At 39.7% G+C, this 238,857-nt stretch overlaps 1 protein-coding gene across 5 annotated transcripts; it reads left to right on the plus strand.

Annotated features, from left to right (window-relative positions):
* Nucleotides 1–27,172: 27,172 nt before the first annotated feature.
* On the plus strand, nucleotides 27,173–191,344 carry ARAP2 (ArfGAP with RhoGAP domain, ankyrin repeat and PH domain 2). Of its 5 annotated transcripts, XM_037064361.1 has the most exons (34): nucleotides 27,173–27,632; nucleotides 28,119–28,215; nucleotides 41,141–42,172; nucleotides 47,186–47,244; nucleotides 48,311–48,387; nucleotides 49,072–49,163; nucleotides 50,687–51,040; nucleotides 62,977–63,046; nucleotides 68,033–68,153; nucleotides 78,603–78,778; nucleotides 90,889–91,004; nucleotides 93,626–93,825; nucleotides 96,655–96,740; nucleotides 97,483–97,665; nucleotides 102,471–102,645; nucleotides 103,033–103,167; nucleotides 112,737–112,881; nucleotides 114,926–115,028; nucleotides 115,686–115,884; nucleotides 116,073–116,136; nucleotides 132,505–132,668; nucleotides 137,864–138,076; nucleotides 143,899–144,004; nucleotides 148,595–148,742; nucleotides 150,215–150,283; nucleotides 152,838–152,912; nucleotides 155,617–155,734; nucleotides 166,616–166,744; nucleotides 177,646–177,785; nucleotides 179,583–179,665; nucleotides 180,718–180,753; nucleotides 181,801–181,864; nucleotides 187,445–187,579; nucleotides 190,799–191,344. In XM_037064361.1, the coding sequence occupies exons 3-34, from the start codon at nucleotides 41,265–41,267 to the stop codon at nucleotides 191,180–191,182; spliced, it is 5,127 nt and encodes a 1,708-aa protein (XP_036920256.1). In that variant the 5' UTR covers nucleotides 27,173–27,632; nucleotides 28,119–28,215; nucleotides 41,141–41,264; the 3' UTR covers nucleotides 191,183–191,344. The 5 variants fall into 5 exon arrangements, with proteins under 5 accessions (XP_036920256.1, XP_036920255.1, XP_036920258.1 ...); XM_037064360.1 differs by lacking the exon at nucleotides 28,119–28,215; XM_037064363.1 differs by lacking the exon at nucleotides 28,119–28,215 and having other exon boundaries at nucleotides 49,075–49,163.
* Nucleotides 191,345–238,857: the final 47,513 nt, after the last annotated feature.

Here is a 238,857-nt window from a genome sequence, read left to right on the forward strand (position 1 = left end):
ATTTAAGGGAGCAAAATATAGATTCTGTGGTAACATGAGAAGTTTATTATCAAAAGTAAATTGTTTGAACAAGACGGCCAATAAGATTCCTCTGTGATACTTGCAAATACTTAGGGATGAAACAATACAGCGTCTGAATTTCCTCTAAATAACCTAGGAGTGTGGGAGTGGTGTATAGATAAAATAAGATTGACTGTAAATCAGTAGTTGTTGAACCTGGGTATGATTACATGTGGGGGTCTTTACAATTCTTGTTAGCACATATTTATAATTTTTTAATAGTAAAGATTTTAAAAAAATATTCCTTTGCCAGGGAAGAGTCTATTACCATAGGTTAGGTAAGTTTAATTAGTACCTTCTTTATGGCACATCTGCAATCACACTGAGATAGGTGCTTGGCTTCTCTGCTCTTCTTTGATAATGTCCCACTGATTGAATAAAATGCCCCTTCACTAGTGGAAAGCCAACCTAAAAAGTGGCTTTTTATGAACTGGCAACAGGTCTTTACCATGTATAATTAACAATCAGATACAGCAAGTTCTCACCACCGCTGGCCCTCACTTGGCACATTATATACAAAACCCTTTCAATACAAGACTTGATGGGGTGGGTGGGGATCCTGAAGATTTGGGAAGGGGCCCAGAATAGCCTGCTTTCTCCGTTCCAATCCCCTTCTTTTAATAAGGGAGCACACAGAGCCAGTGGGAGGGGCCGTGCCCTCCAGACAGGCTCACGTTCTCCAGAGGTACTGGAGTGAAATGAGAGCTCTCCAGAGGGGAGCTGGAAGGCTTCCCTCCCACAGGCATTGCGTTATCTCCTCTTAAGCACTGGAGTTCTTAGAGCTACACTCAGGACACCTGGAAGACCAGATGTGGGAACGCAAACCCAGTGAATAAAGAACGAAGAACCAATGCCGCAGGTCTAAATACTCCCCAAGCTGCTCATGGTCTGGAGAGTCTGAAGGAAAAGGGAAGGAGCAGGGTGAGGAGCGGAGGCTAGGGCGCGAGTGGGGGCTCTCTAGGAGAAATCTTAGTTTTCAGTCCCCTGATTTACTCAGTTTGATGATAGAGGTGGCTTATGATATGAGTTCATATCACATCCTGAGTAATGTTGTGTAAATACTTTTCACCCTCTTCTTTCTTTATTTTTAAGATTTTATTTATTTATCTTTAGAGGGGAAGAGAAGGAGAGAAATATCAGTGTATGGTTGCCACTCGTGAGTCCCCTGCTGGGAACTGGCCCTCAACCCAGGCATGTGCTCTGGCTGGGAATTGAACCGCAATCGTGTGGTTCGTAGGCCCATGCTCAATCCACTGAGCTACACCAGCCAGGGCTTCACCCTCTTCTTAATACAAAAGACTTTCTGGCTCATTTTTTTTTCTTTTCACCCCTGTATGTGTGATTTTTTTCTTTTAACTCCTGTTATGTGTGTACACCTCAATAATAATGTATACATAGCTATGATTCAATGCCAATTTAGAAAATATTATATAGCATTTACTATATCTAATGGGAATAGGATGTGTTAAGACTTTTGGAGAGAGGCACAAGAACAAATTTTTAAAATACAGTTACGACTGTGTCAAAAGCTAGAGCGGAAGTATGAATAAACAGTGCCACACAAGCTTTGAGGAGTAAAAGCCATGAGTTCCAAGTAGAGGGCCGGGAGGTGTTTGAGTTAAGAGCTAAAGGACGATCAGGATTCACGCACATTAGACGATGGAGGGAAGAAACGTTCCAGCGTGGGGAACAATGTGATCACAGTCACGGAGGCATGAAATGAGGCAGGCGGTCAAATATGGGAAAGCATGGCTTTCGAGGGGAGTCCAGTCAATGAGTCATGGAAGTGGCAAGGGAGGGTATAATAATTATATAATTACGGGGAACCAGAAGAAGATGGAATTTTGTTTTGCAGACAAAAAAAACACCTAAGTGTTTTTGAAACATGTTAAACTATGACCAGGGATTTGCTGGAGGGACGGCAGATGCTTTAGATGCTTGAAAGTCAGGAGCCTTGAGGGCCAATGTTAGGGCAGCGACAGTGGGGGCCGGGGGTGCGGGTGCCTCGAGAGGAGATCTGAAGTCAGGTGAACAGAGCTCACTAATCATCAGTGACAGGGAGATGAGTAGAAAGCACCGAAAATCCACCCATTCATTTATCTGAGGAATAGTTACTGCCTGTTTAGTGCAGGAACTGTGCTTGGCAGTAGACTATGGCAAAAAATTTCAGTTTAGGTGACTGAACAGATGGGAAGGCAACTAATTGAGTAAAGGAACTTAGGAAAAACATTAGACTGAATAGGTAGATAATTTTATTAATTCTGGGTTTTTTGAGTTTGAAATAACTCAGGAAATTTTTTGGACTGTGTTAGAAATTTAGAATAAAAGTCGGAATAATATTGGCATATGTGACTATCATCAGTAAGTAGGTGGTGAGTAAGTCCCTGGAAAGGGAAGAGATCGGTAAACAATGTACACTATGCACATTTTAAGCATAGAATAAAATTTATAGCACAATGCTGAATCACGGGACCAATGTTCATTTTTTTCCTTTTGATATATAGGAAAATTCTTTTTCAGGAGAGGGGAAAAGAACAACCAAATTTTTCTCCTTTGCCTCACTGACATTCGTTCTCCTCAAGTCTAAACTTGTTCTCTCTCTGGCTTCCCGAGACCATGTAACACCCGCAGACGAGACCTTCCACAAGCCACGCTGCAGCAACTTGTTAAAACAAGCATCTGCCTGCATGTTCCTGTGTCTTGTGTTTCAACTCACTGATGTCACTAACCACGGAAAGAACCGACATTTGCAAGCAAGATTTGTGACAGCCACAGAAGTTAACTGCAAAAATTTACTTTTATGTGTTTAACACTTGATTAGTGCCTTCACTGTGGCTACTAGTTATTATGACCTTTCTTATACTTTTGTTACTAAGAATTCTGTTCTTCCATTGACATTAAGAGAACCAGTATGCAGTGTTGGATTCACACAGTACATCGTGTGGTTGGAAAGACAGCCATCTTCTTGAGGTTAAAGAGCAGCAGAATAAGTAGAGACAAAATTCAAGTAAGTAGGATTCGAGTAAGTTATTTGTTTAACTACTCGGGCAGAAGATGGGAGGTTTCTTCTGTATAGTAACTCAACACCAGAAGAAAAAAAAAAAGATCAGTTGTGAAACTCATAGTGTCCCTCCCCCTGATCCCCACCTCAAAAACCTCACTCTCCCTGACCCGGTCAGATCCTCAATGATGAAGCACCTAGTCATAAACCCAATCTAAGTATATAAAGCTTCCAAACCTAATACCTCACTTCAAAGTGTAAAATAACTGTCAAGGAGGTCAAGCATTTGAGAAAGATTCTAAAATAATGCTAGAGAGTAAAGAAACATGAATAAAAAACTTGAAAGAGAAAATGATGTGCCCACAAAATAAGAGAAGAATTTCTAAAAAAGAGAGAGCTTTCAAACAATAAGAAAGACCTCACAGAAATTAAAATATGATAACATAAATTTTTATAAGTGGTATAAGGGTAAAAAGAAACAGTTATAGAAGTCTCCTAGAAAGTAAAACAAAAAGACATACAATAGGGGAAAAACGATGTTAAAAATGTCAGCATTTCAATCCAGAAAGGAAGCAGAAGAAAATAAATTATTAGAGAATCCCACAAAATTTCCCAGAATGGAAGTACCTGAAATCCCAGACTAAAAAAGGCCCAGAACAATACATGCAAAGAAAAAAAAGTATAACTGGTCATAGTATCATGAATATTCATAACACCCAAAACAAAGATCTTAATATTTAAGATCAGTAGTCACATTTAAATCAGTAGGCATTAGATTTCTCAACAGCAACACTAACACCTAGAAAAAAATAGAGTTGTGACTTCAATATTTTGAGGGGAACCTCCTTCTAGTTCAGAATTCTGGTTCCCTGAAAGTCTCATTCAATGGTGTAGTGAGAGAAAGGACGTTTTCAGATATGTAAGTATCAAAAATAGGCCTGCCATGTGTCTTTTTCTTAGGAAGCCACTAGGGTAGGTACTGTGACAAAAGCAACAGAAACATAAGAAAAAAGTCACGAAATAGGAAGTCCAGCAAACAGATGTAAACTAAATGCTTACAATGAAGCCCCAGTTGACAATGATGTCCTGGGCCTCAGGAGCTCCTGTCCAGATAACAGCCACCATCTGAGTGGCCTACGAGGGCTGGGGGACTACATGATATTTAACCATTTTAAGAGATCTTTTGCAGTTCTGTTAGAGATTTCTGAGAAGAATTATTGATAACTGAACAAATGCAATACAATGAGACAACTGATAAACTAAATTCTAAACAAAAGCTATATAATCATAGTGTACTACCCTTGCTATGCATAGTACTTACATAGCCACAATAACAAAAATATTTATAATTACTTTAATTAAAACTAGTGATGTAAGTACATTATAAGGATGGGGACAGGGCTGAGTATGTGGAGAATAAGTATAGTGGTCTGAATATAAGAGCAAAGGCTTATTTTTATAGTGGGAATTCAAATATTTAAAAGTAAGGAGAAACTAATATTTAGGAATCTGGAGGTAAGTGACAGGAGAAAGTGCTAAAAAATGGAATATGATTGACTCCTGATGTCTAGGAGCTAGCCCAGGACTATCAGGCCTTGGTATCCTTCTGTTGAACATAAAGGACCACACAGAACATCAACATCAGACAAGGCCTCAGTGATGACGATTGATTAAGGCAAAACGAGGCCCCTTCTACAATCATATCTACATCACAGGCGAGATCTGAGCATTCACTGTCCGAGCCACAGAACACAAAACTCTGCCTGTTCTAGCTATGGGAGTAAAGGCCGCTTCTTACCAAATGTAGCTGTAGCATCTTTCTCATCTGCCCTCCCGTGTTTACAGTTTATCGAGATACTCAAGCCTAGAGTTGTCCACACTTTTAGTCAACATCCAATCCAGAGCAGAAAGCTTTCCCAAAGTCACACAACCAAAGCCCAATCCTGGAATAGTTCAACACCCTTTAACTGAGATGTTCCATGGCTTCCCATGGCTTAAGTTTTCCTGCCCTGAAGTGAGTGATAAGCCATCCTGTTCAATTACAGGTGTGTTCCTGGTGGCCTCTGGCTGGAAGGCACTGACAGATCCTTGGGTACTTGGACTGGGAGGAGGACGAGGAGCAAGTGTCTATTGCTTTTCTTAGAGTTGTCGTACTATTTGATTCTTTAAAAACACCATGCCCATATTACTTTAAAACAAACTAAATACACACATACTTTTAAAAAAGGATTATGGCCAAATGTTGCATTCACTACAGATCCCTTGGTGATGATATTAAAATTGATATAACATATTCACAGCATGTGGGTTACTTCAGAACAGTTAACACATGCTCAATTAAGTTTATAAAGAGTAATCTATCAGTTGAAACTGTTTGGAAATGAGTGGCAAGTGTCCAAGAATGAAAAATTAAAATTAGTTAAATGGGCTGGGCATGGTCTTCAAACAGAGGTGGAATAATTACTACCTGGTAATGGCCCAATATCAAATAATTCATCTGGAGCACAGAGCTCTGGATATAGCAGGATGTTTGATGATTAAGACAATAATGAAATGTAATAAGCAATCCACCTGCTCTTTTTAAAAAAACCACCATAATATCCTGCTAAAACTGTAATTTAAAAAATTTCTTCATATCATCAAATACTTGGACAGGATTCAAATTCCCAGTTGTTTCATAATGGTCACAAATGCCTGGCTTTTTTTTTTCAATTATGAGTTTAAAAAATTGGGCTCAAAATAAGGTCCATACAAGTAACTAACTCACTCCTTCTGATTTTTATATGATTTAAAACAACTAAAAAACTCACCTAAAACCAAAAACATATACCAACAAAAATGGGGATGGAGCAGTTTAATTATAACCTTGAAATATCTTTTATATTTTTGTCATGATCAGTGTTGATTAGAAGGGGAAGTAAAGGGAGTGCTTGAGACTAAGGGTCCCAAGTTGAAAAGCTTAAGCAGACATGTTTGTAAGGACAGTTTTATTCCCTTGTATTTAAGTACGTTCTTGAATCTTTAGCCTTCAATTACAGTAAATATTGATTTTGAGATTTTGTTCACCTCTTGGGGTTTAGTAGTGCAAGGTCTTGTTGGCAAGCTTGTAGTCACAACGTAAAGAACGTGGTTGTTCAGGGTGTCAGGAACTGGATTAGACTGAAGAGTAGTTAAGCATACGTGTTCCATTAGTGGGTTGGCAGCAGCTCCTTCAGTGGCTTCAGTGGCCTCTGCAGTCTGGACTGCACCTCACTGTGTGGCCTGCAGCCTTGCCACCCTCCTCTGTTGAGTCGTCGTGTGTGTGAAGATTGCAGCTCATTGTCTAGTCAGGGGCCTACTCGATGAAACCAATGAAGTAAAGTTTCATGTGACATGGAAACTAGACAGTGTTCTTCTCTGCCAGACATTCTGAGACAGATTTTCAATTGAGGGCGAGCCAGGTGCCTTGCCGTGGTATCTTCCTGTGTCACCGCCTGGCATTTCCGAGTGTGTTTCCACACCTTCCTCCCTGTTCACTCCCATCAGGCCATGCCCAGAGATTCGAGGCATAGTTCTGTCAAAAGGAAAAAAGAAACAACTCAGAGAGGAAAGAGAGTTTTTTTTTAAAAGGAGGGAAAAAAGTGTTGAATATGTTTTGATGCTATGTATTCCTGTAAGTTCACACCTAGGTTCCTCCCTCTCCTCTGGACAGGAAATTCTTCGGAATAGGACTGACCCAGAGCTTGCCTCCATACAGTGTCCCTTCTACCTGCACTCTGTCACATCTCTTAGAAACCGTGTGTCTGGACTTACTGTACAAGGACCCACCTTTGAAAGTTGAATTATCATCCGAAATCTTAGTCCTCACACTGCAAAGATAAATCTGCAAGAAGCAAATTCTTCAGCATACACTATACCCGCAAAATCATGGAGACTTTTCTCAGGTGAACAAAGAATGCTGAGGGATGCCCAATTAGAAGATTTTCAGAAGTAATAGAATGTTCCCAAATAATTTGGATCCTGAGATTCCCCCAGGATCCCTGGTGTCTAACATTACTGGGAGAACAATATCATACACGTTGAATCCTCAAATGCCTTTGTTTTTCAGAAATAAAATTCATTATAAATAAAGTATTAAGTCCTTCAGAATTACAACTTTCTCCCCTCTTAGATCATTGTCTTCCCATAATTGATCTTAACACTTAGCAACTGCTGCCTCAAATTATTTACATCCACCACAGATGATAACCATTTTCAATATCAGAAAAAATAAATACCATTTTTAAATTCTTTCTTTTTTTGCTTTATGTTCTCTCTTCAGTGCTCTCATCGCCAGGTTCAGGGCGATGTTCAGGGAGATTCCTAGGATCTCAGAGAGCGGCAACCAGTGGGAGGACCAGCCAGAGCTGGCCCTAGGCAAACAATTGGATTATGAAATAATCACTGGCGTCTTCTTTCTGGCCCTGTCTCCCACCCAGTTCTCCCTTTCGGCATGTCTACCATGTTGTTCTTTCTCTCCTGCTGCCTTGGGTCACCTGCCAAAAATCTTTTGGATAAACCCATTGGCACTCGAGTCTTGGCAAGGTCTGTGAGTTAAATCAAAGCTTCCGTGTGATGTCTTTCCAGGTACCTCTGAGCCTATGCGTGAAGTCTGCACGCTGAGGTGATATCATTAGCAACATTTTTTCATTCTGCTATTTTCAGCACTGTCAGAAATGCCTGATTTTTCACTGGTCCGTTTCTTAATTCAGAATTAGCTATAAAATTTTGAGGGGACTTTATTTAAAAAATTTTTTTAAACACATTGTGTTAAAAAACTGAGAGCGAGGGGGAACTCATTTCTGTTGTCATAAAGGTTCAATTTTTGGTAGGGCACGAATGATCCAAGAATGTGCCACATTTTGAAGATGCCATTGCAGTTCCTGGTAGACCCAGATAACACCTCCAGTGTAATCCCTGGTTCCCATATTGAATTAAATCTCTTCGGGCTATTTAGGTCGCATACTACAGAAATGTCCTCTCTGTGCCATTATTCTGTAACTAGTGAGAGTGCTTCGGTTTCCTCTGTAATATACATTTATTTTTGGAGCTCATTAAACAGGTTAGAAAACGTAAGTAGGTCTAGCGAGTAGACAAAAGCTAAGGCTGAAGTTAGAAATACTGTCTGGTATTTATTATCTAACAGAAGATGAGGGTCGTTTTTAACTCTTGGCTGCTACCAGCAAAGGAACTGAGAAAGCTATTTGAAAATCAGGTCTTAAAATCAAGCCTACGCTTCATGTATATCTATAGTTATTGCTTAACAATATTAGTTTTGTTTGAAAGCAAGTATTTTAGTAGCTAGTGAATGCTCTAAGCCATTTTGTCCAGGTGGTGGCGAGACTAAGAAAAGTCTAGTTTAAATAATAGCGGCCAATTTCTCTTCCCCACCACCCCTCTCATGCTCACTTTTGCTGCAAATACATGGTTGTAATTCTTTCTTGATCATAAATTGGTCTGTAGTTTTCTAAAGTCTAAGATGGCTTCTGGAAAATAAACTAGTTGTTTAGGGATTGATGATTCACTTGCATTTCAGTAAAGGTGCCCTGTTCATTCACTTGATGACAGAGGACAGGACAGTTAGTGCCTCCGTGTGGTAAGTGGCTAACCTGGGTTTGGAAGGAGTTAGTCCCCCAGTGACGTATTTATACCCCAAGAAGAACACATAGTACTACAAGAAACAATGTATTCGTCCATGGGAATGGATGAATACTGCCGACTCCTTTGTATGGGAGCTTTTTAAAAACCACAATTTCATTTATTAAACCTCTGAAACTTTCATGCTCACAGAGTAGTAAAATAATTGATGATTCCTAATTTAATAAGTAGAAGTATAAGGAGTCTTCAGACTTCACTTTGTGTGATAAGCTGTAAGATTTTAAACAGGAAATTTTCACATATTCAAAATACTCTCCTTAAGAAATTCTAGATTTTTTCAAAGCACCAAGCTCTCAGATATTTTCTTATATTTCATTTGTCCTCATTTCAACAACAGGAGCTAAACTCAATACGTGGAAAACGATCTTGACATTCTTAAGGACCCAGAAAGTAGAGGACTTTAAGGAGAGATAACGGAGGACATGATAGGAATGAAAAAAAAACCACAAGAAAATATTTTCAGTATGCTCTTTAAAAGAAGAGATCACGTGATCTGTGAAATGGCTATTGATGAGTCTATATGATTATTTTGAGGATTTTTACAGCTGAAACCCCCCTCCTCCACATGAGGAAACAGCAGTGTGTCTGCATGATCCTGAAGACTGATACTTTGAGCCATTACTCAATTCAGCAGCTCTGGCAACGCCCTTTTGTATTACACAAAAGAAACAGAGAAGCGGAATATAATAAGGCAAGTGAACTCTTTCTCTTTTTTTAATCCTCATCAGAGGATATTTGCTTACTGCTTTTAGAGAAAGAGGGAGGGAGAGCTCAAGAGAGAAGGAGAAAGGGAAGGGGATGTGGGAGAGAAGCACTGTGCGCAGGCCACCAGGCACCGGGCCTGACTGGGTGAACTGACCCAACGTCGCGTTCGATAATGATCATAGAAACCAAACGTGTACATCAAAAGAGAAGATTAGACATGCACTCAACAGGGCTTTAAAAGAAAGAATACTATAGATTAGACCAGGCAAGCAAAGGGAAGAAACAGCAAATAGCAGTCAGGCAAGTGGAGTGGTAGGGTGTTAAATAGGAATAACTTCAGCCATTCTCAAATGCAACTTCAGACCTGTTGCAAAGTCCCCGATTTGGAGGAGAAACAGTAGATGAACCAGGAGTGTGGCAGCCAGAGCTTCACGGTGAAACCATCCCCAGGGATGCAGCGTGGAGGCTGTTGTTTCATTTGCCATCTAGTTACACCGGTGTACCCTGTTGCCATGGAGAGAAGAACTGTAGAGCAGCCAACATCTTGAACTAAAAAAAAAAAAAAGTCCTCTAGGTTGTGTACCAATTTATTTCTTTGATCTTTTTGTAAATATCAATTGGTTGCCTCTTACACACTGCCGGCTGGGGACCTGGCACAACCAAGGTACATGCCATGTTCAGGAATGGAACAGGCAACGTTCTGGTTTGTGGGGTGACATCCAACCCACTGAGCCAGTGGTCAGGCTCTGATTTATTTTGAGCAATGACATTTTTTTCTGCTCAATCCTTCAATCTCTCGAGCTGGTATGTAACTGAATTTGGTTGGACCATAGAAAATTGTGGATGTGAGTTTGAATGAAAATGTAAGCATTGCATTTTTTCCTGATGTACAATATGTAAGGCACTGAAAAAAAATAGTTTCACTCACAGTTTCTTCTTCTCTGTTGTATCCTGGAATTTTTACTTCCACTCCTTGTTAATTGCCAATGTGATATTTCCCCCTATGTTTGCTCTTAGATAATTTTCTGGGACACACAAAAAGATAAACCAGTGGAAATATACGATAGCAGGTAACTACTTCTAGCCCCTTTCAGCTGAAAAGTGAAATTCTAAGACTTTGGATCTCTCAGAAGCTTTCAGAAAAGTGCTGTTTTTGTGCTGTAGTTGATTATATCTGCTACATAAAATATAGTTCCCTTTGAGGTTTTGAAGGATATATCACTTGGAAAGCCTCAATACCATGATCAAATTGATCTTATAACACTTCCTAAGTTCAGACACGGGGGATTTTTCACAAGTAGAGAGTTCATTTTCAATATTTAGTAGAAAACAATAGCAACCACCTCAATCAACTGTGCACTGTACTGGAGTGTAAGAGGCATCTGAATGTATATACATACTTCACACATGCATCCAAAATGCATTCCATGTGTTGGGAATCAACGAAATTCCCATTCATTTTGGTGAGCACCGATAACTTTGATTTTAAGCCTTCAATTGAGCAAGACAACCTATAACTAATTTGTAAATTCATTCATTGCGAATGTTTCCTAAGCATCTACTGTGTGTCATCTACCCTTTCAAGCAGTGAAAACACAAGTTCCATTCCTCATGCAGCTGATAGTAAAGGGGGTGGCTTATCCTTGTTGTGTAGGTTAGCCTACCGGGAAGGGCTCGCTCGCCAACTATTTCAGTGAGACTCAAATAAACAATTTCTAATGCTATGTAATCTGAATTGAGTATGTAATTTTGTTTGTTCTTTATCTTCGTGCTGCAGGGAAAAGGACCGTTCTCAACATGCTGCAGCCTGTGAGGTTACCTGATATTTCACAACAACGTTAAAATCACATTCTTTCCGATCTGATTGTTTTGTTTATCTCGACAGCTAGACTAAAGTAATGACGGACAGTTCTGCCTGAGACAAAACAAACTTCTGTATTTCAAAGAGTTACCAGGACTGTTCCCCATTGTTGTCCAGTATAGTATCTGTTTCATCCAATATTGACTAAAAACTGCGTTTTTTAAATTGGTCAGATCGTTTCACAAAACTACTCTAATAACTAAGAAATTGCAGATATTTTTAGTATCCTTTATCCCCTGTAATGAATTCACTCTTTTGACTGGATAGTGATCCATTTTCATGAGGTCAGATTGCTGGGTGGAATTTTGAGTTCTTCCAACTTCAAAAGGCTCATTATGTGATAACATTCCCATTTCATTTGAGAGGAAATGCTTCACCAGAGTCCATTTCCTGACCATGTCTTTGTAAACAGATGTGAATTTGGAAACTTCCTAGGCCAGCGCCACCTCCTTTTGTCATTCCTGTTTATGTTCTTTTATGATAATTAGATATTTAAAGGTTGGAATTGATTAAGCTTAAACTTACAAGGTATCATGCAATTCCAGAGCTGAAAATGATTCCTTAGGGCCCCCTAGTCCCACCTCCTTGTTTTATGATTGTGGACAGTGAGAGATGAACTAGCTGCAGTGATGAAGGATCCCCACAGAGCTATGTTTGCTACCATGTAGTTCTATATTCCAGTTCCAGTGCCTGACTCTAGGGAAAAGGGAAGGAGGGAGGGAGGGAGGGAGGAAGAAGGGGGGAAAGGGTGAAACCTATATAGTTTTATTAACCGATGTCACCCCAATAAATTTAATTTTAAGCAAAAGGAAAAGGAAAGGAGAAATCCTGGATAGATTCTGCCATTCTAAGGAAATCAGCATTGCCATCGAGGCTTCATAACCCCAAAGCCTCGGCTGCCAGAGGAATCCAGGCCACCCGGAGTCAGACCTGTCCTAGTATCCATGCTGTACCCAGTCAAACGCTAAGAACCAGCAGGAAGGTGTGGCCTACGCAAGCTGAGGTGATGGGTTCTGGAGCTTAGTAGCTGGGGACATTAGTCAGCAGTCAGAGACCCCCGAGACACGTTCTTACGACCACCACTGTAATCTACATACTATGGCCTTCATTTACCTCGAGTAGAGTTGACTATAGTACTTTCCATTTTTGTTAATCCGTTTAATATGTAATAATAAAAACCTCCTTTGAGTGTTTACTATGTTGTAGACACTTAAAATCTTTACACGTATCATGTTGTTCATCTTCAGATTTTACCGAAGAGTACTTAATAAGGTTTTTGCACATACAGGCTCTGATGGGCTATTATATCATCTTGATTAAACTGAGAATTATTGTTCTCCAGATTTCCCTCACCTTTATGGTCCCCCTACTGTTGAGTTAGCCAAAAGAACTTGCGAGACGTTTGAAAATCAGAAGTAATGCAACAGACATTACTCTCTGGAAGTTGTTTTGCAGGCAGAAGAGATGATGGACAGATGAAGTAGTGATCAGCGTACCTGGGTTCCAGCATATCTTTGTTTTCTGCTCTGCTCATAGGTCGCCTACTGGCCCCGATGATCAGTAGTGGCCTCATGTACACCCCCAGATGCTCGGCTACTGACCCGCCGAGTGGGTCTTCATGGAAAGAACAATTCTTTGTAAAGCTCTACCTGGGATCTCTTTTTATGATACTAATTTAGTAACTGGATGTAGTTAACTTCTCGGATTAGCTGCTTGCTAACATTTCTGATCCCTTAAACTCTTCCTTCTAGACCTTCACTGTGCTGGCTCCTCCCACGATGGTAAAATCTACTTCGATTTCATAATAAATCTGTTTTCCCAGAACAGATGGTGACTCTCCTCACCTGCCAGACCTGACTGATAGAGTAACAGTGCAATAAACACCTGTTGAATGAATGTGCAATTTAGACCTCGCCTAGGGATTGAGATATGTATAGTCAGGCTTCAGAGTCCAATATCCTGGGCTTTGGATTAAAGTGAGCACAACCCTTTGTTTCAAATACTAAATATGCAGGAAGAAAATCTAACTCGAAGTTATTGGAATTAAAGTACCTTACTTACAGTTTTTTCATATAGAAGTTTATCTTACTGTTTCACAGCATGTAAAGTGTAAGTCCAAAATTTCATCAAATAAAAATTAAACAAATTCTAATGTACCTGGTTGGGACCCAGAATTTTATGGGTAAAGCAGGGCAAAGCATTTTAGTCAAGAAACTTTTCAGGACAGGCATAATCAACCAAGCCTCTAATATTGAATGACTTCTGTGTCTAAGCTTGCCTGCAGAATGTATCTTCAGGATGCTGACTGGGGTTATTTAATGTTACTACATCAAATAAAAATAAGTGTTAAAAGCCATCTTTCAAAAACAATGGCTTTGTTAATACTTTATATCAAACTTTTTATAAGAGTAATATTACAAGACATTTCTCTTATTTCTGCTTTTCTACTTTACATTTTGCACAATACAGAATCAAACTAAGAAAAATTTTACCAAAGGTGCTGTGACACTAATCTGGGAGGAAAATATCTGGCCAGAATAGCAGTCACACCACACAAGTCTTTTCTGCATTTGTTCTCTGTGTCTACTGAGTCTCAGTCCTCCACCTAGTCTCCTGCGTGCATGGTACACTGTGCAGCGTATCCGATGTAAATGTGCATTCACATCTGGTTCTGCCCAGGAGTCACTGGAGGAATCTGTAAGGGGGTGGAGAACAGAAAGAACTTCCTCCTCTGCCTTGTTTTTTCTCTCCGTATTGCCTGGCAATGACAACTGCCCCCCCCCCCCCCCAAAGTGACTGTTCCCACTCCCAGAACAAGTCTCATCACATGCCTTTGATGCCAGCACCAGCCTGGTGGGACCTGGGATCAAAGGTCTGAGCCTCAGCTCTCTAGGCCCCTCCTCTGAACCACTGCTCTGGTCTATTCCAGTTTTTCCTTTCATTGGCATAGCCCTCTTGCTTATGTTTTTTAGCTCTGGGTCTACCAGACCTTTATTCTCTCAGGGCCTCCCACAACTGGGTCACCATTTTGTATGTTAAATCCTCTTTGTTGAAACATTCAGTGCGAAATCTATTTTCCTGACTAACCCAGTTTGATATTCTCACTACTCTATGGCTTCTAACAAATAAAAAGGATTTGAGATCTCTGGCCTCACCTCCTTCTTGCCCTCAACTATTTATGAGTGTTTGTAAGGTATCTTTAAATGGCCTCAAGAAACATCCTGTCAACTACGATGAGGCATCTGCAGTTTTTCTTCTTCCTGGTTCCTTATGATGTCTGTTGCCAAGGTCTCGAACGCTATAAAACTTAGATTCCACTAATAGGGCATCAAAGGTGAAATCTTCCCCCGAAGGTCCGATACAGACCTGGTACTCCTTCTGTTGCTCAACCTACTGTGCCCTCTTCTGGCTCCAAAAAAATCCATCATAACATAACCTCCACTTTTCCAGAGTTGCTTTCCTTGACATACTGAGCAGGTGACTTTTGTGGTGGGTTTTCAGTGTCTTTTAGAGACATATGCAACAGCTTCCACTTTTATTTTATTATAAGTGCTACTCCATGGCAGAGGTCTGAGTCACGGGGCTGAGCTGAAGGGCAATCTGTGTCACTGATAGAGGAAAGGCCTTAGAACCACCCACGCTCCCGCAGAGGGGAGGAGTCCCGCCGCCAGGCCTGCCCTGGTTCAACCGGATTATGATTGGTTTCATCTGTTTTCTTCTCATTTCCTTTGAAGATTTCATTTGAATAAAGGAGTCTTCTGCTATAAAAATATTTTCAAAACTGTTAGCACAGGGCCTCCAGATGTGCCCAGACTGATCTAAATCCAAAGATAAAAATATCCAAGTTTTGAGCGGAGACTCTTACTATAAATGTAAAAAAGATATTTGCATTAGCCAGGACTTTTAGAATTCAATATATAAAATGTCCCCCAGTTATATAACATGGAATACAAAATAAACGTTTCACTTATTTGTTGAATAATAGTGCCAAATGTACATAAGCTGGGAAACTCAAAGCTTACAGTCCTTGAAATTGTATTTGTGGATCCAATGAACTTATTAGAACAGGTGTGGTTACCACACTTAGTGCTTTGGAGGCCCCAGAGCACAAGAAAAACTCTCATCAGTTAAAAAGATCATAAATCAGAACCTGTGACTTTCACTGTTTAAACAAGAGAAAGTTAAGGGTTCTATTGAGCTTTAGAGATCTCTAATAATGTGCGGTACATGACATTAATATGCATTAGTTCCAAGAAGTAAATGAAATTTGCACATGAAAGCTATAAAGTACTAGCAAAAGTGAGGAGTAGATGTTTGCGGTACTCTTCCCAATAAAAATCAATACTGAGGCAAATATTTGAAAAGGTAAAGAAGGGAAATGAAAATGCAGAAATTCAAAAGAAATCAGAACTCTAGATAGTGGAAGCCATGGAAAAACAAGATGTTTAAAAATAGACCTATTTCTGTCAATGTAAAAACACTAGCCCTTAGTGTTTAGTGTTAATACCAAACACTAAATCTAGCTCTGTTAACTAAGTTTAACTATGTTAGTTAAAATAAACAAAAGGTGAAAACGTGTTCTCAAACATTGGGCCATTTACTTGTAATATTTTTAATAGTTTCTGTGTGATTCCATAGATTTTTCATATTTTTTTTTGCAAAGAAAGATGGTTCCCCATAAGTATTTCCATAGAGTATTTTGATACGTTCTAGCCTCATTAATTTTGGAATGGATGCTCTACTGCAGATTTTTCTTTCATATGTTCTACAAGTTCGTCTCATAGATAGTGCAGTGGTTTTCACAACTGTATTTAATTAGGATACATTTTCTCTACTGCCTGTGTTGTGACTTTTAAATTGCTGAATAACATCTATGCGTGTTTGGTTTTTTTGTTTACGATCCATTTAATCCAGGAGGAATAAATAAGACTGTTAATAGCTTTAGTGATTAGTCCTTGACCTTTGTGAACAAGTATCATTCATGGACTCATCTGCATGATTTCAATGTCTATCCTGTATGCTTTAACTCAGTCGACATTTTAATAGCATCATAGAGACACAGCAAGTATTTTTTGTCTCTAGGAGAATTAGACAGTAATTTCCAATGACCTTACAAAAATGTTGGAGAAGTCCGTTGTATCTTCCTTGAGAAAGAGCAGCCCTTTCCCAATCTCATGAAGAAAGAAATTTTGTTGACTCAGACTTCACACCATTTCAGCCAACTGGCCCTGTGGTTCAATTTCTCGCAGAAGAAAATTGCCTACTACAAACATGCTAAAGCTAAAACACGATTTTTAGTGGGACTCTCTGACTACCTTGTAGCTAATGACTCAGAGACAAAACTGCTGGTTTTCCCTAAAAGACATTCTCCCTTATTCTTTTAGTGATAGAACCCTGGAATTTTAATTGAGCACATGGACACCCAGAATAAAGATTTCATTTCTCGGCCTCTCTTGAACCTAGGGGCAGCCCGTAAGATATGGGTAAAATTAATGGCATCTTCTAGGTGTGGACTATGAGCGAATACATAGGGCACTTTTTCCTTCCTTTGGCACTAGCTGGGATGTAACCAGACTTGCTGTCTGTGTCGGTGAGACATGCACCACATGTTAATAAAGATGGAAAGAGTTTAGTCTGGTTCTCATTTTTTACGTGAGCTAAGAGAGAAATAAGCTTTTGTCTTATTTGGGTGACTTTTATTTTGGCTTTTGTTACCACATCCAAACAAGTATCCTAACTCATAAAAACTCAAATATATAAAAATCCTAGGGTCTTGAATAGCGTGAGTAATTCTGGCTCAACCACTTATTACACTATGAATTTGAGCAAATTACAGTCTCTTATCCTCAAATTCCTTTTCCTTGTAAAAAATGCATGTTGCTATGAGGATTAACATAGGCCATGAAGTCCTATTATTATTAAAGCAGTATGTCAACCCATTTAGTTGTATGGATGTATTTTTGGCAAATAACAATTTCAATCGTTTCTTTGGAAGTTATGTAACTAAGGTAGTTAAAGTAGTTATTTATTGTAAGGTCATGTTAGCGAGATCTTTTAGGGCTTATCTCACCATTTGTTAGCATACAGTCACCAATATTATAGGTTAAATTTTTCTATAGTATGGAACTTTATGGCATTTATTACTTTTTAGCTATGGGTTAGATTGTATATTTAGGACCGACATTGAGGTAAAACCTTAACTTCATCTACAGAGACATCGTGTCTCAATTCCATGAACTGACCTACCACAGCCTGGGTCCTGGAGGCTCCATATTCTTCACTGAGTTTATTAGCCCTCCTCCAGCTTGGTGTCTATGAAACTTGAACAGTGTATTTGCATGTTTGCAGCATTTGAAAGATTATTTTCTTTAAACTAGGCTCACCAATACATTGCTGTAAGAAGTTATAGTTAATAATTTTCTTTGAACATTGCCTGCAGGACACAAGGTTCCCTGATTACACCAGGTCAGCTTTTTTGAAAGTGTGAGTCAATAAACTAAATCGCACTTTGCATGAAAAGATGGATTTCTTACTAAATGAATCTGGGGAATGCTAACTTCAACACAGTTTAACAGGAGTCTTTCCTGTAGGACTCCCGTGGAGACTTGAATGTGATAAATATGCCACAAATCACTAGGACAGAGTATTGATTGAAGCATTTTTCAGAACTTACTTGATCAAGTAGTTTTTGTTTTCATAAGCATTATATAGGCCTACTATGATACCTTCGTTTGGAAATGTTAATTTTATGATCAGCTGAAGCATGGTCTTTGGAGAGCTTTGTGGGTTCTCTGTTGGCAAGACCATCCCATCAGACTAAACCATCAGTCAAATCCTTTCTCAGTTATGTCCCTTGCTCCCGAACCCCCTTTAGACACTGTGTCCTAAAATAATGATCACACCCAGGGCCTATCCTCAGGCCCAAATCTGGCTTCCTCCTCTTCATTGAACCTTGACACTGAGGTCCCAGGAGGCCTAAGAACAAAGAACTTTAAGTTTTTCTCAAGACTTTGAAATGCTGTCTTTTCCAGAAAGCAAATCCATGTGCTCTGAATTCGCAACAATACCAACGTGGTTTGTGGATGACCCACCTATTAATCTTATTGACTGAACCCATTTTTCTTTCTCACAAACTATTATTAGTTATAAGATTATTTTCTATAGTCAAAATGCCAAAAGGAACCTGTAAGCCGGAGTTCAAAATAAATAGCTCAACTCCTGGGGAAACTATACATTTCATTAACTGTTGGAAGACAGGTGACTCGGAACATTGTTGAGGGAGTGGATGAGCAACTTTGCAGACTTGGGTCTTGTTATTGTCTTGTATTGTTTAATAGGAAGATTACAGTCTTGTACAGGCCTGTACCTGGGACAGGCCTTGCTCAGTGAAAGATATCTATCAATAACACAAAGATGAAAGCAACCGTTAAAGTTTGTTATCTGGGCAAACCTTTGGCTATGGATGCAAGAATCCATTTAAATAGCGTAGCTGCAGTCACTAGTTATGCCAATAACACTTCAATGACAAAGCGAGGTGCACTGCCTGATGTCGTAATTATAGTGAGGTAGACCTATGCCTCTGATAGCAGTACTAAGCTGGAATTCCAGGTCCACCATTTCCAAGGTGTGTGACATTGGGAAAGTTTCTTAAACTTCTAACTATGCTCAGCTAATACCTGAGGCTAATGATAGAATTCAATTCACGAGTTGCTGTGAGGATTGAGGGAGGTTATGTGCTGAGCTTTTGTGTTGATAACTACGGGTAGTACTTAATAAATATGACCAGCCACACACACATGCATGCAGGCATTCCTACAAAAATCAAAGACTCTCGTGTTTTTGATGTAGTGCCATATTCTTTTTATAATTTCTGTCTACCACAGGCTCTTACCCAATATTCTTAGTCATGTTAGGTGTAGCACATAAAGCAGTTGCAGGTTTAGCTTTGAAGAAGGTAGACAACACTTGGTACATGTGAAATAACGATGCCTGTGTGTCTTGACCCAACCTTAGTGAAGGCTGTGGAGTGCGGGAGAAAAGTTTGAGGTAGGTACTCTGTTAAAAGAAAGCAATTGAAACACCCAAAGTGAGCAGCGGAGAGGTGCTAAAAGCTGGTGGCTCAGAGGAAGTATTTGCAGCATCTCAGGAGCAACAGGTAGACTGCAGACTCCAACAGTGTTTTTTGTTGTTGTTGTTTTTTGGTTTTTTTTTTTTTTTTTTTTTTTTTTTTTTGGTGGAGGAGAAGGGTGAGGACAGGGTTGGGAAGAACTAAGAAAGAGCCAGGAAATGATAGCTGCATGTACCATGTAAGAGATGACTCTTCTTCTCAATCTCCGTTTCCTACTGAACTGACCCATGGTGGGGCCTGCTACAGCACCTAGTGAATGGAGTCAGGAGGTGAGCAGACAAGAAAAGAAAGTTGAGCTCACTGCCCCAAGGCAGGCTTCCAGACCAGGGGCAGGCTGGCAGGAAAGGGGTTGGTGACTGAGGACAGCACCATTCATATTGAGTGCAATATACTGGAGTTAGTTTGCTTTGCTAAATCAGACTGGACAGTTTTGTCATACAACTTAGATTGTTCTTGTCATTGACACAGATCAGAAAATCTCAAGGACCCACAGTATAGTTCATTCAGGGGCAGAAGAGTAAGTTCAAAAGCACTGTTTAGAAGGGACAGTGGAAGAAAAACTAACATTCTCCATATTTAATTTTTCCCTATTGAAGTCAGCTGGCTCAATGAAACATTTACCGATCTGATGATCATACAAATGTGTGGCTCTTTAGTGGAAAGTGCACTGTGCACTTTATGAAGGTAAGCTAATGAGTGCAATTGGTGCCTTTATTTTATTATCACTGTTTTAGTAAAAATTGTCCCCACCGGGGGGATAAAAACAAGTGACAGATATCAGTACTGTTTTACTTCCTTGGTTTATTTGGAGATGAATGAAAAACAAAACAAAACAAAACTAACCCCCCCCCTTTAGTGCCTAGTAACTGTAATGAAAATGCCCAACCCCCATGGCCACATGAATGCATGAGCAGCAGTGCCTTTACAAGTGAGAGAAAGAAAAGTTCAATCAAGCATGACTGCCACGGTCTCCTTAATATGCTCACCACATGTACAAGCAGAAACTGTGTATTCGGATGGCTAACCCAGACTGAAGTTGAAGCGTTGTGGCTGAGAGTTTCCACAGGAAAAAACTATGAAACCAGCACACAGGATGCTACAGAAGCCATGCAGAGCGAAGGAAATGCGAACGTGAGAGCTGGGTCTTTGAAGGTCGGTGCACCTGCTGTTTAGCATTACTGATATGGGGTGTCCTATTTCACACACAGAACATCGTGCACCGAAGACAGATATCCTTTCTAAAAATATGTTAAAATATGGAGAATGTGACCTTTTCAGGCAGAAAGAGAGGCTATATGGAACTTCGTTTTCTAAAGCTTACTTTATGCCGTGGATGGCCTAGAAGTCATTAGTACAATGTACAAACTACCTGAAGTCAATGACGAATGAACTTTTAAGCTCTTGACTGTACAAGTGGTGGGGACCAGGGTGGAGTGAGCAGTGAGGAAAAAGGTGGGACAACTGTCAGTGAACAACAATAAATAAAACAACAAAAAAACAAAACAAAATGAAAGGAAAGAATTATACTCTCCTGTGCTTCAGTCCTTTCAATGACTTTCCATTCCCTTCTGATAAAATCCCCAAATCTCAGCATGGTCTGTAACCTACATAATGTACCTGTCTGTCCCTCCAGCCTCATCTACTCTATTCACTCTTTGGCTGATAAACCTTTCATTTCCTCCAATGTTCCTGCTTTTTGCTGCCTCCAAAGTTATGCCTAGGGTAACTTGTTCTGTTGATCAAAAATTTTGGATCAATAACTGATACGGTTTTGACTGGTGAGTCTAAATTTGTAATCACTCAGAGGAGCTTCTATACTCTGAGGTCACCTTTTACAAATGCTTTTATTTGTCTGGAACATATATTTGTGCACACACAGAGAGCACACTCAGCTCACTCTCATCCAGCCATATCTTCTCATTTTATATGTCACTTATTTTAATTTAAAGGGACTCCTTTGATTTACCAATTAAAAAGACATTCCTCCCCCTCTTATTATTCTCTTTTTCATAAAATCTTGTTCACTTCTCATGCCACAAATGTTGCAGAACCTTGTTTGAAATGAATGGATAGATAGAGCAGGCAGGTGAGGAAGCAAATATAAGTTTGATTGCCTCTAGACAGGTATCAGGTTCTGGAAGCTACGGATTCATTCAGACTTCTTATAGGGTGTATGGTTTGGAGGAGCAACACAGAACTCTGGCGCCCTGCCAGAATGAGGAGAATGAGGAGAATGAGGAGAATGAAAGAGCAGTGTCCTGAGTCCATTTTCTCTTTCTAAATCCACTGAATAAAAAAGTTACTTCACTGTCATATAGATTGAATGCACATGTGTGTGATGGGTTGTTGGGGTGGAGATGGGGGCAAAGAGAGGGGAGAATGGTTAGCAACTCTTTTCACGTGAAGTAGAGATTGGGAATAGGGAAAAATAAATATTTTCTTCATTCTGAATTAAATTGTACTAATTTGAACCAAAGGCACTGACATTTTTGAGGTAAATATAGACAAACATCAGCAAATTCATATGGTTTAAACATAACATGCATGTATATTTCTCTATATATGAACTATAAAATAGATATGTATGCACTTACATATATACTATATAGTATATGCAGTGTTTGTATCGATGTATATGAGGTCTGTCCGGAAAAGGTCCAGCTATTGTTATGTAACAAGAATGGTTTGCCTGGCATCGATGTAACCTGCCAGCCAAGGAGAGTGGACTGGAATGCGCATGTGTGAACAATGACAAACCCACTGTACTGATCAGTGGGGGCGGTAGATGCTGTTAGGTGAGCATGTGTACTGTGTGGCCATCACACTCAAAATGACCGAGCACGTTGAGTGATGAATCCGCATAAAATTTTGTGTTAAGCTTGAACTTTCCTCTGCAGAAACTTCAGGTGATTCAGAAGGCCACAGCTATGGGCGACCAGTGACTGGCCGCTTCATCACAACAACACACCCATTCATGCATCACATCTTGTTGGCAGGGTTTGGTGAAACATCAAATCACCCAGGTGACTCAGCCCCTTCACAGCCCAGATTTGGTGCTCTACAATGTCTGCCTCTTCCCCAAACTAAAATCACCTTGGAAAGGGAAGAGATTTCAGACTGTTGATGAGATTCAGGAAAATATGATGGGGCAGCCGATGGTGACTGGGAGAACTGTGTGAGGTCTCAAGGTGCCTACTTTGAAGGGGACTGAGGCATCATTGTCCTCATTGCAAGGACAACTGAGAAGAGTACTCCAAGAGAGGTAACAGTACTTCTAGAATACAAAGAATAATACAAAAAGCTCCTCAATATACACAGTGAAAAGCCCACTGAGAAGCTTGGTAACAGTAAAATTAAAGGGCAATGGGAAAATCCAAAAGACGGTATTGCACTGGGTCTGGCACAAATAACGCCCCTTTTTATTACAAAACCATAAGTGTGTGATTCTGTAGCATAACGGTATCACACTTAGGCACACCACATGACCTTTTAGACGAAATGTTCAAATTAAAATTGTAAATTATTGCACCCATATTATTACCATATCAACCACACTGGAGCAGGTGCTGCTTCTGAATATGCCTGAACATAAGGCACATCCTTTTTGCCCCAAAACTAGGCATCAGAAAAGAACACATTATGGTCAAAACTTTAAAAGTCATCTCTGAGGCATCACAGCAGAACGCTTAAGGTAAAGACTTTGAATCCACCTTATCTGGGTTCAAATCCTTTCTGCCAAATTTATTGCTCCCAAGTTCTTAGATAAGATCACCTTTCTAAGCCTTGGATTCTTCACTGGCTACAAAAGGAGATAAGGATCACTCCTCCCTCCCAGCCTGGCTGAGAGGATTAAGATTTCTTTCGGCAAACAATGCGGTTGCAGCATCTCTATCACAGGGAACACTACAAGCCTTGGATTCCCGTGCCCTAGCCCGAACTGCAAACTCCTGCAGGACTGGAGTCCGGGGTGAGGGGTGCAGCATGAAACATCCTCCGTCAAACCTGCTGTGGAATTGGGACCCACCCCGAGGCCACCCGACAAAGTCGGTTTAAAATGGAAGGAGGCAAAGCTATTTAAAACAAATTAAGTAATCACTATTGGGGTATGGCCCCCAATTTTGAGTGTCTTATGTTGGTAGTGCAAGCATACTTTAAAAAATCATTCAGAAAACCAGAAGCTGGTGGAGATGGCTATTGTACACAGTTAGGACGAATGAGAAGAAACACATTCTTAATGTAAAGCAAGTGGAAATGTGGTTTGTAATAAAATTCCCAGTGACAGAATCATAAAAGGATTCAGAAAGTTACCGTCAAAAATAATGAGAGAAGTGAAAAAAGTATGCTCTGAAAGAAAACTCACTGATGATTCGAAATGTGTTTTTTGTGATAAAGTCAATGATGACGAGTTAAAATTTGAATAAAATTATTAAAAATAGAAATGAAAAAGGCAACATTCGTGCATTAATATATAGTTTTAATGTATAGTTTTACTTTTCTATTTGTTTATCTAAAATGAATTAAGTATTAAATAAATAAGAAGATGTGCCTATTTTATCTATATCCCTAAGATTTTGTGTTTGGCAAAAATATCAGAGTTTCCTCAGAGCACACTCGAGGGATTACTTTAAATTCTGTTGCATAAGCACTTCTGGGTGTCAGTGATGTAGAAAGACTTGAGAGGGAGGTCAGACTTGAACCTGTCTTGAAGGATAATTAGAGAAAGGAGAATAGAACTGAACATGTTAAGGGACTTCTATTGCTCTTGGTGCCTTAGATATGTAATCATACATACTACATTCTCATAAATTTTATTATCCCCAGTTTACAGATGGGGAAGTTGAGGCTCAGAGAAATTAATGAGTTGGCTCAAAATGCCACAACCCACACAAATTAGGTTTCATTCCGAGTGCGGGCCTGTCCAGTTCAGCACTGTGCTCTTCCCAGAGGCAATCCAGTGTAGAGGGCGATCCAGGAGAAGACTGGGCTTAAGTTCTCTCTCCCTGACGACCCTAATTGGTGTAAATTGCTCAGCCTCCCTTTCTAAAGTTTCTTATCATGGGGACGATAACATCTTCTCTTCAAGGAGCTGTTGAGATAATTAAAATGAGCTTGTACAGAGTGATGGGAATAGCAACTGGCTGTAAATGCACTGTGGGTAGTTAGCCTCCGTGATGTGAGGAAAAGGCTAGGAAGGAAGCGGAGGGAGAGGAGAGGAGAAGGAGGAAGATGATTTCTAGTCTCTGAAACGGTCTCTTTCGGAACCAGAGTGCATTCTGGATAGGAGGGGTGGGAGGAGCAAAGACACAAAGTCGGCCGTGGACGGAGCCTGTACCTGGCACGTACCTGTTCTTTTATTCAAAACGAAGGAAACAGGAAACAGGAGTGGGAGTGGGTCATTCGGAATAAATCCAGCCCAGAGAAAAACTGCTGGGAACATATACACAATATCCTTGGCGGTAAACAGGTTTTCACACCTCAGTTCTTCTAAAGTTAATTTTCCTGTTTTTTGCTTCCTCAATGCCCCACTATGAAGGCTGCTAGGTAAAGAATTTAGAGTCTACAAATACAGCCTCGTTTTGTTCACTTTACATACCATTTATTACTTAACCTCTTTAAGTCTCAATTAAGCTTATATTTATGAAATTGGAAAAAACATGTCCAACTCATAGAGTTGCTGCATACACACAACATATATGTTACACGTTTGGCTAGAATCTGGTATGATCAATGAGCAAGTAATAAAAGGTTGTTTCTGCCATAGTTCCTTTATCTTTTATTTTCCTCCATGTAATAAGATTCTTACAACCAGCATACATCTTATAATCAATGTGTACATTCAATGGGGGAACTTTGTTTCTTCACTTCCCATTGCTACTATTAAGTCATTGCTGTGCCCCACAATTCTTAACTTTATTTCCCCTCAGACAAGACTTTAAATCCAGAGGTTGTGTTGTAGGTGCTAACTACTGTATTCTCAAACTTTCAAAAAGTGAGTGCTCAATCAAGTTTGTAAACAATAAATGACTGGATGATAATCAAGGCACTATGAGACGTTGTTGCAGAGGCACAAAGTCCCAATCAGTTTATAAAATCTTCCAAGAGAGGTAGCTTGAGGACAGAACAAAGCCTGGTATTCCGAGATATACCATAACCGATGCAAGAATTTTTGTTTAGTTATAACCTACCTTGGTCAGAAAGGGACTTAAGATGGTGTACAAAGACAAAAATAAATGAAAGTATGTGAGAACTCTGAGAGGGAGAGCAAACAACTTAAAACAAAACAAAACAACAAAAAAAGGGTATGGACTTAAAATGAAGCCAGGAAAGAGCCTACAGGAATCCAAAGAAAAAAACAATTTTTGAGGTTTAGAAAATGTCAAGAAAACTTCCCTGGTGGAAATAGGGTGTGCTCTGAAGTACTGAAGTTGGAAAGGAACTGGGGATTTGGTGTCTCAGGGGCTCCCACGGTGGAGTCCGAGTCTCTGGGAGCAGGAGTGTGCTTTCTGGGGTGCAGGTATGTTGATGAAGATGCTGCCTTCAAGGCCTGGGCTCCTGGGAAGCCACCCACTCGCTGTACTTCCCCAATTATCTCATTTTTATAATAAGTTCACCACTTTCCTTAATTGCTTCACTTCCATCAACAGGTACAGGGGAAAGATAAGGACATTATGTCTGTCGAGGGAGAGACATTTCAGTCTGTGAAGACATTGTTTTAGAAATAAAAACAAGGAGTTGGCCTTGAAGTCATGGCAAACAAGTGGAGTTTAGAAACTCATACTGGAGGCACACAGCAGTTTTTGTTTGTCTGTTTGTTTGTTTTTGATTCCTTTATTTTTTTGAAAGATGTTATTTATTCATTGTTAGAGAAGGGAAGGGGAAAGAGAGGGAGAGAAACATTAGTGCGTGGTTGCCTCTCCTGCACCCCCTACTGGAGACCTGGCCCACAAGCCAGGCCTGTAGCCTAACTACGAATTGAACTAGCAGACCTCAAGGTTTTCAGACCAGCGTTCAATCCACTGAACCACACTGGTCAGTGCTGATTGCCGATTCCCTTATTTTCTTTTGCTGTCTCCTTACTATCACTGAGAGTAGAGTGTCAAGACCCCAGCGTCATCTCCAAGGGATGCTGTCTTTCAGAGGATTGGAGCGTGGTTCTCTCTCCCCTCCAGGAGAAAAGACAAGGAAGAGCAATTTAAAATATCATTGGGAAGTATATTCTTCAGGGGAAAGAGTTTAGATCCAAACTGAAAATCACCTCCAGCTTTTAAAGCTATGCCTGCTTGGGCAATTTGCTCTGCCTCTCAGGCTCATCAACTAGAAAATGGGTATACTTCCCTTCCTCACCGAAATGACTTAAAGTAGCATCCTATATAATGGGCTCAGCCAAATAATCAGTACGGGGCTCGATAAGTAAACAGATTCCCGGGCTCACTCATTGCAACTTTACCAAGAAACAACCTGGGAGCGCCCAGGGTGAATCAAGTATGGGAAATGCTCAGGCAACTCGGAAAGTAGTAGAGCAACACTAATAATCAGTGGTGGCGAGGTTCCGCCCCGTTGACAAGCAACCAACCCATCAAGAGCGCATCAGCAAACCAACTGGCCGGCAGGAGCCGGGGAGCGGTCACGGGCATCTCCCTCCCGGGAGGACGCAGCTACCCTCTCCCCCACCCCCTCCCATCCCCACTTCTGGACGCGCCCTCGCAGCCTCCCGCGGGTCGGGAGCCTCCGAGCCGAGGTGCGCCAGGTGGCGCGGGTGCCAGGCGCGGCCAAGCCTCGGAGGACTGAGTCAGCCGCCCAACTATGCTGCGGAACCAGGACGGCCGGCTCTGCCGCCCCCGCCGCTGAGCCCAGGCCGCCCCCGTGCGGGGAGCCAGCTCCCCGCCCCCGCGGGACCGGAGGAAGCGGCCGAGGAACCGCGCGGGAGCACCTGGGCTGGGCGCCGGCGGCGGGCCCGGCGCTTCCGGAGCTGCGCGCTCCCCGCGCTCCCCGCCTCCAGGTGCGGCGGTCGCGGCGCGCCGGCCGAGTGACAGCGCCGCCCGCGTGGCCGCTGTCCGGGCAGCCGGCGGGGACCGAGAAGGAGGAGGCCCTGTGCCTGGGACCGACGGGTGAGGAACGAGGAGCCGGGCGGGGAGAGACGTCGGCGCCCGGGCTCCCCCAACTCCCGCCTCGCCCCCGGAGCCTGGCGGCCCTCGTGCGAGGTGAGTACCGGGGCCGCGGGGTGCGCTGGGCGGCGTGGACCTGGGCTGTGTGCGAGGACCGTCTAAGGTGGGGCTGGGGCTTTGCAGTACTTTTTCGGGTAAATTTCCAGAGCGCCAAGTGCTGGGCTCTGGTTTCGGCCCCTTGGATTTCGCTCCGGCGTGTGGGCGTCTAAAAGGAAACCAGAAGCGAGTAAGGGATACGAAAAACCCACTTACTAATGTGACTTGGCCTGGGAGGGTGACAATCCGGATAGACAGCTAGAATTACCCTCCATGCCCCCTCCCCAAAAGAAAAATAAACAAAAAGGAGCCGCCCTTCAGCGAGTTTCAAGCACCAAGTTATTTACTCCCTAGAGATAGCGAGTTTGCTCTGATCTTCGAGCTCCCCCGCATCCTGCTTTTTGTACGCCGTGAGACCACAGGCCTGTAAATTCACTTTAATTACAGTCATTTGACTTCCACCTGCCTCAACCTAACACCCTGCAGGGCAACCAGTCGGCTGTGAGTTGACCAGATTGATCTTTCTCTGTGACTTTTGGAGACTGGTCTCTTGAGGAAATGGGTGCCCATCTTATTTAGTAAAGTAAGTTCATCCTGGCTTGTTTTCTTAAACACTTCCCTTGCCTTCTTGCGGCAATCTGGAGTTTGTATTTTTTTTGGTTTTTTTTTCCCTGTTGGGGGAGGCTTTGTGAAATTATATCGTGAAGTATAACGTTTGATAATTAGAGGAAAATAGAAGCTAGTTTGTGTGGAATAATATTTTAGGCTGTTGCAAGTTTGCATGGTGATAGCAGCATTTTTTTCTTTTGCAAGTGTGTCCTTGAAGTAGGCTGCTCAGTGGACTGTATCCTTTTGGTTTAAAGAAAGCATATTGAAAAAGAAACTATTTTTAAAATTACCTTTAAATGGATGTCATTGTGATTACCAATTACAGAATTGTACTTACAAACTCAGTATTGATTGTCCCTCACTTAAGCACTCTGCAACCCAGCGAGTGTGGCATGTTGCCCATACGGACAGTGATTAGAAGATGAAGTTACGGCAGTTTTAAAAAGGAAGTTAACTTTTTTAAGGAAAAGGAGAGAAAAATACCTTTAAAAATTCATGCACTCACAATAGAAATATTGAAGGAAAACCCTCATGACATTTCACTGTTTAACCATGTGTAAAAAGAAAGGAAAAGTAAAATGGGTCATGGAACTAGGTTAAAGTTTAAAGTAGCAATATCTCCTTGGTTCCTTTTTAAATGTACAGGGTGGGGCAAAAGTAGGTGTACAGTTGTGAGTACGGGGAGCAGAGTTTACTCTTGTAGTATTATTTACTTGTAGTATTAGTTTACTCTCGTGTATTATTTTCCATTTGAACAACTGTACACCTACTTTTGCCCCACCCTGTATATTTAACATATGCATTTCAGATGAGTCTTAACACCAGGAATATTTTATGAGGACTTCATTTGTCAGTATTCTGAGATTTATTAAAATACCTGGAGGGTAAGTCAAATGACTTGTTAAGACTTATTTATGTGGGCGTGTATGCATTTGTTTTTTCCCTCTGTAAGCTTGTCACATTTTGTGTTGTCCATGAAAGGAGAAGCTGATGGTACATTTGAAAACAAATTCATAATCACCTATCACTACAACCTTCTCGCAGTGTGAGGCTCATAGATATCCGATGAATACTTTTCAATTTAACTACAGTTACTATGATTAAATATAGAATTTATGTTATAACTAGTTGCTACTTTCTTATAAACTCTCTGTGACTATGAAAATTTAAAAACTTGCTTAGGATGCTGGGTTATAGACCTCATGATATCCCACAAGGTTTTCTTTTGTTACTTTGTAGCCCAGCCTCCCTGAAACTTGGAGACAGTTTGTTGAAAGATGCCTAGTTCCATGACAAGGGCTAAGTGATGGTCATTGCTGTGATAGTTTTATTTTAACAGGTGTTCCCCCACCTTCCATTTATTTATTGACTCAGTGGATTCAAGCTTTTCACTTACTCTAAGCTGATGGGTTTTTTAAATTCTTTGCAAAATATTAATTAGGTAGAGAGTTTGTCATTAATGTTGGAAGTATTTCTTACCTTTGACCAGAAATGATTAATGAGAGATTAGAGGCTGTGAAATGCCTTCATCTTTTTTTGTGAAGTCTTAGACTGCTGTAGTTGACCATTTTAGGTTTCTTTTAAGCATTGGCCAGATTGAATATTTAATGATAGTTAAACCGTTTTGCTGACTTATTTTCTTAACTGAAGTAAATAGTCAAGGGTATTCTTCTCACATGATCTTCTCTAGTTAGAAATTTGATCTGTGAAATTTTGTTACAGTTTTGACTCAGCATGAATTTTGCTTCCTTGCCCATGCCATGGAGGAAGCACAGGGATCCTGATGTGGGTGAAAGCAATTATTTTGAGCAGTTTCAGGAGTAAAACTACCAGTGAAGAAATAGAAGACAGGTTTCTGTCTTCTACCATTTGCGTACAGAGATGTGTGCATAGGTGAGGGAGTGTTCAGGGACCGGCTGATAAAGCAGTGCATTTGCCTTTATGATTCTCCCCAAAATGGGATGCAAAAAGGAGTGTTACATTACCTATAGCTTTAGGAAGAGGAGAGAATGGTTTAACCCTGCAGAGTTGGACAGATGATCAAGAAAGCATGGAAGAGAAGTGTGGTCTCCGTGCTGACTTGGCCTTGGTGGGTCCCGGTGAAAGCCGTTGCCAACATGCTTCCCCAGTCCGGAGGGCTCTTTCAGGCCCTCCGTCTCCGGTTGCAGCTTCCTTTTCTGGTGTCACCTTTCTTTGAACTCTTGGTCCCTCCCAGCTACTCTCATCTCCTTGCTATTGTTAGAAGACATTTTCTCCCTCTGTGGCATGCCTGCTACTTCAGATGCTGCCACCTCCTTCTGCTGTATTTCTTCTGTCCGTCTTAGAGCTCCCTCCTGTAGCTCCTTCCCTGAGCACTCCATCCTCCAGGCTCAGTTTACTGCATACTTCACTGTATCCATGAAGCCGATGTGAGATTTTGAGAGTTCCCTGGCAGTCATGAAAGATGATGGTGCTACCTCTCTGTACTGAAAAATACAACAATACTTGAAATGTGGACCGTGTGAAAGTCAAGGTTACAACATTTGATTTTTGTTATCATTACTATTTCAGTGGGTACATCGGAGTCTTCCAGTTCTGATATTCCTTCGTCACTGGCACTTACTGTCCTGGCAGACGAGGGACTGTTCATACGCACACTGCTTTCCTTGGCTTGTCGTCCCGTCTGGTCTACTCTTTGGTTCTGAACTCTTTGAGGGAAGACACTGCATGTTTACTTCCTTCGTAGCACTTAACACAGTTCTCAAATGAGACGTCAGGTGCTGTTATCTTGAACTGCAGATATTTCCCACTGTTATCTTGGAGAGAGTAAATCGTGTGCCTTAAATATTTATTGAACGAATAATTCTAAGTAAGCAAATCCATAAGTTGGGAGACAGTTGCTGAGATAGCCTTTTTTTTCTAAGAAAGAGAGACTTTGGCAGTTGCAGAACCACTAGGAACAAGCCCTCAGATTCGGTTGGAAAAGAGGTCAGGGTGCTATTTATAAATGCAAGGAGAGGAAATGGTTCACAGTAGGCTATTTTGAAACATCTGGTTGTTAGTCTAAAAATGCAGCTCAAACTCAGAGAAATGGTTTGGTACATATTTATATTAAATTTAAAAGTTTTAAATATAATGTACATATGAAAAGTGCACATAAGTACATAAGTGTACCTTTAAAAATCTTTTCATTGACGTATACTATCAGTTTTGACCTGAGTAAATTAAACATTAAAACTCTGTTCAGTGTGGCATGAAATGGGGCAGAGTCTGAAGGGGCAGTTGTGCCTGTGTTCACTTCAAGGGTTTCAAGGTGTCTGAGTCTCCTCCTTCTGGGCGTGGCCAGGCAGCAGAGAGGGCAGGAGAGGGCTGGCACCTGGCAGAGGGAGCTGTCCAGGTGGTCGGGGCTCGCAGCTGGAGGATCTCCGCGGTGATGCAGGCTTCCACTTACTGTTCTGAATCATCCTACTTCTGCTCTTGCAGGGACTTGGGAAGATGAAACCTTTGTCTGGCTGCCCAAAACGTAGGACTGCTCTTTAAGGGCCTCTAAAGGAGAACAAGTCTCAAACATCAGTTAACGCAAAATCTAGGGGGCAGCTGGAAAAAGAAAAGACTTACTGAACTGAGGGAACTAGGGAGATTATGGACCACGTAGCTATTGAGATGGTATCTAAAGAACCGAGTCTAGGTACTACTTATGCTACAGATAACTTCTCACAACGAGTAAAGGAATTACCACTTCTGGCCTTCACCGGATATGGAAGTGACTATTAAGTTCTGGAGTTTGAAAGACTTGTATTTTTCAGAATGCCTAGTCAGTATAATAATCGAAATATAACTCAGAACAATAATTTCTCCTTGACCCAAGCCATGAATGCTTTTGCCCAGGGTCTGGCTGTTTCAGAGCTCAGCAATGCTTGTTACTTGCCCGGGTCTGTTTTGAGATCATGTATATTTAGTCATTTCAGCCTCAAAACAGTGCTGGGCTGTAGGCATTATTGCCGTCACTGCTTACACATGACAACAGTGGGGCTCAGAAGAATGAAGGAACTTTCCCAAGGTCATGCAGCTGGCACACAGCGGAGCGGAGGTCACTGAAGATCACTGTGGCCTGTGTCCCAAGTCCAAGGTCTTCAGTAAGACCCTCGTTCTCACTACTCCAACTGCATCTGTATGTTACTTAGTACAACCATTTTCACTGCTGTGGTAGGTACTTTGTGAGCTTATTAGAGGAATAGTTACAGTGCTGACTTAAAGGAATGCAATTTTACGAGGTGGGCAGAAGAATACCAGTGAAACCAAGATCAGTACTCTATTATGAATATGACCAAGTGAATATTGTATACAGCAGATGAAGTAATAATAATAGTCAACATTCATTCTTTTTTTAACTTGCTGATTGTAGAGAGACAGGCACACAGAGAGAGACATCAATTTGTGTTTTTCCACCCCTTTAGGCACACTTGGGTTGAGTCTTGTGTGTGCTCTGAGTGGGGATCAAACCTACAATCTCGGCATACCGGAACAATGCTCTTATGAACTCAGCTACCTGGCCAGGGTGACAGCCAACATTTGTAATTCATGCCAGGTACTGTTAGATATACCTTACATATTTTACCCGTTTAATTCTGATAGAAATCCTACGAGATATGAGGCATTTTATCCTCATTTTATAGACAAGGAAACTGAGATCCAGGGAAGTTAAATAATGGGACCGAGGTGCACAGTTAACGTGGGGAAGGCCAGCTCGGAATGGGGTAGCTGGACCCAGCAGCTCTGCACTCCCTGTGCTGCGGCCCGGGTGAATGAACGGGGAATGAAGGGGCGTGGAATAGGTAGGGAAGATGCACGGACGTGGTAGTACACGCTGTGAGACTGGACTTGGCCCCCAAAGGAGGGGGAAAAGCTGAGGTGTGTAGCGGGAGTTCCATGTGAATAAAAGCTGAAAAGCTGACCCAGATATTCTAGTCAATGTGCCTGCCTTAACCGTGTTCAACAACACAAAAACACAGGGTACTGGACTATTTTAAGTGTGTAGTTCAGTGGCGTTAAGTGTATTAACATTGCTGTGAAGCAGATCTCCAGAACTTTTCTTACCTTCCAGAACTGAACCTCTGTATCCATTAAACACATGCCCTCTGCCCCCAACCCTGGTAAGCGCCATCCTACTTTCTGCTTCTTTGAATTTAGCTGTCTGTCTCATATCAGCGTCAAACAGCATTTGTCTTTTTTAGATGGGCTTATTTCACTGGACATAACGTCCTCAAGGTTCATCCATGTCGGTAGCACATTGCCGAATTTCCTTCCTGTTTAAGGCCACGTGGTTTTCAGCGTGTATGGAGCACATTTTGTTTATCCGTCCATCCGTCAGCACTTGGGTTGCTTCCGCTCCCTGTGTCCTTTTGCATCACATTGAAAGTGAACCCTTTAAAGTCATGGTTAAGTACCTGGTGAAACAATGCGTAGATACTTTCTGTTCTAGTCAAGCAGTTTTTTGTTTAACTTTCTTTTCATCCTGTCACCTTTGACTGCTCAGGTGGGCAGTAAATTCTTTGACGGTATTTGATAGTTTTAATAAATGAAATTCTAGATTAACATTTCTTCATACAGTAATTTCAAAGATGTTATCTTTTAACTTGCCATTGATTCTCAAATCTCAAGTAATTAAATGTAAATGAATGTAGGCTTCCATATCTAACCACTTACCTGACACATATACCCACAATCAATTTGAAAAGATGTACAAAGTTTGGGCCTGCACAGCGTAGTATATTTAAGTAGCATTTCTCTAGTGACTGGTGCACTTAGGTGGTCAGAGGAGAGAAAATACAAAGCCCTCCACCCTCTACGCTGTGAACTAAGTTGCGTAACTGGTAGACAGCACAGGTGGTGGGGTCTGACTCTCAGAATTCCGGCTCCACCGTTTTTCTGTTTCATGTGCTGTGTGGCCTTGGGCACGAGACCTTCCTCCCACGGCAGCTATGAGGATTGCGGGAGATCCTCCACAGAGGGTTTGTTACCAGGCCACAGATATTGGCTGTTATTATTAGCAATAAAAGTCTGAAGGAGAACGAGAAGAGCTGGATGTGTACTGATGGTTGGGAAGGCGTAGTGGTCAAGGTAGTGACCATGGAGGCAGTGACCACAGTGGAGAGTGATGACGAGGTTGCGGAAACCGGGCTTCCTGTTATGGGTTTAGGGGGGGTTGTGTTGCCACAAGCTAAGGTAGGTGAATGGGTGGCAGAGGAGAGGGACGCCAAGTGACCAGTTTTTCCTTGAACTGGGGACTGAGCACTTAGACCTGAACAGTGAGGTAGGATCCTTGGCTGGGGACCTTTTGCTGTTCTGTACTATGGGATGGAGTGATACGACAACAATCATATTTTCTCAGGTCCACTTCCTCTTCTGCATGTTTGTGGGGAACAAAGTAGATTGTGCTGATTTTATGATACTTCCTGTTAGTATCTTGTTATCAAAACAGTGGAGTTTGCTTGATACGCAAATACCATGATACCTATTTCTTGTGATTATATTCTGTACTGAAGCAAAGGTAGAATTCTGTTAAGATTTGTAGCCTGAGTTAGCTATTTCAGTAAGTTATCCATATGGAGCTCCCTAATTTTTTTAAGGCTTAGCTGTTCCTCCGCAATACGTTTATTAGCAATTTAAAGGCAGAGGTCTCTTACCTGAAGTGCCAGGCACCTTGTGGTGGTGATTAGATGTAGAGAATTGGAGGAGTAAAATGTACCTGCAGGATGCCGTAAATCAGCTTACCTGTCTACTGGTGCCACTCAGTTATGACCAGCAAAACCATTTTCTTACACATTTCCTGGATTTCCCATGGGGGTTGGTTCCACCCTATTTAGAACTGTCTTACTGTATTCTGGAATCATTACCCTTATAATCTACAAGACTTGTATTGATAACTTTAGAAAGTTTCACTATTCATGTGGCAGTTTAATTTTTTTTATTTGATATTTTCTGAGATACCTTTCAGGGGTTCTGTGATTGTTAAACCTAGTACTTGGCACATTTACAGTTTCTAAAGACCGTAAAGTTATGGTTCTGATTTTAAAATGGCGTGCTTTTTAAAAAATGGATTACACTTGTGACTGAATCCAATTTTTCTGTGTTAATTTTTCCTTCTTGTAAGAGATTGGAGCCAGGCACAGTTAACTCTAGAAGTTACCAGCACTGGATACTTAGTGACCCTCTGATTTAATGAATTGACCCATGGTTTTCAGTTGTTTTTTTTTTCCTAGCTCAGTTAGGGGAAATGATAAAACTCCATTGGTAATAGCTGGGCAGTGGGGGTGGGGAGTGGCCACTGTGGTGGTTTTTCTTAGGTGAGGCATTGGGACTGGGGAGGCTGTCCCAACCCATGAGTTTTTAAAAACCCCATAGCTGGTTTGTATGTTCCCAGCTACCCCCCCCCCGCCCCCCCCCCATGCCAACCGTAACTCCTGATTTGATCTGTTTTCGTGGTTGGATGGATTGGAGAATCTTCTCTTTGCTCCCTATGAGTTTGGTGACCTAAATATAGACAAAAGTTGAAAACTATGTATGCATTCCAGTTTTCATCTGTAATCTCCTCAAAGGTGAGAAGAAGTCTTTCAGCAAACATTTATCGAACACCTCTTATATGCCTGCCAGTGTTCAGACTTAAGGGCTGGAGCCTTGAACAAACAAGGTCCTTGCTGTCTTGGGACAGCCCACAGATGTCAGTTGGTAACAAATGCCATGAATGTAGATAAAGCAAGGGTAAGGAATAGTGAGGCATCAGGCATGCTTATATATGCATGGGCGGAGGGCTCTGGAAGGCCTCTCTAAAGGGGCCCATTTGAGCAGAGAGCTGCTGAGATGATGGAGTGAGCCCTGAGGTGTGGATATGTGTTGGGGAGGCAGCTTTGAAAGAGATGGGAGGACTAGGGATAAGGTTATAAGGTGGGAAGAAGACTCAGACCAACTTGATGGCACTTGAGTGATGGAGGGGGGAAAGCCAGGGAAAGTTGGGAAGTCTTTTGGAATGACTTCCGTTATAAAATAGGAGGTCTGTCTGGACCCCTAAAGTCCAACCATTGTTAATATAATGAGAATGATTTGTGCAACATCGATGTAACCTGGCAGCCAGGGAGAGTGGGCTGGAATGCACAGGTGTGAACAATGATGACCTGACCAGTCAGTGTTGAGTGAGCATGTTTACTGTGTGGCCATGACATTCAAAATGACTGAGCAAGTAGAGCGAACAGTCTGCATCCCATTTTGCATTAAGCTCGAACATTCCTCCATGGAAACTATTTGGGTGATTCAGCAGGCCACAACTATGGGCCACTTGTGATTGGCAGCTTTGTTAAGAGAATGCACTGGCTCATGTATCATGTCTCGTGCAGAGTTTTTGGCACAACATCAAATCGCCCAGATGACTCAGCCCCACTACGGCCCAGATTTGGAGCCCTGTGACTTCTGGCTTTTCCCAAAACTAAAATCACCTTTGAAATGGAATAGATTTTAGACGGTTGATGAGATTCAGGAAAATATGAAGGGGTAGCTGATGGTGATTGGGAGAACTGTGTGAGGCCCCAAGGTGTCTACTTTGAAGGAGACTGAGGTGTCATTGTCGTCTGTACAATGTTTCTTGTATCTTCTTCAGTAAATGTCTCTAATTTTTATAGTACATGGCTGGATACTTTCTGGATAGACTGTCGTATGTCATCTGGCTGCTAGACTGAGACCATACTGTTGGGGTGGGTGGGTAGGGGACCAGGACCGAATCTGGGCTGTCAGTTAGGAGACTATTATAATGGTCTAAAATAGATAAGATAATGGCTTGGAATAGGATGTGACCAGGGCAGGTGTTGAGAAGTAGTTGGTTCGGGATGGAGTTCCAAGGTAGAGCTCAGTAAGGTCGTAAGATCAGGTTTATTAAATGATGTTGCCAGCCAGGCCTGTAGCAGGTGCTCCTAAATGTTACCTCCCCGTTAGTGCTTCTTCCTCTTGGAAATGGGTCAGGATGGGATGGGCAGACGCTCAAGCACGCCTGTCATGCCAGCTCTTCATACGTCCTCTCCACGTGTTCTACACGTACGCCGTGCACTAAGTTTATAAACAAACAGTTTGACTGGAATTTATTGGGCAGTTTATATGAGCTGATCGTCGCCTTGGCAGACGCATTAGTTTATAATGGGATAACAGAAATAATGACGTGTCAAACAGTTAGCGTTAGGCATTGTTGTGTGTAGCTGGTGTTCTCGATTCTGTGCAGCGGCCCTGTGCAGTAGGCACTGTTAATGCTCTTATTTTCCCGTGAGGAAACAGGCACGGAACGAATACATGGAGGAACTGGGACTTGATACAGGTTGTTCAGTTCCCAAATCTTGGCATTTGCACAGTATTATCCCACTTCTGTAGGTTGCTGTTGAATGAATAACATGTGATTTAATGCTCTAAGAAGGAGGTGCTGTGGATGTATAAAGGAGTTTATTACTTGTACCATAGAAACCTTGTGAAAAAAATAGCATTTGAGTTAGACTTCAAAGAACGGGAAAGATTTCAGCTGTGGGAAGATAATGACTGAACTGCTGAAAAGAAAAAAAATATAATGGTGGAACTGAATATTTGCTAAGCACTTACCACATACTAACCACCATTTTAACACTCACAGATGGATTGTCCTATTTAAGCTTCACCAGTGCTGAGGTACCTTTGAGTGTTTCCATCCTGTGGTTAAGGTAGCTGACGTACAGACGTGTGCCTGTGCTTACACTGCTCCCAAGCAGGGAAGGGACGCTGTGAGTCTGACTCCAGACTTGTGGGCAGTGTGGTAGGAGGGACATTCCATCCCAGGGGAGGCAAGTGATGAGATTCAGCTCAGGCGAGATGGTATAAAGCATCCTGGGGGGCGGGAGGAATTTACAGTGTGATTACTGAACGTTGGTGAGCATCCCAGCCATCGTTGGTACGTGTTGCAGACACAGGTTCCTAGGCCCGTTACCAGCTCTTATTGCTGCACAGCAGATCCATGGACCAGTGTTTGGGGAGCCGCTGACCTGGAGCACATGGAGGGCTTTGCTTTCGTATGAAGGAGTTTGAATATAGGAGACTTTTAAAGTTAGGCATGCCCACGTCTTTGCGTCTGATGATGTGCGTAGAGGCTAGAAGCCTCTAAAGAAAGAAGTGGATGTGTGAGCACCTTTTGGTGATAAGATGGTTAAAAAGTCAGGTGATTGGAAGATGGAGCTGATGTAAAGTACACAGCAGACTGTGAGTCAAGAATAGGAGTCAGGTTCTGTAGCCACATTCAGCATGTTGACTGATGGTTGAGAGAGATTTGGGGTAGCACGTTTGGTGTATCCGTCCTGGAGTCAGCCACCCAGGAAGTGCATGCATATGCTGCAAGGGAAGGAAAAGGCTTAAGGAATTGGAACACACGTGCACACCGAAAAACTAACACAATGGGCCTCTCAGCCAATTCTGCCATCCTCCTTACCAGCCTCTCCCCTCTCTCTTAAACGTGTCACCAGCACTTGTCAAGTTTCAGGGATCCTAGTTACATATTGAAAAGGGAATGATTCTGTTTAAGGTCCGTAGAAGCCTTTATAGAGGAGGTAGTACTGCCTATTCAACATTTTAACTAGAGCATGAGATTTTGCAAAATGCATAGATCTGTAAGCAGATACAGTATATACAAAAGATATGGAACTATTAAACAATTGATTCTCTTGGGAACAATAATTAACAGTTAAAGTGAGTGAAAGACGTGGGTGGAATGACACAGGTTGAACTTGAACCTGGAGTTAGTAAGTAGGAACACCTACGTTGCAGGAAATGTGTATGAGGTATGATGTGTGGCACATAATTGCTGTTTACATCAGTCATAGCGGTTGTTATTGTTCGACTGTAAGAAGCTTAGACTTGATCCTTTTGAGGATGTGGTGTGATATGCCAAATTGGATTTTCAGTAATTCACTGATAGAGGGAGACTGGTCGGGGGATTTGTTCAGATTGTTAGTGGTAATCCAGGCAAGAGGTTACAATGAAGGTCTGAACTGGGGCAAAGACAGTGAGGATGGAGGAGGGTATTAGTCAGTGTGGGCTGCTACAGCAAAATACTACAGACTTTTATTTTCTCATAGTTCAGGAGGATGCAAAGCCAGCCCATTTGGAAGTAATTATTCCCACTTTGTGACGTGTCAAAAACAAATTGGGTAATGTGTTCATTTATAGAATAATTGTGTATAACCAGAGTGGTAGATCTGAGGCCTAGGTTTGTATGTGGAGTTGAGGTTTAACTTTCTCCCTTTTTTCCCTGATATTTTGTCGTTTTGAGTGTGACTGAGGGATACCTTGTTGATAAAAGCATTTTCTGCTTGTCACCCCTTATCCGTATTTTTATTTCTTTGCTCCCCCAGTGCTGCCTGAATATGATGTGTGCTTTCTCTCTTATCCTGTACCTGCTTGTCAGTATTTGCTGATATTTTAAACAGTCGAGCTGATCATTTCTGGGGTTTTGGCATGCAGCACCTGGGTTTGAGGTTGATTTCCAGAAACATTGCATTAACACTTGATCAGAGGAATTGACCATGTTTGGGTGTGTCTCATTTTATTCCTTCAGCTACGCGTGTTATGCATTTTCTTTTTATTGAAGCATTATATTCAGAAATTTGCATATATACATCTGCACAAACTAAACACAGTTATGGAAACAGAATATAAATAAATCAGCTTCTAAAAAATGTATTGATGTTCTTTAGGAGAAAAATGGACCTATGTGAATCTGCTGTGTGTAAGGAAAATGTGACCTTTAAACATTTTCATTTTACTTTCGTATTACCTTATTTCCTGTTATATAATGTATTTAAGGATTAACTAATTGGTCTACTTTGGTCTACAGGTCTTATTTTGCCCGTCAGTGTTGTACATATAATGCCACTGCTTTCTTGAAATGAAAGTTATTGACCTGAGATATATGTTCTAACTGTACTTTTTAAGAGAGTCTCTGAAGAAAGTGTAGTAAAGGGGAAAGTTGTTCATATCTAGTTGTGTTAAGGAAGATTATCTGAAACTTGGTAATCAAAAGAACATACAGCACGTTCTTTCAATACCTTGTTGTGGTTAATAACTGTTAATAGACCCACCCTTGGGATTTTTTAAAAGATTTTATTTATTTATTTTTAGAGAGAGGAGAAGGGAGGGAGAAAGAGAGGGAGAGAAACATCCATGTGTGGTTGGTGGTTGCCTCTTGAGTGCCCCCCCGCCCCCCCAGACCTAGCCCGCAACCCAGGCATGGGCTGCCCTAACTGGGAATCGAACCGGAGCCTCTGTAGTTCGCAGGCCATCACTCCTTCTACTGAGTCACACCAGCCAGGGCCCACCCTTGGGATTTTTAGTTCAGTTCTTGTGCTCCACTTTCTATTTACTCCTTGTTTAAATCCCAGACCTGGGAAGTTACCCATTAGCTTATGGATTTTTCTCCAGTAGAAAGACACCTCTAAAAGCTTTAATTTTGTGCCCCATAGGGCATTAACCAATTTATTTTTAATCTAATCTTTCAGTCTTATCCTAAGACTAAAAAAAAAAGCCTTTTCTGATGGACTGTATAAACCCATTCTACAAATGCTCTAGGCACTGACTGACCTTACCATCATTCTGGTTCCTTCATTAGTGAGTCGGATAATGTTTTTGACACATGTCCACTTCGTATTCATGTGAGAGTCATTTTTTTTTTTTACCTTGATGTGACCATAGCATTTCTGTCCTGTACCTTCACGCCCTCCCTGGGAATTGCCTTCTAGGACATCAAAGTAATACACAAAGATGCCAAACTTAAGAGTTTGGTGGGTGACAGTCATTATCCTCATGTTGGTTGTATTTCTTCAGAGGAAGTTGATAATGTTAAAACGAGATTTTCATTTTCCCCCTAGGCTGAAGCATGCAAAGCATTCACTATGGAGAAAGTAACATTCTGAGACGTTGAAGTTCGGCCTCCTGTGTGCGTATCTCCTTGTACTGCTTTTTGTAAGTGAGCATAGTAATGAAGCCACCATTATGTCCTCAGTCCCTGCAGTAAATGTTGATATCAAAGATTTCCTGATGAGCATTAATTTGGAGCAGTATCTCTCCCGCTTCCATGAGTTTGGTTTTAATACCGTGAAGGACTGTGCAGCAATAAATGATAGCGTGCTACACAAAATCGGAATATCACCCACAGGACACCGGAGGAGGATAATTAAACAGTTACAGATAATCTTGTCAAAAATGCAAGATATCCCAATATATGCAAATATTCATAAGACAAAGAAGAATGGTGAGACCTCAAAGGATCACCATGCTCCATCTTCCCAAAGGGGCGCTTGCACAGAACGTTTAGATTCGTGTGCTGCCGAGACACCTAAACCAGCGCAATTGGAAACTGTTACCAAGAATCGAGATCAACATGACATTAGTGCAGAAAACAGCCAGTCTCATAAATCCGATGGCAAGCCGCCTCTCCCTGAACACAGCCTTCCCCTTCCAGGAGAAAAGCTGTGCCTGAATTTAGATTCTTTTCAAGATTCCTTACCTGGTAGTGAAAATAGTAAAATGGAGTCTTTGATTACAAAGAAGGCTGTGGATTGTACAGTTGGAGAAGAACAAGCAGGAAATGTTGATTTGATCTCAGAAAATGTGAGCAGGCTTCCTCGTGGAGACCCCGAATGCCTTTCTTCCCGCGACTGTCCAGTGTCAGATGCAAATTCCGGAAATGGAACTAACGGTTTATCAGAAAGATCACCGCCATCCCCTTTCTTCAAATTTCAAGGAGAGATGATTGTAAATGATTTGTATGTTCCATCCTCACCATTCCTGCCACCTATGCGAAGTCGTAGCAAGTTGGTTTCAAGGCCATCGCGATCTTTTCTGCTGAGACATCGGCCTGTACCGGAGATTCCAGGGTCGACAAAAGGACTCTCAGGGAGGTAAGAACTTTTATGGTAACTTGTAAGTATTCAATTTGGGGACATTTAGTTGTTTTAAACAATTTTATTTTCAGTGTTTTTTTATTTCTAAATTTAACTTCTACTAATTTACCTATTCAATTAATATTTTCCTCTCTTTAAAAAATTTTTTTTGTCATGCCATTTCTGTTGAACACTATTTCCCGGAGTCTGTTTCTATCCTATAACTGCCCGGAACGCTTCAGCGTTTGTCCATTTAGTTGGGGGGACATCCCTTCTCTTTCTTTTATCTGAGTATTCCTTTCCACACCTTCCCACCACACCTGGTGTATGTGACATTGCATCCTTCCATGAGTGCTGTCCTAACATTTGAATTGCTGACTCTGTCACCCCGCTAAAGTATTTGTTCTTTGGCAGGGGCTGTGTTTTTATCGTTTGTATTTCTACTGCTTGGCATAATACTTGGCATGAATTAATGATTCAGTGGACATCTGGTGAATACCTATTTGGTACTGTGCTAGGTGTGAAGGAGGTGGTATTAAAAAACAAAATTCAGCCAAGTAAACTTGAAGATCTTAATTGGCTTTGTTCGGTGATTAATGAATTGGACAGCATCTGGTTTAGCAAGTAGTAAGAACTCTGGGAAGTTGCACACGGTGGAAGGCTTTTATAGGTAGATGGCCGGAGGGCAAAGAAGTTATTCCAGCAAAGAATGGGTTTTTTAAGGCCAGGTCACTCTCCTTGGGGAACAAAGTCAGGGGGCTGGCCTGTCAGTTACCTAACTAGTGTGGACTGCACAATTCGATAGTGACTGGATAAAGGTTACATCCCAGGGAGAGGCTGAAACTGCAGTTGGGTTAGGTATTGTGGGGCGTAGCATGGGTGACTCCATTTTGGGTTTGTTGTTTCTTTTGTCAGAGAGGAATAAAGGGGCCTGAAACGTGGCATGGGAGACAGAAGTCCAATAAAATGATGGTAACTGCAGTGTGAACGAGGTCCACTAGAGATGGGAACTCCAAAGTGGGGCCCTAGAGAGTGTCACGTGGTCGGCAGCGTGAGGTAACTGTGCAGCCTGAGAGGAAGGAGCCTGCTTCCCGCAGAGAGAGCTTTTATGTGTTTCTTAAAGTTACGCCTAAAATAGTCGTGGTTTTTCTGTGGGGTTGATGTGGAATATCTTTTTCACTAAAAACTAACACTTGTCTCTCTGCTGAGAGGCACGAGGCTGTGAGTTTGGCTGTTACTGCCGGGTGCTAAAAGCTGGTATAGATTTCGTGCACTGGCTGGAGGTTGGCATTTCTGCAAGACTCCCACAGTCCTCCCCTCCCCCATTTGCTCTGTTCTCTCGATCTTAGGCAACTTTTGTAATTACAGTGTGACATCCTGGTTGTATTTTTAAGAGAAAACACAGGAAATTTAATATTTGCAAGAGAAAACATGGCAATTTACAAGACTGTTAATTTCAGTAACTGGCATTAGGGCAGCTCTCTGAGGGCAGAGGCCCGAATTTCTTTGCCTACCCTGGCATCCCTAGTGCCCATAGCGGAGGCTAGTATCTATTAGGAAATGAATAGTAATAGTGTCATTTATTAAACAACATAGGTGCTGGTTTGGTTTACAACTTTTCGTGAGTTACCTAGTTCTCACAATGGTCCTGTGAAGTAGGTAATAGTCATGCAGTTTCTTAGAAGGTAATTGAGTCTTAGGTTACTTTTCCTAGGATCCCGAGGCTGGTGACCTGGGTTTTATTCCAGTATACCTGACTCCAGAACCTGCTTTCTAAACCATGCATTTAAGAAATATTCTTATATTTAATTGTGTACAGAGGCCCACGTCAGAAAAAATTGCAGGTTCAGTTCCAGAGCACCACTGTAAAGTGAATCAGATTCCTTTTTTCTGGTGGAGGATCTTGCCTTCCATTTGGAAATAATATCTGTGAAACAGAAAAAGCTAAACACAGTAAAATGAGGTATGCCTGTATAAGAACTGGAGTATTTGTCAGGAATGTTAGAAGATCACTAACTTTTGTATGACCCTCGAGCTTTAAAATTTTTTTTTGCTAATTTGAAACAATTAAAAGAAGTAAACTGAGAGTGGTCTGATATGAGCGCACACATTCAAGTTGCATCTTTGCCGGAACGGAATCCTTCTGGGAGCCACAGGGTACCTTCAGATAATATAAACAGTTAGCTTACGTTTTGAATAAGATGCGCTATTTTTTCATAAACTGAAAGGCTGGATATTATATTGTGACTCTGAGGCCTTGAAAATGAGAATTGAAGTAATGTTAAATTAGTAGGAAGTGATTTAGTACCTGCGTCCTGGCCTGGTTGCCCATTGTGACATTTCTCTTTGGTTACGGCAGGAAGCGGCAGCTCTGCGCTCGTTTGTGGGGCTTAGACCATAAAACCAGACAGCAAATTTATTTCCAGACTGACTTGTGGTCCTCCCCAGAACTGCAAAGAGCAATTGCAAGTTGCAAAAGTGTTATAATGTGTTGTTTAAAATAAAATCATGGATTATGCCATCTGAGATTCTCTTCAATCAGATAACATCGAAATGATGTTTATTCCTGCATGTGCCAAATAAAAATATTTCTTTGTGGCCAGTGCTTTTAATGCAATTTCTTTACTAATTAACCATTTCATATAATTGGTAGAAGGAATATGATGCTAGCTAGACATACCCTCTTGAGTGAAGCCCTGTGTTGCCCACACCCCTGCCTGACACAGTGGGCTGTCCGACTGAAGGGGTTACTTTTGCTCTTGCCTTGGGCTTCTTCCGTGAATTCCGATTCCTTTTCTATGGACAGCTGGGCTGGGTGGGACTGTGCTCAACAGCAAGTCTTGGGAGATTAGCACTAGGCTGTGAGAGCCAGTTTCTTCCGTACCCCTTTCGTCTGGAGGTCTCCCTAGTCCCAGGGAAGTCTTCAAGCAGAAAGCGAATCCAACCGTCGGACCTTTCCTTGGGAGTCCTAGTCGTGACCTGTGACCCTTCCAGGATGATCCTCCTTAGTGCGAGAGGCAGAGAGGAACAGGTATCTTTCTTGTCCTCCCCAGTTTAATGATTTGTATACATCTTTTTAAAACGTTTATTTTTTTAAAAAATGTATTTTATTGATTATGCCATTACAGTTGTCCCATCTCCCCCACTTCATTCCCTTCCACCCTGCACACCCCTCCCCCATTTCCCCGCTTTAGTTCACGTCCATGTGTTTCAAATTCTTTAGATTCTTTATTTCCCGTAGTATTCCTGCCCTCCCCCTTGTCTATTTTCTACCTACCGTCTATGCTACTTATTCTCTGTACCTTCTCCCCCTTCTCCCCCTCCCAATCCCCTGTTGCTAACCCTCCATGTGATCTCCATTTCTGTGGTCCAACTCCTGATCTAGCTGTCCACTTGGTTTGCTTTTGTTTTAGGTGTGGTTGTTAATAACTGTGAGTTTGCTGTCCTTTCACTGTTCATATATTTTATATTCTTTTTCTTAGATAAGTCCCTTTAACATCTCAGATAATAAAGGCTTGGAAATGTAAAACATTTATTTTTATTTCTTATTTCAGAGAGAGGGGAAGGGAGGGAAAAGGACAAGGAGAGTGACACCGATTGCCTCTGCACCCTCTCTGTATGTCTGCCTTCTGTATATGCCCTGTCCAGGCACTGAGCCTGCAACCCAGGCATGTGCCTGGACCTGGAATTGAACCGGCGGCCTTTCGCTTTGCCCCTACCCGCTGAGCCACGCTAGCCAGGGTGATTTTTACACACCTGTTATGCTTTCCCAGGGTAACTCACACTTGGTCATAGTGTATTATCCTTATGAAATATTGTTGGATTTAATTTGCTAATATTTTGTTAATGATTTTTCCATTCATGTTCTTTTCTTGAGGGTTATTTATCGTATCTAACATTTATCTGTAGTTTTGTTTTTGACTGGTTTTATTATCAGTAATACTGGGCTTAAGGTGAGCTGGAAAGTGCCCCCTCCTCCTGTTTTCTGAAATAAGTTGTGTAGAATTGGTGTCATTTTTCTTGAAATGTTTGGTGGAATTCACTAGTGAAATATCTGGATATAGCTTTATTTTTTATGGATAGGCCATTAATTACTAAAGTCATTTTTTCTAGTGAATATAGGAATATCAAGATTTTCTACTTATTCTGTGCCATATTTGGTAATTTATATCTTTTAAAGAATTTTTCTGTTTTATCTCAGTTGTTGAATTTATTGCCATAAAGTTTTCCTTAGTAATCTGTAACTACCCCTTTCCTGTTGGTAGGATTTGTAGTGATATCCCTTCCTTCATTCCAGACATTGGTATTTTATTGATTTTCTGTCTCTCTTTTATTTTCCTTCCCTGAGAGTTATCAATTTTATTGATCTTTCCAAAGAATCATCTTCCAGTTCTTTTTTTTATTTGCTTGCTTGTAGTCACTTGGACAGATGTTTGTTGGAAGATGGAGTCCAGCCCCTTCCATCCAGGTGGTGGACTGGAGAGAGCTCACTGCCCTCTGCTTCCTCAGCGGTCTCCTCTGTCCTTGTTGGGTTGTATGCTAATTAGTTGCATGTGATGTCTCTCTTCCAAGACTATCAGATCTTCAAGAAAAAGGCTTGTGTATTTGTGTATTTCCGTATTATGCTCACAGAGCCAGAAAAGCTTTTTATTCATTATTATAGAGCTAACGACAGAAACGCTACCTGCATACTGAGAGCTAGTTAGGAAATTTTTCACAGGTGGGCACGGACAGAGGTTTTGAAGTTGCTTTATGCTCATAAAGGCATTGGAAAAATGTTTGCTTCTGTGAATTATAAATATGAGAAGCAAACACTTGTAAAATCCTTTGAAATCTCTTCCTCAATGCTATTTAGAAAAATACATTTGTGGAATTTGGCCATTCTGTTTATTTAGAATTAAGCTCATTTATCAATACTGGTTTTTCTACCCCAAAGAATGTGTATCTCTGTAACTAATACTTTACTTAAGATAGTAACGTATCTATTTTTATGTACCTATTTTAACTTGTTTTTTTACCTTTGCTTTTAAGCTATTTCCGAGAGAGAAGAAATGTTGCTGCCTCCACTGGAAAGTCTGTGACACAGCACAGTGAGTCTTAGCATTTCACGTCTCTGTACATTAGCACTTCTCTGGTAGCCTTACAGGTGCTTGCATGGGGATTGAGAAGGCAGCCCCCCTCGGGGGTAGGGATAATGGGAATACTGTCTGCTAGAGTTCCTAGTGCCTTAGGCAGTATTAAAGGTGAGTGAATAAAAGCCAGTACTATACACACAGACTCCTGGAGGTTTGTACATGGTGATGTAAAAAGATTTTTTTTGGTACAGGCTTCATTTATCATTAGCCGCAGTTGAAGGCATTTAATGGAGTTAAGTGGTTTCTGACAGTCTGAGCAACAGAACAGATTTATGGAAAGCGATTTTGCCATGGTAACAGGAGAGGCCTGACATTACTCTGGGAAGTTGATCATTGACAGGGGCTTTCCTTTTTTGAAAATTCGGCTTCTACAAGTTCAGGAACATTCTTCTCAGCAATAAGATGGTGAACACTTGGCTACTGAACCTTTAGAAGTTGTTTTGCCATGTCAGAAAATGCAGATATTGAGACTTCAGTCTTGCAGATGAGTGCAATTCAAAGATGGTAGAAAATCTTGAAATAATTTATTTTTAGATGTATTAGAAACTATGGAATTAGAGGGATTATATTAAATGGATTCTAGTATTTTAAATGATAAAATACCTAGTTGTCATGCTAATGAATTTTTAATAATCATTGGAAATTATAAAAGAATTAATTTTCTTCTGTTAACACCATTATTCAGGAATGAACATTAAAAATGGTGCCCTGGCAACTTCCTCTGTGTGTGTGCGCACGCATGCGTGTATATGTGTGTGTGTGTGTGTGTGTGTGTGTGATACATCACACTTTAAGAAATAGACATGTTGTGAAGTGAGGGTGTACACAGCGAGTGCTGCCTCAGGGAGGCCGGGGGGTGAGTTTATTTGGGGGTAGGAATTATAATTAAGCATAATTTTGGGCTGTCAGAGAATTAAGCTTAAGTTGCAATATGGCTTTAAAATAAATACATGCCTGTTTTAAAACAATATTTCACATTATTCACATCTTTCCGTTTCATCCTGTAATTCCCCCCAAAAAGATTCAAGTGAGGAGAATTCATCTTCCATCTTCCCTTATGGAGAGACCTTTCTCTTCCAGGGACTAGAAACTTCTAAGGTTTGTTTCATACATTTTAATTTTTTCCATATTATTTACTTTTCTGACTATATTTTGGGCTCCATTTTCCTGTAAGATGTTTGAAGAATGTGTTATACTGAAGAATGAAATTTTCAGTCAGTAAAATTCTGCTCAGTACAATTGTGGTAAATTTATATCTTTAAATGTATACACAAAAACGCATTATTAGTTTGATTTCAGAAGTGCAGGTCAGTGGGTTTTCAGTTTTCTGCGAGAGAAGTTACTTTTTAAAAAAGCAGAAAAAAACATAAAAAACAAAAGCCCCCTGTATTGTTTTCTGTTGTACCCAAATACAGACTTCGAACTAGTTTATGTATCTTAATTACTGCTTATCACTTAGTCTTTTCTCTTTAGTACTTGTGCTCTTCTGCTATTTTATTTTTTGACCATCATAAACGAGGAGTTGGGAGGCGAAAAGTATTGGGGAAGTCAGAGTCAATAAATTTTATTCTTGGGTAGCATATTCTGTTCTTCTTAGTTTAAAAGAAAGGTTATTAAATTGCAAAAGGCACCCAAAGGCTACTGTTTAATAGTTTCCCTAATTAAATTGTTTTTACTGAAAAATGATCTCATTAGACATTTATTGAATAAAACTAAACCCAGATATTGTAGATCTTTGTAGAATATCAGAATCCTAAAAAAGTGTATGTATTTTCTTAACAGAAGAAGTCTATAAAGAATGAATTTTGGACCCATGAAGAAACACTCAAAGGAGAAACAACTACTGAAAGAAATTCTTTTGTTGTTAAATCAAGGTATAAAGTCATTACTCATGATTAATTATTTTGAATAAAATGTTATACAGGGTTGTCTTCTTGCTCATATTATGTTTCTAAGAAAATAGTTTACATTGGTAAGTTCAAATCTTTTATTTTTAAGTGGGTTGATAACAGAGCTCATTTTAGTAATCGAATTTCGAGTCTGTGATCCAAGTGTATTTTGTAGCCGATTATTTTGGCTTTTCTCCGATTGCAACCACCTTTGCTCCCCAGAGTGGCAGAGATGTGGTGACTGTGACTGTAGTTTAAGGGTTAGAAGTTAGGTTGCTCCGAAGGGGAAAGGGCCATGCAAAAAATGTCACCCCCCGAAGTGCAGAGTTTTTACAGATGTCACTTAGTGTCCTTTTTAGTGGAAGTTTAGCATTGACAAGTGGCTTGACAGTTACCCACTTAGGTGGATCACATGTGAGATTAAACAGAATTTCTAAGGCATGGACTTAAATTTTATTTCTCTCTCAGCTTTATTGGGACTTGGTATACTGGTTCATTACTTATTCATTTTTGTCTTCTATTTTATTTTTTATTTTCCAAGGCTAACACTGTTACAGGTTTCCTTATGTTGAAACTAAACTAAAGGAGAATCCTAAAATTTAGGGAACACACTAACCCACTAATTGCGCATCTTCAGCAGACATTTGGTAGAGACCTATTGTAATGCAAAATGTGGAAGGGGCCAGGCTAAATTACTTTTTAAGGCAGTAATGGTTTTCAGAACACTATACCCAGAAGGATGTAATTTGACCCCTAAGCATATGTTTTATTTATTAGGGAAAAAACCCCTTCTTTTTAGTGAGTTTTATTATACATAAGCTACTCAGTGACTCTGTTTTGTCATTCCTTAAGTTTATGGCTCTATGCTTAGCCGTTGTGAATGGGTTCCAGTGAATGTTGTATGCTACCCGGCTTTTACCTGCTTAGTGTGATCCTGGCCCTTTCTCATTTTCTAGCTAGCAGTGTGGTACGGTTTTTGCTTATTAGTGTGACAAAATAATACAAAAGGTCTCGCCAGTTGGACGTGCTCCCTGTTCTGTTAGGTAGCGATGGAACAGCAGAGGGTCCGTGCAGTTGATTAGTAGAGAGTCAAAGAAGAGGCAATAAGTGTAGAAGAATGATCTGCACCAAGCTCAGTTAGTCGTTCACAGTGTTGCCCAGGGTCCACTTGTTATTGCTGGTGAAGGTGTTTAAGTTGTGATGCAAAGAATACAGTCAGTCTCCATCCTGACGTATCCCACACCTAACCCCCCAAGTGAACAGATGAGATTCAGTGAGACATAAGAAAAAATACACTATGTCTAGTAGTGTTCAGATATGTCCTAAAATAATGAGACATTGGTATTTAATTTAGAAGAGTTTAAAAAATTATCAGATGGATTCATTGAATTCTAAGCTCTTCCTGGTCTTTAATTTCTGAAATGGGTTGTTTAGAAATTTAAAAAGTAACCAAAAACTTAGATGACAGATAGCACTTTGAAATGTTTACCCTATTCTTTTCTGCTTAGCATATATGATAACAGGAAGGAGAACGTAAGTGAAGATAAAGTGGAAGATATTTGGATACCTCGAAAGGATGAGAACAGTTGCTCGGCAGACTGTACTTCAGATTCAGAATATTCAACAGTAGAAGAATGCTTTCAGAGTCTAAGAAGAAAAAACTCAAAAGCGTCTAAATCGAGGACTCAGAAAGCATTGAATTTGGACCCTGTGAATAGGCACAGTTATCCATTAAGCTCAACAAGTGGAAATGCTGATTCATCCGTCATTTCCTCGAATGCAATATCTCCTTACGCCTGTTTTTATGGATCGTCTGTGAGGAAGGTTAAATCGGGATGGCTAGACAAACTCTGTCCTCAAGGGTATGTATTTATTCATTACCTGCAGAGGTAGCATATTTTAAAAAATTGTGGCTTCATCCATATTTTAAACCTGTTAGGTTGCTGCCACCCTCGCCCCCCCCCCCTCCCTGCACACAGAGACGGTTTTTCGGGACTCTCAGCATGCTTTTGCAAATGCTACTGTTGAGACATAGGAGGAGCGTGTGGAATGTGCCCAGTGGAATGCTGGGCTGAGGTGCTGAGTAGCACATTAAAACTGGAAGTTACGATTTCACGTCTGGAACCTTAAGGTTAGTTTCTGACTTTGCACCAAAATGTGCTCTCCCCTGTCCCAGTTTGTAGCAAAGAAAAACATCGCAGATTGAGTTGGTATTACTCAGCCCACACTGTTTGGCTTTTGCTCATCTCATAACAGTGCTCTGTTTGGGAATACAAGGCTTATTGTAGTGAAGGGAAAGTATGTCATTGTTAGATTTTAGGCTTCACTGATATGATATATTGTTTTGATTTTTGTATGTTGCACAGGAGGTCAGAATCCCTTGAATATTATACTTTCAAAACGGGCTTATCATTTCTGTTTACAAAGAAACCTCTGTCCCCTAAGCATTTTATAGTACTGAGAAATCTTTGGGAAGGGATTATGTTTAATTAGAATTGCTTCCTGGCATCTTGGTTGTTTTTACATGTGTTTTTGAAATATTTACTTGAAATGTTCCTCATGATTTAGTAAATTATTTTGGGGTTAAACATCTCATGTTTGAGTATTTATGTGGTGGACCTGTACAATGTGCTGGTTTTCTCCTATTTCCCCCAAATGTGCGTCATTTCTAGAAAGCCTTGGTTTGACCTAAGAGAGACTTTATTAGCAAAAAATTAGCATAAGTATCAGTTGACTAGTGGGAATAAGAATTACATTTCTTTGTATCTTATTTTATACTTTTTACTCTTGTTTTTTTTTCTTTTTAGGAACTACATTTCTTAGAAGTCAAAAACCCATCACCACTTTTATGGCTTTTAATTATATAGTTACTATTTCATACGATTGCATCCTTTTAGCAAATTAGGTGCACAATGCTTCTTAGTATCAATTACTCTACTTTGTTTCACTCCTTTCTGGTTGCATTAGGATGATCATGCAGTCAGTCAGCTGTGTCTGCTTTTCATCAGTCTCCAGTATTACTGGTAAATGCACAGTGAAAGAGCAAATGTATGATAAGTCAGCACTCAAGTATATACAGTGGTGGAATGGATAGTGAGCCAGAATAGTCTGGAATCTTTTGCTTTCTGTGAAATTTAAGTGTTTCCGGGAGATCAGTGCTCTCTGAAAATATCACTGGAAGATTTAGCACACTCGGTACAGAGCCCTCAGCAGCCGCGGTTCCCTCCATAACCTCGGGGGGAACCTTGCTCTTTACAGGGTTGGCGTGTTTATGCCGCAGGCACACTGAGAAAGCTTTACTGGTATTGGCCACCTCTGGGACAGTTAGAACGTTTCCCTTCTCTTTGTCAGAACTCCGCCTTCACATCTTCTCTGTGAGCACCGAGCCTGGCCGGGGTTGGGTGCTCAAGTTTTCTAGATATTTATTTTTCATTTTAGGGGAAATAATTCAGTTTTATGGGTTAAAATTGTTCCCCCTGCATACCAGGAGGAAGGAACATAGGGGAATAAAGCAAGGAGCTGGTCGTATCACTAAGAAATTAAAAAAAAATTATTCTCCATGTTTATATTGCTATGACTGGAAAGACATATGTATAACTGTCCAAGAAGCATGTATTTATTGGATCAGAAGCAGAGTCAGAATTTTTCCTCTCCCTAATTAAACACCACAGGCCATTGTGAGGGTGTTTAGGATGCTCATTAGTTAGACAAAGTGGTGCCTACCCCTCCGTTACACAGGGGTTACCTAGCTGTGTTTAACTTGTGATCACATGTCTTTTCAGTGCAGGTAGCAGTGATTTAGACAACTTTATGAATTCTGAGAGAAGGTATTAGCAAAAATTTTTTTTGGTACATGGTCAGATAATACGTATTTTAATCTTTATAGCCACATCATCTGTATGAGACATCAGCAACTCAGCAGTTGTAGCGTGAAAGCAGCCTGGAGAATGTGTAAGCCAACGAATGAAGCTGTTTCAATAATACTTTATAAACACAGATAATGGGCCAGATGTGCTTGGGTGCCACAGAGGCACAACACAGGTTAGATGGATGGCTAAAATCTTCTGTGAGCTTCTTCCATCTCCCCTGGGCTCCAAACAGAAAATTATAACCTGATAGATGACAAAATAGGAAAACCGCTTTCTATTCATCTATTAAATATAGAAGTAATCAGAAGTAGGAACCCTCTTCATGGACCTTTGCACTTGCTCTTTTTGCCTGTAATGTTCTCCCAGAGAGCCACAGGGCTTGTGCCCTGCCTCCCTCCTGTTCTTGCTGCCATGTCTCCTTCTCACTGAGGCCCTGCATGCCAAATTTAAAATGATCACTGCCCCTCCCTCACCACCTCATTACTCCCTTAGTTCAGTTTTCTCCGTGGGGCTCTGTACTGTATGATTTATGTTGTATGAGCTCCATGGGGACGGCGTCTAATTGGCTGTTGTTTACTGCGGTTCCCTCAGTGGCTAGACTGTTGCCTAGCACATGATAGATGCTCTTAACATTTGTTGTTGAATGAGTCAGTCAAAAACCTTAGCATTAGACATGGATTTTTCCCTCAACATTTTCTGAAACAGCTAGTTTTATGTCTATGGATTTTGTAAAACTGAGCTTTGGACATAATTTGGTTGAAAATATGCGGGTGCTGTGAATGACACTGGTGTGCATGACCAGAGCAGCGGGCTGTTCTTCTTTTCATTGTTCTGTTCCTCCTTAGAGACATGTGTGTGTGTTGTCAAAACACAGTTTCAAAACAAATAGCCACACTCAGTTGTCCTTCTCCAAATATTGTCTGAAACTGTCCTCAGTCATGAGTGACGTTAACATAATCGAATTGTAATCTGGGTTTATTTCACATGATTGAGTCTGTATTTGTTTTTGAAATGGAAGTGACAGTTCTGAATTAATGAACAGTATGTGAAAACCACCCAATATCTAGTAAGAATGTGATTATGTACTGTTATGCAACTAAAGAAATATTGAAACATTTTCCAGTTGAGCTTAAAGTATGAAGTTTACTTAACTGTTTGAATGATCTAATTATGATGAAGCTTGATACTATTGGTTTACAAAGTTGTATGGGAGAAACTTGATAAAATGTTGAACTTGGGTGTCTTATTAGTGTTTCAAATAGGTACAGCAGATGAAAAGCTTAGTAAATGGTACCTGTTTTAAAGTACTCACTGAATTTTGAGGGTAAAAAACAGATCTTTTTCTCAGCTCTTTTCTAGCTGTAACGAATAAGCTCAAGCATTTCAGAAAATCTGAATAGATGCCAATATGAAAGATAGAATATAATTATTCCAGTATCTTCCAAAATTGAAACTCAGAGGAAGAATCCTGTGAGTTGCTGTAAGAAAGGAAAGCGTGGTGTGACTTCTGTATCTTTAATGGGATGTGCACATATTGAAATATCCCAGAATACCTGCTATAGGAAACTCTTTAACCTGCTATTTTCTGGAGATGTATGTGCTCAGCGTAACACACTGAGCATATTTACTAAAACTGTAATATATGAGGTCTGTCCAGAAGGTATGTGGCCATGTAATATGAAAGATAGAGACCTTTCTTGAAGAAGATACAAGATACAAGAAACACGTACAACATTCCTTGTATTGGACAGTGATGCTTCCGTCCCTTTCAAAGCAGGCATCTTGGGACCTCACAGAGGTCTCCCAGTTCCCATCAGCTGCCCCGTTGTATTTTCCTGAATCTCACTGATGGTCTGAAATCTCTTTTCTTTCAAAGGTGATTTTCATTTTGAGGAAAGGCAGACGTCCCAGGCACCAGATCTAGGCTGTAGGGGGACTTAGTCACCTGGGTGATTTGATGTTTCACTAAAACACCCTGCATCAGACTTGATGCATCAGCAGGTGCACTGTTGTGATGAAGCTGCCAATCACCAGCTGCGCATAGCCGCAGGCTTCTGAATCCTCCAAATAGTTTCCCCAGAGAAATGTTCAAGCTTAACACACATTTGATGCAGATTCATTGCTCTACTCAGTCAGTCATTTTGAAGATGACAGCCACTCAGTACACATGCTCACTCAGTGGTGTCTACTGCTCCCACTGATTTTACAGTGAGGTCGTCATTGTTCATGCATGTGGATTCCAGTCCACTCTCCTTGACTGCCAGGTTACATGGATGTTCTGCAAACCATTCTCATTATATTAACAATGGCTGGATTTTTTCTGGGTAGACCGTGTATCTTGAAGAATTCATATTTTATTTGACAAGATGTTTTAGGACTTGATTTCTTACTCAGCAAAATTTTTTTTAATATTCATTTTTCAATCATGGAGAAGCATTGGGTGGTACGTGAGCCCAGGACAGCAGAAGTTGAACACCGGAACCTGACTAAGTAATATAAATGTATCCTAGCGTAAGAATTTATGAAGGAATACAAAGATAAGTGAGGTGTAGCTGTTGCTTGTCTTTTGCCTGTCTTCCATCTAGGAAATAAAAAGCAAAACTAAAAGAGTATAGCAATTGGTATAGACAGGTCAGGTCCACAGAGTACAGAATCGGGAGATAACAGGGGTGGAGAAAACATTTCTTCAAAGACCTTGTAGTGAGAAGCAGCAGTTCAGTTGGTCTTTGGGAAATGGGTACATTTTGAACTGGCCTGTTTAGAGGAAGCACTTTTCTGGCTAGAAGGAGTGAAAGCTCACTGACGTAGGTGAAATCTGCAGGTACTGAAGTCTGTGAGATTGATGGCAGGGGCTTGCTGGGGTTATTTTGTGGAAGATGCAGGGTTGGATGCTGGGATGAGGAGGGAGAAACTGCCCGTGACTTGCATGTTCAGGCTGAAGAGAGGACGAGGGCAAAGGAAAAAAGCCAAAGGTTAATTAGCCAGACAAGGTCAAAGCCCAGACAGTGGGTCGGAGTCGGGTCACTCAGAGGCCAGTAAGCCCATATTAAATATAGAAATTCTAGAATCCCTGGGAATTTGGTATTGGACTCCCTGCATTGAAATGCTGGTAAAATGTAGCTTTTTTATTTTTCGTTTCTGGGAAGATTCTTCAATCGCATTTTTGAGCCCACCCTTGTGTTTTGTGGTCCTGTATTTAATATGGAAAGCAGTTCTTTTGATTGTGCTTTTTGTGATGTACTGTTATTGTTCCAGGGATACACTATATTCTCTTAATACACTCTGAGGATATTAATAGATTTTTTGAAGCTTTCTCTTGGTGTAGAATGTGTTTCCATTTTTTGGAGGGGGGACATCTTTTCCTTCTTTTACCTGAGAGTTTTCCTCAAATGTTTTGTTAATCTGGGGCTGTTCACTTTTTAACGTGAGATACTACAAAGCTGATTGGAACAGGCTCTGATGGGCCTTGATCTCTATTTTTCGTCAGATGATCTTGCTAGATCCTTAGTAATATGTTTCCTCGGAGACTCCTCGTGCCATTATCTTTTAAATGAATTCCCTTCTTGAGGGTGATAAGACTAGTAAACAGTTTTTTCAGAGTTTAGTAGGGAAGGTGGGCTCTGAGTGTAAATATTGACAACATAAACTTTAATTTTTACCATTTTTTATTTACTGGGGTAACACTGATAAATACAATTATATAGGTTTCTGGCAAACCCCTATGTGGTACACCGTCTGTACATTGCACTGTGTGTTCACCACCCAAAGTCAAACCTCCTTTTGTCGCCAGGTATTTGACCCCTTTCGCCCTTTACTGCCCCCAGCCCCTTCCCTCTGATGGTCACCATCCTGTTACCTGTGTCTGTGAGTTCCTTTGTGTTGTTTGTGACATTTTTTGGTTTGGGTTTTGTATCTCACGTATGGGATCATCGTGGTTCTTACTTTTTCTGTCTGACTTATTTTGCTTAGGGTGATATTTTCAAGATCCGTCCATGTTGTTGCCAATGGTAGTATTTCATCCTTGCTTACAGCTGAGTCGTGCTCCACTGTGTATATGTGCCCTGCCGTCTACTGAGGGGTGCTTCAGTTGCTTCCATGTCCTGGCCACTGAACAATGCTGTGATTCTGCTCTTCTTAGCCCCACCCCCTACCTTCAGCCCTGCGTCTCCCCCTGCAGAGACCCCTGTGTGATCTTCTCCAGGGAAGGAACTCTAGCATTCTGCAGTGCAGACTGAGGGAGGGACACTGGCCCGTGGTCATAAGGGCACAAGTGTATCTGCCAAACTGCCTTTCGACCAGTCCCTCTCCTCAGCATCCCGTGCTCCTTCAGAGTCACTTCCAGAGTTTCTTGGTGCCTCGCCTGCTATCTTCTCAGGTTTTGTGGGCAAATTGCCAGCTCTCTAAGGCCATTCCTATCCTCCCTTCGGCTTTCCCAGTTTCTAAATATTGTTACTATCATCAACTCTAGTCAGTGTTGCTTTGTAGGTATTTATTTTTACTTTTTAAAAAGTCCTTTGAAGTTTTGGGAGGAGACGACATAAACATAAACTTGTAATTGATCATCTTAACTAGCAGCTGGTTTAATGTTGGCTTTTTAAAAAATGGAATATGACTCCATAAAATAAAGAGTTGTGAATATTTTAACATAGCTTTTCATGTATCATATTGTGTAAGCGCTAAGGTCTGTGTAAATATTATACAAATTGGTAGTCATATAAACATTCATTCTTTATTATTGACTTTCCAAAGTCCTTTCAGCACCTGAAATTTTACATTAAATAACATTTTTTAAAACAAAAGTTGAAGGGTTAGGTATAGCAGAAAAGGAAACTGGATTTCAGAGAATTTTTGATTTTTGTTTTAATGGCCCCGACTTATTTTGGTGTATATAATCTTAGAAACTCATTTTGGTTTGCTTAAAAGTGAGGAAATGCATTTCAAAATAGAAAAGTTGCATTCATTTTATAGAAATACAGTAATTCCATGGATCCATATTTGTAAAATATTTCATAACTAATACCACATCATTTAAAAGCCTTAAGCTTGAAAGAGTAGGTAAAATAATTAGGTAAATAAAAATCGGTACTTTTGGAAATTATAGTAGTTCTGAAACATGCTGCGTGTAGTCAGGGTTAGAGCAGAAAATGAGATACAATGTGCGTGTAACGCTGCAGGATAATGCTAGCCAGGCAGGTGCATCTGGTAACGCGAATGGATAGCTCTGTCTTGAGACGTTATTTGGAATGACTGAAAAATATGTTTGCCATGATCTAAGTACCATGATTAGTAAAACAATAAATTTGACTTAGTGCCTTTAAGGTTCATTCTGTCTGGGTGATCTTTAGAGATGAGTTTGGTAGCACCTGCTCCCTTAAATTAATAGCATCCTTGTTTGATTTGGGGATTTTTTTAAAGCTGTAAGATGTAATCTTAAAATGTCTGCTGACAGGTAGGAACGGTATTAAACAGAAGTGCCCCTGTGTGAGCACTTTATAAATAGAGATTTAATTGTTTGTATGTACACTGTTGTTAAAAAAGAATTTTTAAGACACAGAATTTTCAGACAACAAAAACTGACCCCAGGTGGTGAAGCTGTGTTTATGAAAGCGTTTGGAACTCGACACCGCCTGCCCTCCCAGGGCTCAAGGGGGGAGTTTGGAGAAACCCGTTTGGTAGCACTATAAATGCCTTATAAACTATTCTTAAAAAGCTTCTCAAAGAAATGTTTCCCTCAGAACCCTAAAAACAGAAGAGGAGAAAACCTAGGCTAATGTGTTTCTTGTCTGTTTTACCTTTTTTCCTGAAGGAATTCAGAAGTTCTTTGCAAAATCGAACTCCTGTGTAAAATGGGTAGAGGTCAGATGTTACTGCTGCCTGGGGGATCGTCCTGGCCGGGTCTGGGGAGTGGCGATGAGCGCAGACGGCTGGGTCTGACTGCCAGAAAGGCTCTCTGCTGTGTGTAGGATGTCGGCAGTTTATTAAACCTGCCAGTGCCTCTGTGCCTTCATCTGTAAAATGGGAATAATAATATTACTTATGCAGTTGTTTGGAGGGTTAATGAATGAATATTTGTGTATGGCTTGCAACAGTGCCTAGAACAAAGCACTATAGAAGTGTTTTCTGTTTTTTATTACGAAAATTACCGTGCCGGCTAAATTGTCAATTGACTAAGGCTTTAATATCTCTCTGTGATAATTCACAATTATTTCAGGTCTCATTTGTGTCATGTGATAATAGACAACATTGCATTTCATACCTGGTCTTTTTTAATTTAATGTTTACTAAACAAAAGCAACTGTTAAAAGGCATTTAAGGGAAAAGCATCTTATACTAGAGAGAAATGTTTAAAGTACTTCAGCACCTCTAATTATATGTAGTACATTAATTTTGCACAACTCCAGTAGAATTCATTGTTTAATATCTAATAGACTTTTATAAATACATGAGAGGAATATTTAACCTTTGCTCAAAAAAATTCTTAAAAAATTAATTTTCACCAATGTTTATTGATTTAAAATTGTACATTGACATTTAGAAATACATCGTTGTGAAGCTATCTCTTTTCAAATGTAGTTGAAATTTTGATTAATTTGTGAGTTTTACCAATATTAAATCAAATTTTTTATCAGTAGAACAATAACAAAGGAGATACAAAGGAGATAACAAAGGAGAACAATGCTGTGAAAAGGATCTAAGTGTCAGTTCTTTAAGTAACCAGTTGTTAAAACTCGGTCTTGAAGTTCACGTGCAGAACATGGCCACTGTGTTTGGCCGTGTAACAGTGTGCTCCTGGGTGTGGTATGCACCCATGTTTGTGGTCTAAACTTTCAGGAAAAAGATCTTTCAGTTTAAATTTTAATTCAACTTTTTATTTCTTTATATTTAGAAACAAAACTGATTATCATATTCGGGAACATATTTTGCATATGCATTCATCATCACTTTCTAGAGTTACGCTTTTAACACAAGCATAAGTAAAATAATTAAAAACATTTATCTAGGTACAGAATTAGTACTACCCATGTATAATGTGCATCCTTATTTTTCTCTCAAAAATTTGGACAGAAAGTGCAAATTATACACGGCAAAATATAGTGATTGAATATTGACACTGTCAATGAGAAAAATAGGTTGCTTATATAAATTTGGTTTTAGAAACATCTTAACTTATCTAACTTGCATTTTAAATAGGGAAGTACCAAATAAATGCATTTTTAAAATGTTTAAGTTTAAAATATGTTTTTAAATTACATGGGAATTAATGGTCTTTTTAAAAGATTTTGTGCAGTGCTAATTTTTCTTTAATAATAAATTAGTTTTACAAAGCTTTTATATGATCATATGAAAATCTGGTCTTTAGTATCTGAAAAAAAGCAAAAAAATAAAATTAAAGGTGAAGTGTTTTGGTAGTGTTTATTTTTTCTGTATATAAAATGGGAATTGGATTATTTTTAGTGAAAAATATATTCATTAAATATTTCTTTATTTTTAAAGATTTTATTTATTTATCTTTAGAGAGGAGGGGAAGGCGAGAAGGAGAAAAATACCAATGTATGGTTGCCTCTCGTGAGTGCCCTGCTGGGAACTGGCCTGCAACCCAGGCATGTGCCCTGACTGGGAATTGAACCGCGATTGTGTGGTTTGCAGGCCCGCGCTGAATCCACTGAGCTACACCAGCCAGGGCAAATATTTCTTAAGCACATTTTATATGCTAGAAACTGTGGCAGTTGCTGGTTTTACATTGATAAAACAAAAGTTATTTGTATATTCAAGTATTTAAATATCTGTCATAGGAGATGGATGAAGCAAAAACAAGCATAGAATTACAGAATCTGGAAAGTCTGATTAAAGAAAGTGGAGCAGCAGGCAGAGAGGGCCTGGAGGACCTGTGGGATAAAACAGGATATTTTAGGGAAGTAGGATATTTACTTATAAGGAATGACTTCTGAGCTGTGATCTCAAGCATAAGGAGTCAGGCACATAATCATTTCACTCATTCATTCAACAAATCCTGTTTTTTTAGTACCCTGTTTGTGACTGTGTTAGTTGCTGATCATACAGTAGAGCATGAAACATTCTTGAACTTTGCCCTTGCAAAGCATAAGGACTGGTGTGGGAGACAAACATTTAAGCACATAGGCAAATATATTTAAGAGCTATGAGGAAGAGGAGATGGTGCTTTGAGGGAGAATCAGTTTTGTGATCTGCTTTGAACTGGTTTATCAGGGGAGGAATGCCTGTGTAGACAGTACAGGCAAAACTCTGAAAGATAAGGGATAGTTAGGTAGCAAAGGGAATAGAGAGATAATGAAAGGTTTTAAGGCCTTTATCTCCTGTAGATGTTGATTATTTTCATAATAAAATGGGAGATTTTAAGTTACTGAGCTTAATTTTACCACTGCTTACAGCGTAAGGCAGGCGGGGCTCAAAACAAATCTTTGTTTACGGAATTACGGCTGCAGTCATGGGCAGAGATGGATTTCCTTGCTTTCACAAGACAGAGACCGACTGAAATGAATGCAGGGTGATTTTGTTGATTGTCTTATTATTGTGTGTTTGCTTGCTAACTCTTTACTTTTTAATTTTAATGCTGGGAATTTGAAGAACCTTGGATTGGTGGAAGAAGTCAAAATCAGATCTCGGTAACACTGTTGTGTATTGCAGTGTTGAGAAAACCCATAGCAGACCAAGAGGAGTTAAAAAGAAGCAGAAAGAAGGGGGAATGAGATGGGAAGAGGGCTGGGTACTTAGTTGGGGTTAAATGATTTTAAGGTCTTTGCATGTTCTTATTACTTCATAATTCAGTGCTTATATGTGAAAGTGCACTGAGGAACTTTGAAACTTCCCCGCTCCGATCTGATCTTCTCTAATTTTATCTGAAGCAGAATAAATTGGCCGAGGATCCGTGTGGGAGGCTTGCTGAGAAGTACATGTGTGGCATTCAGAAAAAGCCCAGGAGAAAAATTCTCCACACATTCTGAAGTTTTTCTCTATCTCCAAATCTTCTGAGCACTGCCGAACCTTATGCCAGTTCCTTACCTTCAAACGTGTCAGAGCACTACAGAAAGAAGAGAGAGAGAGAGCTGGCTTTATCTATTTGTTTAGAAATGACTTTTAAAAAAAGTTAGTTAAAGGCTAAAAGCATCTTGATTGTATCAGTCCACGCTGAGAGACAAGTAGAGGGGGGGGGGTGTTCAAAACCTTTAGGATTGTCAGTCTTTAGGAAAGAGAGCTAAAATAAAGAACAAAAAGCCCTAGTAGAAATGGTTTTCTTCACTTCTCCCTTACAGAGTCAGAACTTTTTTTCTCTTTTAAGCCTAAATATGAAATGTGATTATATTATTTTACTTTGTTTCTCATGTTAGTAACTATTTTAAGTGACATCTGCCTTTCATACTTTTTTGCAAAAAATCTAAATGCTTTCATGAATTTGCGATGATTATAACTGATTCTGTGTTTAGACAGTGCTTTTCAGCTTATTTGATCATTATGAAATAATTTATCTGAGTAAATTATTGACAAAATAACCCAATTGACAGAGTGTTGTTACCTTAGCAAAAATAAAGGTCAAGTAAGGGCTATAGACTTAATATGACCTTCATTAAAGGGTTATCTGCTTCAAGGGAAATGGGTGCAATGACAGGGTATGTGACAACACATTCTTCTGCACTCAGCTGTACAGAGGTGGTGACACCACTGTTGACAGTGTCATTATGTTAAATGCCAGGGTCAGCTGCTTGGGAAGTGTCAGCATGCATAGTTTTTCCCTTTGTGTACTGCTGCCAGAACTGTGCATTGCCGTAGCCTGTTGTTCTCTGCATTGCCTAACAGCAAATGGGAATGTACTCAACGCTGTTACATTACAAGTGTATTTAAAATTCTAGTTCATGGTGCTTAAATGTAAAATACCAATTTCCTATGTTTTACAGAAAACGTATGTTTCAGAAGAGATGGGTGAAATTTGATGGCCATAGCATTTCTTATTACAATAATGAGAAGGTAAGTTTACCTTTTACAATTTTCAGAGATTGCTTTACGCGTACTAAGTGTACTTCAGTAAACTGAACAGGTGATACATGTTTTTTTAGAATATGGGTTGATTATCCCATCAGAAGAATTATAACAGGGTGAAACACTCTTTTCAATAATTTAACTTTTTATTGACACATAAGATTGGAATTTTAAAACCCTTAGATACCTGTTAGTTTCTTACAGAGGATTAGTTCTATAGCCTCCCAGAATCACTGTGCATGATATACAAATGAATAAGAAAATGCCTTCTTTATCCTAGAGAGCTGTAAGGAATGTTTGAAAATGACACCGTGGTGGGGAATGGCAAAGACAGGAGGGGTTACTCTGTGTGCTGGGAGGGCCTGTGGAAGAGGCCGGGAAGGCTTCTTGCGTGAGATTTCATGGGCCATGGGGCTTGAAGAAGGGGATGTTCATACGTAGCGACATCAGAGGGAATAGGACTTGAGGGCAGTGAGAACAGCGAGATGCAGAGATGGGAAATCTGTTTCAGTGTGTAGGTAGTTTCCTCTCGGTGGTGAATAGAGCGTGTTAAAGAGACTTGTGGGGTATGAATCTGGAAGGGCGTTTGGAGTTAGAACTCACTGAAAATCTTTGACGATTATGGGAGAGTGGTTACGATACAGTCTTTAGACAATTGAGTATCTGTGATGTGACACTGTTTTCATCAGTTCTGAAATATTTAGGAGGGAAGTGTCATTATGTCTACAAATGTTTTTCAAAAGTTGCCTGTCTGTATGTATATTTGCATTTACTACATACACGTCTGCATAGATGCATTGTTAGATAAGACAAAAACTGAAGATACTAACAATAGTCAAATCCAAGTGGAGGGAAAGTTTAGAGAAGCATTAACTGTTTGGCATTACTTGGCAGTGATCCAGACAGTGTCAAATATTTAAACACACCTCTTGGAAGTTTGCAAGATAGTGGGGTGAGTATTTTTTCTTAGCTGATTTTTCTGCTGTGGCTCTGGTCTTTAGTTCGCTTGTGTATTTGAATGTTGAGACAACTTCTGTGTGTAGGGTGGGTGCATGGTGGTCTCTGTCCGTTGACATCTGACCCCTAGTTTTCATCAGCCCCAGTGCCTTTCTCCAGTTTGACTGAAATGAGAAAGAAAACTATTCGGGAATGAGACAGGCTTCCATACCGAGAAGCTCTGTTGGTGGAGGGGTCATTATCACTACTCAGGGGAGAGAATTTCTAGTATCTGTGTCCAACTGGACTCCCTCTGCCCTTTAAAAGCTCGTCTCCCATGCAGTGAGGGGATGAGTGCCTGTCATATTTTTAAATGTTGATGCAGTAAAAATGATGCAGCCTTGGCTACAGGAGCAGTCACAGCTACTGTGTCAGTGAGGTGTGCGGTTTTAGTGGTCATGGCCACCGAGCAGGGGGTTCTTTTATGTTTAAATGTGCACTTGGAGAGCGCCTGCTTGGGTTTTCAGGAGGCAGTGTGCAGAGTTGCCCGTTTCCCTGGTTTTCTTCCGCTCTGCTCAGCGCTGCTCAATCATGTCTCTGCAAGGACTTTTCATTGTATTACTGAAAGTGGCAACATCCCAATAGCCTTGATATCTTACCACCTGCTAAGAAATCTAGCTCACCCCCCATTTTACTCAGCTGTGGGCAGAATTGCCCTGTGGTCATTTCATTGTCGGAGAGTGGTAGATAAATGACAAACTTGACCTAGATATCTGTGTGTTACAGGCTCAAGGGATGCTTTGAAATTTCTTTCCTTAAGGAGAATTTTAGTCTGAAAAGGATAGTCATTGGAGCCTGTGGTCGTTGAATTTTTCCCCTATATTGTCTTTATCATGTGTGTTGTTAGAAGAGAAATGTAAAATCAACTTTATGGTGTTAAAAATTATGAGATACATCTTGTAATTATCTCGTGATAGATTATAAATCAGCCATTAGAGGAACTGCGACTTCCTGAGGTTAAAGCAACACAATATTTAGCTTGTTAAGTACATTTTGATCACTTCTGGAGAATTATTTTTCTGTTACTATTCTATTAAGTACTTCCTTGTTAAATATAATTTTATCATTATAGGTTTGGAGGTGAGTTGTTATTTTTCAAGGACTTGTCTTTTCATCTCTTTAAAGAGATCTACAGGAAGGAAAAATATCTTTTTAAATTTCTGTTTCTTTTTCTACAGTGCTACTTGATTTTTTTCTACTGAAAAATGGTTAATGGTAACATTTTATTCAACAAATAGCTTATTATCTCACTAGAAATATAATTTTATAAACTCTGCTAATTCTTAGGCAAACTGAAATTTGAGAATGGCTTACCTAAGGGACAAACTGTGAGTGTTCTTGGACAGTCTAGATTTGTGACGGTTTAGCCTCAGCCCTTACAGCAGGGAGGCCCTCACCCTGTCCCCTGGGTTGCTGTGCCCTCGACGAAGCTGTGGGCTGCCTGACGACACTGGGGACATGTTCTCTTCCTCCTGTCATTCCCAATCCCTCAGTGGTCTCATCTTGCCAGTGTAATCCACCCGCATTATTCGGCTTCCTGGCTTCCTTTGTCAAGCCAGTCATTTAGTTTATTTCTTTGCAATGACCTTTTCCAGCATGTCTGGATACACGCTGTGGGAAACTGGAGCGTGTTTTTTCCTTTGTTTTTATCTCCATGTTTTTGCTTATTGCTCTTAACCTTCCTAGCCATCGTCATCCGTCAAAGTCCTATACAGATTTCAAGACCCATCTTTTCATTCTCCTTTGAGAATCTTTTATTTTCTCCACCTCTGACATATGAACAACAAGATGCGAGGGATGTTACGGGGAAAATAAGTTGAAAGTGGGGAGGCCGATCGGGAGTGTGTGCCGTAAGTCAGGCGTTCACTTCCCAGGTGTCGGCCGCAGAGGCCAGTGCGAGTGTTCCGAGGAGAAATTTGGAAAAGCACAAAAAACGAGCTGTCAGAGTTCGGTATAACTGTGATTGATTGGATATAGCATTCATTTATTTAGGAAATATTTATACGATACTGATGTTGTGAAAGATGATGAGAAAAACAGACATGTAACCTGTATTCTGTGTGGGCAGTTGGTATTAATCGAAAGCACACAGTCAATATAAAAATTGCCATTTAAATGATATTTGGTGAGTGTCATAAAGGAGGAGTTCAGGTTGCCGGTAGCTTCAGTCAGGGTTGCCTGCCTGGGTGGGAATGAGGGCCTGAGGGAGGAGGCCGGTCAGAAAGTCTCTCTTGGGGAGCGTGTCTTAGGCTGAAATGTGCACATTGCAGGGGCATCTTTCCTTGCAAAATATATCAGGCAGAAAAAAGTGAAGAACCGTATGATTTCACTTACGTGGGATATAAAACTGAAAGTAACAAGTGAACACACCAGACAAAGAAAAACTCACAGCCGGCAGCATGGTGATTACCTGAAGAGAGGGGGTAGGTGGTGGCAGAAGATGATTCGGCTTTGGCCTGTGGGCAGGGAGCAGGCTGACAGGCTGGCCGAGGGGAGAGCTCCGGTTTACGTGGGTGCAGAAGGACAGCAAAGGTCAAAGACTGCTCTACGTACGACTTACCTGACTAGAAGGGTGCAGTTTTAATGGGCAGACAGAGAGGGAAGGTAACGTTTTCAGGAGATAAGTGAGTTTTATAAAGTTGAGCTGCTGATGAGAGAGTTATGTGCACTGCTGATGACGTCCGGTATCTGAGAGGGGTTGACCGAAATGAATGAGGAAGAAAGGGGCAGGTTTGAGAATTCTCTGCGTTAAAATTGGCAGTGGAAATAGCAAGAAAGGACTTTTCTTTCTTAGGGAGGGAAGATAAAAACAGTGGAAAATAATGAGAATACGTTACTTTGTAATTAGTCATTTCTTGACATCCTTCTCCTTTTTCTGCGGGGTCGCCCACGCTTCTCCCTAAATCAGAGTTCTGATTTCAGTGTTGGCTGTCTGCGAGAACGTAGGAAGGCCTTCAGAGCATCAGTGTTTCAGAGGACATTGAAAGAATGAGTAGGATTTTGGTGGGTATGTAAAGGGGTGAGAGACTGGAGCAGAGGCTGTGGAGGAAAAACTGTCAACGAACTAAGGAAGTTCCACGATAGTATAGTCTGTCTGTCTACCAGCAGAGGGTGAACCTCCAGGTGCAGTGTCACATTGCTGATGGTGACTGTCCCTTACTGACTGTCTCTTACACATCTGCTATGGGTGACGGTTTACTGCTGGGAAGAATACGAACTTGGCACTTGTTCTCTGCCTGGAATGGTTTAGTACTTTCTTCTCCTTGAATTTTCTTTCCAGTACAGGGCCTGGTAAACATTATACCCTTAGTAAATACTTGAGTTTGTGGGGTAGTCATTATGCCATATGGTTTAGGAGGGTCCAGGAAAATGAAGGCAAAATGACTTTCTTGAGCAAAATTATGATCTGCCTGTATCATTTGCAAATAGCCACGTCCATCTTTTTTCACTGCGGAATAAAAAGTAAAGAGATGCTACTCTGAGACTAAGATCATCATCAGGGCATCAAGTAACATGGAAAATTGATACAATTCAGCGGTCTGGTTTCTTAGATATGTTCTTATTCATAATACGTAAGAGCAGTCGTTTTGCAGTAGTTCTGTTACAGTACCTGCTGTGGCCAGCAGATGCCTGCAAACACCATAAAATCCTTTTGACCAGATTGTTTTAAAGAACATGCTGCTGGCTTTTTTGGCCAGTCTAGTATGGTGGTTTGTATTTGATTTTTTGCCTTTTAATTCCTGATGAAGAGAATATTGAAGACGTTTTACTTGAAAGGAGCATTTATATTTTTTTCCTGAGGATATTAAGTGTATATGAGATTATATGCCTATACTATTTGTATGTCATTTAAAAAATTAGATTGAAATCATGAAAGAGAAGCTCATGCAAATGTTGTACCATTTTTTTTCAGTAAGATCAAGAGAATTTTATTTTAATGTGTCTTCTTTTGTGTATCTTTTTCTGTAACCAATCCAGGAGAAGTATTCCAAAGGAATGATTCCCCTATCTGCTATATCTACTGTACGAGTTCAAGGAGACAACAAATTTGAGGTTGTTACAACACAAAGAACTTTTGTTTTTAGAGTGGAAAAAGAAGGTAAGATGATTTCTTTGTTCCCAGGGAAACACTTGTAGACATTCATGTATTTCTGATCATTCAGAGGATTAATAAACCAGTTAAGCTAGAAATGTCAAGAAATCTTTAAATTCATTGCTTTTAAATAATGTGCAGTTTATATTAATGTTTTGAATGCCATAAACAAGTTGACAAGTCATTTGTTCACTGTTCTTGCTGGCACCTAAAACTTAGTGGGAACCTCCTATGTGTCAGGGACTCTTTTAAACTCTGGGTATACAGCGGTGGGAAACGCACACAGCTATCTCTGCTCTGATGGAGCTCTCCTTTCAGCTGTTGTTTTGATGATGCAAAATAGTTACTTGGTATGCCAAATCAATTTTTCTAGCCGTGAAAAGGTTGGTTTTATGGAAGTTTTCACAGGGCAGGTTTTAACTGAACACACACAGGCACAGTAATCGTTCTCACATAGATTTTGGAGCATCTTTTATTTTTCTTGAAATTTTTCCCCTGCAGCATCTGCTGTAGGTCACTTGAGGGTGGAAATTGATCTAAAGATAGTTTGGGGATTCAGTCTACACTTTTAAGTCTTCTCTGTCTTTTTGGGTGGGAAGAGGGAAGGAGACCAGGGCAGTTCAAAGTTTTCTATTGTATATTTTGGTGGACTGCCAATAATATAATTCGTATAAAATGTACTATTTTTAAATAATATAGGTAAAATTGTCTTGATTAATTAAATCGGATTTTAATGTATTTTGAAGCCCACTTTTAGTATAGATTATAACAAATTGATTTTTAAAAGTATTTTTACTTCTTGGCACTTAATTATTGGAATAATGGTAATATAGAAAACTTACTGAATACAAGCTGTGAGCCAGAAAATCAAAATGCTTCATTTTCACAATAGTTTTATGAGGTATATAGGTATTACAATCACTATTCTATTTTACACGTACAAGTATTTACCTTTTATAAACTACAACGATATTAAGTGTTATGGGACAGTATTTATCTTTTTCAAACTGTCGGATTCCTAGAACATACACTTGGACATGGCTGGTAGAAAACATTCAAACTATCTGTCTTTCCCTAACTATCATATATTCCTAGAAAGCTCCCTGCATTGCTTGGGATAATGAGTAAGTCCCAGTTGCTGTTGACACTGGAGCAGCCTTTGTCAAACTGGAATTACTGCCCACTTGTGAGATCAACTTAGTACTTTGTGATGATATCAAAAGAACCAGCCCCCCACCCTCCAGGAAACAAAACAAACACAAAAAACGAATAAGAAATGCCAGAGCACTGCGTTTCCAGTTAGCGCCGTATTGGGGGACATACCGATGTGCCTGTTGCATACATGGAATGTAAACAGTTTCTTCCTTGCTATCAAGAAACACCGAGAGTGTTCACCTGGAGCAGGGTGGACACGCCACGCCCTGTAGCCGAAGTCTGGCTCTCCGCTTGTTTTTGTAAATGAAACCTTGTGAAATCGCAACTGCTCTTTCTCGCTGACATGGCATTTTATGGCTGTTTTCTGTCTCCATGGCAGTGCTGAGTTGTTGCCGCACAGACGCCATGGTTAGGAACCCCGAGATATTTACTGTCTGGCCCTTTACAGAAAGTTTGCCCACCCCCGTCTTCCAGAGCATGTTCTGGAGACTTGCCTATGTGAGAAGCCGCTTTTCGCGATTCATTGCCTAAAGTTCAGAAAGTTGTGATACTCGCTACAGAACTGGAGTTTGAACTCGGTTTTCTCTTAGGCTACTTCTGAAAACACATGGCATTGCTGCTCTTGGCCGGCTGGCCTGGTGATCTTCCCTTCTGTTCTGGTTCCCCGAGCCCCAGAGGTGCCACCTGCTTCTTTGAGGTGCTTCTCACCTTGCCCTTGGCCTCTCACAGTGAACTTCACATATGCCACACGGCCTGCATTTTAAGATGGACATACTAAATAAAGTTTCCAAATTGTGTGAAAGTCTGTTTAACCCTATGTGCTTGCTGTGGTTAAAAGTTAGACACACATTTTATTTGAGTAGAATCGATCAACCCACATGTGTTTATAAGTTGCAGGTTTATAATTGTCCCTTAAATCCTTCTGTGATTCACAGTTCATTTCTGAGATGTGCACTTAGTACAAGAATTTCATGAACTTGGCTGAAGATTATTTATTAAGTCTTAGATCTTTAGTTTTTGAAAGCATGAAAATACTATTGTAGTGAGAAGAGAGACTCTATTCACATGGGCTACTGAATAAGTTTTCATTGAAAGTCATTTTTGCATAGTAACAACTCACATTTTTAAAGATATGTGGATGTAGAGGTGTGTGTGTAGGTATACGTATATGTAAATGGTATACGTGTGTCCATATATTTAGTATGGAACTTTCAGCCGGATGCTACATGGGCTTTATTAAGAGTATTTTTCCTTCCATGTATATATCTGATTATTTTTTACTTTGTGGGAACTTCAGAAATTACTCATATGACATATTTGACTTAATGAACTTTAAGCCAAATTAAACTTGGCTTCAATCTATTCCTCATAAAGACCGAAGTTAGAACAGAAAGGGAAAATGCTTTCATGTCCTAACAGAGGTGACTTCTTTGTTTTCGGCAGAAAGGTTCTGAATACCCTGCATGCAGTGGCTCCCCTCGTCCCCCCGAAACCTGTGCTGCTGTTTCCAAACTGCTGCACCGCCCACTGCTGAGACGGGGTTACCCTTGGGCGTCTTCACCCCACACATTTTCAAAGTCTTCAGTTCCCCTCTGTTTCCTAGAGCAGTGTTGTTGTTCTCTTGGTTGAAAGTGAATTATACTGAAGCGGTAACATTTTAGAAATGCTCTTCCTCGTGTGTGAAGTTCAGTCTGATTCTTTCTGTCCTCAAGCAGAACCGCCGGGACTGGTCATAACGGCTAATGACCTCTTTGTTTAGTTCTGTTCCCTTGGCACCTGCCGTCACATGTACAGGTGTGCTGCTTCAAAAAGCAGGTGGTGTTGGGGTGGTTCTCCTAGTTAAAAGAGGACTTAATAATTCTGCATGGTCGTTCCTATTCCAAAGCCGTTGTCGACACTGGCTCTCAGTTGCAGGTTCACGTTCCTCTCCACCCCAGCCAATTCCAGACTCCCGGGAGACAGGCAGGCGTGTCCTTCCCACCATGTTTCTGGACAACATCGTACAGCCCTCCAGTGGTGGCTCTGACACTGTAGAGTTTTTATTGAATTATTATTTATGTATTTGTTTGTTTATTTATTTTTAAAGAACACTTGGGATAAAAAAACAGAAGTTCCCCTTAGATGTTTTGGGCAAGCTGACTCACCTGTCTTAAAATCATCAATGTTATAGAAGTAAGGCATGGGGCATTTACTCCCTGGAGGGAGAGCCAGGGGAATTGAGAGCTCTCTGCCGTGTCCTCTGATAGACTTCTTATAATATAATAGGCTACAAACTGCAGAGTCACTTCTGCCTTTTTCTCATGCATATATCACATCCAGTCCATCATTGAATCTTACCACTTTGACTTTGGAAATATGTCTGTCTTCAGACCAGTTCTGTCTCCTCCACTGTTACCACTCTGGTGCAAGCCACCACTTCTGTCTGGATTGTTGTAATAACCTCCCTTGATCGACTATAGTCATATTTTCACTACATCTGTCAGAGTGGTCATTGAACAAGAAAGGTCATCCCAGGCCACTTCAGATGCCCCGCTGTCTTTCCATTTCCCTGAGAGTGAGGTGCTTATGGTGTCCAAAGGCCCCTAGACAGTCTGGCCCGGGTTTCTCTGTCCATGTCCTCTCCGTGCTCTCTCTCACTCACTACATTTCCACTGTGGGGACCTCCCATTCTGTGAACCTGCCAAACCTGCTGTTTGTTGCCTTGGAGTTCTAACACTTGCTGCCTTTTTTTTTTTTTTTTTTAAATCCTGGAATGCTCTTCCTCCAGGCGACTTCTTGACTTGCTCTATTACTGCCTCTTCCTCTAGGGTTTTGCTCAACCCTCACCTTCCTAGGCTTTTTCTATTACCCTATATAAAAGAGCACTCCCTGTGTCCCTCATCTCGTTCTCTACTTTATCCTGTTGCACTGGTCACTGTGCCATGTACTTTTGTGTGTGTCCTTGCCTTCCTCTTGTCACAGGAATGTGAGCTCCAGGAGAGTGAGGCCAGGACCTGTCCTGTTCCCCCTTCGGTCCTGGTATTTAGAATAAGTCTTGGAATATAGTAAGCATTCAGTAAATATTTATATGAATGAATTGTTATTGATTATAAGAACAACCCTGGCATGCAATACTTCCTTCTCTAAAATCAATCACGAGTTACATGGTGGGATTTTTTTATATTGTATATCATATGAAATATACGATATAAAAATACAGTATTATTATAGTACATCAAAAGTAAGGGTCCATCTAAACTTGGTTAGATTATGTTATTAATCTGTCACACAGCCCTTGTCTAGTAATACTTAGTGTAATCAATCCTTTGTTACTAGTATTTATGCCTACTGCTAAATCCAGTAGTTCGGAGAATATTAAGTCTGTCCTGTTGATTTTTTTTAAATTTCCTTTTTTGAGTCGTATACCATAGTTGACCTTCCTGAACACCTCGAGAACTGATTGGAGGTTTGAGGGAATTGCTGTTGTTTCTCCTACTCCCCCCCGCCCCCCGTTTTGTTTCCCCTTCTAAACCTGAAATGTTCTACTTTAAGCAAAGCCATATCCAGGTCAGAGCATTCTCTCAGAAGGAATGGTGCATGGACACTTGGTAAATATTTGTTACTGGAAAGAATAAAAGTACCTTGGTGTGGAGAGCCAGCAAGAGCTAGCACAGCATCTAGCTTTGCCCTCGATACTTTGCCCGAGGGAAAAATTATTTGTTTTGGAATATTGTGATTTGCCAAAGCATATCTCCCACGTCTAAGGATGTGCATGTCGTGCGGCCGAATATCGAATGCAACTTGTAATCTATTTTATTGTTTGAATTTTCTGTATCATTGTTATATCTTCATTGGCATGAATTATTAAGAATAAGCTGAGTGTTACTATTAATTCCTAATTGTCTTTATGACTATTCGCTTCCTATTAGTTGATGAGGCCCTTGGGAGCTAGATAATTCTTCTAGGCTATAAGGGGACCATTTGCTGAGAGGCAGCCTTAATGTGCTGAAGTCCAACAGATGCAATTGCCTGTTTCAAATTATTTTCGACACTGAGATCTCTGTTCATAGTAATCTAGAAGGCACACACACTTTGGCCCAATACATATAATTATAGCCAACATTTTAAACTCGGTGGCTTACGTGGATTAACACAAACACACAAGCAGAAAACATGTATATGTACTTGGCAGGACTATTACATGTGAAACTAATGATCACAGGTAATAACCAAGTTAAATGGAAAGCCTGCTGTTGTTACTGAAAATGTAATAAATTACCATAATGCAGCTTGGGTCTGTTTATGTAGATGCAAAATCTAGAGTAGCTGCTGCGTGTTGACATTGACTTAGCAACTTGAATATTTTTACATCTTTTAGTTTATGACATGATGCTGGGGTAGTTCGGTAAATATTTTGTCCTGATACATAGGAACAAGCACCTTGCCTGGGGATTATGTGATGCCTGCAGTAGTCATTGTTGAGTGACTTTTTAGTAAATAACTTTGGTCATTAAAGATACAACTGACTCTTGTTAGTAGTTTTGAAGGTGACGAGAATGAAGATAATTTTAAAATTTAGACATATGAAAAAACTGATTCTAGTAGTTTCAAAGGTGAGCAAATATGAAGAAAGATAGTTGAAAATTAAGACTCATATTAGGAAATAACTTTGGATTCATATTTTAATGTGACCAAGTCTAATATGGAAACTTACTTCAATTTACAATGAAGTTATTCTGCCCAGACCTGTTGTAGAAGGATCTGAGTTACTGTCCGATTTCCCAAGCTTTGGGAAAGAGTATCTTTCGCCTTCTTCAATGTTTTTCCTACCTGGAATTCACTGTTTTTTTCCTTTTGCCTTGATATGCTCCATTTATTTTCTTTTTTTGCTAACCCATTTTCCAGGCTCATAGATAGAGTTGTAATTCAAGGTTGGTTTGTTTCTTCTTCATTTACATTAAACATTTATCCACATCCATGTGTCTTTTTTGTATAAGTGATATTTGCTTTCATGCTGCTGTCAGTCTCCCTCGATGCTCATGCCTGGACACTGAGAACCCAGGGGAGTTCTGTTAGTAAGATGGAATTTGCTACCTTCTTTGCCCAATCAATACACGACACCAAGGTAACTGTTCTTCTGAGTAATTTATTTCTTTTGCCAATACCCATCATACATATTCAGAACCTCAGCTACTTTTTACTCCTCTTAATGTCTTGACTTTTTGTGTGTTCTTCTATTTCCTTTTTCAATGCACTTTTAAGTCTCTCTCTAGCCTTATTCCTAAATCTCTGAGCTTCTTTTTTTAAATATATTTTATTGATTATACCATTACAGTTGTTCTATTCCCCCCTTCATTCCCCTCCACCCACAGACTCCCTCCCCCACTATTCTCCTCCCCCCTTAGTTTATAACCCTGTGTCTCAATTTCTTTAGATTCTGTATTTCCCCCACTATTCTCGCCCTCCCCCCTATCTATTTTCTACCTATCATCTATGCTATTTTCTGTGCCTTCTCCCCCCTTCTCCCCCTCCCACCCGCCAGTTTCTAACCCTCCATGTGTTCTTCATTTCTATGGTTCCACTCCTGATCTAGCTGTCCTCTTGGTTTGCTTTTGTTTTAGGTGTGGTTGTTAATAACTGTGTGTTTGCTGTCCTTTCACTGTTAATATTTTTCATCTTCTTTTTCTTATATAAGTCCCTTTAGCATTTCATATAATAAGGGTTTGGTGATGATGAACTCCTTGAACTTGACCTTATCTGAGAAGCACTTTATCTGTCCTTCCATTCTAAATGAAAGTTTTGCTGGATAAAGCAATCTTGGCTGTAGGTCTTTGGATTTCATGACTTGGAATACTTCTTTCCAGCCCCTTCTTGCCTGTAAGGTCTCTTTTGAGAAATCCGCTGACAGTCTGATGGGTACTCCTTTGTAGGTGACTGTCCCCTTATCCCTTGCTGCTTCTAGGATTCTCTCCTTCATTTTGGTCTTGGCTAATGTAATTATGATGTGCCTTGGTGTGTTCCTTCTTGGGTCCAACTTCTTTGGCACTCTCTGAGCTTCCTGGATTTCCTGGAAGTCTATTTCCTTTGCCAGACTGGGGAAGTTCTCCTTTATTATTTGTTCAAATAAGTTTTCCACTCGTGGCTGTTTCTTTCCCCCTTCTGGTACCCCTATAATCCGGATGTTGGAACGTTTAAAGATGTCCTGGAGGTTCCTAAGCCTCTCCTCATTTTTTTGAATTCTCATTTCTTCATTCCTTTCTGGTGGGATGTTTTGTTCTTCCTTCTGGTCCATTCCATTGATTTGAGTCCCAGTTTCCTTTCCATCACTATTGGTTTCCTGGACATCTCCCTTCATTTCAATCAGTTTAGCCTTCATATGTTCCTCTAATTTGTGACTGTAGTCTACCAATTCTGTGAGCATCCTGATAAATAGTGTCTTAAATTGGGCTTCTGAGAGGCTGGCAATCTGTTGGTTGCTTAGAGTTATTGGCTCTGGGACTTTGAGTTCCTCTTGCGCCATCTCTTGGGCTGTTCGTGCCTGTTAAGTAGCAGGATCGGAGCCCTAGGTTTTCACCAGAGCAGGGCAACTCAGTCACTGGGTTGTGACATTGTATGTGGGGGTGGGGTCAAAGAGGGACAATGGCTTCCCACCGCCGCCTGCTGCCATGACCCCCACCGGCACTGCAGCCACCACCGTCACCGGGCCCACGCATTTAGTTCCACTGCACTCGAGTGTGCCACGGCTGTCAGCCCTCCACCACTGGGTTTGTCCCCTGGGGCCTGCGTGGTCCGTCTCACTGCGCGCGGATGTGAGACCTTGGTCAGTCTGCCCCGCACCCCTACTGGCTTTGGTCTGCCTGTGCGCCTAGCGCCTAGGTCGGGGGATCTGTCCTGCCCGACCCAGCTCTGTTGCTGGTTTTGCCTCTCTTACTGTCCCCGTCGAACGGTTCGTAGCTGTCGGACTTCCGTATAATTCTGTGTTCTGATCTCTGGGTGTGTTCTAGTTCTCCAAAACTTTCGTTGTAGTCAAACTTGGTTGTGGGAGAAGGCACAGTGTTTCCACCTATGCCTCCATCTTGGTGGAAGTCCTCTGAGCTTCCTTTTTGTCCACCTATTGTCATTCTAATTACGTCCCTTTCCTGCTAAGAATCCTGAAATGGTTTACCTTTGCATCTGTAATAAAGACAAAATTCCTTACATAGGCCCTGGAGAATCTCTAGTTTTATTTCCAATTATTTCCTTGTGAGCTTAAAATTATAAATAATGTTTGTTTATAAGTTAGTCCCTGAACAGATGGTGGTTCTGTCTTTGTTCTTGTGTTTTCCTCTGCTTGCTTTGAGTTGTAAGTTCCACTTTTTCCTCTCCTCTCCAAGACACCAGTTCTTTTTAACCGTTTTTTAGTTTTCAGTTACAGTCGATTTACATTATTATATTGTTTCTGGTGTACACCCCAGTAATTAGACATCATACAACTTACTAAGTGATCATCCCAATAAATTTTGTACCCATCGGACATCATACATTGTTATTAAAATGTTATTGACTATATTTCTTATATTTTACACCCCAGTGAATACTCTGTAACAACCAATTTGTACTCAATCCCTTAATTCCTTAATCCCTTCACCTTTTTCACCCATTCTCCCCACCCCGTCCCATCTGGCCACCGCCAAAATGTTCTCTGCATCTGAGTCTGTTTCTGTTCTACTTATTTGTTTTTTAGATTCAGTTATTGATAGATATGTATTTATTGCTATTTTATTTTTCATGTTGTCTTTTTTCCTTCTTAAAGAAGACCCTTTAACATTTCATGTACTATTGGTTTGGTGGTAATGAACTCTTTTAGCTTTATCTTGTCTGGGAACTTCTTCATATATCCTTTAATTCTAAATGGTAGCTTTGCTGGGTAGAGTAATCTTGATTGTAGGTCCTTTCTTTGCATCACTATGAGTATTTCTTGCCAATACCTTCTGGCCTGAAAAATTTCTGTTGAGAAATCAGCTGATATTATTATGGAAGCTCCTTGGTAGGTAAGTAACTGCTTTTCTCTTGCTGCTGTTAACATTCTCTTCTTGCCTTTTTAACCTTTTGGGTTTAATTTTGATGTGTCTTGGTGTGGGCGTCTTTGGGTTCATCTTGTTTGGGACTCTCTGTGCTTCCTGGACTTGTATGTCTACTTTCTTCTCCAGGTTAAGGAAGTTTCCTGTCATTATTTTTTCAAATAGGTTTTCAAGTTCTTGCTCTCTCTTTTCTCCTTCCAGCAACCCCATGATGTGAATGTTGGTACAGTTGAAGTTCTGTTCTCTCATCTGAGACATGTTTCTTTATCCCCTCATTTTGGCAGCCTTCCTGTGTTTGTTTCTATGTATTAGGTAGCTGCTATGTCTCCTGGGCTTTCCAAACCTCAGTTTTGTCTTTTCAGTTGCTTTTCATTCTCAAGTCCTACCACAAATACCCCTTCTTTTTATAGTCCCAGAAACAGTTGTCTGACAGCTAAAAACACTGGATTCTTTTAATTTTAATACTAACGTACTTCATACTCTTTGGCAAATCACTTACCTTCATTGAATTGATTTATTATTTGATACCATTTGTATGACTCTTTGTACTCTGTGTTCCATTTTGTGTTCATATCTAACTTGACTTATAGCTTTGGTTGCTCTCTGGGGATGACATCCAATTCCTGTGCCCATGACATATTTTGTATATGAAGGTCACCTAGCTTTTGTGGGGAAGTGAGAGACCCACATTTTAATTTAGCAAATGAGTTGTTATTGTTAGTGACTCTGGTGAGAATGGGATGGATAAATGAATATCAGGGCAACGTACCATTAAACAGAGTATGTTCTAAGGGACAGAAGGGAAGATTTTTCTGGGCATCCAGTAACTTAATTGCCAAGTACAATATTTTAACTGTTTGGTCTCATTATTACTTTCTTCTATTAAAAGAGAAAATTCAGTCTCATGAGTAATCCTAAAGAGTACTTCTTAAACATGAACGTGGAAACATGTCCTCTGGGGATCTTTTAAAAACAGGATGATTCTGATTCATCGTGTTTGGAGTGGGGTCTGAGATTTTTGCATTTCTAATAAGCTTCCAGGTGGGGCCAGTGTTACTGGTTACAGGACGACGGAGCAGTGTGTGGTATCTCCTCTTCCTTACAGAACAGGGCTCTCGGCCCTGCCTGCAGTAGCATTTAGTGTGGTCATGGGAAAGAATCTTTGAATTACCTGTTGTAAAGAGAGTAGAGGCCTCTTGTTGCTATGTGCATGTCATTTATGTAAGAATGGATATGTATTTTCTCCCATCTTCGTTTTCAGAGGAGAGGAATGACTGGATGAGCATACTATTAAACGCACTGAAATCGCAGTCCCCCTCGCAGTCTCAAACAGTTGCTGCACCTGATAAATGTGGATATCTTGAATTGAGAGGTTACAAAGCCAAAATTTTTACCGTGTTAAGTGGAAACAGTGTGTGGCTCTGCAAAAATGAACAGGTAAGCTGCGTTACAGCAGTTGCAAATTGCGGTTCATTGATTATACTAGCAACGGTGCCTTGTTAGACTAATTAGTGTTTTTGCTACAGTCTTGCTTTTGCCTTGAGTACTCCACTAAATATAACAGAGAGTTGTTTTGTTGACTTTTCTCAGTTATTCAGTAGCAAGAGAGTAATCTACGTCAGACTGCAGGCTAGACATCACCTTTTTAAGGGACTGAGGAAATAGAATCATTGAAAATAATTTTTGAAAAGTATTCCCCAGCTGAAGAGCGATTATTAAACAACACGAGAGAATGATTAAGAACACATTCGACATTACAGCTATTGATGAAACAGGCCCAGTTCCGCATCAGTTGTGTTTCTTTTCCTTTTTTTTTTCTTTTCCGTTTTTGTGATTTGGTGACAGAAATCTACAGAGTAGGCATGTATTTTTCGTTAGTTTATACCATCTTGGCTTTTTTTGGGGGGGGGGATATGTTATTTACTAGTCGGCAACTAATTTATTAGAGGTAAGTGATTGATATATACACATTCACACATATGTACATACACACATCATCACATATATAAATAAAATAGGCGTAACTTGTTGACTTATTGAATTCGGTTAATATTGAAGGACTCAATAGAAAATTTAAATGTTTTGAGGAGACTGATGTTAAAATTCTATGAGTTTCATTAACTTTATGTAATTCCGTAGCCATTCCTTTCCCTATCATATCTTGATTCTAATATGTATAAGAAATTCTTTTCTTACCTCTTTTGGGGAATTCTTTCTTACTTAATCTTTCAGCTTAGAATATATTCAATGCTTAGTAATTATTTGTGGAATCAAATGGTGTGCTTTGAGTAGCTGATCAAAAATGAACTCATTTTATGATTCATTTCGATGAGTTTTGATATGGTGAAATATGAATGCTGACTGTTTTCAAAACAAAACTAGAGATACCAACTCAAAACAAACAGCAATAGTTTCAAAAAATTAACTGTAGATCTTCATATAAGCCATCCTCTGACCTTCAGTGGAAACTTACTCATTACGTTTTCCCAGGGGATAAGATTTGTTAGCCAGTTCACTGTGGGCAGCATTCGTTGAGCCCTGTTGGTGTGTTAGTAACTCGGGGGTAGGTAGCATATTCCTCCAGAATAGTGATGTGTAGCTTAATAATGTGTGTGAATTCCGTGTGAACATTCAGTTTGTAAAGTAAGATGATTAAAACTTTTCTTGGCATGGAGATTAAAAATGCCTCATTTGCATGTATCAGTATGGGAGTTACTCTGCCCAATGAATACCACAAGTTAATTGAGGTGTTCGTCTTTTACTTGCACAGACTCGAAGGGCCTCAAATTATCAGCATAATTACTTACATGACTTAGATTGGTTGAGTTTGTTATTCTCCAAAAGTAGAGTGTTGTTAAGGTTTTATTAATATTTTCCGAATAGAGGGAGGTTAGGGAATTTTTATTTAACATTAGTAACCGAGCATAAAATGGATAATTATGACCATCATTTGTTTTTGTTTTTAAATTTTATTTATTGATTTTAGAGAAGAGGGGGGCGGAGTGAGAGAAACATCAATTTTGTTGTTCCTCCTACGACCTTGGCATGTCGGGACAGTGCTCTCACCAGCCGAGCTACTTGGCCGGGCTTGACTGCCGTTTGTTGAGTACCAGCTACTTGCTAATTATTTATAGACATTCTTTTTCATCTTTTTCACAAATGGAGGGGGAAGATATTCTTATCCATGATATATAGATGAGGAAAACAAGGATTAAGTAACTCGTTTAAGGATTACAGTTTATTATGCAGAGTTTAATTTAAAACTAGAATTTGGTAACTGTCAGCCTAGCTTCTCAGCTGCTATACAAAACTATCTTCTTAAAGTGTGTGTTGAAAAGAAAATATGTGGCCTGTGACCTTTCAGAAATAGACTCAGATCCTTTCCTTGAATAATTTAGTTGCCTAGAAGGTTCCCAGTGTTCTTCCAATAAACATTGTACCCCATCAGGCCCTTGGAAAGTGACGTACTAACTGGACGGCCCAAGGTTTCCCGAGGGAAAGTCGAAGACCAGCGTTTCTGGTAAATGGTGAGCTCAGTGCTGTTAGACTTGTGTAGTCATTACAGAGAAGTGCGGAACGTGGGCATCTGATGAAGTCTGAGGATTAGAACGCTTCCATGTCCATGCAATGAATACACTCCCCTTAAAATTGAAGCATTGATACTGTGCCCCTCCTCATCTTTTGAGAAGTAAGCTTTTTTTTTGTATGTATGTATATTTCAGGTCCTTTTTAATGCATTAATGTGATTCTATATATTTTATATGTATAAACCCACACACGTTTAAAAGTGCATACTATTGTTTGCATATGTGTTCTTTTCAAAATTGCATCATATTAATCATATGGTATGGAGCCAGGTCTTAAGGGACTCGGTCTGAAGAACTGGTTCGCTGAAGACCGGATGCCCTCTGTGTTTGGGCCCTGACGTACCATTCCCTTTTAGTTTATTTTTATATCCCACTATATGCTAGTCCTTCGAGGTAATTTGCCCAATGATTTGCTGACATGGTTTAGCAAATTGTGTGAAGAATTTGGGTGACATGCTAAATAAGAAATCTTTTTCTTGAATGCAGAGGGCTTTAAGCTCGTGTTTAGGAAAAGCACCGAGCGATAACAAAATAGTTCCATGCAACTTCTAAGTTTTATACACTCGCTATGTAAAGGATGATGGAAAAAAATCTCATCATAAACATGTAAAAGGGTGTTAGATTTGAGCCTTTGTATCTTAATATGTATTGGCTCTAATTTAGTTCTTTGCATCAAAGCTAACTTATTTTAATTAAAAAATTTTAAATCAGTGAATTTATTGTCCATATAATTTGTAGTGCAACTAGAACAAAAAATAAAGAAAAGGGACCTCCACTACCCTAACATATGAACAGTTTATAATTTTCTTTCCTCTATTTGTACATAGTTTTACTAATTTACTTTGGAGGTGACTAGAGGGAGTAAACAGTGTGATGAGAGGTGGAAGGGTTAGGCACTGCAGCCTGTGTTGAAGAGCCATAATAAAAGGAACCTGAGAGCACATTCAGAACAAAGAACATTGGACTGGGCGGTAGCAATTCTGGGTGTTCAGTCTTGCTCCGCTATTAACTGGCTCAAATAACTAAATTAAGTCTCCTTAGGTTTAAATGACATCATGTGAAAAAGAGAGATGGATTTCTGTATCTAAGGCCTTCCTTTTTAAGTTGTGCATTCCCATTCCAGATATCTGGATGCATTAGACCCATTGACTTAGAATTTCTGCAGGTGGTGTAGTGAGACCTGCATTTGTAGAAAGCATCTTGGTGATTCAGTGACAGGGCAGCCCCAAACTGCACCCAGGAAAACACTGCTTTAAGGTTTTTCTTCTTTAGGGACTGTAAGCATCCAGGTAAAGTGAACAAGATCTTTCTGGAGCTGGAAAATGTGTAAAAACAGTCTTCCTCAACTTTGGGTGCTTCTTTATCTCATCATCCATCAACTTGGGGTTGCTTTACCTCTTTTTGTGATTGTTTCATTTGTGAGCATGTCTTTTTTATTGAATATTTTGAAATATGAACATTTAAGTAGAAAGTTAAGAAAATCATTGTTAGTGGTAATGAATTAAAAAATTTGAAGAACTATTACTAATGAATTGTATATGTTCTAAACTATAGCTACCTGGTTTATGTTTGGGGCTAAAATCTTAATAATTTTATATGAATTCACTTTTTAGCATATAAATTCTATTTCAGTTTTTTTTCTTCATACAGATTTTTATTACCAGAGAATGCACTGTTGGAGGAATTAAAACTCCATTTGCAAAGCCAGCATAAAAGAAAGTGTTTGAAATTGTTATATACCTTAGGTTGCTTTAACTCTGTGTATGTCTGAAAATTTACTATAATTTTGTAGGTTATTATTAATCTTTTCTTTTTTTTAATATTTTATTTATTTATCTTTAGAGGAGAAGGGAAGGAGAGAGGGAGAGAAATATCAATGTATGGTTGCCTCTCGTGAGTCCCCTGCTGGGAACTGGCCTGCAACCCAGGCATGTGCCCTGACTGGGAATTGAACCCCGATTGTGTGGTTCGCAGGCCCACGCTCAATCCACTGAGCTACACCAGCCAGGGCTATTATTAATCTTTTCTAAAGCCTTTTCCCTACTTCTAATAGGTGTCCCTAAGGTTCCATGTCAGGCATCCCTAAAAATACATATATAGTAATTCTTTTACTTTTCTGGATCTTTTTTTTTTTTAACTGAATCAAAAACTTCTGCATATTTTCTAAGTTAAAATAGCTATTAGAACAGACATTTTTATTTACTGGTTTACTTTTGAAATTTCTTCTCCTTCTCTTTCAAACCCTCACCCAAGGATATGTTTAATGATTTTGGAGAGAGAGGAAGGGAGAGAGAGGGGGGAGAAAGGGGGAAGCATCAATAGAAATATCGAGAGATATTGAGAGAAATATCGATTGACGGATTGCCCCTCATGGGCACCTGACCTGGAGTCAGAACCTGCAACCCTGCCATGTGCCTTGACTAGAGATTGAACCCGCAACCTTTTGGTGTACAGGATGATGCTCCAACCAGCTGAGCCACCGGCCAGTGCAAATTTCTTCTGTTTTAAGAGAAGGGGCAAAGTGATGGCAAGGGGGATGCCAGTCTACACACGCTCTTGTACGTTTCACTCTCAGGTCTGAACTTTGTGCAGTCAAGACGGACTCTTCTTTTCTCAGTTGCAACATTTACCGTTTTCGTCTCCTTTTCCCTTTCATTCATTAGCAGCTTGTAGGAACTGAAACATGAGGTAGCTCTTGGCTGAGTAAGAGAACTGCCCTAGGGAATTTTGGTTGGTTGGTTTTGTTGTTTTTCCAGATAGTCTGTGAAAAGTAGAAAAGCACCATGAAGAAGAAAATCAAAACATTTATTAGAGAGGAAGATAGCAAAGTTATAAAATGACGCTGAAATTCTTTATTTTAAATTTATTTTTAATTATAGTTCACATATTAATTCCAGGTATGCAACACAGTGATCCCACATTTATGTACCTTACTATGTAATCACTATAAGAAGTCCAGTTACCACCTGTCACCTTATAGTTACTACAATATTATTGACTATATTCCCTCTGTTGTACGGTGCATCCTCATGATCTTTTTATAACTGCAAGATTTGTATCTGTTAATCGCCTTCCTCTTTTCCACCTGTTTCCTCATTTCCTCCCCTTTGGCAAGCATCCATTCGTTCTCTGTATCTGTGAGTTTGTTTCTGTTTTGCTCTGTTGTGGTCATTTTGTTTTTTAGATCTCACACATAAACAATCGTATGATATTGTCGTTCTCTGTTTGACTGACTTCACCTAATACTTGCTAGGTCAGTTCATGTTGTCAAAATGGCAGTATTTCATTCTTTTTATGGCAGAGTATTACTCCATTGTATATATGGAATAATATATACCACTTCTTTATTCATTCATCAATCCATACGACCCTAGACTACTTGCATATCTTGACTACTGTAAACAATGCTGTAGTGAGCATAGGCACGCACATATCTTTTCAAATTATTGTTTTCACTTTCTTTGGATAAATACCCAGCAATAGAATTGCTGGGTCATACAGTAGTTCTGTTTTTAATCATTTGAAGACTCTCTACTGTTTCCATAGTATAAATTATTTACCTGTTTACTCAGCTGCAAAACACGGTGGTGCTATCATCACAGAAATTAAATAGCAACCCTTTAAATATTTAGCACCATTTCACAACACTCCCCCCCCACCACCAAAGTGTTCAATTTTTGCAAATTTTGTTCCGTTTCTTGTCTTGGCGTATGTTTTAGATGCCTGCAGTGTAGTGTAATTATTACAGTTTTTCTCCATTGTTACTTCAAGTTTGTATAAAATGAGTTGTGTAATTGCGTTTGCATAGGCTGTACTATTTATTCATCGATTTAACACCTTTTTATTGGGTACCTTCTCACTTTTGTGCTCTAGGCACCAGAGGTGCAGTGGAAACCCCAAATACCCGCCCTCTTTCGGGTCTCACCTGCCAGTGGGGGTGGAACATAAGTGATAAATGAGATTTCTGGTAGCCTTTTGTATATTGTCTTCACCCTTTTGATTATTTCTTGGCAAGACTATTTATGACCTTTTTCTAAAGAATTATTTACATTTAAAGTGCTTTTGGCTGTATGCATAGGTACCATTTTCATTTTAACCTTAGAAGTATTATAATTTTTATATTCCCAAATTAATGGTATAAATATTTACTTTGTTTACTGATGTGTCCTCAGGAGTCCCAGGCAAGTAGCTGACACTCAGTAAACATTTAGTAGAAGGAACTTGTTGAATTAATGGTCATTTATAGCTGTTTTATTGAACACAGAGTTTATCTTTTCAAAAATTTTACTTTCAGAATGATTTTCTTCTCTTTGAATGGTCTTTGTGTTTTCTTCACTTAATGAGATTTTGTCTTTTCTTTAAGCTGTTTATATAACAATGATATTAGTCTTCATGTCACATTTTCTGCGACTGAGCTATTGCTTACTTTTGATTTTTTATTTAATTTTTGTTACATAGAAATTTTGTTTATGTAATTAAGTTTTTTTGTATTGGCTTAAAGCCTATAGATTTTCTGTAGTCTGGAAAAATAATTACTTTATAATTTATTAATCTTGGAATAATGTGGCTGTTGCATGGAACTTCTGCAAATTAATGTAAGACAGTTTTTAAGATACTGGGCTTTACTTTCCTTTTGTTATATTGTCCCCAAAACCAGTCTGCCATCTCTTTTCTAATGAGTACTTTGAATATCATGTTAATATTAGCAGATTCATTGTAGCCAGATGTCTTGCTTGGTGGGTTTGTGTATCTATCTATTTAATGATAATTGTGGCATTGAGGTTTTAACGGCATAAATTTACTCGATTAAACACTCTCAAATCAGGATATAACAAGAGACTCATTCCCCCTCACTCTCCCAGCATAATGTCCCCTGGTGTCTGTCTGGCATGGGACTGGAACTCTGATAGAATTTAAATAGACCTCATAGGGCTGTGGGTTGTGTGGTGCAGAAAGAAGCAGCAGGATGTAGCTGGTGGCCTCAGATTCTCTGGGCTCTGTATCTGGCCAAACTTTGCATCTGGTATTCCCCAGGAAATTGGGCGCCAATGTCGTACAATGCCACATCTGTTTTCAACAAATGTGTAAGCACCAAGTTCTAAAATTCCTGGCATGGAAACTTGGCATCGAGCATTTCCCAAAATAGGTTTGATATTTCAGCAAATTTGGGGTTAATAAACCCTCCTTTATTTGTTCTGTTTAGGAATCTTTATTTTGCAGCTTTCACTATATTGTTTTAAAATGTAGTTTCAACCAGATTTTATTGCTTCAGAGTTGGACGAATAACCCATGTCAGTATCTTGGTGAATACTTACCATTAATTATAATCTGGATATTTAATATGGAACCATTGGTGTGAATACTTTCAGTCGTGGTAAATAACATAGAAGGTTTTTTTACTACAGACCAATTCTGGCTTTAGAACCCTCAACTCAAAGGATTGTCTGGATGTATCAGAACCTTGATTTTATATCCACCATTTTTATAACATTGCTATGTAAGATAGATATTGCTGTCTTTTCAGAAATGGGAAAATTGAGGCCTAGATCCACTGACTAACTTGCCCGTAGTCATCCAGCTAGTGAGCGGCTCAGCCAAGGTTGCCCCCCAGGCCTGACTCCTGGGGTCTCTTGGCTGCTATTACCCCTTGGCCCGACGTGCCGCTACGGCCGTCATCACAGCAGTACGCGTGGTGGGGATTCACACTGTCCTGAGATCCTGCATTGTCTGACTGCAGATTCCGTGCAAAACATCGTTTACTCCTGAATTGGTTTTCGGCTTTATGTTTTCTATAATAATATCCTAGCCATTTAGTTTTTGTGGTGTTGTTGTTTTCAGTCCAGTTTGCAGCATTTTAAAGGTTGGAAGTTTGGCTTCTTCCTGACCCATGCCTGTTTTTCAAAAAGGAAATAATGCTCGCAGTCCAATCACCCTTAGTGGGTTGTTATTTTAAATTTTCTTGAAAATTTACCTATTAGATCATACTACATTTGTAAGTAAGAATTTATAAATTCAGAGTACATCCCATTTTTAAAATGTACACATGCTTATTATATATATATTCTTGTAATTAACTTTGTAATAGGGGACATGTTCAATTGGCTTCAGACTTAAAAAGGTAGAAAATAGCAATAATAATAAGGGTTATTGTAATTGCTAAATGGGACTGTGTAGTGCTTATTGCATTTTTAATGTATGAATTTAATGCTCCCCAGAGTGATGCAATGGATACTACTGTTATCTCCATTTCACAAATGAGTGAACTGAAGCAAGAGAGGTGCATCGTAGCCAGCTGGTCAGGGTCTTGTCATTTGTCCAGTCAAGTGTCACTGCCTTTGGACAGCCCCTTATGCACACAGCTCTCATTTCTGGGCTGAACTTGGTGCCTGCCCTGCCGGCATCCATGCACCCTGCACTCTTTTTTTCACAGATATTACAATTCTCTCATTCCTTCCTTTGGCTGAATCTTCTCCAAGGCCGATATCCTGTCTTATGCTTTGGGGCGGACCCAGGACTTAGCACAATAGCTGGTATTGCTAAGTACTTAATAAACATTGTTTGCCAGGACACTTTTCCCTATTTTCAAAAAAGGTCTATCTGCTCTGCTTTCTTTCTAGAATTATTCAGTCAAATGAGCATTCCCAGCTGTTTGTCAGCTTCAGGGCACTGTACAGATAGATGCTGAGTTGATTTTGGAGTGTTCTGTGCAGGCTTAATGAAGACTGAGGCTCTCAGGACCTCTGGACATCAGCACAGGGGTGGGCTCCCAGGACCCGCAGGATCTTGATGGAACCCAGTGTATCACTGAGTTCTGGCCAGTCTGTGTTTAGCCAGCAGTCTTTCTGATTTCAAATAATTTCTGCCTGATATGATTGCTTGCTTTCTTTGCTGTGCAGAAGGCAGAGAAAAGTACTTATATCTTGGACTTAAATACTGCAGATTCATATACTGTCTAGATTCTACAACTGGTTCTGCTCTGTAACTCAGTGTTTCTCAATATGGGCTACATGTGAGGATCACAGGGCTGTATTTAGCTTTGTTTTTAAACTGAAGATTCTTAGGCTCTGCTTTCCCATTTGTGGAATCAGAATCTTGGGGGTTGCATTAGAACAACACAGGTAACTTCGATGAGCATCAAGGAATGAGATACATTCTAAATATGTACCGAAAAGATGGCTTAATGTCACCACAAGTATTTTTGTAATAAGGAGCACAGTTGTTTCTTACTTAACAGCCCTCAAGGGCACTGGCATTTGTTTTGTTCCTCTGGTACATCACACAGTCCATTTGTGCTGGGGAGTTCAGTAGATACACAAAACCATATGGCCATAGCAGGCAGCTGATAATGGGTCGCAATTTTTTTTACAGGCTAAAACGTCATCTGTGTCTTGCTCGGAAGAAGTCTAAGGCCTTGAGCCAACCTTCACTGATTTTGTTTTTAACAGAAACTTCAGCTTTGTAGACCTTTCATGACTTGCTTGTAGAAATGAGGTGCCATCTAGTTAGGCTGGAGGCTTGATGTGGCCCATCCATTTCCATNTGGCATTTGTTTTGTTCCTCTGGTACATCACACAGTCCATTTGTGCTGGGGAGTTCAGTAGATACACAAAACCATATGGCCATAGCAGGCAGCTGATAATGGGTTGCAATTTTTTTTTACAGGCTAAAACGTCATCTGTGTCTTGCTCGGAAGAAGTCTAAGGCCTTGAGCCAACCTTCACTGGTTTTGTTTTTAACAGAAACTTCAGCTTTGTAGACCTTTCATGACTTGCTTGTAGAAATGAGGTGCCATCTAGTTAGGCTGGAGGCTTGATGTGGCCCATCCATTTCCATAATAAGGGTTGTCAGTTTGACCATTCGCTGGTCCGATGGCCCGAGGGAGTGCTCTGCCCTCACAGGCACGCGGCGCCTTCCGGCCAGGCCCCCATCAGAGAGTACAGCCCGCGGTGGGACCTGCTCTCCAGTTCCTGGCGGGACGTGCGGTTTAACTCTTTTATTCTAGGCTCAGAAATCTGTTTTCAAATTTCTTATCTTGCTACCCCTCCTTTACTTCCTCATTTATGAAAGGGGGCTGAGTTTCCACTCACATGCATTGGGGGTTTCTCCGACAGTCACATTATCCAGCTGGTTCACTGGTACGGATAATTGAGGATTTATTTTTAATTCAGTCCATAAGCATAACGTTGTACCAGTATGCTGAAATATTAAAATGGGGCAGGTTGGAAAACGGTGATTCCCTTCTTCTATGCACATCCGTCCTGTGAGGTACTAATTTTTGTTAAGTGGGCTTACTGTACAAAGTGGAAGTATATCACGTAATTCTAATTATATTATATCCTTCACAGGTCTCGGTATCTTTTCGATGACTGACTCAATTTCTGGCTATTTCTCCTAACAAAATGAGCCTTTTGTTCTTTCATCAGAAAAAAACGTGTTTAATTGATGATTTATTTTATGAATCATTTTCTAATTCTAACCAACAATTTATACACTTAAAAAAAGTGAGACTGTTGTGCAATTCGTAATGAAAACTCGAGACACCTTTAGAAGTGGGGGACGATCTGCTATAATATTATTTTGTTTCACGTACCGTTATGTCAGGAGTGCATGAGTGTCAGAAACTTGGCAGCCTCAGTAGGTGGGGGTTCACCTGTGTTAACACATCTCTTGGTGAAGGCAGTGGAGCTGATGCCTCCAGGGAACAAGGCTCTCTCCATTTTTTCACTCACTCTGGCCTCCTGGAAGTGCAAGAGTTTGTCCTTGGGCTTCTTGCCAGGAGGATTCTAACATTCTGTCACGGCTTCTGTGCGTCTGGATGTTATTTCCCAAGAAGATGGAAAGGCAAGGGGTGAAAGTCTTTGTTTTCCCAAAGCTTTTCTCTCTACCCTTCCACCCAGGCTAGGAATTATTTATATTTTATTGACCAAAACTGTGACATACGGCCCCTCTCTCCCACCTGCAGGGGAAAAGGGGGGAAATAGTACTTTCCCCTTTGACCTGCATAGCAGGAGAGACTGAGCGAAGGCGGCCTGGGAATTGTCACCTTCCCAGTCTTTGCCTAGAGTGTCCTCAGTGCAAGCGACCAGTGCTCTTTGCAGTCTGCCTTTTGTATGGCTTCTTTTCCCAGTCGTCATTTAATTTAGGAATCGAGAGCACATGTATTCCACATCTGTCCCCAGAAGATATTTCATCTTTTGAGGTACAGATGATATGTTTTTAATATGTTGACATTATTTATTTGATAAATTCTCAAGCCATTAGGACCAGACAATATATTGCAACCTTCAATGCTTTTAAAATGCAGACTGTAGCTTTTGGAAAAATTTCTAATTTTGGTGAGGCACCCCAGACACTGTAGCTGTAGGTGTTGAACAGAAGGCACTTTTCATACCAAAATAGCAGCAGAAGAGCTGTTTCAGAGTCTAACTGAAGAAAGAGGAATGTAATAAAATATTGGACATGAGATAAAATTGTAAAATAGGCACCTACCTGTGTTGGAGAGTAACCACCGTGCGCGCCTCCACTGTCCACGTGACCCCGTCTTTCCGAGCCCTGCCTCTCCTTCTCCTTCCACGATAGGAATGGTAGCAACCGCACAGTGTAATTTGCTTGCAGACCTAGAGACCTGCAGGGCATATGGTAATAAAGGCGAAAAAGTGGCCACTTTTAAAGAGCCAGGCGTGTGTAGCTCGAGACCTAGGTCCTTCTGAGCTTACGTTCCAGGTGGAGGAGCCCATGCTTTAGGGACAGCCGGGCTGTCACTCTCAGAATGGCTCCTTGTTATCGCGTATTGAAAGTCACTCCTGAAATAAGGAAAGTACTCAATGCATGTTTTTGAAGGACTTGTTTAATTTCATAGATGTGTGCAGTAAAATTTAGTAGGATTCGTTGGGTTTTAGAGAATATAATTGTACTTTGAAAGTCATATTTTCGTTTATCATTTTAAATCTTTTTCTTTAGGACTTTAAGAGTGGACTCGGTATCACCACAATTCCTATGAATGTAGCAAATGTAAAGCAAGTGGATCGAACTGTGAAACAGTCTTTTGAAATAATCACTCCCTATAAAAGTTTTAGGTAAGTTATATTTAAACATCTTTTGTCTGTACACTTACTATAGGAAAGCTTTTCCATTGCTAGTGATGATTTTATTTCTTAGGACGTTTAATAAAAGCGTATTTTACTTTTCTTTGATGTTTAATTTCTTGGCCAGTATATGTAAACACTGTAAAAATCACCTTAGTAATTACAGAATCTACAGAGATACTAGTTTCATGAATTTGAGTTGTTTCTTTTCTTAATACCTCTTTTTCTTAGTAAGCACAGTAAGCATGTTCTTTTTTTGTTATTAACAAATAATATGAAAATCTACATCACATTTTGAAGGAATAAAACAAAGAAGAAAATTACTTTGTTTTGAAGCCTTATTAACTACTTTCTTTTAGCTTAATTGAATACATTCCCTCCTTTAAGATCAGTCCCTAGTTATAAATGCTCTGTAATGATTTCCATAAAGGGAACTTTAGCTTACAATGATTCTGAATTTAACAGGCCTCTGAGCATTTACTGATCAGATATTTTAGCACTTTGTTGTATATCCTGTATTATGGTATTCTAAGAATCATTCATTATGATAATGAAATGGAAAGCTTAATATATGTTCTTAATATGTGTTAGAGTAATCTAGAATGACTCCACAGCGTTAATACACTGGAGAGGTCTAAATCAGCATCTCGCCAGTTCAACCATGTGAATTCATTTGTCACAAATAGTCAACAGACCACCAGGTAGTGTAAAGGTCAGAGGCAATTGTCAGAGGCCTTTAAGGACTGACAATTACTTAGCAATTTCAAAAACACTACCAAGTCTGGTACTTAATCGATCTGTCAAAATATGTCTACTGGCTCAAATGTTAACAAAAGATGACATGAAGAATACTAGGCTTTATTTTCACATATGCAGATTTGTGCTTCAAATGAAAATGTCGATGTTGGCTGACCTGCTTTTATTTACCACACTTCTGACACCAAATAGGTGGGGTTTTCCTCCGAGCAGCCCACTCTCCCCCTCCCTGGACACCAGCTGGGTGTCCTCCAGTTCACGTAGGTTCTGCCGTACCACAGTGAGCTTCAGACTAAGGGGCCTCAGCCCCCAGACCCCAGGCTAAGGGCTCAGTCTCACAAGGTGGTCCTCTCCATACCAGTTGCAAGTGTTAGGTCCTGAGGTTTCTCATACTTCTGCACAAATTGGCTATAAATTGGGGTTCCTGTGACCCCTTCTCCCCCAGGTTTGTTGATAGAACTCAGAGAAGTAGTTTATTATTACCAGTTTGTTGTAGAGAATGCAACTCAGGGAAGGCCAGATGGGAGATTGGCATAGGACAAGGTACAAGGGACCACAGGCGAGAGCTTCTGGGCTCTCTCTGGGTGCATGGCCCTCCGAGCAGCTCAGAGTGTTCACCAGCTGGGTGCTTTGTGAACCCTGTTGTTTGGGGGGTTTTATGGAGGTTCCACTCCATGGGTGTGATTGATGAAATCCTTGGCCATTAGTGATGAACTCAGCTGCCAGCCCTCCTGCTTCCTGGAGGTGGGGGATGGGGCTGGCTGAAAGTTCCAGCTCTGGAATCACATCCTGGTCTTTCTGGGTCCTGCTCCATTCTAGGCTCCCATCCACACGGGAGCTTGTTAGCATACAAATGACACTTTGTGTCAGTTCAGTGGTTTCCACACTCTGTACCAGGAACCAGAGGCAAAGACTGAATATCTGTTTTCCCTTGTACCTTTCTATGGAGAAGCAGAAACCACTAAGAAACCTCTAAATATTATAGCGATGCTGGAACCATAAAGAACTTCACTAAATACCCACTTAGGCCACTCGGTTTTCTTACAGATTGTTGAGAATATGTTCGTCATCTGTTATTTTCATTATATTTCAAAGCATTTTCATTATATTTCAGAGCATTTTCATCTTTAGAACAGAACATTTTGATGCAAAGAGTTGCTTTGGGTCGTTGACTGAGAAGGGAGCACTGTGGTGCTTTTCCTGCCATGTTGCAGCTACCCAGTAACATTTCTTAAAGGAGCTTAAGAAACTCGTGTTTAATTTTATATTCTTTCACTCAGGCACCCAGTAGACACTAAGAATTAGAATAAATCAAAACATGGCTAAAAATGACCTAGGATTCTGTTAGAATAGTAATCACTTAAACTTTTTGATTTCTCAGTTTCTTAAAGCCATCTGTACATTCTTCCGATTTAAAAAAAAATCTTTTTTTAATACTGGTACGTGTTTTTGATTGTCTAGTTTCAGACATCATGACATTCTTTCTTGGCAAAATAATCCTATAGCTTTGAGACTGCCAGTCTCCCATGGATTGTTATATAACCACTGCTTCGAAAACACGGGCTCTCATTTAAGCTTTTGACCTAATGACAGTTGGTATATCCTGGTCAGAAAATATGCATGTTAATTTTGTTTCCACATATGTAAACAGAGGCATAAGCCATGGGAAAGGTTAAAGGGAAAACATAGATTTCTAAATTAGATGATTTTTAACAGAAAAAGACTATCCAGCTGCCGGGAAGGTATGTTTTTCGGCTGCTGTTTAATTTGTGACTGAAATGAATATGCAAGCTGAACCCGTGCTTCATTGGCTTTCACGAGGGAGATTGCTAATGCAGAAACACTCACTGTTGCAGCTTCGTAGCCGAGTCTGTGAAGGAGAAACAGGAATGGATTGAAGCTGTGCAGCAGTCGATCGCGGAAACGCTCTCCGATTACGAAGTGGCTGAGAAGATTTGGTTCAACGAGTCCAACAGGAGCTGCGCCGATTGCAAAGCCCCCGACCCAGACTGGGCGTCCATCAATCTCTGTGTCGTCATCTGCAAGAAGTGTGCAGGTAATTAGGGATTACGTTCTGCCCATCACTGTTGGGCAACAGATAGGCGCTGAGGGCTCTCTGCTGTCGTACACCATGGCCCAGCTAATGGTTATGGAAAAGAAAAACACAGAAAGCTGATCATATTTAAATCAATTTCAGAAGTGTAATTCTAAACTTCTCTTATGTATGGCTTAGATATAAAAGTTGACTTTTAAGCCTGTAATCATTTTTTTGTGTCTACTGGCCCATGCATGGGTTTTAAAAAGATACTGTTGACATTCGTAGATTTTAGGTGGATGTGTTTCAGAATGCACTCTGGACATGCTTGCTCTTTGTATGATTCATCCTTTTTTTTTTCTGTTATGTTTTGTAAGTCCTGCTTTTCACTTCAAGGTTGTTCTAAGCTCTAAACACGGTACACCAGATGTGGTACCTCTTACAATGAGAATTTTTATACAGAAGCGTTTTCCAAGTACATTGGAGTTTATTTAAGAAACCAGTGCTAGGCCCGGTTTTTCTGCTGTGACCTTCCGCCTTACAGCTAGTTTGACAGCTCCCTGTGTTTGGAGCTCAGACGGTGGTGCAGGTGAGTGGAGGGAATGGACCCCACCAAGTATGTCGTCACGGAGTTCTTGGAGAATGTTAGCCACGACGCACACTTCACTTCCTGTTTTTGCTCTACCAGATACCGTGCTGGGCCTAGAATTAAAAAGATGTATAAGACATGGCATTTCCTGCAGTACCATATAAATAGTAATTACCACAGGGGACACTAAGGACCAGAGTAGGTAGAGAACAGGTTTCATTGAGAGGCTTGGAGGAGGAGCACCCGGGTCAGCTGGGGCTGAGACAAGTGTTCCTTCCAACCCTTGACGCTGGAGCTCTGTGCTCTACCATGTTTCTCATCCCAGGAGTGTGGGTTTCCCAGAGATCTCGTTAACAACATCAGTAGCAACAACAAAAAGCATCAATTAATCACCCTGTACTTTGCATTTTGTCTCTATCATTTTCTCCTCTGGAGTCCGAGGAAGAGAGAGCCTTTGTGTTGTCCAGGGCTGTTAAACTTCCTTTTTTCCCTTCTTCTTGGGATCTTTGCTCCATCACTCACTGTCTGTGTGAACTATTCAACTATAGTTTCTTTTGTTTCAGTAAATAAACTTGCTCTAGTCTGTGCTGTTAACCCCAGCTTTCCAAAAACTTACCATTCCCTTCTGTGTATCCATTAGTCCCTGTTTTCTTTAATAGACAAATACGTCCAAGAGCAGTGATCTGCACAGGTTTTTTTCATTTCTTTAACTTCCCAATTTTTTAGCCTCTGTTATCCACTTGTTTTTCTCTCTCTTCCAGTAAATATATTTTCACCATGTTTACCAGTGTATTTTACCTCTTAGTTTCTGTGCAGTCAGTTGCTGTCTTTATCATCTTCTGCTATGTTGATCGTTCACGATCAGTCTGTTGCTTTAGGACTTCCCAGCCCCCCTCAACTTCTAGGAGACCATTTCCTCTTGGTGTACTCTTCCTGCTCTGGTCATCCTTTTTCAGGCTGCTTTCCCTCTGCCTGCTCCTGAAGCATGCATGTTCCCTTCCACGCTGATGTTCCTGAGTGATGATATTTATCATTGGAAGTCAACACTCATTTTTATGCAGATGACTTTGTTGGAAACCACACTCTTATATCTGCCTCGTAGAGTCTCTGCTTGGATTTGCCCAAGACACCTCAAAAATAGCATGTCAAAGATGGAGCTCTCGCCGGTGTGTAGCTCGTTATGTAAAACCGTACATTCCTATGTTCCAGAGCTTTGTCACAAGCGATAGTGTCCACCCCCCACTAAATCTCAAAACCGGAGAGACCCTCTGGACCCTTTCTCTTTCCTTAAAGTCCACAGAGTCCTGTCTGTTTCTCCTTGCAGTGTTTCTAAATCTGCCCTCCATTTTGTTCCTCTTTCTGATGCTTCAAGTAGGATTCTGTTGTTTCTTGTGTAGGCTACTTGAATACTGTCTAATTCTTCCAACCCTGTTCTTAGCTTGACCCCTACTGCCTTTTGGTGGGATTTACAAATGCAGACGTGTGCAAATCCCTGCCCTGAGAATTTTGAGGCTTGTCTTCTGAGTAGTTTCCATCTCAAAGAGGAGAGGAGAGGGACCTTTTCTGGTAGAGGAACGAGCCTTTATGCTCTTACACAAAAGGTCCTTAAGATGAAGGATTATGCCTTGCATACTTTTTTCCTGCTCGGCTTAGAAATGAGACATCTGACGTGTGCCAGGGTGCCCAGGAAGGACTGAGTGTTGACTTATGCAGCAGAATTGAACCGATGACAACAATGCTGGGCTGTTCCTTTCCTCCAGGTGGAAAGTAGTAGAATAAAGAACCCACTGAAGATTTTTGAGGACAGGTTTGTTAGAGTTGCAGCTAGTATTTTTAAGAGTAAAGGGGTATCCGTTTTCACACACTTGTAGTTTACACAGACCTGTTATAAAATCATTTCAGTGACCTACAGTTTCCAGTTAATTACCAAACAATGCAAAAGTTAGATATGTATGTATGTATGTACATACGGACATGCGCACATACATACCCACACGCCCATGCACAGCCACACACATTAGTGAGAGGATAGTGTTGGCCAGTTCAGGATGATGATGAAGGTCATTGTTGGTACCATCTTTGTGCTTTCATTACAGCTTCTGTATAAATACTGTTGGTACCCCAGAGTGGAAATTAGATAGTAGTGTAGTTTAAGTTCAAAAAATATATAAGCGCACACATCCATATGCAGTTTTTTTTTAAACAGAAGACACATTTACATACAAATTAACATAAAAATGCAACTGTTGTTTTGATTTCAGGACAGCATCGATCCTTAGGACCAAAAGATTCCAAGGTTAGAAGTCTCAAAATGGACGCTAGCATCTGGAGTAATGAACTCATCGAGGTAAGCCCCTCCCACGGGTGCTGGTGGTGGGCCGAGGTCTGGGAGGAGGGATGTGGTTTAGGAGCTCCTTGGGAAAGTTCTCACCGCATTATCAAAATGGCTTTAGCCTGTTTCATTGTAGTAACTTTTTACTTTAACTTTCAGAAGGCTTCCTGAGTGAGATGGTTATTTTAAAAGTAAAAAGCACAAGGAGCTTTCATAGTAATAACTACTTTTAAAATCTTGACAGCTTTTTTGTTAAGCCAGAATTTACTTTCTTTTTAACTCAGCATGGATGAAATATTAGGAAAGTGACGAAAACACGGGGCAAACGTCACCCTTCTTTATCCCTGCCACGCTCTGTCATTAACTGCAGTCTTGTCAGACTCCCTGTGTCCCTACTCCAGTTTCTGCTCCGGTTTCTGCTCCGTTTCCACACCACCCAACCGCGGCAGCCCACCTTCTCAGCCCTTTGCCATGAGTCTGTCTCCATGCGAGCTTCTGGAAACAATAATGCTTCTGCGGCAGTTTGTGTGGCTCGCGATTTCTTTTCTTGCTAATATGGTACCATTATTAAAAACAGCTAGACAGTATTGAAGATATAAATAGTATCTTCTTTCACACTCCATCTTCCTGAAAGAGTTGGATTCTTCTTGTATTTTTGCACATTTTATACTGTTAGGCTTTATCATGTGAGTCAGTTTTCTGCAGATTTAAGAGCATTTTAGGAACTGATATGTTTCATAATTTTTTGATAATTCAGCTTTTTATTGTCATTGGAAACAAAAGAGCAAATGACTTTTGGGCTGGTAACCTTCAAAAAGATGAAGAATTACACATGGACTCCCCGGTAGAAAAGAGAAAAACTTTCATTACTCAGAAGTACAAAGAAGGAAGATTCCGGAAAACCCTTTTGGCATCTCTGTCCAAGGAAGAATTAAACAAGGTATCCAATGAAACGTAACAGTAGACGTGGATTTGTAGTATCTTTTAAAATATATGCCAAGAATTTTGGAAAGAAGTAAAAAATATTTTACTGTTCACTAAAACTGTTTATTTTTATTTCCTTTTGTGAGATTGTGTCAGTGGTTTCCCATTGTTTCCCATAAGGCGTCATCATGAAAAGCAGATAAACTCTTTGTCCACGAGATTCCTGCTCACTTAGGCATATCCCATGATTCTTAAACTGTTGACCACTTTCCCTGTTTTGGGGACTGGATACCAAATACAGCCTAAGCTCTTAGGTTGCTGACTTGCTCTCACCAGAGTTAACATCATTTACTCAGTTTATTGGTACAAGTGGTGGTTTGTCTAGTGGCCTCGATTTGAACTGCCCTTTGCCTTTGGCTGAGTCATTCCAGGTCTTTTTGTGACCATGGCAGGCTACTCAGTCTTCACCCTTTTAGCAGAGGGTTTGTTAAGCATCCTGTCCCCCTCTCTTTCGAAAATTGCTGTTTGCATTTCTTGTGTGTCAGAAGGCTCTCCTATGTGTAGATTTTTAAAGCATATCCTTTTATGTGCTGTAGTGTTTATGCTTAGAGAAGGTTTCTGTCATGGTTCTCAGTTCTTTGGTGTGCTTGCCAGGGCAGGCCTCATTCAGTGAGGGTCCCCAGGTAAGGAGCGTTGTGCCGAACATCTGAGACAATAAATAAAGACCTTTCCATACTTTGCAGACGTTATAAGATTTATACAATAGATTTACCTTTCTTTCCTGTGAGTTTACTTCCCATTGAGTAAGTTTTCCTTTGTATGTTTTTGGTATTTGTGAAGTGAGGCTGCAGTTGGTTGAAAGCAGTGCCACACAATAAATTCAAGATTCGGAATGGGTACCCGGGGGAGGAAACCTCAGGGAGATGGGGTGGGAGTGGGGAGCCATACACTTACACAGGTTATTATTAAGGCGTTTAATTTTGTTTTGGATCGTGATTGGTAATGAGTGCTAATTATATTATTAAAATAACTGACCAATTATAGCAAGCATGTTTGGAATAATGATGACAGGGCATCATAAACCAAGAGTTATAATTAATCTAATTTTATATATTAGAGGTTCATAGTAAATAATATATAAATAGTAAGTTTATATTTGGGGGCATAATTGGTGAGGTTGGAGAGCCAGGGTCTGTCTCTCCCAATGGTTTCTCTCTTTTTGATGGTGATGGGAATCCTGTCCGTGGTAGAGTCTGATGTCCCCGAATGAGGTCTTATCTGCCACATACACACTTCTCATGAGCTAAGACAGTAGGTAGGTTTTATGTTAATTACTAGCTATTACATTGTTCCTAAGAACATTACAGGGAACTTTACCTACTGGATTTACTTCCACTTTGGGCTTCTGAAAAATGGTGCTCTTAATGTCACTGAATGATTTTTACCAAAAATATATTTTATTAAAAAAATTAAGATATAATGCATATATAATATTGTATACATTTCAGGTGTTTCTTTTGTTGATTTAACACACTTATATATTGCTATATGATTACCATCATGCCTTTAGGTAACATCTTTACTGCGTTATATAACTATTTTTTCTTTTTAGTGGTGAGAATATCTCAGATCTCGTGTCTTAGCAGTTTTGAAGCGCGTGATACATTGTTGTTGACTATGATCACTATACTGTCCGTTAGATCCCCATAACTTACTTACCTACCAGTTGCAAGTTTGTACCCTTACAGGACACCTTCCCACCCCACATCAGCCTCGCCTGCATCCCCTGGCACCACCATTCACTCTCTGTTTCTGTGAGTTTGGTTTCTTTTGATTTCACGTGTAAGTGATATTATACAGTATCTGTCTTTGGCTATTCTCACTCACTAAGCATAATGGCCCTAAGGTTTGTTCATGTTATCACTAATAGTAGAATTTCCTTCTTTCTCATGGCTGAATAATATCCAATTACATGTACGTAACACATCTTTATCCATTCATTTAATAAGGAATACAGTTTCTTTCCATACGGTGGCTTTTGTGAATAATAGTGTTGTAATGAACATGAGAATGCAGGTGTCTTTCAATATTCTGTTTTCATTTCCTTTGTATATATATTTAGAAGAGGGATTGTGTATGATAATTGCATTTTTACTTTTTTGAGAAATCTTTGTACTGTTTTCCAGCATGGCTGACTAATTTGTATTCCCATCAGCAGTGCACAAGGGGTCCCCTTTCTTCACACCCTTGCCAACACTTGCTGTTTCTTGTCTCCTTGAATACAGCCATTCTGACCAGTGTGAGGTGATGTCTTATTGTGGTTTTGATTTGCATCGCCGTGATGATTAGGGATGAGCGTCTTTTCATGGCCTGTTGGCCATTTGGATGTCTTTGGAAAAATGTCTAGTCATTTTCTCTGCCTGTTTCATTGGATTTTTTAAATTGAGTTGTATGTGTTCTTTATATATTTTGGATATTAACCTCTTATCCAGTATATGGTTTGCAATTACTTTGTTCATTGGGTTATCTTTTCATTTTGTTGATTGCATTGCTGTGCAGAAGCTTTTCAGTTTGATGTTTTCCCACTTACTGATTTTTGCTTTTGTTGCTTGTATTTTTGTTGTCATATACAAAAATCATTGCCAAGACCTATGTCAAGAAGATTACTACCTGTTTTCTTCTAGAAGTTTTGCAGTGTCAGGTTTTTTTTTTAAGTCTTTAATACATTTCTAGTTCATTGTTTGAGTGGCATAAAATAGGGATCTGATTTCATTTTTCTGCATGTGGTTATCCTGTTTCCTAACTTTATTTGTTGAGGAAAATACCCTTTTTCTATTGAGTGTTCTTTATGGCATACTTAAAACTTGATGAATTCTTTTAGCGCTATGGATACATTTGTAGTAAAAATATGTGCTTATTTCATTGATGAGAGTGATCCTCAATGAGAGAGATTGACCATAAACAGATGAACTTCAGTAAATATATTACAGCAAATACAAAGGTAAAGGATAAGAATAGGATGATGAGAGAGACAAGAAGAACAAATACATATGATTAGACTGAGAAGACAGAAATGGGAGGGGCATTAGCTTTTATATTNGTGGCATAAAATAGAGGTCTGATTTCATTTTTCTGCATGTGGTTATCCTGTTTCCTAACTTTATTTGTTGAGGAAAATACCCTTTTTCTATTGAGTGTTCTTTATGGCATACTTAAAACTTGATGAATTCTTTTAGCGCTATGGATACATTTGTAGTAAAAATATGTGCTTATTTCATTGATGAGAGTGATCCTCAATGAGAGAGATTGACCATAAACAGATGAACTTCAGTAAATATACTACAGCAAATACAAAGGTAAAGGATAAGAATAGGATGATGAGAGAGACAAGAAGAACAAATACGTATGATTAGACTGAGAAGACAGAAATGGGAGGGACATTAGCTTTTATATTTTCCAATACCCTCATTTTTTAGGGGCAAAAAAAAAGACTAAGACCCAGAGAGGAGGAGGGTTTGGCCATGATCACCTAGATAATTAGTGCAAAATTAGGTAAAAGAATTCAGACGAGATCGGGTGCATTCAGGGTGGTATGGCCGTAGACAGGTAAAAGAATTCAGGTTGCTGGATTCTAAAGTGAACGAAATTCTGGAGGTAGAAAGGATACGTCCTTTTTAACTAGTAGACCTTCCTGGCTAGAACTGGGCAGACATCCTGGGACTCTTATTTTTTTAATAGGAATTATTTACTTATGGAATAATGCTGGTAGAAACAGGTTGAGACAGCAAAATACAGAGAGGTATGAAGGCAAAACTATAATTCAGTTGAACCTACACCAAACCCAATAAAATGATGTCAGAGCAGAGGCAGTCTGATGTAGTGGTTAATGGCCTATGCGAAATGGGCAGACATACTAGATTTAAAGTCCTGGGACTTTGGCTGCACACTCCGAGCTGCCCATTCAGATAGGCAGTGAGTGATTGTCCTGAAGTTGCATTGCAGAGGGCAAATTTACTAGTGATGCATCCAGATGCACCATGTCAGGATGGAGGTAAACGGTGAAGCTGAGACTAAAGTCAGATGGAATCAGGGTGCCAAAATCAGAGGGTTTGGAAGCAGATGAGAAGCCAGTAAAGCGAGGAAGCAGGGAGAGAGGATAAGAAGCAATGTAAAGGCAGCTTATTACCTCAAGGAGAAAAAGAACTCAGGTTCTATCAGGTCTGTGCAGTGACAACCTATCACATAAGTCAGTAATGTTTTCTTGTTTCAGTGCTTTATTGTTTTTTAATGTTTTATTGTGTCTGCTGCCGTCCTCATTCCCACATACCTGTCTCCTAAAAGGAAAGATTCTGGATTGGACTCTTCTTTCAAGTTAGCAAAGCACAACAATAATTAAAAGAGTCTGTAGACCCTGATTGGGCTGGAAAATACATACATACGTACATACAACATTCGTTTGACAAAGCATTCAGTGGATACTTCATTATTACATTTGAAATGTTTTGAATTTTCTGAGAATCAGTCATTATCATAGTTTATAAGTATAAAAAATGTCTTCCAAAGCAAATATAATGGATTGAAAGGTTTGGAACATCGCAAAAAGGAAACAATGAATTGAGACTTGGAGATAGGGGATTATAATTTAAATGCATACAAAGCAAGCCTTTTTTGCCTATTGCCTAATTCAAGGCATGCTTATAATTATATTTCTTAGAAATGGGTACAAACTTCCTGTCATGAATGGATTGGTAGACTCACTAATGGTAATAGCCAGAATTATATCTTCTTCCTTTAACAGATATGTTTTCTTTTAACGAGCAGGCTCTGTGTGCTGCTGTGGTGAAGTCGGATGTTCTGGAGACAATGGCTCTGCTGTTCAGTGGGGCAGATGCCATGTGTGCCACTGGAGACCCCGTGCACAGCACCCCCTACCTGCTGGCCAAGAAGGCAGGGCAGAGTCTGCAGATGGAATTTCTCCACCATAACAAATTTTCAGGTCGGTCCTGTCCCTTCATTCTTCTGAATGCCCGGTTTCTTCTGGTCTGTCCCTGATTGTAACGAAGCAGTGTTATTTCATTTTAAGAAACAGTTAGGAAATACATCTTTTCTGTTTCTTTAATCTTACAAGTGGAAAATCGAAATAGTTAATCCTGTGTGATTGTTTTCACCAAAATTAAATCCAGTTTTCGTGTATGAATAATAAACACCACTTAAATGCATATTTTGTAAGTTTTATGCAAAGTAAAACAAATATCTGTGTATATTTCTTCTGTGGTGTATTTGAAATAGTTTTTCTTCTAGCTTGAAACTTACATATTCATAAGCAAAGGGAAAACCGTTGACATTTTAGATTTCAAATGCACTATTTCTGTAATTTCTCTAGATTTTCCTCAACATGACGCTCATTTTGAAGGTGGAGTAAGTCATGAGTCCTCCCCGTGCACGTTCCTCTGTGACTTTTTGTACCAGGCTCCTTCTGCTGTGTCTAAACTCTCTGTGGAGAAAAAACTGCTGGAAGGTATCTTTTCTGCTCCTGTTAGGTTTTGTTATCTGGTAAAACTGCATTTCATTATCAAAACAATTAGGTTTAAATTTTGATGCTATTTTCCCTTAAGGTGTTAGATTTGATCTTGTAGTAGAGAAATATGTATTTTAGAATTTACAAATGCTTCCAGGCACAGATAATATTTTATGCACTGCAGCAGGGATTTACCCCTGGGTTGGAATGCCGTGAATTCCCTGCAGCGAATGCTCAACGGAATTCACTGACGTCTGCCGTAGGGCCCGCCAATTCTGTTTCAGGATTTAAGGGTTACTCAAAGACATGGGAAAACTTGGTCCCTTTCCTTAGGGACAGATATGGTCACTGGTGGGATAATAGGGGTGGGGGTCAGCATGGGGAGAACTGACTGGTTTTCAGTGCGTACTCTGTCAGCATACTATGTGATATTGGGTGGTTCAGTTTGTTCTGATGGTCAGAGTGTGTGTAAGTAAAATAGAGCTTAAGCATGGTTTCCAAATAATGATGGGAAATAATTTGATTTAATGACCTGTTCTGGGTTTGGGGACTTACCAGCGTAAGAGTCCCTTAGGCATTTATCCATCCAGTTCTTGTGTCAGGCTTGTGCTAGGTAGGCAGTAGGAATACAGAAATGAACAAGACACAGGCCTCATGCTCACATGGCAAATATCTGAACTCATTTTAGATATATAGGCAGGAAAATATGAGATCTGTCTTCCTGGAACAAAGAAAATTTATGAGAGATTAAGCTGTACCAGCCAATTGACGGTGGGCATTCAGCGGCGCAGGGGCCCGTGTTAGTTCCCTAGGTGGTACAGTCCCGCTGTGTTACTCCATCAAAGGAACAATAGGATGAAAAACTCACTTTAAAGTGTTACTTCGGATCCTTGTGCGTTTGAAGTGATTATTTCGGTACAAATGCTTTGTTTCGCAAACATAGTATTTCCCTAAACAGAATTACATTGGGATTAACGGTGCTTCATTAGATTTCTCGGAGAACAGTAGCAACCCTTTAGTGAGCATGTACTATAGTAAGGCATTGCTTTAGGTGCTTTACATACATTAATCGTAATCCTCATAAAAATTCTGTGAGATAGTTGCTGTTGTGCCGATTTTCACATGAGAAGTAGCGTTCAGCGTGAGGCAGAGTTTTACATCTGAATTGTGTTCTAATCATAACTAAAACACTGGCGTTGGCCAGTGTGCTGCCCATGACACTGGGGTGGCACAGCATTTTAGTCCTGTGGATTTAGATGTTTTTGGTTCTTTCGGCGGTTGGTTTTTAATGTTTTCCTTAAAGCTTTAATAATAAATGACAAATTTTACAAAGAATTTTCTCATCTTCTGTTACTCCTTATCTGTGTCTAACCATTAAGTAGTCAAACTTGACTGATGAGCAGGAAGGAGGAGGTACCTGAATGATCTGTGAATTGATGATAGCAATTATTAAAATAATTACAAGTTTTCTAGGTGTCTTTTCTAAATAGTAGATCTTAGCCCTGTCCTTCAAACTATTGTATGAAGATATAATAGGGAATTTGAAATATAGGACTTCCTTCCTAAATCTTTCTAGTATATCATAAATACCCTGCAGGCTAAAAATAAGATATTTATTTTTGACAATTGTTGTTACAATATTTATGGAATTACCAGTTTCACTATTTCCTTGGAAAAGATTTTTTTCCTAAATCACTTGAGAATTGAGTTGATGTGTTGAACTTGTAATTAAATCATTGCTTCTGTTTATCTTTAAGAAATTAACTATATACATATTTTTAATTAAAATTTATTTCAAGAAGTGGAAACTGGTGCATTATCTGTATCTGTAATTTAACTAGAGATGCTTTCTCATTTTAGAACACTCTCTTCTAAGTATATGGAATCAAACTTTTCTAGCTTGTCTATGTATGTAGCACACAGGAATTATGTCATTGGAAATAATCTCCTGGCAAAGAATTCTTTGATGGTCTTCATTTCTTCCATCTAATTCATCAGCAAGGTCTATTATTTCAAAATCAAAATGGGTTACCAACTAGTTGGGTACTCCCCACGTCCACTAGTACAGCTCCAGCCTCAGCCACTATCATGTCCTGTCTCGGCCGTCATGGTCTCCTTGTTTGTGTGCCAATATCTGCCCCAACCCTCTCCTAGCCATTTTCTAAAAATCAGTCTCAGGGATCGTTAAAAATGTAAATCAAATCATGTGCTTTCATTGTTCAAGCACATGTAGTGGCTTCCTATTCCAGAATATATCCCTGTTCCTTATTCTGATCTAAAAAGCCTTCTCCTGTCAACTCCCCTTTATCTCAGATTCTCCCTTCCTTTGCTATATCATGCCTGGCCACGCTGGTTTCCTGTCTGTTTCTGCTGCATACCCCATTTTTCTTCTGCCTCTTCTGGACCTTTGCAATTGCTATTCACTCTGCAAGAAGCCTCCTTCCCCTATTTTGGCTACTTGCTCTCTGTCAGGGATCAGTTCAGTGCTGGCTAGTTGGAGAGACTGCTTTGGCACTCTGCCGAAGTGTGTTCTCACCGCCAGTTCTTCTCTTGTAGAGTTGGCAGCTTATTTCCATTATAGCACTTTGCACGTGAAGGCCATCCCTCTGTCGTTGATTTGTTTCTCTTCCCCTCTGGAGTGAAAGCGCAGTGAAGCATCAGCATCTTCTGGCTTATTCAGGATTATCAAATATTTGGTGTCTAAAACCATGTCAACACATAGTAGACACATAATTACAATTTGTTGAAGAAATGGCCATTTCTCAAACCACATTACAGCGGTGTGAAAGTGCAGGTGACTTGTTAGGATTTTGTTTTTCACCTGTGTATTCAAATGTATAATTGCTGGCAAGAGACATATTTTGTTCAGAAAGAGGCTGCTTAAGAATGAGGAAGAAAAAGTCGAACCACCATGAACCGTAAAGCATACAGTTCTGGTGTTCTTGTTTTTCCTTTTTCTCTGTGCCCTCAAGATTCTGTGGTGGTGTTAACTCTTGTTGAGCACCAGCTTTATGGAAAAGATAAATTATATGGAAAGATTTAGAGATTAAAGTGCGGTTGTCACCTTTGCCTCTGAATGGCAAGTACCTGGACTGTACCACTCCATCAGCGCTTGTCCAAACGCCATAGAGCAAAATGATTAAAAACCCAGAAAAAGTCAGGGAATAAAGTGCATGCAGTCCTTCAGAGAGTTACAGAGGCTTCAAATTGTCAGTTCAGGTTTTCAGGATTTGAAGTTCTTCTAGCCTCTGGTTATGAAGACTGATCTGTATTTTTCTTTTTCTTCTAGATTTAGTGTTCACGAAAAGAAAGATTGATAGCCCTTGTTAAACCTAAGTATAGAGCTGAATAATAGCATCCTGGCTTTGTTTTCTGTTTTCTCCCCTCAACCGTATTTTCCCCGTTAGCATCTTACTTTGATTTGTTGATGCAGTGTTTGATTTTTAAAAAAGAAAGTCATTGATAGGGTTTACCAGAAACTCTGTATTATGTTTCTATTTAACTTCGTAGGTTAGCGCTGGAGAATTTTGAAGATCTGTTGTTCTATAAATGCCTAGCTTGTGTGATTGTGAAAAAGATTTTCCAAGGCTAAAACACATTTATTTTAAATTATTTTTATTTTAGGATTATTTATTTTTTATTTTGGAGAGAGGGGAGGGGAAGGAGAAAGAGAGGGAGAGAAACATCAATGTTTTGGTTGCCTCTTTCATGCCCCCTCTGGGGACCGAACCCACAACCTCAGCATATAGTCCGACCGGGAATTGAACAGGCAGTGTTTCACTTTGCAGAATGATGTCCAAGCAACTGAGTCACACCGATCATAGCAAAGGCAGGTTGATTTTAAATGAAAATGAAAGCCCTTTTTCATTTAAAACCATATTATTATGGTCAGCGGAGGTTAAATACTGTCAGTTTAGGAAATTCTTCATCAGGAAGCAGCTTTGTGCTTTCTAAAAATAATAGTTTCACCTTAACCACCTCAGACTGGTTATGCAAATAGTCATTAGAAGATGCAATCTCTACCCTAACAGTTTAAAAATCGTCGTCCATAATTCAGGTGTGTAGCGGGCACAGAAAGAGAGGTGGTATGTGAAGTAGTTACCACTGTAGCTTTGTGAACTAACTGCTGGGATCTGCCTCCAGCTCTGATACTAAGTGCTTGTGTGATCTTGGGGAAGTCCATGCACTGCTCTGTGCCTGTTGGCAGGATACAAGAAGGGGTGCGTACTGACAGAACTGACCTAATAGGGTTCTCCTGAGTTCTCAGTGAGTTAATGTGCGTGGAGTGGGTGGAGGGATGCATGGCGTGTCAGTGCGATGCGGAGGGGGTGATGAGGAGAAGGAGCAGCAGCAGAGGCACTGCTGCTGGTCTCCAGGTAGCCCTTGAGTCTAGGTACATCCTACCGGCTGCAGAAGACAACCTAGGTATCCAACTATATGTAGTACCCATGTCACGCTGTAGTTGAATTTCAGTAGGTTACCTCTGGAGTCCTTTACCTGTGCTTGAGTAAGTTCTAGTAATGCTGGTCTTCCCTGACCTAAGCATTAAGATTGACCAGAAGGAACGACAACCCCTCTTGTCAGTCCAGTCACTGTGTACATGACCTCTTACCTGTGAAACAGCTTGCATTTGAGGGTTATCCATCGAGAGCGGCCCCACTTTTGTTTCTGTTGGATATTTTCTGGTCACTTCATGAGAGTAAGACTTCTTCTGTCGCCAGCAAGGTGTCATGAATAGTGTTGGCATTTCTCAAGGTCAGAGACTACAGAGCATGTCTAAATTGGTCTATGCAGACCAGTGCAATCCAACACAATTTCGTTAAAGCTTTTCATTGCTTCCCAAGTGAATAGGAATGTCAAGATTTGCTTTCACAGCTTTGTTATTATAAATCCTCAAAGGTAATATCTGTGCCTCCCTTGTCTGACCTCTGGCCCATTTTCACCTATAAAAATGAAGCTAATCAAGGGTTATAGTGATGATAATGCTATCGGACTAAATCTCCTTAAGTCTGTATTTGCAACTCAGTGAGTTTGTACTTACCTTTTAAAAGAGACCTGTCATTTTTTTACCATTAGAATTTGCATAATTGGACCATGCATTTACATTTATTTTATGCATCAGGTGTTTGGCACTTTTTGTTTAAGGCCTTCCAAGGGCTCCCACTTGTCTACTGAGAAAGGTACAAAGTCCAGGGCACCTGTCCTGTGACACTCCTGGGGCAGGGCCACTGCCGTGAGCCTGCAGTCTAGTTTCCCTTTGCCTGCTTGACGTGTGTGTCAGCAGTTTCCCCTTTCCGTGACATTCCTCGTGCTGTGTCTCCCCAGAATTATGGAATGATTGCAGTTCAGAATGCATTTTTCACTACTTCAGAAACATGCCTTTTCGGTCATAAATGACTATTTCAGAAGCTGTGTTTTTCTGGGAAGTTTTTCTTTTCAATTTAGACCAAGGAGGGCTTCCCCCGTGAATGATTCTTACCCCGAAAGGGACCACCCGATGGTGGTTATGGTTGTTATTCCAAACTCAGCCCCTCTTGGACAGGACTGTGTGCTGCCTGCCGGTGGGCGGAGCTCCCCATCTGCGCCAGTGCTAGGCCGTGCACTCCACCAGCGCACGTTTTTTGCTTTGTTCTTTATGAAGTTACTGTAGGCATCTGAGTAGATTGTTCTGAAATTATTTTATGACTCCAATTAATTATTACTGGACTTTTTTTATATTTTAGAAATCTGCAATAAATACTCATTTAGAAATAATGGCCTTTTGTGACTTTCCCATCACTGTGCCGAGAATACACTGTGGCTCGGAATCTGAGTGGGGGGGGACAATATACATGTCACTTTCCAGCAGGACTTGATTGGGGCTCCGTTAGTGTTCTTTCCCAGTGCCCATCGATCCTTGGTGCTGTTTTCCTTTGCCAGGTGGGATTCAGCTTCTTAGTGGGCAGTCGTTTCTCAGAGCACAGTGATGCTGCACTGGCCAGGGTGTCTCCCTTTTGAGGGTTCCTCCCCAGGCTGGTGCTCGGGGCTAAACCCCATCATCTCGTTTTCTTCGTTCTGCTTCTCACAATCACCTCACCTAGGATACTAGGACTGTAATGATTGACTTAGTAAATATTTTTAAATTTTGAATTATTTTAACATAATTTCAGACTTAAAGAAAAGTTGCCAGTGTAGTACGAAGAGCTCCCATATAGTTTTCACCAGACATCCCAAATATTAACATTTTACGTTATGCATGTGTATCCATATTTTCAGAATTGGTTCAGTTGCAGACTTGATGCCCCTATTTAGTCCTAAGTATCTCAGTCTGTAGCTCTTAAAATAAGGGTATTCCTCTGAAATACCTACAATATAGTGATCAAAAATAGGGAATTACCTGATTTACAGACTTTATTTATACTATCTATAAATCTAAGGTATATTTTAAATGCAACATTTAAGGCTGTTTATGTAATTTAATTCTTGGCCTTAATGTAACAATTTGAGAGTTTGTACAGTCTCTAGAGTCTAAAATAGGGTGGTGAGGTGATCATTTAAAAATATATTCCTTTTATCTAGGGAGAGCGGAAATTTCCAGTAATTCTTCCTTCCGAGCCCTACTTTTTGAAACATTTGATTTTAATATTTTCCCTTACTGATTCAGAGAGTTAGTTGTTTGGCAAACCAGACTTTAAATTACATCATTAAAATCTATAAAAAATAACAAATCTTTCAATATTTAATTTTCACATGTTACTTTCATTAGGAAATATATGGGATTGTGAATTTTTTGTTGATTAATTAGCAAGGCTCATTGTCTTAGTTTTTAAAGTAGGGATTAAAAAGGAGTGATGGAGATTAATAACCAAATTTGGCAATACAAAGGTGGGTTATATAAAAATTATTGTGTTCAGCCCTTTGGTTTGAACTCTTGCATTTCTGTTTTCAGTGCTTAGGGTTTAGTCAGGAAGTAAGTTAAGCACAAGGATTTTGGAATGTATAGTAACATATAACCCATTTGAAGACTTAAGTGGTAATACACAGTTTATATTTGTATATAATTTTCAGAATTGAGTGGGACTAAAGCAAGCCTGAACTGAAAGACCCATGCCTGAAATGACCTTTTTCTCAGGCCCACTGTCTTCCTTTAAACAACCTTTTAAAAAATTAATTTTATTTATTTTTAGATAGAGGGGAAGGAAGGGAGAGAGGGAGAGAAAAATCAGTACGTGGTTGCCTCTCACGTGGCCCCAATGGAGGGGACCTGGTTTGCAACCCTGCGGTGTGCCCTGATCGGGAATTTCTAGGCCGAGCAGTGTGGTCATTCTTGAGAATAGAAAATATAGTCCTTGTTCTCAAGTAGCATTACTGGGCAAATGAGCAAATATAAATATTGTTAAAATATTGTGGTTATATTGAAAAACAGTATTTTAAATGGTTATAGTGAGTAAAAATTGCTAGATCATATAAAATGGTAGTTTATATGTAAAATAACCCATATAAAGTCACTTTTCTCTGTGTTTTACATCTATTGCATTATTTTTATCACCATTTTAATTCTGTGAGTCAGATATTTTTCTTTCCTTTTTTTAACTTTAATATTAAAATATCACTTTATTTTTCTTAAATGTATTGGGGTGACATTGTTTAATGGGATCCTTAGATATTTTTCTTGCCCCGTTTAACAGATGAAGAACCTAAGGCACAGAATGACTAAGTTCTTTTCAAGTACCCAGTTAGGGATAGAGGCATCATTAGAGCCCAGAGTCTTTGACTCCCAGTTCCACCTTCTTAGAGTTCACAACGGGGTGAGAGGGCAGAGGTGCCGAGGGGCGGCTGAGCCTAAGCACCCTGAGTGAACTGGGTGGGATAACATTTCAATCAGTCCTCTTACCTCAGGTGGAAGTGTCCCTTTCCAGTTCTCATTTTTATTCCCTTTTGTTTCTGAGAGAGAAAATGTCCATCCTTGGTTCATTTCTAAGCGGTTTTTGGTCGCCCCTTTTCTTACCCTGCTCTTTCCTCAATGGTAGGTTATTGATCGTCCCGCCAGCTTCCACCGCGTGGCATTTAGTCTTCGTGGGCGGCCTTCTGGCTGTTCTCACCACTCTCAGTGAAGTCGGCGGTCACCTCTTCATTGTGAAGATCGGCCGACGTTTTTCAGCCCATATTTATTAGATCTCTTCCCTGTGTTTAATAGCGGCAGTCATTCCTTTTTGAAAAACTCTGCCCCGTTTCTTTTTTATACACCGTCTCTTCTCATTTGCTTCAGTGCTTTCATGGACCCTCAACATTTGTTACACTTTATTTCTAGATATGCATATTTTTATTGATGTATAGTTGACAGCTCCTTACAATTTTAACTTCCCTAAGTTTATATGCTTGGTTACTTATATTTTCAGATATTACCTACATTCTAAGGACTTTCCAGTTGTGAAGACCTTTGCTTGAGATGCAGATCCACAGGGTGATCTGCCGAACACACATTTCCTCTTGAAGTCGCAGGGTCTCTGGAATTCGGTGTTCTAAAAAAACACTCATCGTACAGACACTAAACCTGTTTTTACTTTACTTTCTTTTAGATAAAAAGTGGGTACCACCGCCCCCTTTGTGTTAAAAGCTAAAAACAGTGTAACTGTTAATTAGTCCCCCCTTCCCCTCTGCACCCAATCAGTATATGTTTATCTCCTTAGAACACAATGCATGCCTGTCTCCCTCCCTCCCCCCGGTCTCTCCCCTTCATTTCTTCTTGTCCCTACTGCGCTATCATTATCCTGCTTTGGGCTGTCATCTTCTCTCAGATAGACTTCTGTCACCAGTATGCTAACGGGTTTTCTGCCTTTGGCCTCACCTTCTCTAATACACTGTTCACAGTAAGCAGAGTGTGTAAAACTCAAATCTGATTATAACCCTCTGCTGAAACTATTGTAATTGCTCACCATCAACTATAAAATCAAAACTCAACAAACTTCTGAAAAGAGCCACATAGTAAAGATTTAAGCGTCATGGGCCAGGTAACCTGTGCCGCAACTCAAACCTGTCCCGTAGTGGGAAGGCAGCCGCCAACAATCTGTAAATGAATGGCTGTGTTTCAGTGAAACTCATTACAGAAAGAAGTGGTGGCCCGAGTGGGGCCCTTTGGCCTCCAGGCCGTGGTACACTGACCACTTGCGAGATGATTGTTAAGATCCTAATCAAGGCATTGAGGGAACCGCATGTGGTGACCCCTTTTCCTTTGTTCACCTAAGGTCAGCCTAGGCTTACTTTTCACCCTATCCTCCTTCTGACCTGAGTCTGTGTAAGCCTGTTTTTGCTGGTCCAGAGTTGTTTTGCAACCGTCCTTCATGGACCTGCCTGCCTCACTGGTCATCAGTGTCAGAGTTATTTCTGTCTGGCACATCCCTTCCTACTAGATTATAAATTGTTTTGAGAGCAGAGTGTGACAACTTTATATCTCATGAATCAATGCTCTTTACATGAAATAGAAATTTAATAAGTGCATTTGAATCTAGGCATTATTTAAACCATGTATTTTTAAAAATCAGTGTTGTGATATAGTTCAATTTATTTTTTGTTTTGTTTTAAATTCTTAGAGACAAATAAAAAGTGGTGTGTTCTGGAAGGCGGCTTCTTGAGTTACTATGAAAACGATAAGTCTGCCACACCTCACGGCACCATTAATATCGGTGAAGTTATCTGCCTGACTGTGCACAAGGAAGACTTCTATTTAAACACCGGGTAGGTCTATCAGGGGACGTAACAGCCAGGGGACGTATTTTCCGATGGCTGTCATACCAGGTAATAAGCGTTTGGCTGGTTCACTCCTTTAATTGCCTATTGTGGAAGGATTTAGTGGTGTCTTGATGCCTGCTCTTTCTGTAGCTTCCAAAAGTTCCTTAGGGAATTCACTAAAATGTGAAAATTAGAATAGTATTTTAGTTCTTCTGAAAGGCTAATATGTTCGCATCTAATCTTAGGTAAATTTATAGTATTTCATTCTTGAACATGTAGTGCTATAATTTTATAACGTATTATTTAAAATAGTGGACTAAGGGTAAAATTTTGCAGTCATTTACTATCCCACGGTTTGAGTAGATGACAAAGGAGAATAGTCATTGATGATTTATTCACATTGCTATAAACAAAATACTAATCATATTTAATAACAGATGGAAGTGCTGAATTTTTTGAGATCTACCTTGACCTTTTAATTATCTCCAAAAAGTTGCAATTAAAAGAGTAAGCATTATTTACTTAATACGTTGTCTCAGAATAGTTTTAATAGAGTTTTTGTGAGGAATTTTAGAAAAAGAGTATTGATGATCTTTAGTATGGAAGTTTCTCATCCTTATTTGTGATGAAATGAAGAAAAAATATAAATAAATCTGCACGAATCAGTTTATACAGGAGCATAGTGTTTAAAAACTTTTACATAAGAAAGGGGAGAGATTTACAAAACTTTCTAATTATATAAAATTACACGAAACATTATTACGTAATGACTGATACATTTTAGTTGAGATGATGCTTGTTTTCTAGAAAATCAAATTTGCCTTTAATTGTTAAACAAATTGATTAATTTGTTTTCTTTCCATCTTAACAGAGCTTTTGTTTTTAATTAGTTATCAATTTACTATGTCTTACCCTGGGATGTTAAAATAAGTGCATTCAATGTATTACATTGCTTAATTAGTAAATAAAATAGAATTAAAAATAATTAATATTAGTTTATGTCAACATACAGTCATTTAAAAATAAAACATTCTTGACAGAACGATCATATGAGTAGAGGTACAGGAGAAAGCATCTGAAGTGAGATGCAGTTAAAAAATAATTGTTGCAGCAGATTCCGATTGCCTTAAATATAGCATATTATAGAGTTTGAACTCAGTAATGTAGGCACTGAGGACTTACCCAGATTTGGGGAAGAAAGCTGAATATAATGGGAAGGAAGAGACTGGAGGAAGAGAAAACCTAATTGCTGAGAGTTTAACAGGAGAAAGAAATAATTAAAAATTAAACAGTGGTTGAGAGAATATTACGATTGATCTGATAAGATTAAATAACTAGATGAAAAGTTGCTGTTAAGGGGAAGAATAAATTAAACATATTGGTTTTGTGCTTATCAGTGAGGAACATGAGAGAGATGCAGCGTGTTTGGGGCAAAAAAAAAAGAGGAAGAAGGAGGATAATGATACAACACAGGATATTTTGAGAGCTTTTTCAGGGAGTAGCAGCACACATTCTAGCATGTTCCACGAAATAGTTGAAGCTGTGGACGAGGGACCGAGGGAAGAATTCCAGACAGGGGGTGTTACTCCAGTTTTATGTTCAGTAAGGAGATGAAATTTCAGAATGGGGTGCGATGGTGGCAAGAAGCTTCGTGAAGTAAGATGAAGGCTAATTAAAGCCATCTGGACAGGGTGTGCTCTGAACGGTTTGGTCAGAGTAGATGCCGAAGGACCGGTCTGAGAGGGAAGGCCTGTGCCCCGGAGCCAGCTGTGAGCGTCCGGGCAGGACAGAGCAGGCAGTGGAGTGAGTGAGCAGCCAGAAGGCTGTTTGTTCTGTCTGCGTGATCCAGTATGAGCTGTTTAACTCATTCGAATAAAGACAGATCGTCAACAGAAAAATAGGGTGGAGTAAAAGAAAAATATGATACCTTGATTTCACAGCATTATCCAGTTTTCAAAATGAATTTCATCTAAAAACTCACCTTCATGTGATTTGTTTTCGTAAGAGCCAAACGTAACCAGTGGTGTCTTTTTATTCACGGGTGCTGCAGGCCCATCTTTACCTTTGAGATCTATTTGCCCTCTGAACGCGTGTTTTTATTTGGAGCTGAAACATCTGAAAGCCAAAGAAAATGGACAGAGGCAATAGCTAAGGTATCTAACTATCGTGTTATTACCCTAAACCCAGAGAAGTTCCTCAACTTGGGGTCTGTGGCTGAGCTCGAGGGGTCCTCGACACTTTCATACAAGATCCTGAGAATGTTCATAGCTCATTACGTTTTCAAAGGTGGTGATGAAGAGGTTGTGAGCTACATTCCTAGAGCCTTAAGCAGAAAAGAAATTAATGTAGGACCTTGGGGAAATCATTCTTCAAATAAAGGTCATACTTCGATGATGAAGATTTTTTCCAGTGTTGTAAAGTCATCTCTGTGCAAGGCTTTTTATGGGCAGCCACCTTATTAATGCACAAAGGGGCGTGGACAGATTCAGTAAAAGATGCAAAGGAAGACAGACCTCAGGGGCTGACAATTTGGGAAGTGCCACACACCAACAAATAGGATGTTTTCCTGCCGATTTTACATATATATCACGAAAAATAGTTTGAGATGCTGCCATTGGAAAAGTACGTTATTAGCTATGCAGTTTTAAGACTGAGAGCAAGTTTAAACAACTATTTTGAAAATTTGGATAACTTTGAAATCCTTGAAAGAAAAACAAAGGTCATTTTTCCACTTTCCCTCTTATCTGTAGATAGAGAGGGGATTTCCTGTTTTCACTGTCTTTATTTCTTTTCTGTGTTTGTTTTAACAGCATTTTGTTCCTCTTGTTGCTGAAAACTTAACAAAAGCTGGCTATGATTTGATTGGTCAACTCCACTACAAAGACTGCCAGGCCCTGGATCAGTGGAAAAAAGGCTGGTTTGCCATGGACAAGTCTAGTTTGCATTTTTGCCTTCCAGTGCAAGAAGTTCAGGAAGATAGAATGAACTTAAGAAGACTGCAAGAGCTAAGTAAGATTCTTTCCCTTCATCTTATATTTTTGGGCACAATTTCTTATTGCCTATATGTAATAGTAGGTTTAACATAAAATTAGGAAGGTCACCCTCAAACACATGACTAGGGAATATCAATAATTGTGCCTTTATGTGTATTTAGTAGAATATTTGTAGTAAACACGTTGATGCTTTTCTCCCTCTAGCAATCAGCACAATGGTTCAAAATGGGGAAAAAGTGGATATCTTGCTCTTGGTTGAAAAAGGGAGGTAAGTGCATTTTTGTCTTTGGCTTTTATTGGGATAATTCTAGGAAGTGGGATATTTTGTTCATCTCCTTGGGGAAGAACCCATTATTTTATAGCCTGCTAGAACTTTTCTGAAGTCTGTGGGTGTGTATTTATATACTCTTCAGTAGAAAGAACACACCGGTGAAGCTCACGGGTTTTTATATTTGTTAGGACAATCTCAGTGTGACCAATTATTGTTCTTTTCTGTAGACCTCAGTGCCTTTGGGACATTCTCATTTTAAGTATGTGGAAGCACTTTGTAAATATATTTCCAATGTAGTTATAGGAGGAAAAAATAATACCCTGAATAATTTTTGCATGTGATTCATGCATAGCTAAGTACTGGTAGAGCTCTTGAGGACACAGTGATGATGGAATGGAAAACAGACATGGTCCCTGCTCTTATGAAGCATGTATGCTAATGGGGGAAACGGAATAGGAGCAGAAAAAAATTATATAGTGTTGTGTCCATCAGTTTGAACTGGCTTAAAGAAAAATAAGGTAAAGATAGAAAGGCCGATGGAGCAGGATTCTCTCTTAGAGGGGACGGGAAGGTGCCTTTGATCAGAGGTCTGTGTAAAATGAAGAAGAAGACCATGCAGCAGCCTTCAGAGTGTTCCAGGCACAAGGTCAAGGGTATTTTGACGACCCAAAGAGTATGATGTACTTGGCATGTTTGAAGTCTGCAAGGAAGGTCCTGTGGTTGGGAAGGTTTGAATGAGTGGGAGAAGGAAGGAATGGATTCAGAGAGATCCCTGGGCCGGATGATGCAGGGCCTCACAGGCCGTGATACGGAAAGAGTTGAATTTAATTCTAACAATGATGGCAAGCTGCTCCGTTCGAGAGCTGGGAAGTGGAATGCTCTGACCTGTCTTTAAAGGACTACTCTGACTCCAGATGAACAGGCTTTTGGGGAGAAGAGTAAAAGCGAGTGTCCAGTTAGGATGCTGCTGCAGAGGCCAGACAAGAGCTGACTTGTCTAATACCATAGTGATGAGGAGGGGCGGGGCTTATTATGAAGGTACGGATTGGGGGATCTGTTGATGGCTTAGGTGAATGAATGTAAGAGTCAAGGAGGACCCTAAAGATTTTGGCTTGAGCAATTCCATGAATGATGCACTGTGTTTTTCAGGTAACAAATACAGGAGATGTATTTGTGATTAGAGGTCACTAGTAAGTTTGCAATAGTAGTAGCAGATCAAGAATTTGGTATTCTGTGGGGGCAACTTCTCTCCCCAGTCCCCTTGAGTGCCACGGACGAAAGTGAATAATGGCCGAGACATGATGTGATCTGCTTAGGGAGGAGGAATGGGCTGTGGCCAGTTTCTCAGGGGAGACAAAGGCCAGCAGCGGCCAGTCTCTCCAAGGAGAAAAAGGCCCTGAGCACTGAGCACCTTTCTCCATAGCCTTTTCTTGTGTTGTAATACACAGGAATACAGGGCAGCAAGGATCAAACAGTAGATAACATTTCAAAGATATCTGAGGGCTTCAGAGTCTGAGTCAGTGTCTGTCAGGAAGAGAGTTGCAGAAACTTTGGGAGACATACTCATTTCCTCTCGGATCCTTATCATATGAATGAAAGCACTCTTAGCAGAGCAGATTTCACAGGTTTATCAGGAAGTCTTTGTGATGCCAGATTCCCCCCCCCACACACACACACATTTTAGCAAGGCAAGGAGCTGCACCCCTCCCCATCAGGTATTCAGGCTTAAGGAGATTAGAGCCAGGAAGCGCTTCTCCCAGAGAACATGGGGACTCAGGCTATGTCAAAGCCACGGGGGCGGGGGTGAGAGTCCATTGCTCTTTGTTGTAGCCCCCCAAGTCCTTCCATGAAGGCCTTCCACGTGATCGAGTCTGGCTTAGGTTGCCCCCTGCTGTGAGGGGTCTTACCCATCCTTGACTTCCGGCCAAGCTTTGAGGGCAGGGAGAGGAACTGAGGCAGCCTTTGCTACCAGAGACAAGCTTTGTTTCCTGTGGCTGGCATTCCAAAGGTCGTCTCTCGCCCTTAGCCACAAGGGGTACAGATACAATTCCTAGAACCAGGCAGAGTGGACTACAACAGTATTATAAGTGACAACTTTGGGATATCTATTTGATAGCAAAGTGTGGCTGGTGAGTGGCCATTTGGATATACAAGTCTGGAATTAAGTGAGGTGGTAGGTGGAGATACAGATGAGAGTGTTAATGAGAGTTAGTAACATACTGGCCTAGGAATGGCTGGATTCACTGAGAGAAAGGGTAGTTAGGGAAGAGGCTTAAGCATGTAGCCCCAGGGTTTTGCTATTTAGAAGTGGAGGAGAAGAGGATGATCTAGACAAAGAGCCTGGGAAGGACCTGCTGGGGTCATAGCACAGCAGTTAAACAAGGTAATAATCTCTTGGACAAGATATTTTTCTTTATTTCTTGTCATTCATTTTAAAGTCCTTTAATAACACTGATTCTGAATGTTCCTCTCTATGAGTGTACAAGATAATTTGCAAAAAAATTTACATGGGACAGTATAATAATGTAGCTGAATCAGCCTTGCTCTTGTTGTTTTTCTTGCTGTGACAAGAGTGGTTATTTCTAGCAGTTATTGGAACCTGTCTTTGCTTCAACTTCTGGGGAGAACATCAGCAGTGTTAGAGAACAGGAGTGTTGCTGATTAGGTATCTGTGTTAGAGTTCATTTTTTAATTTCCAGGCATCATGAGGATTTTGTGTTTTCCCTTATTTATTTCTGGTATGATTTCATGATACTTGAGATTCTGATTTTTGGTACCAGATGAGGGTTTCACTCTGCGGTCAGAGTACTGTTACTTCTGTGTTCAGAAACACTGATGGGGTAGTGTTGTGCACGGAGAGTACTGCACTGTGAAGGCACCAGCACAGATGCGTGTTTACAGCCATTCCTGAATGTTCATGGCATGTCTGTTGCCTGCCACCTCTATGGCAGGCAACACTGGTCAGCAGTACCCTGTCTGAGCTCGCGGAACTTAGGTTTTTAAACAAATAAGCAGGAACTTACTAGTTGAATTTATGTATTTATCATTTATATACATTTTCAGGTTACTGTAGTCAAGGTGTCTTTCTACCATTTTCAGTCTAAGGAGGATTTGACCACTGAAGGATTTGACCAGTGGTAGGCAGGTCAAATGTAGCAATGTTAATTAAAATGTAGCAAACAGGGATTAGAGTTCCTTGGTACAAGGAATTTTTTACTTACTGTTTATTGTTTATGCAGATACTCCTGGAGGCAAACTGGGGAGCCCGAAGACTAAATGTTTTGTTAGTCACATCATGACTTTTCCCCTGGACTATAGGAATCAGGAGTATATCTAAATTCAGATTATATCCGAGTTCAGGGAATAGGTGAAAACTGATGGAATTCCAAAATAATGGTCACTGCTCCTTAGTCATGTTTTTTATAATACTTTCAAAGTTTTAAAAAAATCTACATGTGTTAGTAGCAAGTTAATCCTGAAAGCGTAGAAATGTACCAGGTAGGAGTAGCAGAAATACAGGTCACAAATATAGGACCGCATTATTTTCCTTGAATTTCTTTGAATAGCTGCCATACTAAATGCCTCATTTACAGCAACTGTATTTATCACGTTTAAATCTTGATTTCACTTGTTTTTCCTGTTTTCTGCAAATCAGTATCCTGATAACAATAACACAGTGATGAGAAGGCGTAGAATTTACCAGGAACTGGGTACTATCTTAAGCACTTAAACAGCGTTCCAGTCCCTGTATGAAACTGAAGAGAAGGATCCGTTTTGAGATCAAGATCAAGGCCAATTGATAACTTAATCTAAAGATTTTTTTCTTTTTAAAACACGTGCTAAGTGTTAATTTATTGCTATTTTTGTACAGATCATTCTCAAGAATTAAATCAGCCAAGGTACCCAGAGCCTGAATAAACAATATGTTAGTGGACTTTAAGATTGTAGCGTTTTTTTTAGAAAATAAAAATTTAAATGCACAGCTTAAAAGGTGTTTTGTTATAAAAATATATATTCATACCGTGGGTACCTAATTAAAAGGTGAAGCAGAAGGGAGGGAGGTCAGGAGTGTGAAGAGAATAAACACCAGCCTAGGGGATCATGAGTGCGCTGGGCTAGGAACCCTTACAGACCAGACTGTGCAGGCACGTCTGCATGTGGTACCTTGTGTGGTGAAAATGGCATCTCATGTGTATCTATGTACTTACACACATGTACACACGTGTATGCGCATATGTGTTTATGCATATACATATATTATGTACATGAATGGACTCGTAATAGGGAATAGTGGGAAAACAGGTTTGGGAGGCAACGTGGAAGGTAATGACTTTGATTTTAGATGTGTCGAATGTGAGTTGCTTGTTAACATCTAAGAAGAAATTGCTGGGAGAGCGTTGTATTTATGGATCTGATGTTCACGAAAAGGTCAGTGGGGTGGAGATAATATCATGTTGCCCAAAATGTCTGCTTTTTGTCTGTCAGATGGCTCTGGTAGCCCTTAGTTGTCTTTAACTTTATTGGAAACAATGTTATTAGATAGTGTTGTGACAGCTGTTATATCAGTGCATTTTTTTAAGTACACCAACATTGGTAAATTTTTGTGTAGCCATTTTAATATTGAAAGTGGAAGAAGAAAATAAGCATTTTTGGCATGTAGTATGCTCTATCATTTCAAGAAAGGTGAAAATGCAACTGAAATGCAACAGATGATTTGTGCAGTGTGTGGAAAAGGTGCTGTGACTGATGGGATGTGTCAACAGTGGTTTGCACAGTTTTGTGCTGGAGATTTCTTGCTGGGTGATGCTTCACAGTCAGGTGGACCATTTAAGATTGTAGCGATCAAATGGAGACATTAATTGAGGAAATCAACATGATGCCGTGCGGGAGATAGCTGACATACTGAAAATATCCAAATCAATAAAGTTATTGGTAAAAATAAAAACATTGTCTTATTTTACAGAACAAAACCACACAGACTTTTTGACCAACCCAGTAGATTTCAGAATTACCCATCTATAGAAGGAAAAGGTGAACTCACTTGAGAGTCTTAGAGGAGAAGGGCGGGAGTAACATGTCGGAGCTTTCATGAATGCACATCATTCTGCAGGCAGGGCGGTGGTCAGGGGGAACAGTTACCCTGGAATATTAGGCGAGTTTACTCGGGGAGTGAATCAAGAAACCGAGAGAAAATGTGTCATGAAACCTGGAGAGTTTCAAGCAGGAGAGGATACTCAAAAGTGTCAGGTGCTCTGCCTGATGAGAGCAGATTCTCCATCACCAAGGGATCGGACACCATCCGGTGACTTTGGAAAGGGCAAGAGGGATAAAGCAGGAACTGGGTTAGATTAAGGCTGGGAACTGAGCAAACTGGAACAGTGGGTGAGGGTAGTTTGTCAAAATGTCTGGAGTTAATATGATGATTGAGGGAGAAGGGATTTGACCCAGAAAGGGCATGTGTATACAGTTTGTTTTTAGATGGCTTGAACTTGTGCAACCTTAAATTTGGATGAGAAAGAGACACAGAAGGGGAGAGATTTAACGTGTAAGAGAGAGGACAAGGGAACAATTGTAACAGGAAGAAAAGAGGAATTGGTGGGTGGTTTTGGTAGTTGGTAGCTTTCTAGATTTGGTGGTAAGATACTGAGAGAGACACCAGTCAGATGGTGTTCAGTTCTTGGTAAACCAGGCGGTACGGGTGACTCCTGAGCTTTTGACCTGGGTGACTTCCTCAGTGGTTGGATCATTTACCAAGATAGGGAATACATCCTTCCCTCCCAGCACTCAAACAAGGCCCGTTAATTATAGATGTGATTGTTAAGAGCTATTTTAATACCTTGCCCAAAGAGAATTTCATTGCACTGCCCTCTCTCTCATCTCTCTTTTGATCTATTAGCCCCTTGGGAATAATGACTATACGCTAAAGTAGATTGTGTCAGACTTGTCAATGACAGATGAAATTGTGGCTTTAGGAAATAAAACAACTTCCAATTACTCATGTTGATGGTGTATAGAGATAGTGAGTAATTGAAAGAGTGAGAGAAACCAGCCAGCTGTAAGTTTTAAACTTTTTTTCCCTAGTAACTGCGAGAACCGGAATTGGGAATTATAAATAAATACAATGAAGTAATTTTATATTTTTCCCTATCTTTATCTACCTTTGGTTAAGGTGCTAAAATATATTAATGTTCCTTAAAGGCAAGGAGGAGAAAGAACCCTCTGAACTGGAAAAGTTCATAAATTGATACTCATCCACTGAATAGAGTCACTATTTAGATATATATTGTAATCTTCATGGTAATTTTCTCTATGTGCATAGCATGAGTGCCTTTAGACAGAAAAATATTGCAATAATATTTTGCACACCCAGAGCATTTTTGCTACAAAAAACTCTAAACAGAAGGTGTTCCAGATGGTGTCGCTGTAATGTATATTCTTTGTATACTTTAAAAATTATTATTTTGGAAAAATAAAGCTTTCTTGATTACACTTAAGGGTTTCTGTCATGCTGTTTGGTGCTGTGCCTGGGACTGGATCCTGTCCATTTCTTTTATGCCTTAATCTGAATTTCTGTCTTCAACAAAGGAGAAATCGTGGTTTTGAATATCTGTTGTTTGTCAGTGAGTGCTCTGTGTCACAAGGTCAGAAGGCCTTTTCCTGGACAGTGGGTTACAGACTCACTTTCACTGGAATTTTTAATAGATTACACCATCCTTTTCTTAACATGTGAGGACCGTTTCTGCACCTCAGCCCACACTTCCTGTGTATCTCTTTCTGATAAACAAGCTGCAGCGTTCACCATCTTCACGTCATATACAGTAACGGCATACCTGTTTGTCAGACACCTATAGTTCACTTTCACCAAAGGTTGTTGGTTGTAAGGAATACAGTAAACATGAATGAAAAACTCAGCCGTGCTGTCAGAGAGAGGAAAGACTGGGATGTGTATTATTTTTTGTTTGCTTCCCCCCCCCGCCAAGATTCCTTGGTTGACCTATGGTAAATTATAGTGCACTTAATGGTTCCGAAGCCTGGCTGCATTCAGTTTTAACTGCAAATTCCAGACATAAAGCAGCTAACATTGGGGAATGAACATTTTATCAGTATGTTCCACAATTTTGGAACAGACTACTTTTCTTAATTTAGAAGATTAACACCCTAAGTGGAAGATTCTTATTTTATATCAACTTACTACCTGTGATGTTTTTCCCTCCTTGAATTGTGTTTTCTGTCAGCCATGTGAGCAATACTCTGGAGGGTGAATTATCTCGAAGTGGGTTCTAAATTGTGCATGTAATTGCAAATTAAACAGTAGCCGATTGCCCACAATATCAGCTTTTGTAACTTTCTGATGATTTAATTTGAAGAGATGGCTTAATTTGGATGTCGCCAAGGTAAACAGGAGACCCTCCTCTCTCCTCACCCCCACAGGTTTTAGAAAAAGAAAGAGACTGTTCAAATTTACCTTAGGAAGTGATATGTTTTGTTAAAGGAAATTATGATACGTGACTATTTTACAAAAGTACATATTATTTACTTGACAATTTACTTCGATCACTTTAAAGCCCAGTCTATATAATAAAATATAAGCTTACAAGTAAATTAGACATGAAGTGAGAATACAAAAGAATGAGAAGATCCTTTCTAGATAGAAAAATAGGATCAGGATAATGATTTGTTTCATTTTTAAGAGAAGGATTTTTAACTGGACCTGGGATTCTTGGCTAGAATTTCAGTAGGAAAAAAAAATCAGGCGGTTAAAAGACTAAGGTATTTTGAGAGGTGGCAACAGTAGGTTCAGAGAAATAGGATGGGCTAGGGAACAACTTCAGTTCAGGTTGGCTGTAACCTTAATTCCTTGAGGAGGATGCGTGAACCAATGGACCTAGAAAATAGATGGATAACATATTAGTTTTATCAATTACATTTAATTAATAACTTGCCTTGTTTTAGGAAAAAATGCAGGCCCTTTATAAGGGTACAGGGACTCTTACCTGACATGAAACTATGTTAAAAGGCAACTATAATCAGAACAGTCTGGTATTGGTGTAAGAATTGACACATAGAGACCTGGCTGGTGTAGCTCAGTGGATTCAGCACGGTCCTGTGAAGCAAAGGGTCGCCGGTTCGATTCCCAATCAGGGCATATGCCTGGGTTGCAGGCCAGTTCCCAGCAGGGGACACATGAGTGGCAACCACACATTAATGTTTCTCTCCTACTCTTTCTCCTTCCCTCCCCTCTCTCTAAAAAATAAATGAAAATAAAATATTTTTTTAAAAAAGAATAGACACATAGATCAATGGAACAAAATAGAGAGCCCAAAAATAAACCCATGTCTCTATAGTCAACTAATATTTAACAAAGAGGGCAGGAACGTAAAAGGGAGTAAAAATAGCCTCTTCAATTTGCAAATGGTGTTGGGAGATCTGGATGGCTACGTGCAAAAAAATGAAACTTGACCACCAACATATACCATACACAAAAATAAACTCAAGATGGATTAAAAGATTTAACTATAAATTGCAACATCATAAAAGTCCTAGATGAGAACATAGGCAGGAAAATAGCAGATATTCCACGCAGCAATATTTTCACTGCTATGTTTCCAAGAACAAGGGATGTAAAGAAAAGAATGAACAAATGGGACTTAATCATATTAAAAAGCTTCTGCACAGCTATAGAAAATATCAGCAAAATGAAAAGGGAACTAAATATATGGGAAAATATATTTGCCAGTGACACCTTGGGCAAGGGTTTGATCTCCAATATATATAAAGAACTCACAGGACTCCACACCAGGAAGACAAAAAATCCAATTAAAAAAATGGGCAAAGGACTTGAACAGACACTTCTCCAAAGAGGACATGCAGAGGACCCAGAGATATATGAAAGGATGCTCAGCATCACTAGCCATCAGAGAGATGCAAATTAAAACCACAATGAGATACTACTGATGTGGACACCAGCCTGCAGTGTCTGCGGCATTATGGATGAGATATGAGTCAAATTCATGCAGACAACTGAGTCCTGTGGAAGAAAAGGGACAGCTAGGCTTCTCTCTCAAGGGAAGAGAGCTGAGACAGGCTTTTATTGGGTTCAATTTGCTTAGGAATTCAGGGTGTATACATAAAGCTCATCAATCATTGTCAGGCAGAAATGATTAAACAACAGATAACATTTAAAGAACTCTGAGGGCTTATTCTGAGTCAGGGTCAGATAGTTAAAGGGCCATAAAACTTTAGGGAACAAACTCACTTCCTGTTTGGACCCTTGTCATTTAAATTGAGGGTATTAGCAAAGAAGGTTTCTTAGGATTTTTATGGATTCTTTCTTAGGTTCAATCCCCGTAGGGAACCCGCCCTTTTCAGCACAGGGCAGCACCCACAGGCTGCCCTGCGGGTGCTTTGTTTCAGGCTTAAGGCATTTTTTCAGGCTTACGTCAGGCAGGGGAAGGAAGGCAGCCAAGAGGTTAGGAGACATCTTGAAGACAGAACCAGGACTTAGGCTGTGTCAAAGCCAAGGGGCAAGAGTCTATCACCCCCCTTATCTGTAGCCCCCACGTCCTTCCCCAGGGCCCCCTGTGATCATGCCTGTCTTAGGTCATCCCTCCCTTGAGGAATCTTGCCCATCATTGGCTAACCAATCAAGCACTGGGGGCCAGGCAGGGTGAACTAAAAGGAGCAGAGGTGGCGCCCCTGCCAGGGAGATAAAAGCTTTGTCTCCTTAGTGGCTGGCTTATGATCCAGAGGTCACCCACTCAGCCTTAGCCAGGCAGGTATGGGGTTATAGCTCCTGACACAAAGCAGGGCAGTTTCCAACATACCACTTTGCACAGGTCGGAATGGTCACCATAAGCAAAGCAACAAACAATTACTGGTGAGGTTGTGGAGAAAGGGGAACCCTTGTGCACTACTGGTGGGAATGCAGACTAGTGCAGCCACTGTGGGAAACAGTATGGAATTTTCTCAGAAACTAATAATGGAACTGCCTTTTGACCCAGTGATTCCTCTGCTGAGATTATACCCTAAAATTCCTGAAACGTCAATTCAAAAGAACTATGCCCCCCAATGTTCATAGCAGCACAATTTATAATAGCCATGTGCTGGATATAACCTAAGTGCCCATCAGTAAATGAGTGAATCAAAAAGCTGTGGTACATTTATGCAGTGCAACACTACACAGCAGAAAGAAAGAAGGAACTCCTACCCTTTATGACAGCATGGCTGGAGCTGGAAAGCATTATGCTAAGTGAAATAAGCCAGGTGGTGAAAGACAAATATTATATGATCTAACCTATAGATGAAACTTAATCAACAAAACAAGTACGCAAGCAAAATATAACCAGAGACATTGAAATAAAGAACAAACTGATAGTAACGAGAAGGGAAGCAGGAAGGGGATGATGGAGGAAAGAAGAGGAAGGGTCATGTCAAGAAACATGTATAAAGGACCCATGGACAAAGCCAAAGAGGGGGTTAGGATTGAGGGTGTGAGGTGGGGGTGAATGGGGCAGGGGAAAGTGCTGGTGGAAAAATGGAGACAGCTCTGCTTGGCCAAGAGTAAAAAGAAATTTAAAAGGCAAAAGAAAAAGAAAAAATATTTTAAAACTATTAAAAATTATTTTTTAAATGAAGATTTGGATTCCTTCAAAAGCCAGTGAAAGACCATTAAAGGTTTCGAGCAGACTCAAAACAGGGCTGTTCCTCACATTCCTATAGGTAATTGCCTAATAGAGTATAGAAATGAGATTGAAAAACTGGAGTCCTTGCCTTCACAGGGAATCAGGTGCTTTGACACTTTGTATTGTTATGCGGGCTCCTTAGGATAACATTTTCTGCTGCATTATTTCTGCGGCACATCTCTGTATCTGCAGATATCCTTAGTAATTGTTTGCCTGTTTCTGGCCAATCTTCCATCACTATGCAGCAGTTTCTTAACTAAAGGTGGGGGAAAAACTGTATCTCTGCAAACTAAAATGAGGGTAATTTAGAGATCCAGTGACTAAATAAAATTTTCCAGATTCCCATTTCTGGCCATGAAGAAACAGCTTTCCTTGTCTATGCCCTCTCAGTTTGAACAGCTAGAATGCTGCGCAGAAGAGATGAACCAATTAGCTTCACGCTTTGGGACAATAGGCGTTGCAGGGATCATGGAGAGAAGGGGGGACAAATGAAGTGAGACGTGAGGTTGCCTTGGCTTCCTGTCCCTAGGTGTGCTTCAGTCCATGACACAGGGAATGGGAGGCTCAAGGAGAATCCAGTGATTTGGTTGCATCAGATAGGTAGAGACAGGAGTTAGTGAATCTGTAGTCACTAAAATTTGGAAGATGGAGTTCTGTAGCAGAGGGTAAGATGTAGAGAAAGAGTTTCAGAAATCTTTCTGAAGTTCACTTCCAGAAAGATGGGCTCAGTCTTGGCTCCATCTTGGCTCCACCTCCATCTTGGCTCAGTTCTCCTCTGCCTGTTTGCAGGGTGAACTGCAAGAGGCCAGGCAGAGATGACTGTCATGGTTGTGCCACCAGGAGCTGAACAGTTCTCAGAGCTTGACACGGTTGGGGTATGTTCATATTTCATCCAGCCATGTTACACCGACCTCATTAAACACACAGGGCATTAGCAGAGATCCCAGAAAAGTAACTCCATGGTATCGAGGCCAAGCCAACGGAGAGTAAAGGCTGCTCTGTTTCTACCTGACTAAGTGTAGAAAATAGACCTGGAAGGATCAGCTGCTCCACCAGTGTTTAGTTAGTGGCCCGGGTCAGATAGGCAAATGATGTGAACACAGTCTAAAGGACGACAGCACAGGGCTGACGCTCAGCTTGGCACTCACAAAGTCTTAGCATGTGCAGAAGATGCCCAGTGATGTGGAGAAGCTGCAAATCAAGTGACAGGAAGTGACCTGGGAATGGGAAAGAAAGTGGGATTCACAAAAAAATCCAGTGACTTGTAAATATTATAAATATTTTCAAAGATGTAAAGGAAAGCACAAACATAGCAAGAAAAAAAATGGATACCTAAAAAAAGAACCAACTGGAGCTCACAAGGCTAAAGAACACAGTATCTGAACAATTTTTACTGGGTTGGTTTAATAAAGTAGCCTGTAAATAAGAAAAAATGATTTTGAAGGCATGACAAAAGGAACAACGAAAACTTAAGCACAAATAGAAAAGGCAAGTAAAATCACCAGAATCTCAGTGACCTGTGGGACAATATCAGGCGGATTCAGTATAATTAGAATCCAAAAAATGAGTGAAGAGAAAGATGGATTAAAAACAATGTTCGAATTTGATTAAACTGTAAACCCACATGTACCCAAACCAACATACCTCAAGCATGATGAAGACAAACCACATCAAGCCACATCATAATCAAATTCTAGAAAACCAGGTAAAGATAAACCAAAAAGTCCCAGAGGGAAACACAGGTTAAATATAAAGGACAAAGATGAGAATGTCTCATTAGAAACAATGTACACCAGAAGATAGTAGAGTGAAATATTTTAAGTGCTGGCAGAAATAAAAAAGGGAAGGAAAACGGAACACCTCCAACCAAAATAACCAGACCAGTGGCTGTTAACCTAAAATACTCTTTTCAACAAAAATATCTCCCAGATACAAAAAGAAAATGAAGTATTTGTGGGCCAAATAAATGCTGACTTATACTAAAAGATTTGGTGTTTTTATTTTTGTATAACTGCTTAGGATATTTGTAGAGTCTGTTATCTGTTATTTGCTTTTTAGTTGTGTTTAAAATGTTATATAGGCAAATTTATGTTTATACAGATGTATTGGTTTGATTATTTGTAAAGATGCTTCTGGTTCTTGCCAAGTAGACTAGGGTTAAACATGACAGACTATACTTTGTAGTAACTATGTTGCAGTTTTGAGAAAATAGTTTTTCTTAGTCCTGGGACTTGGTTGCTGGGTCTTCTTGAACTGCCTTGATTCATTGTAGGCCACCGGGATGGGATGTTTCTTTATATGGCTTTGAGGTGGCCTTTATGTAGATGCTTGAGAAATGGATGGTAAGAACGATTCTCTCTATAAATAGGCTTCTTCAAAAGAACTTCTCAGATTTAAAAGATGTAAATGAATATTTCTTTGGAATTCTTATCCAGAAAAGTGAAATGGTTGTTTGTTGATACCTGAAGTCGCCCGCTTCACCAGCATCAGTGCTGACAGTATCTTTTGATGCTTTGTTCAGTGTGCGCAGAGTTGAGATCAGCATCAGAGAGCAAAGTTGTTGAACTGACGCCGTTCAATGTCAGACATCTGCTGAACTAGATGATGTATTTTAGGATTCGGTCCTTGACAGGTTGACTCCAGAGTTAACTTGGTGTGCGTTCTACCCCTCACTAGTGCGCAAGGAGACAGCAAAACTTGTCATCGTGGGATTTCTTCTGACAAAGGAAGTTTGACGTGTGAAGAATTCATAGTTATGGCAGAATTGTACTGGTATTGTGGGAGGGCCATTACATTTGGGGTTGCTTTCACCATTTGCTGAAATGGCCACTGTAGTACTTTGTTTAAAAGCAAACAGTTTCAAGTATTTTTTATTTATTAATTTTTAGAGAGGGGAAAAGAGGGAGAAAGAGAGGGAGAGTGTGGTTACCTCTCACATGCCCCTACTGAAGACCTGGCCCACAACCCAGGCATGTGCCCTGACTGAGAATTGAACCCATGACCCTTTGGTTCGCAGGCCGGCACTCAGTCCACTGAGCCACACCGGCCTGGGTGAAACAGTTTCAAATATTTTATATCAAATTTAGAGCTTACTTATTAGGTTAAAAAAACAACAACTAAGACTCAAAGTTAAAATTCTCTCTCTACCTAAACTCCTGAATTTAGCAAGAGGTAATTTTAGTTAGGTCTAGCAGTGTAGGGGCTTGATATTTCTCAAGGAAATTACCTGAGTTACACAGTTTCATTTAGACAAATGTTCCCAGCAACAGAGTGCTTTTGAGCTGGACGTGATGCCAGATAAATGAAAAGGCTAAAGCATGCCAGGAATGTAAGAGTAGCAGAATTCTTCAAAAGGAAAATTATAAAACCCGGATGTTAGGCTGCTGTAGTGATGTTGGAAAATAAAAACAATAGATAAAGGTGTCAGAAAGCAAGATATGAAGATTACGGGTATTAATGAAGTATTGGTGGTTACAGCCAATTGAGAAGACCATGTAAGTGTGGTGAGGTGCCAGTAACTTTGCCTTCTTAGGGGAGCATTTCAAGAAAAGAAACCAGCAGGGGAAATACCATTTATTTTCTTTTTAAATTGAATCAGAATTATCAGGAGCATAGAAGTGTACCCTCCACCCCCAAACCAACAAAAAACCATAGCGACCCAGCATTTATGCAGCTCATTCATCTCTTTCATTGAATCCACAGTAGCCCCCTCACAGTTTGAAACTGAGATTAAATAGTTGTGATTTGGTATAAATATACATTTATAAGTTTACTTTGGTATGTTTATAAACATAAATTTACTTCAGTATAAATAAAAATTGATTTGAAACCAGCTTCACTATATCCAGTGATAAGACTTCACAATTATTATGTACCTACTAAATGTCAGGCACCATACTAATGACTAAGGAGACTGAAATGCCTCCCTTGCTTACCTGTGTGACATTTGGAGTCTAGCAGCTAAAATAGTCTCGGCCCTGGCTGGCTGGCTAGAGCCTTGTCCCAATACACCAAGGCTGCAGATTTGATGCCAGGTCAGGGCACATGCAAGAATCAACCAATGAAGGCATATATAAGTGGAACAACAAACTTATATTTCTCTTTCTCTCTTCCTCTCCCCTTTTCTCTTTCTCCAATCAATCAATAAAATATTCTCAGAGATAGGGTAGATGGCATAATGGAGGGCAGAGGGACTCATGGCGATTTAGAAGGGACCTGTTACCAAGCACAGCAGGGACCCAGGCTTAGAGCATTAGGGAGGGTCGCCTGGAGTACACCTGGGGGAAGATTTGGAGTTGCCAACCAAAGAGCAGGAAATATTTATTACGTTTGTGTTACAAAGGTAAGGAGATGTAGTTTGTTTAATGTGACATGAGTAGAGGGAATGGCAAAGTTGAAGGGGAAGGATGGCCAGATCATGAAGGCCTTTGCATCTTGAGAGCTCCAGGGCTAAAAAAGAACAGTGATCCGGAAGTGATGTCTTGGCTCTGCATTTGGGAAAGATCGTCCTGGCGTCCCGAGGAGGAGGGATTAGAGGGGAGGAGGATAAGGAAGGGCCTTCTGCATGGAGGGGTTTTACGACTCCAAGGAGCAATCAGGACCTGAAGTTAGTTGATGCTGGAACAAAGAGGAGGCAAAGCGACTATGCCAGGGACCTGGAACCAACTGCAGTTTGTGACTGAATTCACGGGGCAGTGACGAAGTGAGGGGTGGGGGAGGCTAATTTATAATTAATCCCAAATTTATGGTGGGATAAGTGGAACACTGTAAATCCAGTTTGGTAGGAGGAGGCAGAAAGCTTTGAGATGCTTGTGGCACATTGCAGTGAAGGTGTACAAAAATTAATGTAACTTAACATTATGGTTTATTAGTTATTCATATTACACAAATCCAGTGCCAAGATAGGTGTTTTTATTAGCCTCATTTTGCCAGTGATGACCCTGAGGCCCAAAGGGGGTTGGAAACTTCTCCCAGGTCACAGAGGAAGTAAGTGCAGAGCTGAAATTTGAGTTCTGGAAGTGATCAAATTGCCCACTCGCTGTGCCATGCTTTTGCTTTTTGATTATGTGGAGATCTGGCTTTTGAGACAAAATTGTAGCCGGGAGATGGTGATTTGGGAGTGACGAGTTTACAGACAGGGGGCCAAACCCACTGGCCTGGAGGACATGTCCCTGGAAAGGCCTTGGAGTTCATGTGAGCTCACTGAGGTTCCACCTTCATTTGCAGAAGAGTAAGTGAGCTTGGAAAAGAAAAGTAGGAGGAAAGGCCAGAAAGAATTGTGCTAAAAAGCCAAATTGGGTGAAATTTCTTTCTTTTATGTAAGAAATAAAATCATCAGCAGTTCTGAAATTTTGAAAAGTACAGCCACATAAACCCAGTAGAAATCACTGGTGACTCTTACCAGAAGAGTTTCAGCTCATGTACTCAGAAAGAGAATAATGGGCTGAGGTGTGAGAGGAGGTGAGACCCCGAAGTCAGAGAAGTTCCTCTACTCTAGGGAGAGATGTGACTGCCTGCGTAGGGTACAGAGCGCGTTGAGGGGAGGCTGATGGCGGATGGAGGGTTTTTCTTCTCCTGGATGAGACAAGATCACAAGTGCGTGAATTTAAGGATCATTTATCTAGAAGTAAGAATTCTTTCTTTTTAAGCAAAATTATAATTTGAAATGCTTTTAAACTTACAGGACATTATACATCCATGGGCACACCAAGTTGGATTTCACAGTCTGGCGTACTGCAATCGAAAAAGCAGCAGGTACAGATGGTGATGCTTTACAGGATCAGCAGCTCAGCAAAAACGACGTGCCCATTATCGTGAACAGCTGTATAGCATTTGTTACACAGTATGGTAAGGATCACAGAGGTTTTATTCAACTCCCGGAACTCACAGTATCGTTCTCGCTGTTTTTAGGTGGTACCTCCATTGTTCCAAATTAGAGCCTTTTATATTTGTAGTCACTTCAAAAAATAAAAAAAGATAAAAATAAAAACGTAGTCACTAAATGCCATTCCTTCTCCTAGTAAAGCTCATTCAAATTACATAACTTTTACCATTTTCTTCTTCCTTTACATGCATAAAAATCTAAATAATAGACTGAAAGGATCTATATTGTAAAATGTATATAAAATAGTTTAAAGACTGTTGCAGATGTCACAAGCCTGCAGTAGAGTCTGGGGGAAAACAGTGTGCTGCCTTGACTTGGTGTCAGAAGTGGTGAACTATGGGGCAATATGTACAAGAATCATGTATACAAGTGTGTATGTGTTTATTTTACTTACCATGCTATTAGTCTTACATTCATATTAAGAGTCATGGTTATTGATTATAATATAGTTTTGACTTGTACCTTTTTTGAATAGTGTGCAGATAAAAAAAACTTGAGTCTCATGATCTAGTCTCATTTTAATATTCTTTTTTAAAAAGATTTTATTCATTTGGTTTTAGACAGAGGGGAAAGGAGGGAGAAAGAGGGAGAGAAACATCAGTGTGTGGTTGCCTCTCGCATGCCCCCTACTAGGGACCTGGCCTGCAACCAAGGCATGTGCCCTGACTGGGAATCAAACCAGTGACCCTTTGGTTCACAGGCCAGCGCTCAATCCACTGAACTACACCAGCCAGAGCTCATTTTAGTATTCTATGGTAGTGTCTTAAATATGCCAGAAAAGTACAAAAGGATGTTTTATTCTTCATGTTTATTTTCAACTTACTATGAATTCTTCTAATTCCTTCTTCCTGTTACAGATTCCTTTAATACTATAGAGGGTAGACATTTCTCTAGAGGGTAGACATTTCTCAACTATTTTTTAATATAAAAATATTTTTACCTTTTATTCTGTAGATAAATGCCACCGAGTTAGATTACAGATGTAGAGATTGGTACTTTGGAAGGGGCAGTAATGTTTTTGTTCTCCTAAAATTAAATTAGAAATGGGTTTGGGTGACTTTAGTTTAAAAAGAAAGTATTATCAGTGAAACCTTGTGATTCATTGCAGTAAAACATTGTGTTATTAGCTTGTTTCGTATTTATGGAGTGTCTGTTGTGTGCCAGCCACTGATCTCGGTACTGGAAATAAGGCAGGGGGAGCCGGGAGTTAAAGATGAGTCCGTGAATCATGTGTTTCTGCATGAGAACTGATAATAAACTGACACGCAACCAAATACCAGAAATAACAAAAGCTACAAAGAAAAATCTGGGGAGTTCATCATACATGTATGTTAATTTATTTTCTTTTAAGAAGACTGCTATTTTAAGTACTTACTTAAGTATACTTGGGTAACTATACCCAAGTATAGTTATCATTGATATTCAGATTTATTGTATTATGCATCTTCTGTAAATATGCATGTAATCCCATTATGTGGATATCACTCCGTGAAGTTTCTTCCCGTGTTAGTATGTTGATGTATCTCTTAGCAGCTGTACTCAGCTGTTCATTTGAAAATGGGAGAGAAAGAAGGCTATCCTCCTCATTTTATTAGTTACTCAGTATTAGTGCACTTGCATGTTGCATGTATGAGTGAATCGCACACATTATGTTCTAGAAAGAGCGTGACCTCACTGGGAGTTTTCACGTCGTGTTAGTTTCATAGTGGCAGAGAGTCTTTCTGATGCTGAAAAAATGATTGAAATAACTTGAGCAGCTCTAGTGTATACAAATAATTTTCTCTAGGGAAATCCAGACTTACTTTGTGATGTTTATTTGAATTTAAAATCATTAAGCGTTAGATTGTTTTGAACTAAATTTCATACATTATATCCATTTTGTAATCTAACACAAGGTACATTAACTTGCATATTAAAGTAATAAGGCCAACGAAAGACTCCACTTTTTTCAAAAAATTTTTTTAATGAGCAGAACATGGGGGAAACCCCAATCTTATTAGAAAATGTCCAGTGATTATAGGATGCAGTCGGTCATCTCAGAGCTTTTGAGGTCACCCTTATTTTGAACCTCCTGACCTTTGGGTTAAAATTTGATGGCCAGTTTTTTTGTGTGTTTACTATGTCAGTGTTTGAACTTGACTGAGTTCACAATGTAATTTTTAGAATTTTAATTTTAATTTATTATTTTAAGATAATTTAAAACTATTTTATTTGTTTATTTGTATAGAGGAGAAGGGAAGGAGAGAGGGAGAGAAAAATCAATATGTGGTTGTCCCTTGCACACCCCCTACTGGGAACCTGGTCTGCAATCCAGGCTGTGCCCTGATTGGGAGTTGAACCAGCGACTTTTTGGTTTGCAGGCTGGCACTCAGTCCACTGAGCCACACCAGCCAGGGCAGAATTTTAGTTTGTAAAATGAGTTACAGTAGTTAGTTTGTGGGGTGAGTTCATTTTTGTAAACAAAATTATGTTCAAATTCGGTTAAGTTATTTGATTACCAGCTATTAGAAATTGATTCAACTAGGAACATAGCACCTCAGAAATTTAGTCACGATTATTTTTTTAGAATTTGCTTATTCTTGCATTAAGTAGTCATTTATTGAATACCTACTGAGTTCTTCTAGGCACTATGTAACTGCTGTTTACAGTGAATAGCATACCCGTGCCTTCAATAGGACTTCACAGATTTGTGGATCAAAGGCAAACGATTGGATGGATAGTTACATCCCAAGTGTACAAAATTCTATGGTAGAGAGCTTCTGGGATTGGTACAGGCTTCCGTGTGTGTAAGGGTAATTCTCACCCACAGTAAGCATGGAGGGCTTCATGGATGTGGCAATGCCTATCATGATTCTTAAGAGAAAAGAGGAGCTAGTTAGAAGGAAGAGGAGGAAGCTGTGTGTGCCCATGTGGAGTCATGAGGGGCGTTGTCTGTTCAGGGAACTTTGCATAGTTAAGTGTGCCCACAGCTTAGAAGGGATAGACAGAAGGTCAGGAGAATAAGGAAAATCCAAGTAGGGTCTACATATCGCAATTAAATCTTCAAACTTACCTTGCTAGCAGTGAGAGGGTAGGATGCAGATTTTTAGGCATATTGATGACACCAGTGGACCTGTGTCTTAGATCACACTGTCATCATTGTTGGGACAGACTGGATGGTGCACAAGAATAGGGGCAGGGACTTGTAAAACCAGGGAGGAGCTGAGTGCACAACATAACGGCCTGCAGGACGCAGGAAAGCAGGGCGTGTGAGAGTGAAGTGATGATGGAAAACTCTATGTGACATAGTATTTTTTTAAATGCAGTAAGTGAGAAGGAAAGGTACTGACTTGAAAAGGACTAGGGGCAAGGCAGTGCCATGTATTGAGATGCAGGAAGGAAGCAGAGAGCATGTTGAGATTGGGAGGTGAAGTAGTGGATGGGGTAGGGGAATTAATTTCTTTTAGGTTATTTTGACTTGTCTACACATATACAAATGATATTTGTTGTGTGTATATGGTATATGTTTATTAAAATGTATTTACCTGTGCTTGAAATCTTAAAATTAAAACCTGGAAGGAAAAGTGATGGGTTGGCCAAAAAGATCGTGTTTATTTAGTTTTTCCCATAGTATGGCTCTAGTAGTGCTTAGTTGTCTTTAACTTCATTCGAAACAAGTTTGTTAGATTATATTGTGACAGCTGTTATATCAGCGTGCACTTTAAAAAACTGTCAAATTTGGTGAATTTTGTGCAGTCATTTTAATATTGGAAGTAGAAGAAGATACACAATATTTTTGGCATACTGTGCTCTTTTATTGCAAGAAAGGTAAAACTGCAACTGAAACACACACAGAAAAGATTTGTGCAGTGTGTGGAGAAGATGCTGCAACTGACCAAATGTGTCAAAAGTGGTTTGCAAAGTTTTTTGGTACTCTTGGCATTGTGGCCAAATAATCCTTTGCTGTGGGGCTGTCTTATGCCCTGGGAGATGTTTAGTAGCACCCTTGGTCTCTACCCACTAGAAGCCAATAGTGGGAGATAGGCAACATACTCAAAGTATCCAAATCAGTAAAGTTACTGGTGAAAATGAAAAATCTGTGTTTATTGAAACAAACAAAAAAAAAAAAACTAAACAAACTTTTTGGCCAGCCCAATATTTATAAGTAGTTGTTGGGGTTGGGTGGGTTTACCCAGAGAACATTGTGGGGGAGTGAGGAGAATTGAGGTTAGATGCTTGGAATCACCAGTGTAGACTAGATAAGGAAAGAAAATAGAAGACTGGCAGACTAGCCATAGAGGAAGGCAGGGTGTGGGTGTGACATCATGGTGCCGTGGAAACCATGAGATTAAAGTAATTTTAATGGGGACTCATGTGGAGTGTCAAACCCTGCAGAGGATTCTCATTGGATAAAAACTGAATAGCATCTAAAAAATAGTAATCATTGATATTCTTGATGAAGGTTGTCCTGATAGAGTGGGAATTAGGCATAGAATGTGTGGTTAAAGAATTAACAGGGATGTGAGATGGCAGAAACAATAAACACAGGAAACTGGACTTAGTTTTGGAAGGAAGAGGAACAAGAGACCCGGGAGGAGCGAGGGAGGATTTTTGTTTTTGCGTCACCGATTTTGTTGCCGTCATCACCATCACTCCTGCTTATCCTAACCACTGCTATTTCTCTCATTTCATGTGGGCACCTGATGAATTGATAACTTTGTAAACAACAAAAAAAAAGAGTTGCAACTCTATTTAGAAGAAGGTGAGGGTGGGCGACACTAATACAGAAATATGAGGGCAGAGGGTGGAGGACATGTGTACGAGAGAGCCTCACTTTTGTCAGTGAAACCGGAGGCAAGTTTGTATTCCAGGGCACCAAGGGAAGGTAGGGCAGTGCTGTAAAAGGACAATTGGAAAAGATACTGGGAAGGACTGGGTTTGGAAGGGCTGACCAGGGTCTTGCTAAAAGCTGAGAATGGAATATTTCATCAGGTTTATACCGTGAATACTGAAATTAGAAGGGCAAGCCTTTCCCTCTCATACATGTTTATTACCTCAGCACTTAGATAATAATTTTGCCTTGCTCATCATCCCAATGCAAACGTTTGTTCAATTTTTAAGATACTGAAGTGGATTTTGATTTTAGATTTTTTTATATAACCTTTTTTTTTTAACGAAGGTTTAGGGTGCAAATATATCTATCAAAAGAATGGCGATTCTTTGCGTGTAAGTGAACTCCTGGAGAGCTTCAAAAAAGACGCGAGAAGCTTCAAATTGAGGGCCGGAAAACACCAGCTGGAAGACGTGACGGGCGTGTTGAAGAGGTTCCTGGCTGACATTGACGACGCGCTGCTTACTAAGGAGCTCTATCCATACTGGGTCTCTGCTTTGGGTAAGTAATACACGTAGTGTAGACGGCCATGAATGCTGGCCTTGAAATTGGACGGTTAGGTTTTTAAAACTCTTCTTTGATAATCTGAAAATGTAATTGAAGGGGAAACTATACAAATGGCTCAGAAGAGAAATTATGTAAATATCAATTGTTTATGTCTACCTAAAAAGAAATTTAGAGAAATAATTGCTAAGCAGTGTTATATGTACTTAGCTTTTCAGTGGATATCGTAGTTCTTACTCAGTTTGAACTTGGAAAGTGATAGTCAAGTCCATGTATGCTATTAATTTCTCATTAAGATTAAAATAAAAGGTTTGCTACAAGATCAGTTCTATAGCATTTCCTACATCGTTCTTTTTGCTTCCCTCCATCATTTATTCTTCCTGTTTGGAGTACATAATAACAAGTTTCTATTCTTTATTTCCTCCAGATTGTGTTTAATGTATGCTTAAGGAATGACCCCAGAAAAGTAGTTTATTAAGTGACTAATTTGGCCAAAATGACTTAAGTAAACCTGCATTTATATCCATTAACTTAAAACAACTCCTTTCTCCTTTTGACTTCTGGCCAAGATGGGGGCATAGGTAGATACATTGTACCTCCTCATACAACCAAAAAAAGGACATCAACAAATTTAAAAACAAAAAGCAGCCAGAGCTGCCAAAAACTGGAACCGTTTGGAAGTCTGACAACCAAGGAGTTAAAGAAGAAACGCTCATCCAGGCTGGAAGGAGGGGCAGAGAAGGGTTGCTGGGGCAGAGAGGGCTCATGGTGAGGTGGTAGCTGGTGGACTGGTGGTCCCACATTTGCATGTGGATAAACTGGAAGGAGCAAGTGGGGAGCGAGACAGACCATGCAACCCAGGGTTCCAGTGTGGGGAAATAAAGGCTCAAACCTCTGGCTGAAAAAACCTATGGGGGTTGCCGTGGCAGAAGAAACTCCCAGCCTCCCAGGAGAGTTCCTTGAAAAGACCCACAGAGTTTTAGAATATATACAAGCCCACCCACCCAGGAATCAGCACCAGAGGCCCAATTTGCTTATGGGTGGTAGGGACAGTGACTGAAAGCTGGCTGAGAGCTGAGCAAGCAGCACTGTTCCTTCTTCTGACCCCTTCCTCACATACAGCACCACAATGTAGCCATGTGGGTTGCTCCTGCCTGGTGAATACCTAAGTTTCCTCCCCTTGTATTGTAACAGCTGTGCTGACACACACACACACACACACACACACATATACATACATACATACATACATATATATGTATATATATGTATATATATGTGTGTGTGTGTGTGTATCTCCCTAATGAAAGAACAGATCAAAGTGCCAAAAATAGAACTGAATGACAAAGAGAGAGCCAGCCTATCAGATGCAGAGTTCAAAACACTGGTAGTCAGGATGCTCACAGAAATGGTTGTGTATGGTTGAAAAATGGCGGAAAAAGTGAAGGCTATGTAAAGTGAAATGAAGAGAAATGTACAGGGAACTGACAGTAAAGGGAAGGAAATCAGGACTCAAAGCTTTGGGGCAGAAGGAAAAAATAAACATTCAGCTGGAACAGAATGAAGAAATAAGAATTCAAAAAATTGGGGAGAGGCTTAGGAACCTCCAGGACAACTTTAAACATTCTAATATCTGAATCATGGGGGTGTCAGAAGAAGAGGAAGAGCAGAAAATGGAAAACTTATTTGAAAAAAATGAAAGAGCATTTCCCTAATCTGGAAAAGTAAATAGACTTCCAGGGAGTCCAGGAAACTCAGAGAGTCCTAAAGAAGTTGGACCCAAGGAAGCAACACACCAAGGCACATCATAGTTACATTGCACAAGATTAAAATGAAGGAGAGAATCTTAAAAGCAGCAAGAGAAAAGGAGACAGTTACAAAGGAATTCCCATAAGGCTATCAACTTATTTCNACAGTAAAGGGAAGGAAATCAGGACTCAAAGCTTTGGGGCAGAAGGAAAAAATAAACATTCAGCTGGAGCAGAATGAAGAAATAAGAATTCAAAAAATTGGGGAGAGGCTTAGGAACCTCCAGGACAACTTTAAACATTCTAATATCTGAATCATGGGGGTGTCAGAAGAAGAGGAAGAGCAGAAAATGGAAAACTTATTTGAAAAAAAATGAAAGAGCATTTCCCTAATCTGGAAAAGTAAATAGACTTCCAGGGAGTCCAGGAAGCTCAGAGAGTCCTAAAGAAGTTGGACCCAAGGAAGCAACATACCAAGGCACATCATAATTACATTGCACAAGATTAAAATGAAGGAGAGAATCTTAAAAGCAGCAAGAGAAAAGGAGACAGTTACAAAGGAATTCCCATAAGACTATCAACTTATTTCTTAAAAGAAACGTTGCAGGTAAGAAGGGGCTGGAAAGAAGTTTTCAAAGTCCTGAAAGGCAAGGACCTACATCCAAGATTACTCTATCCAACAAAGCTATCATTTAGAATAGAAGGGCAGATAAAGTGCTTCCCAGATAAGGTCAAGTTAAAGGACTTCATCATCACCAAGTCCTTATTATATGAAATGTTAAAGAGATTTATCTAAGGAAAAGAAGAAGATCAAAAACTATGAACAGTAAAATGACAATAAACTGATAACTATCAACAACCGAACCTAAAAAGAAAACAAAAACTAAGCAAACGACTAGAACAGGAACAGAATCCCAGAAATGGAGATCACGTGGAGGGTTATCAGAGGCTGGGGAGGGTGGAGAATGGGGGAAAGGGTACAGGAAATATGAAGAATAAATAGTAGGTACAAAACTGACGGGGAGGTTAAGAATAATGTAGGAAATGTAGAAGCCAAAGAACTTCCATGTATGACCCACCCATGGACATGAACTAAGGGGCAGGGAGGGGGCAGGATGTGGTTAGGAGGGGTAGTACAAGGCAGAAGGGAGTAAAGGGGGGGAAACGAGACAACTGTAATAGCATAATCAATAAAATATATTTTAAAAAAAGAAAACACAAAGCCCTGGCTGGCGTAGCTCAGTGGATTGAGCACAGGCCTGCGAACCAGAGGATCGCGGTTCAATTCCTAGTCAGGGCACATGCCTGGGTTGCAGGCCAGTTCCCTGCAGGCCAACTCCCAGCAGGGGATGCACAAAAGGCAACCATACATTGATGTTTCTCTCCTTCCCCTCTAAAGATAAATAAATAAATAAAATCTTTAAAAAAAGAAAAAGAAATCACAGATGTTTTCCATGTATTTTTGGTGCTTTTAAATGATGTTTTTCATTCTTCATTTTCTTCAGTTTTTATTATTTATTATGCAGTTATGCTATAATTTACTAATGTATTTCTTTCTTGCACATGTAATCTATTTTAAGATTTTTTTGGGGGGGTGAGGAATGACCTTAAAATTTGACAGTATTTCTTTGTTGAAAAATGGTATTTTCCTTGGAAAACTTGTTCATTCTAAAACAGAAATATGATATTTTGAAGGGGTTAATTTTAAAATGATGTCACAAAACACCCACGCTTTGATCAGTTATCCTAAGAATGCCCCTTACCAGGAAGTGCCAGCCAGAAGAGAGTAGTATTGTTATTAACGTAAAGCTTTTCACTATTTACCTAATTCAGAAGTCTTTTATTTGCTTCCCCATTTTCCTGAAATCACAGTAAGAGTTGATCGTATAATTTTCTGGGATATAAAATATGGAATTAGATGATCCATCTCTTTAAGCCCTTGCCACCCTGATTTTTGTTTTAAAAATATTTTATTGGAATTTATGACGTTATAGTACCTATTTTATAAAGACAGTTTGCCTTAAAATTAATCATCAAAAACCTGTGACAAATATGCTTCTGCTAAAATCTCCAATTCAGTGACAAAGAGTCTCAAACGTCGTTCTATCAGGAGGAGGCAGCTGGGAAACAGTGGAGTGTGTTAAAGAGAAGTGTATTCACCTCTCACTGGGGCGTGAACCCTTTGGGAATTGGCTTGGGGGAGGCTTTGAATACTGAGTCAGATAGCCTCAAAGCCCTCTGCTTTTAAATCCAGTGTAGCTCTACCCTGACCTTTCAGAAGTGCGCTGTGTTAGGTCTGACAGGGCGAAACCAGAACTCTCCTGGTGACGTCACAGGGGAGCTCTCTCCGGTCCTGTGCAGGTGAGGCGAAGAGGGCCTCGCAGTGACCTAGCACCTGTTTGTACGATAGATGTTCTCTTCTGAGAACACTGTTAAGTTGTCTTGCGACTGTGGCCAATTGAATAGTTCATTATGTTTTCCACGTGACCTGAAGTGTATCTTACACTTTACTTTTTATTTGCGTAAGCTTTATTTTGAAAGTGTCACATACTGTGTTTTTATATGTTTTTGAGAATAGGCTATGTGAACATGACTTGTTTTAAGTGTAGCAGTAGTAATTACTTTTTGTTGAATAGATACAATCACTTCTACAGCTAGAAACTGCATGACATGAGGGTGAATGTTTGGATTATGCAAGGGGTAATAGTTCATCCTTAATTCATTTCCATTGTAATCTCTGGATGTGATTTGGGGGTTTTCCCTTCTTGCCTGGAGAAGCCACTCACGGACCAGCGCAGATATGTCCATATGACGTTGTTTACTTTTATGGGCCTCTGTGCAGGCTAAGTCGGTTAAAAAGGGGTATCAGTTGCAGTTTTGAATAGAAGTGTATTTCAAAAATGTGTCACAGTGTTTCTTACTTCCCCGAGGATCCTAGTGCCCTTTATGTGTGACCTTTTACTTTTAAAGAATCATTAATGTGCTGCTGGCTTTCTGTGAATAGAATAGGTAGGGGCTCGACAGAAAATGAAAAAGTCTTGTTTCCAAAAGTAGTTGGGAATTGAGAGAAAATGTACAGAGGTGGGCAAAAGTAGGTTTACGGCTGCATTGTGACATTCTTTTAAGTTAATAAAGCAGTCATAATAATCATAACCTGCATGTGTTTTTTTCCATGCGGACAACTGGAAACCTGCTTTTGCCAACCCCTGAGTAACTGCAGTCCCCTCGAGTTACAAAGTCAGCAGAAGTTATTTATTTGAAGAAAGGTCTTTTATTTCCTCTGTGAATTAGTAGGTTAGACCAAACTACCACTGCACTTCCCCTGGGAACTAGAACTTGAGAGGTTCCTGTGTCTCACATCTCCAAGTGTTTGACTTCCTGGAGTCAGGAGAGTAGAAGTGAATTCTTTCTTGTCCTCTTCTCTGTGACCAACCAAGTTCTGCCTGTGACTAAGGCAGAGGGTTCATTCTCCTCTGAGTCAGTTTCGTAGTCATCAGGGCCTGCACATGACTTCTTCTCTTGTCCCCTTTCCTGTTCCAGAGTTGGAGATGCCAGGGCAGGTGCAGCTTCCTGTGCGTGTGTGCTGGGTGATGCACCGTCCATGGCTCCCAGTTCATAGCTTTAGTTTGGGGAAGATATTTATGATTTCACAGGGAAAAAAGGAACAGAAGTGCCATTTTCACATACAAATAATAAAATCTTTCTGTAGCCAGAATTAAAGTACTTTGGGCTTATCTCTTTAATTTTCACTCCACTCTGAGTTATTAATTGAATATATTCCTATTAGGTGAAGTTCTGTGGTCCATGAAGTAGAAGATAAAATACAACCCTGGGCATTGAAAGTGCTTATTTTTTCATTGTGAAGTATAAGAACTGTAGCATGTAGCCATGGAATGTTCATGTAAATATTTTCCTAGAATTACAGAAGTTTTAATATTTTTCTGTTGACACTTGTATTACTCAGTAAAATACAACTGTGAATATTGTTTTATAATAGCATTAAAAGGTACATTTGTAATACAGATGATTATTTTCAGCCTAAAGTTTTTTTTGTTTTTTTTTAACCTCTAGATACCCAGGATGACAAGGAAAGAATTAAAAAATATGGAACATTTATACGTAGTCTTTCAGGGGTCAACCGAGCAACATTGGCAGCTATAATTGAACACCTTTACAGGTAGGTGGATTCATGAATTTTCTAGTTTATTTCAAACATGACACTTGATAAGTCATGATACCCTGAATTTAAAGTTCTGTGGTTAACCTTCTGCCCGTGACCAGAGATCTTTTACTATATCTTACGAATGGTTTCAAAGTGAAATTCCCATTAAACTATCACTTTGGTGTCTCTTTCTGTAATTAGAATGCATTTTAAATAAATAGCATTGTAATTACAGAGCATAAAAACTAGAGCATTTCTTAAATGAATTGAAAGTAATTGTGTACAGCATCCTAAAGTACATAAGCAAGAATTTGAAAACTCATGTAAAAAGGAAGTTGGAGAAGGGAAGAAAGTGTAGTGACCAGAATTCTTTAAGCAGAAGTCAGTCTGCGAACCTGGCATTGTCTCAAGATGAACTCTTCATAGATTGCCAGTTCTTCATTATCCATTTATATCTAACCTGACTCTAATTAGCACTGGTGTCAGGCTGTTGATCAAGTGAGGAAATTTTAAAAGTGAAACATTTTCCATGTCAGGGCATATCATCCCCTGCATTGGGGAGGGTCGGAGGAATATAATGGTAGCTTGAGAGATGATACCTGAAGGATGAGGATGACTGAGAATAATCTTTTATATTAAAACCAAAGGTTTGTTTTGCTATCAGTGAAAGTTACCACAGAGACTTTATTAAGTGTAAATGTCTCTGAAGAAATAGATTGTTGTAGCTTCCTGTATGGGTGTAAAACTCCCTTGAGTAAATTTCAGAGAAGCTGAATTCTGCTCAAAGTACTTCATTTGGAGTCTATATTCAGAAATCCTCCCCAATTTGTCTTTTCTTTTCATCTTTTCTAGCCACCACTTCCCATGCCTGTAAACTCCATTACTATAAAACTTATTTTCATATTATACCATATAAATACACTGTACAGTCTATATGGTCCTATCTCAAAGCCTATGAGACATCGGGACAGATTTTTTTTCCTTCAAAAATTGTAACAATGGCCAGGCTGCTACAATTTATTAACATGTTAAACACCGAGTTACACATAGTTATTAATTCAGATTTGAATTTGAGAAAACAAGTTCTCATCCTTCCTCCCTCCTGCCTTTTCTTCAACTAATGTATCTATTTTAGCTTCTGTTGTGCACAAGACAATGCCTATTCCAAGTCCCTGTGAACAGAAACATTTGGTAATCATACAGAGATTACAAAAATAGTCAAGTCTGCAGGTCCCAAACTCAGCACTAGGGAGCCTGGGATGGCACAGTGAACACTCAGGGTGCAGTGGGGTGTTTTATGTTTTTTAAGGATGCACAGCGCCATCGGGATGGGTTTGTAATACATAGACATTTAGCATGAGAAATGAAATATTCGAGGAGGGATTGAGTCATTCATTGTGTGTGGAGGTTCAGGGGATGCTTCAGATCTAAACAGACGTGTGCATTTCGGGGCACGAAATAATGACAAGTATAGAACATGAGTAAAGGGTAGTTTCTAGGAAGTGGGTCGGCTAGGAGACGGGCTGGTCTGCCGTTCTCTGGCAGGAAGTCGTGAAAGGCTCTGTCAGTCGTGCAGAAACATTCGGATTTTGGTCCTTTAAGTGATAGGGAGTGAATGATTAAGTCTGTTTTAGGACAATAACCCTTGTCAGGATGGGTCAGGAAGAGGTTGGAACAGAGGTGGAGAAACTGATTAGGAAACAGTTTCCTTGGGCTTCTGATGAAAGCCTGAGTGAGAAGAGACTGAGCAACTGAAGGAGGAACACTGGGGAGTGCTAAGCTGTGGGGGCTGCGGGATGGAGGGGGAAAACACTGTGCTGTACATACCTGAGGCAGAAATGCAGGCAGGTACAGAGAGTGAAGAGAAATAGAGTACCAAAGGAAAATGCCTTCGCAGAGGGAAGTCTCGAGCAAGGTGAAAATGTTTGATAGTATTGTCAGAAGTTTGAGGTCAGTTCAGATAGGGTCAAGTTAATTTAGCATTTAATTCCATCCTTGCTCTGGAAAAAAGATTACTTCCCCCGAGACTACCAGTCCCTTAATCCCATTCACCAGATATTTATTATGAACCACAGTGTGATTAAAGCAAGTCCCCAACTGTGAGATGCCTCAACGAACAGAGTCAGACATGCAGATAAATTTTCCGGGGGTTCACAGCACAGTGTGATAAGAGAACAGAAGTGGTTTTGAGAGGGGTGTCCGCAGTTATTACATTCTTCTCTGTCAACTTGTAATTCCTCGTGCATCTTGTAAATCAGTAGAATGAATGTGGTTACTCCATCTCTGTGATGCAATTTGGCATTTTATTGTTTCTTATATATATTGTTGTCATGTTTACTCACTTTTTCTTGTACCTCCTAGAATCTCTGTTCTTGCGGAAAGTGTACCTACCTTAACCTTGCTTTATTCTTTTGACGGAGCAGGTCTCCCTTGTTTAGTGCGTGGCCTATAAATTGACAAATGTAATTAGGCAACTAAGGGTCTGCTGTGTGTACAGCTAGTGTCAAATAGAGAGCATTAGTAGATACTTCCATGTATATCACTTAATGTCCTCATCTCATGCATTTTTATCAACATAAATTTTCTTTCTTTACAGTGATGGCTGTAGTTTTTTTTTTTTTTAAAATTGNAGGGATTGAGTCATTCATTGTGTGTGGAGGTTCAGGGGATGCTTCAGATCTAAACAGACGTGTGCATTTCGGGGCACGAAATAATGACAAGTATAGAACATGAGTAAAGGGTAGTTTCTAGGAAGTGGGCGGGCTAGGAGACGGGCTGGTCTGCCGTTCTCTGGCAGGAAGTCGTGAAAGGCTCTGTCAGTCGTGCAGAAACATTCGGATTTTGGTCCTTTAAGTGATAGGGAGTGAATGATTAAGTCTGTTTTAGGACAATAACCCTTGTCAGGATGGGTCAGGAAGAGGTTGGAACAGAGGTGGAGAAACTGATTAGGAAACAGTTTCCTTGGGCTTCTGATGAAAGCCTGAGTGAGAAGAGACTGAGCAACTGAAGGAGGAACACTGGGGAGTGCTAAGCTGTGGGGGCTGCGGGATGGAGGGGGAAAACACTGTACTGTACATACCTGAGGCAGAAATGCAGGCAGGTACAGAGAGTGAAGAGAAATAGAGTACCAAAGGAAAATGCCTTCGCAGAGGGAAGTCTCGAGCAAGGTGAAAATGTTTGATAGTATCGTCAGAAGTTTGAGGTCAGTTCAGATAGGGTCAAGTTAATTTAGCATTTAATTCCATCCTTGCTCTGGAAAAAAGATTACTTCCTCCCAGACTACCAGTCCCTTAATCCCATTCACCAGATATTTATTATGAACCACAGTGTGATTAAAGCAAGTCCCCAACTGTGAGATGCCCCAACGAACAGAGTCAGACATGCAGATAAATTTTCCAGGGGTTCACAGCACAGTGAGATAAGAGAACAGAAGTGGTTTTGATAGGGGTGTCTGCAGTTATTACATTCTTCTCTATCAACTTGTAATTCCTCGTGCATCTTGTAAATCAGTAGAATGAATGTGGTTACTCCATCTCTGCGATGCAATTTGGCATTTTATTGTTTCTTATATATATTGTCATGTTTACTCACTTTTTCTTGTACCTCCTAGAATCTCTGTTCTTGTGGAAAGTGTACCTACCTTAACCTTGCTTTATTCTTTTGATGGAGCAGGTCTCCCTTGTTTAGTGCGTGGCCTATAAATTGACAAATATAATTAGGCAACTAAGGGTCTGCTGTGTGTATAGCTAGTGTCAAATAGAGAGCATTAGTAGATACTTCCATGTATATCACTTCATGTTCTCATCTCATGCATTTTTATCAACATAAATTTTCTTTCTTTACAGTGATGGCTGTAGTTTTTTTTTTAATTTGAATCTCTTTGGATTACATTCAAAAGATTACGTTTGTGACTATGTTAAATGGTCTTTAGAAGACCCAAGAATAGTCTCCCGATTGGGAGAATTGATTTGCCTGTTTATTTCTGTTCATTATAAGAAGCAATTCTTAGTTATATTCAAGGAAAGTGTAGTTGTACTTTTAAATTGTGTTTGCTTTTTGAGAGCTAATGTTCTATTTTAAATAAACATGCCAACTTAGCTGCCAGGTATTTTCTCACTTGATAATGCAGTTTCTGGAACATTCAGCCCAGCCCTGGAATTTGGAGCTTCCCACTACATGCCTCCCGATTCCCCGTTCTTGCCTTCTTACTTACCTACCACCCCCTTTCTCCCTTTCACTTACGCTTCAGTCCCACAGGTCACAGCCCCGTCCCAAAGGTGTTCTGCAAGCACGCCTTTACGCCTTAGCCAGAGGTCGTCCCATTACCTGGAAGTATCTGGATACAGTGCATTCCTGTAAATCAGCACTCAGGGACTGCTTTGTAGCTTGTAGTAAAATCTTTAACAGTAGTAATCTTTTCTTATGTTCTACACTGTTAGCTACTTGGAAGAAAGAACTGTGTATTTATCTTTAAATCACCACTGCTCCTTTTGTATCTGAGACCTTTAATATATGTTAAAAATGATAAATGAGTGTTACGACTTACAGTCCTGTGAAATTTTCAAGTAGAAGTGTGTCGTAATGAGCTATGCTCTTCTTTAACAGGGTTCAGAAATGCTCAGAAATCAATCACATGAACGCCCATAATTTGGCCTTGGTCTTTTCGTCCTATTTGTTTCAAACTAAGGGACAAACTAGTGAAGAAGTGAATGTAATCGAGGACCTAATTAATAATTATGTTGAAATATTTGAGGTAAATATTTTATATTTGAGGTAAATATTTTATATCTTGTTCTTGTTGAAATAGCATTCTTGTTAGTTTGCAAACAAAAATACATATTTTATGATGTTTTTATTCAGATCTTTATGAATATTTTAAAATTAGGAAAATAAAGGATAGTTATATTTTATCTTTGATTTTTTAGATATAACTAGCTTTGTAACTCTGGCTGGCTTAAAGCTGTTTTACCATCTGGTGTCTGTTGGATAGAATATTTCTATTTATAGTGTTTTTATGTATTTGTCTCCTCAGTATGTGTACTTAGAGGTGTGAAATTATGAATTTACAAATTCAGTAGTAAATGCCAGACTGTTAAATTCTGCGTTTGAAAGCATTTTTCTGTTTTCATTGTGTACTGAATGGGAAAAAAGTGAAAAGTCTGAAATATGATTCTGTTTTTTACTAAGTCTTCTGTGTTCTAATTACTTAATTTTACAATTTGCTATTTTTATGAAGCTAATATCTTCATGTTTCATAAAAAGCTGTTAGAATAACAGTGGCTTCTTAGTCCAAAGAAGTAAAAATAGAGGACATAAGGCCAGGGTTTGAAAATGTGGGAAATGCAGGGGGTACAGGTCAGCGGTCCAGTGCCACCATCCGTTCTGGCATTCCTGTTTTGTTATTTAATGTTTTTCAGCATTCCATTCCATGGTATTTTAATAGATGACTTGTTTTCCAGCGCTATAGACATACTAGATGAAATCAGATGAGTTAATGTTACTGGGTTACTGTTTGTAAAGTTCTTATGTTTTTATGGTAACTGATTACAACATTCCTTAGCACAAGGAAGGGACTATATTTGTAAAATAAAATAACCATGGTTTGTATCTTAATTTATATAGTAATGGACACCAGAGTTGTCATGTTCTCTTTGCTCTGTGGTCTCCTTTTTATCTCTTTGTATATGTGTTCGCTGTTTTTGGTCAGCAGCAATTTCTATGCAATACTTGTAATGCTGAGAAATGAAAGAAGTAGCAAAAAATAATGTGTGGCTTTGCATGCTCTCTTTATTTTTTTATATTTGTACTGTTCCATTAATAAAAAATAAAACTGTGTCTTCATAGTTTCGTTAATTCCAACTTTAAATGGAAATTTCATGAGCACTTAAGAAATATTTTAGTTTGAGAAAAGAGTCTTGTCTCTCAACCTAATCAGACTCTACCAGCCAGTCACCTCCCCTGCGCTTACTAAACTGCCTTGGGAGAGGGGCTTCTGTTGATGGAACCTGTGGCCTGAGGTGCTGTCGTCACAGTGTTCTGACCTTCGCAAAGCTCTGTTTTGTTGGCTTTCGTTCTGCCCTAGCTGTGTGGGACGACACTGGCTCAGATGGCCATTCTCATTTGCTGTTACTTGTTGGTCTTTAAAGTCCTGAAGAAACTTATGAGAGGATGAGTACCATCACTCCATGTTTTTTATTAGAGTGTCCCAAATTATATTTTAAACAGGTTAAAGAAGACCAAGTCAAACAAATGGACATAGAAAATAGCTTTATTACCAAGTGGAAAGACACTCAAGTGAGTAGTAATAGTTAGATCTTCAAAGAATTTTAAATTAAAAAAACAAACAAACTACAAAACAAAAAAACTTCCATTGTAAGTAAAGCCATTTGTTGTGTTTATTTTCAAGTCTCGGTGTGAAGCACAGTAAAATTAATGGGCAGAGGGAACCAGCATGAAATCATTGTATACTTCTGCAGCGTGATGCATATATGCAAAATGCTGAAGTTCATTCATGTAAATTTTTCAAAATATAGAAGGAAAAGTCAGTGTTAATCTTATCAAAATATCCTTTATAAAATCAGGAAATAAAGTTTTTATTTATAAAAGCACTATTGAAAATGCCAGTGGATTTCACAGGAAGCGTTTAAAGTAAAAAATTCTGGAGTAAATTGAAAATTCGGGCTCCCTAGTGATGCTGTCAATTATGATTTTGAGCATATAAATTACTTCTTATGTGCTTTTGCTCTGCCTGATCTTGGAGGATTGCATTAGTAATAATGTTTCTATGTGGTCTTTGTAACATATGCTAATTTATGTCTTAAGCTGACTTTTCTAGACCTTCTCTTGCCTTCTTCAGTAGTATTGGATTTGTGTATTCAGGTAGTACTGTACAGCTGAATACATCTCCTTGCTTGATGACTATTCATTAGACTTGCTTAAAATTGATCTTAAATCTTCTTCTGGTAACTGGGAATTACAGTGTATTCAGGGCTCCGGTGTAAAGAATAGAAGTGGGTCAAATATATTTGGTTTATCAGATGCACTCAGAATGAGGCAGATGCTTCCTTATTAGTCAAACCCTAAACTCAGCTCATTCCTAGGAATGAAAGATTCGATCCTAGTTAGAGAAGCCATTGAGCTATTGTTCTACAGGAGGGAGATGAGGAAAGGAATGCTTTCATTCTAGAGCCTTGATCCCTGGGTACCAGTCCTGGGAAACTAATTCCCTGAAGAAGCATTTCCTTCATTTTGACCCAAAGTAATTAATGCAGCCTCCAGGGGAGTTAGCTGTAAGACTAGAAAAAATCTGGCTCATTATCAGTTAGTTCTCCCGGATTCTTGCTTTTGAGGGGGGAGTTTCGTTCATGAAATAAGAGATTGTGTGAGCCCAGGGGATACTCAAATTGACAGCATTATCTATTCTGTTTTACATAAATCATGAGGACCCTTCTACATTTTTATCTTTCGTATTCATATTACAATAAAGAAATGAGTCTTGAATACTTTCTAATGAAGAATAAGTAAAAATAAGGAAAGAATTATCCATAAAATAGAATAATTGGAAAGGGAAGTAGACGTGTTTAGAAAAATCAGTCCTTTTGCTGAGTGTTTCTTTGTTCCCCCAGCTCTCCTCTGGGGTCCTCTGACAGTCCCTGTTACCTCTCTTTGAACGGCTCAGCTGTGCTTGTTTCTGGCCTCCCTCTGCGAGTACATGGTGTTTGCTTTTTTAATTTTTAAAGATGTATCCTTCCTGGAGAATTGTTTATGCAAACACACTGAAAAGGAAAAATGTCAACTGTATTTCTTCTTCCCTCGTATTTTTGTATAGCATCGAAAGTGAGAAAGGAAAATTGGAAACAAGCTTTTCCAAGCCGAAAGTGTCGGAATAATTAAGAACTTTTCTTCAAAGTACATTTTTAATGTTTTCTCCACAATTTGACTCATTAGGTTTTACTCTGAGGCAAATTTGACTTCAGAATGATTCTTTCCCTATTAAAAATTGGATGATGGATACTATTTCTAAGTGGTTATGCAACTTCAGGGAATTTCAAGAAAAAGCCAGTCAAGATATTTTTCATAGATTGATTTGGTTCTTTGTTAATCTCCTCCACATTATACTATAAACCTCTACATAACATTATCTTATGCTTTTTATTTTCTGGCTGTATCTTCTTCACTTAGTATGTCTTCTCAGGTATACTAGTGACCTAAAATAGCACTAACGCTTGGCTAAAGATAATCAAAAACTTATCTTTATTATCTACCTTATTTTATCACTTCACCTTCATTTTTTCTTGCTAGGTATTCTTTCTCTGTAGTACAAGTCTGACCTAATTTATCCTCAGATTCAATTTTTAGACACGTTTTCTCTGAAGATTTGGCAGGATCTATTTTCTCTTTTAATTATTGGTATCAAGCCTACCCTATAGCTTAGGGAAGAATTATATATGGAATTCTACTCTGTATTACATATAATGAAGAATTAACCATTTTCATTCCTTATTTTGTATAAGAACATCTGTTGCTATAGCATGCATACTTTTATCTAGCGAGATTCATTATTTCTGTAAGACTCTAAGGGTATTGGAGGACTCTAAACTCTTTAGTAAGAGACTAAAAAGCCTTACTGTGATGGGTGTTGCTGATTGTAAATTTGTGTAGATTCCTTATCCTTAATTGCCCATGTCTGGTAAGTGGGTGTCATCACACTGGTAATGGGGAGGTTGGCTGGTTTCATTATTATAAAATATTTAGAACTAGGTCTAGGACTTTCTCGCTGTCTTAAGCGTCATATGTGTGTTCTTGCAACATACTTATATTTGCTGTCTTCACATCTGCCCTTTTCTAGGTTTCCCAGGCTGGAGATTTGTTAATTGAAGTGTATGTAGAAAGGAAGGAACCAGACTGCAGTAATATAATTCGGGTGAGTCCTAAAGATGACCGTAAAGAGTACCCTTGGGAATTGCACGTGTTAGCATTAATTTACATGTTTTGAATTTTTTATCATGTCTTATAGCTTATTTTACATGTCCAGTTCAAACCATGAAGCCAGGAGTGACTTTTCAAAAATTCCTCTGGGAATTTCATGTTTTTAGTCACTTGGAAAGAGTGCATCTTACATGCTTTAGGTTAAGGTTAGGATTTTCTATCTATAGGTTCTAGAAAACAGTCTGAGCTTAAATTTGTGGTCATTCCATTCTTAGGTTCTCATTTTTAGGCCAGTTATCTACTCTGAGCCTGTATCTTCTCACCTGTAAAGTGAGGAAAAATTATAGTATATTACATCATAGCATGATATGAGCACTCAGTAAGATAATGCATGTAAAACACTTAGCAAATGCTCAGCACATTGGTGTTTAATAAGTTAGTATTATGGTTGTCGTTCATCTCCCACCCTTGTGTCATAGACTTGAGCTTCCAGTCCAGCAATCTACTTGAATATTCAGTAACTTTTCTTTCCTAAGACTGTTAATAATTTTCGTGCATTAATACGATCCTCGCCATGCTACCATATTTGGTACTTAGTCTGCCTCAGAGAGAGTAGCAGTGGTATCTCAAATTCCTGCTGAGGAGGAATGTATGAGGCGTAGGCATTCTGCCACGTTGCAGGAGAAATTCATCTTTAGCTTCTTACCACTTTTAAAGTTGAAGGTTAAACAGTCTTAACATGATGTACTTCTGGATTTTAGTTTTGCTGAACCTGCATTGTTGATTTATGTATTTTTAATAATTACGTATTCTGACTACGCAGCACTGATTACCTTACTTAGAACACGGGGCTGAACCACGATCATAGGCTGTGGTCTGGTGACCCCTTGTCCACACCGTGTTTCTCATGCTGGTCCTGTGATGGTGATCACAGGGGACTGGAGGAACCAGCAAAGTTCTAACGTCAGAGTTGGTATTCACAGGACTTAACTCTGCCTACACCTAAACTGTTAGTTTGATTTTATCTTACTAATTAAGCCACAACAGAAATTATTACACATGAGCAAAGTTTTTATTTTTAAGTACAGTTTATAGACAAAGGACTGTCTAGTTTTACCTTTAGAATTCTCTTTAAAAACATTGAAAAACCACAGAAATAATTGTAAACATTTGCTCAATGCTTAAGGCTTTGCAAATACAATCTTTAGTTGTATTTATCTCAGCTGTACCTAAATCCAAGGAGGCAGGTAGAGCCGGCCCCAAGTTTGTAAGAGTAGGAACTAGGAATTGAAAAATCATTAAGGCCAGGACTCAGACCTGGGTTATCATATTCCAAAGCTGATATTCACTGTGCTGGTGTAGGGATTCTCTAGAATAATGATTCCCAAAGCGTCCTCGCGGAGCTCCAGGTGTCCTGAGGGAGTCGGTGGGCTCCTCCTCAGGTGAGGCGTGCAGTTCCGGGCCTCTTCCCGACGGCACTCTGGAACTCCCTCTTTGCTGACTGTTGTACAAATTTGGTTTCTCAGTAATTTAGTGTTTTAAGAAAAGGCTGTACTTGAAAAATGGTAAAGGCATTCAGATGAACAGCCTCATTGAAATGAAACATCCACTACTGATTCTACTGCTTACAGTTCTCTACTTTTCCCAAATACTGTATTTTTTTTCCTTCAAGCTTATACTTTATCGGGCTTTTCTGAATAGTAAACAGTAGATTTTATGTCTCATTAATGTATTCCAAAGCAAGTCGTGGATTCTACACAGTTCAAAAGGTAGAATGTATAAGGATAAAGAATGAAATATATTGATATTATTTCTCTATGTGCAGTATAATTAATAATGGACAAGAAGAATGGAAGTGAGCACATTTTCTTCCTAGGAAATTTAAAAAATAGATACATACTTTTACTGAAAATGTGCAGTTAGACTAGTCTAATGCTTAAAAAGATATTTTATTTGTTTAATATTATAACTAAATTCTAATTGAAGAAAGCCAACTTGCTTCTGGCTAGCATGCATTTCAAACTGGCAAAAGTAAAAACAAGAAGAAACAAACCAGAAATCCCAGAAGTCCCTGGAGAAGGTGGTGTGCTTCTGAAGTGGCCTGAGGCTCTTGGACTCTTACAGAGCTGGCCCCAGGCTGGCTCTGCAGACGCTGCCCTGTGCCCGGAAATCCTGGCTGCAGTGTGCTTTGGTGTCCCACCATCTGTCACTTGGCATGACAGGGCATACCACAGATCCCTGAAGCCCCGAGGCTCTTTGGCATGGCAGACAGCAGTCAGCTGTGTATAGTTTAGGCATCAGCCTGAATGAACCAAGTCACTTTGAACTCTTGATTATAGAACTGACGAGCGAAAGGTTTTACTCCTGGGAAGACCATCGGATTTGCTCTCATGGATGGTCTGTGTGTGTGTGTGAATAAGTGGATTCTTCCCTTCCGAGTGATTTAAATGTTCACTGAGAACAGCTTTCTTCCTGATTATGTCCATGTTGTAAAAACTTTTTGTACTCACATTGAAATGTATTTCATGGAGAAGGCGTAAATAGGCTATTTTCTCTGGGTACTTAGAGACGTTAGTTAAAAACATACTAAGAAGAAACTTTGGGTATCGTAAGATGACAGATGGCAAGTATTATCACCCTAGCACAAGGCTGCCCCTGTGTCTGACGTGTATGCTAAAGAAATCTTGCTTCGTTTACAGATATCGCCAGTGACGGAGGCAGAAGAATTAACTAATGATATATTGGCGATAAAAAATATTATCCCTACAAGAGGTGAGATCTGGACCACGTTTGAAGTCATTGAAGCTGAAGAGCTGGGTAAGTGACATTCACGCCAGGGACTCTTAAATCCCTTATGGTATGAAGAACTAGTGTTTGTGTGACGTCGTTACTGCATTTTATGTCAGTCTGAAGATTAACATTATGAATTCCCTTCTATTCACTGTGCACAGGTTGATATGTGTTATTGCCACTGGAGGTTGCCCGCTTATAATTTTACTCCTCAAAATAATTAGATTATTTTATTGACTATAAAAATATAGTGAAAAACATTAGTCATCTATGTTGTCATCTATTCTTTACAAGGACAAGCCAATTGATTTGTGACAGAGTTCTAAATGTCACCACCATCATGCACATATTCCTGTATACTACTTATTTAACAAAAAAATGTTGACTTAAAAGATTATTATTTAAAAATAATTTTTTAAGCCAATTATGTCTTTTTCCTTTCCGTGTGTCCTTAGTGGAGTGGACAGGTATTTTGTCATCTCTCATCTCAGGTGTGGAAGGATAAGGAGAGCTTTAAAACACCTTGTCTTACACGAGTCGTAAAATGCTGAATAAGCTTAAGGTTCTAATGACACCATTTGGTTTTAAAGACCTCTAGGGGAAAAAAAGTAAGATGCAGAATGTCTTTGTGCTTTGGCCATCTGTCTAGCTGATACTTACTAAGGTCTGGGGACCCTTTCAAGCATAGCTGTCACACTGCCAAAAGTAGAGTCTTGCCACCTGCAAGCTCAAGATAAAAATTAAAATTCACCATTGAAATGTACGCATTGTGTATCATTAGGAATGTTGTGATCATTGTTAGAATGAAATGGGATTATCAAAGACCTTGTCTTTCATCACTCCATTCTTAATGTTTTTATGTCTTCATTTTTGTTTTTGTTTTGTTTTTTTGTCATGCACACTTCTTTAAAAATCTTACTTGTGTTAAAACACTGTTTTTTAACATTCACTGTCCCGATTCAGGGACTCTGGTGCTTTGGTGTCCTTTCACCCCTCTGCTCCTCCACAGTCAGGCTCAGCCTCTCCCGTTACAGAAAGTCTTCTGGCAAGTGACCCCTGGGCCTACCCCCCTCTTCCCCAAAGCCGAGTCTGATGGCTTTGCTGCAGGTGTTGCTTTACTTGTCCTTTCCATGGCATTTATTGTTGGTGAATCAGTTCCCTTTTTCCTTCAGAAGTCTTCACTGTTTCGTGCTGGCTAGATTGTCCCCCTGACCCTCTTAATTACTTTATTTCATTTGTCAGTTCTTCTTCCTCTGTCCCCCAAGTGGTGGGTTCCGGCTGCTCCACTCTCCCTTGCCTTCTTGTCTCACTTGACATGTTCTTTATAAAGCTCTTGTGTTCTTAGTGCCTGACTCACACATGTGCACCGCTGCTCCCCAAATGCCTCTTCGTCTGTCTGGCCCCCTTGTTTACCTCCTTTGATATCCAGATTAAGGGTGTATTGTACCTTGTCTTCTCTTTTGTTTTTATGGTGCCCATCACATGAATTTATATTCATCCCTCCAATGGGAGCATGATGGAAGGAAGGAGGGACTGACTCTCTTTTTCTACCTCTGGTATCTGGCACAGTTCCTGATAGATAGTTGTCATGTAATTAAAATCTCTTGCACAAGTGAAGCACAATTTTGTATCACTCTATGGTTCAATGGTGATAGAGTCTTTTGATTTGTGTTGTTTAATTTTAAGGAAAGGAACTAGGTGATCAGCTTCATCATATTGTGAGTAAATGATGACTCTTGACCCTATTGCCAGAGCTATCTTTCTGAATCACAAATAGGATTGTATTGTTCCATCATTTAAAACCCTTTTATTATTTACTCATTGCCTATGTGTCCTGCAAGACCCAGCTCAAATGCCCCTTCCTCCATGATGGGACTTAGATAAACACTGTTCCCACTGATTTTTTTCTGGTTGTTTGCTTCTAGTCCTATGACACTGTGGGCTATCTAGTTTACTGAATAGTAATATGGGTATATCTGTCTCTGCCCTGGACCTCACATTCTTTAGGACTTTCACATGTCTTTCAGACTTTTCTGTCTCTCACTGCCTCTAGCATAGTACATCGATGTGGAACACAGCCTGCAAATACCTTAATGACTGAGGTGGAACAGAAAATTCTGTCGTACCCCAACAGAATGCCAGGCATTCTGAACTTGACTAACCTGGATCATTGCTTCTTGGATACATGTATGAAATGGGCAGACACATAAAAAGTGACTTCTGCTTGTAGATGAGCAACCACTCGGATCTCTCAAGGCCCCTTTAGGCCTGAGGAAGTGGATCGTCCCCTGCCCCCTTCTGTTTCTCTTTCTTATCCATGGCAGAATACTGAATCGTGGACTGGGGGCTAGGCCTCCTCTCCCTTCCCCCCTCGGTCTCACAGGGGTGGAGTGCAGGCATATCTCTGGGTCCCAGCACCGGAGCTCCGTGCCTTGGGGCGCCGGTGCTCCCTGCTGAGAGCAGCCGACGGAGTATGAGGGCAGGACGAAATCCTGCGTCGTCAGTAGAGAGATCACAATGTACTTGGCACATCGTTTTTAAGTTTCATCCGAGAAGGTGAAGGGAGGCTTACCCTGAAAATGACTGATGATAAACCTGCGTGTGACACTGGGCACATCACAAATGAGAAGGTCGAATTGGGGTGGGTCTTCCGTTGTTTTGGTTGGGTTTTGGTTCTGATTAACACACAGTTACCATGTTGAAATGATGAAAAGACTGCAAGACCTCAAGTAGTTTAGATTTCTGAATGTCTCCTATATAATCAGAGGAACACCTCACGTGCATCAAGAAAGAATACATTTGATGGAGTTAAGAATTCAAATTTGTCATGATTTTATTTTATTTTTTATTTATTTATTTTTTAAAATATTTTATTTATTTATCTTTTTAGAGGGGAAGGGAAGGAGAGAGGAAAGAAACATCAATGTATGGTTGCTTCTCGTGCATCCCCTGCAGGGAACTGGCCCCTGCTGGGAACTGGCCTGCAACCCAGGCATGTGCCCTGACTGGGAATCGAACTGCGATCATCTGGTTTGCAGGCCCGCGCTCAATCCACTGAGCTACACCAGCCAGGGCCAAATTTGTCATGATTTTAATGTTTGGTCAACTGTTCAAGTAGAAACGCCAGAGAGAAGACGAAGCTGATTTTCACGGCTGTTAGAGGAGCAAAGTGAGGCAGAGCCACGGAGGGCCTGTGACGTGTCGGCTCTCTGAGGCAGCGGGCTCTGTGGCTCCACCTTGCCTTCTGAAGTGTTAGAAGCTTTATGGCTAGAAACACGCAGGGGAGATAAAGTGAAATATAAAAAGAAGGTAGAAGTGAAGGAATTGGTTGTCACAAGATTGTAGTTGATAGAAAAATGCCAGCAGGGAATTGGTGCTTTTTCTGATGGAAATGCAAATCCTCCAAGTAGGCAAGTAACCAAAAACAAACAAATAAATAAATAAATGGATAAATCAGTGAACCGGAAGTGCTGGGTTTTATTTTAGGTGTCTGTAAATTTTAAAGCAGTAGTTTTCTAATCTGTCCTATCTGTTGCATTCTTTGTATAATGACTATTTTGTAGTATTTCCTTTGCTCTCTTTTTTTGAAAAAAGATTTTATTTATTTATTTCGAGAGAGAGTGGAAGGGAGGGGAAAAGTGAGGGAGAGAAACATTGATGTGTGGTTGCCTCTCGGGTGCCCTCTATTGGGGACCTGGCCCACAACCCAGGCATGTGCCCTGACTGGGAATTGAACCAGTGACCCTTTGGTTCACAGGCTGAGCCACACCAGTCAGGGCCCCTTTCTTTACTATCTTGAGACAGTTTATTATACTCATTTTTAAAACATAAATATAATACCTTAATTATAACGTAGAATGAGTAAAAGGAAGATATGTAATATAACACATAATATTGGCACACTCCTCTGTGGCCAAAGATAATGAAACTAGATTCTCACAGCTGAGTGGAATCACCGTGGATGTGATAGCTACAAATGCAGACAGATAGAAGATGTCCCTTTGTGACTCCTCCATCCCTGGAAGCATTGCCATTATTGGTGACATGGTGTCTTAGTCCATTTGGGCTGCTGTCACAGAATTCTGTAGACTGGGCGACTTACAAACAACAGAATTATTTTTCTCTCAGTCCTGGAAGCTGAGAAGTCCAAGATCAAGGTGCTGGCAGAATCAGTGTCTGGTGAGAGAGCCAGCTTGCCAGTTGACAGAGGGCTGTGTTTCCTCTCTCTTCTCACATGGGAGAAGGGAGCTTTGTTGGTCTCTTTCATAAGGGTGCTAACCCCGTTCATGAGGGTTAGCGCACTCACCTCTGCTTTCCACAGGTGCTTCCCTCTCATGTTATCATACTGGGGACTAGTTTTCACCCTAGGAATTTGTGCGGTACAAACATTCAGATCCTAGAAAATGGTGAACAATTCTTAGAAAGTTCTGACCAAGCATGATCTCCTTTGGCTTTTATAGTTGTAAGATTTTCGTGGAAAAAAAATACATCATATTATAACCTTATGAAATATTTTGAGAATTCATATGTACAGAGCTGAGTTAGATTCTAGGCTCAGTAAATTTTCCCTTTAAATGACTGTTTAGTGGGACATTTGAAATTTGTACTGGCTGGAGAAGTCTTTCTTTGTCTCATTCTTTGAAAGATGCCTGGCATCCTGACCCACTGCTGTAATTGTTAGGACAAGCTGAAACCTAACTCTAGGTGAGGCAATTACCTTTCTCAAGAGCTAATCTTATAAAGCAAGCTGTTATTTTAATTCCTCACCTTAAAGCTGAGCCTGTCCTGTGCCTCTATAGCCCATGTCCTGTAGGTTCCTTGAGATGCCGAAAGGTAGTAACTACCCGAGGGGCCTCATTTAAGTGAGCTTCTTCCTGGAGAAGTTCAAGTTTGTGAAACACTTTCTATGCAGCAATATCGTAATGAAATGTTTTCTTGATTCTTCCTCATAGCTGCGCTGATAGACCGGGTCTGTTCATTTTCCGTTAGGACTCTCCCCAGCCCTTCTCTTGATCGACACAGAAATTGTTGTCACCCTCTAATTACAGGGACAGGACAGAGAAAGATGTGCCCAACTCTAAGCTTGGCACCAAGGATTTAATTATTGGGCAAGTCACGGTTGTCTCAGGAAATCCTGTGTGTTATTGCTGCCAGAAATTTAATGACAATACCTATAATTTCAAGTGAAAAATGGATAGTTCTCTTTTTAACACAGGGGGCCAGGGTTTTTCCTGTGCACAGTGTTTTAAACTATTAATAATGTGATTTCCCTGGCCAAACAGCCACCTCCATAACCTGTTTTTCTCAAATAACTACACTGACTCTTGGGCCGTTTTTGTGCTATAGATAGTACACAAACGAGTGATTTATTTTTCATAAGGCCCTAATGCCAAATGGCTTACGTACCATGTTATCTATGATGACAGGTGGTTGTAAATGTAACTATAAATAAGAAACATATTTGTAGGCACTTATATTCCAGCAATGTTTGAAAAGTCAGTTTTTTTTCTTTCTGTTATTTCTTTCTTATGGTGGATGTTAATGCCCTTTTTTATAATTATAGCATTTGACAGTATAATAAACATTTATCTTTTCATCCCGCTTTTCAGGTCTGTTTTTATGCAGGAACATGAATCCTCAGGATTTTTGTTCTCCTAAAGCATTTTGTACTATGAGACTGATGTGAAAAATACACTTGACTAATTTTTTACACACCTGCATTTGCCTCTCTATCTGCTGTGACATACTTCAGTGTAAGTAAGCACACGGAGAGCGGTCACTGTAGTGCCTGCTTGTACAAGTAACCCTCTTTACTATAAACAGTCGAATATTCGGAATTCTCATTACCAGTTTAATCTTGTAATGGAGAAGGGTAAGCTTTTTCAGTCCAGATGCTGTTTTCCAGTGAAGAATGTCATTCTTGCCTGCAAGCCAATGGCAGGATCATCAGTTTCCTTAAGGGCAGAGTGTTGGAACCATCTTGCTATTATTTCCTACCACCTTCTCACTAAGGAGGAGAAAAGGGGAGTAGGGGAAATGTGAACCAACATTGGTTTTCACTTGGCTTATGTCACCTTGTTCAGTCCTCACAAAAAAATCTTTGTGACTTGACGCTTTTTCCCCCAAAATTACATGTGAGAAAATGATCACGTGTGGGCCTACCTACTTACCTGAATGAAACTGAGTGTCGCCAAGATTGGGGCTGTGCAGTGGGGTAGATCTGAGGTTCAAACCTCTGCTTTTCACTTTAACCAGCTGTTGCCCTTTGGGCAGGTGGCTAAGTGTCCCTGGTGCTTGGGTTCCCTGACATGTAAAGTATGAGTAACAGTAGTAGTTAATGGGGAGCGTTGTGAGAATCAAAGGTGATAACTGATGCAAAGTATCCAGGGTACGTAATGTTTGACACATAGTTGTTATTCCAGAAACAGCAACTGTTCATAGGATCAGTAGTATCCCCGAGTTTGCAAGCAGTAGAAAGAATTATATAACATGACATGTAAAGCTAGTGCTGATTCTATAATTAGTTTCTTTATGATATTACTGAGTGTATTTTCTGTGCTGTACATCGCATCCCCATGACTTACTTTGTAACTAAAAGTTTGTACCTCTCAGTCCCCTTTTCCTTTTTGCCCTTTTCCACGCATCCCCTCCCTCCTCCTACCCCTGGAAACTGTCAGTTTTTCTCTCTGTGTCTGTGAGTCTGTTTCTGTTTCTGTTTTGTTTGTTCATTTTGTTTTGTTTTGTTTAGATTCCATATATAAATTCAAATCACACAGCATTGTTTTACTATTTCTGACTTACTTCACTTGCATAATGCCCTCTAGATTCTTCCATGCTTCCATAAATGGCAAGATTTCATTCTTTTTTATGGCTGAGAAATATTCCATTGCATATACCACATCATCTTTATCCTTTCACGAACTGATGCCCACTGAGGCTGACTCAGTGTCTTGGCTGTTGTCTGCAGTGCTGCAGTGAACATGGAGGTGTGTGTGTCTTTCTTAGAGTTAGCGTTCTCCTTTGCTTTGAATAAATACCCCAAGTGGGGTTGCTGGGTCACACATCAGCTTCTACACCCACTGTCAGTGCACAGGGTTGCCTTTTCTTCACATCTGTACTAATACTTGTTACTTGTTGTTTTTTCTATAATAGCCATTCTGACAGGTGTAGAGTGATATCTCACTGTGGTTCTGGTTTGCATTTCCCTGATGATTAGTAATGTTGAGCATCCTTTCCTACATCTGTTGGCCATCCATGTGTCTTGTTTGGAAAAAATGTCTGTTCAGGTACTCTGCACATTAAAAAAATGTTTTTTGATGTTCAGTTGTATGAGCACTTTATATATTTTGCATATCAACCCTTTACTAGATAGATGTATGATTTGCAAACATCTTTTTCCTTTAAGTAAGTTGCCTTTTCATTTTGTTGATAGTTTCCTTTGCTATGCAAAAACGTTTTAGTTTGATATAGTCCCATTTGTTTATTTTTGCTATTATTGCCCTTTTCCTAGGAGACATAAAAAAATATTTCTAAGACTAACCTCAAAGACTTTATGGCCAATGTTGTCTTTTAGGAATTTTATGGTTTCAGGTCTTTCATGTAAGTCTTTGATCCATTTTGAGTTTATTTTTGTATGTGGTGTAAGGATATGGTCTAGCTCATTTTTTTTGCACTTATCTGTCTTGTTTTCCCAACACTGTTCATTGAAGTGACTATCTTTTGCCCATTGCATATTCCTGCATGCATTGTCTCAGGTTAATTGACCATATAAGAATGGGTTAATTCCTGGGCTTTCTATTCTGTTCCATTGATCTTGGTGTCTGTGTTCCAGTGCCATGCTGTTTGATTATTGTAGCTTTGTAATATAGATTGGAATCCAGGAGCATGAGACCTCCAACTTTGTTCTCCTTTCTCAAGACTGCTTTGGTTATTTGAGGTCGTTTGTATTTCCGTGTACATTTGAGGATTATTTTTCTTTGTTTTATAAAAAGATTTAATTGCTGCTGTATTTTTTCCCATTCATTTAGTCTCCTCACTTCCCTTCCCCACAGCAATCACCACACCGTTGTCCATGTCCATAGCTCTGTTTCCTTTTTGCTCAATCCCTCTGCTCCCTAACGCCTTCCTCCCCCACTAGCTGTCATCTGCTCTCCATCAGTGAGTCTGGCCCCATTGTTCTGCTTTCAGTGAAACGTACCATTGGTATTTTGATAAGAATTTCACTGACTCTGTAGATTGCTTTGGGTAGTGTGGACATTTTCTCGATACTAAGACTTTCAGTTCATGAACACTGTGTATCATTCCATTTATTTGGGTCTTCTTTAGTTTCTGTCTTCAGTGTTTTACTGGTTAAATTTATTACCTGATATTTTACTCTTTTTGATGGAGTTAGATGGCATTGTTTTTTTTAAATTTCTCTTTCTGATAATTAGTTGTGTATAGAAACACCACAGATTTCTGTATATTAATTTTGTATCCTGCAACTTTGCTGAACTCATTTATTCTAATAGATTTTTTAGTGGAGTTTTTAGGGTTTTGCATATAAAGTATGTCATCTGGAAATGGTGAGTTTTACTTCTTCCTTTCTTTTTTTTTTAATATTTTATTTATCTTTAGAGGGAAGGGGAAGGGAAGGAGAGAGGGAGAGAAATATCAATGTATGGTTGCCTCTGCCAGGGACACACAATGTATTGTATGTCCCCTGCCAGGAACTGGCCTGCAACCCAAGCATGTGCTCTGACTGGGAATCGAACTGCAATCCTCTGGTTCGCAGGCCAGCACTCAGTCCACTGAGCTACACCAGCCAGATTACTTCTTCCTTTCTAATTGGATGTATTTTTTAGATCTGATTACTGTGGCTAGGACTTCAAATTAGAATTAGTTTCATTTTTGAAAACAGTTAACGTGAATTATAGCCTCCATTAATAGAAGACGGTCAATTTATGGGTTAATCAATAAATAAATTATAGCTTTGGGATATTACGGGCTATTATGAACTTTGCCAAACTCTATACAAAATTATTTAAAGAAAACAAGACTTATATAGCACAAAAGATTTTTCTTTAGTTTTTCATAAAACTAGAGAAAATTATATTTTGTTTGCTGATGCACTTGCATATATTTTCTGAGAATTATAGACCATCATAGAAATTCATAAGGTACTTCTTCACTTGAGTATTTATTGAACATCTGTTATATATGTATTCAACACTCTACTGTGTACAGGGATATGTGTGTAAGCACAAGGGAGATATATCTTTAAGATGTATGCCCTAGCTGCTCTTATTCATTCATTTATTCATTTATTTAGAATTGCCATCATCATTGATTTGCACCAATAAACACAAAATGCAGAACTGCATTACATTGTACTGAATAGTAAGCAAAATCTGGTTATTTACATTGGAAGCAGAACTTTTATTTTCTTTGGTGGACTGGGATTGTTGGTATGTTCTGGAACGCTGTGGTCATAGCAGGGGAGACTAGTGTTAAGAAGGATATGATATACTTGGTTGTCTTTATTTGTGACTTTATTGCCAATTAAAATATGGTTTGTGTGTGATTGTGATATCACGACAGAATTCCTTCTGGTTTGTCATGAGCATTCCTACTCTAACCAAAAATGAAGAGCCCACGTGCTGCGCACTTCAAAGGGTTTGGAAGAGGCGGGCGGACGCCGGTTTGGCGATGCCCCGGGGAGGCTGCACCGCCGTCTTCCCGTGGCGGGCTCTGCTCTTGCCGTTCGGCGGTGCTGCCTCCAGTGTGCCGTGGAAAGGGTTCAGTTTCCTTTTTCCCAGCATATGCTCCTGTTGTAACATTTTATTAAATGACTGACATATTTTGATTAGCAAAAAACTTTCCTGTGGGGCTCTGGTTGTAATTGTAAAATATTTTTTTAGTTAATGCTGTGCTAAGAGCTTCTGATGAGTTTCAAAATAGGATTGCCTAAAACCAAATGTGTACAGAGAGTATTTATCAAAGAAAAATCTTTAAGATTTCATTAACTTCTTGTTTTTGTCCTGTTATATCAACAGTTAATATATAAGATTGCTATATAATGTTTCTAATTGATGTTTTCACTGATGGTTAACATATGTTTAGTTAATCTATGTGTATTATTATTATTTTCATATGGTCTCTGTAAATTTATATTTTATGATTTTGTATTAATTGAGAATATCAGCTGTAAGTTGTTTACTACTATTGGTTAGAAGTTATAATATGGTCATCTTTAGGGTTAATTTGTTATTAGTTGTTACTGGAAAAAAGTATTTTGCTAGTCATTTTGTAATTATTTAATTGCATATGGAAACAGGCAGATTTCCATAAGCAAACCAGAATGTTAGCTAAATTCAAAAGAAGACAGTATAAGATACTGATTTGTACCCTGGCTGGTGTAGCTCAGTAGATTGAGCCCGGGCCTGCAAACCAGACAATCACAGTTCGATTCCCAGTCAGGGCACATGCCTGGGTTGCAGGCCAGTTCCCAGCTGGGGACGCAGAAGAGGCAACCATACATTGATATTTCTCTCCCTCTCTCCTTCTCTACCCCTCTAAAGATAAATAAATAAAATCTTAAAAAAAAAGATACTGATTTGTTGTGCAGAAGGGCAGCATTATTTCTGAAATTTTATCTAAAGGATACTGTCTGTGAATTTTTTAAAATAGTTGAGGAGAAACCAAATGTTCCTCTACAGATTAATTTGTATAATAAATTGTATTGTATACTTAATGATGTTCTAGGTGTTAGGGTCTCTTTTTTATGTAGTCTTAGTGCTGTTACTGTGTAACGTATGCTATGGTTACACTTACTGTTGCATACAGATCATTTTAAATGAATTTAAAAAATTTGATAATTGGATCAAAAAAATACCTTAATATATTCGATCTGGGTTTGTGTTTTTGCAGAGCGCCCTCTTCACTACACAGAAAACGTGTTGGAGCAGGTGCTTCGCTGGAGTTCATTAGCTGACCCTGGCTCTGCTTATCTCGTGGTGAAGCGATTCTTAACCCTCGACACAGTCAAACACTACAATGGTAGGTGCTGCCAGTACACACTGCAACCGCAATGGAGTGTTCAAGTGGTTCAAGGATAGTGACCGTGGCACAGGTGTTATTTGCAAACATTAAAAAATAGAGATGAATAGCTGACTAGCACTGTCCAGCAGAGAGAAGAATGTCCACACACGCCGGGGAACCCTGCGCTGAGGCCAGGTTTCCTGGAGCCCAGCACAGTGGCAATAGTTGGCTGACCTGATGGTCCCAAGTTAGAGTTTTTGAAGGAATGGTTTACATTTTCAAGGGCTTTTTGCCATGCCTACATGTTTCTCTAATCTTTAAATAGCTGGTGAACCTTCTTCCTACATTACCAAAGTTCTCTGGGTATTCAAGAAGTGTAAGTAATACAGGCTCAGAGATTGATTGCTTGTTATAACGCTCATTTTAAAAAATATTTTATTTGTTTATTTTCAGACAGGGAGAAAGGGAGGGAGAGAAACATTAGTGTGTGGCTGCCTCTCACGCGACCCCCACTGAGGACTCGGCCTGCAACCCAGGCATGGGCCCTGACTGGGAAGCGAACCAGCGATCCCGTGGTTCACAGGCTGACACTCAGTTCACTGAGCCATACCAGCCAGGGCAATTCTCATTTTTGTGGATATTGGAGAACAAGTATAAAATAAAAACATTTGCGATAAGGATACTTGCCACCCAGCTGGGAGAAGACATATATACCACGTCAGCTTAAATAAGAAATTAGCTAGCAGAAGGGGACCATATAAGACAGTCTCTGAACTTGTATGAGATATCAGAAAACTTTTATTTGGAAACTTTGACTCTTCTGTTGTGCTGCCATTAATTGTTGAGTTAGAAAAAGATTTTCTGCCGGCTCTGGATATAAAACAACTTCAAAAGCAAAGGATTCAGGTTTTATAAGATGGATTTTTACCACAACTTTAATAATTAATAATAATGATAGCCATTATTACTTATTAATCATATATTAACTGAGCTCTATTGGTATATCATTATGTATTATATAACATTGTGATAACATATTAATCTTTCACTGAGCTCTGTGCACACCAAATGTCATTTAAACTTTTTAAAATATCCTTGTGAGTTATATTGTCATTTGAATTTTACAAATTGGGAGAAGCTCAGAGAAATGAAGTAACTTGCCCCACCCAGGTCACAGCTAATAAATATGGGATTTGAGAAGATATTTGTCTTCTAATTATGAAAAAAAGGTGGGGATGTTAATACAGCTCATAAAAGCTATAAGCCTACTACTTAGTATGATTTCAGGCTCTCTAGCCAACATCCATAGGACAGTAAGTTCTAAATTGTACCACGGTTAATTTGATAAATTTCTGGCTTCGTGATGCTGTCTTAGCCACTATAACTATGGCAGGACTGGGTGGCGTGTAAACCACAGAAGTTTGTTTCTCACAGTCTGGAGAGTCTGAGGTCAGGGTGCCAGCGGGGTTGCGCTCTGGCCAGAGCCGCATCCACATTTCAGACTTCTCAGTTTGTGTCGTCACATAGCAGAGATAGCAGACCAGCTCTCTGCGAAGCGCTCCTCCCACTCAGGGTGGGGGGCTCCCCCTTCCTCTGGCCATCCCATTGGGAGTCTTGGGGAACACAAGCGTTCAGTCCTTAACACTGTTCATTACATCTTATACGTCACATGAAAATATTTGCACAACGTGCGAGCAGTGTAACAACCTCTGTCCTTCTTGTCTTACAAGTACCTAAACAAACAAAGCAGATACTGTTCTTTTTGCTGTGGAGATTTACCCTCTTAGTGACCTTTATCTCATTTTCTTTGATACTCCTACATATGACTTTGACCACCTCCCCTCTATACCTCTGTTCATGTGAATTCAATATGCATCCTTGTCAAAGAGCAGTGATTCTCAGGTGCGGGCCATTTTGTCCCCTGGGGGCTATTTGGCAGTGTCTGGAGGCATTTCTGATCATCACAGCTGGGGGAGGGGTGCTTCTGGTATTTGGTAGGAAGACGCCAGAGGGGCTACAAACCATTCTGCAGGTCTTCACAAAAAGGGGTCGGGCCCAAAATGCCAGTGGTGCCCATGCTGAGAATTTCAATCCAGAAAACCTATGAAATCTGTTCTAGTTCTTAAATTCTGTATTCTTTCATTTTAACATTGAGATAAGGGGAAAAGAGTGTTGAGCTTATGAAGTAAGTCCTGTCAACATTATGAAACATATATAATATAGGCTCTCATGGTTTCTTTTACAAAATAAGTCAACTTTTCAAGTATATGTTTATTTTTCTGGTGAGAATTTTCCTTTTTTCAGTATTCCTCCAAATGTCTACTTCTTCATGTTGCGCAATACTGAAACCCCACCTAGCCATAATATCACAGCTTTTATCGGAATGGTAGTGGGCTGGCTCTGTGAATAAAAGGGACAAAAATAAGATCCTAAAAAGCTGTGATATAAAGGAAGGCTTCGTGCAGCTGGGGTGATGAATAATCCAAACAAGGCTACCATTAAGTGCTGCTGATCTTTGCAGTGGGGGAGGGGAAGCAAAGACTGAGCAGGTTGAGAACAGTAACATCTGAGTAAAATATTCATGCTGTTTAAAGAGGAGAGGAAACAGCAGAGTGAGAAACTGAATGTTGGCCCCACCCACAGACTGGGTAGGGAGATTGGGATTGTGGTGATGCCCCACGTATTGTGCCTTCTTTCTGGGGCTGTGAGTGTGTGCGGCTGTGAAAGCGTCAGGCCTCTGTGAGGCCTACATTAAGCATTTTACATTAAAGCTAGAGACCCAAGCAGTGGAAAGCAGGCCTAAAGGGTAGTTTCCGGATTGGGATGAAACTCCGGAGTAAAATGTCACTAACTTTTGTGTTACTCTAATATCATCTTCATTTTTGTAACAGGTGGGAGCGGTCCCTGCACTATTCCTACTTCAGTTTGACAAACCATTGCAGAACTTGTTATAATAGCTATACTTCTTTCTACCAGAAAATTGTGTCATTGCATGAAAAAAAATCAGGCTTTAGAGTTACACTGTCAGCAAATACATTAATTAGACCGTTTCATGTTAGTAATGATGTATTTTGGGTCAAAAATAGGAGCACCTATGAAGTAAATATTTAAAATACTTTTTTTAGTTTTCTAGCCAATAAAAGGTTTTACAAATGTTTTTAGTTAGAGCTTGATTTCTATTTTGACTGTCAAATCAAAATGATCTCTTTCATTTTGGTCTATTCTGCATCTGTGTGAATTTAGGAATATCCTTTTAAACTAACTTTGGCCTGCTGTTTGTTTCTTTAAATGACTTTTTTAAATCATGCTCTTTCCCCCCTATGGCCGTGCCTTGCAGCAACGCGATGCTTGTCAGTCCTTTTTGTGGATGTGCTTTGTGGTAGATTTTAGGTTGCGTGGATATTCAGTCTACTCTGTCTCTGCCCTGGCAGGGGTCTCCTAAATCAATCACAGCGACCACCTACTCCAGAATTGCTGCTTCTTTCAGCACATCCACCACTCCTTAAAATTGGCATCTAAAAATGAAAGTAAATCAAACGTGATTTTTCTGTCAGTTTGTTAGAAAAATCGGAGTCATCTTAGAAGTGCATTGCTCTTCACAGCAGAAGGGGAACCGTGTTAAAGATTCCTTTCATTTAAGATTTTCTTTTTGTATCCTGGAGCCGAGTGGAAATGAGTCAAGTTTGAAACAAGGGTGGTTGGTTGCAACTGCATTTTCTCTTTGTAACACACATCGAATGTGTTAATATTTTCTGAAACATAAAGTAGAAAACTCCCAGTTCACAAAAGCCCTGGACTGGAAGGCTTCACAGGTGAATTGTACCAAACATTTAAAGCAGAACTAATGCATATCCTCCTCAAACTATTCCAAAAAAATTCAAGAAGAAAGAAGACTCCCAAACTCTTTCTATGAGGCCAGTGCCACCCTAATTCCAAAACCGGATAAAGATGACAAAGACAGAAAACTATAGACCGATACCTCTGATGAACATGGATGCTAAAATCCTCAACAAAATAATGGCAATTTGAATTCAGCAAGACATTAGAAAGCTCATACACCATAATCTAGTGGGATTCATCCCAGGGATGCAAGGATGGTACAGTATTTATAAATCAGTAAATGTAATATACCAGGTAAGCAAAATGAAGGACAAAAATCGTAATTGTATCAATAGATTCTGAGAAAGCATTTGATAAAATCCAGCACCCATTTATGATAAAAACATTTAGCAAAAGGGGAATAGAGTTAGCATACCTCAATATAATAAAAGCTATGTATGAGAAACCTACAGCCAAAATCACACCTGATGGGCAGACACCTAAAAGCTTTCCCATTAAGATCAGGAACAAGATAATGATGTCTTCTTTCATCACTCTTATTCAACACAGTATTGGAAGCTCTAGCCACAGCAGTCAGACAAGAAAAAGAAAGAAAAGACATCCAAATTGGAAAGGAGGAAAAAAACTATCATCATCACAAATGACATGATAATGTACATAGAAAAACCTAGAGTCTTTACTAAAAAAATACTTAACCTAATAAGTGAATTTGGCAAAATAGCAGAATATGAAGTCAATATTCAGAAATTGGTGGCATTTTTGTATACCAACAATGAAATATCAGAAGGAGAAACTAGGAAAAAAATTTTAAAAAAACTTTTTATTTTTTAAGAAAAATAAAGTACCTAGGAATAAATTTAACCAAGGAGGTAAAAGACCTATACATGGAAAACTATTAACATTGGAGAAATAAATTAGGGAAGACACAAATAAATATACCATGTTTATGAATGGGAAGAGTTAACATTGTGAATATGTTCATACTACCCAAAGCAATGTATAGATTCAGTGCAGTTCCTATTAAAATACCAATGGCATGTTTCACAGATTCATAACAGATATTTCAAAAATTTATATGAAACCAAAAAAAAACCCAAAACCCTGGATAGCCTCAGCAATCTTGAGAAAAAAGAACTAAGTAGGAAGGATCACAATATCTGGTATCAAAGTATACCACAAGGCCACTGTAATCAAGACAGTCTGGTCCTGACATAAAAACAGACACATCAATCAATGGAACAAAATAGAGAACCCAGAAACAAACCCAAGTTTCTATTGTCAGTTAATAATTTGAAAAATGGGGCAAGAGCATAAAATGGGGTAAAAATAGCCTAGCTAATAAATGATGTTGGGAAGATTGGACTGGTACATGCAAAAAAAAAAATGAAACTAGACCACCAACTTACACCATAAACTAGAATAAACTCAAACTGGATAAAAGAGTTAAATGCAAGTTGTGACACCATTAAAGTTCTAGAGGAAAAAATAGGTATGAAAATTTCAGATATCCCATGTACCAATAGTTTTGCTGATATATCTCCTAGGGCAAGGGATATAAAGAAAAAATATACAATTGGGACTACATCAAATTAAAAAGCTTCTACATTGCTAAGGAAACCATCATCAAAATGAAAAGGGAACCGACTGTATGGGAGAACATATTTGCCAATAATACATTGGACCCTTGTCCAATCTCCAAAATATATAAAGAACACATGACTCAACACAAGGAAAGCAAACAATCCATTTTAAAAAATTGGACAAAGGACCATTTCTCCAAGGAGGACATACAGATGAGCCCATAGACGTATGAAAAGATGCTCAGTATCATTAGCTATCAGAGAAATGCAAATTAAAACCACAATGAGGTATCACCTCAAACCTGCCAGAATGACTGTCATTTATACAACAACAAACAACAAGTGATGGCAAAGATATGGAGGAAAGGGGACCCTAGTGCACTGTTGGTGGGAATGCAGACTGATACAGCCACTGTGGAAAACAGTATGGAATTTCCTCAAAAAACTAAAAATGGACCTGCCTTTTGACTAAGTGAGTCCACTGCTGAGAATATGCCCAAAAAATCCTGAATCACCAATTCAAAAGAACCTATGCACTCCAATGTTCATAGCAATGCTATTTATAATAGCCAAGTGCTGGAAACAGAGGAGCCCATCAGCAAGTGAATGAGTGGATAAAAAACTATGGTACATTTACACAATGGAATTCTATGCAGCAGAAAGAAATCACTCCTACCTTTTGTGACAGCATGTATAGAACTAGAGAATATTATGCTGAGTGAAATAAGCCAGTTGGTGAAAGAAAAGTACCATATAATCTCACCTATAAAAGGAATATAATGAACAAAATACACTAAAGAGCGAAATAGAACCACAGGCATGTAAACATACAACAAACTGAAAGCAAACAATTGGGTGTGGGGAGAGGGGATAATGGTGGAAAGACAGGGAAGAGACTATAGACAAAGAACAGGTATGAATGACCCAGGGACATGGACAACAGTGTGGGAATTGACTGTGGGAGGGGGGTGGGGATCGGTGGAGGAGGGCAAAGAGGAAAAACTGGAACAAGTCTAATAGAATAACAATAAAAATACGAAAGATGAAAAAAACAGTAGCAATACCACATCCTTTGCCTCCTGTCCCCTCATACTTGACACCTAGTTGCCTAGTTGTCCCCTCATACTTGACACCTAGTTGCTGTAAATCATAATCTAGCTAAACTAACTCTGTATTTACAGACGTATACACACAACATGTGTTTCATTAATTGTATGACAATTATTTTTTATTTTATGTGATAAATTCTAAGCCTACACCTTTGGTTGACATTGTTTTTACCACCTTCTTGCTAAATGAAGCATTTTTATCGAATAAGTTTGAGGGTTTATGAGTTTTAATATTCTCAGTTTTGTCACTTTATCCGAACAGTTTAAAATGTAGACATCACAGTAGGAATGGATATAAAGTCAGCTAGCACTTGATTTCTGCTCATTGATTTAAGGTAATGAGGTAACACACTTCACATATTAGGAGTGCACTAGAGCAAATGGATTTTCTGTTGCCTCTACTTAAAATCAATTCTGTGCTTTTCAAAAGCAGCATTTGATTTCTTAGAAACGTTTTATACCATTGTCCTTGTTGTAATGAGGGGTTAACTAACTTGAAAAGAAAGATAACAGTCCTCAAATGTCTTTTCTCTTCCATGGGTTATGACTGAGGCATTGAGATAGGGGAATAAAACTTCATTAAAATTGCTATTTAGACTTTGTCATAGCTAATCTTACTAGACCATATTTTATCATTATCTTTTATGTTGAGTTGTTTCAATGTCTCTAATTGATAGCTTCTATAAGGGTACAGAATAAATAATTTTACATCGCTAAAGTCTTATTCTGAAGTGTTAAAGTTCTTTTAAAAAATACCCCAGTAATTGGATGCGATATATGGAAATCAAATTTTAATGATCTCTGTGGGGAAGAAATACTTTTAAGATACATGTAACTCAAATTCAGATCTCGGTGGGTTTCCAAATTTAGGTTGCTGCGTGTGACAGATGCGTTAGAATTCAATTTGCATTAGAATCAAGTAGTTCAAAATGCAGCTGCTGCTGGCAAGTTGAGGCCTGGGAAGCTGAGCCATCCACTATCAACTGACTTGAGAAACTTTCAGCAGAAATAGTACGAGTCTGTAAATCATAATCTAGCTAAACTAACTTACATCCCACCTCCATCAAAACTTTTTTAAAACCAAAGATATTTAAAAGTTGATGGTAAAACTTTTTCCACTTTAAGCGGAGGTATTTTGGAGAGAATTGATGATGGCCTCTGATAGTCACTATACAGTCTGAATGTCCTGACTTCTAATATTACACTTTGGTACTGAGAAAACCAGTCGATAAGTTTCTGTTAGCTCTCTCTTTTTATTCAGGAATCTGTGGAAAGCATTATCTTTAAGCTTTAAAGATATCTTCAAAGCATAATCTTCACTCACCCACACCCAAAGAAAACCTAAATATATGAAGAGTATTTAAATATACATAAAAATAACTAACAACAAATTATTGGTGACTGCTATAGACCAGGGTGTCTGTCCTTTCAAGCGCAGAGAAGTGGTTCAGCCAGGTGGTCCTTGACATTTTTTCTAACACTGAATGCTCTTCATTCAAGGAAATAGCATTTCCTTGAATAGCATTTCCTGTTTTGTTTTTCTTGTATGTCGTGTTCTTCTATTATAAGATTCTATCTTAAACTCTTTTAAAATATGAATAAAAAACACTTTGTAATTGAGAAAATTACTGATAAAATTTCATAAAACTACAGACTCACTCTTGCTAGGTCGTTAGGGAATGCTTTCTAAAGGAAATTAGCATTGATTATTACAGAGACAGCTATGTGTACTTCTCAGTTTCTTACTTTGGGTGCTTCCTAACTCGTTAATGAAGACAGTATAGAAGTTACTATTTGGGATGACATAGGGGTAGGGTCACTGAATTCCAGTTTGAATGTGTTGGATTTTAGTTGTCTGTGAATTGTGCCCAAGGGTAGATGTTTAGAAGGGAACTAAGGAAGCTATGGAGTGCATTGCATAGAACATGGCTTTAGCCTTGAGGGCATACAATATCATGCAGCTGACTTGTTAAACTTAAAGAAGCCCTGACCTGTATGGCTCAGTTAGTATGGCATAGTCCCACAGAGCAAAAGGTGTCCAGTAGGATTCCCGGTCAGGGCACACGCCTGGGTTGCAGGTTTGGCCCCGCGTATGAAAGGCCACCTATCAATGTTTCTCTCTTGCGTTGATGTTTCTCTCCCTCTCTTTCTCCCTTCCTTCCTCTCAAAATAAATAAATAAATAAACACATATTTTTAAGAAAATAACATTAGAGAGCTGGACATAGAATTAATCTTTGCAGTTAAGGGATGGATGTTTTGAGGTGACTAGTGTGTGAAGGAACAATCAGAAAGGGTGCAAGAAAACATCAAAAGGTAAGTTTTAGGAAAAACAGTGTTTAACCTTGTAAACCGGTGCATGAGGTCAGGAAAGGCACCAGGGCATGTACTGGTATTGTGGTAATGGTGGTGATCATGGTAATTGTAACCATTCTTTAGAAGTGCCTCAATATAAAAGACCCAATTCTACGGTAGTTACTAAGAGACCTGAACTGTGATTCTAGTAGTTGCTTTCTGATCTTGTATCATAACCTTTGTGAGTCACATTTCTCACTTATTAATGAGATTATATAATCTGTACTCCCTACTTCAGAAAGTTGCAAATCACATGAGATAAAAATACGTGAAAAACTGTACTTGAACAACAATTAAAAAATTAAAATAGACATTTTAAAAATCTAAAATGTACACTAGTTTTATATAATGTTTACTTTTTTCTTGATCTCCCAGTTGCATTAGAAAATGTCTTCAAGTTTTTCAGTTGGAAAAAAGTTATTTTGAATTTAAAGAGAAGTCATTTAGCTATAAAACATCATTTAAAATATTTTCTGTGGAAATGAATATTAATAAATTGTGCCAAAGGACAATTTTAGCAGTATGCTATTCAGAAATAATTTTAAAGTCACAAACTACCTAAAAATAACCATATTTTAGTACGACAGGGTGATTGAAAGAGTATTGTCTATGGCCAGAGTTGTGTATTGTGGAAACTATTGGGATTTGTTAGTTACCTTTGTTTGCTTGTGGCTAGGATCCCTAATATGGTTAACCCTGGGACTTCTGCTTGCAGGTAGTCATTCCATGCTTACATTTGTGTTGTGAGGAACTATTTCTACTTTTTAAAGTAAATTGTTTCTTATGCTAATTTTAATTGTAAACATCTGCTCAATATTCTCTGTGTAAGTAAGGTTTTCCCCAATCCAAGGGATCATTGGGTTGAAGACTAAGCGTTCTTCTTCCTAAAATCATTCATTACTCTATAAACTTCAGAAACTGCATAAATATTTTAAAATTGTATCACCTTAGCACGAAAAGGTTGCTAAAGGTTCCAGTCATGCTGCAGTGCCCCACTCTGCATCATCAGTGGCTGTCGTCTCCTAGGAGGGCCCCAGCAGCCTGCAGGATGGGGGTTAGTGCCCATTTCCGGAAAGATGGCCATGGCCGCACTGGGGCTGTGTGGCCTCAGCACTCTGCGCTGCCCTTTAGTCTCAGGCGGACCGCGGATCATCGTCTGCGTTCTGCGGAGAAAGTTTTAGACTACAGGATATATTGATGAATTTATGCAAATACAAATTTGGCATTCTCACCAAAGAGTGTTTTCTTAATAGAATGGCCTGGAATGGTTGGTCTGTGCGGGGCAATGGCAGTGTTGCATGTGAGATGTAGTTGGTGTTAAGTGCTCTGCCTTAGCCATTTTGTCTTTTTTAGCCTTTCCTGTTTCACTTTGGCAGAAATTTCTTTAATGCCTTAAAAATTCCTGGATTGCTGTGTCAGAATTCCAGTATAGGTTTTCCTAATTACCTATGTATTTGCATTGCTTTTACAAGTGCTGTTTAAGATCAATATGATGCAAGCTGATTGTGTAACTCTAAGTTGCCTAGGATCCACACTGTGTGTGTGTGTGTGTGTGTGTGTGCGCGCGCGTGCACGCGCGCATGTGTGGTGAATTTATATATGTGAATATAGGTACTATTAACATATGGTAAAATTAATTTTACTAATATATCTTATTTAAACCCACCTTTCCAAAATATATCATTTCAACATGGAATCAACATTGCAAAATTGTGAAATTTTTACTTTTTTATACTGTCTTCAAAATCTGATCTGTATTTTATATTCACAGCACATCTCAGTTGAGACTAACCGTATATATTTTTAAGTGCTAATGGGACAGTGTAGGCAGACCTATAGATTATAAATAGATATAAATAGATCTAGTCAATGGGTCTGTGACTTGTTCAACACACCTGTGACATATGGTATTCCCAGAAATTAACCATAGGTTTCTTGATGGTGGGGAACAAGTTATTCTAACACCAAAGCTGGAAGTATATCTATTCCACATAAATGAAAATGTACCCAATTTACAGAAGTACTATGCTTTACAGAGAGAATGGCCTTGGGAAGTATCAAAGAGGGGACCCTGAAAATCAAAGAAGAACCATCTAAAATACTGTCTGGAAACAAATTTCAAGATCGGTATAGTGTTTTACGAGATGGATACCTCTTTCTTTACAAGGATCAGAAGGTATTTGTATAAGTAGCATTTGATTCTTTGTGTGGGTATTCACATTTATAATTTTATACCTTTCTCAGCCCTTTGTCTTGGAAGTCAAGACCTAAGTAACTAAATAAAATGCATAGTAAGCTGATGATTTCTTTCAACCCCTGAGATGTGCCATTAATGTACTCAGTAACACAGTAGAGAACTCCATATATGGCCTTTATGAGCACCTCACATTTCTTAGGGCAGAGAATGACTTAGGTCCTAAAAAGAAGTCTAATATGTGTTCCATAAACTAGCATATAAATCAGCATCTCTGCCAATTTGACTGAGAGTTATGCGTCATGCCCTAAGGCACAGGAGGCAAACACAAGGCCTGAGGGCTGAATCTGGCCCTCGACCTTGTTTTATCTGGCCCGGGACCTTGTTCCTACCCAGCCTCGGTGCTGAACTCTGGCTTACCTGTTGAGGAGTAGTTGCATTTACACAGACCTAAAATTACATTCGGCCCTTTGACCACAACCAGGAGGCTGATGTGGCCCCCGGTGAAAATGAGTTTGACACCCCTGCCTTCAGGCAAAAGTGGCCTAAGTTTAGCTAATGGAAATGAATAAATGCCAATTAAAACCCTGAGGTACTATCTTATCTTTAATTTGGCTAAAATCAATTAAAATTGTAAGAACAACTACACCTAATGTTGACAAGGATGTTGATGAACTGAAACGCCCAAATCGCTGATGGAATGGTAAAATCACACAACCACTGTGTAGAAATGTTTGGTGGTCTAAATTAGATACATTTATTTGTACATCCACCCCATGACCCAGCAACTCTGTTCCTAGGTATTATGGCCACAAAAGTACTTGTTCCAGAATGTTCATAAGTAGCTTTATTCATAAAAGCTGCCACCTGGAAACATTCCAAGTGATCGTCAGTGTAAGAGTGATAAATTCATACAGTGGAATGCTACCCAGCGGTAAAATACGTGAACATTAATGTGTGCAGCAACGTGGAGCGTTCTTTAAATCCCTGTTGAGTAAAAGGAGCTCCACACAAAATAGTGCCCTGTGGGTGTGTCCGTAAGAAAGCTAAGATTTGGCAGAAACATTAATGGTGATGGACATTCGCCTGGAGTGTAGAGGACGTTTGCTGTGGATTGTGAAGAGTCGGTAGAGCACTTCCTAGGGTGATGGAAGTGAAAAGGGTGGTGGTCACACGGGTGCCGACAGTGTCATCTCTGCTTTCTTAAGGTTCCGGAAATGCCCATGCAGTTATTTCAAATGCTGAGCGACAGCAGGACCTAGAGACAGTTTTTTTTGCATTGAATTTTAAAACTCGTTGAGCTAAGCATATGCTCTGTTTTGGCGACACACAAAGAAAGACCAGCTAGTAACATCTGCTAATATGTGATGAAGAGAGAGTCGTTAGGCAGCTTTCCAAAGCTCTGTGGCCCCATTTTTGGGGAGCATCTGCTCAGCTCTCCACACTCTGTGACCACTTTCCCTGTATGTTTCTCTAGCAGTGAAGCCTCCCTGGATGGCCATGAACAGAACTTAGTAGTTCTCCTACTTTGCACTTGTGTCCCCTATTCACTTCCTTCAAGGACAGTGGAATGTCCAGGCAGGAGGGTGGCAGGACAGCCCTGAGTCTGCAGCACTCGCCCCTCCATGCAGAGGGCTGCTGGCACTCCCACTCTGTTGGTCCCTCTGATGGAGCCAGCAGGGGGTGCGTGCGGGTACCAAGTGACTGTTTCCTAAACTTCTTCAGTGTTTCCAGTAGAGGAAGAGGGTTTCATTACATACCATTGTGTTTTCCTTACAGAGTAGCAAACCTGACAAAATGTTTTCTCTCAGTTCAGTGAAGTTTTATCTTGGAGTGAAAAAGAAAATGAAACCTCCAACCAGGTAAAGCTTGAAAGAGAAGGGTGATTGAAAAGTGATGGGAAAATATGCCTGTTCAAGGCATTAGGGACCAGTGCCATTAGTCTCACTTTTTATGAACTAAGCTTCAGACAAGTTTCTTAAGTAGCCAGATCAAGAGAACGTGTGTGGGTAGATAGGGAGGGATGATGTTCTCAGTAAAGGCAAGCTCTGGGTGATTAAATATCTACTTTGTGCCCCAAGAAATCCCCAGAAGGCCCTGTCCGATGGGGAGCACAGGCATTTCCCTGCAGCCCATTCCTTGCACAGTCACAGCCTGGGGACAGAAGGAATGTTCCGAGCAGGTCTGCCCCCAGGATGATGGATGGCTGCCCTCGGCCTCCTCACGCTCTGCTTTTAGAGCGTCTTGTTCCTCCTGGCTCTGTAATTTCCCCTTTTGCTTTCCTGAATTGGGTGGTAAATCCACAGCACGGAGTTGTCACAGAGGAAGTGCAGTCCAGTTAAACCCTGTGCTCCCCTTTAAGTCTGGACTCAACCCAGTGTTCGCTTTGCACTGTACTTTCTTATCATAAATTTGATTAGCTAATTCATGTTTGTGCTTATACTCTTAATCTCATGAAACTGCATTTTAATGCACTGTATATGATTTGAGATTCTGAAACTTTTCTCACTTTTGCCACCATGCTTAATTTGTCAGCCCAGTACATATAGATGCCTGTGTTGCAGTCGGCACATTCTTTAATTTCTCACACTGTCAGCAGGTCAGATGTATAGCATCGTATTTTGGCCATTTTCCGGGACATCCGGGTTTGCTCAGCCCAGACTATCTTCTGAGAGATTTTCCCCGCTGCCCCGTAACATCACAAGGCTCCTTCCCTCTGTCTCCCTGCAACATATTTAAATTTGTAGCCAAATTCCTCAACATTTATCATTTCCCTCTTGATAAATCATACCCATTGAATCATCACTTGTGGGTGTCAATTCTGTTGTGCGTTTCTACCATTAAATGTCACCTTCTTAGTGTAAAGTGTGTCATTTTTAACACGTTGGTGTTTGTTTTTTCCCTTGTGCTGCAGTTGGGGATTGACAGCATATTCCGAAAAACATCACTGGTAAGTTCACAGCTGGCAGTTTGGGGATCTGATAACATTCATGGTAACTTCGGTAAGTGAGTAATTCTGTGATCTGGCAGATGGATCTACAGACAGGAAATGTTTCACCTAAGTGAAGTTAAAGTCTTTACCAAATACTTAGTGTCTAGAAGGAGGAAGATAGATTTGCTTTCAGGGTTTAGTCCATTTCAACCCCATGTATCCTAATTGTCCATAGCTCTTAAGAGAAACTAACTGATTTCTTCCCAGTTATTATGGGTGTGGAATCCTGGCTCTTACAGGGTCAGCAGGCAAAGTGCAATTTTAAGTAAAGGATAAGAACCAGTGAAAACTGTGTTACAAGAAATCTTGGTCTCAAACCTGTGCACTTTACTCCACGGATGGAGCAGGGTGACTTGCTCTGAGAGATCACACTAGCTGTATCCTTCTCTCTCACTGACCTCTGTCTAATCAGTCACACACCACACCCCATGGGCCTCTTCGGGGTCTCCCTGACGCACCCACACCCCGTGTCTTCAGGGCCACGCCTCCATCTGCCCAGTCTTTTGCACCCCTCCAATAAAAGATGACTGAATCAGTGTTATTGGACAGGCAGTACTTATATTTATTTTTCATGAGTCTCATGGGTATTAATGTTTATAATCATAATGATGAAGACCATCTAAGCCTTTTTAAAAAATCTGCTATTAAGAAAATATGCATGCATTTTTCTTTTTAGGCTGGGAGGTTCCAGGAAAAAGACATTTTACCATCAAGCACCCAAAAAAGCAAACGGCGCTGATCCTTCTGCCTTTCCAAAACTATCGCTGGCCACTGTTCAGCAGTTACCAAAACCCCAGCTGTGTTTTATATAAAATAGCATGGGTACACCATGATTTTGATATTACGTACTTAACAGAAACCTGAAGCAACTAGTACTAAAATACTCCCATTTTGATTGCATTATGTCATTAACCAGAGAAACACAAAGGGATTTCTGGTCGCTTAGTCACCAAATATTCTGAAGAACAGGCTCCCGCTTACATGTTTGTAAATGCTGCTTTGCAGGCACCTGTGCTGTGACAGTCCACAGAACCAGATGGAGTGGATGGCCAGTGTCTTCATCGCCCAGGTCAGAGATCTGTTTCCTGTCGTCCAGTACAGTGTTAAATGGTGGATAAGAAATGGGGGTGACTTTCCAGTAACGTTTAATGAGTTTTATGCATCTACTTTTATGTATTCACTTACATATTTGTAAATAGATAAGCATCCAGATTTACCCAGGACTCTTTGAAAGAGAGTTGACTGTCTTTGTGGAGGCTTGTCTGCCGCCCAGCAGCTCCTTACCTGGGAGAGGTGGACGCATCAGGACGCACAGGGGAGGTGGCCTTGTCTGAGCTGCAGGCCCCGCTGATCTTCATTTAGGGAAATGGGTCATTTTCCTTTGGGTTTTTCCAGTGACCGCCTCCCCTCCCCACCCTGCCTGTCCACAGACAAGGACAGGAACCTACATTTCTTTAATACTTACTGTTTTGCTAGAAACTTCAAAAACAGTTAACTCATATTACTTGCAACAGACTATGCATAACATTCCTCATAGGCGGGGGAATAAAGATGAACAAAGTTTGCATCATTTGGTCAGGGCCATACATTTGGTTACCGGTTTACACCCAGAGGTGCCAGAGGCCAACACATACACTAAATTCCTCATATAGTGTCCTGCTTAGAGGAGGACTCACGTTTTTTTTAAATGGCGAGGAGGTTTCACTAGTCCCATTAGGAAAATTTTATTTTTTCCCCCCAATGTTGTTTGTCTGAATTCCCTGCAATGCTTCCCACAAGAGCATTGGAATTCACTGGTAGCGATTCAGTTGCCACTCTCTATTACTGAGCATGTACTTCCCTGTTTCCCTTACAAGAGAAGTTAATTCACTGCCCAATCTGGTCATTTGTTTTGAAAACCATTTCTCTGTTCGTTTAATTTATTATCCTCTTCAGTGGTTAATAAACACTGTGCTTCTCACCCTGATGCTGCCAGTCCCACCTGCGAATACATTTGCAGAAAAAGACTGGTTGCTAACTTTTTGGAGACTTTTCTTCTTTTTTTGTGACATTTTAATAATTCAGACATTTAAGTCCTACTTTAAAAAAGTAGATTTGAAGTATTTTTCTAAACTGTGGAGTCAAAGACTGTTACACCGTCTCTTTGTGACAGCACTACCATAAATTGATTCCTTTTTAAAACATAATTGAAGTCAGTCAACTCTGTAGTTTAAAATCAAAGTGTAAATACCGGGGAAGAAGAGGTTGCTCTCGGGACCGAGTCCCTTCTCCCTGCCTCACCTGCCCTTTACCGTCTTGTCCTTGGAGACTCAGCCTGGTCACCCTTCCTTGCTTAGTCCACATTTCAGGATTAAGACAAACACAAAGATCCTTTTGAGTTTGAGGATTTAAAGGTTTGCCTCCACAGGGAAACAGACAGGAAAGTGGCAAATGTTAATATATATGTTAAATACACACACACACACACACACACACACACTTGAGCCAACAGTGGTGTCCTTACAATGAGTCTTTCTGGTGCCGGAACACTTTCTAGAACCCGTCCGCATCCCCACCCCTGCCTCACAGGTCACATTCTCAGAAAAACACTCTCCTTCTGCCACTAGACCTTCCTGTCGGAACACCAAACACCGTGCACTTCAACGCTGCGGCACTAAGGAAAAAACATTGGTGCATTTGGATATTGCATGTCTGTCTTCCCCATTAAATCATAAATTCCATGAGAGTACGGACTCTGTCAGTCACTTTTTAAATCTTATTTTGTATTTCATTTTTATTTTATTTTTCAATTACAGTTGACATTCAATATTGTTTTTGCTTTAGTGTCAAGTGTACAGCATAGTGGTCAGACAATCATGTATTTCACAGGTGTTCCCCCCAGTATTTCAAGTACCCACCTGGCCCCATCCATAGTCACTACACTATTATTGACTAAATTCCCTTTGCTGTGTAGTTTATATCCCTATGACTATTTCCTAACTATCAATTTTTACTTTTTTAATCCCTTTACCTTTTTCGCTCAGTCTGTCAGAACCCTTCCCCTCGGCAGTCACTAGTTTGTGCTCTGTATCTACAGGTGTGTCTCAATTTTGTTTGTTAGTTTGTTCCACTCATTAGATTCCACATAAAAATGAAGTCACGGGATATTCACCTTTCTCTGTCTCACTTATTTCACTTAGCATAATATCCTCTAGGTCGATCCATGCTTTTGCAAATGGTAAGATTTCTTTTTTTATGACTAACATTCTGTTGTATACATGCACTACTATTTTTATTATCCATTCATCAATTGATGGACACTGGGTCTGCTTCCGTATCTTGTCTACTGTAAGTAATGCTGCAGTGAACATAGGAATGTACATATTCTTTCAAAATAGTGTTTTGGGTTTCTTTGGATATATTCCCAGAAGGGGACTCTCTGGGTCATAAGGCAGTTCCGTTTTTTTTTTAAGATTTTATTTATTTATCTTTAGAGGGGAAAGGAAGGAGAGAAATATCAATGTATGGTTGCCTCTCATGAGTCCCCTACTGGGAACTGGCCTGCAAACCAGGAATGTGCCCTAACTGGGAATCGAACCGTGATTGTGTGGTTCGCAGGCCCGTGCTCAATCCACTGAGTTACACCAGCCAGGGCCATTTTTAATTTTTTGAGGAACCTCCATGCACTTTTTCACAGTGGCTGCACCAGTTTGCATTCTCCCCAACAGTGCACAAGGCTTCCCCTTTCTCCACATCCTGGCCAGCACTTGTTCGTTGATTTACTGATGATAGTCATTCTGACAGGCGTGAGGTGTAATTTCATTATGGTTTAGGTTGCATTTCTCTGACAGTAACACTGAGCATCTTTTCACATGTTGATTGGCATTTCGTGTGTCTTCTTTGGGTAAGGGACTCTTATTAGATCTGTATTTGTATAAAATAAATGAGGGAAAGTAAAGCCAGTGCAGCTGAGGTAGGAAGGGCTTTAACTGAGAAAAGGTTCTCAGAGAATCCCTTTCTGAGTAGCCGAACAACAGGGGTGTCTGAAATGAGGGAGTGAGTTGTGCAGGCATGCAGTAGCATAGCCATCTGTTTTAGTTCCCTCCTCCTTCTGTCGGTACTCACCCACAGGGTAAGTAGAATTAGGTTTAACTAGGTTTAGGGCTTTGCCAGGCAAGTGTAATGGAGGGAGAAAGAGCACAGGACTTGAAAATATTGACAAGGAGGTGAGTGTGTTGACTGACCATGAAATCTAGGCCAGGCTATGAAAGGAATGGGAAGCAATGTGCAAAGTAGAATGGAGTGAAGATCTGAAGGAGCCTAAGCATAGGTAGTGTGAGTGGAACTAAAGTCAGTTGTCTGGGAAGATAAGAAGAGGTCAAGCTCAGAAAGTAAGGCAGACCCCATGTTCCCTGCAGCATCATTCACCTCGCCAAGGTATGGAAACAGCTGAAGTGTCTGTTGACGAATGAATGAACAGATCAAGAAAATGTGGTGCGCACACAATGGAATGTTATTCAGCCCTTTAAAATAGGGAAATCCTGTCTTTTGCAACAATATGGATGAACCTGGAGGCCATCATGCCAAGTGAAATAAGCCAGAAAAGAAAGACAAATACTGTATGATCTCACTTATATGTGGAATCTTAAAAAAAAAAAGTTGAACACATAGAAACAGAGTGAACACATTTGCTTGCAGAAGGGCAGGAGAATAGAGAGGTTGGTAAAGGGATAGGAAACTTTGGGTTATGAGTAAGGTTTGAGGATCTCATATTATTAGTGACTATATTTGATAACATTGTATGATATAATTTACCTTTGCTAAGAGTAAAACTTAAATCTTCTCACCAAAAAAAGAAGGTAAATATGTTAAGTGTTGAATGTGTTACTTAACTCAATGGGAGAGAATCCTTTCAAGACACATACATGTATCAAATCATCATACTGTATATGTAAGTATCTTACAATGTTATTTGTCTGTTATACCTCAGTAAAGCTGTGGGGAAAGAAAATAAATACAACGGAGGAGACAGAAATGAAAATTTGGGGGTGTGATCATGGGTTATAATAATGAAAGTATGCCATGCGGTATAAATTTTGAAGTCACTTATACATAATTATAAATGTTAGAACATATTACTGAGATCTAATGATTTCTGCTGTTGAGAAAAAAATATTTCTTGGATCACCTCAGTGAGACCTAATTAGCCATTATTCAAAGTGTTGTTTATGTCATGGAAAGAAACAATGCTTGAAAATTGCGTTTGCAGTCAGGTTCCTCAACGTATCATTTAATATACGTACCATATGTCAGTGAGTGGAAGTGTAAATATAATCCATAGGATACCTATTCCCCTCGAAGTCAGTTTTCTCCCAGCTTTACATGTTGGGAATACCACAATTACCTAATATCAAATTGTTTTATCAAGTTCAGGACCATGATGTAAACATACTGTGACATTTGTCACTTTCCCTCTGCTTGAAATGTTACATAATCCACCATGGTGGATTTGTTAATGTTTTCCTAAAATTCAAGAGCAGACCTTATGCACATATACTAAGTCTAGTAATAAGTAGGACCTACACTGAGGGTTACTGAGGATTGAAGGAGATAATATATGTCTATTGATAACCACGAAATCCAGCTATTTACCGTGGGCACACAGCCAACACTTGTTGAAATGCCTTCCATGCTATAAAACACTACATTAAAATACCAGGTGCAGCATAAGTACAAGAATCTGTTGAATCTTACGAGCAGAGGAAAATAAGAGTAGGCATTTAGCTATATAGCTTACCAAATGTTTATCATTTCATCATAACATCTGTAAGCTGCTCATTTTATAGTTGGTATTTTGTATATCTTTCACAGATTGTTGTCTGAAAGTCAATTTGCTTTTCCCAACTTCTGACAAGTGAATCTACCCTGAGGAGGAGAAAAATCTTTAAAGATTTTTCTTTTATGTACATAGCTTAAGGATTTATCACTCAGCTTATATTTTTACCTGTGGATATTTCTCCCCATTGCAAAATTAACTTTTTCTCAGTCATATCTATAATTGCTTAGTGACCAGAATATGTAGTCAATAATCTGAGAACAAATGTGCCACACTCTCTGTTAAACAGCGATTTTCAGTATAAATGTCTGTGTACAAGGTAACATTTTTTGGAATTCAATTAGATGAAAATGTAACATTTTGAAAAAAGGTCATAAAGGAAGGCTAAGTTTTCTGATAAGCAGACCTGAGATTGACTTGGGCTATATAAGGCCAAATTATTATATTTACATCGAAATTATAGTTGGGAGAGAGAGCAAATGTGAATGTATATTTACTTTGATCATGGGCTCTAGAAATGTTGACAAGTGTATTATTTTTCTACCACAAGGAAATTTCTTAAATATTTCCCCCCCTTTGGTTTGATAAGTGCTACAGAGGTGTGTATTTGGAACTTGAGATTGAACTGAGACCTCAAAGCCCAGTTCACCTAAGAGTTTAGCCCCTGCAGCCATGCTGCCCCCAGAGCTGACGTCATACTGAGGCGGCTTTCTCACGGAGAGCAGGTTGCTGGACTTGTGTGTGTGGAGAAGGAGCCGAGTGACTGTGTAACGCAGTTAGTTCATACCACACAGTAAAGTCACACACCCATGGCAAGAAGTTCTGTTTTCACAGCATGAAAATGATGTGCAACCACCCGCTGGAAAGGAACGAAAACGCTCCATAACCAAAAATCCCAAAATTGGGGGTTTGCCTCTGATTCCCATCCAGCATGAGAGAAATGCAACCGAAGCCCGGAGAAATATCGAGGTAGGTTAGGATTTTATTTCTTTTAGATTAATTATAGCATTTGCTGTCTTATGTCTTACTGTGATAGAGTGCATTAATTAACTCATTAGCTTTAAAAAAATTAGGAATAATCACTTTGAAAAACATAAGAAGAACCACATCCATCACGAAAACATTATGAATAACCTTATGGCACTGGCACTTTTTTGAACTTTTCTATTTTTGTAACTTCTTTTAAATGATTAGTTTTAATAATGCCATTGGCTATTTTTGTAAAGATTTTATTTATTTATCTTTCGAGAGGGAAGGGGGGAGAGAAACATCAATGTATGATATAAATAATCAGTTGGCTTCCTCACATACATGCTGTGACCAGGGACCTGGCTGGCAAACCAGGCTCATGCCCTGACCAGGCATTGAACCAGTCACCATGTGGGGTGTGGGACAATGCACAGCTCATTAAGCTGCACCATTCAGGGCTAAAATTTAGTGCTCAAATTTTTAAAAATATTTGCCCAGGCCTATCTTTCCTTGAACATTTATCTCATCATAATATTCCTCTTCTCTAAAAGATAATAGTTTTGAAAATGACATTTTTATTTTCTGGCCTACTAGGTCAGAATAAGACTCTGAGAAATCACCAGCTTGTCCCGCCTCCTATTTTGCACTTATAGGTTTTCTTGGTAATAAACTGCCCTGTAAAACTGTGGATTCCTTAGCTAATCTAGAAGTTTAAAATTCTAAGGGTCACATTTCCCAGGAACCCAGGTTAGGAGACACAGGCTGAATAATTGAAGCAGATGTGGGGGACAGACATGCCCTGTTGTGACCCCAGCTTCTCCTGACATGGCCTTTGGATCAGGTAGGGAGCAAAGCCAATTATATGGTTAGTTTCAAAGTGCATTGACCAGCACCCAGTAAAGAATTGGGAGCATAATTGTTACTACCATATAGTTACTACCTAATCCCAACTTTGGAATTTCAGAGATAATATTTTTTATCATTCTTAAGACCTGAAAGCTAATGACTAAAACTCTAAAGAAAGTGTTAAAGGCTCTTAAACCAATTCTATGAAATATTAAAGGCAAAATTTATGAGTAGTTAAACTCAAAACCAGGATTTTTTTGTAAATATAAATGTGGTGGGACGATGACTCAACTTATCAACAAAGAATGTTTCAAAATATTCCAGTGCTGGGGAAAGAGTTGAAAGCTGAAAAAGCATTAAAACAAAAGTAGTAAAAAATGAATTTTTTTCTATGAACTGTAGACCTCCTGGGAGAAAACATGGGCAGTGGATGCTGACATTGCCGTTAGTAATATTTTTTTGATATATCTCCATGGGCAAGGGAAAGAAAGGAAAAATAAACAAATGGGACTGCATCAAACTAAAACAGTTTTTGCACAGCAAAGGACACCAACAAAATGAAAAGCAACCTGTTGAATAGGAAAAAATATTTGCCAATGATACATTCAATAAGAGGTTATTGTCCAAAATATATAAGGAACTCATACAATTTAACATGCACAAAAAACTGATTCATTTAAAAAATGGGCAGAAGACTTGAATAGACATTTCTGCAAAGAAAACATACAGGTGGCCAATAGACATATAAAAATACGCTAAACATCATTAATCATCTGGTAAATGCAGATAAAAGTTATGACATATCTCGCTACTGTCAGAATGGCTGTCATCAATAGATCAGCAAACAAGTGCTGGTGAGGACATGGAGAAAAGGGAACCCTCGTGCACTGTTGGTGGGAGTGAACCCTGTTGGTGCAGCCACTGCAGAAACCCGTCTGGAGGTGTCTTGAAAAAATTGAAACTAGATCTGCCTTTTATCTGAAGAAATCTGGCGTTTGAAGAAATCTAAAACACTAATTCAGAAGATAATTATGTCCCTATGTTCGCTGCAGCATTATTTACAGTAGTCAAGATGCCAAAGTAACCTATGGGTCCACCGACAGATAAAAGGATAAAGAAGATGGGGTAGATAGATATAATGGAATACTCCTCATCCATGAAAAATGAAACTTTACAATTTGCTAGTACATGGAGCAGACTTGGAGGGTATTATGCTAAGGGGAGTAAGTCAGAGAAAGACAAATACTCTATGATTTCACCTATATGTGGAATCTTAAAAAATGAACTAAACAGAAACAAACTCTTAGATACAGAGAACAAATTGATGACTGCCAGATGGGAGAAGGTTGGGAAGATGGTTGAAGAAGTGAAGGGATTAGAAATATAAATCACCAGCTATAAAAGCAGCCATGGGGATTAAAGCACAGCATAGGGCATATAGTCAATAACATTGTAATAACTATGGACAGTGCCAGGTGAGTACCATACTTACCGGGGTGATCACTTTGTAAGGTATATAAATCTCAAATCACTAGGTACACCTGAAACTATCATGGAGGGAGAATTTTTTTAAATGAAAGTGTACCTCTAGACCATTGCAGGTGTTGTGACAATGAATTGCCAGTGCCTCTAGGCCCTTATACTTTACTAAATGAATGTGTGCTCTAATCCACCGGTACAGAAGTGTGTGTGTGTGTGTGTGTGTGTGTGTGTGTGTGTGTACATATATATGTGTGTGTGTATATATACACATTGCATTTTTAAAAATATATTTGTGCAATTCTCATAGATATGTGGAAGGAAGAATTTCACTAAATATTTTGGGAGGAGAGAAAAACACAAAGTTGAACAGATTTCTGTAATAAAACTCAGCATCCTCAATATGTTAATATTAAATATTAATGTTAAATTTAGTGTGCTAACATGTGGATCTCAGAGAGGGGCTGTGGTCCAGGCAGAGCATTTCCCTGACTCACATGGCCACAGAGACCCCTTTTCTTTTGGTTCTGTGAGTACAACACTGTACCCACCACGGACACTTGAACATGTGGCACAGCCCAGCAGAAGTGAGTTGGAAGAGGCAAGTTCAAAATGAGAGTCAGTTCACATAACTGACCTGAAAGACATCTTCGAAGTGCTGGTAAATGCATGTTAAATGCATGTTAAAGTGAAGTGTCATGATCTACATTTTGGCTGATTCCCTCTCTCTCAGATCACTATATAAATTCAGACAAGCCCCTGTGTCTAAGCGAGGTTGGAACCTAAATCATAGAAATAAGCTCTAATATAAGAAGCATCAACTTTTAACTGAAGTACCTCTCTTCAGTGTAAATCGTGCCAAATCTCGCTTTCCCATGTGACATTCTGTTTTAGAGTGCGAGAGCGGAACTGGAAAAACTGCGGCTCAGAGAGAAGGGCGACCGGGAGTCTGGGGACAGCTCCTTGCAGGAGAGAGCCTCCATGGTGGCCCACTGCCTGGAACACAGGGACGATAGACTTCGAAGTCGAACCCGCAAACATCGGAGCTTCAACTGTCTGGAGGACACCGAGTCCGAAGTCTTTCCTGGCCAGCAGAAGTGCCTTAGAGGCTTAAAGCTGTCGGGGAAGGCCGAGGACAGGAATGGCAAAGCTCCTTTGGATCCAGACAACAAATTGCCCTCAAAGGTCATTGAAGAACTCAGTGTGGTTTTGCAACGGTCAAGAACCCTTCCGAGAGAACTGCAGGGTGAGCGGGTCTTGCAGAAAGACATAAAATGAATTGTACATTTTTTAAGTATTGTGTATGATGTTTGAGCACAAATCAGAAACCAAACTATACAATGATTTGTGGTTTGTGAGATTTGTCTAGCTCTATGTAAGCATTTAAAGAGCATTTTAAAACATATATGTATATACGTGGTAAGTGTAAGATTAACTTTATTTTGGTCTGCACAAAGCTTGTACAGGTTCAAGTGTATTAACGTTATGTAAAAAGGCATTGGCTTACTGTGAGTGGCCAGCCTTTGAAAGTAGTTGTCTGTTAGTGGTATAATTTATGAGCAGAAGTATCAAACTGTACTGTATTGTATAAAATGCTGTTTAAATGAAGCCTATGAATACATTTGTAACACATTTTGCACTTTGAAAACCTTGTACATTAAGTTACCATGTTTTCAGGTTTACACGGGGTCTACCTTAGGGAAAACAGAGCAGTAAGTTGAAAATGGGAGAGGATTTATTTCCATGACCGCCTATCAGGCAATACTGGGCTTCCCCAAAGAGGAAGACATTAAAAAGCATCTTAAAAACCAAGGAGGTCAGGAAAGATTTATCCTGGTTCACTGTTGAGAAACTGCATATTGATAAAATACGTGGTGACCAATCATTTCTCAAGGACAATATGCAGCCAACGAATGCATGTTGTGGCGCTGGCCGCTCGAATTCCGTGTGAGTGCACCGGCCGCAGTACACACTCACTACACTCCAAGTCCTGTAGGTGGCCGCCGAGAAGAAACTCACACCACGCGGAAGAGATCGTGTGCACACGGGGCCTGGAAGGGGGATGCTGTCCGCACTGAGGATGTGTGGGAGAAAATCTTGTAAAGGGTTCCTTCCTTTTCTTTTGGTACGACCAAGTTCCTCATCACAGGGTTTTGTTGTTGTGCTTTGTTATTGTTTACTTCGTGTTGGTTTACTTATTTCTTGTTATTTTCCGTGAGGCTGCAATGTGTCTCTGCACTGCCAGAGTTAAGTGGGCATATGCAACATCTGCAACGTAGGCCCTTCTGCGGGGAGGCGGGTGGGTGGGTGGGGGATGGGGCGGCGGGGTGGGGAGCTGCTTAACTCTGCTGCAGTCATCTCCTCCCTGCGCCTAATGCGGAATGACCAAGTTCTCTATTCCACCTACAATCAGCTACTGAGTTGGTGAATTTTCCCAGGGCAGACAAGACTAATTGTAGTTCACATTAGGGGCGACACTTTCCAGCAATTTCTTTAGAACCGTATCATATCTGCTGAATTTGAATTAAAAATTACTTTATGTAGCTAAGTTTTATTCCTAGAATTTCTTTTTTTTTTTCTCTTCTATATTTTCAGATGTCTTTGTGTACAAATTCTGACATGAAAGACTTATTCTTTGGTCAGTCCAATTGGTTCACTATAAAATACTGATTACATATTTTCGTTTGCCCTGTGTGATAGTTACAGACTGGGATCTTTTTTTAAAGAATAAAAAGCTGCAGGTCAGTTTATAAAATGGGTGGCTCTACTGCAGAGCCTTTGTGGTACTTAGAAGAAATCTGAAATAGACTCGTTACTAATAAATGAAATATTTATGTTACAAAGTCAGGAGGAAGATGAAAACGCAGGTTTGACAAGGGTGTCCAATGAGAAGGGTGCCTGGAGTGTCTACCCTTCTTATCTGAGTATTTTTGGAACTTGAGCTTAAAATCGAAGTTTCTGTTTCCCTCCTTTCCTGTACGATGTTCCATTTTCATGTGTAAGATAAGGGCTACTGAAGACATCTCGTATATTTTGAGTACAAATTAAAATTGTTTTCCTAGTCCACCTGAATGTGACTGTCTTTGTTATTTCCAGAGTTGAAAGTTGTTCTTATGAGGTCATATAGTTTCTTTCCTTTCCCCCCTTTTAAAAAATAAGTGAATTTAGTTCGTACTTAAAACTAATTCTGTCATTTTTCTCAAGTACGTCAATACAAATACTGCTGTATTTTTAGAGGATGACTGTATGCAGCCCTGACATAAATAGATGGATGGCACTCTAATCTTCATTGCTGTGGCCCTAGAGTTCATTGCTAGACATGGAATTGCCATATAATCCAGCAATTCCATGTCTGGGTATGTATCCACACTCTACTGTGAAAAGACATCTGGACCCCCGTGTTAATTGCTGCATTATTTACAATAGCAGGATATGGAAACAACCTACGTGTCCATCGATGGATGACATACGTACGTACAGTGGAATGCTATTCAGATATAAAAAACAGAATAAAATCTTGCCACTTGTGACAACATGGATGAACCTTGAGAATATTATCCTAAATAAATCAGAGAAAGACAGATTCCACATGAGATCACTTATATGAGGAATGCACAAACAAGTAAACAAACCAAGCTCATAGATACAGAGAATAGATTGGTGGTCCCTAGAAGCAAGGTTTGGGGATGAGGAGAATGGGTGAAGGGAATCAAAAGGTACAAACTTCCAGTTATAAAATAAATAAATATAGGATATAATGTACAACATAGTGACTATAGTTAATAATACTCTATTAGACATTTGAAAGTTGCTAAGAGTAATTCTTCAAAGTCATTACAAGAAAACTGAGTTTTTTTATAACTATTTATAGAGACAGATGTTAACTAGATTTATTGTGACAACCATTTTGCAATATATACAAATATTAAGTCACTATGTTGTACACCTGAAACTAATATAAAAATGTCACTTATATCTCAGTGGAAAAAAAAGCACAAAAAGATAAATACAAATAATCTGCTCTACAACCTCAGCTCAACTTAGTCCCTGATTAAATCCATGTGGCCAGCCTCTCCTCTAACAAAAGATAAAATGGTACATCTTCCGCAGAGAAAGACAATATTATCTAGAGTTTCAACAATTTTTTTTCACTGTCTGGCACTTTTAAAAAGCATTTAAAGAGACAGAACCCTGTGAACAACAAAACCAAGAGAAAAAATATAAAATGAAAGAGATCTATAAGTGAACACAATATTAGAATTACCAAGCAAGGACCCAGTGATGGCTATGATTAGTATTATCAAGAAAAAAACACAGGGGAAAAGGAAAATACAGGAAGAGTTGGATAGTTCTGCCAAAGTCTTGGAATCTAAAAAATGAAATGGAAACTCTACAATTGAATAAATGAAGTGATGTTAAAAATAAATGGGTTTAACAAAGTAATAGACATTTGCCAAAGTAGATTAATGAATTGGAAGAGGGGTTAATAATTATATACCTCCAACTAAACACAGAAAAGTAAGTGGGAATAGAGCCAAAAGAGAATGTGGTACAAGGAAAAAATCTAAAACGCCTGTGATTGGCTATCCAGAAGGAGAGGAGGCCATGCATGGGGAGGGTGATGGATTTTTCAAAACTCTAAGAGATGTCAGCCAGTGGATGCAAGCTCTCCAAATTCTAAGCAAGGTAAATACAAAAAGAACCACTCATATAGTAACATCAGGGGAAAATAATAGAAAAATCAAGAGGGACCTTTTAATTAGAAAATAAGGAAACACTACATTTAAAGTAACAACAATACAATGATAGTGGCCTCTCACCATGAAAGAAGAAGGTAAGGTGGTAGATATAAGGCCACATATAGCAGTATTTTTACCTCAAACGCACAATACCTAAAAGTTTTGATTAAAAGCAAACAGCAACAAAAACATGCATGTTTGCTGCTTTTAAAGACTCATTAAATGTAGACATATGTTGAAAGCAAAAAGTTGAAGGAACGATATACTGTGGAGAAGCTCGTCTGAAGAAAGCTCGTTTCCCAATATGAACATAAAACAAACGACTTGAAGTTAGGAACCTCCACATCAGAGAGAGGGGCATTTCTAATAAAGGAAGATATTAATGAATAAAGATCCTTATGCCTCTCATACAATTGTAATTCAAACTTCAAAGACCAGGCAGGATCCAACTCACCCTGTAAGAAGATGCCATCTGAACAGGTAAGAACCCAGTGCACCCTACTGCGTGGAACTGACATGATTGAAGCCATTGCAGCAAGTCTGAGAGTTTTCTGCTGGCTAAAACATTTTCCTGTTGTTGCTTGCTCTCAACAAATAGCAAGCACTTGGTGCTTGCTGTCACTGAACCTTCTTAGTCCAAGTCATAAGCCAGGAGAAGAGATGACTACAATGATAAAGAGTCATTGCACTGTCAACTTCTCTGCTGCTGAAAAGTGTCTTAGATACCCTTGTCTAACAGTTGTGCAGATCTAACTAGGGACCCCACCCATACAAAGATAGAAAATCATGCTAGTTCACTCTCTTTTGAGGAAAAGTTTTGCTCCTTTGCAGCTATTGAGATCTTCATGCATCGAAATAAGCAACCGCAATAGTGGTGGGTGCTCTCTTCTTCCTGAACACTATAGTGTTGTCATTCATTGCCTTTAGAGGCTAAAGAGGAGTGATTTCCCACCCCGGAAAGATAAACATTCTGTTGCAAAGATGGAAAGGATGGGCTGCAGCATTCAGAGCTATCAGCCATCACCAAAATCGGGAACCTTCATTTCATTGCTGTTGAGTTCCTTTTATTTACCAAATCCAGCAACATAAGGCAACACACTCTTGAACAATGCATCTGGACCCTATTCTGAATGTTGGAGACATTTTCAGGTTCCTCATTGCTCCTGTAGGGAAGTGTCCATGGCTCTTGGTTTTGGAAGTGCTGACTACAACCCAGATCAAACTCTGCAAGTGGGCCCTGGCTCTGGTGCCGCTGTGTGTGTATCCGTGCTTTCCACAAGGGGTTACCCCATGAAAGGACATACTCATGTATTTTACATTGAAAATGTTTGGAACCTGTTTGAAGTAACCAGTGTGCTCTCATCAATTTGTATTAGTCCTAATATCTCTTCATCATTTTCTGCCCATCTGCTCAATTACCTAATAATAACAGGAATCCTTAGTCCTTTGGTAAATCTCTAATCCTTTTCCTTGGGAGATTAACTTAATCATTGCTTCCAAGGAATTTGTCTGGCTTGTGTTTTCATTTATGTATTATCCTAATTATACACCAATTCTTGTCTTTCCATGAAAAAAAATTTTATACAGTTATACAAGTAACTGAAATAGAATGGTTTCATCAGTAGTATTCCAACTGTATAGAGCTACCCAGTTGAATACGGAAGTTAGAGATGTAACTCATATTTAAGGACAAATTAGAAATTACATGTTTAACATTCTACATCAAGTTTCCAGAGATGTGATGGTTATTATCTGCATGATTTCGCAAAACATACTGAATGACCTGTTTTGCTCTATCTCATGCAGAATGGGATGAACATGGAGGCAAAGAATGCCACACACTCTTTCCAGGCAAACCAGATCGTATCTAAAATTTTATAATTGTATTACAAAACTACCAGAATGAGGCTGCTTTGGAAGATTTTAGTGAAATAACTGAATCTAGCAGGGATGAATGTATGCACATCAATAGAGGGGTTCGGTCACTTTTTAAAAATATCTGAAATATGCTCTTATACAACCAATACAATTCAAATACTTCAACTATTTCTCTCAGTTGAGTGTTCAAATAACAAATTAACACCAGACGTTTTGTGTATTTTAAGAGATGATCTGCTAATGAGTTAAAGTCATTGAACTTGAATAATACATTCCTGGCAATACACATTTTGAATTGCTTCTGCTGAACAAACCCCTGGCCTCATCTGTAATCAACAGTCATCGTTAAATGCTCTGAAGTGGCCTCCAGGCCCTTAGAGAATTTCCTTTCGTGCCTCTGAGTGAAGTGCTTACTAAATATTTCTTGGATGGCTGCATGGATATGAGCAGTCAGCAGCCTACACTTAGTAAAAAGTATTTCCAAATTTTGATAAATGTTTAACGGATAGTTTGTGGTAATGGTATAATAGTTTATGTTTGGTGTTATTTTGCATGTATACTGATTTATTTTGCTGTTTTTCCCTTTTTTATTTTTTTCTCTTTGCTACCAGTATTTAAATGTAAAATTGGGACAGACTCTTTCGTTTTTTCTATATAAACATAATTTTATACTGGAAGTCCATATCTGGTCTCTCTCAATTTTTATTAAAATTCATTTTTGATTGTGGTTTGTGAGAGGCATACCTTTATAAAATCCCCACTGTTCTTCCCAAATCATAAGACTGGAATTTACCTAATTGCCTTTAGTAAAGAGCACTAGAAATACGCATCCTTTGGAGCAAAACTTCCCTTGCTTTTTCTACTTAGCCAATTATAGTAATAAAAATATTCTGAAACTGAAATAGTGTTGCTGTTTTCTGTTTTTAGAATAAAAAGCAATAACTATGATCATATGTCAGTGATTTATACTCATAAGATATTTCCTGGGCTACTCCTCTCTCGTTACGAAGAGAATTTGGAGATATAAGAAAGTTAGTGCTGTGATGTTCTTGAGGATTAAAACCCTTTAGTAAGTTAAAGCCTACCCATTTCAGTAGTTACAGTGAAGCGTTTTAGTGGTTAAAGTGATAAATTGAGCATTTACAGTGTACAAGACTAGCAAAGCATACGTAACTGGAAGGGATGTTTCCAGGAGAAAATGAAAGGTGATTTACTTAAAACATAGCATTCTGCTAGTCACATTCCTGAACAGTTAGCAAACATGAGTTGCTTCTCATTAATTCTGTTTTTCTTTTGTTCACTCTTCTTCCATTTAACACACATTTATCATGTACCCACGATATAATGGGTATGAAACCGGTGAGCAGTTTCATAGGTGGGTCTGAATTTGTAAGATGACTCACTAGGTGAAGAGCAAGCAGTGTGACCCCGGTGCAGCCACGTGCAGAAACTTGCAGCTCTCGGAAGTACGATGGATGTTGTTCGACTTATTCTCCAAGTAAACACAGCCTCCCTTTAATTCAGGGGTGTCAAATTCATTTTCCTCAGGGGCCACGTCAGCCTTGTGGTTGCCTTCAAAGGGCCAAAATAATTTTAGGACGGTATGAACATAACTACTCCTAACTGTTAAGGAGTTGAAATTACATTCGGCCCTTTGAAGGCAACCGAGAAGCTGATGTGGCCCCAGGGAAAATGAGTTTGACATCCTTGCTTTAAGTGAATAACTTTTACTTAAAAACTTCAGTTTTTAATCAGTTATTTGAAAGATGCTTATTTTCTAAGTATACAACTTGAAATTTTTAAGTAGAAAAATTATATATTTTGTCTTTTTTAAAAAGTTATTTTTAAAGATTTTTATTTATTTTTAGATGGAGGGGAGGGAGAGAGAGAGAGAGAAACATCAATGTGTGGTTGCCTCTGGCACACCCCAGGCATGGGCCCTGACTGGGAATCGAACCAGTGACCCTTTTGTTCACAGGCTGGCACTCAATCCACTGAGCCATACTAGCTAGGGTCAAAAAAATTATTTGTATTTTTTTATATTACCTTTTAGTCCTGTTATATCTTCCTCCCCCCAGCAATCACCACACTTTTGTCCATGTTCATGATTCTTTTTTTCCTTTTTGCTAAATCACTCTACCCCGTAACCTTCCCCTGCCACTAGCTGTCATCCTGCTCTCCATCTCTGAGTTTGTCCCCACTTTCCTTGTTAGTTCAGTTCACCAGATTCCACATATGAGTGAAATCATAAGGTATTTGTCTTTCTCTGTCTGACTCATTTCACTTAGCATAATGTTCTCCATGTCCATCCATGCTGTTTCAAAGGATAAAATTTTCTTTTTTTATGGCCAAGTAGTATTCCATTGTATGAATGCCCCATAGTTGTTTTATCCACTTATCTATTCATGGGCACCTGGGTTGCTTCCAGATCTTGGTGATTGTAAAAAATCCTGCAGTGAACATAGGGGTGCTTATGTTCTTTAGAATTAGTGTTTTGGGTTTTTTGGATATATTCCCAGAAGTGAGATTGCTGGGTCAAAAGGCAGATCCATTTTTAGTTTTCTGAGGTATCTCCATGCCATTCTCCTTAGCGGCTGCACCAGTCTGCATTCCCACCAACAGTGCAAAAGAATTCCCCTTTCTCCACATCTTCTCCAGCATGTGTCGTTTGTTGATTTCAACCAGGGAAGTCCAGCCATTCCAAAGACATCATTAATAATGTCTTTGGAAAGTAGAAGCCCAGTAGTTGAATATATAATAATTCCTTTTTACTTAGTCAATCACTTTAAGAAAGGTGCAGGATTATATTGGAAAAACATCGTAAGAGTTGATGAAGACTAACTGGAACTTTAAGCAAGCAACAGTCTGGAGGGTCTGGAGGGAGAAAGAGGGCTTATGGACGCTCCTGCTCTGTAAGTAATCATGAGAACCCTACATGCAGGAGCTCTACAGGAAGAACTCGGTGTTTAAAATAAAGCTCTGTGGTACTTCCCTTCCCTTTTCTTCCTTTTCTCTTCCATAAATACCCCACCATCTCTATGTGCACAGGCCAGGGTGTGCATGTAGTTTGCTATGTCTGCGTGCATAGAGTTACAACCCTTTTTCATGAATAAATCCTTTTTGGTGATAAAACACCTAGCTGATGATTACTGTTCCATTCACAGAATAGTTAAAGGGGGTCTGAGCACCAATTTCCGATGTGTGTGTTAGGAGGTAGGGATTCCCACACCCTTAAGCAGTTCTCAGACCCCAGCTTTGTGTCCTACAATTTGGCTCAGTCCTGACAGTGTTTATCCATAGATAACCAATAGCATTGGGTCCCCCAGGTGGGCGGAGGGGGGGATCCGTCCCAGGAGGCTGCCCTACCGCCCAGTTCAGATCACCTCTCTTTCTGATGACCAGCAATAAAGAGAAGTTTCCACCAATCCCCTTCCTTGGGTTTAATTTGCTAGAGCAGCTCATAAACTCAGAGAAACATTATCTACTAGACTACCCATTTATTATAAAAGGTTGTAACTGAGGAACATCCTGATGGAAGAGATGCATGGGGCACAGAATGGGGAAAGGGGAGGCCCTCGTTCCTGTGCTCTCTCTCTGGGCCATTCTTACCAAGTCTGCCCATTAAATCATGTGAACCTACCCAGAAGCTCTCCCCTTGGGTTTTCATGGGGGCGTCATTACATAGGCATGATTGGTTAAATCCCTGGCTGTTCAGGACTGACCTCAATCTTCAGCTTCTCTCCCTGCCCTGGAGTGGGAGAGACCCGACTCTCTAGCCCCGTGGTTGGTTCCACTGCCAACCAGCACCCATCCTTAGGTGATTTCTGAAAGTCCCCTCATGGATAACAAGATATAACAAAAGATGACTTTACAGTTCTCGTCACAGGAAATTCTAATGGTTTTAGGAGCTTTAAGAAGACCAAATTTTATATCCATCCCAGCAGTTGTCTTGGGTGGGGACAGAGATCGACTGGGATGATAATGGGGTAACTTTCTGGAGTGAATATTCTGTATTTTGATAGAGGTTTAGGCTACCGAGCTGTATGTGTTTATCAAAACTCAGGGGATGTACACTGAAGGTATGTGCTTTTCATTTTATGTAGTTTTACATAAGAACTGCATGCTGAAGTATGTGAGGAAGTTTGAGATATTTGCATTTACTTTAAATGAGTAAAAAATAAGATGAATTCATGGATGAATAGAGAGAGGGATAGATAGTATGATTGAGCAAGTATAGCCAAATGTTAATGGTAGAAATCAGGTTGGAAATTTAGAAGTATTCACTAACGAGTGTCTCAAATTTTTATTATGCTTAAATGAAATGTTTGCTCAATAAAGTACTGGAAAGAAAAAATACAGCATTGGGGGTGCATGTAATTTATTCACTCTGTCTAGCATTTTTGATGTTAATAAAAGTATTGAGGGCTGAATTAAATTGTATTGAATTTCACTGCCCCCTTTTCATATGTATCTAATGTTCATAATAGTGACTGTGGTTTCCTGAATGTGTTCCTCTTAGAACTCAATTGATATTGATTTGTCCACTGTTACAGACTACATTAACACCAACAGCTTAGAATAAATGAATGTTTGCTCTTTATGAATAAGTTCAATACCTTGCTTTCATTCCAACTTTCTTTCCAATATGTTCTAATTAAAAGCTAGTAATGTTCGTGTTTCCTGGCAATTTTATTTTTACATTCACATTCAAATTATTGCATTACTGAAATGTATATTTTTGCTAATAAATGTTAGATTTTATTTTTATTTCTGTTTAAGTGTTTAATGAGTATTTGGCTGTTCAGCATTCAACTTTTTAAAAAAATTCATAATTTAAATTTTCCATGCCATGTTTTTTTATGTATCAACTGTTCTATTACGTAACACTAGGGCAGTGGTCCAGAAATTGCTTGGACTAATTAAAAGTGTCATAAGATTGAATAAAAACTATCTGAATTTATTCTTACTTCAGAAAACTTTATTCATATCTAGTATATAGATTGGCCAGGATATATTCACTTGACTTTATTTGTCATGTATCACCTGCAGTACTGGAATTTCCTGAAGAAAAGAGGAGAGTTTTACAATGTGGAAGAGTTAGCAGTGAAACTCCTTGTATTATATTGTAGTTCATACTTGACCAGTTAATAGATTTATAGATATTTACTAATTTTACTAATTTCAACTAAACAAACTCTTAGAAAATGACACTACTTAACAGATTTCTAAAAGAGTAGGCAAGGAAGAAAGAAAAAAGAAAAGATGAACTGTGGAATGAATGAAAGTAATTACGAATAATGTGAACCTAACAGGAAGTGACAAGACCAGCTAATCTTCCTGACCACAGATTGGAGCACTTGCCAGCCTCATTTTCCAATAAAGACAACCCTCCACGTGACCAGAAGTCACGTGAAACTGTAGTTGTTAAGAAGACCGTTTGAAATTATACCTACTACCATCAGTGATGAACTTGGCCTTAAAGGAGTTACATATACTGAGATACTAAGTAGTGACACCATGGAGCCTTTATGAGAGTAACACTTTCTGAACATGGAGAAAATGAGCAGAAATCTCTGAAGGTGTGTGTGCGGGTCATCTGCTCTGAGGTTTTCATGAAGTACACCCTGGATTAGGCTGTGTTAACAAGTAAATAATGCGGAATTGAACACAGGAAAGTTGCTAAGAGAGTGGATCTTAAAAGTCTTCATCACAAGAAAAAAAATAAATTTGTAACTGTGTTTGGTTGAAGATGTTAACTAAACTTAGGGTGGTGAACATTTTGCAGTATATACAAATATTGAATCATTATGCTCCACACCTGAAATTAATTAATGTTATATATCAACTATACTTGAATTTAAAAAATGTAAGAAATAAAGGAAAAAAATAATAAATGGAACTTCATCAAACTAAAAAGCTCCTGCACAGCAGAAGAAACCACCAACTAAATGAAAAGGGAACCCACTGCATGAGAGAACATATTTCCCATGATACACCTGGTAAGGGGTTAATTACCAAAATGTATAAAGAACCTATACAACTCCACACCAGGAAGATAACCTGATTAAAAATTTGGCAAAGGGGAAAGGGGGAAGGGTTTACAAGAACAAGTATAAAAGACAGATGGACAAAAATTAGGAGGAGTGGAAATGGGAGGGAGGGGCAGAAGGCTGGGCGGGTTGGCTGGGATGGGAGTAAAAGACAGAAAACTGTACTGGAACAACAATTAAAATAAAAAAGATTTTAGAAACAAAAAAAAATGGTCAAAGGACCAGAATAGACACTTCTCCAAAGAGGACATACAGATGGCCCATGGACATATGAAAAGATACTCAATGTCACCAGTCATTAGAGAAATTCAAATTAAGACCACAACGAGATACCATCTCACACCTGTCCGAATAGCTATCTGCAGCAAATCAATGAACAGGTGCTGGCAAGGTGTGGAGAAAAGGAAACCCTAGCACATTGTTGGTGGGAATGCAGATTGAGGCGGCCACTGTGAAAACAGTATAGAATTTCCTCAAAAAAACTAAAAATGGAACTCCTTTTGACTCAGTGATCCCACTTCTGGGAATACTTGTATATCTTAAGAATCCCAAAACACCTAATCAGAAAGAATAGCCAATGTGTGGAAACCTTGGCTAGTCTGGAAAAATAGCCCAAGTGCCCATCAGTAGATGAGTGGATAAAAAAGCTATGGTACATTCACACAATGGAATTTTGTGAGGCCATAAACCAGAAGGAACTCTTACCCTTTGCAACAGCATACATGCACCTGGAGAATATTAAGCTAAGCAAGATAAGCCATTCAGAGAAAGACAAATACCACATATTCTCAGTTATATATGGAATCTAATGAACAAAATTAACTAACAAAATAAAACCAGGAGCATGGGTACATGGAATAGACAGAGATCTCTGAGGGGAGGAGGGTGGGGAAGACTGGAGGAGATTAGCCAAAGAAGCTGTATTCATATACATATGGCCCATGGACCCAGACAACCAAGTCTGGGGGAGGGTGGGGCTGTGTGGAAGGGGGTTAAGGGGGAATGAGGGGGCATCTGTAATAATGTCAACAATGGAAAAATAATTAGAATCTTTTAAGAAATAATGAAACCTATAATGTGCAAACTATCCAATTTTTTTAAAAAACGTGTTTTATAATTATGATTTCTTAGGTATAGTTCCCACTGATTATCATGCCCATGTGCCCAGGTAACTGTTTTTGCAAAATGCAAGTTGCGTAGCTGGTGTGCTGTTTAAAAAGAGCGAGATGATAAGAGAACTCGTCACAGGTCAAATGTATTGAACAGAAAAGATGTTCACCAGGGTAAAATAAACTTCTAATTTCAGATCCTAAAGTTAAGCTGCTGATAATAAGTGTGGCTTTGCAGTTTGTCCCTATGGTATGCTCATGTTGCAGGATTTTCAGTGTTTGGGGGGGCAAAAAGGTGGCTCACAGGAACCCCAATAAGTTTGAGATAGAACTAATCCCTGAGAAATGAATTATGAAATTAAAACATAATGGACCAGAGAAGAGATGAAGAAAAATCTCTCACAGGGACAAAGAATCATTCACAGAACCTGGTTTGAGGAACTAACCGAAAAAGGCCTTCTTTAGGTGGTGTGATTGAGTCATAGGCAAAATAGATGGTTTTAGTTTTCAAGAAACGTACTGCTTAATTTGGAAGAGCTGCATATAATACTACCCAATGAATATATAGTATTTACATACTCTGATAAATATTTTGAAGAAAATTGTAGAAAGCTTTAAGAGGGACTGAATTTTATTGGGCAATCTTCATTTCTGTAAATGCCACTTAAAGAACCATGAACAATTAATTACTCAACCAGATGAAAATCTGAGCCAAGAATTGTTCCAGGCAGCGAGGAACGCTTAAAATCTCAGCAGTAAGAACAGTGTCAGCATTCAGGTAGTACCCATCAGTTTCTTTTTTTAAAAGTATTTTGCATTTCTATCAGTAAAAACTTTGTGAGCACGTAGTGTCCATGGCTGGCTAACTCATCTCTCTGTCTCTAGTTTATCATCTGCACTTATTATTTACATTATAAAACATATTTTGTTTCAATAAAAATAGGCATTAATAAAGGATCAGAGAAAATATGATTTCGGGGTTCTAGTGTTTTTCTTTTCACATAGCAGTATGTTAGCTGGCACAACCCAAAGATCAATAGACGTTGAAAGAAAGCCGTTGCATTAGAGAGTCTGAACCATCAGTGACGTAGAGTGAACAGTGGTGGGAGGACAAAGTGGAGGGGCCAGCAGGCAGCAGCCGGACCAGGCAGGGTCCTGATGTACACCATTAGAGCTCTCCAGTTTCTCTCTGGTTCAGCTGGGCAATAATGAAAGATTTATAGCAAGCCATGTCAGGATATATTGAAGCTACCAGGTGGAGAATGAATTGGATGGGACAGGAGTAAAATAAAAGAATATTATGATAATCTAGGGAGAAAATGACACAGGCTTGGAATAGGCTGATAGGTGGAAAAATTTAATGTGATTGGAGATATATTTTAGACGTGGGTGTGACCTTAATTGTGAATAAAAGTGAACCATCTAACAAAGAATGTGTGAGTCACAGTGGGGATTAGACTGTGATGCAACAGAAACAGAGAAGAGGGTAGGGCCCCAGAACAAACTCCTATTGGGGAAATGGATGCTTTTGTGGTATGATATACTTAAAATATAGCTATATCCATATTTCAGTATATCTCTATCTGTATATCTATACCTATTCCTAGATATAAATACAGATATAGTAGATTAAGATGTATATATGTTATGCATTTATATCTATCTGTCACTATCCCCTATGTGTATTCACTTAGTAACCTTGGATTAAAGTTGGCTTTCACGTGTTATGTGAAAGAGAGAGAGACATAGCACTGTTCAGAAGAATCCACTGTTTCATTACTTTTGCCCTCAGAGTTCTCAGTGCCATCTCTACTGTAATGCGCGTGTATTCCGACACAGTCTGTGTAAAAGGGGAGGACAGAAGGCAAGAAGAAGTTTCTGATCGCACACCAGGATTAGACTTGGGCTTTTGATCCTTTGGGTTCTATAGCTTACCCATTGTGTGGCTTTTGCAAATTTACTTCACCTCTGTGCTTCCATTTACTCACCTGAAAAATGCTACTGCTAATAGGATCACCTGAGACAGTATACATAAAAGGCATTGCATTATGTGCTTAGTAAACATTTATTTTTTAAAGATTTTATTTAGTTATTTTTAGAGAGAGGGGAAGTGAGGGAAAGAGAGGGAGAGAAACATCAATGTGTGGTTGCTTCTCGAGCACCCCCTACTGGGGACCTGATCTGTAACCCAGGCATGTGCTCTGACTGGGAATCAAACCAGCGACCCTTTGGTTTACAGGCCAGCACTCAATCCACTGAGCCACACCAGTCAGGGCTAATTATTAATATTATCCGAATTTTAAGACCTGTAAGACATGTCTCAAGAGAGAATGAGCAGTGGGAAGACAGAGGAAAAAGTGTATCCACATGAATAAATGGATTTCAGTTTTGCTGGTGAGGAAAATAGTCAATGATTACTGAGGAGTAAAGGAATTGATCATAGATTTAAGATATCTCATGGCACAGTAGAAATTTCAGTACAGAAGTGAGCAGTAGGAGAAAGTACAAATCTAAAATTGGTGCACCACAGGATGTCTGTATTGAAGACACTAGAAGATCAGTGTGGTCTATAATTTGGATTATGGCCAAAGCTTCAAGGTTGAAACACTCACTGGCTTTCATTTAGCCACTAGAATGAGTTTGGGTTTATCAAGTATAAGCTATGGCAGAAGAGACTGTACCTTCTCAGAAATCTTAGATTTTCTTGGATTGGGCACATCTCCCACACTTGTAAAACCCAGCATTGGTTGTTCAGTAACTGGGGAGCTGTTCCTGTCTGAGGGGCGCTTGTCCACAGCCTTTAGGGGAAGAGCTAAAGATGCAGTGTCCACCTGCTGATGTGGTGGACACATGCCCTGGTGGGAGGAAGCCCGGTCCAGAGGAGATGAAGACTAGTGTAAGGCAAGTCAGAGAGGTGAGCTCCTGAGTCATCTGCCCCTTGATGATTCAGTAAGGAGTGAAGACTAAATAGAGTTCAATATTTAATAGCTTTATTCGCTTGTTAACATGGTCCAGGATATATGTTGCTCCCACCTACCTGTCTAACGCCTTCCTGACCTAATGAGATGCTTCACACACGTGCCTCACTGTTCACTGTCTTGGATGTTGCTGAACTTGATGAATTAGTTCTGCTTTGGCCTGGACAGGAAGAGAGCGATAAACTTAAACTTCTTGGTTTTCTTGGTCTGTGTTGTTATGGGTAGCGAGTGTTTTGTCCTGTGAGCTAGGCCTGCAGTTAGTTCCTCTGCTACTGTTACCTCAGGGTTGATGGCCTATATCTTTGCACAAAAGTTCAAAAGAACTCCTTTCTGTGGCCCCCGTGAGAATGTTTTCTAACATCCACACAGGTGTCCTCTACTCTGCAAAGTTTGTAAAAGAACCTGTGGCAGGAACGCCCTTTCCTTTGAATGGCTAGAATGAGCATCAGTGGAGGCATACACTCAGTTTACAGTGAGCTGATGAAGTCTTCCCCCCCTTCACCCGGAAGAGACGGCCCAGAGCGGAGCTGAAGAAGGGGAGTCTCGGGAGTGAGACAGCCAGAGAGTTTATCCCAGGTCTCATCCTTACTAGCAGTGGAACCTGGAGCAGGCTTCTGGACATTTCATGTCTGTTTCCTCACCTGTAAATGGATGTGACAATTGTCCCGCTCTTCCTTGCTTCAGACGTTTCCCGTCTCTGCATTATTACTGATGCTGACATGTACATATCCTGTATGAGCTTCCATATTAATTTTTGCAAAAAAATAGAGAAAATAGGAAAAGCTCTCTTTGATACTATATACTCTGCTAGCTGCATCCCAATGTCCCAGTAGCAAATCATCTTAACCTGTCTAGTCCCATTCTCTCTTGAATTTTCTCTAATTAGGCTTTCTTCCCCATGAACCACCTCCCCCCTGCAAAACCTACTTCTGGTCGAAATTATAAATGACCTCCACTTTGCCCCAAAGCTTGTTTCACATTCTTCAGATAACTCATTCAGTCAGTGACCTTTGACACAGTGGCTCACTGCCTTTCCCTGTCTTCTATCACTTGGTAAACAGGACACCATGTTCTAAATGAACACACACAGAAACCTCAAAGTATTGATGTGCTCACCCTTCTAATCTCTCTCTGCTATATTGGTGCTCATTTCATCTAGTATCATGGTTTTAAATAACATGCATGTTATCTTAAATAACATCCTTTATCACTCCACATTTGATTGTCATACAATATTCTTTCTCTTTGAATTGCAGACCTTTAGGTTTCGGAAAATGTATGTGTAATTTTCTGAAACTGTTTCTCCTACTTGCAAACATGAAGTCCAAATACAGTTGCCTAATACAGTTGCAGGGAATGTTGCTCCTTGTACCTGGACCACAGCTCCTGTACAGTGAGACACAGGCAGGGCACTTTTCAACAAAGACTCTGGGTAAAACATCTAAGTGAAATATGGGGAAAAATGTAAAGTTTTCTCTAGTGTTTTCATATGATCAAGAATTAGTTGATACATTAGTCACTTCATTGACTACAGAGAGCAAACCTTGAAGGGGCATCAGGGGACCACTGTCATCGTCATGGGGCTGTGTAATCATGACTATGAATGCACTGCAAAATCGGGAAGGGAAGGTCCAGCACATGGTGGCCCATAAAATGTTTTAGAAAGAAGGATGCACTGAAGACAGTGTGTTTATTGAATTCATAAGTGAGTGGCCAATGGACTCTTGGACACAGGGAGCCATTAGCAGGAGATCCACAAAAGAGACATTAAGCAGGCATCTGTGGAACCATATATAAAGGGATTCTTACAGTGTACTTTTGCAAGATAAAGAGTTCTCATTTTACCTGAGGCAATCTAGTCAAGCATCTAAGGGATGGAACAAGTATAGGAAGTGGAAGAAAGACATTATGAAGTATTTGAGAGTCAAGAGTGGTATAAATAGTTACAAATGCCTAATCTTCCGAGAAAATAAATGCAAGAGAACAAAGTACATTGGAAGATTCCTATAATCATCATACGTCCCTTAAGGTTCATGCCCTGCACATCCGGTGTGTTATAATTGAACTGTTGAGAAACAAATGAAAATTTTAATGATCTCCCTGTGGAAGTAAAGGTGGTTCTTTATCATTGTCTAATTAGTGCTTACTGACCCACTCTTTAGGTTCTCTAATTTTACATAATTAACCTGCATGCAAAAGAGCCCTGTAAATGTTTTATTTTCATAAAAATATAAGCAGTCTAGTACTGGAGGCTTTAGAATTTCCCAGGATCTTGGCCAGTATTTTCCCACAGATACGGGCAGCATAGGTGCCTGGTGTCTGCACCGACAGATTTGCACAGCCGTTGTTTCTCTGCTCAGTGACTAATGTACCCCTGACTCTATTGGTTGTATCTCTAGACATTATTGGAAAGAATAATAAAGTAAATGGGCAGAATGGAAACCTATGTTATGAGGACAGCTTGCAAATTACTCACCAATTTTAACTAAATAAAATCATACTTTTTTGGTCTAATAGTAGCCGTGCACTTGTACTTTGTGCCCCATCGACTTTCCCACAACAAATCCCTATAGATATGAGTCTATAACTTCTGCTAAAATAGCAGCCTTCTTAATCAACTTTCCCTAAACTGAGAACATCTGCTGCCTTCTTTATAGTTCACTGTCCCCCGACATTAGTGTTCATCTCTAAGTAGCCTAGTTGGTTCTCTACACAAACTTCTCTTGAATTATGTTTTCTAGATCGAGTTTGTCCTTAGAGCCGTTCCGTCATTATCTGCTACTTGGCCTGCAAGGCCTTCCTTAAAGGCACCTCTCTCAAGGCACAATGGTGACCTGTATCCCAGGGATTTGCTGAGTCTAGAGTGTTTTGGAAGACTGAATGATTTCATTCCAAAGGCCTCAGGTATAGGGCTCATGTTGTACAAGGAACTTGTTTTAAAAGAAAGGGGGTGAAGGATTGTCACAAGGCATGAAAATAAAGCAAGCTTAAGAGTATGAGGAGGGGATTTTGTTTTTAAGATGTCACTATTTGCAGAAAATAGATCGTACTATGTAGAAAATCATAAAGACTCCACCTCAAGCTCTTAGAAATAATAAACAAACTCAGTAAATGTACAGGATCTAAAATCAAAATACAAATACTTTTTGCATATCTGTACACTTATAATAAAGTATCAGAAAGAAAAATCAATAAAACAATTCCATCTATAATGGCACCAACAAGAATAATATACCTAGAAATAAATTTAACCAAGGAGGTGAAAAATCTGTACACAGAAAATTATAAAATATTGATGAAAGAAGTTGAAGAAAACACAAATAAATGGAAAGATATTCTATGCTCTTGGATTGAAAGAATCATTAAAATGTCCAAAATCTACAAATTAAATGCAATCCATATCAAAATTTCAATGCCATTTTTTTCTTGAATAGAAACACATTCCTAAAATTTGTATAGAACCTCAAGAGACCCCAAGTAGCCAGAGCAATCTTGATAAAGATGAACACAGCTAGAGGCATGTGTTCAAATTATATTACAAAGCTATCATAACTCAAATAGTATGCTCTTAGCATAAAAACAGACCTATAGATCACTGGAACAGAATAGAGAGCCCAGAAACAAACCTGCATACATGGTCAATTATTACAAATGAACCAAAGATATGCAGTGGAACAAGGACAGATTATAATAAATGGTGCTGGGAAAACTGGGCAGCCACATGCGAAACAATGAAACTGGACGACTGTCCTCCATCATGAACAAAAATTAACTCAAAATACATTAAAGGCTGAAATGTAAGACCTTAAGCTATAAAACTCCTAGAAAAAAACATGGGTTGTAAGCTCCTTGACAAAGGTCTTGGCAATGATTTTTTTTGGACTTCACACCAAAAGCAGCAAAAGTGAAAATAAACCGGTGGGACTACATTAAATTTTAAAGGTTCTTTACAGCAAAGAAAACTATTAACAAAATGAAAGGGCATCCTAGTGAATGAGAGAAAACATTTGCAAAGCATGCATCTGATAAGTGGTTAATATCAATGTATAAAGCATTGATTAAACTCAATAGCAAAAAAAAAATCTGATTTTTAAAATGGGCGGAGCATCTGAATAGACTTTTTGTTTCAAAGAAGACATACAGATAGCCAAGAGTACATGAAAAGATGCTAAACATCACTAATCACCGCAGAAATGCAAATCAAAACCATGGAGATCACCTTGCCCCTGTCAGAATGTCTATTATCAAAAAGATAACTGTTGAAGAGGATGAGAACTAAAGGGAAGGCTTGTTTGCTGTCAGTGGGAATGTAAACTGGTGCAGCCACTATGAAAACTAGTGTTGAGATTACTCAAAAAAAAAACAGTAAAACTACTACATAACCCAGCAATTCCATTTCTGAGTATATATCTGAAGAAAACAAAACACTAATTCTAAAAGATATGTGCACCCCCATGTTTACTGAAACATTATTTACAACACCAAAGACATGAAAGTACCAAAATATGTGCTGATAGATGACTGGGTAGGAGGTGTGGTCTATTTATGTATCTAGCTACACTGGAATATTAGGCAGCCATAAAATTGAAATCTTGTCATTTGGGTTCAACTTGAAGGCATGATGCTAACTAAAAGAAGTCAGACAGAAAAAAATAAATTTTACATGATCTCACTAATATTTGGAATCTAAAAGAAGACCAATAAAACAATAAACAAAAAACAACATAATATCCAAGCTCATAGATATATACTTATAGATACAATTGGTGGTTGTCAGAGGCAGGAGAATGGGGCATGGACAATATCAGTTAAGGAGGTCAAAAAGTATAAATTCATGTATATATATATATATATATATATATGTATATATATATATATATAAAATGACTATGTCATGATGATATTATGTGCAGTATGGTAATTGGTTCCAGACCTCTGCAGTAAAATGAGTGTCTCAATAAAGCAAGTTTTAAGTTTTTTGCTGGTGGTGTTGGGGGAAGGGGTATATATTGCCTTCAATTTGTAAAAAATACAATATCTGTGAAGCACAATGAAAGAAGGTGTAAAACTATTTTTATTTGCAGATGACATGATACTGCACATAGAGAGCCCCAAAGATTCCACCAAGAGACTACTAGAACTGATAAATGAACTCAGCAAAGTATCAGGGTACAAAATTAATATTCAGAAATTCCTTGCATTTTTATATGCCCATCGTGAACTAACAGAAAGGGAAATTTTAAAAAACCTTATTCACAATTGCTTCAAAAAGAATAAAATATCTAGGAATAAACCTAACCAAGAATGTAAAAGAGCTTTACTCGGAAAATTATAAAACACTAAAGAAATTGAAGAAGATAAAAATAAATGGAAGCACATACCATGTTCATGGATACCATGTTCATAAAACAAATAAAACATCCTTAAAATATCTGTCCTCCCCAAAGCAATCTACAGATTCAATGCAATTCCTATCAAGATTCCAATGATGTACTTCACAGAACTAGAATAAATATTTCAAAAAATCATATGGAACCACAAAAGGTCCCACATAGCAACAATGATCCTGAAAAAGAAGAACAAAGTTGGAGGAATTATGCTACCCAATATCAAACTATACTATAAGGCCATAGTAATCAAAACAGCCTGGTGCTGACATAAGAGCAGACACATAGATCAATGGAACAGAATAGAGAGCCCAGAAATAAACCCACAACTTTATATTTGATTAATATTCAACAGAAGAAGCAAGCACATACAATGAGCTAAAGAGAGTTTATTCAATAAATAGTATTGGGAAATAGGAAAGATACATGCAGAAAAATAAAACTAGATCACCTTACAGCATACAAAGGAATACATTCAAAATGAATCAAAGACTTAAATGTTAACCTGAAACCATAAAAATCCTAACATAGGCAGCAAAATTTCAGACATTGCTTGTAGAAATTTTTTTATCAGATATATCACCCGAGGCAAGAGAAACAAAAGAAAAATAAACAAATGGGACTTAATCAAACTAAAAAGTTTATCTACAGCAAAGGAAATCATCAACAAAGTAAAATGACAAACCACAGAATGAGAAAACATATTCACAAATATACCTGATAAGGGGTTAATATCCAAAATTTATAAAGTGCTTACAAAACCAAACACAGAGACAACAACCCAATTAAAAAATGGGCAAAGTACCTGAGTAGACACTTCTCCAAAGAGGACATACAGATGGCCAAAAGATGCATGAAAAGATGCTCAACATCACTAATGATCAGAGAAATGGAAATTAAAACCACAATGAGATACCATCTCATACTTGTCAGAATAACTGTCATCAGTAAATCAAAAAACAACATGTGCTGGTGAGGATGTGGAGAAAGGGAAACTTTTCTACACTGTTGGTGGAAATGCAGTTGGTGTAGTCACTGTGGAAAGCAGTATGGAGATACCTCAGAAAATTAAAAATGGATCTGCCTTTTGACCCAGCAGTCCCACTTCTGGGAATATATCCGAAGGAACTCAAAACACTACTTCAGAAGAACATAAGCACCCTTATGTTCATTGCAATATTATATATATATTGCCAAGATTTGGAATTAGTCTAAGTGTCCATCAATAGATGAGTGGACGAAATGACTATGGGACATTTACACAATGGAATTCTACTCAGCTGTAGGGAAAAAAAGAAAAATCACCCTTTGCAACAGTGTTGATGGACCTGGAGAATATTATGCTAAGTGAAATAAGCCAGCCAGAAAAAGACAAATACCATATGATTTCACACATGTGAAATCTAACAAACAAACTGAACTAACAAGCAAAACAGAGACAGATTCATAGATGGAGAGCAGATAACAGCTAGTGGAGGGGGGGGAGGTTAGGGAGTATAGGAATTGAGCAAAAAGGATAAAAAACTCATGGACGTGGACAACAGGGTAGTGGCGGCGGGGGGTGAGGGGGGTTTAAGAGCACTAAATGGTAATGGAAACAAATACAATGAAGATCATACATTAAAAAGAGGAAAGGGGGTCTACAACTATGTATGGTGATGATTTTAACTGGCCTTGTGATCATTTTGCAATATACAATTATCGAATCATTACACTGTGTACCTGAAACTAATATAATGTTATGCCAACTATACCTCAATTTAAGAAAAGGCAGGGTGGATATGATGCCAGCCTGGAAATGTGAATAGCATTTTCAGGCTCAGCCGTCAGGTCACAGAGTACTTCCAAAAGCTTGAGCCAATCAAGGTGCATAAGCAGAGGTAGGTAAAGGTTGTACAGGCCATGGTCGCCCAGATGCAAGAGGTTACCTACAGAGGCCCGAGCTGGGAAGGAAGGCTTGAAAACAATGCAATTACGTGGGCACCAACCCAGCGCTCAAGTTAGGTCTGAGGAAACTAGAGGAAGCAGACTTTTTAACCAGGTGACTGGAAATTGCTCAAAATCTGGAAGAGATGTCAGACGTATGCACTGCTGGGCTGGTGACCCCAGAACAGGAGGTGGTTTATCCTTTACCAGTGTTGTAGTCACTTTTCTGAGTGCGGGTTGGAGGCAGTGGGTGACTAAGGAACGGAGGGTTCACTCTGCTTCCAGAGTTAGGCAGAGCTTTGCTATTTGTAGCAAAGGGTGAATCCCTCCCTGAACCATTTCTTCCTTCTCGTCTTCCTATCCTTAACAAGTATCTTGAATTCCTCTTCTACTCTTTCATCTGATTTTTCTTTGAATCTCTACTGAAAAAGATGGTGATAATTATTTAAATAATATGACACTAGCCGTCAAAGGCATATTGTTTTCCCCTTTAATGAGATAGGAGTGATATTGGGGAGATTTTACATTTAGCTGGCATAAGTGTTCTCAGAAAATTAAAATAAACGCAAAAGATGACATTTTATAAGATTGCTTCCCATTCTTCACATAATGAACAATTCAGTCACTGTTGAATAGCCCAATCTACTTTATTTCTTTGAACAAATTCCATTGTAAGAGCCAACAGCAGCCATGTGCTTCTAAAGCAGAAAGTAATTATCATTACAATTAGCTTTTAGAAAGATACACGTCTTCCTTATGGCACTGCTTCTCATCTTCACCTTCCTCTCCAATTTGTATTCATACCATCAGAGTGGCTGTGTAAAAAAAAGATGATTCCTTCTGCATCTATGTATATAGCTCTGTTGAGAAACTCTGTAGAGTTATTAAAATGTAGATAACTGTTGCCTGACTCCATGAAGGCGTACGTTAGCCACTGTGTAAGGTCTAGACATATGGCCAGGGTCTTCTGAGATTCTGAAAGGTCTTCAGAAATATAGATGTTATCTTACACAGAGGAAAAATATTCAAAAGAATTTCTCTCTGAAAATTAATGGAAAACGCCAGGCTTTTAAACTACTTTTTTGAACTCCATTATTCCCTGATTCTTCATCGTCTTTGTAGGAGGCAGGTACTTTTAACTATAACTGGCTATATCTTAGTAAGATAGGAGGCAGATGCGGGGGGGGGGGGCGTTGGACAGATGAGACGTCTTGCCCTCACTGTTGAGTTGTATAGGCAAGAAGGGTCCAATCAGACGTGGCCTCTAAGATGTGCCAGGAAGATTGATATCCAAAGGGCTGATCTTAATCGCTTAACTCTCATGGTCAAACTCTCTGGCAGCCACTGCAGTCCCCACTAAAGGCACCAAAGGAGAAAACAGAAAAGGTGCAGAAAAGATCTTACATATGTATGTAACACGTAGTCAGATTTTTGTAAGACTATTTACTTGGTCGTATAGATTTTTGTGGGTGATAGTTTCTCAGAATTTGGAAAACAGAGAAGTAAGATTGTTCTCTAAGAATTAAATGATAAAATCCACACTAAATTTTAAGAGAGATTCAAAGTCATCTGGAAGGGATGGTTTGGCTCCCCGAGCAGAGCCAAGGTGAGAGAAGATATTAATGAGTCTAAAAAAGTATTTATTAGAAAATAATTGACTTGGTAAAATGATAATCATATATAAAAGAATGAAATGGACCTTAAGATTTACTCAAAATGAATTAAGGATCTAAAAAATAAGAATTAAAATCATAAAACTCTTAGAAGACACAGGGGCAAAGCTCTTTGACCTTGATCCAGGCAATGATTTTTTGGATATGACACCAAAGTCAAAAATTAGTATGTGGGATTTCATCAGAGTAAAAATTTTACACAGCAAAGAACACCATCAACAAAATGAGAAGACAGTCTACGGAATGGAAGAGAATATTTACAAATTATATATCTGATAAGGGGTTAATGTCAAAATATGTAGAAAAGTTATAATACAACTCAATAGCAAAAAATTAAACTAGTTAAACAATGGACAGAGTAACTCAACAGGCATTTTTTTTTTCAAAGAAGACATACAGATGGCTAACAGGTACATAAAAGACACAACATCAGTAAGCATCTGGGGACTGTAAGTCGCATCCACAAGGAGGTGTCACCTCACAGTTGTTAGAATTGTGTCACTGAAGAGGCGAACAAGTCCTGGTGCGGAGGTGAAGAGAAGGGAGAGACCTGGGTGGGGATGTGACTTGGTACAACCACTGCGGAAAGTGGTATGGAAATTCCTTTAAAAAGTATAAGTAAAACTACAGAGATCCAACAAGCCTATTTACTTCTGGCTATATGGTCCAATGAATATATGGTGTAACCTTCTAGTTATAAGACAAATAAATTCTAGGCATCGAATGGATGGTATGGTGATGATTATAGTTAATAAAATTCTGTTAGGTGTTTGAAAGGTGCTAAAAAAGAGGACCTTAATGTTCTGAACACACGCACACAAAAGAAATGGTAATTATTTGATGTGATGGAGGTGTTGGCTTTCACTAGGATGGTAATGATTTTAATAATTTTGCAGTATCTAAGTATATGAAATCAACATGTGTACACCTTAAATGTATATGTGTCAGTTATGTCTCAACAAAGATGGAAAAAATAAAGTTCGATCAAGGTGAAAGTCTTTGTGAAAAACATCAAAAAAAGTAACTTCTATTCTTTAAGATAGTGTTACTTTTTTATTATACCCCATATATAGTTAAAACAAAAAGAAAGTGCTGTCTGAGTCTTTTAAAACCTGGATTTTTTCAAATAAACAAACAAACAAAAAAGGCGGACAGCACCCATACTAGGGAAACATCAGAATTTATAAAATGAGAATAAATTATTTCGGGTAAAATTTGACTTCAAAATCACCATCATGTAAATGAAAACATCACGATTCAGAGAGTCAAACACTCAGAATAAAATATTATCTCCCTGGAGTCACTCGGGGCCAGAAGTCCGTGTCCCTGGCAGCCAGAGTATAAAGACCTCTAGTGCAAAGGGATTCTGAAGGGTACGGCCTCAGCAGTGAGGCCAGATAACCCGCAGACTGCATCCTAGCCCAGGCCCTAGCTATCAACAATTCAAAACAGTCCTCTAAAGCATCAGCACGATTCCAAGTCATCTAATGGCATCACAGAACAAAACCCAGCATTATGTAAAGGATCACAAAATAGCCAGCATCCAGCAAAAGTCTGGTCTCCTACCTAGAATTACCTGGTGTGCAGTGAAACAGAAACGCCATTCACCCCGGTAGGGAGATCAATCAGCAGGCTGAGGAATGCCGCCAACGGCAGAACTGGCATAGAAGGACTTGAAAACAGCCCTGGTACATGGACTGCCTGCGGCCAAACCTGGAGAGGAAGCAGAGCATAAGGAGATAATAGGAAGACTTACAGATGACCTAAATGGAACTTCTAGAGATGAAAATTACAATAACCAGAATAAAAGCAGACACAATCCCATTAAAATTGGGAATTTGTGAAGAGACATACCACCAAACAGTTAAGCGGCAGCACGGAGCAACTAAGGCAAGGTCAAGGACTCAGGCGTCACAGTGCTGGGTACTTTTTCCTGGCTTTCACATGACAACTGTGGGTCCCTGTTCCAGGTAGTTACTATGCTGTGCCTCAGTTTCCTTCTCTGTAAAATGAGTGCCATAATAACTTCTTCCCTGAGGATTGCTGTGAGGATTAAAATAGTTCATAAAGAAAAGAAAAGTTTACAGGACACAAATTTGAATGGCTGTAAAAATCTTTGTAAACTAAAGTGAAAGACACATAACCCAGATATCTCCCCACACACATGCGGGAAGCAGGCTCCCTTCCAATTTATCTCCGCTTTTGTTCTTGAGTTTTCTTAGCCATAGGGCCTAATCCAGGGCCTGCAGAGAGCTGGCCCTTTCTCTGCTCTGCTGGAGCTTAGGAGTGTCAGGAGGTTGAGGGGTGTTAGAGATGTGTTCATTCCTCTCTGCTGCTGGCAGTCCGAAGCCCATGGGAGGCCAGGCCCTATGAGAGGACTAGGGTGGGATTGCTCCTCCCGCGTGTGCCACTAACACCGTTCATCAAGCCGGCTTATCATCCTCACACAGTTCTCAGGTAGTTAATCTCTGCGTGGAGTCCTTCCCAGAGCGCAGCACCCCTCAGAGGTGTTTCCCTGTTATTCTGCCTTTGACCTTGACAAACACTTCGTATACTCTGACATACTTTCAGGTTAAAGTGGAGCTCCCCCACGGTCCCCCTCCCAGTCTATAAACTCAGCAAAATCATGTATACTGTCTGCAAGTGAATTCAGGAGGAAAATAGCTCCCCAACCCTGCTTCTTCAATAGAACAAGTTGGAAGGCATTTCAAAGGCCAGCCTGTCGGGGAAACTTTGCCAGCCAATCCCCCATCTGCCATGGATGAAAGTGAGACTGCCTAGACATGATCCGCTTGGGGTAGAGAGGTGGCCAATCTCTCAGAAAAGAAACAACAAGAACCTCTTCTTCAATAGTTTTTATTAGGTTGTGATACATAGGAATAAAGGTAAAGCTCATCAATTAATGTCAGGCAGCCAGGATCAAACAGGAGATAACATTTCAAAGAAAGCTGAGGGCTTAATCTGAGTCAGTGTCTGTCAGGTAAGGGGGTTGCAAAAACTTTGGGAGACGTATTCATTTCCTGCTCAGACCTTTATCATATGAATGAAAGCACTCTTAGCAAAGCAGGCTTCACAGGACTTTATGAATTCTTTCTTATGCCTGAGCACCCTGGAACCAGCTCTAGCTGGCCAATGGCTGCATCGCCTTCCCAGTCATAGGTTTTTAGGCTTAAGTGGATTAGAGCCAGGAAGTGCTCCTCCCAGATGGAAATGGGGACTCAGGTTATGTCAGAATAGTGGGGGGGGGGGTGAGGGTCTATCACTCCTTCTTTGCTGCATGCAGCTCCCTGAGTCCTTCCTTGAGGGCCTCCCAAGTGATTGTGTCTGGCTTAGGTTGCCCCTCCTCTGAGGGGTCTTACCTGTCTCTGACTAACTGACCAAGCACTGGGGGCAGGTGATGAAACAGAAGCAGCATCGCTGCCAGAGACAGGCTTTGTCTCCTTAGTGGCTCACATTCCAGAGGTCACTCACTCATCCTTAGCTATGGGGGCAGGTACAACTCCTGAAACCAGGCAGAGTGGTTCCCAACACCAGCCCAGGTGATTCAGACTTGGTTCTCTGAGGCTGGGTCCCAGGCATTCGTGTCTGTGAAGAGCTCCCTTGATGATGCTAACATGCGGCCTGCATTGAGATCTACCATGTGAGAGGAACAGCAGGTGCACTTGGCCCTGAGCTGCACCTGAGTGCAGGGGCCTCCTTGGTCCATTCCCACATGATTGTGTTCCAGAGAGATGAGGACTTTAGTAACTGGGGGCCACCCCTAGGCTGCAGATTAGAACGTCCTAGAGCACAGGTGGCAAACACAAGGCCCTCCGGCTGAATCTGGCCCTCCGCCTTGTTTTATCTGGCCCGGCACCTCATTTCTACCTGGTGGCAGTGCTGAGCTCTCCCTTAACTGTTAAGGAGCAGGTACATTTACACAGTCCTAATGTTACATTTGGCCCTTTGAAGGCAACCATGAGGCTGATGTGGCCCCCAGTAAAAATGAGTTTGACACCCCCGTCCTAGAGAGAGTTTAACTATCCTGATGAGGGTCTTTCCTCAGAGATTTTCACTTAGTGATAACTTTGGGGTCTGAGCACCAGTAGTTCTGGAGGTCTTGGGTGGTTCTAATGTATTCTCATGGGGTAGGGTGGGGGGAAGAGAAAGCTCCTCTTTAAAAGGGTATGATGGGCAAGAGGGCCTTTGGTTTGTGCCTTGCCAAAGGGTGGTCATTCTCACAGAGTCTCTGGGGCCTAAGGCAGAAGACTAGGGCCTGATCTAGAAAAATCTCCCTGAGATTTGAAATTTATTCAAGAGGGGCGTGTGGATCGAAAGAAAGAGATTCCACACAATGTTAAGACAACTTGTATTTTTAAGGATGGAGAAACTCTGTGTATTAAGTTTTAAGCCTTAGGAAAATTCTTCTGATTTAGAGGCAACCTTCAACATTTCATTGTAAAATATTAACTTAGGATTTTTTGATGAATTTTTGAACCAAGAAGGATGACAGGGTAGAATATTAGCAGGAAAAGAAGTTGAAGTCGATAGTGTGCATCAATAATAAGTGCTCCTGTGGGAAGGAAGGTCTTCGCAGGTGACAAATGTGGGATTCAGCACGAGCTGGTGGTGGTTTCTGATGTGCCAAAAAAATGACAGGGAAGGATTTCATCATCCAAGATAAAATAGAGTCTTTTCAGGTTTAAGTGACAAAAGAAAAACTAAAGAGAAATTGCGTTATGGAAAAAGAAAGAATGAGCAAAGGAGAAATAAATGTTGCCGAGAATCTACAGCAATTTCTATTTACATGGTAGGAGCTGAAGTGATGGGAGGGCAACCAGAGGAGACATGGGCATGGGGACACACACACACACACACACACACACACACACACTGATTCTCACTGGGCAGAGAGCCCAAGCCTTCCCAGGCTGAAGACAGTCAGTGAGGGAGAAAGAGAGAGAGAGAGAGAGCACATGACAGTTGTAGATAGATGTCAAGAAGCCTCTCCATAAACAAGGAGCAAAGCTTCCCATCCTGGCCCATGACTTCCTTCCTTAAGGATCAATGTGAATTTCATAGAGGGAAATGCATTTCACTATGATTTAGAGCTGTTCTTTTCAAGGATATAAGAGGATGCTAAATATATACATTGAGAGGATACTTATAAGCTGATAAAAAATCATGGATTTAAAAAAAATTTCGAACACCAACATAAAATACAATTTAGGAAAATCCACACAGCCAAAATGTTGGAACTAAATGGAATCCGGGAGAAATAGGGAGGGGTGTGTGTAAAAGTCACTGAGGTTCCAGTGGGTAGGTAGTGATATCAATGTTCTTGGTTGGAAATAGTTAACAGAAAGACGTTTGAGGAAGAGAAGACAGAAATTACAGGTGTGAGTGAGATTCAAGGGAATTTTCTGTTGAGCCCTGAAATTATAAGAGTTGCATTTGGTCCTGGCTGGTGTAGCTGGTGTTGTGAGCATGGGCCTGTGAACCAAACAATCATGGTTGAATTCCCAGTCAGGGCACATGCCTGGGTTGCAGGCCAGTTGCCAGCAGGGGACGCACGAGAGGCAACCACACATTGATATTTCTCTCCTTCTCTCTTTCTCTTCCCTCTAAAGATATATAAATAAAATCTTTAAAAAAAAAGAGTTGTATCTGTAGATAATGAGTCATTTCAGGTCCTTTAGTGACAAAATAACTATTTCAGGGAGAATACCAGGTGCCAGGAAACATGGGTACATGAGTATGGAGCAGAGAGAGATGGCATGTTGGAAAGAGTTTATGACACTAAACAGACACATGAGGAGAGCGGGGCAAGATAGAAGAGTGGAGAACAGAGGGTTTATTGACAGTGATTATGGTGGTGCAGACAGGATCTGGAGGCACCGTGAGCGACTGACTGCCACCCACAGTGGGCTAGCTGCCGAGGCCCTAATTCTCAACCTAAGTACTGTGTCTCAGCACTCCATTTGCCCTGTGATCTTGGACTCATCCTGTGTTCTCTTTGAGTCCAGGTATCTTCCACTGAAAAGCCAGGGGTGATTTAAATTCTTTTTTTAAAAAAATGAGTTTGACTATTTTATTTATTTAAAAAAATTACTGACTTTGTTGGAGTAACACTGGTTAATAAAATTGCATAGGTTTCAGGTGTACAATTCTATAGTATATCATCTGTATATTGTATTGTGTGTTCATCACCCAAAGTCAAGTCTCCTTCCATCACCATTTATTGCCCTTTTACAGTCTTCTACTCCTCCCCCACCCCACTTTTCCTCTGGTAACCCCATGGCGGTGTCTGTGTCTGTGAGGGATTTTTTTTCCTTAACCTCCTCACCTTTTCACCGGGCCCTCCAACCCCTCTCTTCTCTAACAGCTGTCTGTCCCTTATAGAAAAGTAAATAAATATAAGGATTTTAGAAAAAGTACAGGATTAGTGGGAAAGAAAAGAGAAAAAAACTAGAATTAATAAATTAAACACTAATTCTCTGTGGAAAAAACACAAAATAGACAAACACCATGTAACCCAATACAAACAAAAAATCAGAAAGTACAAATTTATAAGTTAAAAAATGATAAAGAGAAATAACTATTGAACAAAAAAACTTTAGAAAAATCATGAGATTACTCTATATAAATCCAAATGTATTTTAAAACCTAGATGAGAGTAAAACAATAAAAAATTACCAAATTTTACTAGAGTACAAATTGAATGGTTAAACAAATATGTTTTTTACAACAGAAATAATGTTTTAGAAGAAATGCTACTCAAAATAGCACCATATCTGGACACTTTCACAAAGTCTTACCACATTGCAGAAAACGAGATAATCATAATGTTATTTACACGCAATTTTAAATGCTTTTAATGAGGCGTATCCCTACTTTGATAAGAATAGTACTTAGAAATGTAGATGTAAAATTATAAATAAAACATTATCAAGTCAAATCTGGTACCACTTTAAAAATACACACCAGTGAATTTTATTCTGAATAATTCAATAATAATTGAATTATTCAGAATAAAATTCAATAATAATTGAATAATTATTATTCAAGAATAATTCAATAATAGCGTAATAATTGAATAATTGAATAATTGCGTAATAGCGTAATAATTGAATAATTATTATTCAAGAATAATTCAATAATAGCGTACCCATTTTCGTATCTCAGTTCTAAAGCCAGTGACATACCCAGTAATTGGATAAGTATTTGGTTGCATTCCCACTGCTTACCGCCAGGGGCGCCCTCATGGATAGGCAGTCAGTGCAGCCACACAGGTGCTCATGCTTAAAAGCACACACACTTGGGTTAATGCTCTGCTGTAGCTGTCTAAAATTCTTAATTTTTTTCACACGTAGTCTCTAATTTGACATAGGCAGACCTGGATTTGGATTCTGGTTGTCACTCATTCATTATCTAGGTGTCCTTGGGAAGTCCCTGAACCTCTCTGTACCATGCTCTTGTGCAGCGCTGTGGTGGAGACAGAAGCTGGTATCAATATAGGACATTGTCAAACACATAGGAAGTGATACATACATGGTAATTATTATGACTGTTGTGTAGCCATTGTTGTGACTAGTATTTTGTTAAGTCTTGTGTTGGCATGAGAGAGAGAGAGAAGCAACTCGGTTGGAAGTATCAGAGATTATAAGGAAAAGATGTCTTTAGCTGAGTCTTGATGGCTGAGCCCAGAACTGAATTTATACATGTAAGGTATATAGAAGGGCACCTAACAAATTATAAATGCCGAATAGGTGATATATTATAATCTGAGTCAGACATGAACTTTAAAAGGAGATGTCAAGGGCCAGCTCACAGAGGATTAGATTAGTCTGTCACGGTGAAGACCCCGAATGTGATCCTGCAGGCAGCGAAAAGCCGCTCCAGGGTTTAAGTATAATTGTGACGGGATCTGACTTGCCTTCTAGAAAATTGCTAAGGCAGCACCATAGAGACGTGAAGAATGTGGAATAAAAGTTGACTTCTAGTTACCATTACTTTCCCGACTGGTTCACCTGACAAAGACAATCTCAATTTCTTTTGTAAGTCATAGTGAGCACTGAGCAGATACAATTCTGTTTAAGGAAGTGCCTTCCGGCCACAGCATCTGTCCCCAGGAGGCATCTGGTGAAGACTCAGCCATAATTCACATCCTAAACGCTGCTGACACCCTGCACCCCCAGCTGAGAGTCAGGACATGCTCTACACTGCCACCTCGCATGCTATCTTTTTCAGACCAGTCCAGGCTCATAGGGTCAGAGCTGGTCCTCTTCCACACTTCCTGTCCCATGACACCCAGTAGATGTCCCCACTGTGGGCTGGAGCTGCCAGAGAATCCTTGGCTGCACTCCTAGTCATTCACAGAGGGCATAATGGCAGCTCATAAACGATGTATATGGGCTGTATATGTATATTTCACACTCACCGTGCTTAGAGCCCAGAGATAGGGTGACAGAAAACTGCCACAACAAAGAAAGCAGTGGGAGGCGGTGGTGGCTCTTGTGTCTGACACCCTGCAACAGAGTCAGCTTCTCCACACCATTACCAATTGCCCAGCACAGCTGGGCAGTGGGACTCATACGTGACCCCTCTGCCAGTTTCCACGGTGTCTGACGGCCAAGGGTTCGCCAGGCCTTGGATAAGATATTGTGAGAACATATTGTGACTTCTCTCCATGGGTCAAAGAAAATGTCCATTTGTCATGCATGATCAATTATCTCTGGATTTCGCCTTCATTTATTTACTCAGTTTTCACCAGCAACAACTATTTAAAATGGTGAGAAACAATTTCTTTGAGTACTGTATTTCATTTCAAAACTTTCAATAGCATCAATGCTAAATATGTTATATCCTCTAGCATTTGGGGAGATTTTATTTGTTTTGTGAGATAAAACCATTTTGAACTCTCGCGGGGGGGAAAATCCAGGGCATGCAATAAAGCTATGTTCTGAAAGTTCATTTCTCTAAAATGCATCCAGCTACCATCGAGCCCATTATTTAAAATATTCTTAGGCCAAAAAAAAAAATAAAGTCATTAACATTTAAAACCGAGCTTCTTTGTTATACGTAGAAATATAATTATCTTTTGGGTGGTAATTTTTTTCTGAGAATATGAAAACCATTTTTCATAATGCCGTTAGCTCATTGTCAGTCACTAAGTAATATCGAGCTGTTGCATGTGGCTACCTTCTCCACTTCACATTCTCTCTTTTCTGCAAAACATAATTCTCCACAGCTATTCCATAATTATCTTTACAACGATAGATGAAGGACCTTGTTACTGATCTCAACCTCTTCCAAAAAATGAGATTGAACACGGTGTCAGAGTGTTCAGATCTTCTGAAATAAAAACATTCTGGAGATTCAGTTTGTGTGACAACAACATGCATTTAACAAAACAAAAAAATAATCAATTCCATGCCAGTGACAGGAGGTGATTCAGCTAGCTGGCTGGCAGTAAAGGTTGTTCAGCAGGTTTCAGATTCCTAATTGGGTGTCTAGCTTGCTAAGTAGCAGCTGGTCTTTAATTAGTTGAAAAATTATTACCACTAAGAGTTGCTTTAAAAAGAAAAAGGACAAAATAATGAAAAGGTTCGAATCCATATGGTGGACACTTGCCCTCGCTTGTCAATAGCTGTTTTCTTTCTTTATCACTAATAAGTTCTAAAATATTCCTACATCATTTACTTTTCAAAATGTAACTCATGTAAATGTAAAATCCTTAAAGATTCACAGAATAGAATAGTAAAAAAAATAGCCACTTGCTACTTAATAGGTCTTTTTGGCTGTAGAATTATCTCCAACACTCTTCACCCCATGAATGGAGTATGTCATTTATAAGTGAATCTTAACAGCAAGCCTCATTTGCGAAGGGGTTAGTAAATTCCCTGACTTGATTTGTACTGAATACAGTGGCTCTGGTGACAATATCTGTGTCTTGCAGAGGACAGGGGATCGCCTTTGCACCAGGGTTCCATTTAATGGTTAGTGGGAAGTTATCCTTGCCTAGACTAGGGAAATCCAACTTTGCCATGATTTTGTAGTTGTATTTCTCCCGTTTTTGGAGATAAAGTTTTGTAAAAATGTAACATGAAACTACATTATTTAGAGATAGACCAGGCTGCACACACGCTAAGCACACCATGAAACTCTATAGTTAATTAAACACGCAGGACAAGGCTCTTACCTCCCACATTGCCCACACTGTGACTCTTAGACCATACTTTTGAAAACATTTTGCTTTTGACACTTGTTAGGTGGAGGTGGTAGTGAAGTAGAAAGGATGTGAGTTTGGTCAAAAATACAGACGGCAGAATTGTGTTTACCAGAAGAGAAGCAAGTAGGGGGAGAGTGAAGTGAATGAACGGAGTCAAACACAAGGAAACTAGACCTCAGGTGGTGAGCACACTAGTGAAGCACACAGGTGTCAAATTATAATCTTGTACACCTGAGGTTTATGTAATGTTATTAACCACATTACCCCAATTAATCCAATTTACAAAACTGTATAAATTTTGGTACCAGTAAAATTGAGTTCAAATTTAAGCTTTCCTTTTTCACTGACACAATGATCCTTAGCTAATCTTTGGCTCTATTTTTTTCTTCTATGATGTAACAGTAATAATATCCAACTTGTTAGATTATAATGAACTCCACAAAGTAGCTAGCATGGCTATTTCTGTAATGTAGTACTACATACATTTTTTTATTCTTTTCTTACAGTTATTTCAATATGCATGTAATGTTTCACTTACCTGGAAGATTCATTTATGGGGCCCACCTCGTGCTCCTATGATATCCAGGAACAATGATTTATATATATCCAACTTAATTTTGAATAAACATATCATTTATTAACACATGTTTGAGACTTGGCTACTTTTTGGAATGTGAAGATAATTTGATTTATATGCCAGTCACCCCACAGTTGCTAGAGATAGTGAGACTGATTTAAATGGAGATTTTGATATGTCTACCTTGCATCCTCCAGAAGTTGCTAATTCACACGAAGAGGAAATGTTGTTATAAAGGCATCTGAGTCATTCTTTAACCGAATACATGCTTCGATGAACAGAATCATAGTTGTGCCAGCACAGTGGTCCTTTGTGGTTGCTCTAGGACACCATACCTTCTCTCTTGAGGGAATGAGAAGCTCATGTTTCCTATTTTAAACTTTAAGTTCTTCTTTCAATCACTTTTTTCTTGTTTTAATATTAGGGCTTCACATTAATTGCAGAATAATAAAAGGAATCATCTTCAATGACATGTTTTGTAGTAGTACTTGTCCTTACTTTTCCACTTACTTTCCAGCACTATCTAAAGTCTTTGCCCATGAAATTTTCCCATCACTGTGTTCTGCGTGTTGCCGAGTTCACTGCGGATGTTTGGTAAATATTAAATTTCCACAGTCAGGCAGTGCCAGTTGGGAGAAACACTAGCATGTGTTACAGTAAGATGCAAATCAGGCAATACAGATGAGTAGCAAACATTTGGTGGACGGGTCTGATTTCACCCGGGCTGAGCATTTGATCGCGCTCTGCTGTGGTCTGCCCACACTGCCAGCTGCCTCTTCTACAGATGCACTCCCCTATGGGGGGGGGGGGGAGGCTGAGCACTAACCACCCTGCTGCACATCAGCAAGATGGGGATGATTGTGAAACAGTTTCCTCCATTTTCAAGACCGAACTGTTGGTGTGACGTGATGGAAAACCTCATCGTTACACACTGTTACAAATGTTGGTGATTACAACTGCTACACAACTACGTTACTCGCCCATGTCGTCACTCTCAAAGACACCCCAGTGACATTTTCCTTCTCCCTGCCCTTGATTTTCCCCGATTCATGACAGCTGGAGAACCCTTTGGTCTAATCTCGTGCAGCTAGAATATTTAAAGTTTGACTGCTCTAGCTCATTGGGTGACAGTGGCTGTTTTTGAGCTGGTTAAGGATAAGACTTAAACAATTATGGAGGGTCCCCTGGCAGGTGTGTCCTGGATGGACTGGAGGTGGGGGTCTTGGACTGGTGGTGATCTGCCCAGGGTTTTAGGGTAAACATGAATCTAAGAAAGTAAAAGAAAATGGAAGCCTGCCACAGAGATTCTTGTATGATTTCTTGTCATTTTCTCTCAATACTCCAGTGTTGCCTAAAGACACCAACCCTACAAGAAACTCTCCAGTTCTGAGAGTTTTGGCTTCTTAACAACCTTAAAGTAAACTTAATACAACATGCCACATCTTGTTACCCTTGCTCAACAATTAATACAGAATCTTCTGGGTTACCCACTCTTCCTCCCAACCCCTTTTATATCTAAAATATTTTCCCCATAAACATCCACCGTTCAGCTCTAGTTCTACCTTTCTGTCTACAACTTGACTCTCCTCTGAAGATGCTGCTCCCTGCAACTTTCTTGAGAAAAAGCTATTCTGGAAACCACCTTGAGATGTGGTTGGTATCCTTGTAACTCTCCGCTGTGCATCTGAATTACTACTTGTAAGTGCATGTGTTTGCCTTTTTGCATCAGCCTTAACTCCTCCCCTAGCTACATCCCATTGATTGACTGCTCACTCCTCGCTCATTGAAAGCAAAGTATCTGGCATATAGTCTTCATTTCCCTCCAACTTCTGCCACCATCCTAGATGGGATTTGCCCGACATCCTAGTCTCTCATTCTTAAATCTCCTCACATCAAATGGTCTTACCTCCCATTTTACAACAGTCACCTACATGCATGGTTGTAATCCTTAAACATGAATTTAGCTGGGATCTTAAGCCCAGTTTCAGACAGTAGTTTTGTGTCCTTCACATTTTTCCTCTCAACTGTTTCAAACATCGACCCACAACCCTCATAGGCATGGTTACCCATCAGCTATTGTTTTCCCCTGACTACTTGCAGTCACCAGGCTGAGTTTTCTTTTCAAAAGATCATTATATAGGTATGTTGTATTTGCCATTTGTTTTACCATTGATTATCATCTCTTTACCTGACTTATACCTACATATCATTCTTGTCTTGGCTTAATTATTTATTCCTATGGATTGCCTTCCCCTTGGTCTAACCACACACACACACACACACACACACACACACACACGCACACACACTATTCTTTTTAAGGGCATGTGCTGGAAGTTGCTGTAAAGGTTAATTTTATGTGTGAAAATGGCTGGGCCACAATACCCAGGTATTCTAGATATGTACATGTGAGGTTGTTTTTTGGGTGAGAGGACCATTTACATCAGTGGACTGTGAACACAGCAGGCTGCCCTTTGTAGTGTGGGTGGGCCTCATCTAAGCAGTAGAAAAACACTGACAGAACAAAGACTGACCTCCCTCCGAACAAGAAGGGGTTCTGCCATCAGATAGTCTTTGGACTTGACATGCAGCCTGGGCTCTTCTGTGAGTTTCCAGCCCACCAGCCTGCAGTGCAGATTTTGACTTGCCAGGCTTCCTAGTGACATGCTCCAACTCTGTCTCAATGTGTGCATATCCTATAGTTTTTGTCTCTCTGGACAACCTTGACTAATACAGTTGCTGAGGTCAGTTATGGTCATATCTGATTGACCAGAAGTTAGTCACGTAACCACACCTGCCTACACAGCAGGCTAGTAAATGCCTTTTTAATTTAGTGATGCATATGCCCAAACAAAATTCTATTTAAATGGAAGATGGGAGGAATAGATATTGGCAGAAATTAATCTTACTCATTTGCTTAAATATGTGATTGTAATTTATTTTCTAAATACCTTAGATCACACAGATCTCTGTGTTGCACTGTGTTGGGGATCACTTTGTGTGGTTTTGGAGACTGTAGCCCTGCATGAGCAAGGCCTTGTCTGTAAGTCTCAACTGGAATGCCTGGAATGCAGGTGGTAGGCACAACCCAATGCTAATACCGAGGGCTCCTGTGGGAAGTCAGGCCTGAAGTATACATTGTATCCTTTGAAGCTTGCTTTGCTTTGCTGTAGCCCTGTTGGTGTAAAACCGATGCTTAAATTCAAAGCATAAGGAGCGAACTCCTTATCTTAGGAAATATGCCTTAACAACCATCCTACACCAGCATGTCTAACAGACCTTGACCTGAGGCAGATCTCTGTGTTTCATCCATTTTCATCTATAGATAATATCAACTTTTATAACTGTAGCCTTTGGATATTGATTGATTAGCTAGGCATGTATGTTGTATATCCTTGCATGTACCAACCTAAATAAAAGCCGTTTTAGAGAAGGGCTTGGGGCATTCTCCACTAGAGGGAATTGCCACTCCCTTTCTAGCAGAACAACAGATTGTGTCTAGAATGACATATTCTCATCTGAGGTGGCCGGGTGAACTCTGTGGATGGGGCATCCCACAGTGGTGCCCACCTTTAGAAGGTGGGCAGGCCTAGGATTAGGTTCATAATTTTTCAGGGATACTCATAAATACACATTTTCTTTTAACAGTCAAGCTTTTGAGAGGTATTGAGTGAATTCTATCCCATATTCCTAAGTATCATAGTTGTAAGAATTCTAGGCTGCTGCTGCTGGATCACAGAGCTATATGCTTTAGGTAGTACCAGAGCTGGTGGGTTGGACTGACAACCTTGGAGGGAAAATTGAGGACCCTGACAAGCACCCGAGTCAGCAGAGGACATTCCAACTCCTCAGGCAGAGCCTGGGTAACATTTGAGTCTGCCCTAACATAAGGATAAATAAGTATTAGAGGGCCCGAAAACTATTGTTCATGGCCATAATAATTTTAGAGTAAAAACAGTTTAAACTTGGTATGGTAAATTATATACTGAAAAACGAACTCATTTTATTGTAAATTTGAAATTATTTAATTTTCAATGCTATAAGTGTTCAGTAAGTAGATTTAACTTAATGATTGGATAATGACAATATACTTTGTCTAAGACAAACACATAAAAAAGATATAGAAAAATAAACATAATCATATATAAATTTTGTTGATTTTTTTCCTCCATTTTCCAGTATCTTGTTACCCCAAGTCACCATCATCTCTTGCCTCCTCTCTAGTCTTCCTGCTTCCACCTTTTCTTCTCTATACTTTATTCTTCTGCTTAGAAATCCTGACTCAATGTAATAGCCAAAGTAGTTAGAATAACATTTAAAAAGTGTCTTATACGGTCCCAGTGTGGACACTCACTGCTCTCTGGCCCTTCATTTGTATTATGTCTTTACTTTCTGCATAGCAGTCATGCGATTTGCTGTTTCTTGGGCACAACAAGAAACACTTCTCCTCAAGACCTTTGCACATGCTGTTCCCTCTGCTTGGGGCACTCTTATCCCCTTCTTAGGCCTTGGTTTAAATACCAGTCTATCAATCAGACACTCTCTGATGATCATTCTCTGTAAAAGAGTTAGCGCCGCCCATATTTCAGCTCCGCTATCATCCTCATCCTGGTTTCATTTACTCCGTATGGCCTGTTACCATATGAGAAGCTCTATGGTTTGGCTCTTGTCTGTCTCTCTCCAATAATGTAAGGCACACGAAGGAAAAGACTTAGTTTTTTGTTTCCTGCTGTATCCTCAGCATCAAGAACAGCACTGGGCATGCAGGAGGCTCTCTACTGCATTTGCTAAATGCATAAAGGAAAGCCTGCCTCACTTACCATGCACCAACATGAATGATCTGACAAGAAACAGATAACAGTTAAAAGACTTGATGCTAAATTGAATATATAGTTGCAAATGAGTTTCATGACAATTATCTCTGATTTTTTCCCTTTAAGTTTTCCACTGGCACTTTCTGTGCCGGGCTTCAGAGTTTTCAGGCTTGTATGATTTCAAATAGCATATAATAAAACAAATGAGCATAGGGTCAACACCACTTGACCTTTAGATGACAATGAGAGCAAAAGAGCAGAATGAATGTGGCCTTGTCAGACTCTCATAAAAATAGAAAATTTCCAGCAGCCTCAGAGAAGGTCAATAAAAAAGCTCCATACATGGAGAGGGAAATCAACAGAAAGTTTTTCTTCAAGTCAGGGTGACAGACAGAGGTCTCTCAGTGAATGTATAATGAGGTCCATCCAAGTCGTTCAAATTACAGAATGGACAAGAGGTTGTGTGATTTATTGCACATTTGCAAGCAGGGCATGACCCTTTCAGAGAAATAATATATTTTTAAAGGTAATACATGATCAAGTTATAAAAACTCAAAGAGTACCAAAGAAGCATAAAGAGCCGGATGGCCCTTACCCGACACATCCCTTACTTCTCTGATTCCCCTCCTCAGAGATGCCCACTGGCACTAATTAGTTTCATACATTTCTAAGCATGTTCTCTGCAAAAACAATTTGGATTATATTTTATTTAAAGTTCTCTTAACTCTGAAGGATTCAGGCAACAACTATAGAAGGAATTAGAACAGCATTAGTGTACACAGCAAACAGACTTTATGAAAATTAGTATTTGTCCAAATTGCTTTTTTTGTCTACGTATGTGTGCAAAGCATTCTGGGTGCGGTTGAAACCACTACTGCGTTCTTACTCTCATATTCCCAGAGACAAACGCAGTCTTAAAGCTGGTTTGTGTCTTTTCTAATTTTTTCAATACTTATCCTTACATATATACCCATAACAATATACAGATTTGAATTACTTCTTAATTTATTTAAGTCCTAAATACTTTATCTTTTGTAACTTGTGTTTTAATTTGACATAATTTTAAAGTGAATACTTATTGATGCATATAGCCCTGGTTCATTAATTTTAAGTAACTACTATATACTTTCCCATTTATGAATCTACCCTAGTTATTTATGAATCCAATTAAGGCACATTAAATTGATTTCCTACTTTACTATTTATAGACAGTTCTGTTGTCTGCATCCTTATACTTGTTCTCTTTTGTACATATGCAAGATTTTCTTTAGGGAACATCCATATAAGTAGAATTGCCTGTTTGGAAGGTATGTGCATGTTTAATTATGATAGGTATAGTCACACTGGTTTTGAAATCTATCAAACTTTTTACACCACCAGTAGCAATCTTTGAGCATTTACATGTATTCTTACCAGGCCTTGGCTAGAGATTGAAAACATAGCAACAGCATTTTATAGCTACAGTACTTCCTTCAAGAGGTAGAGTCTGTTATCTCACCTACTGAATTTGGGCTTTAACCAACAGACTGTGGTAGACATTACATCATGTGAGTTTTAAAGCTTAGGTCTCAAGAGACATTGAAGATTCTACCTTCTCCAATTTAGAATATGCGTGTGTGTGTGTGTGTGATTGTGTGAGGAAGCTCAGTCTGTCTTACCAGAGAAGAATAGAACATGGGAAAAAACAAGAGATGCCACAGCCAACAGCCAGACACGTGAGTGAGGCTGCCTTGGATGGTACAGCCCACTCGAGCCATCAGATGACTGTAACTGCATGAGTGATCCCTGACGAGACCAACCCAAAACGGAACCTAGCCCAGCCTTTTCATCCTGAGGATTGTGGGCCAAAAATGGTTGTTTTAAGCTACTAAGTTTGAGGGGTGGTTTATTCTATCTACAGCAAAAGGTTACTCAGTACCCTTGATGTTATCAGATATTTTAACTTGCCAGTGTGATTGAAATCTTTCTACTTAGGACAATGGCATTCATCATCTAAGCATCCTTCAGTAGCCTTTGTATCAGAAGAATGATTTCAGATATCAATCAATAGACTATCCAATGAACAGTGGGTTAAACAAGAGGAAACCTTTTTCTTACACACGTCTGGAGGTGGGCAGTAGCTGACATCTGCTTTGTGATTTAGTGTTATGTCTCTAGGTTATCCTTTCTGTGGTTCTCTTTTACCTCAAGGTCAAAAGTTCACTTGCACATCTGCATGCATCGATAGACAGAGCGATTTTCCTTATCCACCAGGGCCTTCCCAATTGTAACAGAAACCCCCTTAAAGGATTTTGCTCTACGTCGTATTGACCAAAATAATCACTCACTCAAGGCCAAGGACTGGTGCACATTCTTTCAGACTGAAGAAAATCTGAAAAAAAATGTTGTTTAGTTAGAGCATACAGGTAGAATCGTTTTTTTAGTTAAATAAGGAATAACATCAGCCAAACTCTGTGAAATATTTGTATAATTTTGTTCCTACAATTCTCACATGCTCATCTAGACATTTTTTTCTAGGGAAGGGAAAACAAATTGTGCTATGATAGCAAATGAGATATTTGGTTTAAATAACATCTCTTAATTGGTTCTTGCTGGTGTTTAGAAATATTATTGACTTTCTGATTTTGATGTTATAATAACAGTGTTGCTGAATTTGTTTATTTGCTCAAGTAGTCTGTAAAATTTCATGGCTTTTTTGTGTAGGTAATCATATAAATTGTGAGAGAGAACAACTGCAGTTCTTCTTCTTATCCCTCATTTATTTTCCTTGTTTTTGTTTGTTTGTTTGTTTGTTTTGCACCAATTAGAACCATTAGTAAAACGCTGAAGAAGAGTTTAATAAATGGTTAATAAATGATACTTATACTCCACAGGTTGGTTTTTCCAAGCGTTCTGATGATAAATTTGCTCTGTATTATTTAATGTTTTTGATGTAACTGCTGTTTCATATTTGTGCTCTCTCTCTTTGTCTCTCTTCTCTCTGTCTAGAAGAGTGGGAAGATTTATTGTTTTAATAGGTGTGGATTCTTTTGTGTACAAATTTTTCTTATACTTTATGTTATGAGAATGGTTGTTCACCAGTAACTGTNTACCAGTCTGCAATCCCACCAACAGTGAACTAGAGTCCCCTTTTCCCCACAACCTCTCCAGCACTTGTTGTTTGTTTCTTTGTTTATGATAGCCAATCTGACTGGTGTTAAGTGGTATCTCATTGCGGTTTTAATTTGCATCTCTCTGATAGCTAGTGATATCGAGCATCTTTTCATGTGTCTCTGGATTCTCTGTATTATACTTTATGTTATATTTTATTTAAAGTTCTCTTAACTCTGAAGGATTCAGGCAACAACTATAGAAGGAATTAGAACAGCATTAGTGTACACAGCAAACAGACTTTATGAAAATTAGTATTTGTCCAAATTGCTTTTTTTGTCTATGTATGTGTGCAAAGCATTCCGGGTGCGGTTGAAACCACTACTGCGTTCTAACTCTCATATTCCCAGAGACAAACGCAGTCTTAAAGCTGGTTTGTGTCTTTTCTAATTTTTTCAATACTTATCCTTACATATATACCCATAACAATATACAGATTTGTTGTATAATATACAACATTATACAGTTGTTCACCAGTAACTGTTTTAAGATGATTCTATTATGTTAAATCTTGGGATAAGCTAATTCTCCTTTTTTTTTAAAAAAAGGTCTGTTAACTCTTTCTCATGCTGGATTATTTCCTATAGGATCGACAGTAGTTTTTCTTTTTAATTCCACTAACTCCCACATTCAAATTCATTAACCTACCTTTATCTAAATGCATATATGCTACCTACCCTCCTATAGTATAAGCTTCATAATTTTGATTTGTACACTTCTCACCTACCAGTATGTTCCTGCAATTCTTTATTTTCTTTCCGTGTTCGTAAGTGTCTTCCCCTCTATTATTTCAATCAGCCTTGAATTATACTAAAGTATTTCCAAGTGACATCAATGTTCAACTAATTCCTTACTCTCTACCACCCTTTTCAGTAAAAATTCCTGCTGAAAGATTTTTAAAACAACTGAAACAATTTCTTACTCCTTTTTTCTTTCTTGAGCCCACTCTAGAAGTGGTTTCACTCTACTTAGTTAAAGGTGATCATTTCTCAAGGGATACCGAAGCCACCTTTACATAATTCTAATTTCCCATAGTCTGTGGGGTGAGGGGGTATTTTAATGGTCTTTCTTTTTCCTCTCGAAGTTTTTGTTTTATTTATTTATTTATTTATTTATTTATATCGTTGTTCAAGTACAGTTTTCTGCCTTTTCCTCCCACCCCAACCTTCTCCCTTTCTACCCCCTTTATTATTGTCCATGTGTCCTTTATAATTTCTCCTGTAAACCCTTCACCCTTTCCCCCCATTTCCCCCCACTTCCCTCCCCTCTCCCCTCTGATCAATGTCAGCCTGTTTTCAATTTCAATGTCTTTGTCTATACTTTGCTTGCTTGTTCATTTTGTTGATCAGGTTCCTGGTAAAGGTAAGATCATACGGTATTTGTCTCTACTGTGTTTCACTGGTCATGTTTTAAATCTGGTAAAATTAATCTTCCTCATTGATTTTTACCCCCGTAATTTCACATATATTTTTGCATATTTATTTTTTATATTAACTTTACTATCAATTTTTTTAGCTCAAACATATCAACAAACACTTGTGGGCGTTGGTATTTGTTTTGGGTTCATATCAAATTTGAACCTTCCTCTCTCCATATACACACATACATGCACATGCTGGAAGACTTCACATGGCTAGGAAGATATTCCATCCAAGGAAATTTTCTACTTGCTTATGTCTACTTTAATGATCTTTTCGGGTTTTCAAAAATTTCCTCCTATGTGTTTTAAATTGCTTTTATGTATTACATTTACTTCTAGATATTTCAACTTTATTAATGTAGTATATACAGCTTTTTCTCTTACATTATACCTTCTAAATTCTTACTTAAAAATAAAAGCTATTTATTTTTAATATTAATTTTATATTCTGCTAATGCTAATTTTTGACTTATCATTAACTGCTATAAGAATTAATGTCAAATCACCTAGCTAATAGAAATAACTTTACATTTTATTTCAGTTCTTAAGCCTTGATTTTCTTGTCTAATTCCATTGGACTCAGATCTCTAGCCCATTGTGAACTACCCATGAAAAAGGAGGGGAGCCTTGCCTTACTTCTGCTTATTGTGTGGGGGCCTTAACCTTTATGTTACTAGAGTTCTTGGCATGCAGTAATTGCTCACTGTTTGGCTTTGAGTAGGTAGTTTGTGCAAATATTTGTTTGAGAGTTACGTTGTTTCTGTTTCTCCTTTAAACGGCAGGAATCTAAAGTGTGCTGCAAACTTGCTGAAGCGATCAGTTAAAGATCTGTAAGTGAGAACTGCATTATTCAGCATTTCATGTTTTCTTTTACGGTGATAATATCATGAGCAGATTTTATATTATAAAAGTGTTCATAAGAGTTTCATATCAAGAAATAGAGAACACTGCAGAGTATCTTTCACTAAAAATGCTTTTCTGTCCTTTAAAACCTAATGCTGATAATTGAACCAAAATATCATTTGTAGAAAATAAAGCTTTGTTAAACACTACAGATATATTAATATGTAATATACCATATGTAATTCTTTCCAAGTCTTCCCAAATACAAACCTACATTTTCTTGCTTTGAAACCTATTCATTGCATTCACAAAACTTTGGGGTGTAATTCTATTTTATTTTATTTACTTTAATGCATATTTCCTGCATAAAGTGTGTTAAAGCAGGCAAGACAATGCAAAGTTTCTTAGTGACTTTCGGAAGCCTTAGAGTCATGAGCCTTTGAGAAAACACTCCGTGTCTTTCGAGGGAAAGAGCTGAGTTCTGAGTGAGAGGCGCACTCGGAGGAAGTGCTGACCATCAGCGACACGAGCCACCTGGTGTGCGCCCCATCTCATGCCCTAGAGTCTCCCTGGAGGGGAGCCGGATGTACAGCACGAAGGAGCATGTGTAGGCTTAGGAACCACACAGCCCTCTCACGTGGCTCTTCTCAGCTCTCAGGAGCTGTGCGTTTTGAAAAACATGGCTGGATAAGAAGTTTTAAGTGGATTGCATGTGCTTCTGCTGTAGATTTGATGCCATTGTACAGGCCGGGATGAAGATATGCAGGACAAATCAGAAACTACCTGTCATATTTATATTAAAATAAACAAACCCACTGATATGCATATTGAGAAGGCTAGGACACACTTGAAACCAGATAAAGACAGAAAAGTGGGGATTGACTGAGTGAAGGGGGGCTACAGGGAGGGGGTACAAAAAGGGGGAAACTTGGGACAACTATAATAACAAACAATAAAAAATAAAACAATTAAAAATATATGTAAAAAGAAAAAGTCAGTATTATAAAGACATCCACGGTGATAGCCGACTGGATGGAGTAATTAAAGTAATAAGTTGAGCAATGGAGAAGTGGCATGTTCTCTATTAAAGGAAGTATATATTGACTTCCACCAAGATGGAGGCATAGGTGGAAACACTGTGCCTTCTCCCACAACCAAGTTTGAATACAACATGGGTTTGGAGAACAAGGACACACCCAAAGACCACAAAACGGAATTATACGGAAGTCCGACAACTACGAACCTTCAACAGGGACGGTAAGAGAGGCGGAGCCAGCAGCGGAGCTGGGTCGGGCAGGACAGATCCCCCAACCTAGGCCTGCAGGCAGCCCGGAACCAGTCGGGGTGTGGGGCAGACTGACCGCAGTTGCACATTCGTGCACAGTGCGATGGACCACACAGGCCCCAGGGGGCAAACCCAGTGGTGGAGGGCTGACGGCGGTGGCACACTCGAGTGTAGTGGAACGAAACACGAGGGCCTGGTGACGGTGGTGGCTGTGGCGCCGGAGATGGGAAGCCATTATCTCTCTTTGACCCCGCCCCCACATACGGCGTCACAACCCAGCGACTGAGTTGCCCTGCTCTGATGAAAACCTAGGGCTTCAATCCTGCTACTTAACAGGCATGAACAGCCCAAAAGATGGCTCAAGAAGAACTCAAAGTCCCAGAGCCAATAACTCTAAGCGACCGAGAAATTGCCAGCCTCTCAGAAGCACAATTCAAGATACTATTTATCAGGATGCTCACAGAACTGGTAGATTATAGTCACAAATTAGAGGAACATAGTCACAAATTAGAGAAACATATGAAGGCTAAACTAATTGAAATGAAGGGAGATGCACAGGAAACCAATAGTGATGGAAAGGAAACTGGGACTCAAATCAATGGAATGGACCAGAAGGAAGAACAAAACATCCAACCAGAAAAGAATGAAGAAATGAGAATTCAAAAAAATGAGGAGAGGCTTAGGAACCTCCAGGACATCTTTAAACATTCCAACATCCGGATTATAGGGGTACCAGAGGGGGGAAAGAAACAGCCACAAGTGGAAAACGTATTTGAACAAATAATAAAGGAGAACTTCCCCAGTCTGGCAAAGGAAATAGACTTCCAGGAAATCCAGGAAGCTCAGAGAGTGCCAAAGAAGTTGGACCCAAGAAGGAACACACCAAGGCACATCATAATTACATTAGCCAAGAC

The sequence above is a fragment of the Sturnira hondurensis genome, unplaced genomic scaffold (genome assembly GCF_014824575.4).
Source record: "Sturnira hondurensis isolate 20B ecotype Veracruz unplaced genomic scaffold, ASM1482457v3 Scaffold0015056, whole genome shotgun sequence".
Taxonomy (NCBI): domain Eukaryota; kingdom Metazoa; phylum Chordata; class Mammalia; order Chiroptera; family Phyllostomidae; genus Sturnira; species Sturnira hondurensis.

What these genes read in the sequence shown, in the direction of transcription:
- ARAP2 (XM_037064361.1), top strand. Translation starts at nt 41,265, where the DNA reads ATGTCCTCAGTCCCTGCAGTAAATGTTGATATCAAAGATTTCCTGATG. An exon ending in CTTATTACAATAATGAGAAG is followed by an intron (nt 63,047 to 68,032) that starts GTAAGTTTACCT and finishes TAACCAATCCAG; the next exon opens with GAGAAGTATTCCAAAGGAAT. An exon ending in CCACCATAACAAATTTTCAG is followed by an intron (nt 102,646 to 103,032) that starts GTCGGTCCTGTC and finishes TAATTTCTCTAG; the next exon opens with ATTTTCCTCAACATGACGCT.